General features: G+C 45.7%; 7 protein-coding genes across 23 annotated transcripts in view; 1 reads left to right on the top strand and 6 right to left on the bottom strand.

The window, feature by feature from the left end:
- ERBB3 (erb-b2 receptor tyrosine kinase 3) overlaps nucleotides 1–90,088 on the bottom strand; it is a 105,046-nt gene extending 14,958 nt beyond the window's left edge. Inside the window, exons 1-20 of the mRNA XM_077328842.1 lie at nucleotides 89,759–90,088; nucleotides 41,366–41,517; nucleotides 37,642–37,828; nucleotides 24,502–24,627; nucleotides 22,674–22,739; nucleotides 19,949–20,067; nucleotides 18,495–18,636; nucleotides 17,415–17,528; nucleotides 16,336–16,456; nucleotides 14,398–14,471; nucleotides 12,613–12,703; nucleotides 11,576–11,775; nucleotides 10,750–10,882; nucleotides 10,571–10,661; nucleotides 9,036–9,190; nucleotides 6,765–6,818; nucleotides 2,825–2,966; nucleotides 1,926–2,045; nucleotides 892–990; nucleotides 506–691 (exon numbers count right to left, since the gene is read on the bottom strand). Of these exons, the coding sequence (XP_077184957.1) occupies nucleotides 506–691; nucleotides 892–990; nucleotides 1,926–2,045; nucleotides 2,825–2,966; nucleotides 6,765–6,818; nucleotides 9,036–9,190; nucleotides 10,571–10,661; nucleotides 10,750–10,882; nucleotides 11,576–11,775; nucleotides 12,613–12,703; nucleotides 14,398–14,471; nucleotides 16,336–16,456; nucleotides 17,415–17,528; nucleotides 18,495–18,636; nucleotides 19,949–20,067; nucleotides 22,674–22,739; nucleotides 24,502–24,627; nucleotides 37,642–37,828; nucleotides 41,366–41,517; nucleotides 89,759–89,840 (2,454 nt within the window). The 5' untranslated portion in view covers nucleotides 89,841–90,088. The remainder of the gene's footprint in view (nucleotides 1–505; nucleotides 692–891; nucleotides 991–1,925; nucleotides 2,046–2,824; nucleotides 2,967–6,764; nucleotides 6,819–9,035; nucleotides 9,191–10,570; nucleotides 10,662–10,749; nucleotides 10,883–11,575; nucleotides 11,776–12,612; nucleotides 12,704–14,397; nucleotides 14,472–16,335; nucleotides 16,457–17,414; nucleotides 17,529–18,494; nucleotides 18,637–19,948; nucleotides 20,068–22,673; nucleotides 22,740–24,501; nucleotides 24,628–37,641; nucleotides 37,829–41,365; nucleotides 41,518–89,758) is intronic.
- Nucleotides 90,089–98,159: 8,071 nt separating this feature from the next.
- Nucleotides 98,160–102,767, bottom strand: RPS26 (ribosomal protein S26). Its single transcript, XM_077328841.1, has 4 exons — nucleotides 102,540–102,767; nucleotides 99,817–99,994; nucleotides 98,936–99,066; nucleotides 98,160–98,255 (listed from the first exon to the last, which is right to left on the bottom strand). The coding sequence occupies exons 1-4, from the start codon at nucleotides 102,540–102,542 to the stop codon at nucleotides 98,220–98,222; spliced, it is 348 nt and encodes a 115-aa protein (XP_077184956.1). The 5' UTR covers nucleotides 102,543–102,767; the 3' UTR covers nucleotides 98,160–98,219.
- A 6,891-nt stretch (nucleotides 102,768–109,658) lies between these two features.
- On the top strand, nucleotides 109,659–121,802 carry LOC143833249 (uncharacterized). Of its 2 annotated transcripts, none has more exons than XM_077328828.1 (4): nucleotides 109,659–109,806; nucleotides 114,906–115,851; nucleotides 117,277–117,403; nucleotides 120,618–121,802. In XM_077328828.1, the coding sequence occupies exons 2-4, from the start codon at nucleotides 115,150–115,152 to the stop codon at nucleotides 121,607–121,609; spliced, it is 1,821 nt and encodes a 606-aa protein (XP_077184943.1). In that variant the 5' UTR covers nucleotides 109,659–109,806; nucleotides 114,906–115,149; the 3' UTR covers nucleotides 121,610–121,802. The 2 variants fall into 2 exon arrangements, with proteins under 2 accessions (XP_077184943.1, XP_077184944.1); XM_077328829.1 differs by lacking the exon at nucleotides 109,659–109,806 and adding an exon at nucleotides 110,809–111,645.
- A 5,120-nt stretch (nucleotides 121,803–126,922) lies between these two features.
- On the bottom strand, nucleotides 126,923–203,256 carry IKZF4 (IKAROS family zinc finger 4). 12 transcript variants are annotated; one of them, XM_077328837.1, is made up of 10 exons: nucleotides 202,627–203,256; nucleotides 179,501–179,555; nucleotides 170,628–170,681; nucleotides 169,521–169,666; nucleotides 162,890–163,030; nucleotides 156,397–156,657; nucleotides 154,450–154,617; nucleotides 135,500–135,649; nucleotides 134,284–134,415; nucleotides 126,923–133,497 (listed from the first exon to the last, which is right to left on the bottom strand). In XM_077328837.1, exons 5-10 carry the CDS (start codon nucleotides 162,915–162,917, stop codon nucleotides 132,749–132,751), a joined length of 1,488 nt encoding a protein of 495 aa, XP_077184952.1. In that variant the 5' UTR covers nucleotides 162,918–163,030; nucleotides 169,521–169,666; nucleotides 170,628–170,681; nucleotides 179,501–179,555; nucleotides 202,627–203,256; the 3' UTR covers nucleotides 126,923–132,748. The 12 variants fall into 12 exon arrangements, 10 of the variants coding, with proteins under 10 accessions (XP_077184952.1, XP_077184953.1, XP_077184951.1 ...); XM_077328838.1 differs by having other exon boundaries at nucleotides 179,501–179,552; XM_077328836.1 differs by lacking the exon at nucleotides 170,628–170,681.
- A 7,550-nt stretch (nucleotides 203,257–210,806) lies between these two features.
- SUOX (sulfite oxidase) lies at nucleotides 210,807–227,871 on the bottom strand. 2 transcript variants are annotated; one of them, XM_077328826.1, is made up of 4 exons: nucleotides 227,514–227,871; nucleotides 219,621–219,687; nucleotides 215,639–215,795; nucleotides 210,807–214,001 (listed from the first exon to the last, which is right to left on the bottom strand). In XM_077328826.1, the coding sequence occupies exons 2-4, from the start codon at nucleotides 219,674–219,676 to the stop codon at nucleotides 212,571–212,573; spliced, it is 1,644 nt and encodes a 547-aa protein (XP_077184941.1). In that variant the 5' UTR covers nucleotides 219,677–219,687; nucleotides 227,514–227,871; the 3' UTR covers nucleotides 210,807–212,570. The 2 variants fall into 2 exon arrangements, with proteins under 2 accessions (XP_077184941.1, XP_077184942.1); XM_077328827.1 differs by lacking the exon at nucleotides 227,514–227,871 and adding an exon at nucleotides 226,334–226,433.
- Nucleotides 227,872–239,138: 11,267 nt separating this feature from the next.
- On the bottom strand, nucleotides 239,139–268,380 carry RAB5B (RAB5B, member RAS oncogene family). 4 transcript variants are annotated; one of them, XM_077328823.1, is made up of 6 exons: nucleotides 268,222–268,380; nucleotides 253,064–253,362; nucleotides 250,889–251,040; nucleotides 248,980–249,102; nucleotides 245,167–245,260; nucleotides 239,139–242,323 (listed from the first exon to the last, which is right to left on the bottom strand). In XM_077328823.1, exons 2-6 carry the CDS (start codon nucleotides 253,224–253,226, stop codon nucleotides 242,208–242,210), a joined length of 648 nt encoding a protein of 215 aa, XP_077184938.1. In that variant the 5' UTR covers nucleotides 253,227–253,362; nucleotides 268,222–268,380; the 3' UTR covers nucleotides 239,139–242,207. The 4 variants fall into 4 exon arrangements, with proteins under 4 accessions (XP_077184938.1, XP_077184937.1, XP_077184939.1 ...); XM_077328822.1 differs by lacking the exon at nucleotides 268,222–268,380 and adding an exon at nucleotides 268,146–268,217; XM_077328824.1 differs by lacking the exon at nucleotides 268,222–268,380 and adding an exon at nucleotides 267,774–267,889.
- Nucleotides 268,381–271,422: 3,042 nt separating this feature from the next.
- CDK2 (cyclin dependent kinase 2) lies at nucleotides 271,423–285,404 on the bottom strand. The gene is made up of 7 exons (XM_077328820.1): nucleotides 285,039–285,404; nucleotides 281,181–281,258; nucleotides 280,178–280,301; nucleotides 279,143–279,313; nucleotides 278,263–278,364; nucleotides 274,171–274,374; nucleotides 271,423–273,757 (listed from the first exon to the last, which is right to left on the bottom strand). Exons 1-7 carry the CDS (start codon nucleotides 285,152–285,154, stop codon nucleotides 273,653–273,655), a joined length of 900 nt encoding a protein of 299 aa, XP_077184935.1. The 5' UTR covers nucleotides 285,155–285,404; the 3' UTR covers nucleotides 271,423–273,652.
- Nucleotides 285,405–288,358: the final 2,954 nt, after the last annotated feature.

Genomic DNA, 288,358 nt, shown 5'->3' with positions numbered 1-288,358 from the left:
GAAGCAGCCTGATCTCTCTAGGGAGTTTAGCTTGTATGTTGTTATTGTTGGGACCACTGAAGTTGTTGTTTAGAATCTCTGTTGGGTTGTTATTGTTGTATATTGACTATGTTGTATGTTGACTTGTTCCATGTATCCCCTATGATGTTGTATGTAAACCGCCCTGAGCCATAGGGAAGGTCGGTATAGAAATCAAATCAAATCAATAAAATAAAATAAATGAGGAACTGCATGGATTCTTCTCAATGCTTTCTGAATACATCAGAAATGTTAAGTGAGAGGAAAAGGAAAAGGGGAAAGCACTGAAGCTTAGTCGTGTTAGTCTTAATGTGGAGATAATTCAGTTGCACCTTTTAGATTAGCTGTCATTTTTATTATTGTCGACAGAGCATGAGAGAGCTGGATAGAAAGCTTTCATTCACCTGGAAAACAATCTAGGGTAGAAAATCTCCAGTTTCAGACAATTCCTATCCCTCTGATATTCTTCTGCAAAACTCGTACTGACCTTGGCAATCTGTACACACCAGTTAAGCATCAGCTGGGGTCCGATAGCATCCTTGTTTTTGCGGATGTATTCCAGGAGAGAGCCCAGGGGTAGGAGCTGGGTCACCAACTGAAGCTGGGTCCCAGGACAGATGCCTAAGAGCCGGATGATGTAAGCATGATCCAGGCTTCCTATGGCCAACATGTGCTGTAAATATTCAAAACATCGGAAGCAAAACGGGGAAAATTAATAAATCACGTTATCAGGACCAAAATATCCATTGACACAGAGTTGCACCAAAGACAGAAGGTCCTGGCAGAACTGTGATATGAAACTTGAGGAAGTGCTGCTTTCTGAGAAGGAAAGTTGGGGGGGGGGGGGTCACGGGGTTTGGCAAGGGTACCTACCTCAGTGACCGCATGGAATGTCTGCCGTCCGCTTGGATCCTGGATAACTTTGATGCTCACAGGAATCTTGATGGAATCTCCATCTGGGATCCAGACCCCCTGATGGAAAAGAAAGCCAGAGGGAGATGAACCATATTCTTGCACAATGAGCCATTCATAAACCCTTAACTGCCGAGGAAACACTGGGAATCGTATTCTTACACATGTCCAACAGGAACAAACACGAGTGAGGCTATTTTGTGTCTATAATGGTTCTCCCTCCCCACAAAAAGATGAAGGAAGAAGGAAAAGATTCACATCTGTTGAATTCATAACCATTGGATAATTGTAATGTTTTGCCGTACTGCTATATCTTATTATTGCTGTTGCCCTTTTTATCTGTTCTACATTCATGATCAAATGTACTTTGTTTGCTGGTTTCTGACCATGTTAATAAATCTGATCTGAACCACTTAGCAGTGATGGTCAACTAGTGGTCCACATTTGTCCATCTTTCCAATGGTGCCTGCCCAGTATTGTTCTTGTGTAACTTCACCCAAGGAGCAATGATGGCCTGGAAAGGCCAAGCCGACTTTCCAGCCAGCCAACACTCCTACCAGCACAAAATGGTAGGACCCCAGGGGATTATGGGTCATCACAGCAGCATGAATGAGTTGCTGAGTCTGTACTGGTCAGAGCAGTGCCTGAGGTGCTACCTCTGGCCCATCATGCAACTTGTATAAATGATTACACAGCCCCCCCCCCCCCCCAAGGAGCATATTAGCTGAGGAGGACATGTCCTTCCAGGCTGAAGAAGCTATCTACCCCAGCCTTAGAAAAATCATTTGGGTGAAACAGACTAAAATCACTTAATCCATTTACATCATCCTCCAAAGGCAAGGTCATCCATTTCACCCAACCCAGATATAACCACCTGGTTCTGAACCCATGGCTACAGAAACCACACCAGCTCTCTGTCCCTGTATCCTGTAGGTTGAGATGATCAGATGTACGTTTAAGGAACATACATAATTTCTTCCAGGACTCAGACTTACCTTGTGCACCGTGCCAAACACTCCTGATCCCAGAACTTTCAGCTTCTTCAACTCTGTCTCCTTGAAGATTCGGGCTAGGACTTTATTGGCTTTCTCACTGGGATCAAGGGGCTCCAGACTCTACAGGAACAAATTGGAGAGAAGCTGATTTTACCTTCTCCTCCTAAGAATCCCAATTTGACAGGTGCCTTACATCTCACCCGCCCCTCTATGACTTTGTAGTATTATTGATATTTCCCCCCTCATGTTCTGTTCTGGGTTTGTTTGCAAATATTCCCAACAGCTACCAAGAGACCAGTATGGGGTCAGTCTTCCTACTCTCAACATAGCTAAAAATTTCTTACAAAGGAAACTTTTCTAGTTCTGTCAAATTCTTTGAACAGGCACCGTGAACTCCCAAAGATGCTAATGAGGCTTGGTAAATGTCTCTTCATTCTCTATGATGCGATGTCAGTTCAAAATATTGTGTCACCACCTCCTGCTCAACAACCTTAGCCCACTGTTTCTGCAAACCTACAAGCAAAAATAGCTAAACTCATCCTACTTCAGGCATTCCACCTGCTCAGCTTGACAGAGTCCCTGGTCCTTGCACTGGAGTATATTTGGTTCACATGAACACATGAAGCTGCCTCACACTGAATCAGGTCAATGTTGTCTACTATAGCTGGCAGCAACTCTCCAGGGTTTCAGGTTGAGGTCTTTCACTTCATCAGGAGATGCCGGAGGTTGGACCCGGCGCCTTCTGCATACCAAGCAGAACTTCTCCCACTGAGCCAAAATCCCTCCTCATTCCTGAGACGTGTGATCTGAGTCTTGAGTAACAGATGCAAATGACACTTGGTCAAGGCCTGATGGAACCAGACCAGTGGCCCAAACATAGAAGCCTTGCGAAGTCTCACCTCTCCTCTCTCCAAGTATCTGCGCATGGCTCGCTTCTTCTGAATCTTCTTGCCCCGGCAGTAGAGGAAAGTGAGCAAAACGCAGGAGCAAAAGATGAAGAGGCAGCACACCACCATCACCGCAATCACCGTCGGGGCTTTCCTGGGATAATCATCATTATGGCTTTAATTTATAGCCTGCCCTTCCCCATAGGCTCAGGGCGGGTAGCATCAAAATATAACAATACAGTCAATAACATCAATTAAATAAATGTAAATTAAGCGTTGCAATTAAATTGAGTTTAAAAGCCGCCATCTCACTTCAGTTAGAAGACCTCTGGGAGGGGGATGTTTGGCAGGTTTCTTTAGGTGACACTCTGCTTCAGGTAGGGAGGGCAGTGTTTTGTTGGTGTTAATTTCGTGACCATGGCGGAACAGCTCTGACTTACAGGCCCTCCAGAACTATTAAAAATCCAGGAGGACCTGCTCTCCCCAGGCAAAGCATATCCCACCCATCCGGGGCCGAGGCTAAAAAGGCCCTGGGCAGGGTTTGGGGAATTCAGTGGGGTATAATACTATGGAGCCCACCTTCCTCAGCATCCATTTCCACCAGGTGAACAGCTTTTTATCACCTGGATAAAAAGAGATCAGATGTAATCCCAGGAGATCTCCAGTCACCACCTGGAGTTTGGCAACCCTATGCCTGTCCCACCCAGGCAGGGATATAAAGAGGGTCCCCAGTCTGTGAATTTAAAAAGCTTATTTTTGCAGGGGTGCTGTTTTAACATCCTTCTTATTATAAAAACGAGGTTTGAAAACATAAATGACAGAATTTTAAAACATTTTCAGAAAGCCCTATATCAATAAAATGGCTCACTAGGGGGGCATCTCTGCTTGTTCCGAAAGCAAGATCTAGGTTCACAAATTCGGGTGCAAACATATCTTTCACTTACTCCTAAATATCTCAACCAACACAGGCATTCGATCAGATATGTAATTGGTGTGGTACGGCAGTTACTACAGAAATTTAGCTAAAATTTAAACTTTAATATCAGGGATACATTTTCAGATGGATCCTCTAGGCATCTATAATGGTCCACATTATAGATGCTTTAGATCACGGGTAGTCAACCTGTGCTCCTCCAGATGTCCATGGACTACAATTCCCATGAGCCCCTGAGCCAAAGGCCAGCAAGGGGCTCATGGGAATTGTTGTCCATGGACATCTGGAGGAGCACAGGTTGACTACCCCTGTCTTAGATGTTCCACCTGCAGATTTACCATTGATATTAAAATTTTGGATATTTCAGAATGCCATTTTAGAGTCGACCCTCTTTCTGAGGAGGGGGGGTCCTCAATTCCATGTGGGATATGGCTAGTTTTTTATAAGTTGTCTGAATTTATATCCTTGCATAATACACTTATGACTCTGTCCCCTTACTCTTTTAGTGCTTTTAGAGTATGTCCCTTTAACTGTATTATGCAATTTCTCTTCAGCAGTATAATCCAAAGGTTAACTCAGTTTTTTCGAATGTTTCTAGAGGGTTTCCCCAAGTACGTTCCTGAAGGGCTCAGAGTGTTGGGACCCTTGTTCATTCGTTGAACTCTTGTAAGCCTGATTGCTGAGCTATAACCTCTTTGTATATGACTGCTGCCTCATAACTTTGTAAAAAAACAAGCATTTATGGCTTGTTTCCTTTGTTCTTTTGTAGTTAATTGTCACGGAGGAAAGATACAGCAAAACTCAGCCTGTAACTTGTACAAGTCTGACTTTGACTTCTGTTGTTTGAGTATGCTGACGATTAAAGCAATTTTGTTCACTAATCTGCTTTGAAGATTTACATTCCTGCTGTCACCCATGGGAATGCCAGCCAAGCTAAATCTGCCTCCTGACCAAAGAGGGGAGCCCCCATAACTGTAGGATCAACTTCCCAAGCAAATGCTAAACGCCCAGCTTGGCCATTCCTGAACAACCTTCTCCTTCCGCCTGCCACACTCATGACAGATGCCTGGCCTCGTTTGCATTAGCGGCTTTAGGGAAGAGAGGGGCGGGAAATTACGAACTTTCTACATGTTGGTGGGAACTTCCTGCACCTTGTAAGGGCGGGAAGGAGATCAAAGTGTAAGGATCCACGCCCTCCGGCAACAGGCAAGGGCCTGCAGTTACCCTGCCCTCCATTCATGCCGCCCACGAGGACCTCAAGGCAAACTGGCATTGGTGGGAGGGAGATTTCCTGAATGGAATGAAAATGAATGTAGGGCAGAATCAGAGGGATAGCCCCAATCGGGTCTAAGGAGGGAGGGGGGGGGATTGGATGTGCCAGGAGCATGCCACTGATCTACAGTTAAGTTATTGTCTCTCTCCTGCCTGAGATTCAATGCTACGCTGGAGAAAGTATACAACCTTTGTTTACAGAAGGGCCTGGCTTTAAGTGGTAAGGCAGTAAAAATGCAACAAGATGTAACAAGCTTATAGAGTGTGTGTATGGGGGGGGATAGGAAGGCTGTGGGCTTGGCCAGTTTCCCTGCCTTGGCCTGGGTAGACTTTGGCAGCCAGTACCCTTAATGCTCCAGTATCGGAATCCGGAAACAGCCTGGAGAGGGTTCAGGCCCCAAGTGCAGTTAAGGCTTGGAAAAGCAACTCAGAACAGGTGCCCCTTGGCTGGGAACTCATAGGGAGGCCGGGGGCAGGAGCACGAATACCGTTGCTTGGATTAAATCCCTCCATTTATATGATGCAGATCTTAATGAGGGGAGTGAAAGGACTTTAATACTCGGAAGCATCCTGCAATGGACTATAGTCCCGCTCCAACTGGACAAGTCAATAGCACCTTAGAACCTGAGCTGATAATCCATTCAGCCTTTCTCAACTTTTTTAGCGTTGAGAACCCCCTGAAACATTCTTCAGGCATCAAGAAACCCCAGCAGTGGCATGTTCATGCAGAAGATGGTTGGGAAGCATAACTGTGTGCACACACCCTACCCAGGCACATCCAATCCCCCCCTCTTCCTTCTTAGACCTGATTGGGGCTATCCCTCTCACCCCCTCCAGGCCCATCATGGGCCATTTTGGGAGGAGGGTCACCATGACCAAATGGGTCCTTACAACCCAAGTATATGTTCAACCAATTTTAAAAATATATGACAAATTAATTCCCACCCCTGCAGGAAACCCTTCCAGGGCCATCAAGAATTCCCAGAGAATTCCCAAGAATTTCATGAAACCCTAGTTGAAAAAGCCTACATTAGATGCCAGAGGCAGCTTCTCCCATCTCCCCTGCAGTCTTCTATGACCCCGCTGAATCAGTGGGTCCCTCCAGCAATACAATGGGGGATGCAGAGAAAAGGGAGCAAGTGAAAGTCCCCTTCCTCTTTCTTCCGCAGGCGGAAGGGCCTACTGCAAGGGGGAAAGGAGACCATGGCCTGAGCCAGTGATAGTAACAGTGGTTCACATTTTAAGAATGTTTTCATAACATCTTTGAATGCAAAAGATGACAAAAGATCATTACATCATTCAGAATTGGCTCTCATATGCTGCTTTTCTCAACTAGGAATCTCAAAGCAGCTTACATTTACCTTCCCTTTCCTCCCCCCACAATAGACACTCTGAGAGGTAAGTGAGGCTGAGAGAGCCCTGATATTACTGCTTGGTCTGAACAGCTTTACCAGTGCTGTGGTGAGCCAAAGGTCACCCAGCTGGCTGCATGTGGGGGAGCGGGGAATTAAACCAGGCTCGCCAGATTAGAAGTCCATGCTCCTAACTACCACTACACCAAGCTGGCTCATTCTATGTGTGACCCTTTTCAGTTTTCTCAACTTAGGGCTACAACTGCATCCTATTTTCTACAGTCCTTCTGGGACAAAGCCTCTTTCTGGCATTTGGAATTTGGCCAGAGAGGGACATTCCATTCATAAAGAATTCTTACAATGCTCCTCGCATTAGGAGGATCTCAGCACATACCTGACAACAGGCAGATGCTCCATGAAGCAATTTTCAAGATGTGGACCATCACACCTATAGGAAACAGAACCAAACAATTATCTTAGGAGGCCGAGAAAATCTACCTCTTGCATGACATCCAGAGTCCATGAGAAGCAGAAATTCAACAGAGCCATCCTAAACGGAGTTAGATTCTCCTACGCCCAGGACAGACGGGGATAAGTCTGTTTAGGATGGCCCTGAAAGTTATCTCCTAGGTAATCTTGCAGGAGGGAGAAAAATAGAAGCCACATGTACTGGTTTCCAACTCCTGTAGATAGTCTGGAAACTATTGGATTCCAAGTTGTGAATTTGGGCAGACAGGGCTGAAACATTCTGCTCTTTCAGTTCTAGAAGGCATCCTACTTTGTCTTCAATCTAGATTGTGTCGCTTCCCTTGTTTGTCACTCCCCCCGCCTCCCCCAGTGCAGAAAAACTCTTCATGTTTGGAAAGTCCTGATCTGAGTCCTGATCAAAGAATCTGAACCAGGTGCTATCTATAGTTGGTTGCTATGGAAGATCTCACCACATGAGAGCTGTGATAGGAAATGGTGGCCGGAAATGGGGTCCTTTTGTGTTGTTTCCGCCATCTTGCTGTTGATGGTGTTTTAATATTAGGTTGTTTTAATTGGGGCAGGGGATGTTTTATTGTTGATACTGGATTCTTGTTTTAATTGTCTTATTCTGAGCTGCCTCAAGCCGGCAGTTGCTGGGAGAGGTGGGATATAAATATTAAAAATAAAATAAAATAAAATAAAATAAAATAAAATAAAATAAAATAAAATAAAATAAAATAAAATAAAATAAAATAAAATAAAATAAAATAAAATAAAATAAAATAAAATAAAATAAAATAAAATAAAATAAAATAAAATAAAATAAAATAAAATAAAATAAAATAAAATAAAATAAAATAAATCTGTGATAATACTCCAGCGGCTTCTTAAAAATCCCATCATTATGCTTTTGGTACATCCCTTCTGCCTAGGCCAGAACACCAACCACAGATGGTCAGCTTGGTCCTAACCTGGTAAGAAATTCTAACTTGGAAATTCTATCTCTTGACAATGTCAAACTGTCCTCCCTCCTGCGTCCCCCTGCCCTTGTAACCTGTGTCACAATAGGCCTGTTCAGAGTCTACAGTGAATATACGTACACCCTGTGTAAACAGCCAATGTGTGTTCACTAAAGAAACGAAAGCAAGAACCAAGATCAGCTGTACATGGGTTGAACATGAGAATTAGTTAATGTACATATAAACAATCAAGTGTACACGATACATGGCTTAAACATGCATTCGCTCTAACATATGAACAGGGCTTTTCAGAAAGTGGTTTAGACATTACACAGATCAATAGGACCCTGGATCTCTGGTTTGTGGGAATATACACACTCTGTCTGTGGATCGCTGGTTCTCTTCTTCGCCCACATTTAAAGGAAACCAGAACACTATGAATCTTTCAGAGCCGTTGAAAAACACATGGTTAGTTTTCCTGTTTGTATCTTTCCTCTTCTTTTATTGCAGGGTTTGGCAACCCCTGGCACTCAGGGCAACAACAGTACAGTCGACTATTTAGCTTGGCCCTGAGAGCCACGTCTCTGCCCTAGTGACAGAGGCACGGACAGCACAATGGGGAGAAAGCAAAAAGCATGGCTCATGCCCATCATTGCCTCCCAGAGATGCACGGCTACCAGCCAAGCCAAGGTGAACTGCCAAGAGGTTGGCCTGTTGCAAATGTGTCTGGCCAAGTACAATCCACATCCCCCGCCCTTCCATTGCTATTTGGTCTGCCAGCATCTTGTTAAAGAAGAAGAGTTGGCTTTATATACCCCACTTTTTCACTACCCAAAGAAGTCCCAAAACGGCTTACAAATACATTCCTCTCCCCAAACAGACACCTTGTGAGGTAGTTGGAGCTCAGAGAGCTCTACGAGAACTGTTCTACAAGGAGTTCTGAGAGAACTGTGACTGGTCCCAGGTCACCCAAGATGGCTGTACGTGGAGGAGGAGTGGGGAATCAAACCCAGTTCTCCAGATTAGAATCTCCCACTCTGTACCCACGACACCACAATGACTGTCAAGGTTGCTACCCCTGTCATTTCCACAGGGGGGGAGGGAAATGTTCTTTTGTCTGCATTGTCTGTATTTTATTATGTTAACATGCAAAATAATTGAGTGACAACTGGTTGAGAAACAGTAGTAAACACTATTGGAACGGCTCTTATCACTAACCCCCTGATTTTGAGCCTTACCCTTGCGTGCAATTCTCATGGCACGGCCAGCACTCCCTGTTGGCATCTGGGTACTTGAAGATAAGCCCCTTCTCCCCTACGATGCCCTCGGGGCAGCGCTCCACACAGTGTGGTCCGTCCTTGTAGTTAGCACACTGTACACAGGCATCGGCACCCTGAGGAGTAAAACATGGGGCGGCTCACTGGAGAATTCACGGCACTGCATACAACATGGATACAGGAGAAGAAAGACCCAGGAGGAAATATCCGGGATTTCATAGGCTCCCAGGATGATGCCACCTCCCCGTGGAATGTGGCAGGACTTATCAGCACGCACGCCGGGTTCTGTGTCCTTTTTGTTGGTTCTCAGTCTATTAGACTGTCCTTAAACCAGCCTTCCAAAAACGCAGCCTTAAGTTTCCAGGGCTCTCTCTACAAAGCTACTCCCTAGAGTGGTGCCGGACTCGGGCAAAAGGGGGTAAGAGCTCAAGGGTCAACAGCAAGGCCTTTTAGCAATACCCGAGGGTGGCTCCTTCTCTCCAAAAGCTATACCAACACCAGGGAGAAGGGCAGCAAGTCATCCAGTTTTTAATTGTTTCATTTGATTTTACATAAAAGGGCTTTTTTAATGGCTTTCATTAAGTTGTTAGTGTGAAGGTCAGGGGAGGAGAGATGAGCTGGACGCCCGCTGCTATTTCGCTCCTGCAGTTGTGGGCAGGGGAAGTTTTGCAGAGGAGGGCCAGGGCTCAGCATTCATCCGGAGGCTTCTAACACAGCTATTTGTAGCATGCGTTCCAAGGGATGTTGCCTGGCTCAGGGCTTTGCTGGCAACAGCAGCATCAAAAAAAGACTCAAGGAGGAGTGGAGAAGATGTGCACTTTGAGAGCCAGCATGGCATAAAGCAGGGGTAGCCAAACTGCGATGTCCATGGACTACAATTCCCATGAGCCCATTCCCATAAATCCATGGATATCTGGAAAGGCACAATTTGGCCACCCCTGGCATAGTGGATATAGCATTTTTCTGTCACATGTTTATCTTGCCCATCCTTGTAGGAGCTCAGAGAGATTCATATGGTCCTCTCCTCCTCCAATTTCCCCTCTCAACAACCCTAGAAATTAGGGCAGACCAAGAGAGCATGAGTCCTAGACCTAGTCCGACACTCAGAATGACTTAAAATGGAGAGTGCAGGGAAAAACCTGATTGCATGCATTTCCGCATTCGGCAGCCCCAAATTAGACCCTGTTAGACCCTGCTTGAAAAGGTGAAAAAAAGTTTTGGGGGGATTACTTTGCTGCGGGGCAACTGAGGGGACAACTAGGGACTGCGCCTGGAGAAGCCAATTTGAGTGTGGAAAATGATCAAAAAGTTTAAAAGTTTAAAAATGCAAATCTGAACAATATCGCTAGTGTGGAAAGCTAAATAACGGTTGTTTTACATTATTCTGAATGTTTATTCCTGTGAGTTTACGCCAAAGTAAAACTATGTTTCAACAAATGCAGGAAAAAAGGGTTGCCAAACCCCACCCCACGCCTAGCTCCAAGGCACTGCCATACCGATCCGCTGCAGGTTAGGTCTCTGTCGATCTTCTGGCACTGCGGATGGCACGGGAAACACGCACCCTCCTGCAGAAATTCTCGAACCTCCCTAAATTCACCACAGAAGAGGGGAGACATGAAAACCTGGAAGCCAGGCTGGAATCAGAGGGAGAAGGAGAAGGGGGAGCCATTATTACCCTTCGTAGAAGCTACAGGAGTCAACGCAGGTTCCTTCGCGGCTGTAGTTGCGGCAAGAGACACATTGGTCCGGGCCGGGCCCCCAACAGCCGTTGTCCGAGCAAAGGGGATCACAGGTCTTTCCTTCTTGTCCTAGGAGAAAAATAGAAATTGGATCACAGTCAGGCCCCATCTTATACTGGAGACTTCATTCATTCATTCATTCATTCATTCATTCATTCATTCATTCATTCATTCATTCAATTTATATACCACCCTCCCCGAAGGCTCAGGGCCTTCAATCTTTCCTTCTTAGAGGCCCCTAAACCCAGTTCTCATCCCCTTGACCCATCGGTGGCCAAGCTACAAAAACAGAACGTTCCTACTTTAAGGGTTTTTCTACCCTCAATCCCATGGGTGCATCTGGAGTTGTTTCCTAGAATCACCAGCCTGCTATCATGATTCTATTGGCAGCAGAGGATGGGACCTGCAATAATGGCTTTAAACTATGTGTAGAATGGTACCAGTTAGATATCAGGGATGAAGCATTCACCGTCAGGCTAGCTCAGCAGTGGAATTGGCTGCCTAAGGAGGTGGTGAGCTCCTCTTCACTGGCAGTCTTGAAGCAATGGCTAGGTAGATGCTTGTCATGGATGCTTTACACGGATCCTGCATTGAGCAGGGGGTTGGACTAGATGGCCTGTATGGCCCCTTCCAACTCTCTGATTCTATGGTTATCCATAGTAACAAGTAGCATGCACATAATCCACATTCTGCAGGCATTATCTGCTCTTGGTGTTCCAGCCCCAAGACTACTCATCCTTTTCCTGCCAGCCCCACACTCACGGCAATTGTCAGGGGGCTTATTAAGCCGGATGTCAAGGTCTGAGCGCCGGCGTGAGAGCACATCCCAGTGGATGGTGTGGTGATAGCAAAGCTGCTGGTTCTCTGTGATGTAGACCTTGCCGGCACTGATCTGTCGAAGTGAGCGGAAGCCCAATGAGGTCACATTCATGTTCTTCATGATCAGCAGTGAAAAACCCCGGCTAGGAAAAACAAACGCGAGAGTCAGGCCTCAGGAGAAAGGAGCGGAGCTACGGCTGTATGGGTGGGAAAGCAGAGAAGCAACAGATTCCCACCCACCCCTCCCATATTTTGGAAGGATTTAGGACAGCAAACCTCTCTGCCCTGTACAAAAGGAAGGGGCAGCTATCAGACCAAGGTCCAGATAGAGAAGTCCAATCCAGATACGCCATATATGTCTGCCTTTCTCTATTTTTTGACTTTTGAGAAACCTCTGAAACATTCTTCAGGCTTCAAGAAATCCCAGAAGTGGTGCGATCATCATGCAGAATATGTTTGGGAATCATCACTAATGGTTGTGCGCCTCGGGCTGGAACGGCTGCTTTGGCACTTGAAGTGCACAACTGTAATGCATATGCCCACCCAAGGTCCCTTCCCTTCCCACTCCGTCCAGGCCCATCACTGGCCATTTTGTTTGGGGGGGGGTGTGTGAACATGGTCATGTCACCCGACAAATGTTTTAACACATTTTAATAATATATAAAAATAATTAACTCCCAACCGTTCAGGAAACCCTGCCAGGGCCATCAAGAAGCCCCAGGGTTTCACAAAACTCTGGATGAGAATGCTTGGCATAGGGAAACGTTTGTGCGTGTGGGTGAGGGGCCAGATTTCAGAGTATCCACTACTTCCTCTGTGTCTTTCAGCCTTTGCTGGAGTTTGCGGCTTGCTTGCTGCTCCACGGCAGATGTTCTGAGTGAGTGGCTCATCAACATCCCTCGGAAGACAGAAGGAGGCCCTAAGGCCTTCCCTGACACAGGAGCAAGGCAAAGGGGATTGGACAAGAGAGCCGCCCTTACTTATAGAGGCTGCGGCCACCAATGGTGACCAGGTTGGAGAAGACGCTGAAGTCGTTCATGTGTTTGGGCCACGACTGGATGTTCAGGTAGCCTGGAAGCAAGAACAGAAGGCCAATGATTTCCGACCCCTTGGTCCCGCCACCCACCGTCCCACCCCTCGTGGTCTCTGGGCTGCTGCCCAGGTTCAGAGCCTTGGGTATGAATTTCATCACTTCCTTCTGAAGAGGATGCCATCCTCCCCAAGCAGCCCCGTGCCAATGTCCTGCCAGCACCCTTTCCTGCCAGCACTCCTGTCTGCCTTGACTCCCTCTGCTGCTCCTGCTACTCCCAGATCTCAGTCCAATTCCAGCCAATCATGATAGGAAAGTGGGGCCTAGAAGCATTTCCCAAGTGAGCAAGGAGACAGATTTCAATCTTTGTCTAGCAATCCCTGAACGACGCCTACATTCTCTTCCTAATTTGTTGTCTTTTCTTAGTTATTGTATACATGTTGGCAGAGTTTGAAAATGCAGACAGAACAAAGCACCAGGCTGCTTAAAGAATAACATAATTTTATTTGGAAGATAGAAACAAGAGAGAGAGAGAGAGAGAGAGAGAGAGAGAGAGAGAGAGAGAGAGAGAGAGAGAGAGACCTAACTATCTATCTAGCTGTTGTCTGCCATCATTCTGTCTAGTTAGCAACTGCTACTCTAGAAGGAAGTAGGGGAAAGTGTGCTAAAAAATCAGGAAGTATCCTGATGAGCCAATCAGAACACAGGAGAAAATAATTTGAAAATTGTCAAGAAGTTCCTATCTAAGCTATGCTAAATATACATTTCCTCCGATGCCCCCTTCAGGACACCCATTATATTCTGCACACTGCAGATCTTGCCTATTCCAACAATACATGTATACAGACAGTCACCATAATATAGTGGGCCCCACACAGTACTTTCCTCCCCATTGATCAATGCTGTAGCGTCTCTTCTTCCCCCTTTTCCCTCTTTGACACTTGGAGTGGCACCCCTTTCCACTGTGGGGGTCCCAGTCATGCTGCTCCTGCTGCAATTGTACCCTGCTGGGGACCCACAAATCCTTGAACTGGCTCTTGTGCTACAGGCCACTCCTTCCTGCAAGCCTCTCATCACAGCCAATAAAGGCCAAAAACAGCACAGTGTGCTGTTTAGCGTATCAGACTAGACTCAAAGGCCCACTCGGCTATAAGACTGGCTGAACTTCAGCCACAAGCCAGTCTCCCTCTATCTACTTTGCAAGGTCGTTGTGAGGGCAAAACATAGTGGAGGACCATGTACACTGCTGTGACCTCCTTAACAGAAGTCAGGATAGGGCCTGCGTGTGCCATCCATGCATGTAAATAAAGTTAAATTCCACATGTTGTGATTCCCTCCCCCTGCCTCGTATTTGCACAGAATTAGAAAACAATCACAATCCTGGCTTGGAAGACACTCTTAAAAATGACATTCTGAAGAAAGATGCTCTTGCAGGCAATGGAAGCCCCACAACGCAAGCCATAAGGGGAGGACTGCAGTAAGTCAAGGGGAACTGTCATCATTCCTATCTCTAGGGCAGGGGTGGCCAAACTGTGGCTCTCCAGATGTTCATGGATGACAATTACAGTGAGCCCCTGCCAGCAGGTTAATCGTCATCCGTGGACATCTGGGGAGACAACCTCTGCTCTAGGGGGAACAGCACTGCCATCTGAACAGCCATGAATCTCACACCCTGTTATTCAACCCTCAGTCCCACGTATCCTGTCATGTAGAGCTCCTCGCACCCCAAGCTCACCTGTGATCTCTCGTACTGTCCGGAAGATGTTGAGTTTTTCTGGGTCCAGTGCAGTTATGTTATGCCACGGGTCCCTGTAGGCAGGAAACAGGGAAGGTCAGAGCCAGGCTTAGGGCCACCAGGGGACAGGGCAGAGGATTGAGGCTGCATGGGGCTTTAAAAAGCAATCGCTTGCCAGAATGTAACTGGCAGCCAGCATTTGAGGAGAAATGGGCACCAGCACTAGCAGGCATTTCTGTAGCAGCCTTCAGTGGCTGATCCATAAAAAGCACAGAGAAATCTATACTAGCTATTACAAAGCAGGGATCAACAACGGGGCGCATAATACTCTGCTCAAAGGAATTTGTATATTCGTATGGCTTAGCAAAAGCAGGGCAGGATCCACGAATCTCCGTTTTCCCCCTTCCCCACCCAAAAACTGCTCCGATGGAATGGTCAGTTTGGATTTGCACCAATGAATGGAGGAACTTTAGTAACAAGTCCTGAATCCGTGCTCACTGCAATGTGGTTATGGGAGGTTATTGTACTTGGGGGAGGAGGGTAAGAAGAGTATGTAAGGTTAACTCTCTTCTACTGCTGCTGACATCATGAAAAAAAAACAGAGGAGAATATTAGAAAGAGAGCATTGTGCTCAATAGGAAACAAAGAGCGGGCTCAATCCATTTTTGGCGCCTGGGGCCACTTGTTGCTGCCACTGCCTCCACCACTTCGTCCTCCCGCCACCTCCACTGCCCCCTTCCCTGGAAGCTAGAACAAATCCTCCTCCGGGAATTCCCTCCCCCCCAGCCCTCTTTAAAAACAGTGCAGCCTGCCATGCTCTCCCCAAATGACTTGCCAGTTTCGCACAAGATTCTGCCCTTTTGTACGGACAAAGACACAGTTTGGCCAACTTGGAATGACCAGGCAGCCAAAATGGCTTTCAACCCCTTGCAAATGAAGGAAGTGTGTTTGTGCCACACAATTTTTAAAAAGAGGAGTACAGCCAAAGGGACAACCGGCTCTACCTCTCAGGTGCAAGCAGATGTGACAGAGAGGAGTGCTTGGGCAGGTCGGGAGAGTAGTGGCAGGTAGGTGGCACATTGCCACAGCTCCCCAAATCCACTGTCAGAGGTGACTGCCCCACTTGACCCCCAAGGAAGGCCCAATCCTGTTTCATAAATATCTGTACACTAAAGCAGGGGTAGTCAACCTGTGGGCCTCCAGATGTCCATGGACTACAATTCCCATGAGCCCCTGCCAGCATTTGCTGGCAGGGGCTCATGGGAATTGCAGTCCATGGACATCTGGAGGACCACAGGTTGATTACCCCTGCACTAAAGCACCCATTGTACTACTAAAAGTGCCAACCAGTATTTCATGGGGGAAATTGCTCAGACCAGCCAGATTCCCTTGTTAAAAACCAAACCCACCCTCATAAAGCGGCTGTTCTAGGGGGTGGCATGGGTGTACCATTGGAATGAAGGAGACTCCTGAAGCATCGTGGCTTCATCAGCTAAGCAGCAATCTAGGAGGGATTCGAAGAGCAGGGAGCGAATCCAACTTCACCGGGGGAAGTTGGAATTACTGAAAGCTGTCTCTGGAAGGGCCAACAGAGAGAGCCATGTGGTATCTCACCATCTGCTCCAGGGAATGGGCAGGGAAGATGTCAAAAGGAGGTGGACTTGGCTGGTGGCTAACCTTCCCTTCTGGCCGGAGGCCAAACAGCCAAATCTGCAGCCCAAAGAAATCTGGCTGAGATCTTCAGGAATGGTGATCCTATCGGCTGCACGGCTGTCAGTCACGAATCACACTTCTCCCCGGGGATGTCTGCCTCACAGTTGCATGTGGGATCCTGCATAGGGCCCACCGCTATGTGGCTCCCACCCTGCTGCTCTGCTCTGCCCCGCAGCACAAGCAATCGCATCTCAGTGTTAGTCCTTGTCATTGCTGCAAGCCTACCCTTCCAGGCCAGTGATAAGGAAGTCCAAGTTGCCCAAGATCTTGGTACAGTTGATAAAACGGTCAATGTTGCTGGAATCCACGGTCTGAAACTTGCTTCCGGTCCCAGTTCCTTCGCAGGCTGGAGAAGCAGGGCAAGGGGTGCGTGTGAGTTTTTAGGGAGATGGAAGATACCAACTTATCTCACACACCCCAACACTGCCCTGAGGCTAATGCAAGAAGCAACTAAGCAATCCTCTGTTCTGGGCAACTGAGATGAGCTCCCAAGCATCACAAGGAGAATGAGTTTCTATTAAATGACAGTCTTTACTCATTCAGTGGGTCGGATCCTGCCTAGAATGACCTTGGACACAATGGATTTCTGCCAGTACTTTACTCCAAACCCCCTGTCCCCCAGGAACAGCAGTTTGGAGAGTGTTTGGGCCTCTTGAGCAGATACACCTTCTATCCCAACAAAGTGGCTCTTAGCTCTAGGGAAGAAACAAGGAGACAACTGCAAAAGCACCTGCAGGTGCCATGGCAACCACAGGCACCACACTGGGGACCATGAAGAGAGTCTACAAGACCCCTTCCAGTTCTATAATGTTTCCACAGTTCCACAGGGCATGCAAGATGGAGCTCTTCCGCCAGACATTTGGTTGAGGCAGGGCTAGGAAGATCTGGGTTCCTCCTCTAGCGTCCCCAGGATGCCCATCCATCTAGGCAGACAGCCGCTCCCGAGGCTGGTTAGTGGCTGGGGAATTGGGTCTGGTGGCTTGGGAGGGAATTGATGGGATTATGCTGCTATTAGTGTTACTTTAATTCTGTTTTTATGGGTTTTATTGTAAACTGCCTCGAGCCGGCCTGGCTGGAGGGGCGGTCAATAAATTCAGATATAAATAAATAAATTCTTCAAAGATTGGTTGGATGCGACTTCATCCCTCACAAGTAACAAGCTGGCATGTGTTCTGTACTTAAGTATGAAATAAAACAACAACAATGCGGGAACAAGTTCCGCAGAGCAAGGAAACTCCTGCTGTCATGGCTCATAGGTAGTCCTCCGTTCCACCTGCCCTGTGGCTCTTGATTCTCTCACGTACCTTTTGGACAGAGTCCCACGCAGGGCTCGCAAATCTTTAGGTCATGTTTTTCCACTTCCATTTTGTCGTTCGGGCAAGTTCGGACGCACGAGCTCTGATCCACCACAAAGTTGTCTGTGGGGAAAGTGGAAATGAAGGAAGAATGGCAAAGATGAGAAACCAGGAGCTGCAAGGCCTGGGGCTCCATCTCCAGGTTTGAGAGAAAGGGAGAGTGGAAAATCGGAGGGTAGAGATCTAAGGCTGGGCTGGAAGCCAAGGCTGCCCCTCATACCTCTACCCAGCTCTGGAAGGGAGAGGGAGATCTAGTAGGTCAGCATGTGAGAGAGAAATTGCTATTTCTAGATTCTGACTTGGTCCCAGTGAGGATTCACAGATTAAAGCAAACTTAAAAAAAAAAAACACCTCACAAAGCATTTACTCCTTCTCCAAATCTGGGAACAGTTAAACTTTTCTAAAAACCTGTTTGAGTGACAGAATAAAGCACAGAGCTCGTGAAGAATTAGGAGATATTCATCAGTTCCATCATCAAGGGAAACCTGCCAGCTTGGTATAATTGTTAAGAGTTTTGGACCAGGATCTGGGAGAGCCAGGTTCAAGTCTCCACTCTCTGCTGGAAGCTTGCTGTGTGTCCTTGGGTCAGTTATTCACTCACAGCTCAACCTACCTCATAGGGTTATTGTGAGGAGAAAACGGAGGAGGGAAGGATGCTATAAGCCACTTGGGGTCCTCGTTAGGGAGAAAATTGTGGTACAAATAAGCGAACTTCAGAGTCCACACCCATCTCCACTCACAGTCAACTCTGTGCACACACGAGGAAGGGGCAAAGCTGGAAGCATCCTGCCCGACCCATAGCAGCTTCCAAAGACTACCCTTAACAAGATATATGTCACAGTGGAATATATTCTGCTTGGTGGCTCTTCCTATGTACATCAGCCCATGCGCCTGGTTGCTTCCACCAGAGGGCCATAATGGCCAAACCTTCCCATGGAGAAAAGGCAATTTAATCCACACCAGAGCCCCTGCTTCAGTGCAGAAAGGAGACTTACTCCCTTTTTGCCATCAGCACTGTCTATAACTTACGCGGACAGTTTTTGACACAGATGCCACCATACTGGTATTTGGTATCAGGGTTGGGCTCCAACTGGAAAGTGAGCTTGTTGTAGATCAGTGGAAGGGGACAGAGGGTCTCACAGGCCCCGCTGTCGTTGAAGTTCCGGCAAGCCTAGGGTTGAAAAAAGGATGTTGGAGAAAGATGGACAAGACCTGGAACCTCAGCCTTCCAGACCAAGATCCCAAATGTTCAACCCTGATCAGTCCAGATTCCCCTTGATCATGACAGCACACCAAAACAGGGATGGATCTTGGAAATCTATTCAGCTAATGACAGAAAAGGCCTGCCCCATTGGAAGAAGGCTCCTAGTGGTGGAAGGAAGCTCTGCCATTAAGAGAGTGGATTCGGAGACTCCAGCCCCTGAGCTAATTCCATAGAGACATTCTTAGCAGGCTCAGGGGGGAAAACTACATCTGCATCACCACCCTTGTCTTCCAAGATAGCCCACTGAAAAGCCAGGACTGCAGGAATCATAGAATCGTAGAGTTGCAAGGGGCCATACAGGCCATCTAGTCCAGCTCCCTGCTCAGTGCAGGGTCAGCCTAAAGCATCCATGAAAACTACCAACGCAAAAGGGCTATAAAAGGATATTAGGGAGTTGAATGAGTGGGCATTAGCTCATCTTGAGTAAGTAGACGGCATTATGGCTGGCTGTGGGAAGAGGTAACACTGAGAGAAGAGATAAAGGCATCCAGGATCTACAGAAAGGGTTAGATTGTGGGAAGGATAGCATGACCATAACCAAGCGTTATCAGGAGTATCAAAAGAGCTGGCATTATTGCGCCACTTGGCAGATGAAGGTGTTGTCTACGTGGACATTGAACAACCTTTGCGGTTGTTCTCCTGCAGGGATTGTCAGCTAACCAATCAGCAACCACTTCTACTGGTCTGTGGTAACCAATGAGGAACTTCATTTAAAGTCCAATCACAAGGCTCCGTTAAGAGCCAATCAGGCTGTTTGGCAGGAAGCCTGAAGGGTATAAAAGACCAGTTGGGTTGCGTGTGTTTCTTGCTCATTGTTTGGTTGGTGCTGGTGTTAATGAAGAGCTGAAAGTGCTGAAGACGGTTGTGTTGTAACTGCTGAGCCCACAAGTATATCAGCAGGAACTAAAGAAAAAGAGGATAGATATATAGGGAATAGCACAGTAGCAACCTTAAGATATTCAGAAATGCAAACATTATAGAAGCACCGAGGAATTATAGGGGACACTCAAGGATTTATGGGGCTGAACCCTGAACAAAGTTAAGAAATGTGAGATGCGGTGCCACTACCAGATCCCTGAGCAAGCCTCATGTATCCCTGCATTCAAAGCACAGTTTCTCTATGGTCCCCTCCCACCCCTTTCTTTGACCCATCCCAAACCCACAAAGTTTTCTCCTCTGCCCCACCCCCAAAAGCTGGACTTGGAGAGTAGCTACGTACAAAGCACTGGGTCTTGCTTGGGCCCGTGCAACCTCCGGCGCACTCATCATGGCAGCACTCATTCGGATTGGGGCCAAAACAACGGCCATTGCACTGAGGGGCACATATGCTCTTGGTCACTGCAGCAGGAGGAGAAAAAATACTGATGAGAAGGTGCTCAGTCACAATCTGCTTCTCTGTAAACCTTGGTACAAGCAGAGACGACCCGTCAGCCGAAGATGAATAAACAGAAAGAAATTTCCAAGCTGGCAATGGCAAAAAGCCATTTCAGGGATACAAACAAAATCTTCAACCCACTACCCAAATCTTATATTTTTATATGCCTTATACTTTATATTTTAAGCCATATAATTTGGGTCTAGTAGTATCAAAGGTCCATAAAGGTAACTATCTTATAAATGAATAAAAGCTTTTTGCCATCGCCAGCTTGGAAATTTCTTTCTGTTTATTCTCTGGAAACCTTGGCACTTGCATGTTTAGTACCCCATAACACAGGCCCTGCCTACAAAAGCATGGGGTGTTTAAGTCGAGGGCATTTGATCCTTACAACGATCATCATTGCACCCCTGTTCCAAGCAAGCCACATGATATCCCATCGTGGAGGACCAGGTTTTGCTGCCATTCGCAATTTTTTTTTCAAAAGGAGACTGACTGAGTGCTGCTGCACCCGGTTTACACCAATGAGGACTTTGAAGATAGCAAGGGAATAAGCCAAACGTCATTGTTGTTTTTAGGTCAAGATGTTGTTCCAGTCATGGCAGAATGTAATTAACTAGAAGACCAGGCTTTGCAATCATTCGCGATTTTTGTTTCAAAAGGAAAATGGCTCACAGCTTTTTGGTAAGCGCACTGGCACTGGGTAACAGCCCAAAAGGCATTTAAACTCAGGTAAAAGGCAGTGAAAATCTATGTTGTTCTTCCCAAACAAAGAACAGAAAGGGGACAGTTTTGCCCTCTGTTTTCATCCAACCACATTCTATGTAGCCATCATTAATGCACTGGATGCACTACCTGGGGGGGAAGAAACACATGTCCCCAGAAACAAAATGTAGCAATAACTAATGATGGGAAAACATAATCTCTCTGCAGCGCAGGTACTGCCTCGAGGGAAGATGCCTGGATCATGAGTCACCAATGAGTAAGAACCAGGTGCCTAAGTGTGAATGGAAAGATCCAGGCACGTTTTTATCTATGCCCATCCGTTTGTGTCTTTAGCTGTGATCTAACTTTCATCCTTAACAAAAACCAGGCAGATGGACAAGGGGAGCTAAGCCCCACTTTTTCATCTTCTCTCCCCCCCCATGGATTTTTCTCCCAGCTTGGCTCCACTAGAACAGGGGTAGTCAACCTGTGGTCCTGCAGATGTTCATGGACTACAATTTCCATGAGCCCCTGCCAGCAAATGAAGAGTTACACTCTTCTCAGCCCATTGATGTTATGGATTAAGAAGGGTGTGTAAATCTGTTTAAGACAGCAGTGTACGTGTGATAAACAAACCACTTGTGAATTCATAATGGGAAAGGCACCTTCCCCTCCCATACATTTCAGGGTTGCCAACCAAGAGACCTCTGGGTGCAGAAGAATTGTATGTGTGAGCGGGCGGGAAGGGGGTGGAGACACAGGAAACAACAGCACGTGACACTGGGACATCACTTTCAGAAGCAATGTCAAGGTATCATGCTATACTGTAGGAATTGCTCTGATCTCTATGGTTTTTACCAGAGAGATTGAAGAGATCTCTAGAGCACAGCACGATGCCGTGACACTACTCATCTGGAAGTGATGTCACAGAATTGTGCAGCTGGCTCTCACCACCCCACTGAGCAAGGGTGGGGACCACAGCAGCAGGCGTCAGAGGTTGCCACAGTAAATAAGTCTACATCCAATGCACGTGTGGAGTGAAGATACGGTCACCAGACTTCATGGGGCCTGGAATTCCCCTGGAATCACAAATGATCTCCAGACTACAGCTGCTGCGAATGGACTCAGTGGCTTCACATCCCCAGTGACCTCCCACCCCAAACTCTGCCCTCTACAAGCACTATCCCCAACTCTCCAGGAATTTTCCAGGCCAGAATGTATTATTTATTAATTATATATTATTTAGTTTTATAGGCCGCCTTTCTTGAGCCCGTCATTTGGGGGCGGCATACATCGTTGGCAGCACTAAGAAAGTTATAACCAAACTAATGATTGTGAGTAAACAAATAAGGCACGTGGGATACTGTGAATGAAGCTCTTGATTCCGGGGAAAATTTCTGAGATTTTGACATAGTCTTATTTATAGGACAAACGATTCAACTCTTGAGTCTCAGTTTTTCTCCCTTTGAAGTCCTTCCTGGTTTCCTGACCTCTTAAGTAGCACTTGGCTGTTAAAGGGGTATTACTTATTAAAAGAACACCGTATCTAACCTAGCTGTACAGCAGGGGTGTCCAAACTGTGGGCCTCCAGATGTCCATGGACTACCATTGCCATGAGCCCCTGCCAGCAGCATGCTGGCAGAGGCTCATGGGAATGGTAGTCCATGGACAACTGGAAGTCCCATTTTGGACACCCCTGCGATACAGATAGATCCCACTAAAATAGGTACCACCCTCTTTCCTTTTCAAATTCCAAATACAAGCAACTTATCACATGCCAAGTGTCAGGTGACTCAGGTCTTTCTGAACTCTCCCTGATGCCTTTTGACTCCTAGATTTCTCCCAAGAGCACTGTGATACTTACATTTTTGACAGTCATCAGGACTGGGACCCCAGCAATGACCATTGCAGCTCTCATGGCATGGAGGGCCTGTTCAGGGGGAACAAGAACACCACATGAGCCACGGAAGTCAACCTGAATGAGTGCCTTGGCTCAAAGTAAGCTTATCATCCATGACATGCTGCTTCTGCTGGGATCTTCTCATTTCTTAAAACATCTCTTATGCTCCATTTAAGTGCCGTTTTAGAATCAGGGTTCCCCAGCGTGGTGCCCGTGGGCGCCACAGCACCTGCCAATACCTTTCCTGGTACTTGCCAAGTGTTTTTAGAAAGTGGGAGGGACACACTGTCAGAACTTCAAAGGTGTCCGGGGGCTCAAAAGGTCCCCTAACCACATGGCCTGTTTTTTTTTTTTTAATTATTATTATACTCCCCCATCTACCCTGCTTTAGATGTGATCTTCTCATGTGTCCTTCTCAGGACAAGGACAGCAACAAAGGAGTTTGAGCACCTAACCTTTTCTAATACAATTCTAACACGATTACTACAAGACCGAGAACTCCCAGCTGCTACTATAACAGAGATCTCTGAAGTGGGATTCCATTTGCTTCTTCCACAAAAACAAAGACCAGCTCTTTGTTTCTCTACAGCAAGGATCCAGGAGGGAACACCTATTCAAAACCAGCTACCTCCATCGGAGGAACATACTTGTCTGGCTTTGCAGCTGACCCCAGCAACCCTCATGCCAGCCATTTTGTGGTGCCCCCCACTCATCATTCCCAAGGTGCCCAGAGGCTCAATGAGACCAAGGCCATGGACTAGAGAATGACAAAAGAAGAAGACACAAAATGGAGTCTCCTGAAATGGAGAGGGACTCAATGAAAAGGGGAAAAGATACCAGTGGGGAGCCCCATTCTACATTTCCCTGTGGGCAAAGGGACTATTCTCCCAAAGTAAATCCACAGCCAGTCCTAAAAGCCTAAAACTGTGGGAGCCAGCATGTTGTAGTGGTTAAAGGACTCTAATCGAAAGAACAGAGTCTGATTTCCTGCTCCTCCACATACAGCCAGCTGGGTGACCTTGGGCTAGTCACAGTTCGCTTAGAGCTGTTCTCACAGAGCACTTCTCTCAGAGTTTTCTCAGCCTCACCTACTTCAAGGGTGTCTGTGTTGGGGTGAGGAAGGAAATGGTGTCCGTAAGCCGCTTTGGGACTTCTTGAGGTAGTGAAAAGCAGAGTATAAAAACCTCCAGCTCTTTTAAGCTTATTGTGAACTGAATGATGAGTACTAAGGCTGCCAGCCTTCAGGCGGAGCCTGGGGATCTCCTGGGAATTATAACCGATCTCTAGACTATCAAGATCAGATCCTGCAGGGCCTGCAAAACGGAGCTCTTCCGCCAGACATTTGTCTGAGCCCAGGTAGCAGACCCAGGGATTAAGACCGGGTTCCCCTCTCTCCTTAAGGTCTGGGCCAGTATTAGACTGACCTGACTCGACAGGTCTCCAGTGACAACATCCCAATTTCCATAGGCCATCTTTGGACCACCCACTGGATTTGCGTGGAAGATAAATTAAAGTATTTTGCCATAGTTTGGGTTGAGTCTTAGAATGTTTTTAATGGCTTTACTGGGGGTTTTATTGCATGGATTGTATACCAAAATTGTAAACCGCCGCAAGACAGCTCTGGGAGTGGCGGTCATGCAAATCCAATTATAAATAAATAAATAAATCCCCTGGAGAACACAACTGGTTTGAGGGGTTCACTCTGTGACATTTTACCCAGCTGAAGCCCCTCCTCTCTCCAAGCCCGGCAAGTCCATGCACCAACCCCACCCTGCTACCTGTTCATACTCACAATTGTCCCCATTGTCTGTGACCACCGGCTCAAAATTCGGGTCCCGGATGATGTCCCTCCAGTTGATTGTGTCCATGTGGCACAGCTGCTTGTTCCTCCCAATGTAGACTCCCCCAGAAAGGATTTCTGAAAAACAAAAGGGACAACGATAACTTCTAAAGTGTGAGGAAAAGCAGTTCTTCCTGAGCTACAAAACTATGCGCCTGAAAAGTGGGCCGTGGCTCGTGAAGCCTGTGCTGCCATTCATTCACACTGAGGCAAACAATTGGCCCACCAAGGTCAGTCCTATGTCCTCAGACTGGCTCTTCAGGGTCTCAGGCAGCAGGCTTGCACTTCCCCTGAGTCTTTAGACTGGAGATTGGGACCTTTGGCATGCTGTTTGACTGAGCCACAGTCCCTCGTTAGCCACGGCAGTATCATAAAATACCCCTTTAAAAGCCCTCAACGCTCTTGTTTTCATGGTGCTTTGTGGAACTATGGAAAGGAATAGCTAGGTATTCCTTTCAAAAACTGATGAACTTTCACAGATATGATGATTGATTGATTATTTATTACGGTCATTGACCGTATCAAAGTATCTACAGACCACATACATTATTACAAGGTTTTAACAGGACACTCGGCATCAGGGAGTTAACAAAGGCACAAAACATTAATACAGCATTTTGACAGTCAGGTCACTCAGCATCAACAGTAACCAAAGATTTCCGCACTCTGTTGGCAGTGTAGCAAAACTTTGCCACCATGTAAGAAATATCTTTATCTGCAAGCAAGATGTTAATTAGACGATCATCTGTAAGTCCAGGGAACCTTGATAGCAAGGGCAAGATTAAACGGCTTCTGGCAACCTTATAAAAGTCACAGTATAATATAATGTGGGCAATCGATTCAGTTACACCTGAATTGCAAGGGTATAATCGGTCCTCGATAGGCACACGCTGCAGCACAAATATGATGTATAGTCCCCCCCACATTCTCTTGATAGCCCAGGCTAATCCAGTCTTGTCAGATGTTTGAAGCTAAGCAGGGTCAACCTTGGCTAGTCTTTAGATGGGAGACCTCCATGGAGTACCTGGGCTGTGATGTGGAGGCAGGCAATGGCAAACTACCTCTGAACGTTTCTCGCCTTGAAGCCCCCACAGAGGTCACCATAGCTGTGACATGATTCACACTTTATCACCAGCTCCCCACCACAAGGGCACTGTTCATCCTCTCAATCCACCCAAATGCTAGCTTCCTTTTCTGTCCCATTGTCATTTCTGTGGGTTGGTCATGTAATCTCCTTCTTCTTTAATCTTCTCTACCAACTTCTGCAAATTTTATCAACAGGTATATCAAAGCTGCTCTATGAGCAGGCTGCTTAGCAGTCTTCGGGAAGGAACTCAGAAGCTGAGCAGTACAATAAAATAATGTAAAAATGTTATTTATTATAGTGCACAATTAAAAACAGAATGAAAACTACATAAAAACCACACAGAACTAACATCACATAAGACCAAACGTGTTTCAACCCTACTGTGTTTTCCTCAGTGGTCAGAACTGTGACAATACACTATATAAAATATATAAAATATCTATATAAAATATCTAAACTCATAAAGTGTAGCTGAGTGGTTGAATGGGATCTCCTATGGCATATGCCTAGGCTCACCACTCTTCGCTATTATATAATTCTGTGCTGAGAGTGTATCTCATGTGCGTCAGAAAAAAAGCTATCTTAGCAGTCTTCACCAGCAGAAGACTTGTTCTCATGGACTCATGGGGGCTGTGGCTGGGAACCCCACTGAATGATCTGTGTCTTATGGTTGTGCCTCAGAACCTTCTTCAAGCATGGAATAAGCTCAGGGACAGTGTTAACGCCTACGAATGGCAGATCATTGGAAGATTCTAGATGGGGCAGGCCAGGGATAGACACTAGAAACCTAACTGTTTGCATTTCCATGGTCAACAAAGTAGTATCTTCTCCTGCCACATTTCCAACCCTGATGCAGCCTCCATCCTAAGCCACCAGCCTCAAGTACCTTGGTGACTGGGAAACACTAATTTTAAATCTAGGGTTGCAGACCTCCACATGTGATTCTAGAACTCTCTCCAAATTACAACTGATCACCAAACTTCACAGATCAATTCCCTGGCAGGAACCACAGACTCCAGAAGAACTGGAAGTCCTAGACCAGCTACAGCCAGTAGATGCTGTATGCCTTCCATTTCTTGTATCATAAACTTATTGAGACTTTATGGTAAACCATGGAGAAACTGATTGACAGTCACTTATAAAGCCACTAAAGGGTAGAAGCTGGCTAAGGGATTAAAAGTACAAGACTGGTTTTGGCTGGCACCCTCCTACAGATATTCAGACTGGACTTTTCTCTTTAACACTTAGAAAAACCTGAAATTTCTTTTTACATTGAGAGACCAGAAGCAGGGAATTTTAAATTCCAAAACTGAATTTTGGCCGGAAGAAGTGACCTCACACAACGGGAAGGAGTTGGGGGAAGATGACCTTTGTCGTTAGTAATATCACATCCCTAGCCAGATTCAGCGATGAGATTTGTACCACTGACAAAGCACACCCCAGGTTTTTGCAGCACCTCCATCCTTGTTACTTTGCTACCACTGGGCTCTCCTTACTCCCTTTTTACTACGCCTTCTCAATCCCTAACTTCTTCCCACATTGCTGTCTTATCAACAGAAAGTAGACTGCAAATCCTCTGGGCGAGGAACACAGAGCTTCTACATTCCAGGACAGTATTTAGTACACCACAAATGGCATGAAACACATTCTACGGCTAGCAACCGGGATGCCAAAGGCACATTCATGCGGCAGGGGATGTCGCTCAGGTAATTCCGAAAACCCATTTTCCCCCAGCCAAGGATTGTTCTGTCAGCCAGCAGAAAGATCAAGCGATGGGAAAGCTGATAGACAGGTGTTGTCTTTTGGTGCCACTGCAGCGCAACAACAACAACGACACCAGCCAAACAGGCCGGTCGGGGCAGGAACCTGCAACGTGCTCAGGCTTGACTCGCTGCTGGTTGCCTGCCACCCTTTCTGCTCCACTGACAAGATCCCCAGGAACTCCAATCGGCACCCAACCCACAGGGCTGCCACCCGTCACTCAGGAAGACTTCAGGCTCAACTGCATGGCAGTGCTAGACCAAAGGGAAGAATGTTAAAAACGCAGGCAAAGGATTGTGCCCACTGGCCTCACTCTCGGGCTGCTCACAGTCAACAGAAAGTCTGCTCAGAGCAATTCATGTGTCATTGTAAATCTCCATGAAGATGGGAATGCTACAGAAAGCAGGGCCCTCAATTGACATGCAGGACATATGCATGAAGGGTTGCACACATTCAGGTTTTTCTGGGGATCTTCTGCTTAAATGCACAAAGGTGAGGAGGGCAGGGATAGCAGGTGCAGCCCCTTTACACAATTTTACCATCAGTATAAGCCTTTCTCCATTTTTTTAGTGCTGAAAAACTCCTGGAACGTTTTTCAGGCCCAGAATTGTCGTGATCATGCAGAATATGGTTGGGAAGCAGAGCTGTGGACACGCCCACCCGTGGATCCTCCCCTTCCCACCCCCTCCAGAGCTATCAGTTTCACCATCCTTTAATTGTTGTTGTTGTTATTGTTATTATGTTAATGTTATTGTTGTGACCACCTTACTGTTACCAGAATTATGTTACCTGTACCAGGTAACATATATACCGGAGAGGGTGGTATATAAAATAAACAAACAAACAAATCACTGACCACTGGGGAGATCAACATGACCATATATGGTCATATCACCCAATAAATTTTTAACAAATTTTCAAAATATATTAAAAAATAATTAACTCCCACCCATTCAGGAAACTCTTCCAGGGCCGTCAAGAAACCCCAAGGTTTCACAAAGCCCTGGTTGAAAATGTCTGATCTATACAAAATGTTTTGTAACCAGCTTTATCATGAGAGCATAGCTGAATAATGGTATAACGTCCTATAAATAAAAGAAACCCAATCAGAAACAGGGCTCAGGTTGCGTAGGGAGGCAATCTGAGTGAAGAAAGAAGTACACAAATAAGTTTTGCCAACTCCAGGTTGGGAAATCCCTGGAGATTTGGAGATGAGGTTTGGGGCATTCAGAGACTACAGTGGTGTATAATGCCATTGATTCCACCCTCCATATCAGAAGGCCAGGCAGCTCTACTGCTAGAGAATGAACTTTATTCCAAGTACCCTGTGTGTTTTTGCAGTGCACTGGATTCCTTTGGAGCCCTCTAAGACTTTTCCTCTGCTAATCCCACGATCTCTATGGAAATTGGATTTGGCCTTGAAATAGAACCCTGCCCCATTGTTTACAAGCCTCTGCCCTGTCTTGCAACTTCAGACCTAGCCAATCAAAGTGCAAGAAGGTATGATGGCCCATAAATCTTCTTGGAACTGATAACATGTCAGTTAGACAAATCATGAGGTCTAATTGGCTAAGAACACTCATAAATTCTTTCTGTTGATTGGACTTTCACCCACAAACCTCCAGATAAAAGAGAAAAGATGTTCTCTCTGATAGCAATAGAAGGAACAGTACTGTGGAACATTTGGAATCAAAGGTCCCGCTCTAAGTTTCTCACATAAGGTTTGGAAGGCCCAAAGGAGATAAGGGTATATTTTGATGTTATTATGTTATTGTAAGATTGCATGATGAGATTATCTGTGGCCCAGTGACAGATGAACAAGTAAGTTTTATGTCTTGGTTGGGATGCCCTCGTTTTTTACAGCTGCCATCATTTTAAATAGGCCCAACATCCCCTCTCTGGGATCCACGTAAATATTATAAAGCATCTTCAGAGAACGATGGCTGTTCTTAGATGGAACATGCTGCCTTAGAAGGTGGTGGAGTCTCCTTCATTAGAAGATTTCAGGGGGAGATGAGCACCTGTATGGAGTGTGTGTGTTTTTAAGTCCCTGAGAAGGTACTGGATAGCCCTTTGTGATCTCTTCTAGTTCGGTGCAATTTAGATTCTGAGACGCTGTGGACTATGCTGAGTAATGGAGTGCCCTCTCCTCATTTTGTACCACTGAAATCTCCTTGTTGCATGTATTCTACAATTCTGTACAAATAAAACACAACTACATGGAATTTCATATTGGGTACAGAATCTTTATGAATCTAAGGCTTCCAGTGAGCCAAAATGTCATTCTTCTGGCTGTTAATCACACGAAGACAATGCCAGGCTAATCCTAACCCTCTGCTTAATCAGCATTTCTTTAAGATGTATTTTTAACAAGTGGAAACCCTCAGAAGAAATACAAGGCATATAAAAGGCATTTGACCTGTACACTGATTTCTTTTTAAATAGCGGATTCATGTCAGGAAGGAAAGACAGTCTACATATGCTCAGGGGCTCTCTGACTGAGGAAGGAATTAAAAAAAAACACAAAATGGTATTCTTATGAGAACCCCAGATTTTCCGTTTTTAAAATATTTCTAAAGCTGAAATTTAATACTTATGACTGTAGAGATATTTCTGAGAGTGCAGCAAAGCCTACAAAAATCTCCAGTCAAGGGAGGAACTCCAGGATTGAGGACAGGGTGGACTACCCTATAACTTTAGAAACAGAATAAAGTGCCCCAGACAAACAAATATGGGGGAAATTTGCTTTCTCTGCAAAATGTGGTCAGGTTGTTGAATTCACTTTTTCTGGCCAGAATTTGGGCTGCCTTGACACAGTATTTCAATTTATTTATAATTTTATTTTTATACCACCCCTCTCAACAAGTGGTCTATGTCGGTTTCCACAGTCAAATATAAAACATCTTCAAAACAGTTTAAGAACAAGTTCAGCTTCTCTATTCCTCCTGCTGTCTTTCTGTCTCATACCAAAATTGGTTATGGGTAGGGAGCCAAAAAGAGGAGAGGATTACAAAGTCTACACAGTGTACCTATAACCCTGGCATCTTGATCTGAAGTGAAAATCCCTGTAAACACCCAAGAAGCCATCTCATAGAGATAACTCACAGGGATGGTCCCTCCAACCCAGCATTCTGATTCCCACAAGGCCAACATAGGGGCCGATTCTGCACAAGGAATTTGCCCCTGGACGACATCTCATTGCTCGCAGGTTTTATTGCTGCTTCCAGATGACATCGGCAGCAATGGATGGCACAAGTTTTCATCCAGTTTGCTCTGTGATAAGAGAAATCGCAAAATCCCGATTTCCTTCTTCTTTCCTCCTCCCAGCTGCTGCCTAGGGCGCAAACAAGGACAAGCCTGTTTGGAGGGAGAAACGTGCAACAGTCTCGGTAGCATTTTGTCCGCCCTCGCACCCATTTCCTGATTTAATTATTTTTAAATAATTGGGATTGGTGACTTGTGCTGATTGAGAACCCAAAGAGTGGAGTGAGAAGTGTGGGTTGTCCAAGCTTTAGGCTTCTCCACTGCCTCATCGGGAATGGAAAAGCCACCGCAAGGTGGTCGAATAATGTGGGAAGGGTCTGCTGTCAGGAACCATGGAAATGCGTGGTTTCCTATTGCTCATTTGCAAGCAGGATGCAGCACACATTTTACACCTTGTGGGATCAGTCTGGATGCTGCGTGTATAGTATAAACTATGAGCTAATTATGAAGCAATCCAAGCCAGACACTCCCATCATCCAATTCAGAAATTACCTTACGTTACATGCTGCACCAACTGAAGGAATACTTCCCCCCAACAACAAAAATATCTACCTTAATATTTCTACCTAGAAAAAGAGTCCTACTTTTTTGTACTCCCCTGATCTATAGGTTGCTAATTATTATACTTTGATCAAACCTTTTTTGGAGCAAGCCTTGTCTATTTGTTCTGGCTCTGCCCTCTCCCTGGCACAAAAAGGATCTTGTTGGAATTCTACAGCACATCTATAAATGGCCTTGGAAGGGAGGAGATCGGAGGTGTCCAAACAATCTCCGCAGTGCACGCCTACCCAGGGCTTTATGCTGCACTGGTCCTTGTCCATCTTCCTAACTGACAAGAGCAACTGCAGGACCAGCATGGGCTACACAGGTTGCAAGACTGAGCAACTGCCCAGGGTTAGTACAAGAGACCTTTGCTGCACCTCTGCCACTAGCCAGCTCTACCATTAGGCAGGGGGAGGAGCAGCAGATTCTGATGCCAATCAAAGGCAGCAAATGGTCATTCTCTTTATCAGGACCCCAGCAAGGGGGATTGTAACCACCATTCTAAAACCAAAGACAGGCTATATGCAGGCAGCTGTTAGGTGGCTATATACAGGGAACTGTTAGGTAACTGTGTTCTAAGGATGAATGCCTTGATGCTTCAAATCAAAACTCTTGTGCCCAGATTCTGCACCAAGGGCAGCTGCAGTCTGTATAATTTATGTGCATTGAGCTCATCTGCTTATTTTGCACAACTATTTATCTAGCTAATCATGGAGAAAGAGGTAAAGGCTGACACTGAAGCTCTGCCACCTGGAAATCTCATTTTCCTTAAAATGCAATTTTTACTGGCATTATCAGAGCAGGATGCTTGGTTCGATGGACCATTCATACATACTAGCTCTGAGATAGCCGCATAGATGATTTATAGAGATTGCCTCTGAGGTTTCACTACACTTTGCTTTCTCACTTTCCTCTATCTTCACAAGCTTAAAAACTTTATACTAATACTAATAACAACTTTATTCTTATAGCCCTTCCTTCCTTAGTAAGCTCGGGATGGATAACAACACAATCAAAACATTCAATGCAATATTCCAATCAATTATAAACATAGAACGGAGCTCTTCCATCAGGTCTATGGTTGAGGATGGGGTCGGTGAAGAAGATCAATGCCCCCCCCCCGGGTGTGAGTAATAGACTGAGTCCTTCCTCACCTCTCTGGCAGTGGGGATGGCTGGGGTGGTTTTCCTCCATGTACCGTGATTTTATGTCTTTTAATGGGGGTTTTAATGGAACATTGTAACCCACAACAAGACGGCTTTGGAAGTGGTGGGAAATAAATTGAATAACAACAACAACAACAACAACAACAACAACAACATTAAATAAATCTAACAGGTTTAGTCCTCTCTCTCTCTTTCTCTCTGTCTGTCTGTCTGTCTGTCTGTAATTTTTGTTTCATTTCTTAGGAAAAGCAAGCTCTGATAACTCAGGGCCCTAAACATTGTGCCTCGTTCCATTCTTGGCCTTTTCACTGTGCATTGCCAGAAGACACAGCGCTCTGCCTGCAAGACACATTCACCAGGAATTTTGGATTGCCTCCTCTCTAACCTATTAAGAATTCCCTCATCAGCAAGATATTACTCTAGACAGTGGAGATGTAGTGAAGCCAGAGACGTCTGCTTTACATAGAGGAGGCCATGCTGACATCACCGCTTGAGGAATCTTTAGCAAGGCTGAGAGAGAAATTTGCTCAAGACTCAAAAGGGGCCGGGATTGAAAGGCGACAGAGTCGACAATATGGCTAAATTGCAACTCGGCAGATTCCATTTGCTGCAGTGTGCCGTAGCCCTGTCTGCACGTGGACTCCGGAATTCTACGGTGGCAATGTACAGTTCAATACAAAGAATGTTTTGTACTCGTTTCGTTTTCAGTTGTTAGAGATTTTAAACAGAGAATGATTATCAAAGAATCTGAGCTGAGAAGGTGCCTCATACTTGATGCCAGGAGCCCCCGCCAAGTCCTACTCTGGTTGTAACAGCACACAGATTTACATTTCACATCCTGAGGGCTAGAAACTTGGCTTTAAAAAAAAGGCTCGAGCCTCAGGATCGTGCAGGAGCTACAAGGTTTCATGTTAAAAGACAAATTCCAAGAGATCGCAGCCAGGCGGACTCCTAGACACTCTGCCCCAAGGGCTAATCGTGTCTAGCTGTTTCCAGTAAACTCAAACTGTTGTTAAGTACGGAGATTAACAATGTGAGATCTGGTTTGGTCTGTACCTAGTGGCTGAATTTTGTTATTGAAGGAGAAAAGAACAAACTTTAGAGCAAGGGCAGGATTCTATACACAACAAATCAGACTCTTAGACTTTTATACTACACTCCCAAGAGGTCGTAAGTCCTCTTTAACCTGTTCTTTGTATACCGAACTATCGCCTGCACTTTAATTAAGCCTTGTAAATATTGCAAGGTCTAGAAATAGCTGTGGATGTCAAGACAGACATTAAAAAGTCACAAATAAGGGCACACCTATATAGTAAACTCCCGTTATGTAATTGATCCCACTTCTCACAATGGACCTGTGGAACTGTGCTGAATTCTCTCTTAATTGAAAGCTATATTACCATCACTGGGCTATGATTCCCAGAGTTCAAGGGAGGGGGGCATCCCATGGCATTTCAACTCGTATAAGCCTTCAGACATGGATATGTTCATAGTACAGCTTAGCTGATGTAAGGATGGTGGAGAAAACAATGTTCCTCAACACTGATTTAAGGAACTGAGGCCTCAAGAAAGTTCAGGAATAGCCATCATGAAAGAAGGGAACATAAGAGATCATATGTGAAACCCTTTTTCAGCAGTCTCAGTCCCCGAAGGTTTGTTGTGCCATTCATGTGAAAGCGGGAGTCACCAGCTGTGTGTGTTGGGAGCACATGAGTACGACCACTCACCCGATTTGTAGCGTTATGGTGTGAATTGTTCAACATGGATTTTCCATACGGCTTCCACTCATACCCAGGGTTTTGATCTGTGTGGAAAATTCACGTGTTTCCCAATTCACACGCCACATGAGCACACAAATCACACTCCTGAAACAACAGTCATGTACAGATGTGTACACTGTAGCATCTGCAGAGGCCTGTAGACTGAAGGATCATCCCATTTTATCCCTGCAGTAATCCTGTGAGGCAAGATAGGTTGAGGGAGTATGGCTAGCCCAAGGTCAATCAGTGAGCTTCATGGTGTAGCTGGAATTTGGACTTGAATTTCCTTGGTTCAACATTATATACTAAATTGTACCGGTTTCTACCTAGTGCACCCTGCTTACTAAATAATCCATGGCCTTGTGCCCTTAATATAAAAAACAACCTTCCTTTCCGTCCTCTTACCTGGTAAGATCCTGGTGCCCTATTCTCTACAACATCCACTGTCAAGAAGAAGAAGAAGAGTTGGTTCTTATATGCCACTTTTCTCTACCTGCAGGAGGCTCAAAGTGGCTTACAGTCCCCTTCCCTTTCCTCTCCCCACAACAGACACCCTGTGAGGGAGGTGAGGCTGACAGAGCCCTGATATCACTGCCTTCCCTTTCCTCTCCCCACAACAGACACCCTGTGAGGTGGATGAGGCTGAGAGAGCCCTGATATCACTTGCTTAGTCAGAGCAGCTTTATCAGTGCTGTGGCGAGCCCAAGGTCACCCAGCTGGCTGCATGTGGGGGAGTGGGGAATCGAACCCGGCATGCCAGATTAGAAGTCCGCACTCCTAACCACAACAGCCTAGCCACCACTCATCTGCTGATTGTTTTCAACTCAACATTTTGGATCAAAGATTTTGACAGACCCTGGTTTCTAGGCCACACCCCTCATCCTATCAGGCATTAACAGAGCACCCCTTTGTGGGCTTGCTCTCTGGTAAGCATTGCCACACATATCAAGCTAAGGGAATTTCTCCACTTGGCTGTCCTCGTTCACAGAATCCCAAACAATACTTCTGATTTGTGGCTGAGGGCTCTTCCTCATAACTTTGGCTTTATTAAAGTCTATATAATCCAGTAGTTTCATGATGAGCAACATTTATTGGCTTATTTAATCTAGGCAACAGAAACAAAGTCAAAATAAACCTCGTATAGGGAAGTGAAAAAATCTGACAAATGTGAATTCCACTAAGGCAAATTGATTGCTCCTGTTGTTTAATGATGTTGATTAAATTGCTAGGTGCACTTATGCAAGGACAATAATTACAAGGGTTCGTGTTATACAAAAGAACAGAGTCCAGCAGAACCATGTGGCCTCAAAAGCTAAACCATCCCATTATGATTTTTAGGGCTCAGCTGTGGAATGTGTTTGCTGCCTAAAGGATAGGCAGGAGATCACCTGTCAAGGTAGCTGAAGTCATTGTGTTTACCCACAGAGCAATCACACTCCACCCAGTAACAATCCCAATGACCCACATTCACCAGCTCCCAGCCAACATTTACCCCAGTCTTGCCTTCGAAAAATGAAAGAAAAATCCTCAAGGATTTTGTTGATGGGTCTAGGGCAGGGGTAGTCAAACTGCGGCCCTCCAGATGTCCATGGACCACAATTCATAGAAGCCCCTGCCAGCGAATGCTGTCCATGGACATCTGGAGGGCCGCCGTTTGACTACCCCTGGTCTAGGGAGACCCATATATTGTCTCTAGGTCAAGGAGCCACGACCCAGGCAAGCCATCAGCCACTCCCAGCTTTTAGCAACTTCAAGCAGGGCGATCTCAACTGTTACAGGATTGGCAGTGAAGGAAGGTGCCCTGCCTCAAATCCCAGAACAGAAGGACCAGGTTGTCATTTCTGAGCAGTGAGATAAGGCCCTCATCACATAATCAAAGGCATCTTCTCTCTCATCACTTCAAATGGTCCAGGTGGTGGAGGTGGAGAGTGCCATAGAGGCTCAGCCAATTTATGGTGATCCCATAAGGCTTTGAAGACAAGAGACAAGCAGAGGTACCTCTGTGTAGAAACCCTGGACGTCCCCTTGTGATCTCTCAGCAATGTCCTAACCAAGGCCAACCCTGCCTAGCTTCCAAGATCAGATGAAATCCAGCTAGCCTGGGCCATCCCAGTCAGGGAATGGTCTAGGGCTGAAGACAATAAAGACAGGACTGGATCAAGACCAAATTGGGAGCAGCCATCGCCTCCTTCTTCCTGCTGCGTACCCCCTCATGTCCCTGTAGGCCCCTTGTGCCCCAAAAGCAGCATTTCATGGAGGTCAGAAGGCTGCAATGGAAAGGAGGAAGCAGGAAAGTTTTCCACCGATGGAAACGATTCTGGATCCAGACTGCAGTGCAGATGCTAACAAGTAGATTTCCCCTCCACACACCCACACCCACACCCTGCATGCAGAAGTGGTAAATCCATGCTGGCAAGGTACCGCCGACAGGGATTTCCCAGTGCATAGATACCCAACAACAAATACAGCCACACTTTTACGAAAAGGAAAGCCCTGCCTGAAACTTACACTGTCCCAACTGGGACGATTTCTCCTCAAATCTCAGGTGTGTGGCTGTTGGATAGGATTAGTCAGGACTGAAATAAGGCTTTTTGGCACCTGCAGCTGCTAGGACTCTGTCCTAGGGAGCAGCGGCTTGCATTAAACGCTGAAAGAGGCAGGGCAAGGACTACCGGGACTGGGTGTCATGGCCAGGGAAGCGGCAGCAGGAGGGAGTGGGAGCTGTGGTACAGCCCAGGTCCCGAGAGCTTGCATTGAGAATAAACACATCCAGGTGCTTCAGACAAACCCTGGCAGCCTGGCTTTGCTCAACACATGAAAGGTCGAAGTGCCCTTAACATGTTTGCCCTTTCTGATTCCGGAGCCTCGTAGGAGGAATGGCTGAGGGACTTGGGAATGCTCAACCTGTAGGAGCAGAGGTTCAGAGGGGACACGATTGCTGTCTCTAATTATCTGAAAGGTTGTCAGAGGAGAGCAAGGAGCAGTTCCTGTTGGCAGGAGAGGACCTGCAGAACGGTACTGGCTAGATATCAGTGAATAACTTTTTACGTAGTTAAGCACTGGAATCGACTGCCTAAGGAGGCGGTGAGCTCCCTCTCATTAGCAGTCTTTAAGCAGTGGCTGGACAAATACTTATCCTGGATGCTTTAGACCAGGGGTAGTCAACCTGTGGTCTTCCAGATGTTCATGAACTACAATTCCCATGAGCCCCTGCCAGCAACCACTGGCAGGGGGCTCATGGGAATTGTAGTCCATGAACATCTGGAGGACCACAGGTTGACTACCCCTGCTTTAGATGACCCAGGGGCTTGGACTAGATGACCTGTATGACCCCTTCCAAGTCTACGATTCTACAATTCTACTATTCTAATTTGTCCCATGGAATGCTATACAAGACTTGCTGAGTTCCACAGAGGCTGTTTTGCACAAGGAAGAAGGAAGCAGCAAGTACTGGTTCAACAAGTCACGAGATAACTTGAGAAGATCTACATCCCATCTGCCGTCAACTCACCTGTAAGCTGGTTGAAGCCCACTTGGCGCAGGGCGTGTGTGACATTTTTTGCATAGTTGAGGAGGATGAAGAGTGCATACTTGTCTTCATAATACTGGGTCCCCCGCACTATGCGCAAATTCTGCAGTGGCAGGTACGTGAAGACATTCATGGCAATCAAAACATAGCCGGTCACTTCTCGGATAGTCTGGGAAGAGTCAGAGAAAAATCAGAGACACCATCACATCCACCCATTCATTACCAAATCACATAGAATGACACTTTATTAATGTCTCGTCTCACAGTTCAAAACAGGCTGCAAGTCTTCCAAGTCCCTAACGCAGAAAGAGCATCAGTGCTCCTTCCGTGTAATGACCAGGTTTTGGCCCCATCTTTGCCTCATTTGGTTGCAGATTGTTACTAGCATTCCCAAGAAATGCCTCCCTTGAACAACACTTTGGCTCCTGTCCATCACTGCCATGCAAATATTGCAAACACACTAAGAATACTTCAGTTAAAGGGTTGCATGAGGGAAATGACAACAGCAAACACCAGTAAGAAATTGAATCCTATGTATATTTTGCATCTCTTGTTCCTAAATGCCCATAAAGGATTCTGCATCTGTATCTAAATTGAATCCTAGAGCAGAGCAGCCATTTTTCTGTCTTGCTGCCTCAATCTGGTCTCATTTCTCAAAAGCTCCTGCTACTATAAAGGTGTTAATTTTTAAGTACTCTTCTCTTGGTTTTACTTCAACAAACTAACGCAGCTAATCCACTGGATTGCATTTATTTAACCCTCCTTTTTTCCCAAAGGGATGGACCAGATCCAATGGGATGAAATTAATTCAAAAGAAATTCTGTCTCAATATCCAGAAGAAGTTCCTGACAGTCAGAGCAGCTTCTCAGTGGAACAGGCTTCATAGAATCATAGAATCGTAGAGTTGGAAGGGGCCATACAGGCCATCTAGTCCAACCCCCTGCTCAACGCAGGATCAGCCCAAAGCATCCTAGAACATCCAAGAAAAGTGTGTATCCAACCTCTGCTTGAAGACTGCCAGTGAGGGGGAGCTCACCACCTCCTTAGGCAGCCTACTCCACTGCTGAACTACTCTGACTGTGAAAACTTTTTTCCAGATATCTAGCCTCTATGTCTAGCCTATATCGTTGTTTATATTGTTGTCTATATCTAGACTACATCGCTTCCTCAGGAGGTGGTGGGTTCTCCATCTTTGGAAGTTTTTAAACAGAGGCTGGATAGCCATCTGACAGAGAGGCTGATTCTGTGAAGGCAAAGGGGTGGCAGGTCAAAGTGGATGAGCGATAGGGTTGTGAATGTCCTGCATAGTGCAGGGGTTGGACTAGATGACCCAGGAGGTCCCTTCCCACTCTATGATTCCATGATTCTATATATAACTAGCAGCAACATCCTGCATTCAATCATTGGTTTCATCACTTAATCATGTGTCAGAATTTGAATCAAGTTCGTTATCCAGGGACACATTCTTCACCCTACACGTCACGCCCACTTTCCCCCTCGAATGAGAGAGCATGTGAATCCCCCCAAAAGCCCCACCACTATGTCAACGGCGAAGCTGTTTGAGGGTGTGAAAATCTCCCTGTGGCTTCTACCCACACGGGTCAGCATCATCCATTCTCGTATTCAATGGGAATGACCGTTGAGGGAGCATGAGTGGGCAGGGGAAAGGGTCAGCGTGACTTCAGATATCATTCAATGAGCCAGTTGGCTCAACGGAAGCTTTAAAAGAAAAAGTGAATTCTTGATCCAATGAGATGGCTCTGTTGGCACAGCCCCACTACAAAGAACCCTTCTTGCGCTGATGGCATGGATCCCACATGCAAGTTGGTCTAAACTGACACATCACAGGGCAATTTGGAGTTGTCATTCCCTGCCTGGCAACTGTTCCTTTGAGTGAGGGGTGCAGCCTGAAGCTCCCCTGTCTTCAGCAGTCAAGGAAGAGTTGCTGAGAGCTCACACAAGCTTGGCAAGGTGCAAGGGGGAAACCTCAGAATCTACTCCTTCCCACGGGGCCAGTTCCCTCGGATCCCAGCATACCAATGGAAGCATCATTAACCCGCAGTTTTGGCACAGAGCTTCTGTTCCCCACCTTCAAATACAGGAAGCTGACAGTGCACATTTCTGAACCTGGCTATTTGACAGGGCAGAGATGAGGTGCCATGTGTGCAGCCTACCTGCCTGCTGCCACATAAGGCAAGTCGAGGCAGGGCCTTGTCTGACAGGAAATCTGGAAGCAGGTGAAAGAAGACAGGAGAGGGAGCTTCCAGCACAGTTCACTGCTCCAGCGAGATACAGCAAGAGTCAAGGAATCGGAGAGCAAAAGCCCTGGCTGCGTTGCCCGTCTGATACCTCCAACACCCACTCATTGGAACAGCTGGGCTTCTCTGACACCCTTTGGACACTCTGACACCCTTATGTCCACGAGTGCATTTTGTTTCACCACTCCAGGTATTGCAACCAAGAAATTCAGATCCTCGGATCAAATGGAATGATGCAAGGCATGGCTGCAAGTCTCCACATGTGTACTACGAAACAAGCTCCATTGACTTCAGTGGAGTTGGGAGTCAAGATCTATGAGCAGGGGCACAAGGAAGGAATGGTGGAAATTGTTCCATACAGGGAGCATCCATTCGCAAAACTATATTTTGCGGATTTGTAAAATTGGGTTTGTGAGAAGCCAGGTGTACAGAGGCATCTTGTCTATCATTATCCCTTTTGCCACACCACAAAGTTCCATTCTGATTGACTGATTGATTGGATTGCCCCTCTCAGCAAGCCAGATTAGGGCAGTAAACAATGTTACATAATAAAACAAAACATTTTAAATGGTACATAATTAGAAACGAATTTAAAACAATATGTTCAGTTCTGCAACAACATTGGTATGTGTGGGCCATTCCCTTTGGATGCATCTGTCCTTCCAGAAGAGGGCTCTTGCAGGAGGGGGCCAACTTGAAGATGTTTCCTGTTCATTGGCCACAACCAAATGCCTGGCAGCTCCATCTTACAGGCCCTTCAAAACTGGGCATGCTCTTGGAGGGTCCACAGCTCTTCCAGGAGCTCATTCTATCAGTTAGAGCAGGGGTAGTCAAACTGCGCCCCTCCAGATGTCCATGGACTACAATTCCCAGGAGCACCCTGCCAGCGTTTGCTGGCAGGGGGCTCCTGGGAATTGTAGTCCATGGACATCTGGAGGGCCGCAGTTTGTCTACCCCTGAGTTAGAGGCATACTTGGGTCCAAACATATGTTTTAGGGGCCAGGGATCATCAGCTGGCTCGTACTGGCTGAGCGAAATCCCCTCTGGGAGGTATAGTCAGTTAGGTGGTTCCTCGGGTATATGGGACAGACTACAATTTCTACATTGAACACCTGCTCCCCTCTTCCTATTGCCCCAAATAGGAGGCACAGACTTAGGAGTGGTCTTAGTCATCCTGGGTCCTTGGGCAAAAATTAAAGATAAAACCCCCAACAATCCCAAAGCGGGGAGGCACACATGGCAGCAGACCACAGGGGGTCAGCGTGCGTGGCAGCAGGAGCTTGCTTCCTTTTCCTCTTATTTCCCCCTCTGCTGTGAGTGGGAGGTGGAGCCTTGGACAGGTGGGACCTCCCCACGGCTAAATCCACCCCAACTGTATCTGATGGGGCACAGCTGCTTTCCCACCACCCACCCCCATACACAACAATTAATCCCCTTTGTCTTGTTACCTGCAAGAAGGAGAGGTCCTGATTTTGTTCAATGAGGACAATCTCGAGGTTGCCCATGACAATTTCGCAATTGTTGTACATTTTGTGGAGCGTCTGGTAGCTTTGATGGGCATCACCGGTCACACTAAGTCCATTGAGAGTGCCTGCACAGACTGGAACAAGAACGGAAATGAGGCACATGAATAATGTGGAAAGGCGGTTCATTGGTCACGTTTCATAAGAAAAAAGTTGTGCCTCGGGCCCTTTAGTGGGCAGGGGGACAGGGTCTGTGTTAAAAAATTAATACCTTCATGAGATAAAGTTAAATATCCCTCCCAAGTAGGATCATCCATACGTCATGAATTGACCCAGGAAATGGTTTGTTTTAAAATTATTATTTGCTTGTTGTTTCTTTGATCGGACAAGCTCTTGATTTATGCTTTGTACTGATTTGCTGTTTTAGGTTATTATTATTTATTTCATTTATACGTTGCACTTTGCTACAGCTCAGGGAGGTTTACAACACAGAGATACAATCCATAATATAAAATCATACCATTTTATATAAAATTTTAATAAAATTACAATTGCACTAATTTAAAATAAATGGCATCCATTCCATCTAAAACAGGGATAGTCAACCTGTTGTCCTTCAGATGTCCATGGACTACAATTCCCATGAGCCCCTGCCAGCAAATGGACATCTGGAGGACCACAGGTTGACTACCCCTGATCTAAAACATCTCCTATTTCTAGGGGATGGGGAATGGCAATGTAGCAGTCAGTGGTGGGTTTGGACTGGAAGGCCACCAGATGTTAAAGGTAATCCTTGGCCTCAACTATTGGCCTGGCGGAACACAGAACACTTTAAGGTTCCACAGGGCTCTGATCTAGTTAGAGCATTCCATTAGTCTGGGGCCATGGATGAAAAGGAAGCCAAACAAAAGAGGTACCCACTCAAAAGAGCTGATGTTTCCAAAAATATTGAAATTATATTATGCCTGAAGCTATATAAAGATGGCATAAATCATGGAAACTCATACAAAGATAATATACAAACTGAAGAACGTAAGAAAACGAACCTTTATAAATGACAAAAGGCAACCAAGATTACATACAAACTATGGACAAACAAACAATAAATAAAGATTAAATGTAGCCATTAAACAAGTAACGACAAGGAATTTCCTTGCAGTGGAAAGGCCTGATGACCAAGGCAGCCACCCAGGCAACCGACTGACAGCCAGCTCGTAATTCACCAGTTTCACTAGGTGCTTTTTCAAGGTGCCGGAGTCTTCAAACTTCATATAATGGAGGCATTTTACTCTCAGACTCAATGGTGTCACAAAGCCTTCAAAGCCCACAAATTAGGGGAATATTTATCCGTCCATGCCTGACAAATTCAAGCAGAAAAACCTCCAGGAAAAAAGTTCTTAACCATGGAATGCTTGGCTTTTGTTCTTTGAACCCTTGTCCCCAATGACATATGACAAACTGCTTTTCAACCTCTTCTTTCCCAATCCATCCCCAACAATTTGCCCAAGCTGCTTCTTGAGAAATCCAAACTTCCTTTTCTATCTAGACCTGTAAATCTCACCCACCAAAAATCTAGAAAGAGAAGAGCAGCTGGTTTCTGTAATCCGCTATTTACTACCCTAAAGGTAAAGGTATCCCCTGTGCAAGCACCGAGTCATGTCTGACCCTTGGGGTGACGCCCTCTAGCGTTTTCATGGCAGACTCAATACGGGGTGGTTTGCCAGTGCCTTCTCCAGTCATGACCGTTTACTCCCCAGCAAGCTGGGTACTCATTTACTACCCTAATGTGTCTCAAATATAAGGTGGCCAGATTTTAACATTGGTAAAGCGGGACACCATTGACTGGGGGGGGGGGGGGTCTTGATTAAAAATTTGGTGTATATGGAGCAACAAAAAGTTTAATAGAATGCATAGAATGCAAAAATAGTATTGTAATATATATATTTTTAATTTCAACATAAGTACAATTTGCCAGGTACCCCCAGATGTCCTTCCAAAAGTGGGACAATCTGGTCACCTTACTCAAATATCTCTTCCACACCAGCACCACCAGCACCACCCCCAGGCTGCCACTGGGTGTTTGAGCCAGGGTCAATTGCCCCGGATTTTCCCGGGTCCAGAAGGAGTCCTCAGCGGACCCAGTCCACCCCAGATTTGTGCCTCCAGATGAGGCAGTCAGGGTGGTAAGGTTCCACTGTCTTCGGGGGGGAGGGTCGGTTTTGGAACGTGGTAGCCATACCACGTTCCTAAACAAGCAAACAAATCCCCCCAGGAGGCTTGGCAGCACCAACATCATCTGGAAGTGGGGATTAGCCTCGCAGCCAGAAGAGTGCCAGTCCAGGCAGAATTCCCCATGCGGAAAAGGTTAAAGGGGCTTACAAGATCTCAGAGAAAACTGTGACTGACCATGATCACCCAGCTGGCTGCCTGTGGAGGAGTGGGGAATCAAACTCGATTCTCCAGATTAGAGGCCGCTGCTCTTAACCACTACACCAAGCTTGCTTTCAAGAAATGTCTAAGCATGCAAAACAAGAATCTCTTTTCCAATAAAACTCAAAATGTCAAAATCTGAATTCCCCAGGAAACTGGAAGGAAAAAAAAACACAGGAGAATTACAGAAACCCAGTTCTGCTAAGAATACGAGACATGGGTGTGTATTTTTTTTCTTCCTAAATTTTAAAAATCGTATATTGTACAAACAGTAAAACAAAAGATCTTTTGGAAAGAAAGATGCCGCTGAACAGCAAAACTGAAATACAAACGGAGCTGCCCATAACAGCCTTACTGGAAGATAACCGGGCCGTTCTGCCTCGTGGCACGTCTCTGGACAGAGAGGAAGTTAGCATGAAAAACAGAGTCACCATGGAGCCCTCTGCTCTGGCTGCTTGCCACTGGCTAATCTCACCCAGCACTGAGTGGCATTTTGCCAGGCAAATGATGGAAAGCCACAAGCACCACCTGCACACCCTGGCCCACCCCTCTGAAAGTAAATAAGCCATGAGCTTTTCCCCACAACCAATGTGGCTCATAAGAACTTCTTTGTAAAAGGAAACCACTTGCTCAACAGATCTTTGCATATGGCTGTCTACATTCTGGGTCATCCCCCCCCCATTGTTTTGTGTTCTCTTCACGAGGGATGACAAATCTCGTGTGGGGGCACTTGCCTTTCAACACCTATCAAAAATAGCGATGACTATGCTGTTGTATCAATGTCCATGCTAGCAACTTAGCTTCCATACTGTTCATTCTCTTGGATTTTGTTAACTAACACTTCTGTCCTAAGAAATATTCTACCCTTCTAACCCAATGGGTTTAGCGAGGCATAACTCGGCTGCCTGCATCCCTAATGCTGGGAGGCATTCCCATTAGAGAGCTAAAAGTTGATCACCGGAGAGAAAGGAAACACTTGAAAAGCAGCAGCACACAAGGAAGAATGAAGTGACTTTTGCTTTCTCTGTGCACGAAAGTTTACTGCATCCGGCAATTAGTCCAGCAACTTTAGAACATAAAAAGAGCCCTGCTGGATCAGACCAAAGGTCCATGAAGTCCAGCATTCTGTTTGCACAGTGGCCAAGCAGCCAGCTACCTCTAGGTAGGAGGACTGCAGCAGAAGCATCCACTCATGATCTCCATGAACTGACAGAAAGAGGAATACCGTCTCTGGCACTGGAAGGACTAGGTATCTATCCTGACTAGTAATCACGGAGAGTCCCTGTCCTCCGTGACTTTGTCCACTGCCCCTTTTAAGGCCTCCAAAGTTGGTGGCCATCACTATGTCCTTTGGCAGCAATTTTCACAATTTAATTAAGCACTGTGTATAAAACGATGTCCCTTTGTCTGCCTTGAATCTCCCACCCTGCAGATTCAGTGCACCACTCCAGGTTTTAGTATAATGGGAAAGGTTCTCTCACATCATGCATAATTGTATAGACCTCTATCATGCCTATCCTTAATGGAATTTTTTCTAAGCCAAACAGCTCTAAACATTTTGATCAATTTTCATAGGGCAGCTGCCCTTTTAGGTTGCTCTTTTCTGCCCCTTTTCAAGATCGACAATATCCTTTTTCAAGAGCAGTGAGCAGAACTGTATGCAGTATCCCAAGTGTGGTCTCACCACTGATTTGTATGACAGCAGTTTGACAGTGATAGTTTTATTCGCTATTCCTGTTCTAATTATGGCCAGAATGGAATTCCCTTTTTTCACAGCAGTTGTACACTGAGTCGACATCTTCATAGAGCTATCCACGACCACCCCAAGGTCCCTTTCTAGGCTTGCTGCTGCCAGCTCAGATCCCATCAATGTGTATGTTCAGCTGGGATTAAAGTGGCAACTAAATTTGATGCAAAACCAGAAGTATCAATCAGGACTGGATGCCCTTGGTTTACACCTGGTTATCTTGTACAAAATCCACTGGGGAGGGTACCTAAGTCTCAAGGTTTGACCTGAACTTTGGAGAGACTGGTCTGCCTTTTCAGGGTCTCCAAGGGAAGGAGGGTTCAGATATGCCTAAAGTGAGATTTTCCGGTGCCATGCAAGTCCATCAAGGCAATATGTGTGCAAGGTTATATGAGTCAGCACAAAGTATCAGAAAGAAAGTGGCCAGAGTGGAATCCTCCCTCTTCAGCTTTGAGCCCCTTCCACCAAGAAATAACAACAAAAATAAATGTAAGTTACCTACATCTCTGGATCCACCCCCAGGACACCAGGCATGGCCAGATTCTTCCAAGGACCTACCAAATGCCAACAGGCTCCACCCCTACTGCAGTGAAATAATGACTTCAAGTCATGTTTCATGAAACTTTGGTTCAGGCTCCGGCCCTGTGAATTTCTTAGTGGGCTGCACGAGAAAGAATATGTTTCGTTTAGTGTAAGTTGTTTTGCCAATTAGCTGTACCTGTGCCCTTGAGAAGCCTAACACTGTCTACATATGTTGATAAGACTAGCTTCAGTTGTTCCCAATTAAACTTGTTATGAGAGCAGGCCTTGAGTTAGGTGAGCCAGCATTACATCACCTGTCCTAGGACTGGCTCATCTACCTTGACACTAGTAACCCTATTGGTTTATGAATAAATTGCTAATTTCTTTTTGATTGGTTTATGTGCCTAAAGCCCCATGTGGGAACAAGCCATAAAGATCTTCAACTGTAACATCATGTTCAGATTTTGGGGAAATTCTTGTCTGTAACCTTTGTGTACCTGCAACATGCATTATAGACTTCTAAACTTTGTTTTTGGCTCGTCCAGCACTCTTCTATGTTGAAGAGCCAGTCCTCCACTGCAAATCATGTTTCTTTAACATTAGGCTGAAGGACTATAGCCTCTGGGAACACTGATGCTCATTAATGTATTTCGTAGTGTCCCTTCTTCCCCAGCAGTGTCTTTCCTCCACCTCATTGGAGCAGGTTATAAGATCCCCAAAAATATCATCTTTGGTCTGCAGAGACTACCAATTCAAAAATGGCTGCCTTCATCATAGGAGAACGCTTGTTTTAAGACCTCCTAACTTTTTGGGGAATTTTACTCTGCTATAGGCATTTTGTGTGGTGTTTATTAATTTTCCTTAAAATTCCAAAACTACCCACAGGCCAAATAGGTTTGCAGACACTTGCAGCAGAGGATATGCCTCCACAACAGACAACAAGAATCACAATTGAGGGGGGGGGGATGTTTAAAGTCTTAGGATCCAAGTTTAGGATCTCATGCTTGGTCAACAGCTTTCTATGCCATTTTCCTTTTCTTTACCAGAATGTTCAATATAATTTAACATAGATCAAGTTAAAATCTCAGCTAAATAGCATGTGAGAGTGAGATTACCACTATTCAGTTCAAATTGATAAATAGAGTCAAATCCAAATTAGCAACTCTGAGCATGGGGCAAGGAAACAACAATTATTCTATCTCAGTCCCGCATAGTATTTGTGGTATTTGCAGAGCAAACCTCTTTCACAAATCAGTTTAGGAATACTCTGTTACTTGACCTGTGTGCAAACACCTGGTGAAGTAGGGTTGACGCATAAGAATCAAAAGAAGGAACCGTATAAACACAAAACCACAGTCTATTTTTAATTTTGGATTGAATAAAGCAGAATAAACTCCTTCCTTGTTCTTCCTTGAAGTCAAACTACAGAAGATGCAGAGAGATACGTGACTGATTCCTTGGCTGCCTCCTCTCCCCCAAGAAAATACAGGTAAAGGAAGTTTTTTATTGCAGAAACACTGAGGAAGTGGGTATCAGGTTGCTAGTTCTGAGTTGGGAAATACCTGGAGACTTTGGGGGTGGAGCCTAGATTTGGGGCAGGAAGGGACCTCAGTGGAGTATGCTATGGAGTCCATTCTCCAAAGCAGCCATTTTATCCAGGGGAACTGATCTTTTTAGTCTGCAGATGACCTGAAATTCTGGGTGATCCCCAGGTCCCACCTAGGAACTGGCATCCTTAAGTGGTTGCTGAACCCTTTCTCTATAGTCAATTGTGGTCGAAATCCCCCTTGCTATTTTTCCCCACTAGAATCACTATCACTATTCCGTGTAATGAAAGAGATGGGGAAAGTCTACCCTTTCTAATCCAATTCTTCTAACTACAAGTTGGATCCTAAGGATACCCAACTGGCCGAAACGTATCTTTTCCCACCTTCCTCTTTTCCCAGCAGCCTTAAGAGGGCAAGGTCAGGGGCCAGAGGACCCTTGCAAACGAAAATCAACACAGCTCAACAGGCTGCACTGAGGACTGCAATTGGTCAATACCACCATTCTTCTATCTTCCATCTACAGCAGTGGTCCCCAACCCCCAATCCAGAGACCAGTCCCGGTCCGTGGATCAGTTGGTACCAGGCTGTGGCTCCTCCTTGTCCTCCTCCCCGGCTGCCCTGCCACTCTGCCACCGGCTCACCTTTGGTGCTCTCCAGCAGCCACCTTGGCTGGGGCTCCTCCTCAAATTGCCAAGAGTTTGTCCATGTTAAAAGCCCCATTAAAACCATTCCAGACATTTTTTCATATGCAGACTCCCACAAACATTTTAAAAACCACGGCGGACTACTACCCCCCCCCCCAAATCAAGTACAGGAGTAGGAGAAGGGAGCGCAGATCACATGGCGAGTGCTTACGTTCTTAACACTGGGGGGCGGGGCATCAGATCTTCCTTGCCACGTTGGCCTCAACCATACACCTGGCGGAAGAGCTCCGTTTTGCAGGCCCTGCGGAGTGCTGAAAGCTTCCGCAGGGCCCGCAGCTCCTCCGGGAGCTCATTCCACCAGGTAGGGGCCAGGACCGAAAAGGCCCTGGCCCTGGGGCTGGGAATGACCAGTAAATTAGTACCCGCAGAGCGTACTTATTTCACCATTACAGTTGGTACTTATCATTTCCATGAAGGAACTCACTGCTGCACACGTGGGCTTATCCCATTTAAACCCTCCAAACAGCCACTACTGCCACATCGAGCTACCAGGTTTCCATAGTCCAAAGTCACCTCTCTAGGCACAGGGCTCCCTACCACAGTTTCCCTGCAAGCATGTACTATGTACCTCTCATGCAATTATTCAAGAAGCAAAAACTTTCTACCCAAATCTGCTGTTTATATATTGCAGGGGTAGTCAAACTGCGGCCCTCCAGATGTCCATGGACTACAATTCCCAGGAGCCCTTGCCAGCATTCGCCAGCGAATGCTGGCAAGGGCTCCTGGGAATTGTAGTCCATGGACATCTGGAGGGCCGCAGTTTGACTACCCCTGATGTATGGGCAGGGCCATGTAATGATTCCACATTCCAGTAGGGGACAGAGGGGAAGAACCGTAGGCCGCAAGACATTTTTCCATGGCTACCCCTTGCAGCCTAGGAGGCCCCAGCTTGGGTGTGTACGCTTCCTTCACATATGTAAAGTTCACAGGGGTTAAACATGAAACTTCCTAAGCCCACAACCCTCCCACAATTGCCTCAGAAGAACTGACACACCAACAAACTGGCTCCGCAGCTTCTTTTGCCAAATATGTAACAAACAAACAGCCTGCCTAACCAACAGTCTTAGCCAACCAACAGCCCAGAGGGATAAGTGGGTGCTTTTGGATCTGAAATACAGAAAGACTTTGGCATCACAAACTTACTTGGTATATTTATCTGGGGAATGGGAGCACCTAGGTTAAGAGGTACATTTATGGCTGGAATTGGGGACTCGGGGCTCCGGAAAGTACAAAGTATATGACTTCTGAGATATATTTCCAATGAAGCAAAGAGCGAGACCATTTTCCAGGCAGATCTGATAAAGTTCAACTCTTGTAACTCCCAACAGTCAATTCAAGTGTCCCAACAGCCACAGAAGAATTAATTCTATTTGGAGTGGAGATGGAAGCCCCTGCCAACTCTGGAAGGGGAGGGGAGCCTGGACACAGGGATCTCATTGTGCCAAGACTGGGTTGTGCTGCTCCCCAGGCCCCTTTGTGCCGAGATGGCCTTGGGCAATGTCCTGACTGGACAACAATGGGGTGATTATCCATGGGGAAGCAAAGGAAATCAAGGCCTTGGTTGGCTACTCCACCCAAGCAAAGACATGAAAGATTCTGCCACAAGATTCCTTGAAGAAGAGAGAGAACAGGCCTGCCATTAGGACAACCTGGGTCCCTGCTATGGTGGGCTTGGCCTATTCCTCCAGCCCTGATCCCTCTACTTCGACGACATTCCATCCCCTTACCACATCCACCTAAGAGCCAATCAAACACACCAAAATTTGTACTTTTCTGTTCCTGGGTTGTCCAAGGCAGTATCTTTTAAACTTCAAGTAACCCTCTCCACAGATTTCCATTGGGGGTAATCTGCCCCCCTCCCCACCTATGCAATCATAATCAACCAGATGTGAACACGTGAATTGGCCTTGTACTGAAAAAGACCCCTGGTTTACTGTCGCCAGGATTGTCTACTCAGACTGGCAGCAGCTCTCCCCTGCCGGATTCTCTGAAGATGGCGATGCCAGGGATTGAACACTGGACCTTCTGCATGCCAAGCAGATGCTCTACCGCTGAGCCACGGCTCTTCTTATAGAAAACCTAGAAAGAATTCTCAATTTGGACACCAGGATTTGTGTGACTTTTGTCCTTCATGCAGTTGCCCATAAAATGCTCCAGAGAAAACCTGCCCTTCCTTGGTTTGAGCTGGAATTAGAATCAAAAGCCCGCCTTATTCTAAACCCTGTCTTCCCTCCCCCCTCGTATTCTGTGTTGCTATCATGCTTTACACTGTGAAAATAAGAAAATAAGAACACTGCCATTTACTTCTCCCCAGACACATACTATGCCTCCATTCCAGCCCCTTCTGTCTGCATCCTTGGCCTGTCAGCCTTTTTCCTCAGTGGACAAAGAGGCAGGGGGTGTTGGGGGTGTTGACATCCCAGCCCACGACTCAGGCCAGACAGTGGCTCCAGCCCGGGAGGCAGGCCACAGTCAGACACATCAAGGCCTTTCCTGAGGAGATAACAGGAGGGGGGGGGGGACATGAAAGAGTGGAGGCAAGTGTTTACCTCCTCTCAGTCATCTCCCCTGTCAGAGCACAATACCCCTTTCATTTTCCTGCAGCTCTGGGCTCCAGGAGCCAAGAATCCTGGGTTCCTTTCCATTCCCCCTCTCCATTATAGGGGTATTAATACAGATTACAGATTAGCAAAGGAGGGATCAACAGATTCTGGGATCTAAGCTTGCTCGGCTTGGGTGGCAGAGAAAAGACTGGGGGAAGAAAACTACAAGTGGGCTGGAAGAAAGAGAGGGCTAGGAGCCAGGACCACTGGGTTTTGTCCCCCTGTCATAGTGACAAGCCTTTTGCAGGGCTGCTATTCAAGACCCAGACGTGACTCAGAACTAGGCAGCTGGGGAGGGGGGGGGGAGGGATGGGGGCTCTTTTGTCTCTGGCTAGGCTGAGATAAGAACCACCACCACCCCTGGTAACCACATCTCCTATTAGGACACCTGATTATGGAGTTGCTGTTTTTTTAATATCACAGAACATTATTGGCAATGCAACACCCACCCGCAGTCCTAATAATCACACTTGAATGGGAGAGCATAAAGGTAAGTAGGGTATCTGCTTCCTGAAGACATGGGCTGCTGCTATTCATCTTCAGAATCCCTTTGTACATGCATGTCTCATAGACTTGCTAAAGTAAATAAGAAAATGAGGAGGATTCGTGCTTTTGCTGTCATTAAAAGTCTGGGTTTCATTATGAATTGGACAGCTTAAGGAAAGATAACCAGGATATTCCTTTTTAATGACCCCGTGAAAGGCAACTTACACTCTTCATTAGATATGACTAGAAGTTCAGTGTGAGCCAGTGCATTGTAGATGCTGGATGTGGTTAGGGAGAATCAGGTTCAAATCCTGTTTCCCCACAAAACTTACCTCTCTGAGCCTAGCCTATGCCTTTGCCACTGCGTACTCCACTGTGAACTTCTTGGAGAAAGGATGAGGGAAATGTAAATAAATGGACAAATGTCCCTGCAGATGTCAAATGCCTCTGGACACCCAAAGGTCAAAACAAAAAGCCAACTACAATCATGATACAGGTCTTTCCCATTCTTCATTGCCTGTATACTACATGGTGGCTCCACAGAGACAAACAGAGATGGAAGTATTACGTCAGCCAATATTGGAGTTTCTTGTAACAACAAGCCAACGCATCTACAATAAGTTTGGATTTCATGTGCTATCATTTAAGCCCCCCTGTGTTTAAAGCACCTCTGTGTTGAATTACATTTACCATGCATTGATGAAAGGAGCTGTGTGAATAGGCCACGTCCAATGGGAAAATTGACATTTTAATTACGTTTCATATGCTTTAGACTGTCTTCTATTTTTTAATTGTGGTGCCAATGGTTTTACTGATCTAAACGACTGCAAATAAATGTCTTTGTCATATGCTTTAGTGATCTGGTTTTACATGAATCTTGGCTTTCCTTCTCATGGTTGCAGACAGCCTAGTTTTTATGCCAGAAAACAATGACTGGGCAGGGCCTCCGAACCATAATACAGGTACCTCTTACAGCCCATATCTCCACTGTAAAAATAAAAGGGGGGGAGGGGTAACATCTCCTCTTGACATCTAGTGGTTCCCTAAAATCCAAATACCTGTTTCAACATCTTCCTGTTGAATCTATTTCTTCAGAGCCGAGGTAATTCTCTATTTTGTCAGAACAGCACATGCTGACCTAAGTCTGAAGGTGTCCAAAGCAGGAAGGAGGGGGAACCAGAATTTGAAAGCAATGTTCCCCTGTCTAGATGCAATCACAGACTTGAGTAAGAGTTGAGATAGAAGAATGTTTTGGGGGCAGAGGCAGGTTGCAAGTCTATACATGATCCCTAAAAACTACAATGTTCAAGAAGAAATGTGTCCAACCACATCCAGAAGACAAATAATCCCTACCCTCAATGCCTCTTAACTTCACCAGTGGTCACACATTGGTCTACAATAAACAACAGGCTCCCTTTTAGAACATAACACATTGAAAGGTCCTCCACCTTGCCTCAGATTTAGACAAAGCAAAGCCCTGGATATCAGCCCTCCTTTTCCTTATTGTGTGTTTACAGCTACCAAATAAATTCTTCCCCAATGTCTCCCTCTGCAAACAATCAAAAGGGAATTCAGTAAAAAAACAAAACAAAAAAGAGTGGCAGTCTGGCAGACTATCTGCTACTTGTTTGGACCAGCAACCCTGAATTATTTTAGTTCACATGCCTTCGGTTTCTGGAAGGATGTGAATCTTCATGTAGACAGATACTCAGTTGGCTTGGATCCAAAGCTGCATTCACACAGGACTGATACGATTTATGTTTATTCCTCTTTCCTGCTGAGGTTTCCCAAACACATCATCCCATGTCATTCCTGAAGGCTCCTCAACTCTCAGGAACAGCTTTCTAGAATCCACACAGGGCTGTCAGCTCTGAATTGGGAAATACCAGGAGGTGTTGGAGATGGGGATATAATGAGGAGAGAGGGATATGATGGCATAGAATTCACCCTTCCAAAGAAACCATTTTCTTAAGAGGAAGTGATCTCTGTCCCCTGAAGATCTCCAGGCCCCACCAAGGAGGTAAGTAACCCTAAATCCACAGGGGGTCTGCCAAAGGGAAGCAGGAAGCCATGCTACATGAGTAGAGGCCTGTACATGGATCGAAGCAATTGTGATGAGAGCTGCCTACTTTCTGCTTCAGAGGAAGCACATATGGGGTGAATCACTCTGAATGAATAGAGAGATCTGAAGCCAAAAGGATGGGAAACAGAGTTGTCATCAGCATTAAAATGTAATAGGGAGAAGGGAAAGGGGTGCCAGGGTGAACACTCATCCCGTTTTATACATGGCAGCTCTATTTTGAGTTGATCCAGCACTGATACACAATACCAGTACCAGACACCACAAATCCAGCCACCTGGGAAGGCAGTAAACACAGACACAAAGCTGGCCAAAAGATCAAAACAACTGTGTGTAGCCTTGAAGGAATCAACAAGCTACAGAGTCGTCTTTCGTGATGCCAAGACAGCATCTGCGGGTAGCTTCACTTCAACATTGCCTGCCTAGGATTGCAAACTCTAAGTTAGGAGTTACCTGGAACATTTGGGAATGGAGACAGGAGTAGGCAGGATTTAGGGCAGGAAAGGACAAGGATCTTTTCTGCACAAGAGAAGAAGACTGGGCTGTCACCCGTCTGGCAGCGGGGCTAATCCCCGCTTACAGGTGACCTTGGCCTGGCCCGAATCAGGCCCTTGTTTGCCACGCAGCAAGGGAACATGTATTCTTCCACTGTTCTCAACATGGCCACGGGTGCCATCAGGGCCTATGTCGGCCCAGGCCTGTCTGGCAGGGAAAAGTTGGCCCTCCCAGGCCCGGATCCTCCCCCTTCACTGGGCTGACTACGGTGTCCCAGGAGGGACACAAAATGCCCTAGGTCAGGGGTAGTCAATCTGTGGTCCTCCAGATGTTCCTGGACTACAATTCCCACGAGCCCCTGCCAGCATTTGCTGGCAGAGGCTCGTGGGAATTGTAGTCCATGAACATCTGGAGGACCACAGATTGACTACCCCTGCCCTAGGTGGTTCCAGGGCAAAGCACGGCCAAGCCACACAGAACATTTATTTATTATTCTATGTAGGACTTTGGCATTGCTACTGCACTTGTAAACAGGAAGAAAAAATAAACCAAAACAGCCCCTGCCACTTCCACCTCACGTGACGGAACCTTTCTTCCCTGGCTGCCTCATCTGGAGGCAGAAATCCAGGGCAGACAAGGTGCATTGGCAAAAACAGTCCCCCATAGGGACACAGGAAGTGGTGGGGCAAACTGTGCCAGCACAAAGAATGGCGCTAGCCCGGTGCAGCCGCTGCCATGCAGAATGGGTCTCAGTGGAGTATACTGCTATGGAGTTCAACTGCCAAAGCCATTTTCTCCAGGGGAACTGATCACTGTTGCCTGGAAATGATCTATAATTCCAGATCTCCGGATCCCACCCTATATCTGCCCCATAAAACTGCCTGCACAGATTTCAAAGCAATCTTAAAATATGTGGAACCCGTTTGTCAGAATTATTCCTCCTTCCCAGTGCTCTCCTCCACAATGTATCAGAACAATCTCAAGATACCGCCTCATTCTCCTACCAACACTAAATCTACTCAATGCAATCCAATCTAGACCCTCAAAGACCTGCATTACTGCCTCTAATAGGCCTTGTCCCCTTCTCCTCGTATTTCCCCTGCACTCAGAAATCTTTTGTGAGGGAGGCACAGTTTTTGTTAAGGAGGCAGGAAGCACAGCCAAGACCCAGCTGGGTTGCCAACCTCCGACTGTGTTGCCAACTTTGGGGGTGGAGTCTGGAAAAGGGAAGGACCTCAGAATTACAAATACCATATAGGCCACCCTCCCAAATCAGACATTTCCTCCAAAGGATCTTATTTCTGTAATTTAGAAATCAGTTCATCAACTGTAGGTACAGTAATTTGTACCTAATCTCAGTCCAAGAAGAATCGCATGGCCTCCTGTTAGGGAGCTGGGGAAGATACGTAAAAGCCAGGTTTCCCGCCTGTGGGGCCCTACTTCCAGATTATGGCAGGCCTGGTTTGCTTTATCAGAAAATGCGAACTAGAATCAAAGACTCCTGAGTTCTTTCCCAGCTCTGCCACCATCACATTTTATGCCAACTGAATCTTTGTGAGTAGTGGTGCCCTAGGACACAGGACTCCACAGAGTAAATAATTACCTACACATTGTATTCCGTTACAGATTAACACACAAATAGACCTGGCCCTGGCCTCAACCTCTCTGCCAGGGAACACTCGTATTTACATAGCCCCATTATGCATCCATGCTAGTGCATCTCTGTTCCAGCGTGTTATACACTGGCACAAAGTTCAAGTCCAATGGCACTTTTAAGACCAACAAAGTTTTATTCCATACTATATACTGTTACCCTTGCAGTATTTCTTTGTTTTACCCTTGCAGTATTTCTTTGTTGGGGGTAGAGGGGGGGTTTCCGCCATGTTGTTGGTCCATTGTACTTGTATTTTTTTTGTCCATTTTAATAGGGTTTTAATGGGGATTTTAACTGGACATCTGTAACCCACCATGAGCCTTCTTGGGAGTGGCGGGTATTATTAATATTAATAAAAGGGAAAGCCCTAGGTGGAAAAAGCCAGTTGTGTGAATATTCTCCTTTAATTAGGGGACTTCCTGGTTTCCATACCAGGAAATTTTCCATGTGGAAGCAGGTGGGCTGCAAACCAGTACTGGGGAGTGGAGGGACCTCACTGGGATACAATGCCACAGAGTCCACCCTCCAAACTAGCCATTTTTCTCTAGGTAAACTCACCTCTGTCGCATGGATATCAGTTGTAGTGGTGGCGGATCTCCAGCTACCACCTGGAGGTTGGCAACTCTGTCTGCAATGGAACGGCACTCTGTAGCCTGAAGATCAGTTGTAATGCCTGGAAACCCCCAGGTCCCATCTGGAACATGGAGATCCTTCCTCTAAAAACTAATGGCTTTTTAAAGGCTGGTGGACAAACCGCATTGCCCACAGATCTTGCCAAACTTCTCCCAGCGTATCCCCTCGTATTTTCAGCCTGTCACTAGCATTTGATGTGAGCTCCCACTGACCACTTCCGGATCATAGAGAGAGCAATTCACGTAGTGCAGTAATCTTTTTCGCTGAACTGATACATCCCTGAGCTGACTTTCTACAGCAGGGCCCCTAAATTAAATTGGGGGTGGGAGTCCCGTATACATTCTGGCACTTGAGCCAAGTACTGTTCTTCACTTCTGCAGAAGGCATAATTCCTGACAGCAAGTTTCTTTATGGTACTGCACATAAGAGTACATGTATGAGGAAATGTGCCAGCTCGAATTGTGGTGTGTTCAACACCCAGAATCAAATATCAACCCACATAGTTTTCCAAAAACATCTAAAAATGGCATGCGCGCACTAGTACAGAATATACCAAGATAGGCTCTTAACCATCTTGTGCAGCCTCTGTATTTCCAACAATTGCACTGTACATTAAGGATTGCATTTCTGGAGCTATAGGTGCAGTCTGGACAGCTGCAGCCCATCTGTAAGTTAAAAATATATTTGCAGTCTCAAAAAATGTAATTGGATAACTCTGAGGGGTACAGTGACATTTAAATGCGCCAATAAATATTAAGGATTGTAGTTATGATGGATGGGTGATCTTATGCCTATTATTCGTCCCCATGGGAATTCAAATAAATTAATTAGAGACATAATACATACTGTAGGTGACTGTTAAATATTGGACTCCTTTACACCATGACTACTAAACAGAGACTGGGATTTAAATTGCGACGAGCCATTTTATAGCCCTGTAAAAGTGTACACAAGTTATATTTGGGGTATTTTTCTACACCTATGAGGTAAATGTTCTCTGGGAAAAGGCCACTATTTGCACCAGTGAACGCTTTTGTGCTGCCTTGGATCAGTTCTCCTTTACAAAAGCTTGTGGGACTTTTTAAAACCTAATGGATTATACTGACTAAGGTAAAGAAGCAGCCCAAGAGCAAACCAAAAATGATTCTGTGGTTGCTTTATGTCCCAGGTATTTTTTGGTTTATGGAAAGAAAATTTTGGATTTTAGGGACTGTTTACTAATGCACAAGTATCGATGCTCTAGAAGGGCAAAGATCCAGAGACACATCTCCGTGCCTTTCATCCAAAAATTGCAACCAAAGTGAAATTTTCCCAAAGCTAAAAGCTATAAATTCACGCATTTGTGTGTTTGGACAGTAAAGCTGCCAACCTCTAGGTGGGCCTGGAGAGCTCCTGGAATTTAATCCAGGAATGAAAACTGATCTCCACATGTGAGATCATTCCCCCTAGAGAAAGCAGCTACTTTGGAGGGAGGCTCTAGGTCAGGTGTAGTCAAACTGTGACTCTCCAAATGTTCATGGCTTATAATTCCCATGAACCCTTGCCAACTTGTGCTCATGGGAATTGTAGTCTATGGACATCTGGAGAGCCACAATATGGCCACTTCTCTATGCCAGTGTTCCGCAATCTTTTTTAGGTTGCGGCCCGTTGCCAAGGGGTGGGGGGAGAGGGCGACCCAGGGCCCCGCGCATGTGCAGCAGCCCCACACAAACATGCATACGTGGACCTGCCACACATGCTTGTTTGTGCCCGGTGGGGGCGCAAACACGCACGTGGCATTTCACACATGCGTGTATGCGTGCACATGTGAGGCTGTCACACATGCACGGGGCTGCCATGCATGCACGTTTGTTTTCCTGGGGGTGCAAACACGCATGCGCGGCAGCTCTGCACATAAGCGAAACTGCTGCGCATGCACGGCATGACTGCTCATGCGCATTTGCGCCACCAGCATGCCGGCGGTCGCGCTTCCCTCTCCCCCCCCCCCACAGCAAGAAGCTTGCCGACACTGAGCCGTAGACTGCGTGTTGGGGACCACTGCTGTACGCCATTCCCAAATCCAGCTCTCTCCAGGGTTCACCCCCAGATCTCCAGGAATCTCCTAATGTGGGGAAATCAAACCCCACCCCACATCATCTCTACACATTCAAGGGCCTCTTGGATCACCTGCAAAAACCCCAATGCAGCTGGGCTCCCGATAAATGATCTGCACCCTTAGTTCTTCCAAGGTACAGTTTGTGTGTTCAGCACCTTTATGCATTGCGTGCTTAGGCATACAAGCCCTTGTACAAATGAGACTTTGAACAAACATGATTAGGGGTGGGAACAGCACATGCAATCCTTAGCTACTCATCCAGTGTGTACTTTTCTCTGGGTATTTTCACTACCTGCAGAGAACTTCTAGAGCAGGGGTAGTCAAATGCTGACAGGGGCTCATGGGAATTGTAGTCCTTGGCCTAAGAGACAATTGCAAGAAATCATGCTGAGAACTGTTAGCCTAGCAGGGGTAGTCAAACTGCGGCCTTCCAGATGTCCATGGACTACAATTCCCATGAGCATTCGCTGACAGGGGCTCATGGGAATTGTAGTCCATGGACATCTGGAGGGCCACAGTTTGACTACCCAAGGTGTGTGTGTGTGTGGGGGGGGTCATTGCCAATGGTGATTTACCTGCTGGATTTCTTATCTGTGTTTACTAAGACATGGAAGGATCCTAGAACGCAGCCTGCTATACGAGCCTCTTGCCTCATTCCCATGCAGTATTTTTTGCAATGCTCAGTGAAAATGAATTACTGTCCGTTGACAGCCTACTTTCAATGAACTTTGCAACAAGAAAAAGAAGATACAAATTCTGAATTGGAATTCACAATGGCAAAATTCCAAAAATGAGGGGGGGGGAGGAAACTAAGGGGGGGAAAGAGTGTAACGGCCATGAATGCAAAGTTCAACCACGGTAGGGAGAAAACCCACAAACTTCAAACAGGTCTCTGCCTGTAAGTACCATTTTTAGAAAGTTCAAACTGGGAGCATAATGAAGATAAGAAATAAACCCAGTTTTTTTTACTCATTTCCATTTTGATCACCTCGAGGCTCCTCAGAAACACACCAGGGAGGGCCCGCAAAGCTATTTTTAAACTGCCATTGTAACATTTCACAGAACTTGAATTGCAGCTTCTGTTTCTGACCAATCCTTTGGGGATGGTGGGGGCGGGGGGGGGAGTTGGTTTGTTTTCAGCAAAATTCAGCAATTAGAAGAAACTTCTGGGGAACGTGCCAAGACTTCGAGGACCTGTCATTCCACAAAAGGGCTTCTTGTGAAGCCCACGGAGTTTCGTGTCCCTTTCACGGTCCATCTTACACTGTGAAATCAATTTCCCCACTGACAATCCCAGCGGTCCCAAGAAGGTCAAGCTGCTGCCTGGAGTCTGAATTAGACAGGCCCATCACCTACACCAGCCCAAGACTCGTTGCTAGACCCTACTACAATTCCACATTGCCCCAACACCTCACCGTACCCCTGTCCTTGTTTAGAGCAGATTCTAATGCCAGGTAGGTGGGAAAGGCTCTATGAAAACCGTGATGCTAGAATACCACATGCATGTTTGCAAGGAAGATCTACAAGCAGAATCAGGCAGGAACTGATGGCATTGGTAGTGTTGCCAACCTTCAGGTGAGGCCTGGAGATCAGTTCCCCTGGAGAAAGTGGCTGCTTTGGAGGGTGGAATTTATGGCATTATACCCCACTGAGGTCCCTTACGAGGCTCCGCATTTTGTTTTAACTGGACTTGGCATCCTGTTTCACAAAGTGAGGCTGTTGCAGTTTGTAAACAAAAAAGGCAAAGAAAAATAAAAAGTATTAATTGATATGAGGCTATCTCCTTCACTTCCAAACAGCTAGTTTCTTTCCTTTAAAGCAGCCTTGCTCAACTTTTTTCCTGCTAAGAAGCCCCTGAAACATTCTTCAGGCTTCGAGAAGCCCCAGAAATGGCACGATCATCATGCAGAATATGGTTGGGAAGCATCGCTGGGCCCACGCCCACCTGGGGCTCCTCCCTTCCCCACCCCCTCCAGGCCCATCATTGGCCATTTTGGAAGGGAGGTGGGTCGACATGAACATACATGGTCATAATATCCAATAAATGTTTGTCAAGTTTAAATATATCTGTATATAAAAATGATTAACTCCCACCAATTCGGGAACCGCTTCCAGGATTGGCAAGAAACCCCAGGGTTTCATGAAACCCTAGTTGAGAAAGCCTATTTTCAAGGTGACCCAGATTATTTTCACATGAGAAGATGTCTTGTATGCAAACATGGGATGGAGAAGATCACTTCGTATGCATTCAGGCTATTACACCAAGAGAGCTTCTTTTCCTTTTTGCCTCATTCCCTTCTTTGTCCAGTGGCTTCAGCCTGTGATCCTGATGCCCAGGTTATTCCTTTGGTCAGATTCTGATAATACTTTTGCACCTTTCATTACAACAAGGTCCCAAGTCACCCACTCTGTGGTACATGCCTTATTGCACGTGGGGTTCCAGCGCCAGTAGCTGACTCACAAAAGCACTGATAAGAGGGGAATGCCAACAGGAGACGTTTGTGACATACCAGCACGTATGCGTCTTGCGGCCGGAAGGTTTGCAAAAATACTGCAATGTGATACATTGCTTCCAAAAAGAAATTTGTTTCCCCTTCCCTAAAAATGTGATTTTTAAGTTTGTTCCTTATTTCAAAAAAGTTGATTATCTTAATTTTGAACGCTGGGCTTCTACTGTGCAAAAAGACCCTGCCTGTCCCTTCGCATTGGGGGATAAAATTGTTCCTTTGTTTGCTGGGCTCCACTTGCACTTCTGACACCTTCATGTTAAATGGCCTCTATCAAGCTCCATTCTGAAGGAAAACATTCCAAGGGACACAAGAACAAAGATCAGGTAAGGGAAACAAGCAAGCACAGCTTGTTATGGTGAGGAGGAGGATGAAGTCATCAGCATAGACATAGTAAAGCGCCTAAAGTCATCAACATCTAAATGACTCAACCATTTGCTCACTAGAGCTCATGGAGGTTGTAAAGGGTCTGGAGTTTGTCCTCTAGACTCTCCATTAGTATGGAAATGAATTCAGGGAAGAGTTGAGCCTGCAAGCATCAACCTAAACTAAACCAGCCTGGGCAGTGGTACTAGAAATAATGCTACTACTCTCTGTAAACCACCCCCGCAATTATTCTGAGATCACTTCCTGGCTTTAATGCATTCCTCGTTCACCTGGATTACAGTCCCCAGCAGCCAGGAGCACAATGGAAGAAATGTAGGATCAATCCACTGTTTTACTAAAATAGGAGTCTAGTGGCACCTTAAAACAGTGGTCCCCAACCTGCGGGCCGCGGCCCGGTGCCGGGCCGCAAAGGCCATGGCACCGGGCCGCGGCTACCTCTCCCCGCCCCGCCCCCGCAGTAAAAAACTTCCCAGGCCGCAAGCTTGCGGCCCGGGAAGCTTCTTACTGCGGGAGGCGGGGAGAGGGAATCAGGGCCGGGCCGCGCCCGTGCGGGCCACGCCCGCTCGGCCCGATCCGCGGGCGCGGCCCGTGGGCGCGGCCCGATCCGCGGGCGCGGCGTGGGCGCGGCCCGATCCGCGGGCGCGGCGTGGGCGTGGCCCGCGGGCGCGGCCCGCGGGTGTGACCCGCGGGGGCGCGGTCCGCGGGGGCGCGGCCCGATGCCCTGCCGGTCCCCAGCCTCGGAAAGGTTGGGGACCACTGCCTTAAAAGACTAACAAACATCAGCAGATGCCTCCAAGAAAGTGAGCTGCATCTGGAACAAATTTTTTTGTTAGTCTTTCAAGTGCCATCGGACTTCTGTTTGCTGTCCCTCTGGATGTGATACGTCTAAGCCAGTTTGGTGTAGTGGTTAGGAGTGCGGACTTCTAATCTGGCATGCCAGGTTCGATTCTGTGCTCCCCCACATGCAGCCAGCTGGGTGACCTTGGGCTCGCCACGGCTCTGATAAAGCTGTTCTGACCAAGCAGTGATATCAGGGCTCTCTCAGCCCCCCCCCCCCACAGGGTGTCTGTTGTGGGGAGAGGAAAGGGAAGGCAACTGTAAGCCGCTTTGAGCCTCCTTCAGGTAGGGAAAAGCGGCATATAAGAACCAACTCTTCTTCTTTCCAAACTGTACAGACTTCACTACCCCCCTCCCCACACACACCTTCCTTCTGGAGTAATCTTTTTTTAAAACCGGCAATTGCACCTCTCCACACTACTACTACTACTACTACTACTACTACTACTACTACTACTACTACTACTACTACTACTTCTACTTCTACTTCTACTTCTACTTCTACTTCTACTTCTACTTCTACTTCTACTTCTACTTCTACTTCTACTTCTACTTCTACTTCTACTTCTTCTTCTTCTTCTTCTTCTATTACTGTATAAACCACCCATTTGGCATGACCATTATTCTGCTACTTTTTAAGACGATAAGAGGATTGTTATTGCGTTAAATGATTCCGAGCAAGTGCTTTTAGGGAAAGCTGCTGTAAAATGGTGCAGAGATGTATATGACTAGCCACATGAATACATTTCTAGCTGCCCAACCAAAAGAACCAGGATGAATGGCAAACATTTTTTTAAGTGCAAAATATCTAGTTAAAATTATACAGAAATTGCATGTAGTTATAGGCTCCAGTACAGGAAACCTTTGTTATGACTAATGCTGTATCCTATGCACATTTACTGGAGAGGAAATGTAATTAACCATCATGAGATTTACTTCCAAGTAAACAGGTTTGGGAATGTATTGCATATCTCACTGAAAGCAACAGAATTTCAGTAAGACACTAGATATTTTCCCATTGACTTCAGTGGGATTTAGGCATAGGAAATTTCTGTTAAATCAGAGCTTTAGTGGGTTGCGTGCTACATAAATTGGGGTGGGTGGGTAGGGGGGATCCACAATGGCTTGCACCATTCAATTCCACTCCTTTTTATCTTCAAAACAACCCTGTAAGGTGAGTCAGGCTGAGAAAGAGTAATCTGCCCCAGGTCTGCCCAGAAAACTTTCATGGCGGATTGGGACTGCAAACTCCATTCTCTTAGATCCTTGCCCAGCAATCTAGTCACTACACAATGCTGGGGATGGTCCAAAGTGCCACCAAGCTGCAGCCAACTTATGAAATTTCAGGTATCCCCCAGTCCCCAATTAGTTACGAATCCAGTGCATGGCAGGTGCTTCCATAAGATAGCAAAAAGAATTTCCCCCATGCTAAGCTAACAATAGCAGCATGAATGGGAAGTACCTCAAAGTCACAGTCAACTTATGAAGAAGAGCTGGTTTTTTAAACCCAACTTTACCATCAGAAGTTGTCTCAAAGCAGCTTACAATTACCTTCCGGTGGGACTGAGAGAGCTTTAAGAGAACTGGATGGCCCAAAGTCACCCAGCCAGCTGCATGTGGAAGAGGAATGAGGAATCAAACTTGATTCTCCACATTAGAGGCTGCCGCTCTTAGCCAGTACACCAAGCTGAGTTTTCAAGGCAAGGGGTATTCAGAGGCGGCTGACCATTGCTTTCCTGCCTGTGCATAGCCCTTCTTTGGTGGTCTCTCATCCAAGTTTTAACCTGGGCTGGCACTGCTTAGCTTCCAAGATTTGACAGCATCAGGCTAGCCTGGGCCATTCAGGTCAGGCAAAGCACAGCAGTATTCCTTACTAATTGAGCATCTTCTAGTCTTAACACAAAGGACCCATTTCTGCTGTTCTAATCACAGCAGACACATATTCTCCCCCCAGCCTTAATTCCATTATTCTGCCCCCCAATTTAAAATTCTAAAAAAAACAAACAAAAAAAAAAACAGATGTTTGGGAGCAGAACTAGCAAGTTCCCTCCCATAAAAACTCCCTTTTTCCTGCTAAGGAGCCAATAGGATGGATTTAAAACCTTTTAAAAGGGTGCTGTCCATGCACATTTGGAGTCACCCACTGCAACTGCTAGAGAGAGATTGATTTTGTGGGTTTTCTTTTGTCCAAGGGGCCGTGAATGAGTAAGCATTAGGTTTAGGACACGCAATGCAGTATTTCAGGGACGGAAAAAAGCTCACCAGCTGCTATAGGTGAAAATGAGCATGAACGAAAGGTAGAAACCGTGGACAGGAATGATGCTTTATGTGGGTAAGAGTGAACAAGCAGGTACATAAAGCAGATAATTGCTAAAGTTGAAAACGTACTGTACTTTGTGGGATGCTAGGCTAGGAGTTATAGCTGGTGCTCACTTGAAAGGCCTGTGCTGCAGTGTAAATACGGTCAACAAAACTTCCAGCATTTGGAATGAAGAAAAAAAAAAGGGAGGACAACAGCAAAAACATGGGAATGCAATTGTTCGGGTTGATCGTTGTCTGGATTCTCAGCAGTGTGTAAGTGAATGAATTATGTCAGTGCTGAAGATACACCCTCAGGCAGGAGAGCCCAGCCTTGAACTGAGCCACAGTGACTGGCTCCATGTCTGATCTATGTAAAGCAGTCATTATTAATCAGGGCTCTGTGCATCTGGATCGCCATCACCCAGGATCACACCATAAAAATCCGGCCGTTGGTATCACTCAAAATCCAGCATTGTGGGAACCTCAGTTTTTATTTATGGATGGGCCCTATATACTCGCGTATAAGCCTAGTTTTTAAGCACCTTTTTTCACACTGAAAAAACCCTCCTTGGCTTATATGCAGGTATATACGGTAATTGAACTAAAAGCCTGCTCCAGCCAGCCAATCGTTGCTCTGGCAGCTTGTAGGACATCAACGGTTTGTCTGAAGCAGTGGTCCCCAACCCGCGGGCTACGGCCCGGTGCCGGGCCGCGAAGGCCTTGGCGCCGGGCTGCGGCTCCTTCTTCCTTCCCCCCCCCCCGAAGCGAGAAGTTCACCAGGCCGCGAGCAAATTGGCTGCCAAAGTGGCCGATTAGCTCGCGGCCCGGCAAGCTTCTTATTTCAGGAGGGGAGGGAAGAGAAGCTTGCCGAGCCGCAAGCTAATCGGCCGATTTGCTGGTGGCCTGGAGGGGCCAGGAGGGGGAGCCGTGGCCGCCAGCATGGCAGCGGCGCAAATGCGCATGCGCGGACTGCCGCAAACGCACTTACGCGGCAGTCCGCGCGTGAGCTTTTGTGCTGGGGTTGCCGCGCATGCGCGGGCCCCCGGGCCGCCCTCTCCCCCCACTATGCCGCAGCGGTCCGCAGCAGGACCGCTGGTCTGAAGGACTCTGAATTTTTTTTTCCCTTTTGCCTTCACTTCTTCCAAACTATTTTGGTTTTTGTGGAAGAAAAGTGGGGTAAAAAACCAGCAGCTTTTCATCCTCTTGACTTTTCTGTATTTGTTGGAGGGGGGGAGGCTGGATGGGAAAGCCTGTGATGATGGAGCATTTCCCACCCTCGGCTTAAATGCGAGTCAATAAGTTTGCCCAGGTTTTGTGATAAAATTAGGTGCCTCGGCTTATATGTGGGTCAGCTTATATACGAGCATATACGGTATTTATTTTTAAGGCATGGTTTTTCCCTTTAGGCTATGTGAAGATGTGGGCAGTGTGGGCAATCTCATATGTGGGCAATCTCAGAAGCCTTCAAGGGCATTTGGGGACATGAGAAGGCTAGGGGAGAACTGCTTTGCCAGGTAAATAAAGTATAAATTATGCAAAATACACCTTCATTTGTGTAAGATATTCTGTTTGCCGAATGCAATGTGTCTGAACATGGGCATGACAGCAGCAAACTCACAAAGCTGCAGCAATGATAAATGAACTTTAACCATTTTCAAGGTTATAGAGAAACATGCAGGTGACCATGAACTCATGATGTGTTTTCACATGGCAACAGACTTCCTGTTGCAGTAATCTGCACATGCAGAGGCATAACCAGTTGTAGTTTCTTCCATTCTCCCCAACATTTAGGATTTTTCTGCAAACCCAGAGTTTCCTCCAGGGTTGCAAAAATCTATACTTTAGCCCTGGATGGCATCATGGTGCCAATTTTTTGACCCACATGGTGGAGCCACCCAGGACTATTAGATGCGTGATGAATAGGACGTCGATAAAATCGAAAGGGTACAGAGGAGAGCGACGAGGATGATCTGGGGCCAAGGGACCAAGCCCTATGAAGATAGGCTGAGGGACTTGGGAATGTTCAGCCTGGAGGAAAGGAGGCTGAGAGGGGACATGATAGCCCTCTTTAAGTATTTGAAAGGTTGTCACTTGGAGGAGGGCAGGATGCTGTTTCCGTTGGCTGCAGAGGAAAGGACGCGCAGTAATGGGTTTAAACTACAAGTTCAATGATATAGGCTAGATATCAGGAAAACAATTTTCACAGTCAGAGTAGTTCAGCAGTGGAATAGGCTGCCTAAGGAGGTGGTGAGCTCCCCCTCACTGGCAGTCTTCAAGCAAAGGTTGGATACACACTTTTCTTGGATGCTTTAGGAGGCTTTGGGCTGATCTTGCATTGAGCAGGGGGTTGGACTAGATGGCCTGTATGGCCCCTTCCAACTCTATGATTCTATGAATAGTTAGCACCATCCTGTCCCATTCTAGCAACCACCAAGTTCTTCAGCAACGGCACACACTGTAGCTTGATCAGTTTTGTTCTCCACTATTCAGCTAGGAGCTGAGAGAAGCCTGTCGGCAGGCCCTGGTGTCTACTGATGAATAGTAGTTCAAGCCGTCATCTGTTATCAGACGGAAGATCTGGGCTCCTTCTGCTATTGGTAGCAGAGGCATGTGTGGAATATGGCTGCTATCTGTGGCATGTTGAACTGATGAGGTTGCAAGGGGAGAGGAGGAGGGGGATTTATTTCACTTGGGAAAAGGAGAGAAAATGCAGCTGCCTAGGAAGGCTTGCTCTTCGCAGAGGCGGACAAGGGCATATGTCTTGGGGGAGGAGGAAGGAAGGGTAAAAGCAAGAGGAAGCACACAAGAAGGTTGCCTTTGACGGTTTCAGATGTAATCCCGGTTAGGTCAGTGACATGGAATTGCATGCTCTTCCCCAATACCAGCAAGTTCACTTTGCAAACGCTTGATGCCCGGGATTCATATTATTATATTTGCTAATGCTGAGTGTCTGACTGAGGAGGGAGTTTATATCAGCTCAGATTTGCAAATGACTCTGCAGCAGTTCACACGCATGCCTTCTCCAAAGATGGCCAACAATTTAATAGGGGGGAAAACTCCAATACTGCATTAGAGGGGAAAGATTGGAGAACCAATACCATGGCAAGCGTCATCTGAAAGATGGTTTTAGTGCAGGGGTGGCCAAGCAGTGGCTCTCTGGACATCCATGGACTACAATTACCATAAACCACAGTTTGGTCACTCCTGCTAGTGGATCCAGGTGGAGCTGCGCAAGGCAAATCATGGGCAGAAAAGGGAAGAATCATTTGCGTTTCTAGCTCTAGAGATCCCAACCCTACCCAGACCACTGACTCGGTGGCAACCTTGCCTTTAAAAAAATATATATATTCAGCTTGGCTCACTTGCGTGAATCAAGCAGAGAGATCTGATAGATAGGCAGGCACCTTTTCTGTGGTACACCCATTTCCTGTCTGGCATGCAGCACAACGGGCTGTGCCCTTTAGCCCAACCAATGATGTTGCTCCCTGTAATGCTAACAACAATGTCTAACTGCAATGACAGAAAGGAGGATGCGAGGCGGCACAGACTTTGCAAGAATGGAGGCACTTCAGGACTCATTCAGCCGCAACAGTTTGGAGCTGCCAGAGAGTCCTGGAGCACAGATAGGATTTTTAAAATTCTGATTTAGAAATCAGAAGATGGAATGGCGAGTATGCCAAGAAACATAAGCACAAACAATGGCAGTTCCTTGCTCCCGGAACTAGATCTTCTAGGGCAGGGGTAGTCAACCTGTGGTCCTCCAGATGTCCGTGGACTACAATTCCCATGAGCCCCTGCCAGCTGGCAGGGGCTCATGGGAATTGTAGTCCATGGACATCTGGAGGACCACAGGTTGACTACCCCTGTTCTAGGGGACTACTGTAGATGTATTACAGGGCAATATTCACTCTAAAACTGTGTATCTGAGCAGCCACTTATTAACGTAGGAAGTCCCCCTCAGCAGCAATCTGTAGGTGTGGGGGGTCTTTGCACTGCCCATCTTATGATTACAGCATTTCTGTTCTGCGCGGGCTGTGAGCTGCTCCACTCAGTATGGGGGGGGGGAATAGAGGGAACCATACCACAGCGAAGTCACTACAGTCCCTCTGCCACCATTCACTCACCCCTCCACTGCAGGAAGGGTTGATTGCACGAAATAATGTAGAAATATCTGAACATCACCCCCCCACACACCCCCACCCACCGGTAGCTGTGTTTATTTTTAACAGCCATCATGCAAATTTGGAAATAGACAGGATGGGACGAACTCAACCTCCGGACGATTTCTGCCTTGTTTTCAGAGAGGAAGAAACAAATCTCAAGTTTCTAGTCCTTAAGACGAGGGAGACGGGCAAAGTACAGGCTAGGTGAACTCTTTGGAGGAGAGGAAAGGACAATAAAATAGGCTCTCCAGAGCACAGGGCTGCAGCATCGGGCATAGCCCCATCCACTACCAGCAGATGTAGAATAAAGCTGGGCTCGGAACCATCACCACCCTCTTGTGCTCACTTCCCTCCCACAGAAAGTCCTGAGAGCCAGGAGCTCTCTGCTTCTCCCACTGCCCATAAGGGGTAAATGTTCCCACTCACTTTGCCTGCTCTGCCCTAGACTGCTGCTGGTGGGAGTACAGCGAGGGGGCAGGAGCTTTTGGAGTTGCAGGCTGCCCCGGGGTCCCGACCCAGAGCCCCCTCCAATTAAATGGCTGTCATGGCTACACAATAGGGAGTCTTTATGCCCTCGCCTCCAATAAGGCGTTGAGCTGGCTTTCATTCCGCTGCTGCAGCCCATTAGGGGCCTTCCTATAATGCCTGCTTGTCAGAGCAGCTACTAGCTTGAAACAAAAGAGCTACAGAGACAGAAAGCACCATGTCCTGAGATTGGGGGGGGGGGGGGGAGAAAAGAAAGCGGGAGAGAGAGAGAAATCCATGTTCTCAGCAGGGAAAGCAGCTCACTCAAAGTTTCCCCACACATGATGGAGAGGCTGGAAGGGAGGCAGATGTTGGCTGCGTCTGCAGAAAAGGGCATAAACAAACCCCCAGCTCTTCCCAGCAAAGGGGAAATCTCACACCCCACAGATCAAGAAAGAGTCTGGTCAAGCAAAAGTCCCTGTTGGGCAGCACCAACCAACCGGCTGCTTTTCTATTCTTGCCACCTCCCACCTGAGACTCCACCTGGGGATGGGGGAGGGATTTCTGTGAGCGGCTAGAAAACACGAGCAGGGACCTCTGTGTCCAGGTTTCCATTTGTGATGGCACCATACAAGGCATTTGGTACCAGATGCAAAATTTGAGGATCCTTAGGATCCACTTGGCCACTTCAAGACAGGCTTTTTAATGTATAAGCAATGCTGGGGGGGGCACTCAAAAGGCAGCGGGGGATCTGTGCAGATCGTCCTGTTCAGGAAAGTTTTTTGCAACCCCCCCCCCCGCCCCATTCTGAGAAGCAGAATCAATTATGTTAAAAACAACACAATTTACATAAATGTGCTTATTTTGCAAGCATTTATGCAGGACTGCAGATTTCAGCTCTTCACATTTCAGGGTGAGGATTCCTTCGATGCCACCCTGGTCCTTGTGGGAGCGGGTATTTGTCTGTGCACGAGTAAATAACTTTCTTAAGATGAAGGGGGAAAAGCTTTGACTCCATCACTCACACATATATATATATTTACACCTACAGCTCAATTAAACATTTCCGGTATTCAAATTAGCCCTTGGCGATTTCTGAGTAGATGCCATCAATTTTAAGTCGACATCATAAGCAATATAAACGCATTCCTTCACCGAGCTGGTATTTGCCACATGAAACCAAGGACTCTGCCATCCACATTCCTGCCCGCCCAGCAACACACATACACAATGCTCGCCGCTGGCTACACTGCTGTTGCAGCTTGCTCCCATCTTTGGCTTGGCCCAGGACAGACATTTACCTCCCTCATTCTGGGAAATGTCCTTGTTCCTCACCACCACCACCACGGACCACGGCCTTCCTCCCCCTTGATGGTAAGACCAAAAAGGTGAGACAGAAAATGACTCAGCTCACAAAACTAAGCCATCAAGCCAAAAACCAAAAGAAAGGAAAAGTTTGGAGGGGGGGGGGGATAGAGGCTGAATTCATAACTTTGCGGTTCCTGTCACAAATGGCCGAGCAAAAGGAGCAATTGGACCGTAAACAATTCTAAAAGGTGTGAGATCTTCAGAAACCGAACCCAGGATCACAATTGGGGGGGGGGGGTCCCCCCACTTTTCAAGACATGTGACTTTCCCTCAGAAACATCTTATCAGAGGCTATTACGAGGTGTTACACCCACACAAAAGCCACCACAATAAAGGCTCTTAATCACACAGCGGTTTTTTGCTATTTAATTGTGACTGTGCCCAAAAAGAGGTCTTTGAACCTTGATTCTCACACTGAATGTCTTTGTATCTTTCACCACTGCTGCCCTCCTGAAATGGCATTCCTTCACAACCAGCGCAAACAAAATAGCCCCCCATCAGGGTGAATGAATGTGAAGTCCCCTCCCCCAGTACTGTAACTTTCTCCTGAAATGGTTGGTGCTACCGGCAAAATACCGTTCACCAGTTTCTTACCACAGCATTTCAGACCTTTAAGTCCAGCAGAGTGGAGAGGTTTTTAAAAAAGATTACTCCAGAAGGAAGGTGTGTGTGGGGAGTGGGGGGGAGTGAAGGCTGTACAGTTTGGAAAGAAGAAGAGTTGGTTCTTATATGCCGCTTTTCTCTACCCGAAGGAGTCTCAAAGAGGCTTACGCTTGCCTTCCTTTTCCTCTCCCCACAACAGACAACCTGTGAGGTAGAAGAAGAGTTGGTTCTTATATGCCGCTTTTCTCTACCCGAAGGAGTCTCAAAGCGGCTTACGCTTGCCTTCCCTTTCCTCTCCCCACAACAGACACCCTGTGAGGTAGAAGAAGAGTTGGTTCTTATATGCCGCTTTTCTCTACCTGAAGGATGCTCAAAGCATGTTACATTTGCCTTCCCTTTCCTCTCCCCTGTGAGGTGGGTGAGGCTGAGAGAGCCCTGACATTACTGCTCAGTCAGAACAGCTTCATCAGGGCTGTGGCGAGCCCAAGGTCACCCAGCTGGTTGCATGTGAGGAAGTGCAGAATTGAACCCGGTTCACCAGATTAGAAGTCCGCACTCCTAACTACTACACCAAGCTGGCTCTGGAAAAAGGTAGCCAGCAACAAAAGGCAAGAAGTCCACATCTCCAAAAAGGGAAGGCAGATGTTTGCAACACTGCTGTTTATAATAAATACTTTGCTGTTGCATCTCTGTGATGACAAGGCAGAATCCCAAACAAGTTTAAACTTGAATTCTACATTTCCACTCTGGAAAGACGGCAACAGTCTAGCCACCGTCAAGTCACATTCAACACAAAACCATTTGTGGGCATCTGTTCTCATGCATGATATGCTTTTTATGCGTTCAGGCCAAATTCACAGTTTGAGAATCCTCAGAGCTTAAGCCAAACCCCAGAAGGAAGTCGGCTTTCACAGAAAGATGCATTTCTGTCCAGCAGAGCTCTGAATGGACTAAATCCTGATTATTTCTCATCCCCAAAAAAGCTAAAACTCAGGATTCTATAAATCACCAGCGGCCAATGGTGTTCTCATACCTGGCGCCAGGCCAGTTTTTTTTTACTGCCACAGAACCGTGTTCATCCCATCGACCCTTTCTGCTCTTGCTCGTGGTGCCAACTGGGCCCATGCCATCATTACATCAGAGGGAAGGAAGACAATCACCAACGTTATCTGAGTGGGTATGATGCAGGGCACTGTTCCTCGAAGCCTGGGTTCGGCAATGGGAGGGGGGAATATAGTCCCCAAACCCATAATCAATAGCCCTTAGATCCATGAATCTCTGGAGGAGGCTATCACATGGGAATGCCAGTCCCCAAGTAGGCCCCGGGGATCCCGTGGAATTATAACTCCTCTCCAGATTAAAGAAATCATTTCCCCTGGAGAAAATGGCTGCTCTGGAAGGTGGACTCCATAGCATTAGAGGCCCCTCCCGACTCTGCCCCCAAAGTCTCCAGATATTTCCCAACCCAGAGCTGGCAACCCTGCTATGGCAAAACTTAGTTTGTCTGTCTTGGGTTTCAAATGATAGAGCTTGGAAGTTTCTTATTAAAATTTTGCTTCCGCCGCTAACTTTCTAGATGGACTTATCACAGTTTGTTTAGTTTCCAGCCTTCTGTATGCAACACAAGGGTAGGAACGTTGGCTTATACCAGGAGTCTCCCAGTTCTTTAAGCCTGCAGGAACTTTTGGAATTCTGACATGACAGAATGGGGGCAGCCATAAAATGGCCGCCACAGGAAGCAGAGCCAAACACAAAATGGCTGCCACAGCTTAACTTCAGTAACGCAGTGGAAAGCCTTGTGCTGTGGTGGCAACTGCTACCAAAGCAGCATTTTACGAAAATCTGCCCACCCAATCAAATTTCCATTAGTTAATCAGAAACCTTGCTGGGCCAAGGCCCTACCTGGCCTCATCCATTTCCTAAAAACAGTCAGTGGGTGCCACACCACCCATCAGGAACACACTGAGGACTCCTGGCTTAACCTATAGATTTGCTGTCCAGGTGACTGAATCAATGTATTTGAAGACCATTGAATTTTTAAAATCTCTGTATAACATACAGGATCATCCACCCTCAACCTCTCCTAAGTCTGGTTAGTCTGCTACAGGATGGTAAGAAATGCCCAGTTTATGTGTGACCCCTGATCTGTTAGTTTCTTGCTCCTTCTCTGCCTCCCAAGAGATAAGCCATCCTCCTTACCAGCTTGAGTGTAGTGGTTAAGAACAGCAGCTGCTAATTTAGAGAACTGGCCTTTATTCCACATTTCTTCACATGCAGCCATATGGACCAGTCCCATTTCTCTCAGAATTATCTCATCCTCACCTACCTCACAAGGTATCTGTTGTGAGGAGAGGAAGGGAAGGCCATTGTAAGCCACTTTGAGACTCTCAGGCAGTCAAAACCCTCTTCTCTCTTTTTCTGCCTTCCTAGTCTGTGGCCAGGCAGCTACAAGGAGTAGCAAACTCAACAAGCAGGGCTTCCTAAATTCAAACTTCATAACAAACAGGGCCAGCAGACAAGACACCTGAAGTGGATTAGGAGGACAGTAGCCACTCATCCAGCCCCCTGGCAGCTTTTCATAGCCAGCTGAGCAGCTTCCCCCAAAGGCCTGCCAACCATTCCTGTGTGGGAACCGCAGGAAATAGGCTGCCTAAGGAGGTGGTGAGCTCCCCCTCACTGGCAGTCTTCAAGCAAAGGTTGGATACACACTTTTCTTTGATACTTTAGGATGCTTAGAGCTGATCCTGCGTTGAGCAGGGGGTTGGACTAGAGGGCCTGTATGGCCCCTTCCAACTCTATGATTCTATTCTATGATTCTAAAACATCGTCCTCTTTCCACCAGTTGTCTTTACAACCAGTAAGACAAGCCACACATGCCAGTTTTTAAAATCCCATTAAACTCTAACAATTCAGCCATCATTTTGGGTTGTCTGTTGCTCAGGCAACTGGATAGGTGGCCAAAGACTCACAAGAGGAAGAGATTTTGCAAGAGTCTAGGAAGTCCTCAAGCTGGCAGCATTGTCTTTAAAGAGAGCTGGGGGGGGGGGGGGCAAAAAGGAAAGGAGAACAATCCCTTCATGGACAGGGTTGAGAGGGGGGCAAAGGCATGAGGTAGCAGCTGCTGCTGCCAGTGCCCAAGATGGCAGAAATAACTTTAGCTGCCCATCAAACCACAAACAGGACAAACCAGAGTTAACAAACCACCCATAAACCTTGGCCAACAAGCAGCAGTTTGTCTGGAAATCTGCACCACAACAGATTGGAGACTGATCAAACCACAGTTTAAGAAGTTGCAGTTTATGTAGGTTTGGTCTCTAGTTCATGACTTTCACACCGTTTATGCCGCATAGAACCATTCCTTCAAAAGCAGACGGGCAGTCTGATCAACGTGACTCGTGAATACAATCTGCAGATGAGGAAATTGCAAAAACACGGGCTTCAGAGATTTAGCACACATACAAAAAAACACCCTATGAGACCACTCCTCTGTATGTTCCACCGAGACCTCTTCCCTCCAAAAGGAAAAACCTCAATTAGAACAGTATGACCACATAGTCAGGATTTGGATCTGCCCACCAAGAGGAAAGTTAGATCTTCCAACCAGAATGAGGTATTGCTTTTAATGAATAGCCAGGATCTTGCCTTGACTGAGGAGGTAGCAATATTTTCATAATTTGCCATAAGGTTGTAAGAGCTCATACTGCAAACCCAATATTTGTCTACCTTTGATCTCCATAAACTGTATATAATGGTTGTACTAATTGTATTTTCTCTCATATGCTATGCCAATAAAGGTGGTGTTGTAGTAAAAGTGGAACTCTCTTCATTTAGAGCACGGTTCTACAAATCCGCTGAGCCCGTAGGCACCTAAGGAATTTAACAGGTAGCGGACATCACCACAGAATGGCTCCTGAGGAAGGGCAAAGCCAACCACAAAATGACTATCACAGGGCACCAGCCAATCAAAACATGTTGGGAAGTTCCAATCCTCCAGCGATGGAGATAGCCATTGCCCAATTGGTTCTTCCGATAAATATAAAGGTGATGCCTCTTGGGTTCTCTTGCAGCATCCCAGCCTGCTCCAGTGAGGCAGAGGAAAGTCAGGACGGACTTCTTGCTCTGTGGAGGGAAGATGTAAGTACCAGGAAACTGGTGAGGGCCAGGGAGCCCACAGGCACCAAAATAAAGATCGGGGCTCAAGTCCCATCACAACATTGAGTGCCTTTGAAAGTGACAGCTTTTTATTTACCTTTTGGTAGTACTTAGCGAAGCAATTTTCTGATATTTCACGTGCTTTTTATATCTTACTTGAATCGTTTTTTAGATTCACATGGGCAGATTTGAGGAATTCCTAGGTTGTTGTGGTCCGGCTTGTCAGGTGTCCGGCTTCGGTAGGACTATTCCCACTCCACCCGCAGCTTTCAATGGTGGAGGGGGGAAACTGGAGAGAAATGAGGTGTTAGGCATTACCCCAGTGCCATAAGATCACTCCCAGTGCAACCAAGAAGTGGTATCACTGCACTGGGCAATATTTTACCCATTTACCAAAAACTGTGTTTAAACCATAAAGTTTGGGGCAAATGCTAGAGCACTGTTGGCAACACAATGAGACTTCACTTCTGGGTCGTGTCACTAGCAAGGTCATGACATCACTTCCAGATCACATGGGGAGTGACATCATGGCATCACCAGCAACGTCATGATGTCACCAACAAGGTTCCTCCCTCCTTCATAATGAGTCTCCCACCCAAGCCAGCTTGAGGTGGTGGTTAAGAGCAGTGGCCTCTAATCTGGAGAGGCGGGTTTGATTCTCCACTCCTCCCCATGGAGCCAGCTGGGTGACCCTGGGCTAGTCACAGTTCTCTTAGGACTGTTCTCATCAGTTCTCTTTGAGCTCCCTCAGCCCCAGCTATCTCACAGGGTGCCTGTTGAGGGGAAAGGAAAGGAAAGGTGATTATAAGCTGCTTTGGGATTCCTTCAGGTAGTGAGAAGTGGGATATAAAAGCCCACTCTTCTTCAAGTAGTGGTGTGTGTGTCTCTCTCTGCATACATGCATGCATATGAGAGACATCCCTTCTGGGCTTTTACCTGGAAGTGACATGGCAGCATCAGCAATACCAATTTTCAAGGGCTCCATCCTTCAAAAGCTCCCTAGGTGTGTTGCCTCAAACCAGTGATCCTACCCAGTATTGTTTCCTCTGACCAATAGTCGTTCTCCTGAGTCTCAGCTAGGCACAGAAAGATCTTTCCCAACACCTATTACCTAAGATCTCTTTAAAACTGAACATGCCAGAGACTGACTTAGCACTTTTGCTGTGCAAAGTATAAGCTCAGGGTTGGGCTTTAAGAAGACGTTCATCGCCGTCACGTCAGTTTTCCATACCATCCCTCTCCTCTTGGCTCATCGACACACTGAGAGCGTTGGCTCTTAGTTCTGCTCAAAGTAGAACCAGCCACTTTTACTGTATTTGGAGATTGCACTGTAACTACCTTGCGCCTTCCAGTAGGGAAAAACAGAGCTTGCCTTATATAGTGAAACAGTTGAAGCATAATTGCAAAGCACAAGGGTGAAACCTCAAAATATCCTTTACAAAAAGAAAGCCATAATGTAGCATTGCCACCTTCTTAAAGGCCCAGGCTTTGGTGCCTTTTCTAATAGCATCTCAGAACTTTTAAAGGTAAGACTCTTCTTGGCAAGAAGATTCACCATTGGGGGGTGGGGGGAGACCTTGCATTTCTGTGTGCCGGGTAGCTGCTAAAAGCAGAGGTGGCAGCTAGATAGTCACAGCATTGGTTTGATTGTGAAGTTCTTGGGAGGGACTGGTTATCTAAAACAGTGGTTGGGAATGCTACATGCGCAGTGAAGTCCTAAGAAGATACTCCTTCTAATTTCATCAAAGTCAATTGACTGTGTAACTTTGTTTAGAATTGGAAAGGCATAAGGATGACCAGTCTAAAAGAAAGAAGTCCAGGTTATTGCATAAAGACAAAGGAATGTATAACAGTAGAGTCACTCCATTTTAGCCCAGAATATTTCCCCCCTCCCCACTATTGCTACATTGTTGATTGCTTCTCTTCCTTTTCTCTCATTGTCCTTTTTAGTGCATTCTGCCGTGGGTATCACAAAAGTGGGGCCCTTGAACACACACGAAGCTGCCTTATTCTGGTTTGTCAAGGTCAGTGCTGTCTTCTCTGAATAGCAACGGCTCTCCAGGGTATTGGTAGGTCTTTTGCATCACCTGCTAGCTGATTTTTTTTTTAATACTGTCAATGCCAGCCATGGAGGCTAAGACCTTCTGCATGCAAAACAGACGCTCTCTCTCTTTTCCAAGGTCCTTCCCCTTAGCTGTCAGTGGGGTTTTAATGAGACATGCTTGAGGCATGGGAGAAGCTAAAGGAAGCAAGGAGTTTTCACCAGGTCAAGCTAGCCAACCAGGATGGACTTCAGCACCAGAAGCTTGCCTCCACTGCATTCTGTACAGAAGCATTTTTAGAAAAGCCTTCCTCGACTTCTTTTACTGTTGAGAAAACTCTGACACATTCTTCAGGCTTCAAGAAACCCCAGAAGGGGTGCAATTGTACAGGAAGTGGTTGGGAAGCATAGCTGTAGACACGCCCACCTGGGGCCCCTCCCCTTCCCAGCCCCTCCAGGCCCATCATTGGCCACTTTGAAGGGGAAGTGGATCAACATGACCATAAATGCGGGAGCTTTTGGCGTTCCGCAGGGCCTGCAAAACAGAGCTCTTCCGCCAAGTCTATGGTTGAGGCCGACCCGGCAAGAAGGATCTGTTGGCCTCCCTCCAGAATACTGTGTGCATGGCAGCTTGGCTTCATCTGCCCCCTCTTCCCACCTCCCGTTTGAGTAACTGGGAGAACAGATAGGTTTTTAAAATATTTTTTTCTGCTGTTCTTCTCTTTGACATTGTTCATTTGGATGGTGATGTTTTTATGCCTGGGGTTTTATTCAAACTAATGTAACTCGCACTAATACTAATACTAATACTAATACTAATACTAATACTAATTATTATTATGGTCATATTATCTGATAAATGTTTAACAAATTTAAAAAATATATCTAAAAATAATTAATTCCCACCCATTTGGGGAGCTCTTCCAAGACCATCAAGAAATCCCAGGGCTGAGAAAACTGGTTCTATAGTGTGCTGTGGTAGATGTCAAACTTTGATAGGAGAGATCTGGATTCCAGTCTCTGGTCAGCCTTGAAAAGGAATATCCACAAGGCTATAATGCAGGACAGAAGAACGGCAGATTATAAATCAAGTAAATACAAATATATACATGAAGTTTGTTGCCAGGGTCACAATGGGCTAGCCCCCTTTGATGCGACCCACAGCGAATGGAGAAGTTCTAAAGCTAGCGACCAAACTGGCGGGTTTTGTAACATACCAAGCCAGCCATGAACTTCCAAGATATTCCAAGGGAAATATCTGCTTTCAAACAGCTTCTGGCAGAGCTGAAGCTCTGTTCCAAATCAGTGTCTGCTCTGGAGAGGAGGCGGAGGAATGTCGGAGAAGGCAGGCTGTGAAAGGCATTTTTTTTTAAAGGGGACAATGTCAAAGTTGAAAAGCCTAAAATTAGCCCAGGCAGCTGCACTGGAGGGCACAGGTGCCTCCGGACAGCCCACTTCCTCCTCTCCCATCTCAGCAAGGAAAGAGGGAAGTAACAGGGGCTTCCCCCTGCCCTGTCGCCATGTTCATTTCACCCAACAGAAGGAAATGTTCAGGGGATTCGCTCACTTTCAGTCTAAATCAGCACATTATAGTTTACACATGGACAGAGAACCATGGGAAAGGGCAGCAGAGAGACCACTGAAACAGGATAATGGAGCCACAGTGTGATCCTCTCTACAAGTATGCCAGTTTAAGCCATTGATTAGACTGAAGTTACTCTACACAGGTTTCCACCGTGAGTGATTGTGATGGCCATGAGATGAAAGAACCTTACATGCCCCCTTTCTCACAGGCACACTCCCTGCATTCAACACTGAGTCCCATATTTTTGTCACCAAATGGTTCAGCAAATCCATATTTTCATCTTCGCATCTACCCAAAACTCTCTCTCTAACCTTGGAGACACTGCTGTTGCTTTGCCTTAGTGCAGAGATTCCCAGTCAGGGGTTCACCCAGGAGTCTACAGGAGCTGCAGAGGGGGTCCACAGTCTTTTCCCTCCTGCCTTAATGGACTCAGCCACAAGCTAGGGAACTGGCAACTTCCATAGCTCCTCTTCCTCCCCTGCTGTGCCTGAGTGCATTCTCTTCTGGTTTCTGTGCCTAGGAGGAGGCGAAGCCTGCACACCTTCTCCCCACCTTAAACTGTCTCCCCCCGCCAGTCCTCCTTACAACACAGGAGCTGATGTCCCTTCCAGGGGTGCGTGGCAGGGAGGCGTGGCCAGCTGGCATCACTTCCAGGGCTCCTTGAAGCCTGAAAAATTATTTTAGGGGCTCCAGCCTGGTCAAAAGGTTGCCTCAGCTGTCTGCACAGAAACCCTGCAAGGCTGGGAGGAGAGGGTACAAACCCGGTTGTGGGGGGAAGCAGCAGCCATGTCACATTTCGACAACCCTTGTTTGGAGACAACACCCTGAGCGGATCACCTTTCTTGATTTCCTCCTCCACTGCCACCATGTTTTACTGTCAGCTGGCACTGCTTAATGACTGGGCAGCAATCCCTTCCCCAGAACCCACACCCGGTGTGTGTGTGTGTGTGTTCCCCCACCCCTTCTCCCTCTCCCTCTCCCTCTCTCTCTCTCTCTGGCACTTGTTACTATTTACTGAGCAAGCACTACCTGTTACGAAAGGTCCTTCAGGAGTGACTCAGATGGGAGGGACAATCCTGCCCGCCTTGGTCATGCAAAACTTTAGCAGCCAGAGCAGTGTGCAGATGGGACAGATTACGACACAGCCTCACAGCCTCATGGGGGACGCTGCACCACACGTCTGCTGAAGCGATACAAAAGGGAGCCGAGGAGAGCTTCAGTTCTAGGGCAGAGGAAGGAATCTGACCCTGAATCAGATGTCTCTGCTTGGCCTCTGGGGCCCAGAACATCTGACGTAGAATATCCAATGCATTTGCTCAAGCTCTTCTGTCTCAGATAGAATAGTGTCCTAAACTCTCTGAGCACCAGCACTGAGATTCACAGGGCAGAAATGGCCTTCTACTTGGGGATTCTCTGGGCTAGAAAATACCTGGAGATTTTGAAGGTGGAGTTTGTGGAAGGGAGATTTGGGGAGAGGACAGAATTCTGTGTGATGTCATGTCACACCAAAGTGGCCACTTTCTCCAGGTGAACTAATCTCTGTCGCTGAGAGATGAGGTATAGTCCCAAGAGATCTCCAGCTACCACCTGGAGGGTACAAACAGAAAGTAAGCACCGACAAAGATGGCTGGACAAATATAACAAATAAATCTTCTTTAATATAAAGTGATGAAAATTCAAGGAGCTAGCTAAAACAGCTCATTTTCAGCCAGTTTCCTCAGTAGCTCTCCTTAAATAAAAACATAGAAAATCTGTTTTATGGGGCATTTATTAACAAAATAACAATACAAATGTATAGCAGTCATATGTATTCATGAGTCCTAGTTCCATTGAATTTTCATCACTTTGCAATAAAGAAGACTTATTTGTTATATGTCCAGCTGTCTTTGTTGGTCCTTTCTTTCAGTGTGTTGGCTCTGGTGGCTGACAGGTCTTCATTTTTTACCACCTGGAAGAGGCCAACTTTAGGTTTGTGTCCTTTTTTGAATCTGCAGGGCATGAGATTATGGCACTGCAGTCTGGACTGTAGAGAATGAAGTTCACCAAAACAACCTTTGCCCTGTTCGCTCTGACTCTATAATTCTCATTATCTTCACAACGGCCCTAAGAAGATTGACAGCAGACTCCAAGACGCTGAGTGACATTCATGCCTCTCAGGGTTGAGTCCTGCATTTTCTGTGTCACTAGAAGAAGCCCTGGGGTGGAGTGCGGGGAAATGAGTAGGCCCCAAGCAAATGCATGCTAGGCCTAAGGATCCTATGTCCAAATCCAAGCTGGAAGTTTAAACAGAGTTCTGTTTTGTGTGTGTGTGTGTGTGTGTGTGTGTGTGTGTGCCAACCCTTTTAAACGTTTGCTCTCAAATTTTGAAACTTGGTCTCAGTTCATACAGAACCACGACAACTCAACTCAATGTGATTAGTACAATAGCGAACATGGGTCACCATTGGCCCAGGATCAACAGGCAGTTCTCCTTCCCCTGAGCTCCAAGTCCAGCTCTATCCTGGACCTGGTGGGAGCATAAATGGACAGAAGCAACAGTATGCAATGTCACCTGGTTGTAGCCACAAGTGGTATCATGATGCTCTGAGTTGCGAGATGTCCCGAGAAGAAAGTGCACTTGAATCTATATAGAACGCCTTTCCTGGTCTGCTGACTAGCTACAGCCAATGTATCTAGCGCTCAAAAACTGATTCTGGATTGCAACTAATTGACTGGAGAATTTCACCATCCACAACAACAAACACTGCTCATGAATTCCTTCGCAACCAGGTACCTCTCAGCTTCCAACTTAAACCCCGACCTTGAAATCCCCAGGAATTATAGCTCATATCCAGCCTCAGAGATCAGCTCCCCTGGAGGAAAGGGCTGCTTTGGAGGGGGGACTCCATAGCATTATACTCCACTGAAGTCCCTCCCAGCCTCAAATCCTGCCCGTTCCTAGCTCCACCCCCAATGGCTCCATGTATTTCCTACCTGCCAACGGTACCTGAGCAAGAGATGCTTAACCAATCAAACAAGAAGAACACAAACAACAAATCTCTGAAAGGAGAAGCGGAGGCCCAACCCTTGGCTGGAAACTGGATGTGTTTCAAACAGAAATGAACATGGCAGAGACATCCGCTCTATTTGGTTGCTGCCTCAACCCTGTGGATGCTTTGCCACGAGTGGGATGGCACCAATTTCCTCCAGTGACAGAAGACATCTTTTAACAAAGAATGTGTGGTACAGCCTAAAATCCACCCTCGCCCACACACACTCGTGTTATCTCTTCTGCACACCCTTTTAACCATTAGCCATCACCCAGAGGTTTGTGTTGCAAATCCAGATGCACATGATGCAAGCCGGTTTGGAACAGGGAGTAGAGCATCGGAGTTAGATGAAAGAAACCAAGTTTCATTGGTGGGTCTTATGCAGATCACAGCCTAACCCTGCAGTTGCAAAGATCAAAAGAAACAACTCCAGTGGATACCACTCTGCACTCTTGCACAAAGGGTGAAATGCAAATAAGCAAGGAATTTTTGCCTTAACTTGTGTCTGCCTGTAACTTGTGACTTAACTTACTGATGTAAAGTAATCCAGAACAATATTCTGCAAGTATTTGGTGCAAATTCTCCCCCCCCCCTTCCTGGTGCAAATTTGCTGTCTTTATGACAATGCAGGATAATTTTTCAGGGAGCCAATTTGTGGCTAGGACAAAAGATTGATGATTTTTCTGGACCCACCCAACCCTACAATACAATTATTTCCTTATGATATGATGAAGCCCAGAAAAGGCTACAGGACGGATCCAGTCAACAATACACATAAAGCAAGCTTCTTCCTCTCCCATCCATAGATTCTCATTCCTGAGTGGAAGCTCAGCTGGCAGAAGCTCAGCTGGTGATCTCATCTGATTTCAGGGCTTCACCTCCAGGGGGAGCCTGGTGGTCTTCCAAAATTACAACAGGTATACAGACAAGGTAAGTTCCCCTGGAGAAAAGAGTGAAGTCGAGGGCATTGCCTCTCACTGGTGTCCTTTCTCAGGCTCCACTCCAAAATCTCCAGCAAAATCTCCCTAAGGCTCAGGGCGGTTCACACGGAACGAAAACAAGAACAATACATCAAATGGGTATTTACCGAAGGAGTGGGAGTTAATTCATTGTTAATATATTTTCAAAATTTGCCAAGCATTTATTGGGTGATATGATCATATATGGTCATGTTGACCCCCCACACACCCCAAAATGACCAAGTATGGGCCTGAAAAGTGTGCAAAGGGGAGGGACCCAGGGTGGGTGTGTACAAAGCGATGCTTCTCAACCATATTCTGTATGATCGTGCCACTTCTGGGGTTTCTCGAAGCCTGAAGAATGTTTCAGGGCTTTCTCAACAGTAAAAAAGTTGAGAAAGGCTGCAATAGGGAGTGAGGAAGTGCCGTGGAAGGGCTCCTGTGAAGTCCAGCCTGGTCTCAGAGAGAGCAGGTGTGCCTTCCCTAGGAAGCTCCACTGCGGAGAGAGGTTTTCCGCCCAGTTTATCCAATGGACACTGTTTGTTTTTCTTTCCGTTGACAATGTCTACAGCATACAAGGGGAAAGCAATTAGCAGAGGTCAAGAATGTTGACACAAAACTGGTTTCGAGCAACCAGGAAAACCTGGTCTCAATTATGACTGGGGAGGAGGGAAAGAGAGCCTATTAGCAACTGTTGCCGAATTAAAAACATCAACACCGTCCACAACAACACTCAGTCCTCCCGTTGTCACCCCAATTTTATAAAGATCTAGAAAATGACGGCAAGAAAAAATGACGGCAACCTCCAAAAAGGAGAACCTGTCACTGAAAACCAAAGGGTATTTTCCTAATCGCTAACCCATTCAGAAGGGAAAAACCTCTGGGGAAGTTTTTCTTGGGGGGCGGGGGGCGGGTGGGGCAGGGCCACTGCCTTTTTATTTAGTAGTTGAGCTGGTTGATAAGTTGCTACAGTCTACTGGTGGAAGAGACTTCTAGATATGCTATATGTCTAAAATCACAAAATCATGAAGCTGGATGGGATATGATGGTGGGCCAGTTTGGTCCTCAGAGACTCACGGTCTGGCAGAGATCCTACAGCCCACCAGACACATTTGGCCCACCTGCTCCCACTCAGAAATGGTCTTGCTAATTGGGACATCACAGAAGCTTTAGGGGGGCAGCTGTCCCTTTTCCCACTGGAAGAGGCCCCCGGGAGGCAGCCGTGTGCTTCAGGGATGGTCTGCTCCGTCCTTTAGGAGTGACTGTCTGCACTTGTTCATGGGCACGTGCCAGATTCATATGCAACATTTTCATCCTAACTTTCTCCCCAGTGGGAACCCAAAGTAGCTTCCGTTGTTCTTTACTCCATTTTATCCACAGAACACCCCTGTGAGGTTGGTTAGCAGGGCTGCCAGCTCTGGGCTCGGAAATACCTTGGGATTTTTGGGAGTGGAGCCTAGGGAGGGACTTCAGCATGGTACAGTGCCCTAGAGCAGGGGTAGTCAACCTGTGGTCCTCCAGATGTTCACTGACTACAATTCCAATGAGCCCCTGCCAGCAAACGCTGGCAGGGGCTCATGGGAATTGTAGTCCATGGACATCTGGAGGACCACAGGTTGAATACCCCTGCCCTAGTGTCTACCCTCCAAAAGAAGCAATTTTCTTCAGGGGAACCAATCCGGGTCACCTGGATATCAGTTGTTGCAGCAAGAGGTCTCCAGGTGCCACCGGGAGGTTGGCAGTTCTGGGCTAAGAGTCCTTCTGGCTCAAGCCCACCCAGCAAGATTCCATCGCATGGTTGGAACCTGGATAGCCTTCAGCCTTGACCAGAACTCTAATCAAATCACCCCAGGGCTCTCTTGCCGCTTCCCGGTAGCTCCACAGTCCAGTGCGAGATCAGAGATGAGCCCATCTCCCACTGCACTTGCCACAGTAAAAGGCATTCTCACTGTTCACAACAGGCCCACAATGTTCTCAGCAGCATAGCTAACCATTGCATTATACATACATGCCATGCAGTACCTTGTAAATAAAATACAAACACGGCCAACTATTCTCCTTATCAAAACTGGATTTTAAGACAGATTGTGAGTCACTTTGCACTTTATTGCGCGCATTCTCTTCTGAAATTCAATCCAGTCTGACGTTGAAGCGCTCCCACAACCAGGGAGCGCATTGAGTCATTTAGAAAGTGTATTCCTGATTCTTTGTAACAGTAAAATAGCGCTCAACAATTAGTTCTTGGAAATAAATCCATCAGCACAAAAACAGGATCAAAACCGCTCTGACACTCAGTCACAGGGGTTCACCTTCCTTCTCACAAAATACATGAAAAGTATGGAAGAAAATGTTTGGCACATTCTATTCCCCCCTTCCTGGCCTTCTTTTTATCTTCAAATGCCCAAAGAGTGAAGGGCAATATGCAAGGGATGGGTTAGAGTCAGGGAGGTGGATGCTTCATGAGAGGCATTCACTTCTTGTCTTGGACTCCTCCGAGATCTGTGGTGGCTTCCGCAGCTCGGCTGTTTTAAAAGTAGAGCTGGGGAACTGCGGTGCATGTTCAAGCACTACTTAATGGTGCATTGAACATGGGGCACTATGAGCACATTTGCCCTAAGGTGGTGGTGGAGAGTGCTGTTCAGAAGAGATCTGACACTGCCCATCTCTGCATAGCAGCCCTGGCGTTCCTTGGTGGTCTCCCACCCAAATACTAATCAGGACTGACCCTGCTTAGCTTTTGAGATATGATACGATCAGGCTCACCTGGGCCATCCATGTCAGGCCAAAGTTACTGTTAAGAGACTGCCTCCCCCAGGATAGAAACAGTTACAGTGGCAGAGCAAGCCCTCTTCTCCATGCATGAGTTGTCTTCAGGGAACAAACACGCAGATGTAGGAGAAGTGATAAACCACATCACGTAATGAATGGCGTGCTGAAATTCAGGCCCTTCCATTGTCATTCCTTGCGTCTTTCTGCTTGGTTTAGCCTTGCCTTGCGGAGGCATACGGAGAGGCAGCTTTTAACTTATTTATTACATTTAAAACCTAATTGAGATTAATGAACTAATGTTTATGTTAGGATACTATATGATACTGAATGTTTTAATCTTGTCGTTACCCACCTACTAGAGAAGGGAGGGCTATAAAAATTAATTTATTATTATTTATTATTATGTTTGCAGGGGATGCTGGGCTTTTGCTCCCCAATGTTGCATGTTTTTCCCTCCCTTCTTATGAAAGATCTTAACAAAAATATAATTTCATTAATTGTTAAGTGAAGTCAGAATTACATTATTTCTGGCCAAGGGGAGGTGAGGGGGATACGTCAGCCACTGTTTTGCTATCAAATTGTGCCCAGAAGCAAGTCTTGTCAGCCTTGCATTAGTATACATTACCTTCTATAATGGATTGAGTTCTCTAGATATTTATACTTCCTTTTTTCCCCAATGGGAACCCCAAAGCAGCTTACAATATTTCATTTAATTCTCATTTAATTTCATTTAATTACTCCATGAGTAATATTAGGTGGGAGTGACAGGCCACCTTCCATGGCAGAGTGAAGCCTGCCTAACCTCTGTCCTGGCCCCACCTGGTGGAACGAGATCCCAGAACAGATCAGGGTTCTAACAGAACTGAAACAGTTCTGCAGCACCTGCAAAAGGGAGCTCCTCCACCAGGCACTGGATTGAGGTCCCCTCATGTATTCTCTAGAACAGCCCTTTTCATCCTTTTGATGGTGGAGGAGGCCCTGAAATTAATTTTCAAGCTTCAAGGACCCCCAGAAGTGATGTCAGCTGGCCACACCTTCCTGTCACGCCCCCAGGAAGTGATATGTCAATGGAAGTAACATCACCACCTGTAGCCTTTGCCCTCCCTTCACTTTTACTACTACTACTACTACTACTACAGCAGCTCTGCCTCATGTTGACTCGAAATAATGGCAGGAGCTAAGAAGACAGTCCAGGCCCCCCGTACCACAACAAAACCAACTTTCCCCACTTTAATTTTTACTCCCACTGCCTAACTACTGAGCCCTCTGGGTGGAGTCAGCTCATCCATGAAGGTAGGAGGGGAAAGGCCACGGACCCCCTCTGGAGCTCCCAGAGCTCCAGGAGTCCACAGACCCCTGGTTGGGAATCCCTGCTCTAGAACATACTCAAATAACTCTGTCCCAGAAAACTGGGAAGATGCAGGGAAGATGCAGTTTTGCCAAGAACTTTGTTCACAAAATAGGAAATAGAAATCCAGACTACTGCAAGGAATTCAGAAAATTTCAGGCCCCTACAAGGAAGTGGATTCCGGCTACTGCAGCAAACACAAAAATACTGCTTTCCCCCCTCTTTTTAGGCCCTAAAACTACGAAGACAGTATGGCATAGTGGTTAGAATCCTCTCTGTCCCATGGAACTCACTGATTGATCTTGAGTCAGATACATACTTCCAGCCTAACCTATCTCACAGGGATGTTGTGAGGATAAAAACACAGGAGCAGATAATGAGGTAAGCCACTTTATTTATTTATTATATTTATATACCGCCCTCCCTGAAGGCTCAGGATCCCTAATGGGGAAACAAGCAGGGTGTAAATAAGTAAGTAAATAACAAGGGCAGCTAATTGCTCTTTGACTCCCCCTCACATACTATTATTTAGCCAGTACAAAATATTTGCAGTGCAAAATATTCTTAATGACCATCATCCTGATGGGAGAAGTTAACCTTTTGAACAGCACTAATTGAAGGAACTTCTCCATTTATCAAAGTCTATAGGTTTCAAAAGCTGCAAAACAAGATAGAGCTGGTGGACTTAGCCCTTTGCAAATCAAATCCTTCCTTGGCCAACATTTAATCTTTGCACTTGAAACCTTCCTGCCAAGGCGTAGAAGGAAATCTGTTGGACTGTACGAATTGGGGGGGGCAACCATTCATAGGGAATGTGCTTCCTCTGCAGTAGTCGGGCAACAGAAGGAAAGGGAGTGGGTGCCACGGGGGGGGGCTCCCCCCTTCTGGCCCAGTAAAAGGTAAAGGTATCCCCTGTGCAAGCACCGGGTCATGTCTGACCCTTGGGGTGATGCCCTCTAGCGTTTTCATGGCAGACTCAATACGGGGTGGTTTGCCAGTGCCTTCCCCAGTCATTACTGTTTACCCCTCAGCAAGCTGGGTACCCGTGGATGGAAGGCTGAATCAACCTTGAGCCGGCTGCTGGGACTGAACTCCAGCCTCATGGGCAGAGCTTCAGACTGCATGTCTGCTGCCTTACCACTCTACACCACAATAGATCCCATCAAATTAAGAAAATCAGCATTCATGGGCCACACCATACTCCCTGGTGCGCTTCTAACAGTGCAATGCTATGTAGAGTTGTACCCCAGCTAAGTTCAGTGGATTCAGGAAGGTGCAACTGTGCTTACAAATGCACAGGTGGTGAAAGAAGGGAGAAAGAGAGAAAGAAAGATCCAATCTGAAAAAGGTGATGTTAATTGGGAATTTAAGTACTGCATGGTCAAAGACGATTTAAAACAAGTCAAACAAACTTCCTGAAGGCCAATCAGTTTTTCCCCCCTCTGTTCCTTTGATATGGGTGGAGTCAGGATTGTAATCCATATTGGTGACTAGAGCAGCGCATAAACAAGATCACACCCTCCTATCCCTGATTTCAGCCAGCCGTGATACCATGGATTCACCTCCCACCCCATTCCACCCATAAACCTGTGTTGGAAGGGTGGGATATACTGACCCCTTTCCCAAAGGAGCTATAAAAGGATATTGGGGAGTTGAAGGACTGGGCATTAGCTCCAGGGACACAAGATCTCACTCAAAAGCTGCTGTTGTTACTGCCCTTCCCCCCCTCCCCATTTTCTCCTGCCTCACAGGTGGCTACATTTCCCCAGGAAAGCTTGGGTATCCTTGACAAGTTAAAGATAAGCCAAGATTCAACACGTGCTGTTTTTCACCCCAGAGAGATTTATGGAGGGAAAGCTTTCTCTGTTGAACTCCTGCCGGCTCTGCAGCTCTTTCTAAGGGAGGAACAATTTGTCTCCGTGGCCCAATGTTATTATTTTTATTTCTTTAAAAATATCTCTAAGCCCATCTTCCTGGTTGGCAAACTGGGTTTCTTTCCCCAACCACCGCTGTGCGTATCAGGAAGGCGAGGCCCTTCCTAGTTCTGCGGAATTGGGTGTCCCGTCCTACATACTACATGTTTACTAAGTGCACACATCTCCTTGTTTGCTTTAGGCATCCCTTCTGACATTGGCTGGCCTGGCTCGTCAACAGCGGGGAAACCTTGTCCCTCGGGGGGGGGGGGGACAACAACACCCCTGAGCGAAACCGGCGTGCGGCGTAGGTCCCCCTCGGGTGGAGAAAAGCAGTCTGTACATGGTCAGAGACACGCTCGTTGATTCCCCGCCAAGGTCGTGTCCGATGCTTGGCCGGGGCCCCCCTCAGCCAGAGAAATCTCTCCGGAGGGCAGACTCCGCTCCGCAGCCCCCGATCTGGGCGAGGGAGCAGGAGAAACCGCATTTCAGAGATTCCCTGCAGGGTCTTCCTTCCTCGGCGGCTGCGGGACGGCGCGCCCACCCGCACCTCCCCGGCCAGCCCCACAAGCGGCTGCCGCTGAAACCAAGACAAATTGCGAAAATCGCCCAGCCGGCCGGAATCCGCCCGCCCGCCCAGAAACCGGCGAGGGGGAGAGCGGGATGCCGGGGAGTCCAAACAGGTTCTGCCGCTCCGCCGCCGCCGCCGCCGCCGCCGCACAGGTTCAAAGGCGTCGCTCCCCAGCGCGAAACTGCGGCACGATTTCCCTCCCCGCGGCGGACCAAACGCGAGGCGGGAGGAGCAGGCGCGCAGGGACCCCGGTTTCAAGGGGGCAGCTTTCCCACGTCGCCTCTGCCTCTTCGGGAGTAAGCAGCCGCGTTTGAGGGCTTGTTTGGGACTAAACACGCTCTACTCGGGCCGGGGGGGGGGAGAGGGGGAGACTTTCCGCCTTACCTGCTTGGGAAGCCGCAGTCTGCAAACTCCACAGGAAAAAAACCAGCCAAGGCAAGCCCGTTCGGAGCGGGATCCGCTGCATCGTCGCAGGGTCTTCTCGGGAGGAGGGCGGGCGGCGACTTTGCAGGCTATGACATCCTACGTCGGGATGGAGAGGGGTGGGGGGCGAGAGCAGGGAGCCACCTGACCCCCCTCCTGCTCCGAAAGAGGCGGCCCGATCTCTCCCCTGGCCCCGGTCGCTGCCGCTTTGGCTCCGCCGCTCAGCCCAGTGTGGCAAGTTTCTCCCCTAGAGCCAAGAACACCAGCCGAGGCGCTTTGATCAGTTTCACTTACGCACAACAACTCACAAATTACACACACTTCATTCAAGGAGAAGCCCAGCCGGCGGCTCATTGGCTGGGGCTGCGCCCCGCTCGGACCAATCGGAGAAGACGGAGCTCGCTTCCCAAACCCGGAGGAGTGGAAAGCGCAGATTTGTTTTTAGCCTCGGCGAGGGAGGGGGGGGGGGTGGCGAAAGAGGGGAGAGATAAAAGATTGCGGGTGTCCGCCCCCGCCTCAGCTTCGTTTCATCGGGACCCAGACTCCTTGCAAAGAAAGAGCCTCCGGATTTTATCTTCTATGTTTACCGACGCTCGTAAGAATATGCAAAAGTAATAAGACTCTGTGTCCGGTGGATCCAAGGGATCCGGTGGAACATCTCTAGGGAGTTGTAAACAGATCGACATTCCTCTGCTCTTCCGAAAACCGGAGAGATCTACCAGCAGTTCTGGCCATCTCAAAAGCTCACCGAGGCCTCTTAAGTACACCCGGATTTACACCTCATCCCCTTCCCCAAACATTTTCATTAGGGGGGAAAGGAGGAGCTGGGAGGGGGGGTATACACAGCTTATACACTGTGGGAAGGAGTCTCAAAGCAGCTGACAATCACCTTCCCTTCCTCTCTCCCTAATCCAGGTGGGTCTGAGAGAGCTCTGAGAGAACTGTGAGTGGCCCAAGGTCACCCAGCTCAGGGATCCTCAACCTGTGGTCCTCCAGATGTTCATGGACTACAATTCCCATGAGCCCCTGCCAGAAAAAAATGGACATCTTACAAATGACCGGTGTGTGTGTGTGTGTATGTGTGTGTGTCCAAGCAGCATACGTAGCTTTAAAAAATGAATGTCCCCTGAGATCTCAATGGCCTTTCTGAAGTTTGCTATGCCACCATAATACTGGCACCAAACCTTGTTTTTTGTTGTGAATTGCAGACGACAGTATGGGGCAGGGCTCTTTCCTCCCAGTCCACAACAGAACAAAACTTTATTGTGATCATAGATCAGCATAATTCCCAGTCCACTTCTGATCCCTTGCCCCAGAGGGAGGACTCATTAAGGTCCAGCAGTAACTCTGGCAGTGACCACCTGGTGACTTGCTATTCTGTGACAGCAGCCCCTGCACAAATAGCCTGGGCCACTTGCTACCATACAGTTTGCACACCTGACCTTGTTCCAGTAGCGGCTGCAGGATGTTTTGATGCCACCTGGCTTTCTTTGGTCCAGCAACAGCCGCTATGCAGCTTGGACAACTTGGCAGGGCCCAGCAACAATCTCCGTGCTACTTGCTTGCTGCATGGCTTTTGCAACTTGGCTGAGCTTTTTCCAGTTAAAGACTGCGGGGGGGGGGGGAGGAGGAAGGAAAACTGAGAGCCAGTGAAGTGGCTAGTGTGTTGGGCTAAGGACCGGGAGAGCCAGGTTCGAATTCTTACTCTGCCAAGGAATTTGTGGCAGGTTGTACGTTCACTGCCTAACCCTGCAAACTCACAACTCTTGAAAGGAGAAAGGATATGAAGACTTCCAGGAGGAAGGAAATTTTTTTCTGCAACCCTTGAACTTCTCTCAGTTTGTAGAAATATGTTTTGTCTGTTCATGGTCCAAAGGATCTCCGCTATACAGCCCAGTTCAGAATTAGCTATCATGATTTATGAAGCTATCATTTTAGCAGTATGGATACGCAAGCATTTTCTTAAGCCAACAGGGGAGATGGGAGGGCTTCTACAACAAAAAATATGATGAAAAACACATGTGAAATGTCAACCTCTTTTCCTTAGCTATCACAAAGTGTATCCAAATTCTCTATTTATGCTGTAGCCAACTAGGTCATCCCCATGGCTTAATCTGAGCCAGCATCAAGCCCCTGATTCTATTTGTAATGACAGGGACTGAACTTTTGAACATGGGCCGAGCATTTGGGGTCCCCCCTCCATTTAGTACATTCATTTCCCAAGTGACCATAATCACACTTTAACTCAGCCTTTCTCCACTTTTTTACTGTTGAGAAACCCATGAAACATTCTTCAGGCTTTGAGAAACCCCAGAAGTGGTGCAATCGTGCAGAACATGAAGCAGAGCTGCGGACACGCCCACCCAGGGCCCCTCCCTATCCCACCCACTCCAGGCCCATCATTGGACGTTTTGGGAGGGAAGGGGGAAAAAAACAGGTTGCATAAGCATATATGGCCATTTCACCAAATAAATGTTTAACAAATTAAAAATATATTAAAAATTTACTCCCACCCATTCAAGAAACCCTTCCAGGGTTTCATCAAGAAACCCTTCCAGGGTTTCATCAAGAAACCCTTCCGGGTTTCATCAAGAAACCCAGGGTTTTACAAAACCCTGGTTGAGAAACCCTGCTTTAACTACTAGAATGATATTTCAGAGCATGAACTCTGCTTAGGATTGAGCTTGCAAAGCCCCATAGCCCCTAAGGCTGGCTTTCAAACTGGATCCCAGTTCCTCCTCACAGTCAGAAGGGGATTCCAATACAGCGTTCTAATTATGTGGTTGTATTTCTCTTTTTCTTTAGAAAGTGCATTTTAACTGGGTCACCCACATGGGAAACGGCAAGCTTGTTACAGGAGAGTCAGCAAGAGTGTGTGAACGATATCTCCGCTTTCTTCTTTCCTTCAGTTCATGGCTGTCTCCCCACACCCCCTCGGTCTGTTCTTCCTTCCATTTGTTCTTCATTTTCCCCAAAAGAGCTTTTAAAACAAAAGAACTCTCCATATCACTGGCACCTGTAGCCATTCACAGACACAGCCTCCTTGCCGAGGGAGGTAACCGTCTGTTACTTCTGTGGCACCACTGGATCGTTGGCACAAGAGCACTGTTCGGAGAGTACCGCCAGCAAGGTCATTCTGTCACAGCACATGATACAGAGGGAGGGAGAGGATGGCAGAGAGTCAGGAGTGGGCGCCCGGAACAATGGCCACAGTCAGGAGACGAGTGGGAGGAAATGAGATCAGAGATAAGGTCAGGAGAAAAGCCCAGTTCATGGATGCTGGATGGCAAATGCCTCCTCACCACAATAATAAACAGCATCTACCTGACTGACTTCAATATTGTGGGCAGAACAGTCCTGTAGACAGATCTGCTTATCTGCAGCAGCTTTCAGGCCAGGCCTATCTAGGGAAAGATGGAAAATTGGCTTGAATATGGGTGCCAGCCAGGTGAGAGTGTTCAAATCTCCATATTTGGGGGGGGGGGGCTGCATCCCCATAACTGTTTCAGGACCAAACTTGCAGGGATCATCCCTACCACTCCAAATCAAGAAACCGGATTTTAGGCAATGGTCAAGCAAAATGACAGGATGAATGGCAAAACGTCCCTGTTTGATGCAGAATAGATCAATACTATTCAGAAGAAAATGGGAGTCCGATTTTAGATTCTATCATTCAGTAAAAATGAAATGGAAAAGAATAACTGACTCATAAACTGTATATGTAAATGTTAGGGGGGAATGTAGTATGTGTTGGGTGAAATGGCCTAATCCAATGGCAAACTCAGACAGGGGTTCATGGGAATTTTAGTCCATGAACATCTGGAGGACCACAGGTTGACTATCCCTGGCCTAAGCTTTTTTCTATCCACCTTCTATCCACCTTCCTTCAGGAAATCGTCTGCCAGAATATGATGTTTTTATTCCCCCCCTTGCAAAATACAAGTTCAGAGTGTGTTTTTTAAAGTAGTTCTGTAATATGTTGTGTAGTTTAAGTAAATTTTGAAAAAAGGAACTGGCAAAACATTCTTGCACTTATACATCTAATTATCTGGAAAACATGAGTTCAGCAACTGCAGGACATAATACTAAGTTCCAGGAATCTGTAACCAAACCTGAAGGATAGCAACAAGGCAAGTTCCTGGCCACATTTTCCAAAGGGAGTGCTATGTGCAAGGTAACTATGGACTCAACGTCAGCACTGACATGGCTATCTTTAAATCTTGACCCTTTCAAGGAATCCCAACCTGGAACAGCTTTCAGCTGAGATTTGATTCTACCTCTGGTCCATCTCTAAAGTCTCACCTGAATGATCCAGAGGGAGCTTGCCGATGTGCTTAGCCATCCTGTCATTTTAGGCATAGTAGGGCTTTCTTATCCCAAATTTTTCTCCACCCCACCCAGAAGCTGAATCACACAGGAAATAGGTGACACCAGAGATGAAATGGTTATCCCTGATTTAATTAGGACCTCTGCCTTTTTATGGGCCTGGAATCCAACCAAAATTAGCCTCATGCAAGTCTCACAAACAAAGTACACAAAGCAGGGTTTCAGTTTGAAAGGCTGATTATGGCTCCCTCGTTGCCAGTCATTACTTCCAGCTTCTCTAAGGCCTTGACCTTGTAAACTTCATAGGGTCTCTGCTTTTATTCTGGTTGGTCTTTGCTAACCAGCTTCCAGCCAGATTCAAGTGAGTAGCCCCGCTGGTCTGAAGCAGAACAAATGTAGAATCCAACAGCTATTGCTCTATTGTCTGTATTCTGCTCATTCTTGTTTGCATTATTTCTCCCCTCCACTTTTCTGCCTCTCTTTATTCTGATATGGGGAAGCTAGAAAACAAGGGGACATTCTTTCCATTGATTAACAAAAGAATCTCCACTTAGAATGCCTGTGCAGATAAGGACTATGAAACCGCCCAGACAGACCCAGGAACCACCTGCTCCTGCCCTCTATCGCCTCCATGTGGTTACAAGGAGGAACTGCTCGAGGGGGGAACCACCCTAATTATTCATCTCAAACAGCAAGTTCAGTGGCATCTTTAATATAAACAAAATGTTCAAGATGTAAGCATAGATTCAAGTTGGTAGCCGTATTGGTCTGAAGTAGCACAATAAAACCAGGGTCCAGTAGCACCTTTAAGACCAACAAAGATTTATTTAAGGCATGAGCTTTCGAGTGCAAGCACTCTTCCTTTCTAGGCTTTTCCTGAAGTTCCTTTACAATAAAAAGCTGCTTTGAGGTCAGCCATTGAATGTCCTGGAAGGTAGAAGTGCTCTCCTACATTGTTTCTCAGTCTTGGGATCCTTGATGCCAGATTTGTGTCTACTCTTTGGCGTAAGACTTAACCTGTTTGGCCTATGTACTACATAGTATATAGAGAATTGAAGGGCATTGTTGACACTTAATGGCACGTACAATGTTAGGTGAGCAATGGCATTGTTGATGTTAGTTCCAGTGAATGCAGAGTCTGAGTATGTGGCAACAAAATTAGAATCTGGGTTTATTGCAAGTTCTAGTACCAGTGGCCATGTTCAAATTAGATTGTGGCTGAGGAGTAAAATAGGGTGGCTGTGTGTGTGCAAGAAAAGGTCTCCCTCCCATGCTTGTGAAAGGAAACGTTAAGTCATTGATACATTGAACTGTTTTGAGTTGGGAGCTGCATGGCACTACTTGTAGTGGTTTGAAACCCCCTAGGACTTAACAGAGATATTGGTTTCTTAACTCATCACACACCCCAACATCATTAAGTCCTTGTGTCTATATACTCATCAATCCCACAGAAGGACTATACTTCCTCTTTCTTATTTGGAATAGTAGATTGTAATGTTATGAATAGAGAATGTAATATAATTTGGAATAGTAGATGGGAATGTATTTCACTGGCCAGGGAAGAGAGGAGACACAGCCAATAGCACCACCTCATGCTGTATTACTGCCTCCAAGTTTGAGAGGAGACAGAGTGTGATAAGAGTTGATTATTCTCAGTATTCTACAGTTAAGAAGGGTACACCTGCCCATCAAGCTCAGATTTAGATAGATTGATTTCCTCCACTGTTTTCCCCTGGTATTAAACTCAAACAAATGGTGACCATTTAAACTAAGCTTATTCCAATTTGGTCTTTGCATCTGTCAAACATCATTATGCTGCATGCTAATATGCAGCTCACCCCTATATATGGACCGGTGACTTCACTGCAGCATTTACAGTGCAATCTCACGCAGTGTTTCATCCTTGTAAGTCTATACCAGGGGTAGTCAAACTGCGGCCCTCCAGATGTCCATGGACTACAATTCCCAGGAGCCCCTGCCAGCATTTGCTGGCAGGGGCTCCTGGGAATTGTAGTCCATGGACATCTGGAGGGCCGCAGTTTGACTACCCCTGGACTATACCAAGATGTAGGATTTTGATTAGTCTGTGAAACTTCTCAAGAAGACAAATTGTATACACTGAACATCAGTAGCAGCCATTCTTGCCCACACAGAATGGTTTCAGTTAAATCCTTGTCCTCAGGATAGCCATGCTCATCTTTGGACTGCATCTAGTGCTGAACGGCAGTTGTTCTTAAAAGCACTGCTTATTGGACCGACCAGAAATGACTCAACAGGTCAAATGTTGTCGAACTCAGGCTGTTTTCTAAACAAATATCGCAGTCCAGACAGCGGCCCCTCCTATTTTTGAAAGGCAAATCAGTCTTGCAAGGGAAATCTTCAATTAAATCCATGATGTCAACAAGTCCTGCTGGAGGAGGAGGAGGAGAGCCCTTGCCCCAGACCGCCAGGGGGAGGCATGACTCACCTACCACCGACATTAGATTTTGACAAACAACCATTTAGTGGCTCCTCCTGCATTCATCACCGAAAATATGGATGCACTGGAACAACAGGCCAGGGCTTCTTTCACAGGTGAACCAAACTGGTTTTTATATTGAAGGTTTGTCAGAATCAAGAAGTGGAACAGGATGTGCGTGCCCCTCCCTGGTGCCAGCTACTCCTGGGAGGCCTGCGTAAGGAGGCAACCTGGGTTCATTTCCCTCTTGCCAACCATCATTCCCCAGGTGTTGGCTTGGAAAAATGTAAATGCAGGCCAGCGTCTCTTAGTATTCTGCAGACAACTTAATGTCGAGCCTACTTTCCTTTCTGTACCAACAGAACAGGAAAACTGATGTGCATTTCCTTAACTGACATCCTGCAGTCTCCAAAACAAGGCAGTGAGAAGCTGATGTTGTGTGATGCACTGAACCATGCAGATTTCTGGAGTCCCATATCAATATGCTTAAAACAGCATCAACTAAATACTCCATCCTTCTGAGTTTAGACAGCCAGCTTTGTGTAGTGGTTAGGAACACGGACTTCTAATCTGGTTTGATTCCCCGCTCCTCCTCCACATGCAGCCAGCTGGGTGGCCTTGGACTCGCCACAGCACTGATGAAGCTGTTCTGACTGAGCAATGATATCAGGGCTCTCTCAACTTCACCTCTCTCACAGGGTGACTGTTCTGAGGAGAGGAAAGGGAAGGGGACTGTAAGGCTCTTTGAGACTCCTTCTGATAGAGAAATGCGGCATGTAAAAACCAACTCTTCTTCTTCTAAATATGGATCCTTTCTAGCTATAAACAAATTTGCTTTGTATTTAATTAGAAACAGGGCTAGATGGAACATCAAGAGTCATCTAGTCCAACTCACTGCAAAACTACCCCCCTCATCTCCCCTATGCCCAGAGGAAGGCAAAACAAAAACAAACTCTCTGGGCCAATCTGGATCTCTGGGCCAATCTGGCCTGGAAGAAAATTCCTTCCTGACCCTAGTGGGAATCAGCATTACCCTGAACATGTAAGAATGGGACAGAGCAGTCAAGCCCTGGCTCATGCCTTCCCATCCTCCCTCCCATGATCAGCTTAAAGTCACAGAATCCTCATTGCTGCCAGATGGTCATCCAAGGGAGAGCCTACCCTCTCCTGAAGAAGCCTGTTCTACAGGGGAACCCACCCTAACAGGCAGTTCTTCTAAACATGTAGCCAAAAACTGTTTTTTTTTAAATCCAGTCCATTGGTTCTGGTCCGGCCTCCTGGGACAATAGAAGCCAACTCCACTCCATCCTCTATGACAACCCTGCCAGAACTTGAAGATTGCTAGTGTATCACCTTGCAGGATAAACCACCCAGCTCCTTCAACATATGGCCATCAGACTCCTCCTCATCTTTGTTGCCCTCCTCTAGGTTCCAACTTACTGTATCTGCTGTTTCACAACAAATAGACCACCATAATTTTCAGTTTGGCAAACATTTGTTCCCAAATCCAACACTATATTAAAATCCATGTCTTTAAAAACCAACACAATGTTGCCACTCAATCAGAACACACAAGGACCAGCTGTAAAGTTATTTATTGAGTCAATGTTAAAAATTTACATCACTCAGGCAAATTCCTTACATAGGCTTGGGGGGTGGTCTCGGTGCAGCACCCTAGATGGAAGAAAAGAATATGTCAGCTTAGTCACTGATGTCTAGAGAAAAACAACTGCTCTATATCCTTATGGTGTAAGTTTAATAATACCAGGGAGAGGCAAACTGGCCTTACCCCTTTGGAGTAATCTTGGCCTTCTGGGTCAGGCAATTACTGAACTTTGTTTATGGCACTATGTGAAAGCACCCTGCTGCATGACTGGCAGTATAAGCAGCACCACCCAGTTGCCAGCTCAGACATGGCCTCTCACAGGTCCAGCAATTCATTGAAAAGTGATGATGACAGGGTGACTGTATTCCAGTGCTATTCCCAAGCTTTCCCCTTGTATCCTATGTTTCTATTTAGGCTGTAATCCTGGATACATCCATTATTGCATCACTGTAAATCATCTGCTCTAGAGACATTGATAGTTACTCCTCAGGATTACTTCATACACCATCTAAACTTATGTTTACATTTAAGGCAGCAAACAAAAGTTCGAGTGTTCATAGCTTTCCATCTGCTATGATTTTTCAAAAAAACAAAAAAAGCAACCCAGCTCCTTGCAAAACTTGTACATGCTTAAGGACTAATTAAACTAGACAACCACGGTCTTTATAAAATTGTATTGTCCCCAAATAGTTTTCCAGTTAAGTGTAACAGTGTATGTTTTCAATGAACAAGGCGATCATATACTCACTGCAGGCCTGAACCGGGGTGGAGGGGTACGGTCCTTCCGGGCCTCACGGGAACGGTTCCTCACTACTTTGCTGTGGATGGCACAGCTGACACAATAATGAAGCTTCACATAGAGCTTCGGCAGCACATATGCTGAGGCGAAAAGAGGAGGCGTTAATGTGAGCACACAAGACAAACCACCTTTCTATGGGTACACGAACAAAGCTTAGTAACATATATTTGTATGGAAGCCTGCCTGGATTCTTTCTGAGATTCCTTTCCAGAGGAAGAACAAGATATAGAAGAGGAAAGCAACATTGTTTGGGATTAATAAAAGTAAAAGAAAGCAACATGCAACTGATACATGACTGAGCAGTTGATTCTAGCAGAATACTCAAACACATTTCATTTAGAAATCTTCAGAAGTAATGGGATCTGACATGCTTTCCTTATAAAGGGAACTTCTTTAGGGTTGAAACACCCTAAAGTAAATAAAACCAATATCTGATCCTGCTGCTCCTAAAATTGGGGTATTCATTTTTTTTCCTTCCAAAAGTTCAGGTTTTAATACAGAAGCCACCATCTAATGCAACCAGTAGGACAATACAGAGGTCCAACATTTTTCACTCAAATCTTTCTGGAGGAAAACATACCATATCAAACCCTGCACATTCTGAGCAGAGAGCTCAAGTTTCTACATTCTGTCCTGAGAGTCAGGTGAAATGGGCTAAACCCTCTTAAATGTCACCTGGCTCTGCCCGTCTCAAAGAATAATTTAAGAGAAGAAAACTCTTGGCAAAACTCCAATAGTATTCTCAGGATCCCTTCCTTTTCCATCCATAGCTTTTCAGCAATAAGCTCTACTGAAATAAAAGGTCTGGGCAAGAACGAGATGAGACTTACAGTCAAAGACACTTGCTTCAGAGATATCTCGGACTGCAGCTGCTTCAACAATGTTTCGGATGACAAACTTCTTAATGGCCTTGTCCTTTGGGACACAGCGAGCACAGTTGGTGCAGCGGATTGGCTGGACATGGCCCCTGCCCTTCTTGGCCCGGCCGTTGTTCCTTCTCTTCTTGGTCTGTTTGCAAGAGAAAACATTTAGCAAAAGTGTTTGGGCGCTTTACAATGACAATCCCAGAAATAAATTATCAGCCTCCTGAAAAACTCTCAGCATTATGGCTTTTGTTGTTGATAGGTGCGAAGTCGTGTCTGACCCATTGCGACCCCATGGACAATGATCCTCCAGGCCTTCCTGTCCTCTACCATTCCCTGGAGTCCATTTAAGTCCACACCCACTGCTTCAGTGACTCCATCCACCTCATTTTCTGTCATCCCCTTCTTCTTTTGCCCTCAATTGCTCCCAGCATTAGGCTCTTCTCCAGGGAATCCTTCCTTCTCATGAGGTGGCCAAAGTATTTGAGGCCAGAATCTGGCCTTCTAAGGAGCAGTCATGGCTGATCTCCTCTAGGACTGACCGGTTTATTCACCTTATAGTCCAAGGGACTTGCAAGAGTCTTCTCCAGCACCAGAGTTCAAAAGCCTCAATTCTTTGACGCTCAGCCTTCCTTATGGTCCAACTTTCACAGCCATACATTGCAACTGGGAATACCATAGCCTTGACTAAACGCACTTTTGTTGGCAGGGTGACATCTCTGCTGTCTAGATTTGCCATAGCTTTCCTCCCCAGGAGCAAGTGTCTTTTAATTTCTTTGCTGCAGTCCCCATCTGCATTGATCTTGGAAGCATTATGGCTAAAGCAATGTTATTACAACTTTCTAGGCTTAGGTCAAATAGATTTGCCTCTGGCAAACCTACTGCCCAGAGTCATTCAGAACTGCACTGATCTGCAGACATTTAGATTTGCAAAAATAACCTGTTTCTTTTTGTCATGCAATGACTATGAACTGTATTGTTAATGCATTATGGAAAGTTCTGTACTTTAGAAGGACATCAACTACCACTGAAAGCAGACACAAAAGTAAATCTGGCATGATTCATAAGGACAGTTTAACAAACTGGAAAGCCAACGCAGACAATGGTAAAGATGAAATGCGTGTAATAATGCACACGTCTGTACAACCACTAAAACAATAATCTTTACTCTATACAGGCAGGCCACTTTTATTCCCTGCATAATATGAATGGAGAGCTAAAACTTATAAAATGGCTTGCCTAAAGCCACATAGTAAGGTTGTGACTTTTGGGGGGAACTGCCAAGATCAGAGCACACTCCCACAGTCACTACTTTAACACTGACCCCAAGGAAAGAAAAAAAAAAGTGCAGCCTGTGTATTCTGTACACCTCAACCCAAAGTAACAAAAGAATGCCTTTTACCACTATCCTCCTGCCTACAAGCTTCTTGAGCACTTGCTTTAATTCACTATTACAAAATGTGGACACAAGTTTAGATGAATTTCTTAATTTAGATAAATTCTTTCAATTGAAAAAAAAATGACACATTTGTAGAAGAATTGACAAATGGCAATATATGCCCTATAAATCATCTACAATCACTGCCAGAAACAGACAACCAAAACAGAGCATGTGCTGGGCATGCAGGAGGTCACAGGCTCAGTCCTCAATATCTCCAACTAAATAAAACAAAAAAGAATCAGGTGATTCTTAGCCTGAGTCCATGGAGAGCCACTGCCTGTCAGAGTTGACAATGCTGGCTGGGATGGACCAGGGGTCTGATTCCATGTATAAGGCGTATTCATGAGTGTATGTCTTCACCTCACTCAGTAGGACTCTTATTATGCTTTAACTAGATAGTCCAGGGGTAGTCAAACTGCGGCCCTCCAGATGTCCATGGGCTACAATTCCCATGAGCTGGCAGGGGCTCATGGGAATTATAGTTCATGGACATCTGGAGGACTACAGTTTGACTACCCCTGAGAGAGTCCATTATCAGGCCACACGTGATTCGCCCACATTTGTAAGGAGTTATTTAGGGGTACTGTTTTTCATTTGGTCTAAGAAAACCAGAAGTCTCGTGTGTGGCGAAAGGCTAACAGGGAGGGAAAGGCGGCTTTTCAAAACCTTGCAAGGATGACGCCCTTGCCATGTGCCTGGCCAGCCTCTCCACCAGTCTAGGCTTTAAGGGCAGGCGCATGGTGACCATAGGACAGCACACGGCTAGGTTCCCACCCGGGGAGTAGGGATGCCAGCTTCCAGGCGGGACCTGGGGATGCCCTGGTTTTACAGCTCCTCTCCATACGACAGAGATCAACACCGTTGGAGAAAATGGCTGCTTTGGAGGGCGGACTCCATTGAGGACCCTCCCTGCCCCAATTCCCGCCCACTCCCGGCTCCACCCGCAAAATCTCCAGGCATTTCCCAACCCAGAGCTGGCAACCCTGCCGGGGAGCCCCATAGGGCCGAAACCACCGCCGTGTAGGGCAAGGCTCAAGGAGGGGCGCACAATGGCAGAGGCCCCGGGAGAAACTGGGTTGGTTTTAAAAGCCTAACGAAGGGAGACGAAAATGCGAACCAAGCCTATTTCACGCCCCCGTCCCTGAAATGAAATTATACCCCAAATGAGTCGTCCCCCCCTTCCCCCGCAAGCGCAGTGGATTCTCCCTCCCGCCTCGGAGCCCCACAGCCTCGCCCGCGCGATGCCCACCATTTCGCCGCTGAGAAGGGGAAAGAGGATCCGGGCCCTGCGTCACCGCCCTTATAAAATCTCCTTCCGCCAGGCGGAACCACTTTACCACGTTTCCGGTCACACGGAAGGGTTTTTCTGAAGGAAGAACGTACACCCCTGTCTGTGTTTCTCTCTTTTTCGTGTAGAATAAAAGGTCTTGTTCGAAATCTCCCGATACGGAGCAACGAAAGGGGAAGGTGGGGGTATTTTAAAGGGTTTTTTTTTTAATTGCGGAAGGATTATGAAAAACGAAAGGAAGATGTGATTAGATCATGAGATGTCCCAGAATGCATCGAGAAAGGCGTAAAAGTAGAAACTTTACGTCGCGTGCCTATGCCGCCGAGATGCATGCCGGGAGTGGTAGTCTTGTTTCATAATAACGAGCAGACATGTGTGGCGCTCGTTTCCACAGAGCACATGGCCTTGATAACCTGCGGTGAACCACTGCACAACAGAACGCGCGTTAAAAGCTGGAGCTTTTGGCCTTTCGATTCTTTTCCTCTTTATTGTTAACTTTAATAATATTAAAGTTCATAAACTTTAATGATATCTGTCCTTGCATATTGCATGCAGCCTTGTGCTGTAGATACAGCGTAGAAGCCTAACAGTACACTCCTAATGACTGAGCTGCTTGGAACTCAGCAGATTTCTGGACAAGCTCTGCATGAGTTTGTGCTGTAAAGTACACATGAACTGCAACAACTGCACTCTTTCTAATGGAAACGGCAAATTCTTGTGAAATCCCAGCATTTATGAAAAGCTGGCTTGTTCACATCCGTGACTACCTATTAAGCTTTGTTCACCATGTTGTTTTATACAAGATGCTTTAGATTTTTAAAACTTTGGGGAATCCTGTGTTGATTTTTCACCTGTAGATTTCTCCTTCCTTAATGTGAAATTCCCAAGCATTACAGAGAAAGGCGCACAGCATACTCAGTTGACAGGAGATTCCAATGGTTTGTTAAGTGCTTTCATAATTGTGCAGTCTTGAACACACTCCTTGAAAGTGGTCCATTTCAGGAGGAAACACATTGTTAACTAGATTTTCAGGAACCTGCAATAAGTCTCTGAAGCTCAGTAAACAGACTGAAGTATGTATATATTTGAAAAATGGGAGTTGCCTCTCCAGAGCCCTGCTCACAGTAGTTCATACCCACAAGGTAGAATAAATGCAATAAGAACATCAGACTTAACAGTGCTAAAACCAGCAATAAAACAAAGAACCCAGTATGCACATGAAAGCAACATAAAAACACTATCCAGCAATATAAAACTGCATCACAAAATGCTATTCCTAAAACAGGTCTCAGGCAAACAGCAGTTTAAAAAAAGAGCCAGGTTTTTACAAACAAGTGTATGTGCTAGGCAAGCTTCAAGGGACAGGCCATTCCAAATCTAATTCCCAAAGCCTCATCTCTGGGTGGCACCTGCCTCATCTCTGTAGGTGGGAGCATAGACAGTAGGGCTTGGGAGAAAAATCCAGCCCCTGAAGATAACCTAATTGCTGCATTTTGGACCAGCTTTAGTTTCCAAACAGTTTTAAAAGCCGGCCCAATGTTCAATCAATTACAACAGGAGTAGTCAACCTGTGGTCCTCCAGATGTCCATGGATTACAATTCCCATGAGCCCCTGCCACCAAACACTGGCAGGGGCTCATGGGAATTGTAGTCCATAGACATCTGGAGGACCACAGGTTGACTAACCTTGCATTACAACACTCGAACCTGGATAGCTGTGATCAGAGCACAAATCTCCCAAAATCAGCTCACATTTGTCAAAGAAGGCAGCATACTGTAGAGGCAGCATACAAATATTTTATATTTGAGTCCAGTGGCACCTTTACGACCTGCAAAACCTAATTCTGGGTATAAGCTTTCATGAGTATGCACACAAAAGCTTATATTCAGAATTACACTCTTTAGGTCTTAAAGGTGCCACTGGACTCAAACACTCCCCTAATTCTTGATTTGTGTATTTTGGAGCCTGTGCTACAAACGGTGACATCAGCAAACCAGTGCTGACAATTTGGCACAAGAACAGCTGTAGGAGGATGAATGTATAAACACTGGTGGTGTTAGGATATCCCTGATGCAACAATGTACATCATCAGTATTGCCATTTCAATGGCTTCCTTTGACCAAAGTGCTTGTTGTTCAGTGGGTCTCATGCTGCCACCTGGGGGTTAGAAAATGTACTGTACTAAATTACTGGGAATCTTACCAATGTGCCCCAAATAACTTCTGAAACTTTAGTTTTGTTTACTTTCCTCCAAGGAAACTTTCTTACAAGAGGTGGATTATATATATATTATAATTGGTCTCAAAATGTTGATACAATAGCAGGCTATTTAAATATTTGAGGTATTTGTACACTGCTTTTCCACAGACATGAGCTGGAGGTGTCCATAATATAACAGCTCATAACAACAAAGTCCCACAATCTGGCAGGAACAATCTATACTAACCATGGATTGGCTATTAACAGGAGCTAGACAGAGCATGTATATTACTCCCATTCTGCAGATGCACCATTGGCTGCCCATTTGTTACTGTGCTGTTTATGGTATTGGCCTTGACCCCTCTTATCTGTGGGATCACCTTTCTCTCTCTGCTCTGCCATAACTTTGCTCATCTGAGTAGGATCTTCTACAGCTCACAACCTGCAAAACGGCAAAATCAACTACTGTGCATACACATGATTTCTCCGTTATGTCCCCCGCTTAGTGGAATAGCCTGCCTGAGGAGGTGAGGCCTTCTAAAAAAATAAGCAAAACTTAGCTATTCAAGAGGGCTTTCCTGTGCAGGTAATAGGGCGGCACTGTGCAATATGATTTGGAAACTTACCAGGATAAATTATTGACTGTTGACTATAGTTTACTGGTATGAGAGTTAGACAATGAAGAAAGGGGACAAGAAGTAAGCTGGATTAAAGTGGGTAGCCGTGTTGGTCTAAAGCAGCAGAACAAATTTAGAGTCCAATGGTACTTTTAAGACCAAGAATTTTTATTGTATTTGAGGAACTGTTGTGTGCACATGAAAGCTCATACCTTGAATAAAAAATTGTTGATCTTAAAGGTGCCACTGCACTCTAAAGAAGTTACCCGAGTGATGTGAAAGGTAGGACTGGGACAGCGTTTTATAGATACTGTGGACCACCAGAAACAGGAGTTATAGATCAAATCAAGCCTGAACTCTCCCTATAAATTAAAATGACTAAACAGAGGCCATCCACTGAAGCTGGGAATTGAACCAGTGACCTTCTGCATGCCAAGCTGGTGAGCTACCACCCTGGAGGGATATGTATGGCACGTCACCCTAAAGCTTTCATGTATAAGCTTTCATGTACTTTGATTACAGGGAACACAAAAGTCATGTGAAAAGACAATGATGCTAGGAAAAGCTGAATGCAGTTGGAAAAGAGGAAGATCCAACATAAGATAGATTAAATTTTGTAAAAATTTTGTAAACAACAATAATAAAAATGAGCCTCAATATCCACTATATATTTCTGCTAAGGCCTTGGAGGAGGAATGTGTCTCATGGCTTAAGTGCCATTCAGCACTTAACACCCATTCAGGGTGGCTGCTCTGCCCTTCACTGCCTCCTCCTTCTGCAACCAGCTTGCCTGTCCATCCAGCAACCAGCCAATTGCCCTCTGTCCTCCACCCCTGACCACCCCTTCCTCCTTCCACTTCCCTCTGAGGCTCGGAGGCTTCAGATCCCTGCTGTGTGACAGCTGCCCTTGCTGGTGAGTTCCATAACAGCTGCCTGCAATCTTTGGGCGGGAGGCCATCCCCAGAGTTCTTCGACTCCACCCCCCTCATCTGGCGTCTGTTGTATTCCTGAATGCAATGGGCTTGGCCCTTAGTCAAATCATAAGACAGAAATAATAGGGTAAACTTCAGTATTTAATACAAAATCAAGTCCATGCAGTGTGCCAGTACATATAATGAAAAGCAAGACATTAAGCTACATCACTCCATGCTTGGGTGTGCAGAGTGAATGCCTATGCCTGGAAACCCATGTTTCACTGTATGGCACTGTGGCAGGTGTTTATTCAGAATCTCTGCTAATTTAGATTTCCAAGCTGCTCTGTCCTGAAGGTTCACCACTCTTGCCCTGGTACATTCATCCCTTGAGAACTGTATCAAGTCACAACTTGTCCTATGTGAATCAACAGTTACGGAACAAGCACAGCAGGCAGAACAGAGTTATTCTTGAATGCAAGACTTTTGACACAATCAGTTCATACGTTCATTCATTCAAGTGCCAGCTAACAGAGCAAGGAAGAAATACACACACACATACACGTGCCTGACCCAGCCGTACAAAGTTCAGAGCATATTATTTGTTATTTGGTATACTGTGATCTCGTCTTTCTCCCAAAGAGTTTAGGGTGCCATGCCATACACACCTCTCCCTTCCTCCACTAAGCAACAGCACAATCTACATAACCCCCCCCCAGGGTGATAGCTCTGTGTTCAGTCCTCAAAGGTACCTGAGAGGCTAGTCAGAGTAGTCCAAAACCATCCAGTGAGTTTCATGGCAAGTAGGGGTTTGAAGCCAGGTCTCCCCATCCTATCCCAGCCCTTTCACCACCACTGCCAGCAATAGTGTAGTGGTTAGAAGCAGAGACGACCCGTCAGCAGAAGATTAGTAGACAAGAAATAAAATTTCAAGCTGGCGATGGCAAAAACTTCATTCAAACAACAAAACAAATTCCTCGGTATAAAACATTTTCGTATTTTACTTCGTCAGTGAACCTTTTATACAATGGACCTTTGATATTAATAGACCCAAGTTATATGGCTTAAAAAAATAAAATATAAAGTATAAAATATAAAGTAGTGTGTTGAAGACTTTGTTAGTATCTCTGAAAAAAAAACAATTAAGAAATAAGTTCACAGACAAAGTAAAATACGAAAACGAGGTTTTAAACCTAGGAATTTGTTCTATTGTTTGAATAATCGCCAGCTTGAAAATTTCTTCCTTGTCTACTAGTGTAGTGGTTAGAGCAGGTTTTCTCAACCAAGGTTTAGGGTTTCCTCATGTACTTGGAATGATTCCCCAAAAGGGTGGGAATTAGTTAATTCGTATATTTTAACATTTGTTAAATATTTATCAGGTGATATGACCATATGGTCATGTCAACCAGTCCCCCCCCCCCCAAAAAATGGCCAATGATGGTCCTGGAGGGGGTGGGAAGGGGAGGGGCCCCAGGTGGGCGTGTCCACAGCTACAATTCCCAACCATATTCTGCATGATCGCCCCACTGCTGGGGTTTTTCGAAGCCTGAAGAATATTTCAGGGCTTTCTCAAAAGTAAAAAAGTTGAAGAAAGCTGGCTTAGTGTGTCTGACTAGGACCCAGGAGACCCAGGTTCGAGTCCCCACCCTGCCTTGGAAACTTGCTGGGCGCAATGAAACATACTTGGCCTAACTTACCTTCCAAGATTGTTGGGAAGATAAATGGAGAAGAGTCCTCCTGTTTAGGATCCGAGAAAAGTAAACACACAAAATAAATAAATATGAACCTCCAATACGGAACACATTTATGAAAATACAAAGCAATCCTTAAACCAGAGGTAGTCAAACTGCGGCCCTCCAGATGTCCATGGACTACAATTCCCAGAAGCCCCTGCCAGCGAATGCTGGCAGGGGCTTCTAGGAATTGTAGACCATGGACATCTGGAGGGCCACATTTTGACTACCCCTGCCTTAAACTAAACTGGATTCAGTTTAAAATAGCGATCCCCAACCTGTGGGCCGCAGACCACATGTGGTCTGTCGACTAATTGGAGGTGGGCCGCGAAGGACGCCTTGTCCCCCGGCCCTTTACAACACACTTCGGGTGTCCTTGTCTCCCATCACTCCCAGATGGGACTATCTCGTTGCAGAGAAACAAGCTCAGGGTTCCCATTGATTTGTCATTGTCATGAGTTAAAATTTCCACGAAAATAAAATGTTCCTTATGTTCATTGTTGTGGCGTGTCTGTATCTTATTTTGAAGGGATGTTTAAACATTGCCATAGCGATCAGAGAGCGTTAGGGCAGTGGTTGAGAGTAGAGGAGTAAACTACCCCACATACACACCGGGCCTCAGTAAAATTGTCAAGCGTTGAGTGGTCCCCGGTGATAAAAAGGTTGGGGACCACTGGTTTAAAAGACAGCCCAGCCAGTCTTACCCTCATCCTTGAAACAAGACCTCTTTAGGGAATGCCATGGGAGAAGCTGGTTCCCACAGCAGAACGGCTGCCTGGGTGGGTGTGTGGACACCAATCTGCTTGCTACTGGCTTGGGCACAGCACTCTCGGGCCTTCTTCAAAGGTAGGATTGCAGCAGGAAGAGAGACGCTTGTCTATCTCAACAAGTCACAATCAGCCCTGCCACTCACTCTTTGGAAGTGGTGGAAAGACAATGAAGCCCCAGGCCTTGATCTTAACCCTCACATTTTCACCCATCAGCATTTCCTACCCTCAGACCCAGAAGTCCGAGCACTACCCAAAAAATAGCCTGGTACTTCCTCCCAGAGACTGTGTACAGATGAGCAACTGAGGCATAGGACTCCCAAGCGCCCACGCTGACCCAGAGCTATCTGCCAAAGGAGGGAAAGACACCAAACATCAAAGCCACCCTGGCCAGCAACTCATCTGATCTGCTTTGCTGCTTGGAAGTTTTAGGCAAGCAGCCGGGATGGGATAGGAGCAGATGGCCTTTGTTTGTTTCGGAAATGTCCTCACCCTCACCCACCCACCCACCCCCATTGGCTCCTTCGGTTAAGGTGGCCCTCCACAGCACCCAAATATTTTGTGTCATGGTTTCCCCTGCATCCCCATCCCTTTTGGGCCGGACTGCCCAGGTTCCGCCGGGCCTGGCCAGACATAAAAGGCGTTTTAAATGACACCCCCCCCCTCCACGCCGCCGCCGCCGCTTCGCGGTCACTGCCGAGACGCGTCAAGAGTTAAACTGAGTGGCAGCCCGATCCTCAAACCAGTTAAACAGGAGCCCTTGGATTTAAGCCGGCTTAGCCCTATTGAGCGAGCGCTAAGCCGCGGAGAGGCCCAGGAAGCCCGGCCGGGGATAGGGGTGGGGTGGGGTGGGGGGGATGCAATCGCCCGGGCTCCCTCCTGCTCCGCCCTGGATTAAAAACCTCGGGATTTGAATTTTATTCCCGGGTGGGCAGGGGGGGTCTGCGGGGCTCGGGCGCCTCGGGGGTCCGCGCGGAGGCAGCAGCGGTGGGCGCGGACGGTGAGTCGAGGGGGCGCCGGGAAGCCGCCGCGGCTTGCAGGGGAGGGCGAGGGGAGGAATCAGGCGGAGTCGGAGCCTAGAAGCGGAGGGGGGGGGGGTGGCGTCTCTCTGCCTGCCTGCCTGCCTGCCTGGGGGTGGGGTGGGGGGCTCTCTCTCTCTCTCTCGATTTGGGCAGAGTTCGCATTCGCTGGAAAGGGATCGCATCTTCTTGGCGGAGTTGGGGAGCAGCCGGGGGGGGGCGCGGCGGGCGGGGGGGGGGAGGTCTCTTCCGCGGGGCCTGCTCCACGGCCCCGCTCCTCTCCCTTTGTCCAGCGGGGCTCCGCAAGCCCTCCATGTCGCCGCCTTCCTACCCCCCCCCCCCCAATCGGGCAATCGGGATGCGGCATTTGAAGGCGAGCCGCCCTCGCGCCCCAAATGCCAGACTTGGGTTTGTTTGGTCTGTCGCTCCGGGCGGGGAAAAAGCTGCCTCCGGCGCCTTCCAGCCGAGATTGGGGAGGGGGGGCTCGACTCCTGCTTTGCGCGGAGCCGCGACCTGCAGTTCCCTAAAGTGGGGCTGCTTCCAGCAGACCCTTCTCTCTCCCCCCCCCCCCCCATACACACAGTCGCCGAGAGTTTACTAAACCTGCCCCCCCCCTTCCCTGGTCTTTCCTGGCTTCCAGCCGCTCGCTGCAGATTGGGGGAGGCAGGGAGAGACCACCAGGCCGTCGTAGCCAGGGGGAGTTCAGGCGAGGGAAAACAGGAGGACTCGATAATAGCCCCTCCCCCGTGCCCCAGCTTGGCTGGCGGCGGGGGGGGGGGGGTTAGGGGCGACCCGAGTGTAGCTTTGCATTCTGGACACTTGCTCGTTCATGCCTCTAATGCGAAGCTACAGCCTAATATAAATATAATAAATAAGTGTCGCCTGGCGTCCTGTTGAGCCGGGGGGGGGGGTGGCGGCTGGGAAAGGAGCCCCCAAGCGTGGCTGTCGGGGGGCAGAAATGCTTTCAGCTCCTGAGCCGATTAAGGACTCGGCGCGCTTCGGCCGCGGCTGGTCTCTGGCAGACAATAAGGGCCCTGTGCTCCTCCAGCCCCAGCCCCAGCCCCGCTCCCCGAGGCGTCGTTTCTTCCGGAGCCCCAACAGACAGACGCCCCCCTTCCCCCGGGCTCCGGCCACCAGCTCTTCTTCGGGGCGCCCGCGGAGGTTGAGTCACACGCGTCGAGGACGGCTCGCCAACATGTGTGCAGTTGTAATAAAGCGCGTCGCGGAATGGGGGGAATGCCCATCTGTGCATCCGCTTGGCAGATGCTTGCCGTCGTATTTTGCTCTCCCCGGATGAGAAACGATCGTCTAACATATTGGCCGGCTCCTGCCGCTTCGGTTAGCAGGACAAAGCCTCTCAGGGAGCGACTAACTAGTGCTGGTTAGTCAAGTCCCGAATGGCCAGGCAGAGTCCAAACTGACCCTTCAGTGGCCCCCAGAGCCAGCGTGGTAGAGTGGTTAAGCAAGGCAGCCGCTAATCTGGGGAACTGCGTTGGGTTCCCCACTCCTCTACTTGCAGCCAGCTGGGTGATCTCGGGACACAGTTCCCTCAGGGCTCTCTCAGCGGCAGCTACCTCACAGGAGAGGAAGGGAAGGTGACTGTGAGCTACTCTGAGACTCCTTTGGGTAGTAAAAAAAAAATGGGGTACAGAAAAACAGCTCTTCTTCATTTGAGCACAGGAGCCACTAGAATTCTGCAAAGAATCTGTGGCCTAGTAAAGAACATGTATAGAGTGCATCGTCCCCAGGCCCATGAACAATCACAACTGTCTGTAACATGGACAGGACAGAGGGAAGAGGCCCAGCTTCCTGGTAAACAGGTGTGTCTTCCAGAAAAGTATTAGCAGGGGTCCACTGACCCCTCCAGGGCTGCTTTTTGATATGGGAACCACCAGTCAGTCTCTCCCCCTCCTACCACTGGAGTATCCAGGAATGCTCTGTTACTAAGCCAAATTTGCCTCAGGCGGACATCTTCAGTTTGGCCCACTCTCTAGTCTTGGTTCCCCACTCCCACTGATACGAATGAGGTCTTTAATAAATCATTTGGGTCTATAATTTGAGCACTGTCGCTCTGCAAGTGTGTCTCAGATTTATCAAGGGTAAACTACATAACTGAACAGCGCTACTTGGGCAGCGAACGCTGGCAGGGGCTCATGGGAATTGTAGTCCATGGACATCTGGAGGGCCACAGTTTGACTACCCTTGGACTAAGGATTTCTTGGGAGCCATACGTTGCTGCATCTCTGAAGCTAAGTAGCCTTGAAAACTCCATGAGCATCCCTGGAAGGGCTTGTTCTGTAGAAAAAGTGTGAGATTAACACAAGGACTGGAAAACAAACACCCCCCCCCAAAATCCTATATAACTGATTTATTGCATCAGTGAAATCCAGAAGCACTACTAACATGGAGTACAAATGCAGGAATTCTGAGCAGATATGATAAAAAACCGTCATTGTAATTAATTATAACCCTGTAGCCCATCATATCCTTAACTTTATGGTCTGAACAGAACCACAAAAATCAGATAAAAGAAATTATAATACGTTTGAACATCTTCATGTAAAGATGGCAGGTTTCATCTGTTGTTGCTATAACTTAATAGCTTTCCTTGCTTTTCTGTCTTCACAGAACGAGTGATTACTTTTAACAATTTTGCTGTCTACCCATAGCTACCATGTTTCATTTTTGTATGGTCTAGATTCTGTTGTGCATTTTTTTAAAACTTATATAACTGCCAGCCTTTCCAGAGAGGGGGGGAAATCCTGTTATAGGGCAGAAATTTGGAATTCCATTGCCTCACAACCATTACCTCTAAGAAAATGTGGTGCAGTGGTTGGAGCATCACTGTAGATATACTCTCAGACTAACTAACCTACCTCACAGGGTTGCTGTGAGGATAAAATGGAGAAAGGGAAAACATTTTGGATCCCTAGTAAGGAAAAGGGCAGGGTAGAACTTAAGTAAATAAATCTCAGATCCTTCAAATATTTTTCTGAGACATCTGTTCTGAGACATGTAGAGTTATGGAAATGCTGTTTCATTTCACAAACCGTATTATTAATACTTGGCATATTCTTTTGAGTACCAAAGTAGGACTGTGTTATTCTGAACGTAGCTTGCTAGGGCCACCTAGTGAGTTCACAGCCGAGGTGAGCTTCAAACCAAGGGCCTTCTGATTCATCGTTCCATTTCTTACCCATTGTGCCAGGAAAATATTACTTTATATATTTTGGACAATATGCTGCTTCTGATGCAAACCAAGCCACCATCATGCTTAATCAAATAATTTTATGTATATTTGGAGACCTGGAATGCAACTGCCATATTTGGTTGGTGCACGGAGTACAAAGGGGTTGAGAGAAGTGATGCAAAGTTTAAAACCTTATGGATTGCCTCTGTTCCATATTCAAATATATGTGAAATCTTTCTTATTACTTATGAGCTTCTGCCTCTGAGGGGGAGGTTACAGTTGCCAATTCAGGTTTGGAAAATTCCTCGGGATTTGAGGGCAGTGCAAGAGAAGAATGCTCAGCAAGGATGTAATGTCACTCCGGCAGACATCCATTTCCCCTAGATTTCACAGTTGTATACCTTGGAGTCTACCCCTGGAAGCTGCCACTTTTCTCAGGAGGGCTGATCTCTGTAATCCAGAGATTGGTTGTCATTCTGAGACAACTCTGGTTGCCATCTGGAGATTGATACCTATAGGGGACGGGGAAGGCGCCCACAGTTTCACCCCATGTAGAATTTGGGGCAAAACAGATTAGAGTTAGAGAACTTTGTGAAGGGGACAAAAAAAATGTTTAAATCCTCACTTAGTATTATATGCCTTGGATTTTAGGGGGAAATAAGTGTTTTAAAATTTCCTGAAGGGTGGGAGTTAATTTTTATATATATTTTAAAATTTGTTAAACATTTATCAGATGATATGACCATATATGGTCATGTTGACCTACCTCCTCCCAGAATGGCCAATTATGGGCTTGGAGGAGGTGGGGAGGGCCCTCGAGTGGGCACATACAGCACTATGGTGCCCAACCATATTATGCACTATTGTACCAATTCTGGGGTTTCTTGAAGCCTGAAGAATATTTCAGGGGTTTCTCAATGGTAAAAAAAGCTGAGAAAGGCTGTTCTAGAGAGAGGCAAGTTGAGGCCAAACCTGGTTTTGCCAGCACAAACCGCACTTTGATCTGCAGTAGTCAGCAGGCTTTAACCTTGTTTACCGCCATGACATGAAATGTTTCACTTGCTGATTTCTGCCTCTCAAACCTCTGCTAAGGGTAGAGGCGCAGGGCGGGCAAGCAAGTTGCTCCCCCCCATAGGCTGGTAGCCCAAGGTGTAGTACCAGCTTGGTGTAGTGGTTAGGAGTGCGGACTTCTAAGTTTGGCAAGCCGGATTTAACTCCTCGTTCCCCCCACATGCAGCCAGCTGGGTGACCGTGGGCTCGCCACGGCACTGATAAAGCTGTTCTGACTGAGCAGTAATATCAGGGCTCTCTCAGCCTCACCTCCCTCACAGGGTGTCTGTTGTGGGGAGAGGAAAGGGAAGGCCACTTTGAGACTTCTTCGGGTAGAGAAAAGCAGCATATAAGAACTAATTCTTCTTCTACAGCTGTTATGTAGTTCTAGGATGTCTTTAGTACACACCTGTGAGCACCCCCCCCCCCCATTAAAAAACACACATATTTTAAAGTGTGGAAATGCCTTAGGAATTCTAAAGCCCATCTCTTCCCGGGAAGCCTTTGGCCTGGCCTCTCAATCCCTGCCCTCAGTCAGATAGAGGCCTCAGGATATGTTACTGCCTTTGATATCTTTACGTAGATCATAAATGAAATGAGGCAATGAATACTGATTAGACTATTGGATAGAGTGGAAGACCTGGGAACAGATCCCTATTCCAACTTGAAACTCACTGAATGACCTTTGGCTTGAAAGCAGCGGTTAGGCCACCTCCCTGGTTTGCTGTGAAGAAAAGAGGGATAATTCTCTCTAAATTGCCTTGCTGGGTGTCTTAGAGGTACAGTGAGATACCAATGAGGTGAGATATATGATATTTTGTCTCTTTATTTTCCCCTCAGGAACAAGAACAGGCATTCCAGCTAGGTACCCTACACGGTTTAAGTCCACATGTCCTGGGGAGCCACCTAGGGGGGGTCTGGATTGACAACAGCAAGATCAAGGTTCCCAGATGAAAATTTAAAAAGCGGGAAGGGGATGTTGGGTCCCCTGAGAGAGAATATGACTGCACAGCCGTGAGCCCTGGCAGCCCTGGCTCTCCAAGCGCAGGCAAACCTTGGCAAGGGGACGAGTCTGGCAGGGACAATGGAGAAGCAGGCACCAGAAAGCCTGGCTCCAGGAGAAGGACTGGGGAGAACAAGAAGAGACCATTTTGCCATCCACCCCGGGGCTATCAGGGAACTGCCTCGCTGGGCGGCAGCACAACAGGAGGGCATACCCCACCCCCTGGAATCCCAGTGGCAGGATTTCCTGAAGACCATTCAGTCCCCTTTGGTGGGGTGGGGAAACTCACAGCTGCCAGAACTGGCATCCTGGGACGACCTGGTTCATTTTGAGAGAATGTTTGGGGTCTGCCACTGGCCTAGAGGAGAGGGGGTGGCTCAGCTCATGCCAGCCTTCGGCACGGAAGTCCAACAAGCCTTCGGTGGCCTGGGTGTTAGAGACAAAGCAGACCACGGGAAAGTCAAAGCCGCCTTCCTGCAAGGGAACCCCACCAGCACGGAGATCCATCGCCAGCGCTTCAGGAAGTTCTGCTATCAGGAGGCGGAGGGGCCCCGTGAGGTTTGCAACCGCCTGAGGGAGCTCTGCCACTGCTGGCTTGAGCCGGAGAGTCGGACGAAGGAGCAGATCGTAGAGCTGCTGATCTTAGAGCAGTTCTTGAACATCCTGCCGCAGGAAATCCAAAGCCAGGTCAGGGAACGGAGCCCCGAGACCTGTGCACAAGCGGTGGCCCTGGCGGAAGGGTTCCTTCTGAGACGACAGGAAGGTGAACAACCGGAGGAGCAGGTAAGAGCGCTTGGGAGAAAATGGCTGCTTGGGATGGGGAATGCCCTGGCATTATAGCCTGCGGAGGTCCCTCTGCTATCTCTGTCCTCCCCAGCCTCCAAATGACTAGGAATTTCACAAGCTGGAGTTGCCAGCCTTACATGCTCAAACTGGCTTCCCCTGTGGGGGTATCTGTCGTACATCTGAGAAAGGGATATAGGGACACCAGCCATGCCTTAGGTAAGAAAGTAGCTCATAGTGCAGCAGGAAGCCCTTTAGGGTAGAGCAGTTGGGAAAAGGTTCCTATGAATTAAGAGTATCCCTTTGTCACCCCTCTCTCATTTTCTCTGCACATTTCTTGTAGCCTGAGCTCTGTAGGGCTTGTGGGGTGATTCGGGAGGAAGCTGCAATACAGAGCCATAAAAGTGCAAATGTACATTTTCTTATTACCCAGGAAATGTATTTTTATACCTCTTGATTGTCTTGCAGTTCGGACACTAAGGCAAAAACCACTACAGTCCGCAAATTTGACAGATAGCTGCCAAATGGAGAAGTCCAGTTTTTGCGTAAGATAGCTAACATTGAATCCGATGACTCAGCTCCGGTTGCTAAATCCATACAGTGAGGGGGGAAAACCCCCAAACACTTCACTGACAATCTGAGCCTATATTGGGTAGTGTGAGCTGACTGAACATCCTTTGCATGCCTACCATCATGCTCCTGTTCCTTGTCAAGATTGTGACATGTTCAGTTAGCCAGAGGAGAGGAAATGCACCTTTTCTTTACCTCTGGAGGACTTTCAAGAGGAGATACACTGGAAGTTCTAACCTTGGCAGAACATCCAAAGATGCTCTCAGTCAGAAGAAGAAGAGTTGGTTCTTATATGCTGCTTTTCTCTACCTGAAGGAGTCTCCAAGTGGCTTACAGTCGCCTTCCCTTTCCTCTCCCCACAACAGACACCCTGTGATGGAGGCTGAGAGAGCCCTGATATTACTGAAGAAGAGTTGGTTCTTATATGCCACTTTTCTCTACCCAAAGGTGTCTCAAAGCAGCTTACAGTCACCTTCCCTTTCTTCTGCGAGGTAGGTGAAGCTGAGAGAGCCCTGATATCACTGCTCTGTCAGAACAGTTTTATCAGTGCTGTGGCGAGCCCAAGGTCACCCAGCTGGTTGCATGTGGGGGAGCACAGAAGTAAACCTGGCTTGCCAGATGATAAGCTGCCACTCTTAACCACTACACCAGCAGGCTCAGTTCTCCAGCTAACCTGATGTTGCCAGTCCAAGCTGGTGCTCTGTTGCTTGTTTTCCTACCAGAGGTATGTTGAATGGGATATTAAGGGCCGTTCAGTCTCGGTGGGGTGGGGATATCAGCTCCCAGACCATAAAGGACACTATCCGCTGCTGTGGTTAGACCCCATTGTGAACAGGCCTGTTGGTATGATTTCAGAGGCCCGAGCCATTCCAAGGCGTAGCCGTGGATTTTTCCGAAGCACAGGGAGCTCCGTTGGAGGCCAGGCTGAGGCAGCTTGGCAGAGAGGCCAGGAAACAAGATAACTGCAGCACCAGTTCTATGGGTAAGCTGTACATTTGGCCCCATTGGCCACTTTCTCTGCTCCTTGTTGTGCCCAGGGAAGAAGCTATGTAACTTTCTTGCCTATCCCCTCCTGCTGCAGGTCAAGAAACAGCATTTGGGGAAGGGGGGCATTTTGAATTGCAGTGGGGAGGGGGGTAAGAAAGACATGCCTAAAGGCAGACTCTCTTTCATCCACAGAAATGCTCCAGGCATCTAAGCAAATATTTGTCAAGCTACCCACGCCAGGGTCACCATTTTACAGAGAATAGGGACCTAAGGCATGGTCAGAGGAAGCACACTCACTATCTTTGTTGCCCTCCTCTGGACATGCTCCAGCTTGTCTACATCCCTCTTCAACTCTGGTGCCTAAAACTGAACACAGTACTCCAAGTGAGGCCAAACCAGAGCAGAGTAAAGCTCTGTCAGAGCTTTTCCATGTGGTAATTTTAAATTGCTTCCTGTGTAAACAACGTGGTAGGGAGAAAAGTGAATACCCCACCCTAGCCTACACCTACCGGGAGGTCTGGGACTCTTTGCAATGGGCTGTGACAATCTGAATCACCAGCTTGTGGATAAATTTGCTTAGAGTTGTTGTGACCCGCATTTGGTGTACAGCTTACAAGAGGTGTGGCCAGAGCCATTGGCCCCAGTTAAACTGGATGAGTTTCTGGTGTTAGATGCCCACTTCATCCCTGTTTATGTTGGTGAGGAGATGCTGTTGAGGGAGGTTGCTGGATTACTAAGGAATCATTGCAAGTGGGAAGCAACATTTTCTGCTGCTGAAAATATTGGTGGTAGGACTCTGTTGCTTTAGCCTAGGCTTTCTCAACTAGGGTTTCCTGAAACCCTGGGGTTTCTTGACAGCATTGGAAGGGTTTTCTGAATAGGTGGAAGTTAATTAATTTTCCATATATTTTTTAAACTTGTTAAACATTTATCAGGTGATATGACCACCTAAGTTCGTGTCAACCCACCTACCCCATTCCAAAATGGTCAGTGAAGGGGGTCGGAAGGAGAGGGGCAAGTGGGCATGTACACAACTATGCTTCCCAGCCATATTCTGCACAATCTACCACTCTCGAGGTTTCTCAAAGTCTGAAGAATGTCCCAGTGATTTCTCAACGGTTAAAACGTCAAGAAAGGCTGCGTTAGCCCGTGAATGCTTTTGTTTTGTTTATAAAATAAAATGTTCATCTTGACTTTTTGCCCTTACAAGGGTCACCAAGGTAGCTACTAATTTAAAACATATATCATAAAATTACATTTTATAACTATTAAAATCAACCCCCCCAAAAAACGCACATCATTAAAACAATTAAAAACAGTTAAAAATAGAAAGCATAAAAAGCAGCAATTAAAACATTGGTTAAGAAGGTGGAATTGTTGAGGGAATGCCAAACTAAATGCAATCTTCACCTGCTGGCAGAAGGTGGCAACAGAAGGGGACAGATGTTTAATAACCGAGAAGGGCCTCTCCCGAATTGCCACTCCCATCATAGAATCATAGAATCATAGAGTTGGAAGGGGCCATACAGGCCATCTAGTCCAACTCCCTGCTCAACGCAGGATCAGCCCTAAGCATCCTAAAGCATCATTTCAGGAGGTGGGGGCAGCCCAAAGCAGGGCCTCCAAAGATGACCATAGCTCATCACAGTGATCAATCAGTGATTGTAGCTGTATTGATTTCATATCTGATTTTAATTTTTTTTACTACTATTTTATATTCTGATTTAGAAGCAACATCAGAAAAAGCCGTTGGGAAATCTGAGAGGTAATTAAAAAAATGCAACATCACCAAAGAAACCCTCCATCAATCCTGTCTCAGATTTGCCATTCATAGCTAAAGCTATTGAGCAGGTCACAGTGTTGCAACTCCGGGCATTCCTTGATGAAACAGATTATCTAGATTCATTTCAATCTGGCTTTCGGCCATGGCTCAAGACAGAAGCTGCTTTGGTCGACAACCGTAGAGGGAGGGAGAAAAAAACAGAGGAAGAAATGAGGGGAACATGACCTTGTTTGATTATCTTGGGTCACTTTGTGGCATTTGATAGCAATCACCATGGGGTCCTGGACAGGCTGGATGTTTAAGGCACTAATTTGCAGTGGCTCCACTCTAATGTTGCAGGATTACACAACAGAGCAGCCTCTTCAGTGCATTTCAACATCAACATGAAATCATTGTGTGAGATTACTGTAATGTAAACTTCACAGGACTGCCCTTGAATATAATTCAGAATCTGTCTAAACACAGAACTTCAGCTTTTGTTTGGGGCTCTCTGCACCCCTTCTCCCAGACTGATCCACGCAGAGTTTTACTATTTCTATTCTAAATCTCATGGACGGTAAAAACTCATATCTCCTGCCAAGCTTCTAAAGATCAGAATTGGATTATATTCTCCCTTTTCATACTGTTACTTCTATTACGTATATTTGAATTTTATAACTATTGTCTTATAAACCGGAAGCTGCTTTGTGAGTAATGACCAAAACTTGATCCATACAAAATAATAAAACAACTTCCAACGGAGATGCAAAGCGATTCCTTTGTAAATTTACACACTTAAAACTGCAGGATAGGGTTCTTTGGTTTGCAGATACTTGTTATTCTCCTTTAGCTATTTCCATCCCACTCTTCTCTGCAACGGGCCCACAAAGTGGCCTGCTACTCCACCCTCTTGTCCTCACGACAGCAGCCTCCAAGTTAGGTTAAGCTGAGAATGAATGACTGGCCCATAGCCACCGAGGAAGTTTCCGTGGGTCTTCCAGATTGGACACCAAATACACCACCAGGCAATCGTACTTTTAGTAGGGAATAGTAGATGGGGCCTATCCTAAAGATCACTGCACCTTGTATGGCATGGAAATCCAAATGCTCTACTGTAGCAGCGATTCCTGAAGGGCAAGAGGCTCCCACACCCAGGGGTGGTCTTAGTGATTCTGAGGCCCCACCTCAGGGCCTGCATGAGGTGAATGGGAGCTGTTGCTGGATGCCAGCCAGAGAAGCCCCAGCTGAGGCAGGGGCAAATGACTACTGCTGCTGAAATTATTGCCTCCCTATATCAGAGGGGGCAGGATGGGGGGGGTTGCTCTCTCCAGCATGGGCCCCGCAGCACCTGCCCCTGTTGTGCATTGGTTAAGACCGCCCCTGCCCACAATCGCACTACTGCTTCAGCATGTTACAAAAGGTTGCTTTTTCCCCTCTCACCTTACAGGAAGAGAGCTCACAAATAAAACTGAGGAGAAGTTTGACCATCAAGAGTCCAGGGAAGAGGAGTTAACTGCAGCACCAGAGGGAGCCCAGAGGAAAGAGAAGACTCACCTCTGTATCGAGTGTGGGAAAAGCTTTACCCGCCCGTCAGACTTGGCCAAACACCTGAATGTCCACACAGGAGAAAAGCCCTACCTGTGCATCGAGTGTGGGAAAAGCTTCAGCCAGCTCTCTCACCTGACCAGACATCAGAAAATCCACTCGGGGGAGAAGCCTCACATCTGCTCCGAGTGTGGGGACACATTCAGCCAACGGGCGTACCTTGTCAGCCACCAGAGAAGCCACTCCGGAGAGCAGCCGTACCGCTGTTCGTACTGCCAGAAGTGCTTCAGCCACCAGTCCGCTCTCAAGATCCACGAGCGGAACCACATGGGCCAGAAGCCCTACGCCTGCGTGGACTGCGGGAAGCGTTTTGTGTCCTCTTCCTCTCTCACGACCCACAGGAGGATCCACACCGGAGAGAAGCCCCACGCCTGCGGTGTGTGCGGGAAAAGATTCATCCAGCATTCGAACCTCGTGTCGCACCAGCGAACCCACTCGGGGGAAAAGCCCTTCTCCTGTAAGGTGTGCGGGAGGCGATTCGCTTACCCTTCCGACCTCACGAGGCACCAAAAAATCCACACCGGGGAAAAGCCCTACCCTTGCGAGGAGTGCGAGAGACGGTTCACCAGGCTCTCTGACCTCATCACGCACCAGCGGATCCACACGGGAGAAAAACCCTACCGCTGCCTCGAGTGCGGCAGGAGGTTCCGCCAGAGGGGGGTGCTGGTCAAACACCAGAAGTGCCATTCCAAGGAGAATCCAAAAGGAGGCGAACCTGTCCCGCCCACAGAGTCACAGACAGACTGCGAATTCAAAGCTCGTGAGATAAAGCAGGAGAAAGACGATGTAGAAAACCTGGCAGATTCCAGCTTGATCCCTTTCCCCAGCTCCTGACCCTTCCCTCTGCTGCTCAACAAAAGCCCAGAGGGAGCAAAAGTCTTTTAAGCTACCAATGGGTATCACTTTGCTCCTTCTGCAGAAAAAAATGGTTTATCTTTTACTGGTGCTGGCGGTGCTCGCAGCTGCCCAATCTCCTCTCCTGCGTGGGCTGTTGTGAACACGGGGCGGGGGGGGGGGGGAGATCACTCTTGAGCCTGTTGTCGCAGTTCAGGAGAGGCAGGGAGGGAGGGATAGTTCTGCCTTTTCCTCCTGCCCTTTGCTGAGCCTTCCTGCTGCCACTCCGATCTTTGGAAGAAGCTGAAACAATGCAGGTTGCTCTGCAGGAATGGGAACATGGCTCTCCCTAGCAGCCGGCTCGTCTTCCATGGCTGGATGAATCCAGTGCAGGATTCTTCTCTTTGAGAGAGCAGCATCCGGCTATCTTGAGCAAGGCAGCATGGATGCAGGGCAGCTGTGTTGGGACGGGAGGGACAATGGCGGATGCCTGTTTCTGGGGTGTTGGAAATGAATGCAGCTCCACACTGGCAGGGCAACTCACTATGTCACTATAACACAGCGGGGGCTTCTGGGCTTGCAGGCCAGAGTTCAGTCCCTACAGTGGCAATGATGTCAGCAGGAAGCTCTTCTTTGCCTCACCCCACGCTGGAGTCAGAGATGACCCCCATTTCCTCTCACTCCTCTGCACGTTCAGTGTGTGCTTCTGCTGATCATTCCTGCTGATCATTCTCACTCCTGCCTCATCCAGAACCATATGGAGCTTGCCCTTTGCAGAACCCAGCAAGCTGATAGGCAGAGACTCCCCAAGATCGCAAGGGGAGTTCCTTCCCAGCTACACAAAGGTGATACCAGGGACTGGATCGAGGGGCCTTGTTGCATGAAAAAGTGGGCTTCACAGTGTCATTCACTCTGGACTTGCTGGCTACAGTTAAGTCCCGAGGCCCACTTTGATGAACTCTGGCTAGCAGGCAGTCACGGCCCTTAAGCAAGCATTATCGTCTGCCACCCTGCTCAGTCAGAGATTTATCAGTCATGTGTATGGTGAAGCCAGCATAGCCTGCAGGAAGATATCTAGCTCCTCATCTCACAGTTAATGAATGAGAAGTGAATGAGGTGGAGAAATACGGCTAGGGTAATGGCCTCTGCAAGGTGGAACCCTGGAACTCCCTCTCTATAGCTTTTGCTTGAATTCTGTTCCTTGTTCATAAACAAGGTTCCCGGTGGACATGGCTCCAGTGGCACAGATAGCAGAAATTCAGCTGGAGAAATGTTTGTAATTGGGGGGGGATGACAAACGTCTGCCGTTAAGTGCCAAGGAGCCTTCCCTCCACACATGCAGACAAAAGAAAAATCAGTAGCTTGATTTACAAAGCACCCTGGTCTCTCATTAACCTTTTCTTGTCTAGCATTACTACTTAAAATTAACTGCTGGGATGCAAAATGTGAAATGTTGGTAGAAGTAGGCAATGGGAATTCAGTCCCTCTTGAAGGTGGGATTGGGGGGATAGAGTAGGATCCAAAACTACAAGATATATTTTAGAATGCAATACAAAACATTTGTACGGAACTGGAAATATGTGGTTCATTGAGGCAGGGCTTGGTGTGTGCCATGATTTCTATGAAAGCATAGAAATTAGGATCTTGGGAATCAAGATTTTTTCCCTGTGTTGGTAGTGTGGATAAGTGTGGCAGTAGGAGGTGGGCACCCAATGGGAAGTGTAACTGCCTCGCACAGAGTCACACCATTGGTCTGCTGAGTCTGGCTCTGGGGTTTCTGGCAGGGATTACCTGAGGTTCTCTGAACTGGAGATTCGATCTGGGACAGCTTGCATGCAAGCAATGAACTGTTCAAAAAGTGGGGTGAAAGTGTGCTAGCACCCAAGAGCAGGGATTGGGAACTCTCCATAATTTCTTGACCCTCCCCCTGATGCGCACAAACCAAAAAGATGTAAGCGCACACAATTCTGAACAATTGATATAGCTCAAAGCAATTTGGTTACCTAGCTAGTGAGCTTGGACCCCCCCTACCCCAGCACTGAGTTCACACAGCCTTGCTCCAAGAAATTTCTGGTGTGCAGGTGAAAATACCCTCTCATGGTCGTGAGAAGCAAGATTTGTGATCCTAAAAATCTTCAAATTTTGCTCAAGTACCTTGAACTTGGAAAGACGTAGCAGTTACATTTACAAGCGTATTTCATGTCACATGCCTGGTTTGACCCTCTGGGAACTGCAGCTGTTCATTTCACAGCCTGAGGGTAACTGGACAGACCATGACACTGGTTTCAAACCAATTGCGTAAAGAGGGTTTTTTTTTTTTAATTAGCTACATTTTTTTCAAGAAACTTTGTCTCAGCTAGTATGTTTTTATAATGAATATCTTCTTTATGTATTAGCCAGTTTTATGACAACTTTAAGTCTTCATCATTAATAAGAAGAGTTCAGTTGACAGGAATTCTTCCCATCCATAATGGGTTTGCAGCTAGCAATTACAGGAGTCGTTTGGATTGGGATACTAGTCTTGGGGAAGATGAGGAAAAGCTTCCTAGGTAAGAGTTGGATCTGATCAGGGCAGATTGACCTTGATAAGGACATTTTGATCCAAGGGATAAGGAAGCACGAAAGGTGATATACCCAAGGAGAGCTGTATGTACCCAGGAGAGTACCTTTGTGAGAACTACAACAAAATGCTGGAAATCTCAGCTTTCATTTTAAACACTGCAGATTTCTAGTCCTTATGGTTGTGAAGAGATGCTTTCAAGCTGGCGGCCTGCTGAAATCTCAGAAGTTTGTGCAGAGGTGAAGAACAGGGCTGAAGTGCTCTAAATAGTTCCTTGTCCATGCACATGGCAAGACAAGTAGAAAAAGTTATGTGAAACACAGTCTATACAAGGGTTTTGGTTGCCTCTTTTATTCACATATCACAGGGTGCAGTTCTGAATGTTACTTGACCTTGTATTTTAAACAGAAAAAAATAAACTAAACCTACAAGGAGAAGACAGGCACTTGCAAAATAGGTACACAGAGGCTTGGGAATTAACCCTAGAAGTGAATAGAAAGAACACAGTAGAAGATATGGGTTGATAGGACTTTATCTTGTTGTTCAACTGGAGAGATCCCGAAGAATGAGATTTTGTCAACAGGATCTGGCAACTACAGCATTAATGGATGCATTAAAAACTACCTTTGTAAATTAATCTGTTAGAAAAAAGAATTTGGAAGGTCTTGGCCTGGGACACAGTTGTGCTTCCTTTTTTTAAAGGAAAGGTTAAGCATTTACAGGCTAAAAAATACAGAAAAGATGTGGTGTTTTCAACACTGAAATAATTTGAGAGATCTGGAGTCCACAGCAGGTTCTTGACTGAGTAACGAAGAATGGTTGGTTACAGGGCAGGAAGTGTACTATTGAGGTAGAGGGAGGGTATAGCAGCTTGGCACTTGAATGCAGATAGCCCCAATTTATTGAGGTTACTATTGGAGCAATTAAACTTCCTTGTTAGCACTGCAGTTTAACTTGTTTGTTTGTTTGGTTGGTTGCCACCATTAAAATATAGTTTGGCTGACTGAGAACTTGGCATTCTTGTCTCATCTTGGATCTCTTAAGAGCAGACAGTTGTGGAAGTACATCTCAAGTATATTACATTTTGATTCCATTCCTTAAAGGGGCTCAAGGGGGCATTCAAGATTCCCCCTCCCCATTATCCTTACAACAACCCAATTATTAGCTAAGGTCATCCAATCAGCTTCAGGGTAACTGGAGGATCTGAACCCAGATCAGACTTTGATCAGGGACACTCTTACTACTATACTGGCTCTTAAAATAGGGAGATTGCCGCAGGAAGAGGTGTGGCCAAAAGGCTGTTTTCATAGCTTAAGAGGACACCTGCTAAAGTAACATAGTTTGAGCACAGTTTGAGTCTGAGCATAAATCTAGGCTCCTTGGATTTAGAAACAGTAGATAGTACTGAGTCGAACGGTTACAAATGAACACTGAAAAAGCAACAAGAGTAGAAGGGTACAGAACTAGGATTGTATATCCGAAGCTTTTGGATCCTAAAAATGAAGCCATGAAAGAACAGTAAGAACCAGAAAAAATATCCAAGGTACAGATGGCACACTTTTCCACCTGGCCCACATGGAAAGCTTGAAAGGACTCTAGAAGCACAAACTCCATCTAACTAACAGGGCAGGGGGCGGGTTTACAAGACTGACCGTATTCTGATGCATGTAATGCCACATACCTTTCTTCCTGCACTCAGGAGCCATCGGATAGATCCAAGCAAGCATCCTGAATGACTACGCCCTGGTCATCCAGCATCTCCATGGTTGGTGCTTGGTCATTCTAAGCCTCCATACCTGACAAGCTACAAGGAAGGGAAAAGGGAGTAGATGACCACCAGTACTCATTCCAGGCCTAGGGACAGGCTAATACAAGGCAGAACAGACTTATGAAAGAGACCTTAGGTCTAATTTTGCTTCACAGTACAGGTAGTATTTGTTGATATTCTACCCCTTTCCCCAGAGAGAGAAAGAAGCCTTGTCCTAAACTTACATACACTCAGTGTCGGCCACTGCTCTGTGGTTACCCAGGAACAGATATCTAGGCTGTCTTATGTAAAAGCCACACTGTTCATATGGCTCCAAGGTAGCTCAGCCGCACACATATCCCTTTGGATGTATACCCACCGAAATGAATGAGAGGAGCCTACACATGCATGCATACGGGGGCATGCAAAGATCAGGATGCTGATATAAGACTGGAAAGTCAGCATAAGGTAGGCAAACAACATACAGAGGAACGTTGTTGTCAGCCATTCAGTCGTGTCTGACTGTTGGTGATCCCCTGGCACAGCTGCCGCCACGATCCCCGATCCCACGCTGCCTTCCTCAGCTGTGCAATGTTCTGGCCAGTGTCCATCCCTATTGCATGCAACCACTGTGCCCTTTGTTGGTCTGGTTTCTTTTTTTCTACTGACCAATCCTAGCATAACTGCTTTCTCCGTAGAGTTGGATTGCATGATATGGCCAAAGGAAGTGAGCTGGAGTTTCGTGATTTTGCCTGCCAGTGATATAACAGCCTTTTGTGCTGTAGTATTTCCTTGATTGTGACTTTTGCTGTCCAGGGAACCCGCAGAAGCCTTCTCCAACACCAGAGTTCAAATGAATCGATTCTTCTCCTGTCCGATTTTTTCATTGTCCAACTTTCACAGCCATAAGTGGCCTTTCAAAATATGATAGACTGAACTAATCTACTTTTGCTAGTCAGGCTTATGTCCTGGCTTTTCCACATTATATAGAGGAAAGACCAGACTGTTAAATTACTCATGTTTATTTATAACAGACCTTCAGCCAGTACAGTACAAAACTTAACAGTAGTATAATCTCCATTACACAAATATGTACTTACAATATATTACAGATACAAAAAAGCTTCTGCAGTAAGAGGTTTTTCTTTCATTTAAAAGCGAGTTTAACCCCACCAAAGAAAAAAAGGGGGAAAAAAGACACCAGCAAGTTCAATAACAATATACAAATGAAAGCTTGTTAGAAAGAGAAGAATATTGTAGCGGGTTTGGGGATATTGCACATCTTTCTTTTGTTCTTCATACATCTGGTTAAAAAATATATATATTTACACAAGTTAAAGAGACTTGAGAGTTTTACAAAATTCCTACTTTTTTTAGGCTCTTCATATAGATGAAAGCAAAAAATAAAAAGGAACACTGTTTTTTTTTCTTAGAAATTTCAGAGTTTCATTTCTCTAAAAACAGGCCTGTTTTTGTTTTCACCGAAGGGGAGAGCAGGAGGTATGAAGTCCAAACAGGATCCTTGTCCCCTGATTCATAAACGAAGCAGGGTTAAGCTAGTCGTACCATTCCACAGTGCAGTAAACAGGGTTTGATAGTGAAGTTCTGGATGCTGACATTCAGCTCCAGAACTGCCCAATATTTCCGATTTAAAAAACCCAAAACAACCCTCCCCCCCCCAATGAATTCTTACAGAGAGCATTTCTATTCCCACTAAAAACAGGAAGCAGCAAAACTCTGAATGCGGGTTTTGTTATGGAGGCACAAAGGGGTAACTTTTTTTCTTCCTTTCTCATTTGAAACCAACTGTAAAAATGGCATTGTAGGTGCTTCATTTCTCAGCACGGCTGGCAACTGCAGCTAAGCACCTAAGCGCCATCTTTGGCTTTCAGGAAGTCAGTATCCAACTGTGAAAGCTGATTTTCATGCAAAAGATTTATACTATTGTCAGGGTGTGTGTGTGTGTGTGTGGGGGGGGAACTGTGTAAAAAAAAAAATGTAACGGCAGCTGCAGGTACATTTTCTCCGCAACGTTACACCCCAGGAAAGCTAATATATAGCCTCTGTTTTTTCAGAAGTGCATCAGGGCAATGCTTTCTATTTTACACAGTTTTTGACAACAGTATCAGTCTCTGCACTGAAAAAGAGGCGACAGAACTTTGTCTTCAGGACCCGAGAGAAACCCTCGTGTGGAAAAGATAAAGGAACTGAAGTTCATTTCTAGAAATTTGGAAGTAAAAATGATAGATGCAAGTGAAATTCACTCCACGTATCTCTCAAGCAAGCTCAAGTTTTCAAACTCAATCCTTTTCCTTGTTGCTGTTAAGAGTCCTACTTCAGCCACTGATGTATGATGTGGAAAGAAAGCAGATACAACTGTTGCCCTACGCTTTATTTCCAGGAGACTGGCTACATAGATTTACACTGCAGTACTAAGCAGAGTTGGACCCTTCTAATCCATGGAAGTCACTAGACTTAGAAGGGTACAAACTGTGTAGGATTGCAGAGTTAATGATTTATATTTTTGTCTAGGCAGCAAATTGCACCTCTTCCTTGCAAGAACTGGACAAGTTCTTGGGCTTGGCTGGAGGAATTCATCAATACCATTTTTTCTTTTACTTTGGTATTACAGAAAAAGGATGTCCTCTTGCCCATGAAAATATATGGTTTTATACTGGGCCGAGCACCTCACAGCCATAGCACAAGTGACCTGACCAGGAGCCCAGACATTCTCACAAGCCTAAAGAATCATGCCATGGATAAGGTTCGACAGAGAGAAGATCTGCTTGTATTATATACTGGGAGTGTCTGCGTTTTCTATCCAGGCAAAGAGTCACACTGGGGGAAAGACATGTACACAATGGCCTTTTTGCAGGTTGCCTCCATATATTCATAAAATATAACTCTGGTTGGATATGAAGACATGGATCTTCTCTCAGAGATCCAGTTCCCCTGTGACTTTGGGTCTCTGTGGGCATTCACATCACAGTGCTTGTGCTAACTCGACAACATTTCTAGGGGCAATCCTACAAAAAGGCTCCGACGGCAATTTAAAATCCTGGTTGGTAGAGCTGTTCTGAGGTTGTATTTAAAAAATTACGGTTACTCATAGGACAGGATGGGCCAAAGACATTATTTGGAGAGCAGCGTATCGGAAATCAGCTTTGAGGTTATTACAAGTAATCTTAATAGTTAAGCATTAGATTGCTGATGCTCTGACAGATCTCTAGAGAAGTCCTTCCTGAGAGCCAACCCATGTCTTTTAGAGCAGGGGTAGTCAACCTGTGGTCCTCCAGATGTTCATGGACTACAATTCCCATGAGCCCCTGCCAGCAAACGCTGGCAGGGGCTCATGGGATTTGTAGTCCATGAACATCTGGAGGACCACAGGTTGACTACCCCTGTTTTAGAGCAACATGGGAAGCAACTGATAAGATTTGCTCTCTCAGATTTCTGGGTACACAAATGGAATACCTTAAACAACATCTCTAGTTCACTGACTACACAATTCTCTCACAAACCTGTATGAATTTGGACTTAATCCTTCATGTTGCATGATTGGCAGTGGACAAACCCAAACCCTTTAGAACAACCTTAAGTAAAAAAAAACATTCAGAACTATAAGATCTAAGGGCTTGTTCACATAATCATGTTTGCCAGCCAACAGGAGTCTCTTTCCTCTCTCCCCAAACAATTCCCAGACCTGATCTGTCATTCTTTCAGTTGCCAGTAGCCAATTCCTTTAGTGGAATAATTTGCACAGCACATTTTAATGAGCATCTAAATCACGGGAATTGTTTTGGTTTTTTTGGGGGGGTGGGTAAGAGAAGGTCACGTGAGCCGACTCCATAGATCCAGCAGTCATAAGAAGTGCTGAATATTTTATAGGGACATCAGCAGGAAAGGCAAGTGCTTAAAAAAAATCCTTTGGACCTGGAGAACTTCAGGGATTAAGAAGTGTAGCCGTCACTGAAAGACAAGAATTGGATGTGCATGCCCCCTTAGCTATTTGGCAAAGTCTCCCAGCATATTTCATTTGTATTGCACAACGGTAATCAGAATGACAAGGATTACAACATCTCATTCTCCCATCTTCTGCTGAAGCTACACTACACATTGCTGGGACCAATTCAAAAGGCCTTCAAAGCCCATAAGGATCCCATGCATATGCTAAGCCCCAGAAAGAGAGAGCTGGGAGGAGGCAGCTTTGTACCAGAATGCCTGAGAGATCATCCCTCCAAAGTGTAGTAGCAGAGGCCAACTCTTTAAAGAAAAGTACCCCACCCCCCTCAGTGCTTTGAATAATTCCCCCTAATGTCCCACCTGACAAGAGCTTTCCACCTAAGCACCTTTGCCCGGCCTTGAAAGAACAGCTCTAAAAAATCACTGCTCCACATCTCAAAACACTAGAGGGGAACAAAGAAACAAAACATCGTAACTTGAGGTTTTCTTTCCTTCTTTCGTAGAAAAAAGAATATCCTTTGGTTTATCCCACAAGGAAACAGCTGACTGGGTTGCTGTCGAACAAGTTATTTTTATGCATTACGGGCATTTGCATAAAAACCAAGAGCCTTCTCCTCTGCGTCCTGTTCCCTGCCCAGCTAAGATCAGAGAGGCAGCTATGGCCTCATCACCTGCTTTGCAGAGTCAAGCAAGGAGCTCCCCCGCAGGTCAGGCTCTGAGACAATCGCCCGATCCTTGGAGAAAGGCAAAACAAACAAGTTATTTTGCCTTAACATATTTGGCAAAAACTACACTCTTAAGAGGAAGTACCAGCAGGATTTCTGGGTGGTGGTTGTTTTTAATTGCACTATTTGGGGCGGGCAGGGGGGGGGGAGACACACAGCTTTTGGAAATATGCAGTCGATGTGTCTCGGCTGGTAGGAACAACTGCATAAACCTGACAAGTGAAGATACCCACTTCCTTTGCAGCCCACTAATGAGAGCCATCTTTGTCCAAGCTATGGAATGGAAGTTTCAGCCCTTTACTGCAGCTTTAAGACACTGAATACACTGAGCAGGGCAGGAGTTCCCTACTGAATCGCCATTGCGGCAAGTCAGCTGCCCTCCCCGCAATATGTCCTACAAGGAAACTGGGACGGCTGTTCTCTGCCACCCTTTCTAGGCTGTTCAAGCAAGTGGCCTAAAAAACAAATTCGCCTCTCTAATCCAGGATGGAGAGACTGTTCTTAAAAGAAGCCAGGTGACACTGCAACGCATACGCCCTCCTGGTTGCAGATGACCAGTCTGCTGTGCCACAGGTACAGGCCTCCTGGCTGAGATTGTACCGATGGGTTAAAAAAAAATGTTGCTTTCTGACTACAGATCAACAAGGCTTACAGACTGCCTGGAGAGTCAAAGCACACAGAGATGGTCATGCTCACCGGGGCAGTGGTGTGCGTGGGGGGAGGGCTCTGTAGTCAAAGCCCAAGCCGCTCAGTGGCAAATAATTCCAGGGAAACTGACTACGGAGGCAGATTAACCAGGCACAGATAGAAGAAGAGGAAAAAGCAGGGCTCAAACTCCTACCTCTGGAGGACTGTCCCAGTTCTACTGAGAGGCTGTTGGGTTATTCCCATTGAGACTGCAGCTAGCATCTCTCCTCCCTCTGAAAATTCATCAGAGATGTCTCTTTGGGATTACATCCCGGACAACAGGGTCACGCTTGTTTATTCATCCTAAAGGTAGTTGATTGCTTTTGGAAAGCAGCCAGTGGAAAGCTGCTCAAATGGGTGAGGCTTGTGCCTTCTAAGAACCCCAGGCAAAAGTGGCTCTTTTAGAGTCAACAGAAGGAAGCTCAGAGAAGGTTAGCTTCCCAACAACATTACTGCAGGGCCAGGCTGTCTGCCAAGCATGACCTTGAGCAGGGCAGTGGCCCGGATTCCTAACGGCTGGGAAGAAGGACACAGCCTTACCTAGTTCCTTCATTGCATCCTGGCAGTAGTACCGGCTTTCCGAACACTAGCTCTTGGTTGAGTCTGTAAAGGCAGCACCCTGGCAGATTCCAAATACAAAATGCTTACCACCTTCCTTCAACTTAGGTGGCACCGCGGCTCCTTCACCTTCACCGGTTGCAAATCTGCCATAGACCTTCAGGTGCCCCAACAGAGGAAGATAGCACATTTCAGTCCAGCTTTTGTAAGCAGAAGCAAAGAGGTATACAGTTCTTGGGATCACAAAATTCCTAGCAGGATGCACAAACACCCAGAAAAGAGGACATACGCGGTTCATCCTGACATCACCGTGGGCTAGCACTAGTTGCGGCTTTCCTAGCCTCTCAAACGGCAGGGGGGGGGGGAAGTTCGATAATATTTTAGCACCTGATCTGAGGTTCTTGATGTCTTAACATGGTGGATTGACTTGAGACACCTGAACTGAAACCAAAAGAAGCCCAAACAAACTTTAAATGGAGGAGGAGGAAGGGACTCAGACCTCAAAAGACACAAGGACTTGGTAGAGGTTTAGGTATCCCTCAGTGGAGAAAGTCCCTGCAAAACGACCTTAGCGGGAAAGGGTCACCAACAAAATGAAGATTAATAAATAACTACAACGGGGGAGAGAATTAAAAAGAACAACTCTTAGAATCAGTTAACAATATTTAAATAACACAGCATAGAAAAAGGCAAATCAATATGAGCTCCTCCCCGTCTCAAGTTTGATGGATTTTTAGTTAGTTTTTTTTGTTTTTTTTTACTATTTCTCTTTTTTAGCCAAAGTCAGTGCAAAGGAGTTATAAAAGAAACAAACAGTTCCATACCCAACGAGGATGGAGCACTAGAGACGGGGAGGGAGATTTCTAGGGAAGGGGGACAACAGGGAAAAGAATCTGGGGCTAGCCTACTTTATGCTCCCCTCGCACTATGTGGGAGGAGAACTCGTACCGATCTTGGCTGTGGTAGCCACAGATGTTGCATTCAAAAGGGTCTCTGAAGCCATGACAGCCCATGTGGATGGTGAACATGACGTGGTCCAGGAATAAGATCCGGCAGTGCTCACACCTGAAGGCTTTCACCTGTTCCCCTTCATCATTCACCACCCGCAGGGCTTCTTTGGCTGAGCTGGGAGTTGACCGAGTAGTGGTGGGGATGATGCCCTCCTGTAGTTTCAGGTCCTCTTTGGCGTAGGCCGGACTCTGCCGGCTGCTGGTGCAGTTCCCAATGCCCGGCAGCAGCGGCTGCTGTGAGCTCCTCTCCTCGTGGAGGCTCTCCGTGTCTGTGGAATCCTGGCAGCCGTTGCTAGGTGACACCATGCTCGGCTCCCGCGATGCCCGGTACACGATTTGTGCCCCGTCGGGGAGGTCATCGTGGCCTTCAGCAGTTTCTCGGCTTCCCGCTATTTCCAGCCGGCCTGGCAGGGGTTGGATTTGAGTGTAGACAGAACTGATAACAGGGGTGATCTCAGAGATGCAGTTTGTGGGCGGGAGTCGGAGGGGGCGCAAGTGTTCTGCCCCCACAAACGACAGCGAACCTCCAAAGCTGGGGTCCATGGGGTGGTGGGCAGCCACCATCTCCACGTCCTTTTCAAAGCTGGAGTTAACGTCAAATGCCACTTCGGAGAGGCCAAACCGCATCTGCTTCTCTCCTATGGTGAGGGACAGAGGGTTAAAATTTACACCTAACATCTAAAGTCTGAGTTTGAACCAATAAAAACACAAGAAGCAGGACATGTGAGATATAATACTTGGACAAGGATCCTACAAAGAACACCCTAAGATGATATGCTCATGCAAATAATCACAGCCATACAAGATTGCATATAAAGAGCATTGATGTAGGACAAGGAATACTTTATTCTTCTCACCTGCGGGCTAACTCTGCAACTGTCTCACATTAACTTTAGTTGGCCTGAGGGGTTATTTTGCAATTCGGTTTTGTAAACATTTGTGGATTGATTTCTAATATCTATATCACATGCTAGTATTCAGGTAGGCAACCAGGTTGGTTTGAAGCAAAAATACCAAGTTTAAGTCCAGTGACACCTTTAAGACGAACAAAGTTTAATTCTGGGAATAAGGTTAAAGTGTCTATTATCCAGAATTAAACTTTGTGGGCCTTAAAGATGCCTCTGGACTCAAACTTTGTTACATCCTAGTATAGTTTTCCAAACATGGTCCAATCTCTTTAACAGCAGGAATTTTAGAGAGACAAAATGGCTATCAAATAGCACGCTTCAAGCTACTACCGTAACACTGTTGGCTGCGATATTCATTGGTCTACTCTTTGGTGTTCCAACAGAGAGAGGTGTTAAAAGAACACAGAGGCCCAAAGCCTGGACCAGGACGCTTCAGAGGGCCTAACTCTTCATAAATGGAAACAGCTGCCTCACTGTCCTGTCACCATCTCTGGGAATCCAGACGAAACGCCTTACCCACGAATTTCTGAGGTGTGGAGCGTTTTCGTTTGGTGATGCTATTTGCCAGTCGGTCAATGAAGGCAGGCCGGTCGGCTGAGGAGTGAAGCATGGAGTCTGGCACCATCTCCAAGTCTCGCATCTCGTCACCTAGCAAGAAAACGAAACTGGCGCTTGTGTTTGGCTGTTTTCACCCCCATCTCTTCCCAGTAAAGACCTAGGACTATTAATGGTGCATGATGATGATCAGGAACTTGCTGGGAGAGGGGTAAAAAACCCACACAGCAGAACTGGTGAGGAGAGAATGGGCTCCCCGTTCTAATTTTGCTCCAACCCATTCCTCTAGACGAGTGGTTCTCAGTCAGTGGTATTGTGTGCCCCTGGTGGGATAGAGAGCAACATTTCCTAAGGATTCACCCTTCTGTAATCTCCGTCCACCTGCAGGTGTTACATGCCATCTCCTGCCAACCCTACTTGCCACGGATTATCCATCTGTGACCTTTTGGCATGTTAGCAGTAACCCTGAAGAAACTCCGTGTTCCTCCTAATCCCCCATTCCTGCTGCCCACCAGCGGTGTCTTTGATGTGCTACCTGCCAGGGATTATCCATTGTGCTTCTACAATTTTTATATCCCTAACATTTACCATGAGTGATAAATATAAAAGAAAGTCTGTATACGTAAGTGACCTTGGGAATAGGAGGCCTTTGCTTTCTATCATGGTAGAAGCCAAGTTTTTGAGGGAGTGGTGCAACGTAACACAAAAAAGGTTGAGAACCACTACTCTAGAACAGGGTCATCGAATTAACTATTCAGAATGTTTTCTCCAAACTTGTGCTCTCTTGATTACCAGTCTCCCATTTTCGAACTGCCAGACCCTGGTATTATTTGTATGGGATTCTGGTCCCCATCACATTCTCTGCAGTGAATGAAAGGACAGGTCAAGGCCAGGGGCCTCCAAAGCACATGTCCCAACTGCATAATGATTTCATGCTGCAGTAGGTGACTGGGACAGCAAACCCTACACCAGGGGTAGTTAAACTGCGGCCCTCCAGATGTCCATGGACTACAATTCCCAGGAGCTCCTGCCAGCGAATGCTGGCAGGGCTCCTGGGAATTGTAGTCCATGGACATCTGGAGGGCCGCAGTTTGACTACCCCTGCCCTACACCAATTCCGCTTACACCTGTATGGACTGACTGGATTTGTCTGTTGCAGTATGGCACAAAGACTTACCTTGCTGGCCGGCCAGCGACTGTGGTTCAGTGTTAAGACTCTGCAGGTAGTTGTGACAGCGTTCTTTGTGCTCTTCCAACGTGCTTTGCTGCTTGTAGCTGCGGCCACAATAGTTACATTTGTAGGGCTTGCCAACCGTGGGAGAGGAGACTAAAAGGAAGCAAACCCAAAAGAAAAGAGTCCAGTAACAGAACTCACAGGTTTCTTGAGCCATCACAGCAACCTGGGGAGTCCAGTAAAGGGCTGACAATTTGCCCGCAGCCAGGAGAACAAAAAGAGGCTTGTGCAAGCTGGTGGCTTTTGAGGAAGAAAACGGGGTTGCACTTACCTGAACTTGTTGTTCATCGAGTGGCCTTCTGTGCAAGCATACATGGGGACTGCTGCACAGAACAGCTTCCAAGCTTTTAAAGAAGTTTCTAGGGTTTAGGAGTGCTCCCCTCCTCTCTATCTGCAGAGATCACTTTCTTGCCTAAAAGGTCACATGCTAGAGGCCGGGCAAGCACTCCTTCCTCACTTCCCTTCTGCACCATGTGGATCTAAACTATATAATGATTGTTCTGATGGTGATGTTGGGAACAGGAAAAACACTGGAAGACTTAGTGAAATTCTGACACCTCCCTGGGGAGAGAACTCTATGCTGGTTCTGAGGACGACTTTGTCCAGGTGGAATTTGATAAGTGAAGGATCACATTGAAGAGCCCTTATTTCTTCTACCCTTCTAACAGATGTGACTGCCATTAAGAAGGTGGTCTTGTACAAAATAAAAGACAAATTAGAACTGACCATAGGTTGAAATGGTTTATATATTAATTTTGATAGAACTAGTGTCAAACTCCATTGGGGAACTGGGTTTACAATGGGTAGAAACATATTAATTATATCTTTAAGGAATGTTTTGGATCGGGGGCAGAAAAAATTGGTCATGGTAAGTGGACAGTGGCTAGCTAAGCTACCTTCTTTCAACTCCAGATGAATTCTTTCAATTCCTGCAGAATTGTGGGTCGAACCCATGCCTGTCCTCCCACAACACAAATCTTTTCCATTTGTACTCATAGGTCTTCCTTGTTATAGATTTATAAGAGGCTGTGAAGACTTGCTCTATCTTTTTAAAAAAGTTCTCTACTGTGGTATTAGCTAAGAGGCTAGGTGCAACGGTCCCACTTCTGGGTGGTAAATGGGGCTTATGTGTAGGAGATATTCCTTTGGGGGCAGTATTGTATGTTGCCCTCTGGCTAGTTTCCGCACAGTGGGGAACCATGCTCTTCTGGCCCAGCAGGGGACCAGAAGGATGCATGAGGTATCTGCTTTAATTTTCAGAACTACCTTGTGTAGATTACCAAAAGAGGGAAATACTGGTATGGATCACTCTTGATCTGTTTACATCCCTGTTCAGGCTGTCAGCTGGGGTGTTGTCTATGTGAACAGCTATCAACTGAGAGCTGGACTTGCACCACTCATGTCAGCACCGAAATCACCAAATGGGTCTTCAGTCCCATACCAAACTGGGGCCATTTTTCCCCATGGAAGTATGGAGCCTCAGGACTTGCTCCCATAAAGCAGCTTTCATTCTTGCTTCTCTGCTCTCTTGGGATTTAGAGGTAAGTCAATGGCATGCTGGACAAGGAGCCAGATTGTGGCTCCCTCCCAGACACAGAAGACTCAATTTGTGATCATGATTCTGGGCTATTTCTACCCCATAATCCACACACAACTTGAGAAGAGGTATCCTACCGATTTCGTAGGTAAGAATCTCTGAGGTTCTTTGTGGAAAACCTCACTGGAACTTATCCTTGAGGCCCTGCAAGGCCCCGGGGTATTGGAAGCATGCCCACTCCTCAAGGCAGCAAATAAGAGAACTGAGGAAGGAGAGCTTGTTCCACCTCTGCCATGTGACCCTTTGGGTTCTCTGCAGACAGAGGTGAGGGGGAGCACTCCTAGAGCCCAGAAAGTTCTTTAAATGCTTGGAAGCACGTCTCTGCATCAGGCCTGCATGTGTACCTGTACAGAAGCCACAATGATAAACAGCCTTTTAAAAAAGCATTTTGCAAAGAGCATAATCTATTTTCTTCTTCCCATATCTCTCTGCCAGGAAGAAGTGAGGAAAAAAACAATGTCCAGCTCCTTGACCCTCCCCAAGCCATAGGAGAAGACAGGCCAGAGAAAGAGAAATTAGAATGGAGGCGAAGGACTATTGTAAGATACAGCATTCTGGCTTTGGCCAGAAGATACTAAGATTCACCTCTATAAGAAGACAACCTGCATAAACAGACAAGGTAATTTTAAGACAGAGTGATAGCATGGGTGCTTACAGTTCTTGAAAATACCATTGGTGGATGTACCAAAGAGACTGCCATAGTATTCTGGCTTGAATGAATGGGAAAAAAAACAAAAAAAACCTGAGACAGCATCACAAGGAATCAGGGAGTTTTGGGAAAATAAGAAGAATCCTGATTGATGATGGATCAATTTACCAATAGCTAGATGAAGTAGGTTCCGGATCAAATCAAGCTTGAACTGTCCCTAGAAGCTAAACTAAGACTATTGTACCTTGGTCATATTGTGAGAAGAAAAAAGAGTCACTGGAAAAGGCAATAATGCTAGGAAAATTTGAAAGCAGCAGGAATGGAGGAAGACCCAAGATGAGATTGGTTGAGTCAGTCAAGGAAGCCATGACTCTCGTGATCTCAGGATCTGAGCCAGGCTATTATAGCAGGGGTAGTCAACCTGTGGTCCTCCAGATGTTCATGGACTACAAGTCCCATGAGCCCCTGCCAGCATTTGCTGGCAGGGGCTCATTGGAGTTGTAGTCCATGAACATCTGGAGGACCACAGGTTGACTATCCCTGTATTATAGGACATTTTGAAGGTCATTAATTCATAGGGTCACTATAAATTGGAAGTGACTGGACAGCAATGGACAGATGATATGAAGAATGTCTACCCCATGGACACCAGTTTCAAACATGGCTGCAGGGAGTACTTGTCACTAATGAAAGAGGGATTTCTGGCAATGGTTTAGAGCTCACAAGCTCACCAGTGCTTGATTTCTAAAGAGAGCAAGAAGTTTGAATCTATTGCTCTAGCAGTCTACTTTTTCTCCTAGAATTCCACTGCTGGTTGAGGAGCATGGGCACTCTTTTTAGCCAACGGATAACATTCTGACAGCAGACCTGCTTAGATGTACTTGAATTTTATTGTTATGCTAACAAGGTGATAACTCTAAACCGGTTGCAACAAGAACACAGAAGCAGAACAAAACGAATCTCTACTAACAGTCAGAGCAGCCATTTGCATTGCATGTCCAACATAACTATACTTAGACTGCAAAACCCGTTTTGTACAGTTGCTAGAGAGAAACTGAGGCATCCAAAGGACTAAATCAGTGGTCCCCAACCCGCGGGCCGCGGCCCGGTGCAGGGCCGCGAAGGCCTTGGCGCCGGGCCGCGGCTCCTTCTTCCCTCCCCCCCGAAGCGAGAAGCTCGCCAGGCCGCGAGCAAATCGGCCGCCAAAGCGGCCGATTAGCTCGCGGCCCGGCAAGCTTCTTGTTTCGGGAGGGGAGGGAAGAGAAGCTTGCCGAACCGCGATTTGCTGGCGGCCCAGAGGGGCCGGGAGGGGGAGCCGCAGCCGCCGGCATGGCAGCGGTGCAAACGCGCATGTGTGTTTGCGCTGGGGCTGCCGCGCGTGCGCGGGACCCTGGGCCGCCCTGTACCCCCACTCTACAGCAGCAGTCCGCAGCGGCTGAAAGCTTGCGGACCGCTGGACTAAATGGTATGAAGCAGGAGTAGGAGGAACAGTTGGTCATATGCCACTTTTCTCTACCAGAAGGAGTCTCCAAGTGGCTTCCAATCGCCTTCCCTTTCCTCTCCCCACAAACAGTCACCCTGTGAGGTAGGGGATGTTGAGAGAGCCCTGATATCACTGCTCAGTCAGAACAGCTTTATCAGTGCTGTGGTGAGCCCAAGGTCACCCAGCTGGCTACATGTGGGGGAGTGGCAAATCAAACCCAGCTCACCAGATTAGAAGTCCATGGTCCTAACCACTACACTAATAAAGATGTCATTCAGAACTGTGAGTCCCCCAATCAACCAGTTTGTAAATTATCAGATTACAAACCAGCTGTGCCATTTCCCCATCTTACACAAGGAGATTCCCCTCAACCCCAGTCTTAACCCTTTTTAAATGTCATGAAACATTTATAAAATATACAAGCAGCACAGTTCTTCTACATAATGGCTTCTCAGAGTGGGCTATGGCAAAGAGACTGAAGTTTGAGCTGGGACTGAAATGTTTTAAACACCAGATCTCCCTACTAATTCATAATTAGGGGTGTGTACTTTTTTTAACCAGCATTTGTTGGTTCAGTTCTATTCGACCTGAAAAAATATCTGAAACATCCCAGGCCCCTATACCACTACTGAATTTGAATCCTGTTTTTTCCCCAGATATCCCAATTTTTTCTTCAGGTCCAATAGACCCAAGAAGAAAAAACTGTTGGAGGGGGTGGGAAAATAGCAAGCGAAGCTGCACGAAACAGCTGATGAGTGGAGCAGATTGCTCCCCCTTATCAGTTTTTCAGGCTTCCTACTTAATTCCTTTTAAACATTAAACAGCCCCCATTTAAAGGGGGCTGCAAGAGAAACCAGCCCAAAGCTGACCTAGTGGGGAGCACTGCACTTCCTGCCAGCTCACCTGATCTTTGGGCTGGTTTCTGCAGCCCAACGACTGTTGTGAAAAGCTGTACAAAGCAACTCTTCTGCCTCTCTGTTCTTTGGATCTACCCCGAATATGTCGGGGATTTTTTTTCAGTTTCCCCAGATCTCTTTGGAATGTTGAAATATACCCGAAAAATACCGATAAGGTATTTTTGAGTATATTTTTTGCTTGGGTAGATCCAAATGCACACTCCTATTCATAAGGCAGACAACCAAGCTAAGCCATTTCTTAAACGGGGAACAAGACTGACAATTCTCCATGAAGGTGCTTTTTACTTGCTCGTGAGCCTTAATAATAAAGCAATGGAAAGGCTACGGATCCCTCTCTGAAACGCAAGTACTGTCACAGCAGCTTTAGCGTTGACGGCAGCCTACGTGGCAAAGATTCATTTTAATGTGTCCTTTGCTAAGCTCACAGAAGCGATTACTTAAAAAAAAATGCCCAGTATAATTGCAACCACTGAGATAAATTAATGATCTAATCTTGCACCTTCTTCTCTGCTAATTATTCTCAACTTACCCCAGCAACCTATCATAGGACGGTGCTTTGTGCAGCATAGCGGTGAAGTGCGAGGAATAACTTGTGCCAAATTCAAATCTCACTTCAAATTTAGTAGGTGGCTGTAAGAGGGCCTATCTGCAATGGGTTTAGGGAGAGGCAGTGCTTAACAGTACTGACCTTCCGTGCAGGGCTGTTGTAATTAAGTCATCTCTACATTAAGTTCTTTGAAATTTAAAATTGAGAAAGAGGAATATTTTAAATTTAGATGAAATAGGACCTGGTGATTCTTTGAGTGCTAATTTTTTCTAAAGATTAAGCTAATACAATGCTGTGCTAGAGAGAGGGACAATTAAGAAGAAATCTATATGTTCACACCCTTCCACAGGGTATGAGTCATTTGCCTTGGGGGGGGGCTCAAGAGCTCTTTTCTTGGGAATAACAGAGGCCTCCCCCTCCCCCCCTCTCTCTGGGGGCTGCTGTAACAGCAAACATGATAAACGGCTGTGAGCAGGAATTCCTGGGCAAGTACCTTTCGGAAGCTGAAAATCCTACAGCGAGTCCAAGGACACAGCAGGAGGTTCAGATCAGTGACCGCTTTGGACACCAGGATAAGAAAAGACCAGGAGCTCTTAGCTAAGATAATGTCAGCTATTGAATTAAGGGGGCTTAGGAGAAAAATGGCACAGGGAAAAACACTGAAGAAGCCACAGAGGGCCATTGTCACAGGAAGTATGCTGAATAAAGGTAAAGGTATCCCCTGTGCAGGTCATGTCTGACCCTTGGGGTGACGCCCTCCAGCGTTTTCTTGGCAGACTCAATACAGGGTGGTTTGCCAGTGCCTTCCCCAGTCATTACCGTTTACCCCCCAGCAGCAAACTGAGCACTCATTTTACCGACCTCGGAAGGATGGAAGGCTGAGTCAACCTTGAGCCGGCTGCTGGGATCGAACTCCCAGCCTCATGGGCAGACAGCTTCAGACGGCATTTCTGCCGCTTACCACTCTTTGGCCTCGGCGCTTGTTTCAAAGATGGATGTTATTTCTTGACATTCTTAGGGGACCAGCTATGAGAGGTCACACAGGGAACTCCACAGGTAGGATGTGAACGGTACCCACACTGAAAACATGCCACACACAAAAGTCCTATTTCTAGCTTTGGCACGCCATCAGCCCTCATGTCCTGCTTTGCTGAAATTTAAAAACAGAACAAAATTAAAGCATGGAAACACCTGGTGGAGAAATATTCAAAGCCGCTTAATCCTCAGCAGGTAGTTGCAGAGAGAAAGGGCATCCTTTAACAGTTCTGTATTACTTGCAGGAAGGGGTGCTAGTATAACACAACCCACAAAGAGCCAGGTCTCTGTGCAGAATTCCATGATGCATTTCCTAAATCAGGAGCAACTTGATTGCTAGGAAAATGACACACATATTCCACGAAAAGCCTTGTTATTTGCAAGCAAGTACTCCAAGGACCTGTAAACTGTTTCTTGAAGAGCAGCAGAGAAACTATAACAACCCACCCCCCAACACACACACACACACACACACTTCCTTGTTAGTGGGAAATGTTTTATTTTTAAAGAGGCTGGAGATCTGCTTTGGCTCCTCCAATGCTTTACTGTTAGAACATAAGGAAAGCTACTATCCAGATTAACATTACTTGAGAATTAAGAGGGCACACAATACTTCTCCCCCTGCTGCCTTCCTTGGACTTTAAAACCTCAGTGATTTTGGTTCAGACAGCACTAGAGAGTAAGACTCTATCTCCTCTCTTCATCATTCTCTATTCAAGCCAAAACAGAAAGAAAACCACACTGAACTTTTTATAAGCAGTTGGGCTCCCAGTGTATTCATTCACTGCAGGCTCAAGAAGAGCAAGGAGATCCAGAAGAAGAGTTGTTTTTTATATCTCACTTTTCTGGGAAAGAAAAGGTCCACTCCAAAAAAACAGCTAGCCCACTGAGCCAGTTTGCTGACAAATACCACTGCAGTGGCTAATAGGCCTCCTGCAAGACTGAAAGGGGTTCACTCAACCAAGACACAGAGAAGATAAGCAGGGGAGAGCTATAGGAACAAACCATGAACCTCTTCTAGCTACTCTCTCTTTAGGAAAGTGCTTCTTAAACGCTGAGAACCTCATCTAAAGCAGGGGTAGTCAACCCACATGCTTTCCTCCACTCCACTCTCCTTTAGATCAGGGGTAGTCAACCTGTGGTCCTCCAGATGTCCGTGGACTACAATTCCCATGAGCCCCTGCCAGCAAATGCCTTCTTACTCTTCTGAATAAACCCTCTCACCTCTTGGATTCCTATCTTTCATTTCTTTTCCTGTATCGCTACTCATAACTTATTTTAGCCTTTATATAAGCTAACAATAATGCAACCACTTTCTCAAGAAACAACGCTGTTAAATTGCTTAGCTTAAATTGCTTTCTTTAGAAGTGTAAAATCTGCTCAATGCAATTTCCTAATTCATTTATTTACTGGGCTACGGAGCGAGAGAAAGGCACAGAAGAGAGGTGGTCCCACAGGAGGAAAATCTTCATGATCCCACATGTAGATGCAGCTTCTGATCTATTTCTAACTGATGTGTTTGATCTAGGTTATAAAGCCTTCACTTTTTGGGGAGGCAGATCTTCAGAGATGAAAGCAACAGCATCACCCATGGGGTTAGCATGAAACACACATGGCAGGTTAAGGGGGAAGGGAAATGATCTCTGCTCACCCTCCCCAGGTGGGTGAAATCATTTTTACAGCTGCAAAATCGACACTTGGAAGAAGATAGTATCATTCCCCACTGCCATTTATTAATAATCTGCTTTCGTGCAGAGATAATCTTAACAATTAAAAAAAAACATTTGTATTATACTACATTTTACATACCTGTCAACTATTATGTCTAATGTTATGTTCTGAGAAGTTAGTGACACAGAAATTAGATGAGTGTACAGATAGGTCCAGCCGCTGCTACCTTTTGAACTCAGGGCTTACCTTTCCATAAAGGGCAAGAGCTCCTCCTCTAACATAGTAGAAGTTACAGTTTTCCTTGCACTTTCTATGCTGGTAATGTTTACCTCTCTGAACCTGTCTGAAATCACTCTTCCTGACCATCAACAGAGAAACGTGAACAGGGCCTGGACTTCAAGAACTCCGCTAGGGAACTCAAGCCCTCAGACAAGGAAAAAAAAATGAAATTTTGCACCTCACTTAAAGCATGCAGATTAAGATCTTATGTATACCTGAACAATTTCTTTTGCTTCTGTCACAAGGAAGAAAAAATAATGGGTGGCCAATGAAGAGCCATTCCATGACCACTGGAAACATGACACCTTTCATCCCCAGCTTATGAAACTTCACACTCAAGCTTATTTTCCATAGTTATATCATATCGTAATCAAGTATAAACCTGGGAGTCTCAGGATGCTAGAGTTTGTGTTTTCACAGATCTGACAACACTTAAGTAAATACAGCTAGAGTGTACAAGCACACTCCACTTGCACTGGGATCTGACACCATTTGGTTTCTCAAGAATCTTGCCACTTTCTCTGCTAAAAAAGGAGTTAGGAAACATACTAACTCGTGCATTTTAAATGTCTGTAGACTAAAATTGAGAGCCTCTTGTGGCACAGAGTGGTAAGGCAGCAGACATGCAGCCTGAAGCTCTGCCCATGAGGCTGGGAGTTCGATCCCAGCAGCCGGCTCAAGGTTGACTCAGCCTTCCATCCTTCCGAGGTCGGTAAAATGAGTACCCAGCTTGTTGGGGGGTAAAACGGTAATGACTGGGGAAGGCACTGGCAAACCACCCCGTATTGAGTCTGCCATGAAAACGCCAGAGGGCGTCACCCCAAGGGTCAGACATGACCCGGTGCTTGCACAGGGGATACCTTTACCTTTAGACTAAAATGGATCCTTGGGAGGATGTATTCTGAACCTTTCACTGTTCCCTAGTCCTCAGACACAGATGCACTTCATTCTTCACCACTACAGACAGAATTCATTAGAAGGAAACAAATGCATGACTGTTTAGGCAGAGAAAATTTTAGCCAGAGATTATATCCTTGACAAAGACTCTGGATTTCGGGGGCACAGAATATACCCAGCCTTGAATCTGGAGCCCTTTCTAGGTCACAGCACAAAAGTGAAAACACATCCAGAGAGTGTGTTCTTCCCTAGGCCAAATTAGGATTGCTTAAGATCAATTTCAGAGCATACACTGTTATAGTATCTGTACTCATCAAGTTCATTCTTCAAGGACACAGCTTTCTCAGTACAGGCAGCCCCCAATTATGCTCCCCTTTTCTCCCTGGAGATTTGCTGTGTCCAAGTATATTCCAAAAGTACTGCAAAATCACTTTATCTGAACAGGTTTGCAAAGGACACAAATTAAATGGGACAATCAGGGTTTAATAGTTTTCTATCTAATTTCTACTTTTAATATTTTATATGCTTCTTAGCTTCTAACTGAAAACCCTCAGCCTAGAAATACAATCTAGCAAACAGACCCACACTGGTGTTTGTATGTGTATCTATGCTCCTCTGTTGCATAATGCAAAGTTGTTCCTACAGATCTCATAGCCTCAGGAAATCAAAACAGGAGTCAGAAGGATGAACTATGGTAAGGATAACAAGAACATCAAGGCGCACTGGAGAAAGCAGGGTACTTCTCAGAAGGGAGAAAGTCCCATGCCTTCCCCCACTTCCAGCTCGGCAATAATAAAAAAAGAGATGTAGACAGAAATGTTTACCTTGCGCATGCTTAGCATTAACAGTTTATTTCGCAATCTTTTATCCATGGCATCAGACAATAGCAGGTTGAAGAAGGGATGGATGGGGTTACACATGCTAACGAGTGATGCATTATTAAAAAGGTAGAAGGAGCCTAAACAGAAGAGTCCCATATTTCATACATGTAGACCATGGACTCAGCAGGTGTCTTATGCTTCAAAGTCATTGTAATGATGTTTCTATCTAGTATTCTCTGAAATTTGCAGATGGATAGGGTGTCTGTGATACTCTATGTTTTCTAGCTACAGGTCTCCAGCTCCTAGGAATCCCCGAGTAAACTCCAGGACAGTTAAAGCTTACTGCAAGGGATGGGCATGACCTGTCTGTGGCACGAACCAAAAGGCCCCACCTGAACTGTGCCGGTCCAACACAGTTTTCTCCTAGCAGCCATTTAAACCTAACAGCCCAGCTGCAGAACTCACATCACTCAGGTTTAATTGGTCCTGAACAGCTGAACGAAACCAGAAAAAAAAATTCTGGTCCATGTTTGGGGAAGGTGCCTTCCTTGTGCTGAATTTGGACGCATGAGCCAATCTGTGCCCATCCCTGCTTACTACCTAATACTTTGGAGGTGACTTTCCATAACCCACTAAATCCACCCAGATAAATGTCTTAACTCGTAAATACTTTCACATGCTTTTTACATTTTGTAATCTTTGGGCTGGACAAACCATCCACAGAAATGTGATTGGTCTGCTTGTCACTTGACAAAAGAACCATGTGGTGTTTTGGTGAAAGTTAAGGGAACAGTTGCACACACTGCCCACACGCCGTCCTCATTGCATTATAAACACGGGCTCCAAGCTGACAACAGCCCTGCACAGCACACTGGCAGCTCAGGTTCTTGACTGCAACTGCTGGAACATCTTCTTGCAGCAGCCTAATTAGCTCTCAAATTACCATAACTAGTGGCGCAGAGTGGTAAGGCAGCAGTCATGCAGTCTGAAAGCTCTGCCCATGAGGCTGGGAGTTCGATCCCAGCAGCCGGCTCAAGGTTGACTCAGCCTTCCATCCTTCCGAGGTTGGTAAAATGAGTACCCAGCTTGCTGGGGGATAAACGGTAATGACTGGGGAAGGCAGTGGCAAACCACCCCGTATTGAGTCTGCCATGAAAACGCTAGAGGGCGTCACCCCAAGGGTCAGACATGACCCGGTGCTTGCACAGGGGATACCTTTACTTTTACCTTTACCTTTAGGAGTGCTGCTTCTGTGCTAAATCCTGGGCCCCAGAGCATCTGCTTTATTTCCCCCTTTCCCTTATAGACTTGTTGCCCCACACATTGTGGGACCATATTCACTCAAACATGGACCAGCATTTTTTTACAGGCTGACCTGACGCACAGTTGCCAATTCTGGGAAATTCCTGGAGATTTGCTGGGATTTGTGCGTGTGATGACACAGAGTCTGCTGCCAAAGCTGTCAATTCCTCCAGGGAAACTGATGCATTATAATTCCAGAAGAACTCCAGGCACCACTGAGAGATTGGCAAATCTAGCCTGACCCCCCACACACACCAGAGCACTGGAAGAAATGTCGATGTATGCACTGAATAGCAAGACCTGTGGCGGCTCAGTCACCCACAGACTTTAGGCCTTCTCCCACTGCTGCCTCCCACTCAGGTCAGCCTACATTTTTGCAAAGTTAAGCTTGTCCTTGCGCCAGAGCCAATTATCACCAGTTAAAATAAATTTATATTGTGAGCCATCAGATGCACCTTTCCCTTTTATGCTTGCGATACCGTTTCTCAGACCTTCGTATATATTAAAACTCAGACTTCTCTCTCAATCTATATCTGTGAAATTAAAAACATAAAAATAAATCCAGAGGCCCTTAATGCAATTAGCAATCCTATCTGCCTCTAACGCTGTTGGACGCGACTTTTCGGTATCTTGAAAATGATGTCGTTTGGGAGAGAAACGAGGCATGCGGTAGCATCGCCCAATAATTCAGTACAGTGGCGTTTATTGCCTGTAGCTAAAGGCTATTCTAAATCGACCACAAGAAGATAAATCATAGATCATTAAAAATGATTAAAACAACCAGGTCTAAAAATACTTATCGTCTTGAAACATTTTGCCCTTCAGATGCAGCTTTCACTCAGTTTCCTGGATGCCATAATAAGTACATAGGAGATGGGCCGACTGATTCATTGAGAGCTAAGCCTAAGTCTGCAGTGGACCTTTTTAGAATGCAGGCAGGAATCCCCCGACAAGATTCTCTGCCCTCAGAGGACCAGCATATTAGGTAGAAGCAAGCCTCATCTGCAGCCTGTATGGTACACACTAGCAGTCACACGGGATGGGACATCATTTTAGAACGATCATAAGGGCTGTGTGGGATTACTGCTAAGAGAGCCTCAGTATTTTGGTTACTAATTTCCCTATCTCCATCACAACAGGGGCAGAAGCCTGTTTCCATGCATGTTAGAAGAACTCCAAGAAAACACCCCACTCTCATGACAACTAACTTTTCAAGAGGCTTGCAGCAGATCCTGGTTCTTCCTAGGCCTGACTAATGCTTTGACACGTGAACAGGTTTCCCTCTTTTGAAGAGAGAACCCTGAAAAAGCTGACGCTCCATGTTAGTTCCCACAATCCAATTAGCTATCCTTGAGGGCCATTTCTGATGCTCTGAAGTACACCGACCCTGAAAGCGCTCTTTACAGTAGCAGGATCTCACTGGGTGGCAAATGCCCATGCCTTTTGTTTTCCTACTTGAACAGATCTCAGATCTGCAAGCTCTTTCTTGGGCCTCAAAATGCTACATACAAAAGAGTCCCCAGCTCATGCTAAGCACCACGGGTACCCGCCAATGTGTTCCCTGAAGGGCCGGAATCAGATGAGCTGCCATCGCTGCTGACTGTCGCCGTGAACAACCCAAGCGGAAAGCTGGTCGGGGAAAACTGACAACTGATTTTGATTGCTCTAGACTGAAGGACTGTTCAGGAAGACCAAAAGCCTCTAGGCAGAGAGCAAGAGCATCCTCGCAATGCACAGTGATCTGTGAAGGGAACTGTCAAGGTTCCACGGCTTTCCTCAAGCTCCATACAAACAAAACCCCCACGCAGATCCCCTTTATTCATACGGCAGATAATTAGGGTTTTTCTATCTGCATGTGAAACTAATCAGCAGCCGCACAGAAATGGAAAAAAGGTGTCCTCTCCCCCATGAGAGTCGGTGCAATGGCCCACAAAGGGTCAGGCAGCCTTCCTAAGGAGACACGGGTAACTGCAAGAGCGATGCACATTTCTCCCAGGCCCAGCTTTCTGTTCCTCTTGATGCGGCGAATGTGGTATATTTCTGCACTCTTTCTTATTCAATGCATCAGAAGTGTTTGTGCCCTCTGAGAAGAAGGCTGACTAAGTCTGCAATGCAAACTGATGCTTTTAATCGAACTCTCATGCATGAATGTCACCGGCTAACATATTGCTGCTCTCTTCTTTTAAGAAAGCATTCCTGTTCACTATATGGTCAAACTAAGCCATATATTTGAAATCCAAGCATTTTAATTATACTTTGGAAGACAAATGATCCTCCTTGACTTAACGGGGCTTACTACAATCAAGAAGGTCTGAATCAAAGGAACTCCAAACCAAAATTTCTCCAAAGGCAACCTCTCCACTCTTACAGGATGGCAGCAGGTCCGATGAACTGACCCCCATGCAATCATTTGTCCATTTAAGAACACAGCCCCTATACATTGTCTTTAGCCTAGAAAGCAAGGACATGTGCGTGCCTCAAAATTTAGATGTGTCAATATGCTTAACTGTTGATAGCAGCTGGCCAGCCAGAGAAACTTCACATTCCTTCAAGTCTTGCTAGCAGGAAGAGTTCCTTTTACAAGTGTGAGCTACACAAGGGCTACTAAGGGGACAAATTCCAGGTGCCCAAAGAAGACCCATAAGAGATTTCCTGCTATCTTAAAGTTGAATTGTAGCTGCAGATCCCTTTTCCCCACTCCCAATTCAGATGAGGGTGGTAATGCAGGAGGACGGGAGATTAATTCAGAATGAGAAACAACTTGCACCTCACAACGACTAGGAAGGGTATGTTTGCCAAGAGTCTTGCAAGACCGATCAGGATGGCTTTAAGCTAACTCCTTCAAGGAAGGGAGGGAAAGGTCCAGAGCAAATTAGTAGGCCATGAGTGGTGCACAGGAACATGTGAGGCAAAACGGAAATCAGGATGCTGAGGGAGGTGCCAGACAATATGCAGGAAAAACATGGTGTGAAAATTGACAGTTTGTAATGTTCATGGTCTCCAATGTCAATTTATAAATACATAGAGTATGGGAAACCAATAGGGTGAACTCAAAACCTGAAAACTTGAAAGGTAAGGATGAGGGGATAAGTATCGCTGAGATTTGGTAGAATGAAATTCATGACTGGAATTCAAGAACTGGAGGGTATATTTTGTTCAAAATAAACATCCCACAGAAGATGACCAGCAGAAAGGGAGGAGGAGTAGCATTATATGTAAACAACATATACACCTGAATGGAAACCCACAGATCTTAGGAGCGTGAGCCCAATCGAAAGCATCTTGGTAAAGCAAGTGAAGAACTAAAAATGATGATTGTGGCATTATGCTACAGACAGCCCAACCAACTGTAAGAGCTTGACAACAACAGTAAGAGCTGAGGGGTAATGGGGAGACTTCAACTATCCTGCCTTCTGTTAGGATTGGATGTCAAATAAATTGTTGACCTGCCTTGTTGACAACTTCCAAATTCCAGAAGGTGGAGAAAGAAGCAAAGTGGCATCTGTTATCCTGGACTTAATCCTGACCAACAGGGAAGAACTGATGGATAAAATGAAAGTGGCAGGAACCTTGAGGGAACCTGACCGGGTCATCTTGGAATTTGTGATAACAAATGGCCATACATGGTGAGCATATTCAGATGCATAGCATGGGCTTTAGGAAAGCCGATTTCAATGAGCTGAGAAGACAAAACTGGACAGGATCCCATGGCTTGAAAACCTGAGGGAAAAAAGAGATCCATGTGGGGGAAGAGCAATTCTGTAGAAGAAAGTATTGAAAAAGCAACTGCAAACTATTCCAATGGAAAAATGGAAGACAATTAAAAAAGCCAGTATGGCTGCAACAAGAATTCTTTGAACCAAGCCGGGACTTAAAAGAAAAATATATAGGAGCTGGAACACAAAACTAGGGACAAACACAGAAGAGTAACCTGAATCTGTGAGGATCATTTCAAGAAGGATAAAGTCTAGAATGAGCTGAGGTTTGTGAGGCATGTTGAAAAAAACAAACAGCCTATTTCTTTGGCTTCGTTCAGAGCAAAAAGAGGCCCACTGTCTGGGAAAGATGCTGAAATCTTGATAGGGGAGAGAAACAAGACAGAACTACTTAATCCCTATTTGGCCTCTTTCTTTTCTCACAAAGGGAATTGTGTCCAACCTGGGTAAAGCAAAACAAAACAATATGAGGAGCAGCATGCAGTGCAACATAGGTAAGAAGAAAGTTAGAAAACATCTAGCGGATCTAAATGAGTTCAAGTCTCCAGGGTCAGATCAATTAACTCCCAGGGTACTGAAGGAAAGCTTGCAGATGTTATTGCAGAGGCTCTGGTTCTCATCTTGGAGAATTCTTGGAGAATGGGAGAGATGTCGGAAGATGGGCAACGATTGCTGAGATCTTGAATCAAGGGAACAAAGGAAATTACAGATCAGTCAGCTTGACGTTGACACCTGGTAAACTTCTTGAGCAAATTTTAGTGAGCAGCCAAATTGGTGAGCATCTAGCAAAGAATGTGTTGCTCATTAGAAGCCAGCAATAATTCATCAGGAGTAAGTCAAGCCAGACTGACTTTATCTCCATTTTTGATAAAGTATCTAGTTTGGGAGTGCCTCAGACATTATACAGGTTGATTTCAGCATACTGCTTGACAAAAGCTCCTATGATATCCTAATGGACAAAGTGGTTAAATATAGGCTGGAAAATACTACTTACGTGGATTCATAGCGGGGTGAACAAAGGTTTCCAATGAGTGCCTGTTAATGGCTTTGAGCCAACATGGAGGAGGCCTTGAGTGCTATGCCATGGAGCTTTGTCCGATGCTCTGAGGATTTCAATATTTTTATAAATGCCTTAGATAAGGGGAAGGAAGGGATGCTGACAGATAACAAAGATGTCTGAGCTAAGAGTCTACGTCAGGGATTCCCAGCCAGGAGTCTCTGGACCCCTGGGGGTTAGTGGGAGTTCTGAAGGGGGTCCATGGGAGTTCTGAAAGGGGTCCCCGCAGGAGGTCTGAAGTGATGTGGTATGGAGGGGTCTGAGCTGACTTCTCAGCTCCTATTCTTCTTCCTGGCCTGCATGAAGCGGTGCTGCCATAGAGGAGGGAGCCAAAGGAGAGCTAAGGGTGTGAGTAATGATGTCATTTCCAGGGGCATGGCAGAACTTCCGGGGCCCCTCTAAGTCTGAAAAATTATTTAATGGGTACCTCCACAGTCAAAAAGTTGAAAAAGGGTGGTCTAAATGATCTTGGACCAGTTGGAAGACTGGACAAAGACCTCCACAACATTAATTTTGACAACTATAAATGTAAGCAGAGGAAAGGACGCGCAGTAATGGGTTTAAACTACAAGTACAACGATATAGGCTAGATATCAGGAAAAAAATTCACAGTCAGAGTAGTTCAGCAGTGGAATAGGCTGCCTAAGGAGGTGGTGAGCTCCCCCTCACTGGCAGTCTTCAGGCAAAGGTTGGATACACACTTTTCTTGGTTGCTTTAGGATGCTTAGAGCTGATCCTGCATTGAGCAGGGGGTTGGACTAGATGGCCTGTGTGGCCCCTTCCAACTCTATGATTCTATGATTCTAAGACTGAGCAGGTGGCTGGACAAGGTAACCTCTAATATTCTATAACTTTTCTCCTCCCCCACCTCCAACTACTATTTGTTGCAATCTCAATCAATGCCCTATAGTCGCTATTTGTTCTACTCATTGACTGGGCAGGAGAAAGAGAAGATCATAATTTTGGCAACTATATGATTTACTCCTCTCCCAAAATATATCGCCATATTCAATATGAAAAATATAGTGGAAATTAATTTTTGTTAACTTAAGGTAAGGTGACCACATCATGAGGAAGCTGAAGCGGGACACCAGGGGGTAGGGGTGGCGGGGGGGGGGTGCTCTCTTCCTGGCCCCTCCACCTCAGCTTGCCCACCTGCTTTCTCTTCCCAGCCAGCCACGAAAGAGGAGCTCAGGCTCAGGGAGCGGCCCCGGCACGTTTCGGCCCCAGCCACACCCGTCTCGCTTGTCTGCTGCCCGGCTTTGCCTTTGCCTTCACTCTGGCCAGCCGGCCGAAACAAAGGGGGAAGCAGGGCAGAGGCAGCTGCCTGACCGCCTGCCCCATCCTGGCTGGCCCACTGCATGGCTCCGGCTCCCTAGGACTGGCCACCTTGCCTCGCGCCACCTTGCCCCGTTTCGTAAATTAGGCAAGCTATTAAAAAGTGCTGATGGCCGAATCCATGGAGTCCGCGCATGCTCACTCCTGCCTCCCCCCCATCTCAGCTCCAGACTTGGCTGCTCTCAGAGACAGGGGGAACGGAGGGTGCCGCCTCGCCTGGGAGAGGCCAGCAGGGATGAATAGTGCACTCAGAGCGCACAGCCTCTGAGTGCACTATGCATGTGTGCATGCGCTATCCGGCCGCACATGCGCGATGCGCGGGCGGGGCAGTTGCCCTGCCGGTCCCCAGCCTAAAAAAGGTTGGGGACCACTGGACTAGATGGCCCGTATGGCCCCTTCCAACTCTATGATTCTATGAAATAAGAGCTCTGTACTGACTATTCCATTAACAGTTTGCTTAACAAAGAAAGTACCAATACCATTATAGGGTCCACCCAAAGAAGCCACGGTTTAACCGTTTAATCGAACATGTAGTAACCGCTTAAAGAATCTCCACCAAAGCAGAAACAAAAACCAAGGGAAAAACAATAAAAGCTCAGCAGGTGGGGAGATTTTACTCTCCCTAATCAAGACAAACCAGCTGTTACAACACAGAACTTGAAGCTAAATGAAAAGCTGCAACACAAAGGCCACTGTTAGCAGACAATTGTCAACTCGTCACATCAACCGGACACACAACCTATGTTTTAAGAATAGATTCAACTGGGTAGCCGTGTTGGTCTGAAGTAGCACAATAAAATCAGAGTCCAGTAGCACCTTTAAGACCAACAAAGGTGCTACTGGACTCTGATTGTATTATGTTTTAAGAACTTCAGGCTGTGTGTGTGTGTGGGGGAATATCTCTGCCACACAATCAACAGAGCTTAAATGTAGTTAGCAGTGACACAAGCATCAAGCAGCCACAGAACACAGAGAAATCCTATTTACACCGCTACTGTGTACACAGACATGAGCAGAACTATATAAAAAAAGAATTCCCGAATCAAAGAAGACAGGCTCAAAAGACAAGGGACCCATAAGCACTACTCTGGTAGACAAATTGAGCAGGAAGGTGCCAGTCCTTCCCCTTGGGCATGCACAGTCCAAACCTGTGCTTCCGAGCTGGGGGAATTTTTTTGTCTCAATATGTCTCTGAACCACAGCTTTACACAAGCACAAAGCCCTATCAGAGTGAGGCACAGAATCCACAGAAATAACTGGTTTTGCTTATTTAGTGTTGGCATTAAAGCTCTCCAGGACTGGTGAAAGCTTGTGGTATTGTCGCCAAAGAAATGACCTGGAAGAAATGGATACAGAGCCATCCTAGACTGAAGTCAATGGGCTTACAAGGATGCAACTCTGCAGGGAAACTAGGAATGCTAAGACTCTGCATACATTTTACACCAGGTAAGAGTTCCCACCAGCGACAGCTTGGTCCAAGGCCACAGAGCAAGAAAAAGCACCTACCAATCCCCTCTCATTTCACCAAGCCTCATCCAGACCATTATTAGAACTCTCGGGTAGGAGAGGGGCCCTGTGACCTACCTGAGTGCGTGCGGAGGTGGCCAGTGAGTGCATCTCTTCTCCGGCAGGCATAGTTGCAGAATGGACATTTGAAGGGCTTCTCACCCGAATGCAACTTGATGTGGCGCAAGAGGTTACCTTTTTGGGTGAAGGAGGCACCACACTGATTGCAGTGGAATGGCCTCTCACCTAGAAAGAAGAGCAGCATTAGTGAAGGTCCAGAGACATCAGCTTTGATACTTTGCTTTCAACCAAGCGTCATCCCAACTTTTATCTCCTTTTGGATGGTGTCCCATTTAATAGAAAAGCAGCTTATTCCGGTCCATTTCATTCCTGGTGCCGAGTAGTTCAAGATTCCATAATCCATGTTATGAACAGTCACAGAAGATCTTTAACATGATCCGCTTTCAGAATTTAAAAGCTGATTTTTCCAGCACAGTAATTTTAGTCCTTGTACATATTTTCACATTTATCATGGGGGAAATCAGCATGGTCTTCCCTGATGGGAGTGATTGGGAACAGGAGGCATCGATCAGTCATGGCTAGCATTGCCAAGTCGGACCGTTACCTTGCACAATGGCCTGGTCTTTGCATTTGTTCTACAGCAGGGGTAGTCAAACTGCGGCCCTCCAGATGTCCATGGACTACAATTCCCACGAGCCCCTGCCAGCATTTGCTGGCAGGGGCTCGTGGGAATTGTAGTCTATGGACATCTGGAGGGCCACAGTTTGACTACCCCTGTTCTACAGTTTCTGGGGCCTCCAAGCAACCTCAGCATCTGTTTGATTTATGCTTTGCTAGTCTATGTGGCTCCACTGACCCTTAGATTATAATCTTCTTTACCCTGTTCAATCTGGTGATCAGAAAACATGTCCTGCTCTTTGAACTGTAGCTGGGAAAGCTGTAGTCCACCTGTTAGCTGTACTCAGCTGAAAATCAATTAGGTGACTTTAGACAAGCCACTGTGCCCCAACCTTGTCTACAACTTGGGGACAATATTCACCTGCTTTACAGCACGGTCATAAAGGTTACAGAGATCACATCAAGTGCTTTGAACATGCTAAGGTACTGTACTTTGGCCACCTCATGAGAAGGAAGGACTCCCTGGAGAAGAGCCTAATGCTGGGAGCGATTGAGGGCAAAAGAAGAAGGGGACGGCAGAGAATGAGGTGGCTGGATGGAGTCACTGAAGCAGTCGGCGCGAGCTTAAATGGACTCCGGGGAATGGTAGACTAGAGGACAGGAAGGCCTTGAGGACCATTGTCCATGGGGTTGCAATGCATTGGACACAATTTCGCAACTAACAACAGCAGCAGCAAAGTACTGTACAAGCAAAGTCTCACTATTAGTTTAACTACCGTATTTGCTGGCGTATAAGACGACTGGGTGTATAAGACGACCCCCCAACATTTCCACTCAAAATATAGAGTTTGTTATATACCTGCCCCGCCCCTGCATCTCCCTGTGACCGGCACTAGTGCTCAAGTGTGCATGTGCAAGCTCTGCATAGACAAGGGGCGGGCCAGAGTGCCGCTGCTTCCCGCCGAGCAGAACGGGCCGGTCACACTGAAAAGGCTGGCACCCCTGTCTCGCTGCTGATGCTCGCTACAGCCACGCTGATGACCCTCCGCGGCCACGCTGGATACCGCGCGATACTGGATGGTACATAGAATGAGGTGGGCGGGCATCGGGAGGCCACTATGGGCAGCTATGTCTATCCCAGCTGAAGTGCACCCGGCGTATAGGACAACCCCCCCACTTGGAGGCATGTTTTTCAGGGGGGAAAAGTAGTCTTATACGCCAGCAAATACAGTAAGTCCAACCCTGCAAAAAACTACCATCTAATGTCATGGCTACACTATGCTATCCAAGATGATGCGGGCTGAGTTTGACAAGCAGAGACTTAGGCTACTATAGGGTTATGGAATTCCTCACTGATGCTGGCTACCTGCAGCCATGCCCGCTCACCAGTGTGGCTGCGTTTGTGCACCATCAGCACATTTGGGCCAATGCACACCATCCCGCAGATGTCACATTTTAGCTTGCCATTGGGTAGTCGGATGCCTCCGGGAGAGTGTGGCTCTTGCCCCGACCCATCACAGTAGCCAAGAGGCTCAGAGAGAGAATCCTCCACAATCACGCTGTCATCTTTTTCAATGAGCCGGTCGTCCTGCGACAGCAGCCTGCTCGCTTCTTCATCACTGTACATTTCCACCTTGATAGAATTGGCTACAGAAGAAAAAGGCAAAACCAAATTTTTTTAAAAGGCTCATTTTAAAGGATTTGTAAGCAATGAACCACCCCCTCCCCCGTATTAAAAAACCTCCTACAACCCAAGAAGCAGGGGAACAAGCCTTCTCAGTAGAACAAATTTTGAGTCCAGTGGCACCTTCAAGGCAATCAAGGTATGAGCTTTCGTGTGCATGCTCAGTTCTTCAGATACAATGGCAGACCTCTCAGTGCAAGTCATAGAATCATAGAATCATGGAGTTGGAAGGGACCTCATGGGCCATCTAGTCCAACCCCCTGCACTATGCAGGACACTCACAGACTTATTGCTCATCCACTGTAACCTGCCAGCCCCTTAAGCCTTCACAGAATCAGCTTTTCTGTCAAATGCCTATCCAGCCTCTGTTTAAAAATTTCCAAAGATAGAGAACCCACCACCTCCCGAGGAAGTCTGTTCCACTGAGAAACCGCTCTGTCAGGAACTTCTTCCTGATGTTTAGACGGAATTTCTTTTAAATTAATTTCATCCCACTGGTTCTGGTCCATCCCTCCGGGGCAAGAGAGAACAACTCTGCTCCATCCTCGATATGGCAGCCTTTTAAATACTTGAAGATGGTTATCAAATCCCCTCTCAGTCGTCTTCTCTCCAGGCTAAACAGACCAAGCTCCCCCAACCTTTCTTCATATGTCTTGGTCTCCAAACACCCCCCCCCCATCTTTGTTGCCCTCCTCTGGACACGCTCTGGACAAGTGATTACCTTTTCCATTTTGAGCACAATCCTATCCCCAAAGTTGTAGCTTCCCTCTCTAATTTTGAGCAATATGAACATGCAATCATTACAGTGGTGGGCAGAATCCCAGGATTTAAAATGATGCGCTCCAGCCACAGAGTTTGACATGCTAAATACACAAGTGCACAATACTAATTCCAAGATACGACTGACTGCACCATGCTTTCCACATCCAGCAGAATAAAATGCTATCTCAGCCAGGTAGCGGAAGCTGGGAAACAGAGATCAATTACCTCAGATGTGCCCCTTCAAGCGCTAACATAAATAAGTTTGAGAAATGTGGGTTTCCCGTCTTCGCTTTCCCGATATATCTGACTTATGGAATAACCTTCATTACAGCAGTTTTAAAAAGCCATACAGAATAGCACTCCTGAACCTCTGGTTCATGGCCAGATTCAGTCATTCCATACCAGGCAGAATATTTGCAGGGACGAAAAAGGGGCTCATACATTCAAACCCATTCTGCCTGCACTGCTCTTCTAACTACCTCTCTTTTTGAATGGGAGAATCATAGGAGTAAGAGCCAAACAGAACCATGGGAGGGCAAGCCATGTTTGTTGTTCGCAAGTCTGGCCTGAATTGGACAGCAGTGTCCCTGTCGAAACGTGAAAAAGAAGAACTAAACCACTCTGTCCTCGTCCTTCCTGCAATCCATCCCTACAGGAATTTTCTCTCAGCTTCTCTTAACTTCTGCTGTTGAAGGCAGCCTAGGAGAGGATTCACCTCCCCTCAACTACAAGTTATTTTCCTGTTTAAGAAAAGGCAGCCCACCATCTCTGCTCCATACGTGAAGGGCAAGGAGGCAAGCAACGATGGCTGCTTCCATCAGATCGAGCTGGGCCTCAAGGATGTACTTTCAAGGCTTTGTACTTAGTGCTGTTTCAGGGAGGGAGACCCTTGCAAGACCATGAGAATTACCATTTAATTGCAGTGTACACTCCTAAGGCTGCTTGATTTGTGGCATTCCGCAGAGCCTGAGAATAGTTAAGAATGTAGGTCATCACAGGCGTATCTTTTCCCCTTCCCTGTTGTTCCCTTCCCTATCATGCCACAGGACTGAAGAAAACAGCTACTGGGAGGCCTAGTGATGGGCACACGGGAGGAGGCCAGAGATAAGACAGGCGGCCTAGTCAGAGAATTCACCTATGCTCCCAGAATAGGTTGTACATTAAATAACTTTAGTAAGATAGAAGAGCCAAGCTGGTTAGATGCATACTGTTCACAAACAAAAAAGCATCCCACGTCTTTTTTCATTCACGCACACACATGTTAAGGTGGGCCTCTCTAAAAATCAAGCATAATGGTATAAACGCCTTCTGCAAGGGAACAAGACAGGAACGCAGGTCATGGTCATATATAGCAAACAACTACATTTATCTCGTGATCCACAGTAAGCACACAATGTGGGCAGTTTCAGAGGGTAGCTGTGTTGATCAGCAGAAGAACTGGAGTCTAGTCTTGTAGCAAGAAGAAGGAAGAGTTGGTTCTTATATGTACTCAGGATACTTGGCATCCATGGTTATCACGAGGGCTGCCACTACAGCGGATCTCGGCAAGTGGGGATTCAGAGCCCACCCAGTGACTCCCAGCTAGACCTTAATCCCAGCAACTCTTTTATTACACACAGCTGGCTGTTTCATCCCTGAGCCTCTGGGAGCGCTGTTCCAGCATCCAGTCACCAGCTGAGGGAGCTGGAACATTACAAGGGCAGCCTAGCTGGAATCAATTCCAATCTGCCTCAGGGGGAGCACAGTGATTGCTTCGCACTGCCTCAGGGAGAGACCAGTTTGAAGGGTGGTTCTGCCTGGTAACTTGGCCGAGGGCTTTAACCCTGCTTTGGGGGAAGGGCAGAGTACCTAGCAGACTTCATAGCCTTTAGTCTGACTCTTGAGAAAGGGCAGGCTGGTGTGAGTGGAGTCTTGCCTTTGTGAAAGGATCCAACCCAATGGCTAAGCTATTTGGACCTGAAAGCATTAAAGAGAATTCAGACATACTTGGAAGCTTAAATTTGTGCCTCAGCCAGGTTTGACTAACTGGAGACCTGTGCTGCTGATCTATTCATTACAACCAACCTGTAAATAAATAAATGTCCCTTATTATTTACAGACTACTCCTGCCTCAGTGATCTCTGTGTTTTATTTGCTCGCTGCAAAATTTACCTCACAGCTGCAAACTCAGGACATTGCTACCCTAAGAACATCTTGGAAGTGAGGGGAAGGTTTATAGCAGTGGTCCCCAACCTTTTTATCACTGGGGACCGGTCAATGCTTGACAATTTTACTGAGGCCCGGGGGGGGGGAGAGGTAGTCTTTTGCCGAGGGACGTCGCCGCTGCCTGAGCCCCTGCTCCACTTGCTTTCCCGCTGGCGTCCCTGACTTCCCACTGCCCGCTGGGGGGTGCTGTCAACAGCAGCTGTGTAGTACGCCATGCCATGGGGGAGCCCCATCCATGGCTGGAGAGCACCAAAGGTAAGCCGGTGGCAGAGTGGCCGGGCAGCCCCAAGGCAGCAGCCAGGGAGGAGGACAAGGAGGAGCTGCGGCCCGGTACCAACTGATCCACGGACCGGGACCAGTCTCCGGAGCGGGGGTTGGGGGACTGCTGGTTTATAGTACTGAACAAACCTGGTTCCCCAGAACTGTAGGAGCCATGTGGGTCCCCTCAGCTGGTAAAAAAAGGCCAGTTATGTCTCCTTCCTTTAAAACAACTTAACGTCTGCTAGAGATCTCAGCACTGAATTCCTCCTTAAGCAGCTCAACAACACAGTGTATCACAAACCCTTTGAGCAGACAGGCGTTTCACCCTCTTGGCCCAGAGTGCCTGCCGGCCAACACTTACAGAGCCACATGACACTAACAAAGCAGGGGGTCTCCTTAGGAGGATCAGAGAACAACTCACTCCATTTGTAGCTACTGTCTAGCTAGCATTTCTCTGTTCAAGAGGGACATACTTCAAAGAAAGGCAACAAAGCAATCTCGATTTCTAGTTTATTGAGGTCAAAAACAAACCCACTGAAAGTCAAGATGTATTCTTTGCTTTTAGGTCAGGAGTGAGATAAGTCAAAATGGAACATAGAACTGACTCCCAATATGGTTCCCTGATCCACCGTAATTTGTGGGTGGGAAGCCTTTGACAGGGAACACCACTGAAGCAAATCTATTATGTCACATGCCAGAGTGTAGGTTTGGAACAGTACTTGTACCCAGAACACATTCTTGGGGTGGAGTGGGGAAAGAATGGATTTTGATGGATTGGAGTTTGATGGATTGTAACTCCATCAAATAGGAGTTTGATGGATTGTAAAAAGCCTATTCCCTAAGACAGGGGTAGACAACCTGTGGTCCTCCAGATGTCCATGGACTACAATTCCCATGAGCCCCTGCCAGCATTCATGGGAATTGTAGTCCATGGACATCTGGAGGACCACAGGTTGACTACCACTGCCCTAAGATCAATGTGAAGATACAGGACATGCTGACATATCTGTGTACAAATATGAAGTGAATGCCTGTTCACCATGGCTGGAGCTGCTCGCATACATACATTGAGGTTGCATGGACTTTGATGAGTTTCTATCCCCTAGGAATTGGGGCATGCATTCAGCTAATCCAAGCAAAAGAAAATGCCCAGAAAATATCTGATTCGTATTTTAAATGCCATTAAATGCCTTCCTAGTTCACCCACCCCATGGCTTGCAAAGAGCATTTAAATTTTAAAGGGACCATGTTCCCTTTAAATTTTAAATGCCTTTCGCCCTCCATTGGAGGCTTTGGGGACCTGTTGGACTCCCTGATACAATCTTTCCCAAACAAGGGAGGGGGGGAGGGTTCAGGATAGAGACCAGCCACTATACTGCAAATGTGGTGCTTCTACCTAAAAAACAAAAAAGCCCTCCCCCCAGCCCTAGATATCCCCAGTTCAATTTTCCATTATGGCCTATGGGAACCATTGACAATAATAGTCCTCACAGTCCATAATGGATACAGTGGGGGGCGGGGGGAATTTGGCAATCCCAAATATTTACCAAATCCGAATACCACACTGATATCGAGATTTGGGAATATCAGAAAATACCTATAATTTTTGGCTTCAATATACTTGAGCTCAAAAAATACTGAGGGTCTTTTTGGACACACCTCTACCTAGGAATAAGTCCCCCCACGCACCTTGCCAGAGAAGGCAGAACTAGCTATTGTTCTGCAATGTCATTTACAGAACCAAAACAGTGTCTGGTTGAGCTGGCAAAACAAGTTATGTAATGTTCTTATTCCACTGGGGCATGAGTTTGCTGTAGGAACCAGCTGTGAAATCAAGTCTGATCAGAAGTAACCAGTGTCTCCCTGTAAAAGGGGAAGATATTCATTTCCTGTTTGTTCAATCCATGTGCTAAATTCCTTTCAAGTTACATTGGACTAACTAATTTTTTTTAACATGGTATGTTACACGGACTTCTGAACATTCCATTCCAAGCAGTGAACACTGGATTCCATTTTGGCATTTCCAACCCAAATCTGGACTTGCTCTTCCCTGCCCCTCTCCCCACCACTTAAGATTAGGAAGACGTAGCTGTTTTATGTTAATGATTTTTGGAAACATCATGTGAGCAGAGTTATTGGAAACAAGCCTGAGAACCCTGCACTGATTCTGCAATTTGGTGGCTTCATATGTATTTCAAAAATTTGGTAAGGTAAAGGTAAAGGTATCCCCTGTGCAAGCACCGGGTCATGTCTGACCCTTGGGGTGATGCCCTCTAGCGTTTTCATGGCAGACTCAATACGGGGTGGTTTGCCAGTGCCTTCCCCAGTCATTACCGTTTACCCCCAAGCAAGCTGGGTACTCATTTTACCGACCTCGGAAGGATGGAAGGCTGAGTCAACCTTGAGCCGGCTGCTGGGATCGAACTCCCAACCTCATGGGCAGGCAGCTTCAGACAGCATGTCGCTGCCTTACCACTCTGCGCCACAAGAGGCTCATAAGAATTTGGTAGAAATAAGTTAAAACATTATATTCATTCCAACAGGAAATGCCCAAGGTTGTAGATTGTAAGCCTCCCCCAAGCTCTATGCAGAATCCAAATATATTTGGGGGGGGGGGAGAGGCATCTGGTACCAACATGAAACAGAACCCCCTCATTACAACCACATGACTTCAAATTCTGAAGGAAAAAACCCTAATACTATTTCTGAAGTTACATAAGTCATCATGGGTTAAAATCTGGTCCAGATCATCTACACCAGTCTCTCATAAAGCATACCTGTTTCTACCTTCCACCCCACCCTGCCTGCCTCTATTAATTTCCCCAAAGGCTGTATTTACATAGCTTAGGCGTTTCCACTTTTTCAAACAATCTCGATTCCCTGCCATTCAGTAGGAGACCGATCTGGTCTTGAGAAGCGTTCTTCTCCAATAAACATTGCACAGAGATTCATACACTAAAATCTCACCTGTGGGTATCTGGAGCAGGTAGGTCATGTACTCACCGCTAAGGGAGCGGATTGGGGAGGAGTGCTGGCTGTTTGGTGTGCTCACTGTGGGCCCCACAATTGTGGAGGTAAACTCCTTTTCCAAAGAAGAATCCCCACTACCTTTAGGAAAGAAAAAGAAAAAGGGAGCACGGGTAACTTTGGGTGCTTTGTTGTAAGGATCTGTCTCAAGAAATAATTTTATTTCCTCTGTTAATAAGCAACTGGAGTGGGCATGAAGTCTATGGTACATAAGCAGGATTCAGCCCTTGTGGACTGCATTTTTTTGGGGGGGGGGAGGGTAGGAAACATTACACACTAGAGCTCATTGTGAATGACAACACAGAAAGAAGAATCCAAACTACATATAGAAAACAACTTGAAGACATTATTTCCAAACCATGTAATTGGGGGCAAACCATTTAATGGGTTGTCTTTCCCTGAACAAAGTAATTACACTATATGACCATTTATGCACTGGGAACTTCACTGCCCCAGCAGGAGCACAAATAGGAGGCGGATGAGGTGCACCAGGCCAAATGCTCTCCCATGTGGGTGCAGGAAAAGGTGGGGCAACCTGCCATGATTAAAACTCCAGCCTGCAGCACAGCATGAAACCTCCAATGCATAAACGGTCTATGATAGTACAGCCCCTTTGTTGAGCAGGGTTGGCACAGAAACAATCGTAGTGCAGAGCCAACAGGATCTTTCTTTCACTGCTGATGGGAGAAAGAAGCTGATCTGGATTCAAATGCAGCCAGATACATTTTCAAGATGGATTAAACAGATATATTCATATTCAGGTGGCACCTCTCTCATATTTATGAGATTAAGATCACAACATTGTCAGGACTGTGGTACAGGTGTAACATGAATTGCCAAAATTAGGCTAGAGCAGGGTAGTCAAACTGCGGCCCTCCAGATGTCCATGGACTACAATTCCCATGAGCCCCCGCCAGTTCATGGGAATTGTAGTCCATGGACATCTGGAGGGCCGAAATTTGACCACCCCTGGACTAGAGCATCCAGGTTCTTGAATAAAATGAGCACCGCCACTTGAGGTTGCTCAAAGAAGCAGAAGCATCTCTCCTTATATGGCAGCTGCAGGATAAAGAGATTTTCCACTCAAAATTACTAAGTCACCATAAATAAGACCAGGTATACAAATGGTTTTGTGGTGGGATGCTTTACACTGCTCAGGGATATGTGTACTCTTAATAAAAAGTCTTGGAGAAATCTGCCATAAAAAGAACAGTGCTTATCAGCAAGGGCTCTAATGGAAAAGCTTACACAATTTTTTTCACAAAGATTGAGAGTATCAAATCCATCTTCAGGATGACAATGTTAAAGTACATTCATTTCAAATACATTTGGAATATGGATAATCATTTTTCTGCTGCTGCTTCCGACAGGAAGAGCATATACACTACAGCATGTACATGGCAAATCCTTAGTGATTGTTTTCCCCATTTTGTCAGTCCAGGACCGATCTTCAACATTCCTACTCTCCTCCCTCCTTTAAAAAATATATCCATTACAAAAATACATTTGGCTTCATCGTCACCCAAACAAGTGGTCTCCTCATTTATCAGGGAAAATTGGATTAAGATGATGTAGCGAAACAGGGTATAAGATCTCCATCAATGTTTATGGGGATTGTTCTCTTAGTGTACCTCCAAACCAGTTGGTTGTTTGACTGGAAAAGGTTTTATTAAGGGTTATAGCACACACACAGAAGAATGGCTAAGAAAATAAGGGAGACAATATTTACCTAAATAGGGAGAGGTCTGTGGATTCAGTGGCAATAATGGCCCGCATTTCACAGAAGAAGAAGGGGAATCTACGTGCAAGTAGGGTATATGTATGGTACTTAGAACACACACACAGGGTTGGGGCAGGATACCTCTTGATATATGACAAAATGGTGCCCAAGGCTATGCCAACATATTTGCCCCCAAAACAATTACTTGATGAATGTTCCAGAGTTAAACAATGATCCAGGAGAAACGTATGGGTTCTCAGGGGATAGGCTATGGTTGTGATTACTTTACCTTAGATGAGGTATGAGTAAAGTGGTTATTGATGACCCCTTGAGTACTGAATGGGTAAGCTATTAATTTTAAGTAAGGTGTTAAGTATTGCTGAATTAAGGTGAGTGGCTGCTAGGGAAGTGAGATTGGAAAATTGATGAATTAATTTTGAGTTCCTGGGAAACCTATGGTCCTAAATTATGCATCTCCCTGGGGTGGAGGAGGTTGCTAATTGGTCAGCTGTTCCCCTCACATATTCAAAACTATATGTTCAGACTTCTCTCAGGAGCCTTGTTTCTGGCAGGCACCCATTCTATGTTTTGTTGGGCCAGACAGTGTATGATCTGGCTGACATCTATTTTAGTGTCATTTTCAGACAGGCAGTGTATATCTGAAATGATATTGAAGGAAGGGTGCTTATGGCTTTTTAACTATGAACTGAGAGGAGGGTTCTGACTGCTAACATTATGGACAGAACCCATCTTAATAGTGCAACTCCAGCCATTCAGTGTTGAAGTAACAAACCTTGCAATACTCAGTTGATGCAAATTATGTTGACACATTCCATTAAAAACTGTTACTTTCTGGTACAGCAAGTTGTAAGCTTGGGCAGCTACTCTCATTTCATGGTCTAAAATCCACAGGATGTTTAAGAAGAAGAAGAAGAAGAGTTGGTTCTTATATGCCGCTTTTCCCTACCCGAAGGAGGCTCAAAGCGGCTTACAGTCGCCTTCCCATTCCTCTCCCCACAACAGACACCCTGTGGGGTGGGTGAGGCTGAGAGAGCCCTGATATCACTGCTTGGTCAGAACAGTTTTATCAGTGCCGTGGCGAGCCCAAGGTCACCCAGCTGGTTGCATGTGGGGGAGTGCAGAATCGAACCCAGCATGCCAGATTAGAAGTCCGCACTCCTAACCACTACACCAAACTGGCTCTTATATTAACTTATAAGAGCCTACCTACATTTAGCTTGAAAGTTAAAAAAAAACCTTATAAACTTCCTTGGTCCTCAGGTACACGTTCTTTCATAGCACCTAAACTCAATGCTTCTAAGATTTTTTGAATTTCTTGGATTTATCATACTCACTCACGTCTTAAGAAATACCTACAGGAATCTGGGCTTCCTATGAGTTGCGTGATTCTCCCACATGTACTCAATACCACAGCAATCCCTTCAAGCCCTTCATATGAGTTCACCAAATGGATATTTCAGCTGTCAGGCTCTCCGACTTAAGAATTATCCTGTCTTACTCAAGACACATGAATTTACAGGTGATCTATAAGTGTTTTTACAATTATGCTCTTCAAGCAGAGAACAAAACTTTCAAGAGCACCAGACAAACAGAAATATTAAATGATCTTAAGGCCACAAGAGGTTAAATGAATAATGTACAAAGTTATACCTGCCATTTGCTTGTTCAGGATTGGCCAGCTTTTCAGCGTTGGGGACTATATTAAGTTCTCAAGTTTCTAAAGTACTGTGGCATGAAAAGTGGAACTTACTAAAAATCCTCAGCTTCCATTAAAAGTATAAGAGCTTTTGTAATTTAATCTGACTGCTTTGGGGATGTTTGCTTGACAGTCAACACCAACATTCAGTTAGGTGCTGTTTGCTTGAAATAGGCACTTCTTGGAGGAGGGAGATTATCTACGGATCTTTCTAAACTTTTCTCTGACAATGGCTGTCTCTCCCGTTAGCAAAACAAAACATAGTGGAAATAGGGTGCAAACTGCAGGCCAAGTATATATTGAAAAGCATTCCATATTAAATGAACTAGATTGAATCCTGTGGGAAAGATCCCCATGCATAAGGAGAGGAGGCGATTATCACTAATTCCCTCTAACCCACTAGCAGCAGCCCTTCATCTCTCCACTGATACTGCTCTTGGGGATCCCTGTCCCATTTCTTCTCCCCGCCCACAGCAACAGCACTCCAGGGGGGCATTTCAGGATGCAACAGGAGTAAGGGGAAAAGAAAGCCATGCTTCCTTGCACAGAATTTAGACAGGACACAACTAGTGTTGCCAACTTCAGGTTAGTAAATTCCTGGGAATTTGAGGGTAGAATCTTGGTAGGGTTTGTGGGGATTTTTTTTTGGGGGGGGGAGCTCAGCTGGGATATGGTGCTACAGACTCCCCTGTAGAATTCCTACAAAGCAGTCATCTTATCCAGGGGGAACTGATCTCTGTAGTTTGAAGATCAGTTGCAGTTTGGAGAAATCCAGGCCCCACTTGGAGGCTGGTGACTCTACTTTCCCCGTCAAATGCGCTCCGTCTAACGCTGCATTTTCAGCTCAGACAAAATGCCAATTAAGGATTGTTAGCAAGAAACTTTAGGGCAGGGGGTGAGTAAAGCCAGGGGCTCTTCGCCATTACAGAAAATAAGATAAGGGATAAAGAATGAAAGCTGTCAGGGAGCACAGCAACTACAATGAAAATCGAACTGAAGGCAGTTTCAGTAAATGGACCTATATTACCTAGGAAATGGTTGCGCCTTTTTCATGGGAGGTTTTTAAGAGACTGGAAGGAAGGCTTAGTTTCCACCCAGGTGATAAACTGAATAGTCCTACTACCGACTTCAGGTGAAAGTTCAGATAACCTGTTTTTTTAAAAAAATACTCTTTCTGTGCATGCTTACATGTAGCACATTGGTCAGTAGAACCCTTAGAACCCTTCTCTCTGACGTCAAATTTATGTGAGCAGACCCCCCTCCCCTTTTTGTATTATGAAACATTTAGCCAATAAGAGTGCCCAAATGCAGTCTGAAATGGTACTACTCAATACAGGGTTACCATCTCAGTGCATAAATCTAGCTGCAGCACATGGATTCGATGTCCTTTAGCATTATAATTACAGGAAAAGGCAATGTGAGCTTCAGCTAAGTGGGACACACTGCCTGGATATATGTTGTTGTTATGTGCGAAGTCGTGTCCGACCCATCGCGACCCCACGGACAATGATCCTCCAGGCCTTCCTGTCCTCCACCATTCCCCGGAGTCCATTTAAGTTTGCACCGACTGCTTCAGTGACTCCATCCAGCCACCTCATTCTCTGTCGTCCCCTTCTTCTTTTGCCCTCGATCGCTCCCAGCATTAGGCTCTTCTCCAGGGAGTCCTTCCTTCTCATGAGGTGGCCAAAGTATTTGAGTTTCATCTTCAGGATCTGGCCTTCTAAAGAGCAGTCAGGGTTGATCTCCTCTAGGACTGACCGGTTTGTTCGCCTTGCAGTCCAAGGGACTCGCAAGAGTCTTCTCCAGCACCAGAGTTCAAAAGCCTCAATTCTTTGACGCTCGGCCTTCCTTATGGTCCAACTTTCGCAGCCATACATTGCAACTGGGAATACCATAGCCTTGACTAAACGCACTTTTGTTGGCAGGGTGATGTCTCTGCTTTTTAGGATGCTGTCTAGATTTGCCATAGCTTTCCTCCCCAGGAGCAAGCGTCTTTTAATTTCTTTGCTGCAGTCCCCATCTGCCTGGATATATAAGGAATGCCAATTTCTTCTCTTGTACCTGTACGTGAATTCCTTTCCCCAAAGTTCAATTTCTGTGCTCCCTGTAACTTAAATGTGCTTCTAGACAGGCAACTGTTGTGAGCAAAGACATGAGGGTTTCAGTCTAGCAGGACCAGCACATATGTGACACAGCTGCAGTGAAGGAAAGACAACGTAGCGCCCATCTTCCTTTGCGCTTGCCTGGGATGCACTTTCCCATGCCCAGTTCCTGTTTACCACACTTCTGTATAAGTTCTAGAAAGCAGAAACAATATCTGGAGAAAGTTTCACCTGGGACTCTTCCTCTTATCCTGTTCAGCATTTATTAAAATGAGGAGGGGAGGCACTGCTCCCAAGCGGGTGGGTTTAAGTTTAGCATAAGCACGATGCACATTGCTTGAGAATTTTAATATTTTTTTTTAAAGTTAGTCCCTTGGGTGCCAGAAGCTGAGACCCTGAAGGTCTTCTGTTTCCCTTAACCCTTCCATCTGCTATTCAATTAAACAGGAACGTTTTCAGGTATATGAAGCATGATGATTTTTTTTAAAATAAAGAACAAAATGAGAAACATGGTTAAGTAAAAAAAACAAACTAAACAAAACATACTCCACCCAAAGAAACCAACCAAACTGAACCACCCTAAAACCGGGATAGTAACGACAAGCTTCATCACAACAAATTAAACATCAGGGACTAGGACCAAGCATTGGTTACCAGCATGCATTGTGAATTATGGCCCCTGCCCTTCCCCAGGCCAGTACAGAATATAGTCAGTAAAGAGACCAGGAGCAGAAAAGGGAGTCCTCAACAGGGGCCTGGCAGCTTGCTCTCTTATCTTGCCCTTTTTGTTGTTCACTCATATCCAACAACCTGCAGTAACCTTTCAAACAGCCTCCAGTCCCCCCACCAGCCCCCTGCACAGATAAGGAATTCTAGAGATCCATTTATCTGCATCTAAAGTGAGTGACTACCTCTGCTGCTCTGCCTGGCATTAAGAAACACTCCAGCCACCCCCAGCTGGCACCAAGTGTAAATAAAAACAGAAAGAGCATGGAGTTATTTCAGACCGCCACCCCTCCCCGTTTAACTTACATTATTCTACCTTGCTGAAGATACCCTGGAGTGTTATCACAGCCAACTCCTTGGAAACAGCACTGGAATACAGACTGTGAGTGTGTGTGGCTGCATCTCGGCAGTAGGGTGAACTCAGCCACTCACCTTCCAGGAAGAAGAGATTCCTGGAAGTGAGAGAAACGGCCGTCATTTTACAGTCAAGCAGCACTGTTCGAGCAGGAATCCATACGGCTGCAGTGTCCCCTTTCGCTGAGATTCAGGCTCGCTCCCCTATTGCTTTGTGCTTCGCGTCCTAAAATAGAGCCATCAGCTACCGGGTGGCATCCTTTTAGTAAGGTTAAAAAAAAAACAACGACAATGAGCAAACACACACACACACATACACATACACACACTGACTTGGCTAGACAGGGCAAGGAAGTCCATGTAAAACATCACTGTTGCTGTCCACCCCGCATCACTTTGGCAACAGAAATGGATGCTAAAAGGACATGTTGCTCTGGAGAGATAAGAGCTCCCATCAAGAGCTTTTAACAGTCCAGAAACTGACAGTAAAAACTGCACAAGTACAATGAAATACCTCCATAGGCATTTCATTGAAAGGGGGGGGGGAATCTATTAGCAATTGCGCCACACTTGGCACAACTGATTCATCCTGTAATAATGAAGCGTCCACGTGCCTTTGTCTAACTGATTTCTCCTAGCCAAACGGTAGCCAGGTTAAGGCCTTACGTGCATGATTAGCATAAAGAACAGGTTTCATTTGAATATTTTCTACGTGTGCAAATTGAGGGGAACCAAAGGGGGGGGAGAAGAGGAAGAAATCTATTCTTGAATACATAAAGAACTGACCTGAGTGAAAAGTGTGATCTCGCTTTTGGGGAAGATAATAACTCCCAAGATGCAGTAAATTATCCTTGATAAAGCTTTAAGGAATTAGAAAGCAAGGACATCCCCCATGTGTTTTTCTCCTTTTTAAATCTAAAGGGGCATGAGTCAAATCCATTACTCTGTTGAAATTTCCACTCAAAAGAATTTCCTCTGCAGCTTTTTCTAATAACTTCCCAGAAAGATACCTCGTGTTTTGGCTAGGAAAGATAAATGATCTTCTGATTTGAAAAATACCTTTTAACATGATATATTGTTGCATGTTCATTATGACGAGAGGGGGGATCCATTCTAAAATAAAGAAAAGTTGGTGTTGTATCACATTCGTTGGTTTAAGGGGATTTTAATTACTTTGCATATGAATAAGAATAGTTTTGAAGAAAGGAGAGCATCTTCACTATTAAATACTAGGGACATGCACCTTAATTTTTTATTGGATCGGGTTTCTATACCCCCACTCTGGGACCTGCCTACTCATGGCGGTTTACAATAAAGCATAGCAATAAAACACAAGAACCCTATACTACCGGCAAGGCTATGACCGTTTATGCACTGGGAACTTCACTGCCCCAGCTCCTGTGCAGGAGCACAAATCGGGGGCGGATGAGGTGCGCCAGGCCAAATGCTCCCCCATGTGGGTGCAGGAAGAGGTGGGGCAACCTGCCACGAATAAAACTCCAGCCTGCAGCCCGGGATGAAACCACCAGTGCATAAACGGTCTATGATATCTTGCCAAGAAAAAAAATACAATATACACTAAATAATAACAATAACAATAAATTAATAAATTACAATTAATTAATTAATTAATTAATTAGCAAGGCATAAATGCAGAGGAGGTATTCCCTCCTTGGTAAGAGAACGCCTCTTCTGCTATATAGGGCCTGCAAGTTTTATGGTTTTTAAAAGGTCCCTTTTTTCCCAAATGTTGGCTATCTGATTTATTTATTTATTATTATTTTAAATTGAATCTAATTGATAATCAGGTTTGCAACATTTAGTTGAGTTATTTCATGGCAGGCTTAATTTGTAGTTGAGAATGTGTTAGCTTGCAAAAAAAAGGCAGAACAAAAAGTTTCATTGTTACTCTGCATACTACAGAAATAAATACTTTGTATTTAAGTAACATTTTTCAAAGCTATATTACTAAATCCTTGCCCCCCCCCCCCCCGTTTGGCCTGTGTTCACTCCATCAGTATTGTTTTCACACATTAACTATCTGCTTCTAACCTGTCATATTTAAATGGCAAGATTTATCCTCTTGGGATTCCCCTGAAATCATTTACACCAGCCTTTCTAAACTTTTTTACCATTGAGAAACCCCTGAAACATCCTTCAGGTTTTAAGAAGCTCAAGATTTGGTGTAATTGTGCAGAATGTGGTTGGGAAGCATAGCTGTGTACACGCTCACCTGAGGCGCTTCCTTGGCCATTTGGGAGGGTCAACATGACCATACATGGTCAGATCACTCAATAAATGTTTTACAAATTTAAAATTATATACTCACACACACATGCGCGGCCTGGCGAGCTTCTCGCTTCGGGGGGGGGGGGGGGCGGGAAGAGGGAGCTGCGGCCCGGCACCGGGCTGCGGCCCGCAGGTTGGGGACCACTGCTTTACGGTTTGGTAGGGCTCTCTGTGTCTCTCTCAGGCATCTGAGAGCAAAGTAGCTAGCGTCCAGGGAAGGAGCGCGGAACCTGGAAATGGAGGGCCAGCCAGCTTTGCTGGCTGCACCCTGATTGGCCCTATTCCATCTTGGGCAGCCAGGACACTCTCCATCCCCAGGACTGTTTCACAAATATTAAGAGGAACAATGGATAAGGATATATATATCTCCTTATCCATTGTTCCTCTTAATATATAAAAATTAACCGCCACCCTTTTGGGAAACCGTCACCCCTGTTGCAAACAAAGATTTAAATGCACACATTTCTTGTATTTATTTTGTTTTTATGTGTATATATTAGATTTTTAGTCCACCTCTCTCTAGAGAATAGAGGCGGGTCACATCAAAAATCCATTAAAACCCCAACTCCATAAAATCAGACATAATCCCAGGACGAAAGATGGCTTGATCCCTCCATGCACCTGCAGCCATCTACCAGGGGGGTTCACTCTAGCACAGTGCAGCCTGAGGGGCACCCATAGATCTTAGTTCTGGCCTCAACCACAGACCTGGTAGAAGAGCTCTATTTTGCAGGCCCTGACAACTCATCAGGGCCCTCAGCTCTCCTTAGAGCTCGGTCCACCAAATTGGGGCCAGGACCAAAAAGGCCCTGGCCCAAGTCGAGGCCAAGCACCTCTAACAGATTAGCATCCTCCGAGCAAAGTGCCCTGCAGGGGGCGTAAAGAAACAAGCGGTCCCTTAGATAGGCAGGGTCCAAGCCACGAATGGCCCTAAAGGTCAGAAACAAGACCCTGAACCTGATCTGGGCTGCAACCTGCAACCAATCCAGCTGCCTCAGCACAGGCTGGATGTGGGCCCTCCAAAATGAACCAATGAGGATCCTAGCAGCTGCATTCTGCACCAGTCGGGAGTTTCCGGGTCAAGGACAAGGGTAAGCCAGCATAGAGCCATGAAGGACCCATATCGCTGGTGCTGAGGCAGCTACATTGGTTGCCGGTTGTTGTCCGGATCCAGTTCAAGGTTTTGACCTTTAAGGCCTTATGCGGGTTGGGCCCCATATACCTGAGGGACCACCTATTGCCCTATGCCCCTATTGCAGGGCATTATGCTCTGTGGGTGAGAATTTACTGGTCGTTCCTGGCCCCAGAGGCACACCTGGTCTCAACCAGGGCCGGGGCCTTTTCGGTCCTGGCCCCAACCTGGTGGAATGAGCTACCGGGTGAGCTGTGGGCCTTGCGGGACCTTTCCACAGAGTCTGCAAAATGGAGCTCTTCCACCAGGTCTATGGTTGAGGCCGGGTTAGCGCAGGAAGAGCAACTGGGGTCCCCTGATGCCAACAACGAATACCATTCTGACCTGTCTCTCCTTTCTTCTCCCTCTTGTAGATGAGTAGGGGGGAGGGTTAAGGGTTTCTGCCATCTTTGTTTTTGCTGTTTGATTTTTGTTATTATGGATTTTGTGATAGTCCATTTTAATTTGAGTTTTAATGGGTTTTTAGCTGGACTTTTGTAAACTGCCACAAGCCTCTGGGAGTGGCAGTTAATAAATTGGATAAAAATAAATAAATAAAAAATAAAGTGAGTTACAGTCCATTCTAAAGGTGACCATTGCATGGATCACTGTGGCCAGACAGACTGGAGGTAGATAGGTCGCTAGCCTCAGCTGATGAAGATGGTAAAACGCTGTGTGAGCTATCCATGACCTGGCCCTTTGCAGAGAGGGAGGCATTCAGGATCACCCCCAAACTCCTTGCCATGGGCGAAAAGTTATGCCCTGGCCAAGGCAGGGAGATGCGCTTCCTGTTCTGCCTCCTTTCTGCTCAGCCACAGGATTTCCGTCTTGGAGGGGTTGCGTTTCAGGCAACTCTGCTTTAATCATCTAGCTACGGCTCCCAAACATCTTTCAATGTATCCGGGGCGAGTCCAGGTGGCTGTCCATGAGGAGCTGGGTATCATCTGCATATTGATGAATACCCAGCCCATAACTCTGAACCAGCTATCCTAGAGAGCACATAAAGATGTTAAATAACATGGGGGAGATTACCACCCCCTGCGGTCCATCTATAGCTGCCTTTCCCAACTTTTTTACCATTCAGAAACCCCTGAAACATGCTTCTGGCTTTGAGAAACCCGAGAAGTGGCACAATTGTGCATGAAATGGTTGGGAAGCATAGCTGTGTACATACCCACCCAGGGCTCTTCCCCTTCCCACCCCCTCCAGGGACATCATTGGCCATTTTGGGAGAGGGAGGGGGGTCAACATGACCATATATGGTCGTATCACCAGATAAATGTTTAACAAATCTAAAAAATATATTAGAAATTAATTAATTCCCACCCATTTGGGAAACCCTTCCAGAGCCATGAAGAAGCCCCAGGGTTTCATGAAACCCTGGTTGAGAGAGCCTGACCTAAAGTGATCAGACAAGTAATACAAGTGTCTTGGTGAGCCTTCAAAATCTGAGTTTTCAGGGTTTCATCTATTCCTAAAATATTTACTTCACAGTTATCTCACCTTTCTCCCCTTTGGCGTCCCTAAACAACTAATATCATTTAAGCCTCACAACAACCCTGTCGGTTAGGTTAAGCCCAGTGGGTGTACCTGGCCCATGGTCCCCCAATATGTTCCTATGACAGTGGCGGCCAAATGGTGGCTCTCCTGATGTCCACAGACCACTATTACCATGAGCCCCTGCCAGCAAGCAAGCAAGCTAGTAGGGGCTCATGATAACAGTAGCCCGTAAACATTTGAGAAGAAGAACTGTTTTTCATACCCTGCTTTTCTCTACCCGAACGAGTCCCAAAGTGGCTTACAATCACCTTCCCTTCCTTTCCCCACAGCAAACATCCTCTGAAGTGGGTGAGGCTGAGAGAGCTCTGAGAGAATTGTGACTGGCCCAAAGTCACCCAGCTGGCTGCACGTGGAGGAATGGGGAATCAAACCCAGTTCTCCAGATTAGAAGCTACCGCTCTTACCCACTGTTCCAAGATGGCGAGCCACAGTTAGGCCATCCCTGTTCTATGGGAAAGTAAGGATTCAAACGTTGATCTCTGTGATCTTTATTTCACACTCTAACCAGTACACTATGCTGGCTCTCTGACAAGCCTTCGCAGCCAAGAGGATATTCCTATCTTTTTACACAGTATCTTTTTTAGAAGTCCTGTACTACAACTGAACACAATACCACATTTAACCAGTGGCATTTCCTGTACTTTTCAAGTTTACTAATGTCACAGGAGGTGCACACAAATCCCTAGATTCAAAATAATCAATGACCAAACCTTGATTTGTCCAAAACAATTAGTGCTTTCCCTCCTCTTCTCAGACTCTGATCCCCAGCAGGCTTCTTCTCACTAAAAATGTGTCCTCCTGGGGAGCATTACAAATTTAGCCTTCACCACTCTGGATGATTTAACCTTTCGTTCCTTGCTGCTGCTAATCAGCATTCTGAGAAACAGCCACACACATTGTTTGATTTTCTTTTCTAGCCATCAGCTAGCCCCAGCCCTCTGGTTTCTGTGACGTTGGCAGGCTTCAGATATTTACTCAAATATTCGTGTTCATTTTTTTTACTTTCATCACCTTGTAGTGACTGGTCTGGAAGGGGAAAGTGCCATTACAAGTCCAGAACACTACTGGAGACCTGCCAAGACTGTTTGATCCCATTAATGCCGGTTCTAAGGAACTACTTAAGAGTGTATTTCGACTACTTTCAGGGGGATGGATCCAGCAGAGCCCTCAGGGAGGCAGAGCATGGCTGTTTGCTACACTCTCCGCTCTAAAGCAGGACCTGCAAAATCTGATGCCCAGGATGTGAGGACTCCTTTGGACTAACACTCATCTAGGTTAGGGCAGGGGTAGTCAACCTGTGGTCCTCCAGATGTCCATGGACTACAATTCCCATGCAAGCGCTGGCAGGGGCTCATGGGAATTGTAGTCCATGGACATCTGGAGGACCACAGGTTGACTACCCCTGGGTTAGGGGATACTGTGAAGAGAGGGAAGGGAGCCAAATAACCTGTCCCCCTATTCTGTTGGTACAGCTGTGCTTATGAAAGGAAGAAGAACAGGATGAATGAACCTGACTCATTTTCGATCCTCACTGTAGCTCCCTCCCCAACCCATAAAACTATTAATCCACATGGATCCCCGAGGCTCCTTTGATCAACTCTATTAGGTTGCAGAGGAACTGATAAAATCCAGATCTAACAATATGTTCTGCTGCTGGATCTCTAGACCCAAAGCAAACAGTTTGTGTTTTCTGATAAACATCCAACAATTTTCACTCATTTCAGATGCAGTCCCCACCCATTATTTGATAACTGGTGACTCCATACAGCTTCGTCAGTCTCCCTTAACCAGGATAAATGGCGTTTTGTAGTTGGCATTTATTCCTGAGCAGAACAATGAGTGTGGCTTCTTTATATATTTCATTTCCACCATCCACCTTTCACAATAACAAGAAACCCAAAGTGGCTTACATCATTCTCTCTTCACAATAACCTTGAGCTACTTTGGGACTCTGAACAGCCCAAGGTCACTCAGTAAGCTTCCATAGCATGTGGAGACTTGAACATGGATCTCTAGAGGCCAGGCTAGTGTTCTAACCACTACACACACAGTCTTCCAATGAGTCTGGCAGAGAGTGGATTGGCAATTTATCCCTAGTAAACTAGATCCTTCCCACAGACTTAGTGAGGCTTGAATACAATTAAGCTTGCTCATTAATCCCAGCAGATCCTTCTTCCAAGTCCAGTGAAGTCAATATACTTAAATCAATGTGTTTTTTTAGTATAAGTAGCTTTTCCTATTATTCTTAATTTGATTTTGTTGTGGTTCCAGTGTCTCAGATAAACAAAACAGGATTATATCCCTTAATTTCCAATTATGACTCATTATTATCTTTTCCCCCTCAAAATTCACAAGTTTCTGTATATTAGTGTGCGACACAAACAATACTTGGGGAGGGGGGTTTCTTTTACCCTGACCATTTACTGCTGTAGAAAATTTGCACACATGTGCCAGGAATACTGTTGCTGCCTGCAATCCTTCCCAAGCTTATCTAGATGTATAACTCACTGAGGTTGGTAGGATTTTGTTCCAAGTAAATATGCATGAAATCAGCCTATTTTTGACTGCTGAAGTCACAGCTCCTTCTTTGAAAATGGCTTTCTGCATTGTTACAGGTTGCTGTAAGCATTGCTAATGTTAGCTATTATTGGTAGCAACAATGTCAAAATTTCATCAACAAATGTATTCCTGATGTTTCATTCTTAGGCCTCCATACCTGTCATAGCTACGAACTGTAGCTTACCCCATATCTTCTCTTAATATGACCAACAACAGGAGCGACTTCAGAATTCTTTGTGAATTCATCAGTGCAAGAAACTCAATCAGCTTGTAAAGTTATGAAGTACTCATCAGTTTAGATAGGGATGAGCACAAATAGGAACATTCCGGTTTGGTACGTTCCCGAAGTGAACCCCCAAACCCCACAAAATAACAGGCCAGCTTGGGTCAGCTCATTTCACTTCTCCACGCCAAGAAGCAAGGCAAAGTAAAATAAAACACCGCAATTGATTTTGCTTCCCTCCACTATAAGGAGGAAAAAGCAAAATCCATCCCTGAAATGGCTGGTAGCTTGACAGTCCGCCCATCAGCTGTTAGATTTAAATGGCTGGCAGTGATTTACAATGATGTACACCTGATGATTTTGTTCAGCACCCAGGGCCTATTCTTTGCTCAAAGTGAGCTTATGTATCTGGCCAATCACAGCCCTCATGTTTCCCTCTTCTGTTTGAAGGCATACCAGCATCTTCACAGGTAGATGATACAAAGGCTTTGAAACTCAGGTCCAAAAGATTGTCCATTCGTGGTCAAAACTTCTCCTATAGTCTCTATAACAGGAAAATCCAACCTATGGCTAAACCAGCTTCTGGCACACAAGCTAAAAGCAGGCAGGAGCAATGTTTTCTAGTATCAGCAGGCTCTGGAAAACAGGTGATCATGCTCATTCAGATTTATAATTGGTCAAGGAATGGAAGGGTAGCCTACCCTGGACCAATCTCAACAGATCTCAGGAGCAAAGCAGGCTTTTATTGCACCATGGAAACCCTTTGTTTTTTACAGGGAAGAGGAAAAAATGGGATGGTCAGTTTGTGGATTCAGAGATTTAAATATGAGGATTTTGGAGTATATATAATACAATGAAAAGCGACTGATGAATAGAGGGTTGACAAGATTCAAACTGGTTAGAGGTAATAATTTTATCCTACATAGTAATGTAAACGATATAATAAGATGTTTGTTCTTTTTCTTACATTATTTTTCTTCTCTGTTGTATTTTATATCAATAAAATAATACAATTTTAAAAGGGAAACAAACCAGGGTCAGCCCTGGTTGGGATGGGAGACCACCAGTTGAGTCTTGGATTGCTAAGGAAAGCCAGACAATGGCAAACCACTTCTGAAATTTCTTTCCTTGGAAACCCTGCAGGGCTGCCGTAAGTCAGCCAAGATGAAACTGCAAAGAAAATAAATTAAAACAAATGGAAATAAAATGGTCTATTGCACAAAGACTTGCTCTATGGGAAATAATTCCATACCCTGTGACTGGGAGGCACATACGTATTCAGATGTTTCAGTTAGCAATATTATCAAACAAAAGAAATTAATTACATGGCTATGCATTTGCAACAATTAGATTTGCTGCCACTGAAGATGATCTTTTAAGGGACGGAGTTTTTATGTTTTTATTGTGAGAATCTTACTTGTAACCCATCACAAGCCAGCCTGTCTTGTAATAGGTGATGTATAGATGGATGGATGGAAGGTAGGTAGATAGGTAGGTAGGTAGGTAGGTGCAGGCAATTGAGGAACAAATACGAGTTACACTTATCCTACTGAAACGCTGGTTAAATCTGGGCAGATGAAAGTCTTCCCTTAATTGAACATTTCTCTTAATCGTGCTGAGAAATAACCTGGCAGGAGATGCCTTCTATTCACAGCTGTACTGAGTGCAGTGACCCATCTCATGTGAACTGTGGCCAGAGAACCCCATAACGGTCACTGTGTAATGACTTGGAGGGCATACACACCTCCTCTGGATGCACTCCAGAGGATGGCTCTAAGCTAAATGTGGGTGGAGATTGAGGAGGCTATTGTAAAATTGACCAGGTCAGCTTCTGTACTCTCTCTGGAGAGAGTTAATCAACTGCCAGAAAAAGGAGAGCGGTGTTAGCAAGGTTTTCCTTCCCATTTCACCAGTGCCGAGTTGTTTTGCCAAGTACAGACAGTAGGTATCATAGTTGTGGGAGAAACCTGTATGATTCCTCAGCCCCTTAGTCACACTGAAAGGTCCAATATGATCTAAAGTCAGATGTCTTACCCTGCCCTTTGCATATGCAATGCTGGCATCTCAAAGAAAATGACATGTATAAAAAATATAAACTTAAGTACAGAAAAAGTCAAAATAAGAACATACCGGATATGTAAGAACGCCCATTGCAGTCCTCTATATCCATCTTTAAGACACTCTGCTGAAAGAGAGACAGGCTCTGTCAGAACAGTAGACATAAACCAAAGCAGGTCTAAGATGTTCTTCCTTTCTCTGCTGCAGAAGGGTGTAACGCAACCCCAAAATATCGCAATTAACGAAACTTCAGTTGCACAAATGCAAATTTGCGGAACTGAAGCGGCAATATCAATAAAATATTAACTAATTTTTATATATCAAAAAGAACATTTTAAAGGGAAGTACATCCATTTCCAACAGGAAGAGAGCATAATAGATGTGCACTGGCAATAAGGAGGGGCATGCAAATCCTCATACTGCCAAACTTCAAGGAAGAGCGACTTTTACCCATGCCACTTAATTGGAAAGAAGAGGTCTGGGCACATATACCAGCCAATTTTCATTTTGTGGAGGCCAATTCAGTCAAGGTTTTGGCAGGTTTTCCTTCCACTGTCTCTGTTCAGCTGCCCTTTATACAGAGAAGGGAGGCTGTCAAACGGTGTTAAATTCACAAAACAGACGCTAACACCACTTCTAAATGTTGCGCAGAAGGGGCAGCTGTCAGTCTTGCATCCAGCAAGGCAAGACCTTACTCAGACTTCGCTGGTCTAGAACACAAGTGGCCACAGGCCAGTGCTAATTTTGACTCTTGCAGTGGCAAGGTACAGTAGCAACTGTCCATGCAATTCACTTCAACAAAGCTGACTATCTGCTGTCATCCGCTGTCTGAGCCTGAACTAAAAACATGATGCTGGTGACTCCAGATGTGCCAATGCAGATCCATTCCATCAGGGAAAACAGGTAATTCTTCTAGCAATGTGACTGAAAACGAAGCACAGCACCACAGAGCAGACTTGCAAGGAGCATTTCCCAAATTCATGCTAGAAAAACCACTAAGTCTGTCACACGCACACACATATCTTGCTCCTTAGCACCCCATGGAGATAATGAACATTTTAAACGTTCAAAACAGCATTTCCCTTCCAGTTACAATTGATGTTTAAAAAACAAAAATGAGTAACATAATCACAAGTTTTACTATTGTAAGCTTGCGTTCTAATTGCCTGCCAGCAAGTTCAGATGCAACCCTCCCCCCCCGCAAAAAAACAATTAAAAACAATAATTTGTTGGAATGAATTAAACCCTTAAGCCCAAAATATGGGTGCAATTTGCAGAACACAAAGGAAACAAAATTAACATTTGCCCCAACTCTTAGGTATTAAAAATGTGGTACACCTATGGATTACTAAAACAGTTTGCATATATTTTGAAGCAGAATGAGAATGCCAGATCCCTAGAGGAAAGGCAAGGGATGTACTTACATCTAAAGAAGGCTGACTGCATAGATGGAAGTTAGATAAGCTTCTAAATATTGAAGGCAAAGCTATGCATTCCCCATGGAGAGTAGGACAAAACTACACAAAGATTTAGCACAATCAGAAGTAACTTCTAACCATGACTGCATGGGCGGTAAAACAGGTTGCCAAGGGAGGCCATAGATTTCCTCTCATCAGTGAATGGATTAGGTCAGTGACTGCGTCAAAGTGAAAACATTTAATTCAAGATGAAGAAAGAGTGCCTGAAGTATCAATTGGTTTCAGAGCCTGGGAAGAGGAATATTTTTAAAAGGGAGAATGAAAAGTATGAAACTACACAGATTCACAGTATGTCATGTCACTCAAGGAAAGATATTTGAGGAAATCTGAACACTGAACAAAAACTGGAAGGGCATGTCCAGGCCCAGCACAGAGGAAGAAAAGAATCTAACTACTGCCTAATACAGGGATTCCCTACCAGGGGTCTGTGAACCTCTGGGGTCCCTAGGAGCTCCAGAGGGGGTCCACAGCCTTTCCCCTCCTACTTTAATGGACAAGATAGGGCTGCCTCCACCCAGAGGGCTCAGTGGTTAGGCAGTGGGAATAAAAATCAAAGTGGGGAAGTTGGTTTTGTTGTGGTACGGGGGGGCTGGACTGTCTTCTTCGCTCCTGCCATTATTTCAAGCCAACATGAGGCAGAGCCACCACAGTAGTAGAAAAAGTGAGAGCAAAGGGTGTGGGTGGTGATGTCACTTCCACTGACATGTCACTTCCTGGGGGCAAGGCCAGCTGACATCATTTCTGGGGGTCCTTGAAGCTTGAACATTTATTTCAGAGGCTCCTCCACCATCAAAAGGTTGAAAAAGGCTGACTTAATACATGGTGACTGCTTAAAAACTTTTCAGACAACTAGCTCAGTGAACTGTAGCCTCCAATTAGATTAAAATAGCTAAGTGTTACCATACTCTCTTGCAACCAGAAATCTAAGGAAATAGGGGTGGGGGTGTACTGTATTTGGCCATTCACTTGAGCAGTAAGAACTGGCTCTCCATCTTGCTTTCATGTAGGATGTTTAAGTAGCTGCCTTATAGGACATGGTCATGTAACTCCCCATCCCCAAGTGTTGGATATTGTGACTCTACATGAAAGAGTATCTGGCAGGGAAAGGGTTAAGAAAGTTCTCTCACTCGGGTACAGCTGGCCCCATCCTCTAATTAGTTAGATAAGCCTTCCTCAACTTTTTTACCATTAAGAAACCCCTGAAGCATTTGTTAACCTTTGAGAAACCCCAGAAGTGGCACAATGATACAGAATATGGTTGGGAAGCATAGCTGTGTACATGCCCACCTGGGGTCCCTCACCTTCCCACCTACTCCAGGCCCATCACTGGCCATGGGGGAGGGGGCTGGTCAACATGAACATATATGGTCATATCAGCAGATAAATGTTTAACATTCTTTAAATATATTGAAAATTAATTAACTTCCACCCATTTGGAAAGCCCTTCCAGGGACTTCAAGAAGCCCTGGTTGAGAAAGCCTAGGTTAGATGTTGAGTCTCTTTGGCCATCGCTTGCCTTCTGTTTTATCTTATATATAGACCTCTCTTCTTTTATCTCCTACCTGGACTAGGAAATGCAGCAAGTTAATCTTTTTGAAGCTTGCTCCCAATAAGTTAAATGTACCTATGTGAATTTGTCATGTATTATGTGCTTCTATTTTTGCAAATAAAATTTGTCTCAAGTCATATCATCTTTGTAATTTGTTTGAACAACATTTTCCCATTAGCCAAGAAATGTGGAGAAGTGGAGATATTGTGTAAAGTTTCTGCACTTCCAAATCAAATGGTTTTTTTCCCACATGTAATCCAACAGGTTATGGTCCCAGATGCTATCATCAGTTTAGATTAAGCTTAATATTCAAAAAAGGATTTAAAATTTGATTAGCAGATTCCCTTTTTTATCTTTAAAAATTCATTGCTCTTCTGCATGTTGCTATGATAAGGATGGCTAAATCAAGCAGATATTCAGCAATCCGAAACTTACTGCTGAGAAATACAGAAGCTGGCTTAAAAGATTTCATATACTCTTAAAGCAAAAGGAGCTGCTAGAATCCTAGAAGATAATAAACCAACGAAGAAAGACAAGGAATTAGACTCTTGCATAATCAAAAATGAGACTGGCAAGAACATTATTATGGAATCAATTGGAAGACAGTGATACTTCCATGTCTGAAAATTCCCAGACAGCAAAAAAATATGCTTAAGAGCTTTTTTACTAGTATTAAATCACAAGGAGCATGGATAAGAATAGTTTGCAAAATAAAGTTACATAATTAAGTAATTTGTGAAATATCTATATCTGAATTGGGACAGTTGTTTGAAAATCTAGCCAACTGTGGCTTTAGTCTAATCAATGACTAAAAGACAAATTTTATGTTTGAGACGTTTGGAGACAATTTTTCTGGAGAACCAACAAACAGGGCACAGAGACCCTTTGATGCTCTCTCCTGGCACTGTTATCAGAGGTTTGCTGCCTATGCAATATGTAGGTTCCCTTTGGTCACAATGGATAGTATATCTTCTGATGGGCATATCCCTTCATGAATCTGTCTAACCCACTTTAAAGCCATCCATGCTTGTGGCCATCATTACATTCATTGACACAGAATGACAGTCAAATGGTGACTGTATCATTCAGTCATAGTCTTTACCTTTTTGCTGTTTTCTAATGAAAATGGAGCTCTCATGAGGCTGGAGTTACATATGATAGGCACCTGAGTAAATGGCTCAAATGGGTTAGTGGACTAACATGGCTCTGATCTCTTTCCTTTTTTGACATAACTTTGGCTCATACAGGCTTATAACTATGCATAAGGTAGAGAAAGTGGAGAATTCTTTCTCCCATTTCTCCCTATTATCTCAATGGGCATCTGGTGGAGCTGGTGGGCAATTGATTCAAGATGGACATAAGGAAAGGACTTCTTTATTCAATGAGAAATGAAATTGTAGCATTCTACTACAGCCTTCAGCTTCTTGGGATCTTCTTTTGAAGAAGTGGCTCCAGAGCTTCTAAAGGATATTGGCTGAGCACTGCCAACACCTGACCACTCCTCTTTCTGAAAAAGAAGGCTGTGCAAATTCACCTAAGGTAGCTCACGATCTCCAGATGATAGACACAGCACAGCCTTTCAAACTGAGGCTACAAACATTACTGACCCACAAATATTTTTAGCGGGTACTTGTCCATAGATTCCAATGTCAGCCACTTGCACATTTGATGATGTCATCCATTCAGTCGTGTCCAACCCTCGGCGATTCTATAGGAAAGTCTTTGCCACGGGTCCCTGTCTCTGACTGCTTCTTTTAATTGGTTCATGGTCATCCCTGTATCGGCTGTGATTTGGCTTTGATTTGGTGACCTGCACATTTACAGTATTAGAAAGAAAGAAAGAGCCATCCCCTTCTTGATCGCCGAGACGTTGAACTGCTCGTCACAAGTAAGCAGGTAAGTGAGCATTTACAGATCAGAATAACAATTTTGGCAACCAGGTCTAGGATCTCCTCAGCACTTATCCTCCATGGACAATGAACAGAACTCCAGCATTTGCAGAACCACAATATGAGACTCTTTGTTGCAACCACAGGCCTGAAGCACCCAGTGCTTCAATTCCAGGAGTAACGTGGGAGAATTGTTTTAAAAGGTTCAAGGGAGAGAATTATTTGCCCTCAACATTTATTCAAAGGTCATTGCTATATTCCAGCAACTTTTTAATCAGATGCCTGCCTTCTTGTCCCTCTTCTCCATAGGAATTTCACTGGATCAGATATTTCCTCCTGTCGATCAGAATCACTTGCCACAGCCCATGAACCCTAAGCTCCTTGTTATTCTACTAAATACAACGGCTGAAGGAACTTTCCAGCCCAATGCCAAGAGCCTCACTAACAGCTTCAAGACACGACCTTTTTATCTGTGACAATGCTAATATCTAAAAGAACCTTTGCTGGCCTCAAAGGGAGCAGGGCACACACTTCATCTCCAACAGAGAAAGACGATGACAGAAATGCTCATACCTGTCCGATCTCTTTGATTGAAAATAAAAACAATGAACAAATTCCTGAAAAATTCCATTCTGAAATTAAGCTGGTAGCAGGAAGACAAGTTTCAGCACAGAACCAAGATGAAGCCCCGATAAATTTTATTCTGTCAAAATCCAAAGAGATTTGGCTGGCCGTGGGAGAACATAAAAGGAGCGCTGCTGAATCAGAGCAGTAGTACCACCTACCCCCACCATCCCCTATAATAGGTTGAGTGCTGCTACCACCAGTTTTAAGGGTAGAACATTAAAAAAATATCTAGCGGCACCTAATGCAGTGCATTGGCTGAGAGGACAACCTGCTCCACCACTCGCCAGCTAAAGGATAAAAAGAAAGAAGGTAGAACATATGCTTGATGTGCAGAAGGTTCCAAGTTCAGTCTCCACCACCACCAGTTAAAAGGATTAAGTAGCAGCTGATATGACAAATCTCTACCTGAGACCCTGGAGAACTGATGCCACTCTGAAGAGAGAATACTGAACTTGATGGACCAATAGTCCGATTTTGTATTGGGCAGCTTCATGTATCAGTGAGAGATCTTTCTGAGCTTGGATTAAAATGACTGCCTCAGATAAGAACTACATACAATGCCTGCGCAATACACCCCGTTCGACTACTGCATAGCAATTCCATCTTCATGAAGAGTACTGTGGGTTTTCCCCCGCATCTAAGCATGTATAGGCTGACTTGCTGTGTTTACCTTCTAAATGTGTAACCTTAAATATTTTCTTGGTGCTTCAAAAGCAAAACAAACAAGCAGCCATTCACAGCGGTACGTAGCAACAAGTTCCCTGGTTTAATTACGCATTGTGAGAAGTACTTCAGCAAACTCCCTTATAGACGATTACATTATAAACAAAGTCAGTTCCACAAGAAGGCAAATTGTTCTGTATCAAATATATATCTTTACCCAGGCTCACCACAGTTATGCAACGGCAGGGGTTAAAATGCCGTGTAAACATTCCAGATCAGAACAGAGGAGAGAACCTTTGGGGAAAATTCACCATTCAGTCATGAGAATCTATTCTTTGCTGAAAGCAGTTAATGGAAAGTAGCTGGCTTCCACTGTTTCACCAGCTGGAATACTTGGAAAGGCACCCTGAAGGGAGCACAGGAAAAGTTCCTGCACAATGTACACAAAAGTCCCTATACAATTTACACAGTTCTGCCCACTTCTTCCCATTTCTCTTTCACAAGTGTACAGCAGCTTGAGGAAGGGAGCCCACATAAGCTTAACAAATGCAGGATACAAGACATATAATGGAATATTCGGCACAGGAAGAGGGGAGATAACTCTAAATTTAATAGCCCCTCCATTTCGGAATCGCATTGCTGCTGGAATATTGTCCAGAAAGCAACACTTTGTGTGTGCTTTAGATCAACTTTTTTTTTTAATACCCCCCCCCCCAAACACACACACCCCTCTAGGTTATGGTAGATACTGCAGTGGGCCCACAGATCGTAACCAGGTAACTTTGTCAGCTTTTAAAGTGAAGACTCAATACGGGGTGGTTTGCCAGGGCCTTCCCCAGTCATTACCGTTTACCCCCCAGCAAGCTGGGTACTCATTTTACCGACCTTGAAAGGATGGAAGGCTGAGTCAACCTTGAGCCGGCTGCTGGGATTGAACTCCCAGCCTCATGGGCAGAGCTTTCAGACTGCATGTCTGCTGCCTTACCACTCTGCGCCACAAGAGGCTCTTTCTATAATAGTAAGTGTCCATAAAGTTACACTACCTTTTGCTTAGAGGTAATGTAATCGCTGTCTACAGAGAACAGAAATGAAAGCTGAATCAAATTATCTGTTTTGGGGGGGTCTACAGGTTCCTGTATTTTACACATAAAACCCAATAGCAAAATACACAACATTTTAGCTGCCTGGGAGCAATGCCTGGAAGCTTCCATATTTCATGTACTGCAAAAGAGAAAACAGGGCCAGTATCTGGAATCCCCTCAAGGCTCTGAGAAATAGGAACATTAGCACACTAAAAGTAGAACACAGTGGCTTCAGAAGCCCTTGAAGTTCTTTTAACTTTTGAAATAAGGACTTTTTCCCAAGTGACAAAAAGACTCAGGGAGTAAGTAAAACCTTTGGAAGTAGTCCAATTATTTTAAACACACACACAGCAACAACCACCTCAGCATGATGCTATCTGGAAGCATCCTTGGTGAGTAAAGATCAGTGATTTTTTGTAATGAAAAGGACCTTAACGAAGAAAAATCAAGGTGGACATTTGCATACCTTCTAATTATTTTGGACATTAAAAACCCAAATGTGGCAAACTCTTATCAGGTGAATGTAGGCATCTTCCCTAGTCAGAATAATGTTGTTCTTTACAAGATAGAGAGTCACATGTAGGGGTTCGGAACACAGACTTCTAATCTGGCGAGATGGGTTTGATTCGCTCCCCCACATGCAGCCAGCTGGGTGACCTTGGGCTCGCCACAGCACTGATAAAGCAGTTCTGACTGAGCAGTAATACCAGAGCTCTCTCAGCTTCACCTCCCTGACAGGGTGTCTGTTGGGGGGGGAAGAAAGGGAAGGCAAATGTAAGCCGCTTTGAAACTCCTTTGGGTAGAGAAAAACCGCATATAAGAACCAACTCTTCTTCCTCATATTCCCAACCCTAACAGGTTTATAGTCTGCTGGGCAAAACAGTAGTAAACATACTGGAATGCAGTATCACAAGCATAACTGTTGTACAAGAGCAGCAATTCCAGACAATCCTGATTTTTTTAAAAAAAATGCAATGGTAAAGCATCTAAGTTTTAGGAAAACCCACATACTCTAAAACAGAAGCAGTGTGATACGAGCCTCTGCATAGGTCAGATGTGGGCAGAGGGATTGTAAAGAAGTGAAAAACGGATAATCAACGACACTTGGACGTACGTGAAGATTGATAAGATGGCTCATATAGCATGAGAACATAAGAAAAGCCCTGACGGATCAGAGCAATCAGGCCAAGCTTATCCAGTATCCTGCCTCACAAGTGGCCACTGGTTCCTCTGAAGCAGCGGTCCCCAGCCCTTTTATGGATGAGGACCGCCTCCAGGGGTGGGGAAGAGCCGGCAGCCCAGGCGCCTCGCATGAGTGTTAGCGCCCCCTGGTGGTGAAAACGTTCATCCGCAGAGCTGCCGCAGCTCCACACATGCGCGTTTGTGTCCGCTGGCGTGCTGGCGGCCACACCTGCCTCTTCCCCCCCTCTTGCAGCAAGAAGCTAGCTGGGCTGCTTCTCTCACAGCCGCTTCTCTCGCAGCCTGGTGAGCTTCTCGCTGCGGAGGGGAGAGGCTGGCATGGCTGCCGGTGGCCCGGTACCGAGGCCTTCACGGCCCGGTACCGGGCCTCGGACTGGGGTTGACGACCCCCGCTCTGAAGGACCAACATCAGGATATAGACAGGCTGAGGCCTTCCCCTGATTTTGCCTCCTGGCACTGGGATTCAGATGTTTACTGCCTCTGAATGTGAAGGCTCCCTTTAGCCACCATGGCTAGTAGCGACTGATAGACCTGATAGAGCCATCTTTCCATGAAACTATCTACATAATCCCCTTTCGCAGGACTGGTTACCAATATCAAACTATGAGGCTCATGTCAGACAATTTGGGGAACCATACTAGCCCAACCAGCTTCACAGGAACTATCTGAACCATCCCAAGCGGTATTCCTTTATTAGTTTACTCCAAAAATTAAGTTCTGGAGCCAAGATAAAGCCAGGTTAGCAGGGAAGATAAAATAAAACCGGAATCCAGTTGGTACCTCTTCTAAATGTACTTCAGCATTAGATTTAATGAATCAGAACTCACTTTGTGTGAGAGAGCGAGTGTTTATTCCAGGCTATTCTGACCAGGGTTTTGTGAAACCCTGGGGTATCTTGGCAGCCCTGGAAGGGTTTCCTGAATGGGTGGGAGTTAAATATACATTTGTTGTTGTTAGTTGCGAAGTCATGTCTGACCCATTGCAACCCCATGGACAATGATCCTCCAGGCCTTCCTGTCCTCTACCATTCCCCGGAGTCCATTTAAGTTTGCACCGACTGCTTCAGTGACTCCATCCAGCCACCTCATTCTCTGTCATCCCCTTCTTCTTTTGCCCTCGATCGCTCCCAGTATTTATTATATAAATATACATATATACATATATGCATATGTGTGTGGGGGTGTTTTTCTTTTAATCTGCTAAACATTTATCAGAAGATGTGACCACATATGGTCATGTCGACCTGCCCCCCACATGACCAATGATGGGCCTGAAGGGGGTGGGAAGGGGAGGGGCCCTGGTTGGATGTGTCCACAGCTATGCCTCCCAACTGTATTCTGCATGATCGCACCAGTTCTTGAAGCCTGTCAGGGGTTTCTCGATGGTAAAAAGTTTGAGAAAGGCTGATTTATTCATAGCAGGTAACATTTTTACTGAAAGCAACAAATGGTAGTGGGGGAGAGATTATTAGAACAGTCCTCTCTTTGCAACGCCTCCCCCAACCATGATTTTCTGTGTGCAGCTTTTACCATAAATACTTCTGCTATCAACACTTCATGCCGCTGAGGAAGTGAGCTCTAACTCATGAAAGCTTATGCTGGAACAAACCTTCAGCATGCCACTGGCTGCCTGCTTTTTTTGTTGGTTTTTTTTTGCAGCAACAGCCTCACAGGGCTACCTATCTGGAATTATCAGTAAAGGAAACTATCATCACAGCAGCCTTCCCTGGAAAACAGACAGAATGACAATACACATAGTAACTTCCAATCAATCTGTTTATAAGCAGCTAATAGTAGATGGCAGCAGACAGGATGCTTCTGGAATTAGAGCTCTCATTCCTGGAATAGCCCAGCAAGACTTTCTGCATGATTAAAAGTAACACAGGGAAGTTTTATATATGCCTTTTGGTGACTTGGACAGGGGTACTGTTGAGAATCCTAGAAGCTGCTTGAGTGGCACAAAAAAGACCATGTACTAAGTTGTCCCAATATTTTCACTTTTGTCGCTGGCATGAATTTCAGATGTAGCTGTACACATAAAAGTGTAGTATCAGAAAAGGTCCTAAATTCCCTTCAGGTTTCTCATACCCTCTGGTCAAAGCTGTCCATTATTTCTTTATGGATTTATATAATGTCTTTTTTTCTTTTGCTGAGGATGCTCAGCATGACTGTTCATAATAAAAGGAACTAGACCCATTCTTGTTCACCGACTCATAAAGAGTAGTTACAATGAGGACTGCAAGCTATTGCAAAAAACAAACATTCTTTAAGTGTTAACAACAGGTCTATGATTAACGGGAGGGGGGAGAGAGGACCCTGCTACCTACTAGAATCTGCCACATTTTTATCATAATACATAGAATCATAGAGTTGGAAGGGGCCATACAGGCCATCTAGTCCAACCCCCTGCTCTACGCAGGATCAGCCCTAAGCATCCTAAAGCATCCAAGAAAAGTGTGCATCCAAACTTTGCTTGAAGACTGCCAGTGAGGGGGAGCTCACCACCTCCTTAGGCAGCCTATTCCACTGCTGAACTACTCTGACTGAAAATTCTTTTCCTGATATCTAGCCTATATTGTTGTACTTGTAGTTTAAACCCATTACTGTGCATCCTTTCCTCTGCAGCCAATGGGAACAGCACCCTGCCCTCCTCCAAGTGACAGCCTTTCAAATAAAAGAGGGCTATCATGTCCCCTCTCAACCTCCTTTTCTCCAGGCTGAACATTCCCAAGTCCCTCAACCTATCTTCATAGGGCTTGGTCCCTTGGCCCAAGATCATCCTCATCACTCTCCTCTGTACCCTTTCAATTTTATCTAGGTCCTTCTTGAACAGTTAGTCCTCTCCTTGTAGCTACACCTACGTACCTGATTTGATACACGTTGGTTTTCCAGAAGTCAGTGGGACTGATCCACTCACAAGAAGACACAGGCTTAACGCCACAGAGACATTTTGTGATATGGAAGTTGATTCCAAATGTTATCCAACAAGGCACATCTTCCCTGATTTCAGTAATTAATGCTCTCATGAAAGCTTCTCTAAATTTCCCCCCTAAATAGCACCACAACAAGCACAATTTTGAACAATAAACAGCTTAGCTTACTACAAGGCCATAGAGAAGTATCAGGTACTCAAATCATCACTAAAATATATCCTCTTCAGTCGCTGCTTCAAGGCAACAGTTGGAGTTCAGACTGAAAAACCACTTGCTGAGGTTAGCTTTCATCAACCTACCATGTATTTCCCACCCCATTCAAGAAACAAACTGAAGTATTGTGTATCTGGACTGAAATCAGTATGGGTAGTATTCAAATCTATACATGGATAACTTTGGTGAGTTAAAATTCATGGAATGCCCTACTAAATGCCAGCCCCATGCAGACAAATCCTACAGTGGCAGCAGTGAGAAAAACATTACTAAAAATATTATACTTTGCAGGAGGGAGGATTCCAACTTTCAGCTAACATTCACATGTACATACTATGTTCAAATTCCATCCTGGGGCATACTGTCAATTAAAAACTGGGAATGCATGCCCAACACTGCATAAAGGCTATTACTTCCTCAGACAGGTTCCCACCTATAACAAGTAAGTTGTCATCAGCTATGCTGGTCCCAGAAAACAAACACAGAATACTTTTAACTGAATTATACATAACGTTCCAAGAACTCTTTTTCAAGCTGGAAGTTAAAAACCTTCAAAATAAAAAAGGGTGGGATGCTTCAGGCCATGGTGTTGAGTCTAGTCAAGCTTGCACTAAAGGAACTGTTTCAAACTATTGGTGTTTCAAACCAAGAGCTGTTTCAAACTATTGGAGGTATCCAATTATACCTCAGGATAATCCAGTAAGTTACCAGGGTAAGGTGCCCTTTAAAAAAATAAATGTGTGCGTAATCATGTATCGGTTTTTGACATGTTATTACTGTTCTTTTTTTTCTGGAAGGAGAGCGAGCTATATGATGCACTGTCTCCCATGAAAAACTCTTCATAAGAATAATGCTGAGCAGAGTAGGACCGGACACAGCCAGAAGGCAGCGGGCAGTTCCTGGGACCCATGATGCAGTCCATGAGGGAAAGATGTCACATGTATATAGAATCATAGAATAAGAGTTGGAAGGGACCTCATGGGCCATCTAGTCCAACCCCCTGCACTATGCAGGACACTCACAACCCTATCACTCATCCACTGTAACCTGCCACCTCCTTGACAGAATCAGCCTCTCTGTCAGAAGGCTATCCAGCCTCTGTTTAAAAATTTCCAAAGATGGAAAACCCAACTCCCGAGGAAGTCTGTTCCACTGAGAAACTGCTCTAATTGTCAGGAACTTCTTCCGGATGTTTAGACAGAATTTCTTTTGAATTAATTTCATCCCATTGCTTCTGGTCCATCCCTCCGGGCCAAGAGAGAACAACTCTGCTCCATCCTCTATATGGCAGCCTTTTAAATACTTGAAGATGGTTATCAAATCCCTTCTCAGTCGTCTCCTCTCCAGGTTAAACAGACCAAGCTCCCCCAACCTTTCTTCATATGTCTTGGTCTCCAAACCCCTCACCATCTTTGTTGCCCTCCTCTGGACACGCTCCATTTTTTCTACATCCCTCTTCAACTGGAGTGCCCAAAACTGAACACAGTACTCCAAGTGAGGCCGAACCACAGCAGAATAAAGCGGTACCATCACCTCCTGTGATCTGGACACAATACTCCATTTGATACAGCCCAAAATTCCATTTGCCTTTTTAGCCACCGAGTCACACTACTGACTCATGTTCAGTGTGTAGTCTACTAAGACTCCTGGATCCTTTTCACACTTGCTACTGCCAAGACAAGTCTCCCCCATCCTATATTGGTGTATTTGGTTTTTCCTACCTAAATGCAGAACTTTACATTTCTGAATTTCATTTTAATCAGTTTAGTCCAAATCTTGAGCCTATCAAGATCATCCTGTATTCTGATTCTGTCTTCTGTTGTTTTGCTACCCCTCCCAGTTAAGTATCATCTGCCAATTTAATAAGTATTCCCTTTAAACCCTCATCCAATCCAAATCATTTATAGATATGTTGAACGACACAGGCCCAAGGACAGATCCCTGGGGAACTCCACTTGTCATTCTTCTCCAAGAGGATGATGAACCGTTAACAAGTACCCTTTGGTTACGATCTGTCAACCAGTTATTGATCCACCTGACAGAATAAGGATCCATACAGCATTTTACCAACTTGTCAACAAGAATATCATGTGGAACCTTATCAAACACTTCACTGAAATCCAGATAAACTATGTCCACAGCATTCCCCTGATCCAGTAAAGTCACTTTCTTGAAAAAAGAGATAAGGTTTGTCTGACATGATTTGTTCTTGCGAAACCCATGCTGAGTCTTAGAAATCACAGTTCTCTGTTCCAGCTGCTCAAGGACTGACTGCTTGATAATTTGTTCCCAAATGTTGCCAGCTACAGATGTCAAGCTGACAGGTCGATAGTTACCTGGATCCTCTTTTTTTTCTTTTTTGAAGATGGGGACAACATTTGCCCACCTCCAATCATCTGGCACCATTCCTGTTCTCCAAGAAGTGTCAAAAATAATGGACAGAGGTTCAGAGATTACATCTGCAAGTTCTTTTAGTACTCTTGTATGCAATTCATCTGGCCCAGAAGACTTTGTTACATTTAAAGAAGCTAGGTGTTTGTGGACTGCCCCAACAGTGATCCTAGGGCACCATTCATGTCTCCCCTGTTGTGTTATGTTTTTTCCACATTGAGCACTATTTCCCTCACAATAGAAGACTAAGGAGAAATAGGAGTTCAGTTCAGCCCTAAATTACAATAAGTAAGTATTACTGAGCAGAACTGGGACCCTACTGTCAATGGATTAAACAGGATCCACTCCCCTGAGAAGACCAAGCTTCACAGCACTCTACTCCACAACACATTTCCATGATGTCAGAACACAGCAGCTACGGATCAAGAAAATAAAGGGGGGGGGACTAGCATACACACATCTACACGCATTGCCTCATTCTATCCCTGCAACTGATTATCCTAATTGTGAATTGCTTTAATTAAATTGCAAACAATCCGGGCTGATAGGCAGTCTGTAAATATAATAAACAAACACACTTAGCCAATTTAAGAAGTGACAGTGAAAACATGGAGAACAGCCAGGTTCAAAGGCATACACTCTGTTGTTCTTTGATGCCTGCTCTTTGCAGAATTTCTCTCAGAGCTGGTGCAGAGACTTCTCCGGACTTTCTTGTGAACATACCTGCTCAGGTAAGTGGTCTACACCAGCCTTTCTCAACCTTCTTACTGTTGAGAAACCCTTGAAACATTCTTTAGGCTTCAAGAAACCCAGGAAGTGATGTCAGCACACAACACCTTCCTGCCATGTCCCCAGAAATCACATGTCACCAGAAGTGACACCACACACACATATAGGATGTGACATCACCAGGCCACTCCCAAAGTGCCAGAAGTGACAGCACAGAAATATTTTCAGATGATTTGTGAACAGAACCATACCTGTATTCTGGGCTGGCTACCAATTAGCTCTCCTTCACCAAAGGGAGCCTGCAGTGGGAGCTTGAAAGTGGGTTGGAGCAGGTCTATGCTGCTTCCTCTCTCTCACACACACAACCGGGCAGTTAAGTTAAAATGAGAGTAATTACCTCTCTGGTGCCCAGTTGCTACCATGTGCAATGAGCCTCAGCCAGACCCATCATGGGCTATGGGGAGGGGTCAAAATAACCATACATGGTCATATCACCTGATCAATGTTTTAAAAATATTAAAATTAATTAACTTCCACCCAATCAGGGAAACCCTTCAGGGCTGTCACAAAACTCCAGAGTAGCCACAAAATCTCAGGGTTTCCAGAAAACCTGGTCTACTACACATTTGAGCTGTAAAATCAGAGAAGCTCCTTGTATAAGGCTGTAGACTGTGGAGTAAGAGGGTTCACTTATTTTTTTAAAGAAATAGACCACCACCAATCTTCCAGTGTTAAACAGCTCACGCAACTGAGTCTAATATTTTGGAAACAAAGAGCAAGTCTGATCAGAGTTTGTTACCTGAAGGCAGAGAACTCTGCCTTCATAAAGCCAACACCCTGGTCACAAGAAGCTCTTGAAATATTTATTTCCTTTATAGTCTACTTTTCCCACTGAGAGTAAAGGTGGATTGCACAGTTTGAAACAATTCAATGAATAAAATGAGGCATTTAATAACCAATGTAATAGGGCCAGGATTACAGAAATCTTAAGCAATGGTTGAAGTATAAGATACACAGAAACTGGCACTACAAAATTCCTAAAGATTATGAACAGATTACCTCCCCGCTTTTAACAGAAACCTGGTACAACCCATTAACGCATCAGCAAGCTTCTATATAAACTTCCCAAGGTACTCAAGAAGTGGTACCTTCTGTTAAGCAAAAAAAGGAACCAGCATAGAGACTACCATGGAAAAAGTGCATCAGTGGCAAGAGGAAGAGATCAAGACAGATGAGGAAGAGGACAAGCGATGCTATCACATGCCATCAACCAAGTGAGGAGCTATTTCAAGGCAGAAGAGACAAAAGCAGAACTTCGGTGTTAGACTCCCTTAAAAGCCAATGATCCGATACTTCTAATCCGGGGAATTCTTCTGCACAAGGGGGGGCATGAATTCTTTCCAGCTTGGTTCTATTATCTGTGAGAGCCAGTAGCCAGCAATCAACATCTTTAAAGCTTACCAAGCTACAGTAAAGTTTAATATCTATGAAGGCACTGACGTCTTCCCTCAACCCCTTGTTTCCATGAGCAGCCATTCATTTTCCTCCATGCAGGCTTATTTTCCACTGTCCTCGCAAAGAGGAGTCAGTCAGATGAGCCACTGCTTTGGAATGAGACAGAGAAGAGAGCTCGGATTGTTAGAAACAATTCAAAAGAAAGCCTTGAAGGAAACAATTTGTAAACGAGCACGCTGATGCAGTGATCAAAAACCAGAGGTGCATTAAACACCAAGGAGGGTGCTTTCCTAATGTGTCCTGATGGCGATAGTGAATGGCTTCTGGCTACAACACAGAGAAACCTCACGGGAAAAGTCAAGAAAGCTGTACCAAAAGGGAGGGGGTTAAAAAGGTGATGCATTTATAGGTTCTGAAGAGAAAGAGAGAATTTGGTCACTGTCTCTATTAAGAGTTCCGTTTTATTACTGGAGAGCATGGACATTAGCAAACTGTTTATTGCTCCTGCTTCCACATTAGTCCTGAAAGATGTGAAGGACTGATTGTGGAGAATTCAGAGTAACACAGTTTTAGCAACATTTCTAGTCTCCAAGTATTAATATCTAATATTTAGATGCTGCAGATTTTTCTGCAATTGGCTACAAAGGAAGAGTACAGGAATGGCCATTACGTACCATTTGCTGCCAGGTTCTCACAAAGATTCTGGAAATGTAACGTTTCAGCTTTCATTCAAAAGTATTTTTGAGGTCTCACGTTTGGAAACACAGGTTTTCGAAAGATTCATAAGTACTTCCCTTGAATTCAAAGATTTTTTAAAACCCCATTTCAGACAAGCATTTGGGTTACCTACCAGGCTGGAGCCCTGACCTGGATAGCCCAGGCTGGCTCGACATTGTCAGATCTCAGAAGTTAAGCCAGATCAGCGAAAGTTGGCATTTGGAATGGAGACCACGGAGGAATACCAGGGATGCAACATGGAGCCCAACAATGGCAACCTACCTCAGAACATCTCTTGCTTTGAAAACCCCATGGGGTTCCCTAAGTCAGCCATGACTTAATGGGGTGGGGGACTGCCTGGACAATTCACCTGTTACACAATACTACCACTACTCATCAGAAGCTTGGTTAAGGCAATGTTAATTTTGAATTAGATGTACAACTTAACCAAAGTGTGCATTTTAAAGTCCATTGATGCTATGCACATGCTTCATTCTCATGTTAATCACCGTAAAAATAAAATGTACATTAGGTGTACCCTCCAAGGTTGCCATATGTTTCTGCTGCAGACTAGATTCCTGAGCAGCTGCCAGCACTGGGTCCTGAAAAGCTGCCATCAGTGCAGGTTATGTGGGATTTCTTGATGGCCATGGAAGGGTTTCCTGAATGGGTGGGAGTTAATTCAATCTGTAAACAGCATTCGCTGTTTACATAAAAGGCTAAGCCCTAAGTGAGGGGAGAGTGGGCGGCCCCTCAGCAGGACAGACAGCAGTTCTAGCGAGTCGGGTGAGGGCCGTCACCAGCACAAGCCAGAGCTCTGGCCAGAAGCCGCACCTACCGCCATGAGTAGGCAATCAGTCCGGCCACTGGGCTCGGGAGAAGGGGGCTAGGGATAGCTTCCCCTGGGTCTGCTCAGAGGGCCCAGGGGAAGCCACACCATCGGCAGGATGGGGGGGCCTGGAACGGCATCCCTGTTCTTAGGAACGGGCTTTGAATCTAGTTTTAACATATTTTAAAAAGTTGTTGAACATATATGGTCATATCCCCTGACAAATGTTCAACAACTGTTTACAGATTGAATGGGCCTGGGGTGGGTGGGAGGAGGAGGGGCCCTGGGTGGGCATGTACACAGCTCTGCTTCCCAACCATATTCTGCATGATCGTGCCATTTCTGGAGTTTCTCAAAGCCTGAAGAAGGTTTCAGGGGGTTCTCAATGGTAAAAAAGTTGAGAAAGGCTGGTCTAGGCCCATACCACCACGGCCAACATGGTTTACATCTGAGGTTCCAAGACAAAGGGCTGAGTGAAAGCCCTAATTCAAAGGAGAAATGGTGTCTCACTGCGGCCTGAAGACCTAGTTAGGGCTTTAAGGTTCTGCTACCATACAATCAGTCAGCAGCTTTGCTAAGATAAGATTAGAATCATAGAATCGTAGAATCATGGAGTTGGAAGGGGCCATTCAGGCCATCTAGTCCAACCCCCTGCTCTACACAGGATCAGCCCTAAGCATCCTGAAACATCCAAGAAAAGTGTATATCCAACCTTTGCTTAAAAACTCATTTCACTATTGTTCTTCCATGTGAAAGAATGGAGAAAAAAATCCCACAAGTTTACCTGTTCACCGCCTAACTGGACAGATCAATGAATGTCAACCCCACTTCCACCCGCCACCTGCGAAAGCACAGAGCTGACCTTTAAAACAAAGAGGTGTGCGCCACTAATATTTGAGAGGAGGTACAGAGACACAATGAACACAGCTAACACTGGTAATGACGGACATACATGCGCTTTAAGATGAAATGTTCCCGGAGAACAGAAAAATAACCCAGCCTCTGTCTCTCCTCTGCCATTTAGCTCACCCTGACATTTTATGCCTTCCTCCCTGCAAGTGACCTGATATAACCTCCATCTCTCAGGGTAGAAGGCCAAATATCCATGGCACAATAGTGCCATTACAGGTTTCTTCTGGCCAGCTCAGTCTCAGAGACATTTGTATCTTCTTGGGGAACACAATTTAATTGCTAATCATTACTACAGCTATAGCTGGGGACCAGGACTTGTGGTTGAATACTCACATTCTACAAGAGGAAGTACAGGCTGTAGGTACCTGAAGCAGAGATGCCCTTTCCTCATGTGCAGACGTATGAACTAGCAACTTCAAAGCAACTTATCAAGAAGACTCACGATGTTTTGAGGAATACAATAATAGACTGCCTCCTTCTTAATCCCTTTCCAACACCAACCAATCACAACTGGTTCACATCACCATCTATAATACAAATTTGAACATCAAGGGCATGTCGAAGGGGTTTCTCACATGCTTCTCCATATTTGTGGAGCCCCCCCTTTCTGTGGAGAATTAGCAGAATCCTAGCCTGAACACTCTTCTTGATGTGCAGTCAAACCTGTTCAGTCAGGCTAAGCATTTAGTGAAAGAGAGAAGCAATTTAAAGTTCATATTTTTGGCACTTTTTAAAGGCATTAACGTTCAAAGTAGCGAGTGATAAGATTTCCAGGTCAGGAGATTTCAGCTGAAAAGTTTGTAGCAAACAGGGTAAAAAACAACACTGGATTGTTTATCCAGTAGAAACTGTAGCTGACTTTAGTGACACAGAATATTGTTTGGATCCTGAATAGCTTGTCATTTTGCTTAAAGCTAAATTCATTCCAAGATCAAATGTTATGCAACAACACTGCTAAAAGCATGAAAAGCACGAACTCTTACTAAATGATGTAATATTATGGACTAAGGCGAGCAACATAAGTTTCCCCCCAGGTCACTGAAAGCCAGACCAAACAGGAAGGTGGCTTGTGCAACATTCAAAACTTTGGCAAGTCTTAAGGAGGCAACAGCAACTGCAGGGCTGCCTTCGTCAAGAGGTCTCTGGACTGGGCATAAAAGACGAGAGACTTCCACAGAAGGCTTTCCTAAGTAACCGTGACAGACCCCAAAGGGAAATTACGGGAGGCTGCATTTGCTGAAGCTCATACTCAGACTTCCAAATACATTTAAGCAGTAAAGTTTAATCAGAGAGCAAGCCTGCTTCTCCTGCTCCTGTCACCATACCTGCAAGAAAGGTAGTTAAAGTGGCAAAGGCAGCACCATCCATTTATCTTGATTACAGATTTTTTACCTGTCAAAGCACAATCAGTACTATTCATAAGAAACAAAGCTTTCACCTTAGATTAAGCCTGAAATACAATAGCAACAGTAGTGTTATGGTTTCACAGGGCTGTTAGCAGCAAAGCACTCCCTAGAGAAAGGACACGGCAAAACGGACACAGAGTCTCAGCTGTGAATCAGGAAGTCCTTGGTTCAAATCTCGCATCTGCCAAGAACTCCCGAGGCAACCTACTAGCATACAGTGCCCCCCTAGAGTAATAATAATTATGAACACTGGTCTACCTTATAGGGCTACTTTAGGGATCACAAGATAATGTGAATGAAGTATTTATAACACTCTATACCACCAAATGGGAATTATTCTTTTAGGAATAATTCAGGAGCTGGCTCTTCTCATTTTCAAATGACCATGCATTGGAGCAGGTAATTAAATAGCACTAATTAAGAAAGTATCCCAAGACAGTTAGAAGATACCTTAAAGCTTTGCATTTTTGAAGCCGCTACCTCCATTGCAACCATTGAACTGGCAATGAGCAACAATGATTAAACACACTAGCATCTTGAAGCTGGCCACGGGAACATGAATCTCTTTCACACAAAAGAACCTGAAAGTAGCATGCCTTCTGCTGTACAGATCAGTGGCACCTTATACCATTTGAGTAAGACAGCACAAGCAAAGTTTTCTTGAAACCTAACAACCAGTTTTTGGATTAAAAAGCCTACTGACAATGCCAGCTCACGTGACTTAACTGTGCCAAGCTAAGAAACATGAAACCTTTTAAAGATTCAGCCTCCTGATACATGTTTAGAAGCATTAAACATATGCTAGAGAATGAATGAAGCCCTGTTGTTATCTGATAAGCCCCAACTGACAAAGAGAACATTTTGCCCCTATGAATACTGCTTTTTGTAGACAGATATTGTTGCATTTGCGGCAATGTTAGTCAGTTTTGGTCCAATAATCTATTAGCTAGGATCCAACATCTCGCCTCTTAAGCACCATTGTTCACGTGGTTGGAAGTTGCCTTTCTTCAATTGTAACCGGCAATACGAAGTTATGGAAAGTCATAGCACCTACTTTACAAATATATATTTAAGATAATATGGACAATGTGATTGCAAAACCTAGCACATCTAGCTATGTTATACAAACACAAAGCTTGGTCACCTGGAGCAAATTGGCCTCTTTTAGTGGATACAAGTTCTCCTTGCCTTAAAACCAATTTATGAAACTAACCTGATATGCAAAGCAACCAAACTTCAGAATTAGAAAATCAGAATTTTATCCTGGATTCTGATTAATCATTCCTAATCAATTGTTCAAACTTTAGCTCCAGAGCAAGACACCCACTTTAATTTATATATCTGAGCTTGACACTAGGACAGTTTGAACCAAGGAAAAAACAGTTTGAACCAAGGAAAAAATGTTGATTTCAATGCTTTAGATAAATGACTCTTAACTAAGAAAATAAATTAGTGACAAGGGATTTCCCCCCCCCCACAGTTTCCACTTTCTCAAGCAGCAGAGTATTTTTTCCCGCCGAAGTAAAAAAAAAAAACCTGACAATATTATGTCTTCCACCTCCCTCATCTTGAAAGGAACATACTAGTCATTTTGTAATATTCAGTTTAACAGGAGATATAATCTGCAAATGGCTGGAAATCAGAGAAACTGAATTCTAGCAGAGTTTCTTGCCAATATAAGTTACTCTCTCCAAAAGCAACTCTAAGTCAGCTTGTATAGTTCAGATTAAAAAGGGTAATGAAATAGCATAGATATGAAGTGGAAGAATGGACATGACCACATCAGACAATAGTCAGAGGATCACATTATTTACTTATACTTATAGCCCTCCCCTCTTGAACTAGTCATCTCAGGGCAGCTCACAACGAGAATAAGCATTGAAACTATAAAACTAATTAAAACTAGCAGCACAAACTCATTCAGTTGGTTTAAATGTATAGTTGTTATTTGACCTCCCTGAAAGGTTTTTATTTGGAGGGGGGGTGGAGGAAAAAACCAAGGCCAGCAGGGGAGGCCCATATGATGTTCAAGTATAGCGTTTTATTGTATTCAAACAGCAAGTAGAAAAGGAGCAAAGCAGATGGAAAGGTTCTGCCTTGTTTCTTTGATGTCAATGCTAGATCTCCATTTCCAGGGAGGCTTTTATGCATTGAAGAGAAATTCAAAGCCACACTCCATCTCCAGCAGTCTGAACTGGTACAATCCATTCTACTACGCAGGAGTCCGCTTACCCCTACAGCACTGTCCACAAAAAGGATGATGTAAACAGAAAGAAAGGAAGGTATTTGAAAACCCATCATTTCCTCCTCCATTCTCGATTACTGCAATACGCCAAGAGACACGGGGAGAAAAATGGTTGGCTGAGTGCATTCAATAAGGACGCTGTCACCAAATTCCATTCCCCAAGGGAAAAATATTTCTAAATCTAGATAGGCCACCAAAAGAGAAGGGGGGGGGGGGAAATGCATGCCTGAAAAAGTGTGCACGGATCAAGGGAAATGCAGTGCTCCACCAATCACTCCAAACCACAGATTCAGTCCCAAGCAGGCACAATAACCCCTGGGTAGGATACAGCTGACAAAGGCTCCCAGCTTTTTCTTTAAAAGTTCGCACATTCCTACTCTAAACCGACAACTCCTCCCTTTCTTTTCTTGCTTCCCTACTCTTCAGCAACCGGTTTCCGAGGTTCCAGGAATGTGTAACTGTCCAACTTCTCTAGTCCCCACCGCCTCCTCCTCCTCCTCCTCCAGCCAGCTGCACTTCTACCTGCCACCCAACAATCCCCAATCCAGAAACATGAGGGTGCCGTTCCCCAGCAGCCAGACATTTCTTTAGGAATCTTCCTCGCGCTCCTCCCAGACACAGCCCAAGTTTCCCTCCACGCCTTTCTCCCTGCAGCCAGTTGTTCCTTAGTTACCACGGCTTACAATAGCGACTCCCGATAAGGCACCGGCTCTCCTCTACCCGCATCATCCCTCCCCAGCCTCGCCGCGACCGCCTTTCCTGAGCCCGCAGCGGCTCTCCCTCCCCGTCGGCCGCCTCCCCATCCCACTCCCCACTTTAAACTCCCTTCTTCGTCGCTGTCCCCTCCCGGCCCCCGTACCCCCGCTCCCCTTCCTCCTCACCTGAAAGGGGGGGCTCCAACCCAGCCGCCTCGCTACAGGGAGGGCCCCCCCGGCCCAGTCACTGGGAGGGGGGTGGGGGGCGCCGGCGGGGGGCTCAATGGCTCCGCGACGGCGGCTCCATCAGCAGCGCCTTCACCTGAGGAGGGACCGAGCCCCCCTCCCCGAACCACTTCCGGTCCCTCTGCTAGGAGACAGGCACTGGGAGAAGAGCGTCGAGAGGGTCGAGCGGTCGGAGAAAGCGCCCAGGGCATCGTTCCGTCAGAGGTGGGAGAGGGCGAGCGCCGAGCGCGTCGAACACCGTCCGAGCGTCTCGCTCCGCGGGGAGAGGGAAAGCGGTTGAGGACCGAGCGCGTCGATTGGGAGCAGCGGGGTAGGGGAGAAGCGGCGACCGCGCGGAGACTTGCGAAGCACAGGAGCCGCCCGAGCGCCTAGCGGGTCGATTGCTCTCTGAAGAAGCGGCGGCGTCTGGAGGCAAGGGAGAGCGAGCCAGCAGACAGGACGGTGGAGCATCGAGAGCATCGACCCCGCCCGCCAGAAAAGGGGCGGGGGCGTCTGGCCGACGCGTATACAATGAATAGTTGGTGGTTTGGGCGAATTGTGACCCCCCCCCCCCGTTCCTAGGGGAATTAATTGGCAAGCGATAATACAGTATTGACAGAGAACTGTTAACCATTCGGCCTTGATCTGTGTTTCCCGTGTTGCTGAACTCCTATGGCAACCCGATCACTGATTCCAATTGGGTCCCCTTGAACAGCCGTGGGATCGAACAGCGTCGGAAACAAAGAATTAGTAACCGCAACTGACATATACTGATCGGGAATAACAATACTGATCGGCTCAGCTCAACAGGCGCTTTAATTGTGTTTGCAAGTGGGGGGAAAGCACAGTTCTAGAACTAAATGCACTCAACAATTACTGGGCCCCGGAACCAACACCCCCACCCCGATATGCCACCAAGTCTACCAGGGGGCAAACTGCCTTGAGTAATCTGTGGAGTTGCAGCCGATATGTTAACAGTTCGGTATTATTAATTATGTTATTGCTGTTATCACTGTTACTGTTTGTTGCTGTAGTTAGCAAACTTCTATTGTAGCCACCTTATGGTGATGTTCTCTGTAAACCGCCCTGAGCTGCAAGGGGAGGGCGGTAGATAAACAATAGAATAAAATACATTCAGACAATCCACCCGGATGTGTTTTTCAAATAAAAAACGTAAGTTCATTCTATACACACACCGAAAGCAATGTTATCAAGACGCAATTTCCACTGGCGTCGACGGAGCATTCTTCCAAGAAAGTAGGTTTAGGCTTTTCGCTTATCACAGCCCGCAGATGCGCCTGCTTACTCGGAAATGAATTCCAGGATATTCGACACGGTTTACACCTACTTAAAAAGCCCGCAGGACTGTAGCTTTAATAACACATAATCGACGTGATGGAAGGGTGGGGAGCTCCAAGCCTCCCACAATGGGGGAGGACCAAGTGGGCTCGCCTCACTAGCAGAGTGTCTTGGGCAGGGGAAAAAAAAACTATGGTGGACCCCTACAATATTATCTTCTTTCACCAACAGCAAGCAAACTTTCCATTTACTGCACTGATACTAACTAGTAACCTTAGCAGAAAGACACTCTTCGAAGTACCTTGAAGTCAGCACTTTAGGAGGGTGTAACTAAGAGCAGGATTGCAAAAACCTTTTAAATTGCAAGGCATTGCACCTGCTCTTACTACTTCCTCTACCTTTGGCTCAGTAATAAGCCAGCTGTCCTGAAGAGCCTTAGCTGAAGGGTGTGGTTTTTTTTACAGCGTAGAGATAAGCAACATCTGGATAAAGAACATCTCAATTAAAGGGATACATCGTTTCTCCCTCCACCCCCACCCCCTCCCCAGCCAGATTGGTAATCCTACTTCAAAAGGCTTGGATTCAAATTCCTCCTTAGCCCTAGACACTGCACAAAATGGAAACAGCTAGGACCTAAGTCACAAGGTATTGCCACAAAGCACTTCACAGGTAGTGCTGTTATTAAACATTGAATGTACACCTCCATTCCTGTCCAGACAATCTTGATTTAGAATTCTCTTTGAAGGAAGCAGCCTTGTAATAGGAACACATTAAATTTCATGGGTTTCACCCCAGGTGCATTAATGTAGTCCTCTCTGGAGTATACAAGCTGATTTTAGCTAATTAAAGCCCTTTATCCTACATGTAAATAGGGCAGCGTCCACGTTTTTAATAATCCAAATTAGGTCTGGCAGCTGAGTCTTCTGTTTGATCTAGATGCAAAACGCACATCAAAACATCACACGCTAATTTGGTCAGCAAGCAAAATGACTGTTGTCCTCAAAATGAGTCATACCACCCCTCTGCTATCTGCAGTGATATTATTGCCTACATGGCATCAAGCACTTGGTTGTTAACCAATAACCATTTGTCCTTTCCCAAAAAATTTAAACATAACAATGGTCCCGAAGAAGGGCTGCTTAGATCTTGTTCAATAGCTCACCACAGTGTTTTAGTCAGCAAAATATTACATTCAAATAGAGAGGAGAACCATGGATGCTGCCCAGAGATCCTTGGAAAAAGGGGAAGATATATTAGAAAAGGCAAAGTCTGGTGTACAAAGAAGACCCTGCAGGGGGCAGCAAGAAGACAATTAAATAGTAAAGGCAGCACCTTCCTCCTAAGTATCATTCTTTGTCTCCAGAGTTCTTCTTTGGGCAATTTCCCTGGTCTTCTTGGCAATGCCACACTTTGTTTTCCCTCTCTCAGGTAAAGCTATAGTTAAACCCATGGACACTTTCATGGTGTTTTGAAATATAGTGGGCACCACCTCCAGATGGCTGCTATGGGGAACATGGTGGTTTACAGCCAGTTGAAAGGCTCATAACCCAGTTCAGTTGTAAATATGACACCATTTGGGTGCTTTCAAAGCATATCCTGCACAGCAGAAGTGGGCAAACGATGCCTTGTGGAAGACGTAATTCTGTTTCAGTTTCAAAAGGAAGGCTTTGTTCCCTGACCAGCCTTTAGGGAAGTGGTTCTCAACCGGGGGGGGGGGGGAGGGTTGGGACATCTTTTGGGGTCAAACGACCCTTTCACAGGGGTCGCAGTAGAGTGAACAGCTTGGGGGCGGGGTTGCCACTGTTGCTGCTCCTCCTTCAGGCGCCCACACGGGTGCCAGCTGCTCCAGCAGTGCCTCCAGCACAACACAGTCTCCCGCCATGCGCTCCAGGTGGTGGGACTAGAGGCAGAACTGAACTGAGAAACCTCGTGGGGGGGGAAAACAATTTATATACAATTCACGCCATTGGTCAGTTTCAGTTTAATTTCTGTGAAAGAACACTTGCATAATGTTATGATTGGGGGGTCACCACAAAATGGGGAACATTGGGAAGGTTGAGAACCACTGTTTTAGGGGAAGGGCCCCTAATCTTTTCAAGCCTGTTGGCACCTTTAGAATTCTGATACGAGTTGGTTGGTTGGTGCCACTGCAAAATACCCACCAAAGGAGTTAGAACCAACCACAAGGAGTGAGGTTAGACGTTACTTGAAGAAACACTATATTTCAGCCAGCTCTCCTTTTTAAATAAACACATTAAAAATCTTTTATTGCATACATGCAGTGAAGATACTTGTGTTGTGATGGCAGCTGTTGCTGAAGTAGTTTTGAAAAACTCGGCACAGTCAATGCTATCTCCAGTAGTCCAGCTGGGCCACACCCACAGGCTGGTGGCCCATTTTAAGAGCTCTGTGTCCAAGCTGAGGTGCCATGGTTGCAAGACGGAGGAATTTGATTTTACATCCTGCTTTTCTCTACCACAGTGGTTGTCAACCTTCCTAATGCCACGACCCTTTAATAGGGTTCCTATAGTGACCCCCAACCATAAAATTATGCAAGTGTTCTTCCACAGAAATTAAACCAAAACTGATCAATGGCATAAAGATCCATTTTTCTAGATAGTATATAAACTGTTTCCCCCCCCCAGGTTTTCTCAATTCAGTTCTGCCTCTTGTCCCATCATGCCAATCTCGCTCTTTTCCGCTGCTCAACAGACAAACGCTCTATCTCGATCTACCCCGCAAGACTGTTGTATAGATGGTGCCCCCCTCCCAGCCAAGCCACTTGCCCTGCCGTGACCCCTATGAAAGGGTCATTTGATCCCCAGGTTGAGAACCACTGCTCTACCAGGAGTCTCAAAGCAGCTTACAATCTCGTTCCTTTCCTCTCCTCACAACAGGCACCCTGTGAGGGAGGTGAGGCTGAGAGAGCCCTCATATTACTGCTTGGTCAGAACAGCGTTATCAGGGCTGTTACTAGCCCAAGGTGACTGAGCTGGCAGTGAGGAAGCAGGGTTAATTTTTAAAAATTGTGAAACATTTACCCAGAGATATGACCATACATCATGTGGTACAATGTTATCGTGAAAATTGGTTTATTATCATGAACACTTGGTTCAAGTAACACAAGCATTTCCTTTGCACTTGGACATCACCAAATAGACCGCATAGAAACCAGATTAATTTTATTTTATGCAGTTGACAATGGTCCAGCAGTCCTTGCTGTCAAAACATATCTGAGTGGTTAACATCGTTGCCATCATGGTCATGTTGACCTGCCCCTCCAATGGCCAATGATGGGCCTGGAGGGGGTGGGAAAGGGAGGGGGCCCAGGTGGGCGTGTACACAGCTAGGCTTCCCAAGCATATTCTGCAGGATCACACCCCTTCTGGGGTTTCTTGAAGCTTGAAGAATGCTTCAGGGGTTTCCCAGCGGTAAAAAAATTGAGAAAGCTACACCAAGCTGACAAAATGGCTCAGTGCTTCACAGGGATTGTCCCAAAGTTCTATTTTTGTCTTACACTTTGCAACAAGCAAGTTCCTCTGGAAGAAATATGACACACTTCAAAGTATGTCAGGACACCTTTTGAAGTGAAAAACAAAGAAAAACGACAAAAGTTAGCGCATCATTTTACTACGAGATGCCATTTAATTTATAAAGTACACCACGGGGCTCTGATGACCAAGGAGACCCCATTTTAGCCTGGTTCATTCATCCTGACCCTCATTTTCATTACCTGAATTGGAATTGGAAAACAGAAAGTACAGAAAAAGGAAAAGAGGAAGCAGTATAGAAAGAAGACTGGGGAGAACTAAAACAAGAGGCATCAATTCTGAACATGATCTAGACCAGTGGTCCCCAACTTTTTTATCACCGGGAACGGGTCAACGCTTGACAATTTTACTGAGGCCCGGGGGGGGGGGGGATAGTCTTTTGCTGAGGGACGTTGCTGCTGCCGCCTGAGCCCCTGCTCCACTTGCTTTCCTGCCAGCACCCCTGACTTCCTGCTGCCTGCTGAGGGGCGATGCCAGCAGCAGCTGCGCAGTGCCACGCCGAGGGGAAGCCCCAGCCATGGCGGCTGCTGGAGAGAACCAAAGATGAGCTGGCGGCAGAGTGGCAGGGCAGCCCCCTGAGGCAGCAGCTGGCGAGGAGGATGAGGAGGAGCCACGGCCCGGTACCAACTGATCAACAGTACTGGTCTTCGGACTGGGGGTTGGGGACCACTGATCTAGACCTCCTATTATGTTGGGTATTGTAACTGCATGTAAGAAGATTTAGGAGGGAAAGGGTTAAGTAAATTCTTTCAGGTATATTTGAAGGTCCCGCCTTTCAGCTAGATGTTGAGCCCCTTTAGCCAGATGTGTTTCATCTTATATCGGACCTATCTTCTATCTCTGACCTGGATGGAGCTTTTTGAAGTTAAGCTGTTTGCAATAAGCTAAATGTACCTACATAAATATATCACGTAAGATGTGCTTCTATTTTTGTAAATATAAATTTATTTATCTTGTTCCCATTGGAGTCAGATCATCATTGTAACATGTTTGAACAGCATTTCCCCATTTAATGGGAAACATGGAGGACAGGGGAGGGGGGGTTTACTGTGCAAAGCTTCAGAGCTTCCAGGTCAAATGTTTTGTTGTTTTTAACATTTAACCCAATGTATTATTTAAAAGCTACTAGAAAAATAGATTCTTGCTCTAAGGCAGAGGTGGCCAAACTGTGGCTCTCCAGATGCCCCAGTTAATTGCAGCCCATGGACATCTGGAGAGCCCCAGTTGGCCACTGGTGTTTGGTAACAGCTGTAATATTTGCATCACAATAGGTTTCCTGTAACTAGTGAGTACCCAGCTTGCTGCTGGGGGGTAAATGGTCATGACTGGGGAAGGCACTGGCAAACCACCCCGTATTGAGTCTGCCATGAAAACGCTAGAGGGCGTCACCCCAAGGGTCAGACATGACTCGGTGCTTGCACAGGGGATACCTTTACCTTTACCTAACTAGTGATTAAAGGCAATTCCTCTCATGCAACACAGATATTTTAAATCTAATTAGGCTAATAAATTCCCTCTCTTAACAGCTTCTGAAGTGAGCAAGACTTTTCCAGAACATATACCTTCACACGCTCTGGATACACCCAAACTTAATTCTGGATGGATCACAAATATAAGTATAACCAAGTTCATTGACTCCCTCTCTCTCTTTCTTTGCAGAAAAATCCGTTCTGAATAAGTGTGGGGCATTATATCCCCAAATCAGCGGCTTTAAAAATGATTTCCCACAGAGCCAAGGTTTGCAGAACTGTGAATAGTAATCATGGCTGGCTCCCATTACACAACTGTGCTCATCTGCACAGGAACTAGTCCAAAGCTATCAGATCTAGAGGGAACAGAGAGGGCGTGGCTACTCCCCTACTACAGGCTAGTTTAGAACTACTGGGTCACAGCCCACCATCAGAAAGGGGTGTGTGCAGAGACCACCAATCGGTTGAAAAGTCTGGACAGTCAAAATAATGAACAGAAATTGAAATCAACAACCTCAGGCGCACTTGACTCTGGACCAGAAAGATTGGCAGCCAACCCTAGAGCTAGTGCAAAATCTAGAGTCAAAAGATCATCACAAAGAAAACGCTGCCCACAGCATCAGTCGGAAGCCCAGCAGGTATCTCCCTTGGCACCTCCTTCCTTTGCTGCATTCAGCATATCTTATCTTTGAAAAACGGCTACCTTTGCCTGTAACATTACAAGCCTGTGTTCTGGCATCTGTCCAGCCTTGTTTGATTCATGGCACAGTTTCAACAGAGTGCTAGACTTCCCATTGTCAAAACACTAACTAGAGGTGTCGAAAAACACATTAAGGGTTAATGGGTCTCATATTTAGTAGCAAATAAGCAAGCCGAAATGAATTCAACTTGATTGGTTTTAAACTGTCTTTTCCATTGGTGTGGTGCTAGTGCATAGTGGTCTCGTTTCTCTGTAAATGAATCATTGTGAAATTTTGAAGTGTGTGTGTGTGTGAGTGAGTGTGTGTGAGTACATGCGTGTGAGGTGGGGGGAGCTATGTACATATCTCCCACCATACCCTGGAATAAATTAAAAAATAATAGATCAAAGCTCTCCCACACCCAAATTTCAAATCTTGGCAAAGGTTGTAAGAAAACTACTTATAAGCACAGGAGTGTGGGGTAGGATTACATTGCAGATCCAGAATATCCAGTCTCTAAACTCTCAATCTTTACATCACTCTATGTTTGGGGGCACAGCGGGAAGAGACACCTAGCCCTTCCGCAGCACAACTCTCCCTTCCAACCCCACAGTGATAGCTGCCCCAAAGGGATACTGTGCCATTGATGGAATAGGGGGTGAACTTTTCACTTTTGCTATGCTATGAAATGCTAAGATTTCTAAAGTGCCCGTTCTACGTTTAAACATTGTATGTGACCATGCAAAGTTCTGTAATGTTTTGTCTCTGTAACTTAGCTTCTGGAACAATGTCTTAATCAGAAGGCCTTGTGAGAAGGATATACTTGACCATCTCTTGAAATGCTGCCAATATGGCTAATGTTGAAGTACCGGGCTGGCTTATTTCCAAAGCCAGTGGAACTAACTAGAATTGTTGATATTAAACCATTGGAGTCGGGAGGAGGGCTGGGAGGAACAGACATAACCTTTTAGGGAGCTTTCCGGTGACATAGAAAAATGGTTAAGGGTGGTCCCAGGGGGATGTGCAAAGGGTGGAGACCTTAGGTCAGGGGTAGTCAAACTGTGGCCCTCCAGATGTCCATGGACTACAATTCCCATGAGCCCTTGCCAGCCTTTGCTGGCAGCTCATGGGAATTGTAGTCCATGGACATCTGGAGGGCCACAGTTTGACTATCCCTGCCTTAGGTTATTGGTTTGACCCATGTGGGCATCACCTTTTCCTGCCTCCAATGAGAAGTTATATAATTTCATGTACATCTATTGTTCTACATGCAGGCTCTTTTGGGACCAACCCACCTGTGTCTTTTGTTCTTCTACAATAGAATAAAAAAGCCATAAAAGGTTTTCCAGTCTAGTGGTCAGTCTATCTGGGCATAGCACACTAGGCAAACAATCCTAAAAAACCTAGACATGGCAGCAAGCTCCTAATGAATTTTAGGACATCTCCCCAGCTGTCTACTTCATTCTCACATGTGCCCATAGTGAGAAAGCAAACTTGTGCGAAAACTGCTAGCAGTGCCTGGAAGAGGTGCAGGCTGCAAGGTGGAAGAGATACAACCATTATGCCCTGGGAAGGTGGAAAAGGAGCATGCAACTGAGCCAAAAAAAGCAAATCCTTGCAACTAGAGAGATAAGAGACATTACTGAAGAGGTTGGGAGCAGGCACGCATTAAAAAAGCAAAGTGCAAAGCCGATTCTTCCAACATGGTCAGGAAAGAAAACTTTACCCTCCCCAGGTGGTCATGAACAGCAGGTTGAATTGAGGTTGAGGAAACCTGCTGCAAATGCTGCGGTGTCCTGGGACAGCATCTGTACAAGCTTAGAAGCTGCTCTCAACAGCATTTGAAGTCCTGCCAGGGTCTGGATGCAACCAATACATTTCCTTCCTGAAGTGTGAACACCACCGCCATTCTGTATGCAAAGGCTGGAATGGATACCCTACATCTTTTACATGTTTCTGCCAAATTCTGTCCTTAAAATGTATAGATGCTCAGCCCTTTGCATCTGGTACATGCAGCTGCTGAGCAGTGGGAATGGCAATATTGTTAACCACAAGAAAGTAGAGTCTAACCCAAGAAAGGGCCAAACGGACAATGAAGGCACAGTGTCTATTTAAGGCCCAAGAAGTTCTAAAAGGCAGCTGGAGGTTTCCCCAAAGGGCACAGGATAGAGGTAGTGAAAGAATCCTCCCCTAATTGGAATGGGAAGACATGCAGAATCTGGCTAAGCTTGTAGGATAATCCTACGTATTGAGATCCAGTCTAAATCAAACAATCAGTAAGCTTAGACTGGGGTAACGCTGCATAGGATTGCACCGTCAGCCTGGGACAAGGAAGGATTTTTATGGTTTCTCCATAACAGCTCCAAAATAAATTCCTTCATTACAGGGAGGATCATAGGCACACCTTGCCCTATGCTTATTTGGCCCCACAAAAGTAGTGGAGAACTCAAATCCCATTCAGAAGGGGGTAGGGAGGAGTGTAGGCAGGGAGAAACTTGTTGACATTATGGGGAAATGAACATTCATCTGTTTAGCAGTGTCACTACGTGGCAACACAGCAACACACACTGAAAAACACAACATAAGAAAACCCTAAATTGAAAGTGCGTCCAAAGAGCGGTTCCGATATGCTATTGGAAAGACTTCTTGAAGTTGGGGGGAAGGGGGAAGGCCACTGTCAAATTTCCAAGGTAAGTAGAAACACCTAGCACAATCAAGTAGCAAGATGACCCTCTGGGCCCACCATACACCCTTGGAAGCAGTTCACAGATAGGGAATGGCTACTGTGACAAGCTTGAGACCAACGTGTAGCAAGCAAGAAGCCCTCACTGAAGATCTCCACTCATGTTCTGTGCCTGTTTAAAGGACCTTGATAGCCGAAGGAAACCATTCCGGAGCAGTTCCTCTTAGTCCTCCCCAACAGAGACGTGCACCCGATGCCACGCATTGTTGAGCACTCCCAAAATGTTCCAGATGGGTCCCACTGTGTCAGGCTGCTCATTGTAGCTGGTGTCCACAGCCTTGCAGACAATGTTCAACTCCTTGGCACCAGGAGGCACGGAGGCCTCCAGCTGCCAGAGCTTCCATGCCCAGGCTCGGCCTGGCGCCTGTGCCTCGCCAGTGAGCTCTGCCTCGTGCCAGCTCTTCCCGCCGTCCAGAGAGACATCCACACGGATAATACCTTGCCCACCTCCACTCCACGCATAGCCTTTCACGGTGAGAACTCCGGGGATGACAGAGGCATTAGGGGAAGGCTCAGTGATGGCTGACTGGACCGGCAGCTCTTGGATGGCGGGGGCCTTGGAGAAATCCACATTGTCCCACGTCACAGCAGGAGAGAATCCTTTATAATCCTTCTGCTGCCAGTGACTTTGGCTTTCCTCTGGACCCACTGAAATTCGGGCCAGCCACTTGACGTTTCGTGCGCCCACTACACCTGGCACGACGACTCGGACAGGAAACCCGTGGTCACGAGGCACCTCCTCCCCATTCATCTCATAAGCCAGGAGGACGTCCCCTTCGGGGTCCATCGCCTTCTTGAACGGGATGGAGGCGCCATAAACGGTGCCACTCGGATCCGTGTCCAGGCCTTCAAAGCTGACATGGCCCTCATCACCCGGCTTGTAGCCAGCATGCAGCAGGACGTCCCGAAGGCGGGCCCCGCCCCAGCACGCCGTGCTAATAGCCCCAATGCCCCAACCTAGCCGGTTGGTATTCTGGAGAGCGTTCATCTCGGTACGGCGGTTGCCAGCACACTGCACCGTGGCAGTCACTTGGTGCTTAGGAAACTTGCTTTTCAGGTCCTTGAGGGAAAGAGACAGCGTCCGGCCACGAACATCATGTACCTGCAGCTGGTAGGTAGCAGGATCCACCACTGGGACAGGAAGGTGGTTGCGTTTGAAGAAGAGTGGGTTGGGAGTCAGATAGTGCTCGCCGAGTAGCTCTGGAGGAGGTTCTGCATTGAAGGGCTTTAGAGTGTTGACTTTAAGGGCAGGGTGTCGCGGAGGATCTTCCGCGTAAGGATCTCCTGGGGTTGGCAAGGGAGGCTCCTCTGGACTCAGCTCCCCCACTTTGTAGCCCTGAAGAAGCTCCAGCACATGTTCCTGTTTATGCATAGCATAGAGAGCCCAAAAAGGTTCCAGAGCACCTCCCGCTGCCAGGAGAATCTTGCTTTTCCCCCCAGGATGCAATTCTAAGAAATCTGTGACGTCAAACACATTGCTGCCATAGGTCACCCATACTCGATTAGCCTCGTTGTGGTGGCGAGCGACTTCCTGCCGTGTGAAGACAGGAAATGGAGGGCCGGGTGTGGACTCTGGGAGGTCAATCTCAGCTGCCTGAAAAGAAATAACAGGAAAAGGGCATTGTGAAACAGGAAAAACCACCTGGAAATCCACCCATGAAATCACACATGAAGCTACCTTATAGTGAACTAGACCCCTAGGCCATCAAGGTCAGCGCCGTGTACTCTGACTGGCAGTGGCTCTCCAGGGTCTCAGACTGAGGTTTTCAAAACCTGCCTGGTCCCTTTCACTGGAGATGCCAGGGATTGAACCTGGGACCTTCTGTATGTCAAGTAGATCAGGGGTAGTCAACCTGTGGTCCTCCAGATGTTCATGGACTACAATTCCCATGAGCAAATGCTGGCATGAGCTCATGGGAATTGTAGTTCATGAACGTCTGGAGGACCACAGGTTGACTACCCCTGAAGTAGATGATCTACCCAAGCCACGCCTGTTCCTTAAAGAAGACAAAGAGATTCAGAAAGGCAGTAGGAGCTACGCCGGGAGAATGGAGTTGGTGGGGATTTTCGACAGTTATGGGGCAGTTGAAATGGGTTAATCTGTGAGAAGTACGGAAAGAATATATTTCTTCAGAACCCCATACACTGAACTGGATCTAAATCACAATTTTTCACCTTCCCATTGGTGGAGAGTTTTGACCCATATGCTGTACTGGGTCTAAATCGCAATTTTTAATTTTCACATGAAATGTTATAATTACTTCATTTCCGGTGAGTGTGTAGCAGATAAACCTAGTTCTTGTTCTGATTTTTGCCTATCTGCCATGCTTCTCTCACACCTTTGCTTCAGCCAGAGGCTTGCAGGTTTTCATATTCAATTCAGATTCTATTCCCCTACCATAAGCCTGCTGGCATTCCCAGGACAGTGGAGGAAGTGACAAACACGGAGTGGTGTCTGGTGAGGTAGTTATTAAAGGACCTGCCCAGGAGGAGCATCACAGACATCAAGAGAAAAGCAGGAATTGGGAGCCTTTGATCTTTCAGCCCCATCTTTTCCTAATCAAATAAGCCCTGTTAGCTTACATAGACAGCTTCTAAAAACAAAGCTCCTTTACAGTGACTTGTAACCCACTTGTACAAGAGTTTGGGAATGGTAGCCAAACCCTGGCAGATTTCCAAGATAACTCTCCCTTCCATTACATCTCCATCTTGCCCATCCTCCATGGAGCGCCTCTACTTTCTCTTTACAACAGCCCTGTGAAGTAGGCCCATGATCACCCAGTAAGCCAGCTTGGTGTAGTGGTTAAGAGCAGCAGCTTCTAATCTGGCAAGCTGCGTTGGATTCCCTGCTCCACCACATGCAGCCAGCTGTGTGACCTTGGGCTCATCACAGCCCTGACCGAGCAGTAATATCAGGGCTCTCTCAGCCTCCCCTACCTCACCTCACAGGGTGTCTGTTGTGGGGAGAGCAAAGGGAAGGCAATTGTAAACTGCTTTGAGACTCCTCCTGGTAGTGAAAAGTGTGGTATAAAAACCAGCCCTCCTTCTTCATATCTGAGTAACAATTTGATCCCAGATCTTCCCACTGCCAGCTTGACTCACAAATCATTCCACTACATGGGCTAGGATCTTTTTTTCCACAATGCCCCCAGATCCCTGTTCAAGATCCTCCTCTGATCACATTGCAGCTCACGCCCACTCCCCACCTCTGACGCTGGGTGCCTCACTCACCCGTCTACAGTGGTCTCCATAGGCCAAGATGGTGCCTATTCCCAGGCCAGCACCGGCTGCGACCATAAACCTGTGTCTAGTTCTGCCTGCATTGTTCCAAGTGCCATGGGAGCGGTAGGATGACCAAGGCACGCTGACTGCGGGGTAGGTCTTCCGCCTGTAAAGAAAGCCAGTCAAATATGGAAAGGGACAGCAAACAATGATCATTTCTGACTATCATAGATCCCAGAGGATAAGATACTACTAGTTTGGAGAACTTTTTAACAGGGAGAGAGCAACTTATAGAGGTCAGGCTTATTGAAAGGAAGGGCGTCAGTAGCCAGAACAGGGCTGGATGCTAAATGCTGAGAACAAACAAGGACGTGGTGCTGCTTTCCTGCCCACCTTGTGAGCTTCTAAGATCCATCTGGATGTAAAGATAAAAAATTGCTGGACCTTTTGCCCAATCTGTCAAGACAGCTCTTCTAGTTTTTTTCAGTGTTTTCTCCAAACCATCAGACCTCACAGTGCTTCTCAAACGGCAACAGCGGCTAAACTGTTTTCAAATGGCTTCAGACACGTCAGGGAGATTGATCCCCGTTGATTAATTAAACAAGTGCTATCGAGTTGCATCCGACTTATCATGACCCTTCAAGGGGTTTTCAAGGCACGGGATGAGCAGTGGTGGCTCGCCATTGCCTGCCCCTGAGAAGCAGCCGTCTTCCCTGGTGGTCTATCCATCCAACTACGAACTGCTGAGTCTCCTCGCTCTGATGAGATTAGGGAAGTCAGGACTATTCAGACTGCCCGAGGTGCCCGTTACAATCCATAAAAGGCACTTCTGTGAGGAGCTGTTAAAGGGCAAACACGGGCTGCAGATGCTAGTGAGACCAGGTCAGAAGATGCCAACCGGAGGTGCTGTGGCATAGCTGGCAATCCAGCTGTACTAGTGATGCTGCAGTGGAAAAACAAGGACTGGACATTGGGAGGAGGAGAAGGAGGATACAGTGAAAAAGCAGAAAACACAATGGAAGGCAGACTGCAAGGATGGGGCCAGGTAGGGTGCAGAGAAAGAAACTGGCTCTGTAAAAGCCGTTTCCCAGGATCCAAGCAGCATGACCTGAAAGCTTAACTTTAAAGTACCCTTGCCAGACGGCAGTCTCCATTTCAAGAAGAAAAGAGTGAGCACGCCAGGGACCTAAGGAACGCCAGGAAAATAATGCCGCTCACTCTGTTCCCTGATGGGCCTTTCAAATCTTTGGCAGGTGTGTTGGCTTGCATTCACAATGTGCTGGGAATTTCTACGGATCTTTTAAGAAGTCCTTGGCACTAAGAGCCAGTGTGGTGTAATAATTAGAATGCTGGGACAAGAGAGATCTGCGTTCAGATCCACATTCAACCACACAGATCAGCAAGTGATCATAGACCAGGCATTTTCCCTCCGTCTCACTTATCTTATCGGGCTGCTCTGAGGGCAAAATGGAGGAAGGGAGTGCCGTGGTCTCCTTGGAGGAAGAAAGGATAAAAATGTAGAGGGAGGCCAATTCCCATTTCAGGTATGGCAAGTTTCTAGTCCCTATGCTTGTAAAACAAGTGTACTGCTCTACTGATGGCTTGTAAAGGTGGATGGTTAAGGACAGAACATCAGCATCCCACAGAAATATCTGATATTCTCCGCTGTCCTCAACCTGTATTCAACACTTTTCCCAACCTTATCCTACCCCAGTAACAATCTGAACAAGGGGAAGGAGCAGATGCATGCTTCCAGCAACCAGACCATGTTATACAACATGAGCAGGGTTATATAGGACATATTTCCTGTTTGCAGGTACGTTGCATAATCTGGACATTATACTTCCTCTCTGACATCCACAGCACAGACGTCTGACTCCCAGCTGGGGACTACTTAGTGATAAATCATTAACTCTTGCCTCCACTCAAGGTAAGTGAGAGAGAACCCTATAAAGGGATTTCCCTGCCTATCCGAGGATGTTAAAGGCAACAGCCAAACAGCAGCTGGAGATAAGATTAGAAGCAGCAAACCTTTTGACAAGCAGCCAAGAAAGAGAACCTAGAAAGGGCTCTTTAGGAAAGTTCACTTCAGGTGTCTTCAGTGCCATCCAGCCTGACATTAAGTGGCTGCTTCCATAAGGAACAATTCACAATAGAAGGTCCACAACAGAATCAGAATTACACAGAGCTGGAATAGGCCACAAAGGGCCATCCAGCCCAGCCCCGCACCTTCTCAGGGACTTAAAAAACACACCCTCCTGACAGGTGCCCATCCAATCTCCTCCTAAAAAACTTTCACTGAAGAAAACTCCACCACCCTGTGAGGCAGCATATTTTATCTATGGACAGCCCTCACCCTCAGAAAAATATTTAAGTGGGACCTCTGTTCCTGTAATTTGAACCCACTGCTCCTACTCCTTGTTTCTACAGCTGCAGGAAACAAGTTAGCCCCCTCTTCAACATGCCTACCTTTAACATAGTTAAACACAGCTGTTGTATCACCCTACGGTGCCCCTTCATACTTGCTGTTCCCAACTCTCTTGCCAGTATTTGGTATATCGTTAAAATGTTATTTTTAAAGAGCCTACTAATGGTGGTCGTGGGCCAATATATGGGAATACTCAGGGAAAACAGCACTAGATGCAGACGGTGTTTTGGAAATCCACACCTTCCCATCCAAATTGTGGGCAAACCTGCTCTGATTCTGCCTCTATCCCATAAGATCAGATCAAAGCTTGAAAATATTGGGGCAAATCACAAAAGGAGAACAATTGAAAGATAACGCTATATGGATACTTTACAGGGGGGACACAGCCTGTTCTACCTTTGGCAATAGACATAAAATGGGATTCGGTGTTGGAAGGGCATACTCGCTTCTGAGACACTCAGGCCAGGGCTGAGCAAGATAAGGATGAGCAACAAAGCTGCAGGTCAAGAGGGGCTCTTATCCAACACAGTGCTCGTCTCTTTAATACTGTGGTTCCAGCCTGGGCATCTCCGAAGAGCCCAGTGTCATAGCACTGCTAATACAGCTGGCCTACTGGAAATGTTCATTCTCAACCTGGCTGGCTTTTTGGGGTGTTTACAAGGTAGGTACTCCCTGCAGAAGTCAATCAAACTTGCTGTTGAAAATGGAAAAGGAGGGGGAAATGATGGTTAAGTATGACTCCTTTGCTTCTTAGTAAGGCGCATTAAATTCTGCTGTTGTAGAACTACATAATGCCAAGCCTAGCTTCCTCATTGTTACTTAAGGAAAAGTCCAGGGGAAGGCAGAATCGTGTGATAATGGACTCACAATGTACTACTACAGCTACCCTGTAGAAAATCCGGTTGCCAACAATTGCAAGATGAGAGTGCATTAGCCAACGAAGAGTAAGAACATCCCAGCTCAAAAGCTTACTAGGGTGGTGGTTGTTTAATTAAAGATGGCATAATTCACATCAATTAATTCAATTCATTTCAATTAATTCAATTCAATGAATTAAGAAAACCTAATTAAATTTACAGAGCCTCTCGTGGCGCAGACTGGTAAGGCAGCAAACATGAAAGCTCTGCCCATGAGGCTGGAAGTTCGATCCCAGCAGCCGGCTCAAGGTTGACTCAGCCTTCCATCCTTCCAAGGTCGGTAAAATGAGTACCCAGCTTGCTGGGGGGTAAACGGTAATGACTGGGGAAGGCACTGGCAAACCACCCCGTATTGAGTCTGCCATGAAAACGCTGGAGGGCGTCACCCCAAAGGTCAGACATGACCCAGTGCTTGCACAGAGGATTCCTTTACCTTTACCTTTAATTCAATTTACATTTATTTTCAGTCATTATGGTCCTATCTATTTTCCCTAGGTGGCAGATTTTGGGTCCCCTTGGTCAGGATTTTGGAAGGTGGAAATCTAGTAGGAATAAACTGGCAATGGGAAAGCAAGGCTTAGGTAAGCAGGCTGCAAATTAAGGGCTGCCTTCATTTCGTTGAGGCTTGCAGTCGCATTTTCCATACCAGTATGTTTTCTGGAGGGTGCAGAAAACAGTCCTGCTCATTCTGATCACATCCATCTTGTCCAAGCCTGCAAACAGGGAAGAAAATCGAGAGAGGTTTCAAACAAAACAATATTGCAAGTCTTAAAGCAAACCATTAGATGCAGAGCTAGAAAGCACATTGGGAGACTTCCGGCTAAGATGGTGGTGGAATGACATCGCCTTTAAAAGCTCTCAGATAAGCTAGTCTTATTTTATTATTTTCCTCTAGTTTTTATCAGTGGAGACTTATTTATCTATTCCTTTTATTTTATTTATGTATTTATTATATTTATATACCGCCCTCCCAGGGGACTCAGGGCGCTTTACACAGAACACATGAACAATACATGAAACAATCCATATTAATAACCATACAATAATATTAATAACAATGGCTATAACAGTATAACAATATAACAATATAATAGTACAAACAATGCAACAGTGCAACAGGTCCAGAGCGCTCTAGTGGAGTTCTGGGAGGGAGGGAGGGAGGGAGGGAGGGAGGGAGGGAGCAGGGGAGCGGGGGCCCTTCAGTCGCTATTGGTTATACCTGGTCTCAACCAAATGCCTGGCAGAAGAGCTCCTTTTTGCAGGCCCTGCAGAACTGTTTAAGCTCCGTCAGGGCCCTGATCTGCTCCGGGAGCTCATTCCTTCTTTATCCTACTCCACTAATTCCCTTTTAAGACTGAAAGCATATTCCCTGTCTGGGGCAATCACACTGAAGGCCCCGATTTGGCTTTGCATTGCCCAGTTTTTCAGCCAACTCTTAGGCACAATAATAAGCAACACAGAAAATCCTGATGCAATTGTGAGGGCTAACTTTATTTCCAAAACTGATCATCAGAGCTACAGAATTGGAGGGCTCTCGAGAGCCTGCCAAGTAGGTGGAAGTAGCTCAAAGTTACTATAACCAAGGCTGTGGTTTGTTGTCTAAATCATTTCTACAAAGGTCACAGGAGCATAAATGGGTCACAGATGACTGCACCGTTGGAATCAGAATATTCATACTCACTGGCATATAGCTGGATGACTGAAGGGGCCTGGTCAGATAGAATTAAAAAGCCAGACAAAGCATTACAGAGTTAGATTAGTTGTTCATTGGAAACGGCAAAGAAAACTATGGCTCAGGACCTCTGGTAGGAGTAGCTTATTGTCAATAAAGGAAAGGAGTACTCAAGAAGACGGCAGGAAAAGAGCTGCCTGACAGAGAGACTTCTGCGGCCTACAGCACTGCCACCAGGCCTGGGGGGAAATGCCTGCTTCCGTTTACAGATTTATTAACATGTCAAAAGAGGCAGGTGAAGTTTTCTCATGATGTCCCAATTAAAGAGATAGGGCATTGTCCCTCCAGAAAAAAATCTTTGTAGCTTGGCAGGATGACTGAGAAGAAATGGGACAGATAAGAATCTGGTTAGCTAGGGAAGCAGTGAACTCTTCTGAGAAAGCAGTGAACACCTTACTATCTTGAGTTTCAAAAGGGAAGGACCAGCTTCAGAACCAGAAGTTGCTCCAGAACAGCCAACAAAGATCCTAACCAGGAAAAAAAGATCCTAACCGGCTCTGTATGTACTAATTGGGTGTGGAGGTTAAACGGGGAGAAATCAAGCAGAGTACATAATAAAACCTGAACAAATCAAGAATGGCTAGCCATGTTTATTTATTACATTTATATTCCACCCTTCCCAGCACAGCTGGCTCATGGCAGATTACAACAATCATAACAGTCTAAAATTAATATCTAAAAAACCCCTCACACCCACCCTAACCAGCCCCCCCAACACAGACCAAAGCTTATCCTCCCCTCCCTGCCTCACCTCCCAACCATATGCCCAGGGAGACATAACAAAGGGGCTTTGTATTCTTCCTCGCCCTTGCCTCAACCAAAGGCCTGGTGGAAGAGCTTCATCTTACAGGCCCTGCGGAACTTGGCCAATTCCTACAGGGCCCTCAGCTGTTCCACCAGGCCGGGGCCAGGGCCAAAAACCACCAGGCCCTGGTTGAGGCCAGACGGACTCTGTGTGGCCCAGGGATCTACAGTCAATTTGTCATTGCCGAAATCAACAACCTGCTCGGGGCATAATGAGTTAGACAATCCCTCAGGTGCACAGAGAGTTAGTCTATCCGTACCAGTAGGAAAGTGTAAGAATTCAGTAGCACCTTAAAAACTATCAAAATCTGTAGCAGAGTATGAGCTTTCATGAATCCCTGCTCACTTCTTCAGATTCTAAATCCGAATTTGCTATTTCCATTTAATTAGGGGACTAAACAAGTACGATTACCACATCCTTTATTACAGTGGGTATTATAACCTGAAGGAAATTCCTCTAGCCTAAGGCTCATGTTTAAAGACAACTTCAAACTATAAATCAATGGTTGGGATATAGGATACAGGCTATTTACCTTTAAGGAAAATAACAAAGTTTACGTGCATTACAAAAGCCTAGGTGAGCAACCATATTATCTTAAGTGGATCTTGTGTGCTACCCTATAATGTCCTCCCAAGCGTCCTATCATTAAACAGCCTTGCTCAGCTTTTGCAAACTGAAGGCCATGGCTTCCTTTTCTGAGTCAATCCATCTCATGTTGGGACTTCCTCTTTGCCTACTGCCTTCAACTTTTCCTTGCATTATTGTCTTGTACATGGAGTCCATCTTCTCATATGACAAACATATGATAGTCTCACGGAGGAATGGGCCTGCTTCAGACTGCAGATCCTATTCTGCCCTGCCCATTCCATGGTGTGGTCAACTCCTGGAGAGGCTTCTCTCTCTTTCACTCTAGAGCAGGGGTAGTCAACCTGTGGTCCTCCAGATGTTCATGGACTAGAATTCCCAGGAGCCCCTGCCAGCAAATGCTGGTAGGGGCTCATGGGAATTGTAGTCCATGGACATCTGGAGAACCACAGGCTGACTGCTCTAGAGCAGTGATTCTCAACCAAGGTTCTGGGAAACTCTTTGGTTATTCAGAACTTCGGATGGACACTGACATCACTGGAGCCCACTTCCCCTGTTGCTCTTTCTCCCCAGTGGAAATGGTAAATGGTGGATTGATTGACTGGTGGGCTCCTGCATCTTACTTCTGCACCCATTCCTCTGAAGGGGCATGTCACAACTTCCAAGGTTCCTTGAAGCCTGAAAAGCATCTCAGGGGTTCCTCCACAGTCAAAAAGTTGAAAAAGGCTGCTCTAGGGTAACCACTGCCACCACTGACCTTCACACAGAATAACCTGGTAAGAGGGTCAGAACTTCCAGCTTCCTTTTTAGTTCTCAGGCCTCTCCTTGGTGTCTCCCACTGCCCAGCACCTGGCCACCATTGGGGCAATTTACTGCCTGATGTGCCCCTGGAGGAATAGCTGCTTGCCAGCTTCCCTTCCTCTCCTAGGGCTCCCCTTTGCAATAGCATTTTTGTGACAGTGAAGGTCTATGTGGTGCAGGGAGCCACAACCAGCATCCAAAGTTAGAAAACATTAAAAAAAAAATGTTTACAAGAAGAAATTTAGCACAGCACCATAAAGGCCCCACCCACATAAGGATCAAAGACTGGGAGGTAGTTTTTTTTCTTGTTGAGAGAGGCTGCAAAGAGGCCCGTGACAGGTGTCTGTGATATCTTGGACTGTCTGATTGCTGATGGACCGTTCTGCCTGATCCAAGTCTCTTCAAGTGAGGCATCCCGCTTGTTTAAGACTTCCTGGACATGCTGTGCTTTGAGTGCCAACAGATTACTCTCTTCCCATGTAATATCTGCACTGAGTCTCCTATATAGAAGAATCACTTTGGTGCCACACTGGCTATTTATGTGGGCCTTCGTAGTAATATTATTTGTCTTTTCAAGGATATACCTGTGCTGGACCAGGTCTCAGAAAGCAAGCAGTGCTAGTTTTATTGCTCCCTTCTGATGTCCATCTACCCTGGGATGTCCAGTCCAAACAATGTGTTCCCCATCTACTGGTATCTGAAGGCCCTGACTGAGACTAGTTGGCAACCTACACTATCTCAGTGAGTTTTTTATGCTTCATTTGTGTGCTGCTTCCCCCCCCCCCCGCCCCCAATGTCCCTTTGATACAGCAACAATGTCCACTACAATGTCCTTGTGTAGAACCACACCCAAGGTACTATGTCTATGGTTGCAATGAAATACCCCAGAAACTAGGACAAGAACATCAAGTCCCCCTGTTTCTACTCATGAATGGAATTTACCATCATTCTGATTTTTGACTGTCTCTTGATTGGTAAGAAGACAGGACCGAAGACAGGACCGAATCCAACTACAAGATTAATGAGATCTCTCATAGGCAGCAGTGGAAATGTTCTACTTGAAAAAGTCTGATTCCTCTCCAGGCCACTATTGGTCTTCTTTATTCAATGCTATCACAACAGAAATAACTACAGACTGGGTATCTTTCTGTGCTGGCCCCCTGTCTTAATCTTGTCTTTTTCCCCTCTGTGTACAAATCTTGAGTGTTGGGATAGAGGGCCCGTAGTTTAGGATGATTGCCTCTCACTTCTTTTTCTTTTACAGCACCATTTATGTGAAAAATACTTAGATCTAGATACTAGCCTCTCTGATGATGATGAAAGAGATAATTCAGATGTGGAGGAGGGAGAACTCTGCCTACGTAGCTCTGCTTTCAATTCTTTCCCCCATAATATGGATTATCAATTCTTTCCTCTTTACAGTCAATCCCGACTGCCTCTGAACCCCCTCCTGTGTCTGTTTGCAAAGAAGCCACCTGGGGGGGGGGGATTATCAGTTGTGGCCAAGGCATCCATGTAGGCCTCCATGCCTGGGAAGCCCAGAGTCCATTCCCAAAGCCAACTTGGACACCTGGCATTCCTTGAGCCATATTATCCATTAAGTAATTAGATCATGAATAACCATGTTTACATTTGGGTTCACACCCCATAATCTTGCTGCCGGTCTATCTGTATCTAACAAATATCCAGTCATAAAGATTTAATGTTGTTTTTTGCCTGGCCAAAAAAGATAGCAGAAATCAGCACTTTACAACTGATCCATCTGCATATTGACTTACCTCCCTTGTAAGGGAAGTGGCCACCAGCACTCTGGTCCTGCACTTGCCTAGCACAACAGCTGAGTCATCTTTACTGTGCAAATATTATAAGGAAACATTTGCATTTTCATATCTGCCCTGTGATCAGCAATGCTGCTTTCTGAACACTAAAGCACTCCAGCCGTTCCCTACTTATGCTCAATGTACCAATGGGAGAAAATGGGGGCTTGGCCCTGGTGACACATTCAACATCATTTCTGGCTGTGTAACCAGAAGCCACATTACCATGTCATGGTACACTCTAGCATTTCCCCAAAATTCTATAATAAAAACCATACCGTTTTGAGGAAATGTTAGGGCATCCTGCTCTACAGTGCTGTTGCTTCTTTACATAGCGAGAAACGATTTTGGTACATCACTGGATGCTGTTTTGGCGAATCTTTATTTTTACATTAATTTTATCGTTGGCCACTACGCCCAGCCAGCCAGTTCGTGGTGATTATAAAATTTCAGATAAAGTGTTTAAAAACAACTAAACGTGATGCAATAAAACACGCACCTGTTAAAACACCCACCTAATCCACCCCTTGGCTGCCAACACCCAATGGAAGAGAAATGCTACCAGATGAGGGTTATGGGGAACAATCAAAGAAAAGAGGTCCATGATGTCTCTTCTTAGGGCTGACAACTATGCACAGCATTATAGTCCACGTACCTCCCAGGGTTTTCCCCACCTCTGCCCAAACCTGCTTTGCTCCAAATTTTTAGGAACAATTGCAGCGAAGCATAGAGGGCTGCTGCACAGGTGGAGAAGTTCAGGTTTTCCTGGACTTGTTTGCAAGGTAGCCATTTCCCCCATCCCCCATCCCTGCACTGGCCATTTCCTCCCCTGGCTATCAGGGGACTTTCTGTTGCTACTTCCACACGTGCCATCAGTTGTATTATAAGGTGGGCTACCAGACCTACAACTAAATATAGAGAAAGGCATATCTCCGCAACAAAAGGAACAAGAGATTTCCTTTAAAAAGCAAGCAAACAAGCAAGCTGGGAATTCAGAGACCCTGATAGATTGAACATCATTACAACAATTGCCAGGATTTTGTTTTTTTATGAAAAGGCCCTTGTAACACAGGAAGATGTCAGTTTCTGGGAGAGAGAAACCTGCCATATGGAAGCCTGGTTGCTGCTGCCCTGTACTGGCAGCCACAGCAGCAACCTGGAAACTACAGAAGCCTGTTCCTCCATGTAGAAAATATCGTGGTCCTCTTCCTTATCATCACCCGCCTGATGCCAAAGTGAAGGCAGAACTGCAAGAAGAACCCCAGAGTAAATATATGCAGGCAAGCCCATAACTGGTCCAGTAAGATTCACTCACTCGTGCTATGGTTCAACCCTGATCTTAACCCCTCTGAAAGCTTGCACACGACTGCAGTTTCATTTCCCTCCCTGCCTTGAAGAGTTCTGAAAATGTAACACGCTGTTTCATTTTGTTTTGGTCAGTCTTAAAAGGCACTGCCGGTGTCTTTTGTTTCCGAATCTTCGCAGAAAGGAAGGCTGAAAGCGTTGACCTTAAAATTATCACCACTCCAAGTAACATACTCATTCAGACAAATTGGAGTCCTTTAATCATTAGCTAGGAGTGAATCATTGCCACAAAATCCCTTTTTGGATTGGCTTACCTGCCCTGGGAAAGCCCAGTCAACATAACTTGAAAGAGCTCTTGCTGACTTTCCCTTGACAGTTATCTTTGCTCCTACTGGCTCAGTTTAGCGGGAGACCCAGAAGAGCTGCAGGTCAACATTTCCCAAATCATTTTATTACCAAGTTTATCTCTCCGCCACGCCTGAAAGATCAGGCTGCTCTAAGAAGATACGCAGGAGTACAGCTAGTGGAAATGGTTGCTCTATGTGCTTGCAATTCCAGCACCAGTTGGCAAGGCAGACACCCCGCCCTGCCCTACAGGGGGAAAAGCCAACACCCCGAACACTTTCCAGGGACAATAATCATGACTTTAATTGCACAGGCCATAAAACACCCGTCTAAACTCAAAAGCATAGATTCAAATGGGCAGCCGTGTTGGTCTGAAGTAGCACAATAAAAGCAGAGTCCAGTGGCACCTTTAAGACCAGCAAAGATTGCTTCAAGGCGTGAGCTTTCGAGTGCAAGCACTCGAAAGCTCACGCCTTGAATCAATCTTTGCTGGACTTAAAGGTGCCACTGGACTCTGATTTGATTAAGCTCGAAAGTGGCACCTCCCGCTGGATTAGGAAGTGGGCTACCATTCCCACTGCACCATCGGCATGTTACCCGGACCATTTTAAGAAAGCGTTTGTGTGTGGGGGGGGGAGGAAGACCCTCCCATGGAGGCCTCTTCCCCAATTTGGGAGAACCGCAAGCCTCAACCCACAAGTAAAGGCAGCATCCCAAAGGGGGGCGGTGGAATGTCCCAGGAGATCATCTCTCCAGCGCCCCCCCCCCCCGCCATGCGCCACAAGGAGCTCAAGGCCACCTTCGAGGGAGCCACGCTGAGGAAGCCACGTCGGGCGCCCTGCAAGAGGTCTCCCTCCCTATTTCAAGGAGCCCCACCAGAGATTTTGGGGGGTTGCTGTTTTTAAGAAAAGCGCCTCGTCGCTATCTTTCCAGGGCAGCCGCAGCCCCTCCCCGATCCCCAGCCCTGCCTCACCCAAGAAACCTGGAACTGGAAGCGGAAAAAATTGCTCTGACTCAGATTCGGTTTCCCCCCAAATATGCGGCGTGGGGAAGGGCAAGGAAAAGAGCCGCAAGAGCCCTCTCCTTCGCGTCCCTTTCCAAGCCAGGTTCCCCCCCGAACCTTTCCCCTGCTCGCCCTCCACACCTCACCTGTGAGGCAAGCCGGGTCTCCGCGCCAAACAAGCCGGGTGGCTGAAGCAGCAGCTGAGCTGTCGCCGGGGAGAGAAAAGGCTCTTGGCGCACCGCGAAAGCGCCCTCCTGGCGGCGGATGAGGCCGAAGAGAAGCGCGTTAAAGGGCCAGCGACCCAAAATAGCAGCAGCCTGCGACGCGGGAAAATTCCCCCCACCCACCGGCAGCCTGCGCTCGCCCGGTGCTAAGAATAGACAGTGGCTCCCGAGCGCGCCTGCCGCCCTACTTGCTGCCGGGGGCGGCCCCGCAGAATTGCTGGTGCGCAGATGCCGGGAGCGGGACGCGCTCCACCTCTAGGGCGCAATGGCGCGGGGGAGTCTTCGTGGCGTCGGCCGCCCTCCTCTGTGCGCCTCTCGGGCTTGTAGGCTCAGATGATGGGCGAGTTTCAAAGCTACCCAGGGCAGCCAGGGAAGATTCGGTTTCTAGAGATTGGAGAAGGCGTTCTTTAAAAGTTCTTGTTAAGTCATTAGAATTTATACTAAGGTGACCAGATTGTCCCACTTTTGGAAGGACAACTGGGGGCAGCTGGCAAATTGTACTTATGTTGCAATTTAAAATACCCCAACATTTCCACTCAAAATACAGTACTATGGGCAGCTATGTCTATCCCAACTGAAGTGCACCCGGCGTATAAGACGACCCCCCCACTTGGAGGCATGTTTTTCAGGGGGGGGGGAAGTAGTCTTATACGCCAGCAAATACTGTATATATGTTGTTGTTGCTAGGTGCGAAGTCGTGTCCGACCCATCGCGACCCCATGGACAATGATCCTCCAGGCCTTCCTGTCCTCTACCATTCCCCAGAGTCCATTTTAGTTTGCACGGACTGCTTCAGTGACTCCATCCAGCCACCTCATTCTCTGTCGTCCCCTTCTTCTTTTGCCTTCAATCGCTCCCAGCATTAGGCTCTTCTCCAGGGAGTCCTTCCTTCTCATGAGGTGGCCAAAGTATTTCAGTTTCATCTTCAGGATCTGGCCTTCTAAAGAGCAGTCAGGGCTGATCTCCTCTAGGACTGACCGGTTTGTTCGCCTTGCAGTCCAAGGGACTCGCAAGAGTCTTCTCCAGCACCAGAGTTCAAAAGCCCCCTTCAAGGATCGCTGCCTTGCGTAGCTCAGTGAAGCTATGAGCTATGCCGTGCAGGGACACCCAAGACGGACAGGTCATAGTTGAGAGCTCTGACAAAAGGTGATCCACTGGAGAAGGAAATGGCAAACCACTCCAGTATCTTTGCCATGAAAACCCAATGGACAAGTTCAAAAGGCAAAAATATATATATTACAATACTATTTTTGCGTTCTATGCGTTCTATGAAACTTTTTGTTGCTTCATATAGACCAAAATTTTAATCTAGCATGGTATGTTCAACAAAGATGTTCAACAAAGAAACTACATTTTAGTCTGAGGAAGAGTGCTTGCACTCGAAAGCTTACACTTTTAATAAATCTTTGTTGGTCTTAAAGGTGCTACTGGACTCTGATTTTATTGTGCTACTTCAGACCAACACGGCTACTCATTTGAATCTACATTTTAAAAGGACAGGGTAGAAGCTAGAAGGGCTGGGAAGACTACCACAAAAACCAGTGGGATGCATTACAGACACTTGAGAACAATATTTTAGAAATGAAGTGGAACTCTCGCAACTTTATTAACCAGCTCTCGGCCAAAATGCCTCCAGAACAGGCATTAAAAAAGAAAAGTTGTTTTTTTTCTGCAAGAAGGAGTCTCACTGCCAGAAGGAGTCTCAAAGCAGTTAACAATTGCCTTTCCTTCCCCTCCCCACCACAGACACCCTGTGAAGTAGGTGAGGATGAGAGAGCTCTGATGAGACTGCTGTATGAGAACAGGACTATCAGGACTGTGACAAGCCCAAGGCTGGTTGCATGTGGTGGAGCAGGGAATCAAACCGAGCTCACCAGACTAGAAGTCGCTGGTCTTAACCACTACACAAACAAGACTATGCAAAAAATAGAGGGTTGCATTACAGATACTCAAGAACAATATTTTAGAAATTAAGAAGTGGAACTCTCACACTCTAATTGACCTGTTCCGGGCCAAAATGTCTCTGGAAAACCCTGGAAGAGGCTGGAATGGACATTAAATAATATCTAAATACACAGTGGGACAAGCTCATGGCATTCCAGAAAAATAGTTTAGAAATCAACACAGAACTATTGTACACAGATTAACCCTGTTGAGGCCAAAAATGCCTCCAGAATGGGAGGAAAGGGAGGAAGTGTTCCACCATAAGTATTTGTATTCCAACCCAAGCTGAAGTTTCTGGAAGGGTGCTGTATATTTGTTGCTCACCGTCTTAGCCTTCCTGCTATGGGGCTCCATAGGATTGCACCTTGCTTGCATTAGCATACATTCGAGCAAACATTAGGACTACCAGCACAAACTGGTTTAATTACTAGATCACTTAGCTATAACTTCAGCTGATTTCTAAGACTCAGCACGGGTTTTGCAAGAACAAGTAATGTCAGAACAACCTTATCTATTTTTTAGAAAGTGACTACCTTGCTGGATCAGGGGAATGCCATGGACATAGTTTACCTGGATTTCAGTAAAGCTTTTGATAAGGTTCCACATGATATTCTTGTTCACAAGTTGGTGAAATGCAGTGTGGCTCCTAAATGTGTCAGGTGGATCAATAACTGGTTGACAAATCGTACCCAGAGGGTACTTGTTAATGGTTCAGCATCTTCTTGGAAAACAGTAACAAGTGGAGTACCCCAAGGATCTGTCCTGGGGCCTGTGTTGTTCAACATATTTATAAATGTTTTGGATGAGGGATTAGAGGGTATACTTATTAAATTTGCAGATGATACTAAACTGGGAGGGGTAGCAAACACAACTGAAGACAGCAACAGGATACAGGATGATCTTGACAGCCTCGAGAAGTGGGCTAAACTGAATAAAATGAAGTTCAATAGGGAAAATGTAAAGTTCTACATTTAGGTAGGAAAACCCAAATACCCCAATATAAAATGGGGGAGACTTGGCAGTAGCATGTGCGAAAAGGATCTAGGAGTCTTAGTAGACCATACATTGAACATGAGTCAGTAGTGTGACTTGGTGGCTAAAAGGGCAAATTGAATTTTGGGCTGTATCAAACGAATATTGTGTCCAGATCACGGGAGGTGATGGTACCGCTTTACTCTGCTCTGGTTTGGCCTCACTTGGAGTACTGTGTTCAGTTTTGAAGAGGGATGTAGAAATACTGGAGCGTGTCCAGAGGAGGGCAACAAAGATGGTGAGGGATTTGGAGACCAAGACATATGAAGAAAGGTTGTGGGAGCTTGGTCTGTTTAGCCTAGAGAGGAGACGACTGAGAGGGGATCTGATAACCATCTTCAAGTATTTAAAAGGCTGCCAGTTGGAGCAGAGTTGTTCTCTCTTGCCCCAGAGGGACAGACCAGAATGAATGGGATGAAATTAATTAAAAAGAAATTCCATCTAAACATCTGGAAGAAGTTCCTGACAGAGTGGTTTCTCAGTGAAACAGGCTTCCTTGGGAGGTGGTCGGTTCTCCATCTTCGGAAATTTTTAAACAGAGGCTAGATAGCCATCTGACGGAGAGGCTGATTCTGTGAAGGCAAAGGGGTGGCAGGTTACAGTAGATGAGAGATAGGATTGTGAGTGTCCTGCATAGTGCAGGGGGTTGGACTAGATGACCCATGAGGCCCCTTCCAACACTATTAGTCTATGATTCTCAGCAGCAGTTAATTTTTATTGCTATAAATGTTAGTTAGTGGGCCTTGGCTTTTGGGAACTCTTGATTTTGTTGTGCAATCATAATACAAATAATTAAAAATGGCTTTTCCTTCTAAGAAGGAACAGCATTGTTTGTATGTTAAATTGTAAGTTCATAGATTGCAGCAAAGAAATTAAGAGACGCTTGCTCCTGGGGAAGAAAGCTATGGCAAATCTAGACAGATCATCCCTGACTGCTCTTTAGAAGGCCAGATCCTGAAGATGAAACTGAAATACTTTGGCCACCTCATGAGAAGGAAGGACTCCCTGGAGAAGAGTCTAATGCTGGGAGCGATTGAGGGCAAAAGAAGAAGGGGACGACAGAGAATGAGGTGGCTGGATGGAGTCCCTGAAGCAGTCGGTGCAAACTTAAATGTACTCCGGGGAACAGTAGAGGACAGGCAGGCCTGGAGGATCATTGTCTATTGGGTCGTGATGGGTCAGACACGATTTCACACCTAATAACAACAACAACTCTTGTTTAATGCCTGTTCCAGACTGTCCTGGAGGCATTTGGAAAGGGTTAATGAAAGTGTGAGAGATCCACTTTTTCATTTCTGAAATATTGCTCTCAAGTGTCTGTAATTCATCCTGCTGTTTTTCATGGTACTCTTATTTGTTTAATGCCTAATGTTCTGGAGGCATTTTGGCATGGAAAAGGTTAAGATGCCGGATTTCCTCCTTTTCATCTTATAAAATATTGTTCTAAATTGTCTGTAACGCATCTCACTTTTTTGTGTGGTACTCTTGTTTACTTAAATTCTGTTCTGGGTGTATGGACTGGGAGGCTATCCTGTCCTTTCAATTTCAGGGTCCTTTTACCTCTCTGATGCACCTGTCCTCTCAATAGAAGTCTCAGGCAGAGGCTTACATCATACTTCAAACAAAAGAGAATGCTAGGGCATGCAAAAAGAAACCATACCATTCAGTTAGGCACAAAAGGGAGGAAAACACACACAAAGGAAAGGACAACTTCTGTCTCAGTAAGAGAAAAACTTACTAACTCCAAAATGGAACAGGCCGGTGCTGCGTTCCTGGTTCCTGAGTCTGCCATGTTCTGGGAGGCTGACAACAGAGTCCGATGCTATAGAAGGGATTCCCCTTTCTAACACCCTCCTCCTAGGCATCAGGTATAGGTATTGATCTTCCTTTCCTTCACTTAGGTGCCATCAGTCTGAAAGAGCTCACCTTGGCAGGGGTGTGTGTGTGATTTTTTACATAACTCTCATTGTCCACGACAGCCCAGAAGGAAGTTGCCGACTCCCTTACACCCAGCCATTCCAGCTTTTACCCTGTCCCAATTTTGCATGCTAAATCTTCAAGGGACCTGCCGGAGGCAGTTAGCAGAAGCTAAAGCAGCAAAACTAGTTGGTAGCACTGGCTTCGTGCAATGGAAGAGACAGAGCAGAGGCCACAGGGATGCCAAGAACCGCCGTAGCTTTTTCCACATTTGCTCCACCCCATTTAAAGGAAATGCAAAGGAGAAAGCTCATTAATGCTTAATGGAACACGATGGAAGACAAACCGCCCTAGGAAGCCACCCTCTCTTGTTTTAGCCCCTTGCTTCAAGTGGAAAATAAGAATACTCTTGCTGTGGGCAAGTCTTTGCTAGTGTTTCAACTCAAAGGATTGAAGTAATCAATTATGGATTCCTAGAGAGGCTTCTAGCTGTTGTTGAAGCCTCCAATATGACATCTGTCATGTCAGGTTACACAGCACAAGCAAATGAGGCAGCGGGCATGCCTAGAGTGCCCCCCCCCTTGCATACTAGGCTGAAGGAGAACTGTATCTACAACCCCTCCTCACCTTTCAGTGGTCCTGGGAGTTTTCAGTCCCAAGTGGCCAGGGGCAATTCTAATTGTAGTACCTGTTGGAATCATTTCTAGGACTAATACATTCTTCTAGGTTGAATGCTAACAGAGCCCTTGTGTTTGGATAAGGTAATCCGTGTTGATCACTGACTTAAGCTTTTGATGTCATCCTGAGGGCCCAAGCCAACTTTTACTACCTTTTAAATCCTGAACTGTAACATATAAACCGAGTGACTGAGCTATAATTTTAGAGCGTTGGGAAAGCTAATAAATCTTCCTACAAATTATGATAATGCCTCTATTTTTGTGGGAGGTCAATTTTTACATTGTTCGCAGCACGGCGTTCTTTGCCTAATCCAAAGAGTCACCGAGTTCCGCAGGATGAGAAAGGCAGAGCCTCCAGGCATTCCACTGAGGCAATTTTAGTTGGCCGCCTATCAGCCTCTTTGATTGCCATGCCAGAGTATTAAAATTGTTTTACATAATATTTCTACGTTATTTGGTAATTGTTATCCATCTCATGCCTCGATTGCTGAGGATAGGGCGCGATAAAAAACAAATAAATAAAAGTGTTTTAAGCAGCCGTTCCTCTTTCTTCTGTGCTTCCAGCAAGGCATAACATGAAGAAATTCATTTTGAAGTGCTACAGGTAGGTAGGTACAAGACAACAAATCCACATGTTATGGTGATTTTTAATCCAGTGTAACAAGATAATAGTTGACTTTGTAACTGCAAATAAAACCTTTTAATTTTGTGAGATCAGCAAGTGTTCCGTATGCATATGTTTTTATTTACAAATATTACATTATTTCACAACTGCTTACATCTGATATTTCTTTTCAAACTACCACTGAAATCCTCTTCAGAGTCCTCAGGTTCTACAGCAAACACCACATCTGATTCCCCCCCCCCCACTGGTTGCTACATGCCTGTAATTTACACATAGCAATGCAAATAAATCTAGTTTGGCCTGTGACAGGAATGCACACACTTGCATGATAACGTATCTAAAATTGTAATTGTTGTGGGTGGTTCATGCATCCAGTTCACGACAAGATTGCTATCTCTGTCTTGTCATCCAGCCACAATCTTTTGGGTTAAGGTAACCCAGCAAGTTTCATGGAACAGCAAGAATTTGAACCTGGGTCTCCCAGATCCTGTCCAAGACTCTAACCCAGCCCTTCTCAACTTTTGTACTATTGAGAAAACCCTGAAATATTCTTCAGGCTTCCAGAAACCCCAGAAGTCTCATGAAGGCACAGAATATGGTTAGGAAGCATAGCTGTGCACATGCCCACACAGGGCCCCTCCCCTTCCCATCCCCATTGATCCTTTTTTGGGGGGGGGGAGTTGACAAAACCATGTATGGTTATAACACCTGATAAACTGTACACACACATACACAATTAACTCCCACCCATTCAGAAAACCCTTCCACGGCCGTCAAGGAATCCCAGGGTTTCACAAAAGCCTGGTTGAGAAACCTGCATTGGCTTTAAGTAGGTCTGCTCAGGAATAATAAGAACATGCTATTGAGATGCAATCAACTCAAGCCAATCCCAGCCCTGGGTGTTCAAGGCAGGAACTGGACAAAGGGTGGTTACAGTTGCCTTCCTCTGCACAGCAACTATCTCCCTTAGTGGTTGCTTCCCATCCAAGTATGGCTAATCCTGCTCAGTTCTTAGGTACTTATAACCTCAGGCCAAATTAGGCTGCCGTAACTCTCCAAATTTTTTTTTGGGGGGGGGGAGTGCAATCCCGGTCAGGTCCATTGGGAATTCCTGGCTAGAAATTACTCCTCAAAACAAGCTTTGGAGTGGCTATAAAAGAAGCCTGATTCTACACTCATCAACTGAAATGCTACCTTACAGTTCCTTGGCTTTTCCCTCCTACTAGCTATTAAACAGAATAAGAGCCGGGAGTTGATTTTAATATTTCATTCCACTTACAGCCATGGCGAGATGGCGAGAAGGACTTGGACATCCTGGTGAGAAATGGCCTAGCATGAGCTAAACACCTGCACTGAGAAGGGATTTGCCGGTTTTTGGGAAGCAGTATGTGTAAACATGGCTCAGTATAGGGTGGGAGCTTTTGATGGGATGGGGGGGGGGTAACAGTAATTGATCACATTTCTGGAAATGGGTGATGTGGTTGGGGCAGATGGGGCAGAGAAGACACAGGTGTGACTCTTCCCAGGCCTGCTACATACGTTAACAACCTAACTCTGCAAGGCAGGGAGGAAAGTAGAGAATCTCTCCCAACTGTGCTTAGCCGTTTCCTCAGTGCTGCATAAAGTAGGCTGCATAAGCTAGGGATGGGAAACAGCTACGATCTACTGAAGTTTTAATAATCCTTCCTAGGTGCTGTATCCAAGTTCCAGTTCTGAAGTTCACAGGACGGAATAGCAATACCACCCACCCTGCTACCTTCGTATTGGAACAAGTGGAGATAGACCAGGTGGTGAGGCTCACAAGATCTGTTGTTCTTGGAAATTTTCAGTGTTCAGCTACAGCCTCCTTAACTGAGACAGTTTGGGACTTGGTGGTTTCTTGCTGGGATGGTGTTGCCAGAGCGCAAAATTTCATCTGTAAGAACATAGGAGTCCTTCTAGTCCAGCATCATTTTAATAGTGGCCAACCTGTAGCCATAGAATGCCAAACAAACAGGGTACAGAGACCAATATCTTCGTCCGATATTGCCTCTAAGCGCTGGTAGGCAGAGGTATACCATCTCTGACCATAGATTATTCCTTTCACCATCATGGTTTGCCCTCATTATTGATTGCCCTCTCCTCTATGAGGCTGTGAACTCCACAATTTATTTTTTTGTTGTTTTAGTTAACATGTTAGTACACTCATCTGCAGTGGCTCCCATGCAAAATTTGGTTTTCTGTCTTGAGCCAAGTGTTTCATGGTACAGGAACCGGTAACCTCAAAACGTGGACTGGATTATTTTGGTTGACATGGCTGGCACTCTTATGGAAGCTCTTGTCAATGTGTGGCATACCGAAACAACCTGGGCAGTTAACAAAGTTGCTCTTAATCGCCCTTCCATCTATTAGAACCTGATCTGCTCCTTAGTTTATCCAGGATTTGCGGAAGGGACAATAAAACGGGTGGGTTTGAACCCAAGTGAAAGTGCTAACAGGTTTGGGGTTTGTGTATGAATGTTAGGTGCTGGGGTCGGGGGCTATGAAGAACTCATTTGAAGAGGTGCAGACTACCACCTGTATAAACTTTTGCCCGTGTTGGCCTAATCTGTTGCTGGAGGCGTGAGACAACACAAGCTGAGGTAGTAAACAGTCAAGAGACAGAGTTAACAGAAAAGCAGGAAGGAGACAAAACAGAAAGAAGGCATCCTGTACTTCGATTATACTGTTTGCCTAGTGCCAAAAACCACTCTTTGCACCTACGTGCTTGAATGTGTGGTGGCAAAACAATTCCTTAGAGAAAATGATACCTAGACACATTTAACCTCAGTTTCTGGCCAGGCTTTGAAACAGAGACTGCCTTGGTCACCTTTACTGATGAAATCTGGGAGGAAAATACAGCCCTGTTGATTCTCCCAGATTTTTGATACCTGCATCCATTCTTACATGACTGGTAGAGAAGAGCACAGGGACACTATACTAGTAATTTTATTCTCGTGAGGTACCTTTAGGTGAAGGTACTAGGAGACTTTGTGCTAAGAGGTCCAACTGGATTCCATTTATCTCCCCTACTATTTAACAGCTACAGGAAACTACTAGCAACGTTCGGCCACAGAGCAGAAGTGGGCTATTACCATGATGTACAACTACAATTAGACTGGGCAGGGCTTGGCGTGAATAATTAACTGAATCAGGGTCAGTAATCTAGACAAGAATGACCGGCTGCCCATCTAACCGAGGAAAGAATAGCTTGTTTTAGATGGGGCTGCATACTTTCTCAAGAAATTTTTTTCAGTCAGAGTAGTTCAGCAGTGGAATAGGCTGCCTAAGGAGGTGGTGAGCTCTCCCTCACTGGCAGTCTTCAAGCAAAGGTTGGAAACACACTTTTCTTGGATGCTTTAGGATGCTTTGGGCTGATCCTGCGTTGAGCAGGGGGTTGGACTAGATGGCCTGTATGGCCCCTTCCAACTTTATGATTCTATGATTCTATGAAATAGATTTGCACCTTAGGACCAAGCCTTCCCACAGTGGAAATTTGGTCACCCCTCATCTACACTGAAACAGGTATGAACTATCCCAGCTTTATTACCTGTCATCATAATACAGAACCATGCTTCCATTGTGGCACAGAACAGAGGCATGTTGACAAGAGCACTAATGCTTTGAAACCAGCGTGAAAGTAATTAAAAAAAATGTACAGGGCAAATTCAGTATTAGACAAATATACGTAGATATATGCAGTCAATCTGCTGGCTTAAGCCCCCTGCTGCCCCTTTTGGGGATGTGGTAAAAAGAGAAGTGAAGGATTCCGAAGCGCCAACTGGAAGATTGCTCACTAGTGCCCTCTAGAGGTCATTGTGCGGCTATACAACTCAGCCCATGGATTTAAGGAAAGAACAAGAGGCAGGCGAATAAAGCGAACAATGTACTCAAGCAGACAGTAGTTTATCCCCATTAGTTGCATCCCTTGCTTCATTTCTCTTAGGGCGGCCACTTGCTACTGGTAATTGGATTTAAATATATAAGCAGCATCCTATGATTGGGAATAACAAGACATAACTATAAAATATAATCTAGCAAACTATAATGACACAGTTTGTGTTTCAGTTTATATAGTATCAAGAATACTCCTAATGCCGAAGAAGTGATCAGGTCACATTATCAAAAAATGTTGCTCATCAGGGTCTCATATAGTAGCTAGTGAAAACACACCCCACACACACCCCACACACACACAAGTTAGGACAAGATTGCCTGCATCCTTTTACAAAAGCATGCAGGAGCAAAATAAAAATGGCCACAGTTTTAAGTAGGGACACAAGAATTTACCCTGAAGATGGACTGTGTTCAGTAGCAGCCTTGCAAGTTTGGCATTTTGAAAGCAAATGTTTAAGCCCAGCTTTAGAAGGTTCCATGCCTGCGCAGATATCCTTCCGTGGCAGCACTGTGAAATGCCTTGCCCCTAGTCACCTGCAGATTCATTTAGTCACTTTACCCAACACTGCTCCAGAAGTTTAGAATTCTCCCAAAGGGACAGTGAGCAATGATCCTCGGCTCTTGTTAATTGGCCACTATGTCATTATCTTGGTACCCATTCCTAGGTTTCTCATTTACAAATTCACGTATTGTACCTTTTCAGCGATGGTTTCACTGGGAGCTCTGACCTTCTAAATACTACTAAGCTGTTTTATAAACTGTTGTCACGTTCTCCACCTCTTTAGGGAGTTTTCCTAATCTGGCAATTGGTACACCACTAGAAGCAAGGAACTTAACCCGTGCCCATCCTACAGTGAAAGAAATCCCATTTTAGTAGAGGTAAGACCTTCTGAAACCCTTTGGTTAGTTTCTCAGTCTACATGATTGAAGACTAGGACCAAACTACTCACCTGGTCAGTCCCTCCAAGAGCCTTACTCTAGACAACTAGTTCTATTTATTACTGGCTGATTAGTCTATCACTTCCAAATGCAATTTGTCCAGTTGTTTACATAGTGTATAGATCCTTTCTATGCAGGGCTGGCTCAAAGTATGAATTTTTCTGCCCCCAAGTGCCTTATAATTTCTCCCCCCCCAAAAAATGCCACTTTAAGGGTATTAATTGCTAACTAATTCATGTTAGTCAGCATGTGTACCCCCAAATGCTCCACAAGAGCTACGATAGAGGCACCATTTGAAGTTCTGTCTGCTAGGCAACTGGGTGAGGAGGAGGCAGCCCTTAACTGAGGCACCCCAGGTGGCCAGTCTGTATGGTTAGGCCGGCTGTGCTTTGGTATCAGCCCTCTCCTCCTGCAAAGGGTTATCTGTCAGTCACACCATACTTCTTTATCGATCTTTTCCCGTTACTCATCTCAAGTCACAATAAAGCAGCAAGTTCATCTAATACACTGATTTTTTTTGTTTGTTTACTTACATTAAATACACTGGTAAATCAGCAGTTGAATTCTGTTACCATGATTGTTATTTTTAAATGCAATGTAAGAGCTTTCTCAGAAGCAAAAAAAAAAAAAAACTGATCAGAAGAGTAAGCAGAAGAAAACATTTTTGTTGTTGTTTTCAGAGAAAAAGCTGCAGTGTCCTAACTTGGTCCAGCATCTAGCCAGGAAGCAGGAACGAAAGTTGGTGAGCACGAACTGGAAAAAGTTTTTTTCTTAAAAAGATGGGGTCTAGTTTTGTTTTGCCGTGAGCTAAGGAAACATCCCTTAGCTTCGCTGAAATGCAAGAGGTCGTGCTTATTTCCCAACTTCTGGATCCTCCTAGGTATCTACACCACATTTATGTAGGTATAACAAAACATTTACAGTGAATGCCACTGAAGATGCAAGGTTCCATTTCAGGGCTCCCCTTCCCCCCACCCCTCCAAGAGCCCTCCACTATGGGTCAACTTCAGATGTATCACTTGACACCAGCATCTGGAAAGTGCTGGTATGATGTAATTCAGGATACATCTACAGTGGAACCCAATCAGATTTACTCCGGTCTAAGCCCACTGAAATGTAAAATTGCTTTCAATTGGCCTAGACTGGCATAAGTGTGTACACAGCTGGTCTCTGCCATCACCAACAGCATTGTATGTTGCACGAACCATACCGTCAAGGTGCCAGATTACATTTCAAGAGTCGATTCTGTTGCAACGTTGCAGATGAAGGAAAAAATCAGAGCACCTATTTGCTTAAAGTCTTGGCTCTTGAATATTCTTGTTATACAGCATTAAGCAGACATAGTTAGTCCAGGTCCTCCTTTAGTCCTCCTGGTTTCATACAGCCACCACCAGAATGCCATTTCAAAGGTAATCACTTCTCTCACCTACAGCAGTGCAGGAACGGACCGTTCCCATGTAGGACCGCAAGGGCAGTCAGGCAAGAGCTAAGCTTAAAATGCATACGTCGCGTGCATAGAGATCAAGGGGACAGATGAATAGGTACTGAAAGGCAGAGAGGACAAAACTGTTCAGTGTACAAGTGCAAATCATGTGTAAACTTAAAGAGTGTTTAAAGCCACGCTACAGAGAGTCACAGAAGGGGTGGGTACGTACACATTTAGCATGATCCATTCCAAATGGCGCCACATCAGCAATCAACTACAGGGACAGAAATTAGTGAAGAGCCTGCCTCATCCGAGCACACCCAAGAGGCCTGGGCCTGTTAACCCTGCCAAGGCTGCTGCTAGGAGAGGGGCCGTGACTGACAGACACTGGACTGCCAGCTATCCAAAGAACAAGAGGCAGGCGAGAGACAGCAGCATGCTCAGCCCTACAGATCAGCTCTATCTACAGCTAAATTGTAAAAGCTATTACTTTGTTTAACTAATAGCCCGAGAGTAACACTCCCTTCACCTCGTGGCCTCCCTATGCCCCCCCAAAGGAATTTTTAAATATAAATTTGTGCTGTGCTATTTACAGAGGAAAGGAACATGACAGGGCTGAGTACGGTTAATTGAAACTGTCTTCTCGGGATGAGATAGACCTTTGGGTCTGGCTGGGAACGCACTGCCCCACTTATTCAGACTGCTACCGCTCAATACTGTTACATCAGAAAGGACTGGTTTTGTACACAGGGAAAGTCTACAAGGATGTTTGGCAGGGTGAAGTCACAAGGCAAGCCGGGTGCTCCCGGGCAGGGAGGCAGATACAGAAAATACAGTACTGTTCCTCCAAGCATCTCTTCTCTCATTTAGCATGCTGTCTTGTTCCTCCTCCTCCCGTTTCCCACTAGCCCAAAACTTTGGTTAAGTCCATTCTAGCCTCTACCATTAGGAAGAGGCTTTCCCTAGCTCTGCGGAACGATGTGACGACCCTTCTCCTTTTGGCAACTTAGAACAAAATTCTATTAGTGGACAAAGCTGTGCATGTGGTATGTTGTAGCCAGGTGAAGGCTGAGCAGGTAGAACCTAAAAAGAAATCTTGTGATAGCCTACAATAGTGAGGAGCCTAAGGGTCCCGAAGAGTTGCACGTCCCTTCTTCAGCTAACTGTTTTGAGAAGGACAGAATATCCCTAACGGGATATGTCTGATCGCCACAACGCACGTTCCAGACAACCACCTGAATGTCAATGGGAGAGGAGACACTCATATCACCTCTTGTCTTGAGACTTCAGCTGTATAGATCAATGCTGACCTGCCACCAACAAGTCTCATCTCCCTCGCCTGTCCTGTCCAACAAAACTTCTAAGGCATCAATCAAGTGCTTTCAGAGGGTTTGGGAAAGCTGTTTCATGCTCCATACTCCAGCACACAGTTCTTGTGTTCACACCGCTAAGTCCTAGGGCCACATTCATGTCATAGGGAGAGTTTGGATACAAGCTCCCTCGCCAGCCCAGCTATAAAAGCCTGCCCTGGGGGGGAAAAGACACTTAAGGACACTGCAGCTTTTCTGAACATTGAAAACATGAAATAAAAATGAACTATTGAGGGGACCTCCTCAAAAAGCATTTTCTGAGGAAACCCATTAACCTTGCTCTTAAAAATGAATCTACAAGAATTAAGTTTCCCCTCACCTTTGACCCTCCCCCACAGCATCGAACAAAAGAAAGGGAGGTAGAGGTGGAGAGGGTGGTAGGTTATGGGACTGAGAACACATTTTATCAGGGCGGGGTGGGGTGGGGGAGATGAAAGGAGGAACATTATCCGGAAGAAAACAAAGCAGGAGAATCCAAGTGAGTAGGTAGCTATTTGCACCTATAATACAAAGTGAAGAAGAGTTTTTTTTTTTTTTTGGAAGTTAAGTCCCCGGTCGGTCTATCTCCACTTTCCTTGGGGTGGTGGTAACAGACGTCTGGTGGTGGTTTCTGAAGCATTAGAAGTGCAGTTAAATGGAGCTCTCCGGAGAAGGAAAGGGGGCCGGCTTCCAAGTGTGCCGATGCTGTTATTGGAGATGAGGTGTGGTGGAGTGGGAGTGGGAATGGAGGTTATATCTTATCTCTCATTGGCTGCTTTTGGAGGCCACCATTTAGTTGCTACAACACTGGCTCTTGTTCTGCTGGGACTGCTCGTGAAGGTCCACGCCTCGATTCCGACCGACGGCACCACCTGTGCTCTGGGGCTCGCTCTTTGGCAGCTTCTTAGCTAGAGAGACAGAGAGAGAGAGGGGAGACTCAGCATATGTGTGTGTGGATTGCTAGCTCCTCACTTAACACCCAAAGGAGGCTTAGCTCAAGGATAAATTTCCATGGCAGAATTTATTTATCTATGGGAATTTTAAGCTGCCCCTCTCCGACAACCATCTCAAGGTGGCTAATGTCATTAAGAATGAAATATACCGTTTCCTAAATTATATATAAAAACAGTTAGGAGTTATTTAAGAAATCCTTAAAAAGGTGAGGCAGACTACTCCATCACAGAAACTACCTGTGAACCTGGGTTCAAGTAGGTCCAAATAATCCCCAAAGTTCAGATGGAAAGGATAAGGTGCAGGCAGGGGGCTCATTTAAAGATGTAATCAAGCACTGATTTGTGGGCCCTTTGGAATTTTGACAGCTTCGAAAGAGCCCAGATCTCATTCCACCAGGTTGGAGTCAGGACTGAAAAATCCCAGGTTCTTGTTGAGCTCTTCCACCAAGCCTTTGGTTCGGGCCAATGGCACCTCATAACATGTATGGGCCCTCCTCGACAAAACGCCCTGACAGATACATCTTATCCTGGAAAAGATTTATTGATAGTGACCAATCTCTGGAAAGCATGACAATAATAGATGTTGCTACTGGATGTAGATGCTGCTAAATATTTTAAACTGTTTTAATGTTTATTATGCTACCGCTATTCTAATTATTTTAACCAATTGTTAGCTGTGAATTGTATGTTGCATACCGCCCTGAGCTGGTTCTTAGTTGACAGTAGAAATATAATAAATAAATAATAATAATAATAATAGAAATATTATCTTAAGAAATCTTAATCGCCATGGATACATTTAAGCTAAGTGGAAATAAAGGTAAAGGTATCCCCTGTACAAGCACTGGGTTATGTCTGACCCTTGGGGTGACGCCCTCTAGAGTTTTCATGACAGACTCAATATGGGGTGGCTTGCCATTCCCTTCCCCAGTCATTACCGTTTTACCCCCCAGCAGCAAGCTGGGTACTCATTTTACCGACCTCGGAAGGATGGAAGGCTGAGTCAACCTTGAGCCGGCTGCTGGGATTGAACTCCCAGGGCAGAGCTTCAGACTGCCTGTCTGCTGCCTTACCACTCTGTGCCACAAGAGGCTCTCCATTTTAGTCTACAGACATTTAAAATGCACAGGTTAGTGTGTTTCCTAACTCTTTTTTTAGCAGAGAAAGTGGCAAGATTCTTGAGAAACCAAATGGTGTCAGATCCCAGTGCAAGTGGAGTGTGCTTGTACAATCTAGCTGTATTTATCAGATTTGTGAAAGCACAAAATCTAGCATCCTTGGAGGAAATGGTTATAAAGATTTCAAGCTGCATAAAATATACACGAGTCAGGCCTATGTGGCACCTATTTCCTAATGCTGCAGATGTAACCATTCACATCACAGACAGGAATTCAGGTAACCCGAAGGTAGGACATAGATACACTATTAATGTTTATCTTCACAATTAATTATCATGTATTATTGCACTCTCCACCTCACAAGGAAGGGCCTTCATTAGTTTTGAGAAACTTGATTTCTTCTTAATAACTAGTTACACAATTTTGTGGACTCTCTTTAAAATATGCTATCTAACATGAGGTTGCTGAACAGTGGGTCAGCATGCATATTAATTGTGGCCTTCATAGATCAGGCATGGCTGTATGTTTAACAACCCTGCAAGTTAATTTCAAAGGAGACAGAACATCAAGGGCAGTAGGACTAGCACTGAGCCGAGCGCATCAACAACACTCTTTCCCGGAATGATGGCATTCGGTTGTCATCTGATGCAACATTTTCCAGGCTGGGACAGCAGCATGACATTTAATTCTCAGGCCTGGGTTGGGGAGATGATTTGAGATGGAGGGGTGGGAAGGAGTCTTCTGAACAAGAAGAGGAGTTGGTTTTTATACCCCACTTTTCTCTACCCGAAGGAGTCTCAAAGTGGCTTACAATCACCTCCCCTTCCTCTTCCCACAACAGACGCCCTGTGAGGGAGGTGGGGCTGTGAGCCTACATCCTTTCAATGACATGGTATCTGCCCAGCTAGATCTGAATCTAGTAGCACCTTAAAGCAGATATTCCGAACCAGGGCTCCCTGTATTAATGGACACAGCCACACGCTATTCCCAGCACTGCCACAAAAACAGAGATCTGGCTGACTCCATTGACCTGGGGGTGGCATTCTCGCTTGGTTACCATGCCTGGGAAAGGGAGCAGAAAAAGAAGAAGAATTGGTTCTTATATGCCGCTTTTCTCTACCTGAAGAAGGCTCAAAGCAGTTTACAGTCGCCTTCCGTTTCCTCTACCAACAACAGACACCCTGTGAGGTGGGTGAGGCTGAGAGAGCCCTGATATCACTGCTCGGTCAGAACACCTTCATCAGTGCTGTGGCGAGCCCAAGGTCACCCAGATGGATGCATGTGGGGGAGTGCAGAATCGAACCTGGCATGCCAGATTAGAAGTCTGCACTCCTAACCACTACACCAAACTGGCAAAGCCTGGATGCCCACTCCTCCCTCAAACCACCTCCTTCTCACCCTCTCAGTCCTCCTCGAGGACTGGCCAGCTGACATCTGGCCCAGTTCCTGAGCTCCTCATAGCCTGAGGCTCAGGGGTTCTGCCATGATCAAAAGGCTGAAAAAAAATGCCTTACAGACCAGCAAGATGTGGCGGGGCATAAACTTTTTAGAGTCAAAGCTCCCTTTGTAGATATGAGTTGGAATGGAGTTCTGAGTCCTTATATTTCAGAAAGGAGGTGAAAAGGCTCTTGCAAAGATACAGTGTGCATAGTAATTAGCTGGGATTCTGGGTGGAGTTACCTATCGCCAGGAAGAGATCATTAACATTCATTGCTGTCTTGGCTGATGTCTCCATAAACAATAGACTGTTGTCATCTGCATAGGCCTGGGCCTCCTGAAAAAGAATGAGGGACAGAAATCAGTAGTTATACTTACAGAGGCACGCTCCGAAGCTAAACAAGTAGGCTCCTGTTCACTTGTCATGAGCTTCAGCAGATCTGCACACAGCACAAACTGCTGAGGTTTGGGACAAGGTGAGCAGGAAGCTGCTTACCTAGCAATGAACTTTAACACTCCTGAGCAGTAGGGTGGTTGATCTACTTCTCCTCCCAGTCTTGTTCAAGGATGAGGATGATAGTAGGCATTTTCTGACTCTAGGCTCACTCCTCCCCGTTCCAAGACATTAGAAGTTAGAAGAGGACAACAAAGATGGTGAGGGGTTTGGAGACCAAGACGTATGAAGAAAGGTTGGGGGAGCTTGTTCTGTTTAGCCTGGAGAGAAGACGACTGAGAGGGGATTTGATAGCCATCTTCCAGTATTTAAAAGGCTGCCATATCGAGGATGGAGCAGAGTTGTTCTCTCTTGCCCCGCAGCGACGGACCAGAACCAATGGGATGGAATTAATTCAAAAGAAATTCCGTCTAAGCATCCGGAAGAAGTTCCTGACAGAGCGGTTTCTCAGTGGAACAGGTGGTGGGTTCTCCATCTTTGGAAATTTTTAAACAGAGGCTGGATAGCCATCTGAAAGAGTGGCTGATTCTGTGAAGGCTTAAGGGGCTGGCAGGTTACAGTGGATGAGCGATAGGGTTGTGAGTGTCCTGCATAATGCAGGGGGTTGGACTAGATGACCCATGAGATCCCTTCCAACTCTATTATTCTATGATTCCATGATTCTATGAAGTTCTTTGGAATTCTGTCCAATCAGTTTCAAGAATTATGTGCATGTGCACACACAATGAGGAGCAATGTAATAAAATGCTTCTCCTATCATCCTACTATTTTCCCTACCAGGTAATGAGAAACGTGGAAAAACATACAGTGTCCTGGCACAGCTGGGGAAAGTGAAAATCAAAGGATTACTGTGAAACACACACTTCCAGATCCTGGTCAGATTCTAGTTATCTTCCCCAGAGTTTTATCAAGGAAGTAGGCCAATAGTTCTCTCTCACCCCCAAATTTTGCCACTCAGTTGCTCTCAACAGTTTGCAAGCCTTGGAGAAATATGAGCCTGCCCTGTGCTTGATGAGCTGTAACATATTTTTCTGCATACCCCTGGGGGACCCTATTTCAATGCTCCGTTGATAGGGTTGGGACCTTCAGGATTGCTATTAGTAGGATTGATCAACCAGGCAGACAAAATTTTCAGTATTCATGTTCCACATACAATAAAGAATTCCTCAGGATATACAGTCAAATTCAATTACCATCCTTAAGTAATGGAGGTGTTATTTTGGGGAGTGGGGCTTTAAGCATAGTAAGGATGCTGAAAAATTTCTTAACAAGGGGGTAACAGTGACCTCCAGCAGCTGGTCCAACATAAAAATGAATGCCAAATGAACTTCAAGAGATAAACATCCCAAAGCTTAGGAAAAGAGAGGAGACAGTCAATGATGGAAGCCCCCTGACAAGGGAAAGGGGGGGCGGGGGAGGTCCCTGCCCTGAAACAAAGGTGTGAAAGCACTGTCCAGAATATAGCTAGCTTTAAGATGTACCTCCCTCCTGGCATCTGAAAATGGTAACCCAGAACAATTCTGTGAGTCACCAGGTTAAGAGTACCTACAACCAGATGCAGAATCCAGCTATGGTTCAATGATACCTAGCCTGGTATTTGGAGAAAATCACCCTTCAATAGGGCTAAGGGCAAACTAAATACTGAATTAAAGTTGTTCCACACACAAAGGAGCAATTAGGTTGAATTCTGCATTCTTGTCTATCTTCCCAAATGGGACAGGTGGAAACACTAGACATGACATCCTGTCCGCTGAAGGAGGATGTCAGCCAAAGAGCTGTTTCTCCCAGCTCTGTCCAGGTTCAAAACCTCTGGCATTTGGAACCATTTGCCTGACCAAATACGACCGTGTTTGCTGTGTGCCAGTGCATGAAGACCAATCTTAGGTAACCTGACTAAACACGACCATGTTTGCTGTTTGCTGTGTGCCAGTGCACGAATACCAATCTTAGATAACACATGCTGAAGGACCATTCATGGTCAGCCAACACACTCCCTGCAACTCAGCTAGACCCTAGAGAGATGTTTTCATGAGCAGAGTATCTACTGCTGTCTTGTGCACCTCTCCTACAGGCTGGAGAAGTGAGATAGAGTGAAAGAGGCAATGTTCCCTTGTTTATGTAATAGTTGCTGTCCATGGGTCTGTGGCCAGCTGCACTTCTTTCCCTTGGGGAGGAAAGCATGTTCAGAGTCCGGAGCTCCAGATGTCCGGAGCTCCAGATGTATGGTCTCTCTTGCTATGACCAAGTTTGACTGATGTCATGGTTGCCAGAGTGTGTGCCTCAACCCTAACGGGAAGAGTTTGTTGCAACAGTCATCTGAGAAGTTGGCAGCATGAAAGATATTCCCCAACATAGATGACAAGGGTAGGTCCATCATATGCAGCTTTTGAGAGCTGCAGGTGGAAGGTGCTAAATTTTATGAAAGCCTCTCACTGGGTGGAAGTCAGGTAAGCCAGCACCAGAAAGGTGTCAGTGTAGAGAGCCACTCCACTGCAACTGAAGCTGCTATAATGCTTAACAGACTGTAGAGGGCGACAGAGAACTTTGACAAGTATATGTCCAGCTGTTGATCGAAGACCACCAGTGAGAGGAAGCTCACCACCTCCTTAGATAGCCTATTCTACTGCTGAACTGCTCTGTGAATTTTTTTTCTGATATCTAGCCAGTACCATTCTACACATAGTTTAAATCCATTATTGCGGGTCTTAACCTCTGCAGCCAACAGGAACCATTCCCTGTCCTTCTCCCAAGTGGCAACCTTTCAAATACTTAAAGCAATTATGTTCCCTCTGAACCTCCTGTTCCCAAGTCCCTTAGCCTTTTCTCATAGGGTTTGGCCCTCAGGCCTAGATCACCCTCATCTCTCTCCTCTGCACCCTCTCAATTTTGACCACATTCTTTTTGAAATGAGGCCTCCAGAACCGCACACAGTACGCCAAATGTGGTCTGACCCGATGTGGTATACAGCAGGACTATGACATCTTGCAGTTTTGACATGATACAACCCAAGTCTGCATTTGCCTTATTTACTGCCACATCACACTATCTGCTCAAAGTTCAACCAATACCCCAAGATCTCATTCACACACACTACTACCCATGAATGTATCCCGTTCAGTAAGCATGCTTCTCATTTTTGTGACCCAGATGTAGAACTCTGCATTTCTCATTATTGAATAGCAGCTTGTTCTCATTGGTCCACTTTTCCAACATGTTCAGACCTTATCGAACTCTGTCTATCATCTGAGAAGGTCTCAGGTTCAGACCCGTAAAGGATCTTCTGCGGACATTTCATGCCATCCTGGTAAAAACTGCTGTCTGTCAAAGTAGACGCAACTGGACTAAACGAACCAGTTGTCTTATTCTATACAGCCAGTCCAACTGGGGTCATCAGCCCTAAAGACCACTACAATGGAAATGAATATCATACACAAAAATATATACCTTGTAGAATCCAAATAGGCCTCCTCTAATGAAAGAGAAGTGCTAGAGCTACTAAGCAAAAGTGTAGAATTCTGATAATGGAATGGCTGAAATACAAAGTCATCAAACTATGGAGAATCCATGAAGTGGTACCGAGCAGCTTGAATCTGTCTACTTACTTCATATTCTACCATGCGCTTGTTGGCAAGATCAGCCTTGTTTCCCGCTAAGGCTATGACAATGTTGGGACTAGCTTGCCGCTGGAGTTCTTTCACCCATGTCTTTGCTCGTGCAAATGTTTCCTGTGGAGGAAGAAAGGTCAAAGGCCCCATCAAAAAAAAGTCAGATGCTTCTTACCTGTTACCACCTTCTATCAAACCTCATCCATATACAGAAACAATTTAACTGATTAGCTATTAGGAAAGGCCAGATTCCCTATCAGAATTTGTTAAGGATATCATTTAGAGCAGGGGTAGTCAACCTGTGGTCCTCCAGATGTCCATGGACTACAATTCCCATGAGCCCCTGCCAGCATTTTCTGGAAGGGGCTCATGGGAATTGTAGTCCATGGACATCGGGAGGACCACAGGTTGACTACCCCTGATTTAGAGAACGAATGAGCCAAATGAGTAATTTCAGCAGGCCCTTCATTTGATCACAGGTAATGGTTGCTTTTGGCAAACAGTAGACATACATGGGTCGGCTGCGTGGGCCTGTAACACTCCCTTTAATATGCACGTAGCAGCCTCATCTCTGCTTGCACGTACAGGATGAACATGATCAGTATACACATTGCAGAAAGGCAGTGAGAAGAAAACATTGGCCCTCACACATTTCAGGAAACATTAACGAAAAGGTAAAGCTGGACATGCATTCAAAATTACACTTATTAAAACCCCTGTGACAGAAGATAAAGAACAAGAACCAAGACGGCCAGGCTGTGATAACAGCATGCTATACTTGACGGGCAACCATTTCACAGAATCAGCACAATGACGTGAATATTTGAATTGGGATTTCATCCCAAAAGTGACTGCGTTCAATTGCTAATTTTATTTTTTATATATAAGCTCTTTTGGATGCCATGGGATTGACGGCTGTTAGGCAGCGTACAATTAAAGATAAAAACTTTTTAAAAGTTCGTCATAGCATTGTTTTCTACTTCGTATGATCTAAATCAACCTTAAACCTAATACTGGCGTCAACAGATTTCCAACCTTGTTTTCTGGGCTGTAAGTTATTAGACGTTTATAAAGCCATTTCCTTTCCAGACCAATTTGATCTTTTCTGGACAGCTGTATTTATACAGTGCACCAAACAGATATTCTGTGCTCTAGTTCAAGACACAGGAAGGAACTGGTGATCTTCAAAAACAGTCTACGACTCTAGGTGGGGGACTTGGCTCAGCGAAACCGTTTCATACCAACAAGGTAAGAGTTCAGTCAGGCAAGAAGCTTACAATATTAGTAATCACATGGTGCAGTGTTCAGGGCCAGTAAACAAAAGCGACCCCTTTAAATCTTTAGATCAGGGGTAGTCAAACTGCGGCCCTCCAGATGTCCATGGACTGCGAATGCTGGCAGGGGCTCCTGGGAATTGTAGTCCATGGACATCTGGAGGGCCGCAGTTTGACTACCCCTGCTTTAGATGGTCTTTTCTCCAGCATCCTCTAGGTCAGCGGTTCTCAACCTTGCCTTCGTGACCTCAACTCGGCGGCAGCTGGTGTGGCGGCGGCAGCACGTGCGCATATGTATAACTGAGGCGGCATGGAGGTGGCCATTGCCATGGCTCTGCCACCTCCGCCCACCTCCACCCGCCACTGCCTCCGCTGGTTGCTGCCACCACCCGCTGCAGTGGGCAACCTGGCGACCCTGGGGAAGGGGCCAAGCAACCCCAAATGGGGTCGCGACCCCAAGGTTGAGAACCACTGCTCTACGTAAATTAAATTAGGAAACTCAGAAAAACTAAGGCAACATTAAGAGCAGAGCTGCTGGTATGACCGTATTGTGTTGGAGGAGGAAGCAATCCCCAGATTTTTTACTTAAGAATCACCTTCTCCCCACAAGCTAGTAAAGAGTGTACATTTACCTGATTGGTTATGTCATATACCACAATGGCAGCCTGAGCCCCTCGGTAGTACATAGGGGCCAAACTGTGGTATCTTTCCTGGCCAGCCGTGTCCCAGATCTCAAATTTTACCGTTGTATCATCTAGGCAGACAGACTGTGTGAGGAAAGCAGCTGTGAAACAAGAAGACAAAGAGATGTCTTTAGAATCCACAAGGTAAGTTTAGATGTAAGTTTTAATGTAAGTTTAGACATCTGTATTTATGAATCACTGAAATTTCTGCTATGGGGAACTAGCAACCTGGGCACAGAGAGACAGCAATTCAAGTGCTCTTATGTGGTAAACAGAGGCCATTAGATGCTGGAACACTAATAGCTTAGGCATGAAATCAGGTAAAAAGCTGACAAAGTAAGACAGCTATATTCTAAATGTGAGACTTTTGTCCAGCACTTGCAAGTTACCTAACACACCCAGCCTTACAAGGCAGCCTTTCAAAGACTATAACTTTAGACGTGAATGCTCTCTTGAATTCTCTCCTATATAAAATACTGCCCGTATGCAAAAATATTGTATCCCTCCTCCACTCTTACACCAGAGTTGATGACTTTCTCTCCCCAACCCCCAATGGAAAATTTGCTTCCCAGAGAAGGCAGTCACATTAAACAAGTGATAAGATCTTAATGACTGAGTTACCTCTCAAAATTATTGCAGGAGACATTTCTAAAAACAAGCTTTAAAAGTACTGTATACAAGCACATTTGTGGCTCGTGGTAACATTTCTACATGAACATAGGTAAAGGATTCAAAGAGCTACAAGAAATTTTTTTAAGAACTTCAGTTAAGACATGTCTATGCTTCTCAACGGCTTTTGCTAAAGCTAAGAAACCAAGTGTAGTTTTAAGGAGCGACGCTTTGAAGTCCATTGTTAAAACCGGAGAATGATTTATAGTACTACCTGAAACAAACTAGACTAGGCAGCAGATTGCAATGGATTGGCTCCAATCCCTGGGCAAACAAGAAAGGTATAGGTAGCAGGAGCCACTGTCAGTGCCACCTGTGTCTGCCAAAAAGCTATTCTGGAGGGCCTCAGGAAAAGCAGGGAATGCAGGGAGCTGCAGCAAGAACAGAACGGGGTAGGGGTGGGAATCAATAATCTCCCCTGCCTTTGTGAGAGCTTTTCTTCATTTGTGAAAAGACATAAAAGAGCTATTTCTGTCACTCCCTCTTCTTTAGATTCAAGAGGATACCCGTGTTGGTCTGAAATAGTACAACAAAATTTGAGTCCAATGGCACCTGTAAGACCAGTTAAGATTTATTTGAGGCATGAGCTTTCATGTGCATGCACACTTGTGGGGATTTCTCCATGCTTGGGTGGAGATGGATGGGGCTAACAAGTCACTTTTAATTACTTCTTTTCACAACTGGGAGAGTATCTGTCATTAATCACTACCCTTACATTTTTATTGCCCCAATGTTTTTGTGATCAACAATTGAACCCACAGGACTGACTGGTTTTTCTAGCAAAAAAATATCATACTACATAATCTGGATATTATGACACAGTTTACTAATTTGCTACTTGTTTACTTTTTCCTTATATCTGTACTCTTATGATCCCTGTTCCATTGTATGTGAGGAAGCGTGCATGCACATGAAAATTCACGCCTTAAATAAATCTCTGTTGGTCTTAAAGGTGCCATTGGACTGAAATTTTGTTGTACTCCCTCTTTGCGTTGCATCCCATGTGCTGTACCCCATGCTGTTTGCAAGGGTCCCATTAAAGAAATAAAATACTGGTTTACAAAAACAGTTATAAGCTGCTCTCTGTGTTATAACAATATTAAACACTTTGTATGCAACAGCTTCAATATGCTGTATTAAGCAATGTTGTTATAATTCTCTCCCACCCACAGGCAGGCAAACAATGATACCAGCTATCTTTCAGAGCGCATACTCAGCTAGCTGGGAACAGCTTCCCACTTGCACTCTGCAGCTTTCCAAGAGCCCGCAGAAGAGCCAAGCTAGCACAGCAATATCTATGATTTTGAGTGAAGGTGACAAATGAGTACCATGTTTCAAAGTGAGTAACCACACCTTGGCGAAGTTATAAATACATTCGCCATGATCCGATTATACTTCCCTAAGGTTTGGGCCACAGATTTCCTTTCCTTGGAGAAGAAACACCTGAACACTCACCGCCTATGGTGCTCTCCTGGTATTCGTGGAACTGACCCTTGACGAAACGCAGTACCAGGCTGGACTTGCCTACTGCTGATTCTCCCAGCAGTACTAGCTTGAACTGGCAGATCTTGCTGGCTTGTGATTGACCATTTGGCCTGGCAGCTCCTCTGCTGGTCATGGCCTGGATTCCAAGAGCAGCCTGTGCCTCAGCCGATGCAGAAACCAACCAGCCACTGACCGAATGTTGTGAGCAATGGGATGCTGAGTTTGGAACAGGACAGCAACTTCCTCCAGTAACAGTTAAGTGGCTCCTTCTGGAACAAAAAAGGAAAACAGCAGTCAGCATGCTGGACAGGTGAGAGATGCTATGAATGCCTTGATAGAAATGTAATATAACCAGATTAAGGGGATTCAGCAGAACTGAACGGTCTTCCAACTTCAATAAAACCTGAATAACAGGAAACCCACTCAGCCTTAATTTTGGCCTGAGTGACAAAGATCCAATTGTCCCCCAAGGGGCCTTGCTGCAGGCTAAGTGGACTTCTTCCAACATGCAGTAGGAGCAAGACTTCTTGGGGGATGGCTGGATCCATACCACTGATGCCAAGGTAGGATCTTGGAATAAGTCTTCCAATTTAATAAATTAGCAGGATTGAGGTAAGATACACTCCTTTCCCTACATCTATGAAATGAGCGGGGGGCGGGAAAGGTCTGCCATAAAAGGATGTATGAGAAATGAAGACACTTTTCTAAAAAAACGCCAAGCAGGCATCAAAACAGGGAAGGAGGATATTTAGGCCATAATAAAAGCAGGAAATTGATTCCCAAAGGCCACATGATCCACCATCATACTGAACCTAGCAGAGAAAGTTTCCTGAGACCGCCTGCATTTATACTTATAGAACACTTCTGAAAACTAGAAATGGATCTCTGGACACAGTTGATCTAGGCGGGTCAGAGCTCCTGTTCTTGCTAGACCTGACATCAGTGTTCAACACCACTGATCATGGACTATGGTCCCAACACCTAGCTGACATGGAAATCCAAGGCACAGTCTTAAAATGGCTATACCCTTTCCTCCAAGGTCAGGGACAAAGGGCAGCACTAAGGGGAGAGAATATCCCAGCAGTGAACCCTTATGTGTGAAGTTCCACGGGAGCTATGCTCTCCCCAATGCTCTTTAATATCTATAAGTACCCTTGCCCAACTGGTCTGTGATTTCAGATTGGGCTTTCACCAATATGCTGTGACCCGCCCTGGGCCAACTGAGAAGGGCTGGTTATAAAATTTTTTAATAATCTTATTTAAATATCAAATCAAAGAGACCCTGCTGGTTCCTTTGGAAATCTAGGCTAAAGAAAGGCAGTCTACCAAAGTTCCCTTGGGGGAAAAGCACCTCCGTGTGCAGTGGAGCTGTGTGATCAATGAATCAGCAACTTCTTTGGATGCCCTTCTCACTCGTGATCCTCAAAATGTAGTAAGTGACTCCTTGACTGGAATGCTTATCATGTGGTACCCAGACTAAACAGGCAACATCCCTGACCTCATCCAGAACAGGACACTAGGCCAGTACATAACATCTCAGTTATACTAGGAGGCATTCCTGTCACTGTCAGCTGAAAAGTCACAAAGGTCTGAAATGTTGCTCTCCCTCTCTAGTCTTCCTTTCTACCAGGTATGTTCTCTTTACATCAGATGCCTGCTTTATAGATGAATCACTACTGGAAACATCTTCATACATAACAGCAATAATTTCAAGATCTCAAGTACCTAAAAAATGCAGTCAAGAATTTTCTCACTGGTATCATGTCTTTCTCGCCAGGCCTAGTTGCCTCCTAACCTGGTGTAAGCTGCCACCCACATCCCATCCAATCAGCTACACACATAATATAAGCTTTCCCATATAACATGTATCTACTATAGATGAAACAATATATGAACCCACATCTCCAGCCTCCTTGCTTTCTACATCCTTTTGGTTATGTTTTTGAGTCACAAAAAAAAAAGAAGAGGAAGCAGGAATATAATGGATCACATAACACTTTCGTTCATTAAAAAAAGCGCACCCAGAAGCAAAACAATCTGTTCTACTATCAACAAGCAGACCAACATGACTACATTACAACTCTTGCTGGAGCAGAAAGGAACTGACAGGAGATATAATTCATTCTAGAAGGCCAATCAAAATGCCAGCCCACCCCGAACCAAAGACCACCTGGACAAGTATGATAGACAACATTCATTCACACATTTATATTATACAAGGGAGTAACATGGCAAGTACTTCCATCTATCCTTTGCTTCATAGCTGTATGCTTCAGAGACAACTCTCCACTGGGAGGCCACAGGACGTGTGGCACTGAGAGCATCCCCAAGGGGCAGCAAAAACAGAAGCATAAAGTGAACCCAGGCACACTTATTCCGAGAGCTGGATAGGCTTGTCCCCATTTTAAACCCAGCTTCCACTTTATGGGACTTTGTCATAGAGACACTGGACACAACATACGCATAAAGCAGCACAATGGGATCTGTGCCAAACACGCTGGCTCACCACGTGACATCTCGAAACACTACGCAGACTGTTCTTCAGCCTTCACAAGAAATTAGTAATGTTTTCAGTTCCTACACTGTGAACCCAAGAACCTTCCCTAAAATTGAAGACAAGGCAAACTCTTATAAAACATTTGTGTGCCATAGGAAATTCTGGGTTCGCTGTACCAAGTATAAGGTTTTCAATGCGGGGAGCAATTTTTAGTTGAATTAGGTGAACTTTCCTCAGAATCCTCAACCACTATCAGATTAGGTTCATCCAAATGGATGAAAAGCCTATTTCAGGGGTAGTCAAACTGCGGCCCTCCAGATGTCCATGGACTACAATTCTCATGAGCCCCTGCCAGCACTGGCAGGGGCTCATGGGAATTGTAGTCCATGGACATCTGGAGGGCCGCAGTTTGACTACCCCTGGCCTACTTGCTAAAGGCACTCTCGAGTTCTGCGTCAAAGTCAAAGAGGTACCAGGCTGACTACTAGACTCCCCTCCCGCACCTGTTTTAAATATAGCTAAACCCAAATCCTGGCCAGAAGCACTACCTAGAATTCAGACAGATGTTCTGCAAGTCAAATACAGACTAGATGCCTGCTACAGACAGCTTCATATGCTGCTCAGAATGTCCAGTGAGGATCTGGGAGGCCCAATTCAAATCCCCATTCTACCATGGAGGCTTGGACCTGTCAATCAATCTCAGCTAACCTACCTCATAGGGGTGTTGGGAGGATAAAATGAATGAGAAGAGAACTATGTAAATGGCTTTGGGTTCCCCACAGGAATAAAAGGCATGGTATAAATGAAACAAAGCTCTGCCAAAAGATTTCTCCCTAAAACATAAAAGTACAGTCATGTGTTTTTAATCTGTATTCCTAGTTTTACAGGAAAGCAAGACAACAACTCTGCATTCGGGTTCTCTTTAGCTGAGTTTGCTAAACTAGGAAAATGCTTCCTTCCTTTTCTAAGAGCTTTCTGAAGAGAACTGTTGTGCAATGACCTTGCAAGCATCCTGTCCAAGTTTCCTGGGGAGAGCCCTACACATTTCTAGAAAACAGGCCTACACAGCTGGCACCAGCCTGAGCCTTGCCAAAGCATTACAGTGCAATTAGTTTTAGGCAGAAATTGTAACCTGTTCACAATCGTTTTTTGAAAATGCAGCCATAATATTCAGGTTCATAGAACAATAGAATAATAGAGTTGGCAGAGACCTCATAGGTCATCTAGTCCAACCCCTGCACTATGCAGGACACTCACAACCCTATCGCTCATCCGCTGTAACCTGCCACCCCTTTGCCTTCACAGAATCAGTCTCTCTGTCAGATGGCTATCCAGCCTCTATTTTAAAATTTCCAAAGATGGAGAACCCACCACCTTCCGAGGAAGCCTGTTCCACTCAGAAACCGCTCTGTCAGGAATTTCTTCTGATGTTTAGATGGAATTTCTTTTGCATTAATTCCATCCCATTGGTTCTGGTCTGTCCCTCTGGGGCAAGAGAGAACAACTCTATATGGCAGCCTTTTAAATACTTGAAGATGCTTATCAAATCCCTTCTCAGTTGTCTCCTCTCTAGGCTAAACAGACCAAGCTCCCCCAACCTTTCTTCATATGTCTTGGTCTCCAAACCCCTCACCATCTTTGTTGCCCTCTTCTGGACACGTTCTAGTTTGTCAACATCCCTCTTCAACTGGGGTGTCCAAAACTGAACACAGTACTCCAAGTGAGGCCGAACCAGAGCAGAGCAAAGTGGTAGCATCACCTCCCGAGATCTGGACAGCCCAAAATCCCATTTGCCTTTTTAAGCACACTGTTGACTCATGTTCAATGTATGGTCTACTAAGTGTCCTAGATTCTTTTTGCACATGCTACTGCCAATTAGGGAAAAGTTACTCTATTTAAATTACTGCCAAGACAAGTCTCCCCCATCCTATATTGGTGAATTTGGTTTTTCCTACCTAAGTGCAGAACTTTACATATTCCCTACTGAACATTTTATTCAGTTTAAGCCCACATCTCGAGCCTATCAAGATCATCCTGTAAGCCCAGTTCACGAGCCTATCAAGATCAAGGTTGAGGAGGTGGTGGGTCCTCCTTCTTTGGAAGTTTTTAAGCAGAGGCTAGATGGTCCTCTGACAGAAATGCTGATTTTATGAACTTAGGCAGATTGCCAATGGGTGTTTGTCTCTTGTGGCCCCTTCTTGCATACCTAGGGAATTGCTGATCACCATTGTGGGATGGTAGGTGAATCTGGAGATTTTTTGTTTGTGTAGGGATCACTTGGGCATGAAATTGGTGTCACTTTGGTCAGCAGGTAGTTGTGAGTCCCTGCATTGTGCAAGGGGTTGGACTAGATGACCCTTGAGATACTTTCCAAGTCTATGATTCTAGGTATCTTCAGCAGCCTTTAAACAGCAATACAAACACTCATATACATTAACGGCCTGCTGTCAAAATTTTCTACTCAAAGGCTCACACATTGCTTGAAATTAATTGAACATGCTTGCTTTCTAGAAGTACACAGATTTTTTGATGGACCATGACACTGTCACACCAAACCATATTCACTGACATGAATTCATGTTGCACAAGCTATTAGATAGAGAATCCTCATGCAGTATTATTTTTTCAGCCTCCATCCAGCAAAGGCTGAACTGAAACAGGGGAACTTCTTTCACGGTATATTCTGCTCCTTCTTTTGGTGATATTTCTGGGGTATGACTGGGGTTTCAAAAGAATCCATCTCGTGCACAATCCATCTCCTCCTCTTGGCAACTGCTTTGCCGACTGAAGAAGAGACATCACACTGCACCTACTGCTTTAAAGGAGACAATCCATAGCACAGCAACCAACAAGACCGCTCCCTTTGCCTTCAGGAGAAATTCACCGAGACTTTTTTTTCTGGGACATCGCCAGCCTTTTTCATAATTGAGAGCCAGCTTGGTGTAATGGTTAAGAGTGGCAGTTTCTAATCTGCAGAGCAAATTTGGATTCCCCACTCTTCACATGCAGCCAGCTGGATAACCTTGGGCCTGACACTGGTGTTCTCATAGAGCTGTCCTGTCAGCGCTCTCTCAGCCCCACCTACCTCACAGGGTGTCTGTTGTAAGGAGAGGATGGGAAGGCTGAGATTGTAGGTAATGAAAGGCGGGGGATAAAAACCAACTCGTCTTCTTCTAGTTAACATCTGCTATGACTAATGACAGTTCTAACTGTCATATTTAGGCAGAAGAGGTCGTTTGATAAAAAGATATTCAAGCAAAGTGAACAAGGCAGTGATCAAATTAGTTTTTCACAAAGCTGACTCAAATCAAGCTGCCATTCTATGTCCATCAAAGAGTAAGCCATTGAACACAATAGGGATTTTTCAATATATATATAAGGGGCTTGGGTTCTCAAAATCAGCTATGACTTACAACAAGCACTATGGCTTGATCTATACAATGTGACCTGTTACTTCTAAAATACACCTAGGAGCCATGCTTCATATTATCTCTTCCTGTTCTCCAAGGTCTAACCACCTTTGGAACCAATGCCAAATTTAAATGCCTTTATTAGGGCCAGCAAAAGCCTCTATAACAACTACTTGAAACCCAAATCTAACTTTGCTGAATGCTAGTCCTCTGAATGCCTTCTGAATTCAGAAAAGCTTAGCAGTGTGCTAATTTTCTGGCAAGCCTATTGCAATAAGTAAAAGCTCTTTGATCTACGGGTAGGCCAGAGTCTATGTTAGTACTTTGTGACAGCAAGTTATATTGTTTATTTACAGATAAGGTATACAAAGTACTTTATTTGCTTTCACAGGCAAGTTGGTACACCAAGTCAGGAATACTACTGGATAGCAATCTACCCCACAGAGATTAAAAAACAAAAAACAAAGGAGATACACGAGTAACTCACATCCCCAGTGATCCTTGTTTCCTTTCTGCACCAACTCCCATGCCCCCTTCCCCACCACTACCTCCCACCATCCCTGCAAGCCTTCCCCTCTTCTCAGATGTTCCTTTTAAAAATACATATATGTTTGGCTGTGTGCATTTGCTAGAGAACCCAGTATTTTTTACCATGATTTTGTTTAGCTTTTTCAAAAAGTTGCAATGCATGCAGAAGCACATACCCCACTGTTCTTTGATTTGGTTTTTGAAAAACTGCATGGCTTTTTCAAACATGGGATTTCCAGAATCATTCTCCCCACTCCACCCTGGCTATCCTAGGTCCCATTGTGCAGTTTTAAAAAATCTGCATTCTAAGGTCAGGTTCTGAATTGGATATGGAAAGGAACTTGGCTGTGTCCTTGTTATACATTATCTGCAGTGACCGGCCAAGTCAAATTGTATACCACTCTATCTTAAGGTGACCAGATTTTAACATTGGTAAAGCCATTGCCTGGGGGGTTCTTGATTAAAAATTTGGTCTATATGGAGCAACTAAAGTTTCATAGAACGCATAGAATGCAAAAATAGTATTGTAATATATATATATTTTAATTTCAACATAAGCATAATTTGCCAGGTACCCCCAGATGTCCTTCCAAAAGTGGGACTATCTGGTTGCCTTATTCTATCTACACAAGAAGTGCATACAGTTAAAACCCATTTCGAAAGCATAGTTTAGCCAGTCCACAGTCAGCATTTTCTTCTTTTGTGATACACCCCAAAATTTCCTAAAGTTGTCTGTGTATATAACCAGCCTTCCCTTCTGCTTCCTGTAGGACTGAATTTTAAAAAGCAGCTAACCTCGCCCCACAGGGGCACACCAATGAATTGTGTATTAGTAAACAATCTTACCAACTAATCTCGTGGGAGTGGGACACCCTTCTCAGACACCAACCCTGCTTCCTGGAACTTTAAGCAAGGCAAAGAATCATAGAAACTAAGTACATGCAGCAGGGATAAAACAGCACAGGTGATATGAAAGGAGTAATGTAGTTACAAAAAGGAAAACCTCGTATGATGAATATTTGAGATGATTCAGGTATTTACGGGGGTTGATCATGACAGGTGATGACATCCGAGTAGCGCTGATTAATGAAAGGCAGAGAGTGACCTAATAAGTAGTGTCAGTCAGCATGCCTCCTTGGAAAGATAACCAGTCTGATTTGCTAATACTTTGGCATGAGTCTTCAGTATTACTAAACTATAGGCCAGAAACAGCCTCCACCAAGCTGCCGCCTCTTTTTTGGAACTCCCTCAGGGATCTCAGAGAAGAAACAACTACAGCCCCTTGTGAGAAGTTCTAAGAAACCCTACAATGTTATCCTTTTGGTTTGAAAATCCCTACCCATATGTAAAATAAACTAAGTATTGCAAAGCATCTTTTGCAGTGGATAAATGCTATAGAGATTGTCCTTAGCCATGCCCCTAGCTCAACTGCCAGCCATATATGATGCTCCCATGCCATCTAATATTGGTCACCACATTTCCCGAAAAATGGCAATTCTTATCAAACCTAAACTTATTCTACAATTCCAATATGAAAATGTCAATATAAACACATCATTTCTACCTTGCCATAAAATCATAATCCTTGGCATATTTACCAAATTTCAAAGTATAAATGTCCTCATTTTTTTTACAAACAAAATTGTCAATCTAATCAATGACAAAGAAAAAGAATTACAAAGTATTGCTCCCTGTGCTATCTTAGCTTTTTTCTCCTTGTATTTCCCTACTGGAGATGTGAGAAAAGAGTGGGAAACAGAAAACAAATTTTGCAGTATACAAAAGGAAGCACATTTTTGGTCAGCAATGATACTGAAATGCACGACTGAAGAGCTCAATGTTTATTCCCTCGTGTAAGGACAAATTTTGTCACAAATCCTGAAAAATGTGTAGTATAAATTCATAGCGTAGGAAGAATTAATTATGTAGGCTGTTTTACTTTAAAATCTTTTATATATTTTGAGCAACACCTTTCCTGTAAAGGCATATCACTCATTTCAAAGGAGAAGGCATTCCGTAGTAATTTGTTTTGGTGCTCCACAACATTTTAAGTGATTCCCATAGAAAAAAAAGTGTCTTTGTTTTTTCCTAAGCCTTCATATCTCCAGCCAAACTCAAACCGCAACAAAGGGCTACCACCACAGCCAATTTCTACTTCCAGGAATCTTCTGGAGCTTTACTTCCAAATATCAGAGGTTCCCAAGGCCTGTAACAAGCAAGCCTTTGGTCAGATGTCAGGTCTTTACCGCCTTCATTTTTGTGTCCCAGCTCATAAATTGTTGAGCACAACAGTTACAAATAGCCTAATTTGAATTGGGTCTGCCTGCACCAATTCAAGGACAAACCTAGGAGATGTGAGATTATATGTTTACCCCCATCCTATTGTTCTAGACTTGGAATGAAAGACTTTAATTACAGGCAGAGCAATCTGGGAAGTTCAGTTTTGCAGGGGCATAACAGCAGGCACAGGGAACAAATGGCATAAGCAACTGAAAAAGCAACAAGGGGATATTTATCCTGGATTTTTTTCATATGGGCACACAACTCACTTTAATCTTTTTTGCCTTTTGCCTTGAGAGTCTTCAATTTCAGCAGTTAACAAAACGATGGTACAAAGAGACAGTTAACTGAATTAGCTTGCACTTGATCTTTAGAGCCTACCATATCAACAATAAGTTGTTTAAGATTCAGATATGATACTACCCAGGATATCCTTAAGTCAGACTCCATGACAAGTAACTCTACCACAAAGCTTGAAAGACTAATTATGACTTGCTCACCAATATTTAACTGTATGAGAATGTTCTCTCACTTCAACCCATTACCCATGTAGTCTTTCAACAAAATTTGAGTTCAACGGCACCTTTAAGACCAACAAAAATGCATTCAAGGTGTGAGCTTTCGAGTGCATGCACTTTTCTGCAGTCTGAGCTCATGCTTTGAATAAATCTCGGTTTGTCTTAAAGGTGCTATCAGAGTCAAATTTTGTTGTGCTACTTCAGACCAACATGGCTACCCACTTGAATGTAGTCTTTCAATCACTGATATCTGTAGCAAGACTTGCCAGGTGTAAGTGGCAATTTCAATACACAAGGCCTGCAGATCATCCTGCAGGAAAATTTATATCAAAGTGTTGCTCACACCAACCATTGTACTTAATCAGCCAGGTGGGTTTTCAGCCAAAGAAACCAAGGTGAGCCCCTAAGACACGCTTTCTCAACCAGGGTTTCTTGATGGCCCTGGAGAGATTTCCTGAATGAGTGGGAGTTAATGAATTTTTAACATATTTTTAACATTTGTTAAGCATTTATTGGGTTATATATGGTCATGTCAACCTGCCCCCCTCCAAAGTGGCCAGTGATGGGCCTGGAGGTGTGGGAAGGGGAGGAGTCCCAGGTAGGCATGTACACAGCTATGCTTCCCAACCATATTCCGTACGATCACACCACTTTTGGGGTTTCTCAAAGCCTGAAGAATTTCAAGTGTTTCTCAATGATAAAAAGTTGAGAAAGGCTGCCCTAAGACAATGGCGGTGCTGTTGGAAGACACTGATAGGCATAGCATACACCTATTACTGCCTCCCATCCACACCTCACTGTCAATTGAACCTGAGGTGCCAGTGGAGCTGCTGGGATTTTACTTTTTCCTGGTGTATCTGAAAAGTATAACCCTAAGTTCTCACCTCCTTTTGTTTCCTGGCCTACCACAGCATCTTCACAAGTAGACATTTCATTTTGAAAACATCTGAGTCAACAAGGATGCTTGTTTCTGCTAGCATTTTCCTGTTCTGGAGAACATATCAGAGATGCCTCCCTTGTAGATATATTTTGTCCTGCTGTGTGCCGAGGCATTATACCCCATTCTGTATCTTAGGACCCAGTTCAGCTTCACCTGCCCAAGCCTACAAGTCTGCCTGTTTATATGACCTAGACATAATATAAAGGCATGTACAACAACATGCACAAGCCTAGCACTTTATGGCCAAAGTCCCAGGAAAATGGGGTAGGCAAGTTTGAAAGCTACTGGGCAAACACATCTTGATCACATATACATGTGAGCTTAAAAAGATCTTACTGCACTTGTATCCATCAAATACACATAATTTAAGGTAGTAATCAGTATCTAAGGTAGCTTCAAGAAGATGGCTATAGTTCTACCTCCAACCCCCTCCCATAACACATAGCCTGTTGATGTGAACAAAATGGGCCTGCTTTTCCATCCACTATCAAATCTCAGCCCACTAGCATAATAATTCTTTTCCTATTTGGACTAGTGCCTATTTATCCAATCCTTTTTGATATGAACATCTGACTAGCATAATAGGCTCTTCACAGTAGCAGTTCATCTTCTGATTACCAGAGACTGTGTTTTCTACTTCTTCAGAGCTCACAATGACATCTTAAAACCTGGTTATGACATTCCTTCAAGGGTAGTCAACCTGTGGTCCTCATGGACTACCATTAGGGAATTGTAGTCCATGAGCATCTGGAGGACCACAGGTTGACTACCCTTGCTTTAAATGGCTTAGGCCCAACATAACAGATTATCTTCTTTCCTATAACTCAATGCTACCCCGAATGCAGAACACCTATTGCACAACTTGTATACCATGCTTGAATTTACAGAAAGTACACTTCAGTAACCATTCCACATTCATGGCAGAATAAACATTCAAAGCTCAAGTCTGAGCATACATCTGAATCAATACAAACTGCCTTTGGTTTGGATAGGCCACTGTATGACAAGGGTTAACATATGATATATTCAAAATAATTCTGTTGCTATGCTCAGGGTCTGCAGAGTAGGTAGATTCAAAAGAGACATTATAGGCCTTTTTCCAAAAAGAGTTATAGTTTATATTTACAAATTACAAATCTGTTCAAGCTCATTGTCAAAGGTCATCCAACCAATCTTTCTTGAGGAAACCACCAGTCAAGAAAACCTGAACAATGGGAACTTGCATCAGGATTTTCTTGATGGCTGCCAGGCTCAGAGGAATTCCCACCCACCCCCCACAAACACACACAGACACCATGGATGATTCTTCCTTAGAGAGTTTTACTGAGGAAAGATAAAAGATCTTTTAAAATTAAAAATTATCCCCATGCCTCTGGTAGCGCTTGCTGATTGCAAACTGTTTTTATATTGATTCTGAACATATTTTTCAAACTTCTGCAAGTCACTTCATTCAGTTTTAAAGTATATAAATCCACCAAAGTATAAATAAATACATCTACAGTATTTGCTGGCGTATAAGACTACTTTTCCCCCCTGAAAAACATGCCTCCAAGTGGGGGGGTCGTCTTATACGCCGGGTGCACTTCAGTAGGGATAGACATAGCTGCCCATAGTGGCCCATTGTACTGTATTTTGAGTGGAAATGTTGGGGGGTTGTCTTATACGCCAGGAAATACGGTATATTAATTCTATACCAATGAAAGTGCATAGGCCTCCCCAGAAAGAATCCTGAGAGTTTTCAGTGTGCTCATAGTTCTTTTGGAGAGCCCTCCCCTTCTTAGAACTACAATCCAAGATGTCCCTGAGGAGAGGGAACATGCTTTAAACCAGTTTGTTGTGTAGATGTACCCTTTATGGGAATAAGGCACTCAATATTATCTTTGCAAAATTTTTGGCAAGTCAAAGTTAAGGGACATCAATTCCAAATATCCACAAATGCAAGGTAAAAAATGCTCTGGCTGTATGATGTGGGTCACCCAGCAGGCACAATCAAGAACCCCATTATGAAGTGGCCCTAAGATCTGACTTGGCAGATCTGACTAAAGGGCTATTCAAGTCTGTTGCAAACACACTACAGTGGACAGAAAGATGCCCCAAGGAGTCTTACAAGCAGGACATGAAATTGCAGTCAATTTATGATTTTATTTATAACTTTGCTTTGCCCTTTCATGAAAACCCAAGTACTAAATATTTTTCCAAGATGAATAAGGAGAATCTTTCCATTTTTCCCACGGTTTTCTGGGTTCCAAAATGTTTTACAAATAAGCAAAATGGCTTACAATCCCAACACAAATCGTTCATACAGCAGGAAAGAGATCTATGGCATGTAGAAAGAACTTGCTGATGCAAGTGAGTATTGTTGCATTTTTCAGGAAAATGGATGATTAAAAACATATATTCTTGGAACTCTCATATCCACGCCATACACAGTCCACAGATAGTGATAATAAGAAGCCTTCACATATGCTACTTTGCCAGAGGTATCTAAGCATCAAGAAGAAATACTATTTTTTTTCTAAAAAGAGGAACACAAGGAACAAAGGAATACAGATAAAATGTGATATGCAACATATCTAGATCTCCTTTTCTTTCACTAAATACCTGGTAAATACAAGTAAGCAATCAAACAGTGGTGGAATGGGTGAAACAGAGAAGCAGCAGCAACATCCTTCTCTCCCCATAACTAAGCATAACTGTACAGCATTGAGTGTCCCACTAAAACCTATAATTTTAAAACTGACAGATTTGTGCAGTTTAAAAGCCTAACAGATTTATTGTAGCATAAGACCTTATGCTTATGCATTTCAGATGCATGAGGCAAATACCATTTGAAAAAACTGAACTTTCATTACAGCAGACAAATTACATTAACACTAACTTTGTGAATGTCTATGCACTGTTGTTTTACTACTAGGAAGAGTTCTTTGAATTCAGCACTGTTGCTTAATAACCATCATTTTTAGGGCATAATGCTGCAGTGGGGTTTTTCCTGCCCTTTTATCTTTACAATATAAAGTTAGCAGCAGTCTTCCAACAAGCAGGATAACACTTCATACCAGTGGGTAGGAATTTTAAAAAAAACGAAACTCAACTAATCTTGGGAAGAAGTCACTTCCTCTTGAAGATCAGGAATACAATATAGCCTCATTAAAGAACAGAAGACTTATCACTTGGCATATTTCCAGCTGAACCAAAGAGTCTATGAAAGGTCTACACTGAATGACCTAACCCTCTACAACATGATTTCCATGATTCATATCCTCTCAGTCCCACTAGTGATTTCACAAGTACAACACACTTATCACAAATTATTTAGAACACTATAACCTTGTACTTGGAAACAGCCATTCCCTTATCTGTACACACAACCAGTTTTAATGTCAAATCCCTATTTGAAACAATTTCTTAGGATATAAGACAAATTTAAGAATTTTTCAGCCAGCTATCTACATTCATGTTCCCCCTACAGTGTCACTAAGGAGTTCCCATTTTCCTCACTTTGCTTCTCTGGTCAGTTTGCTTTACACCAATGTATTTTAATTGGTGTATTAATGTATTAATATAATTATTACAATATACCATGTAAGAATACAACAAAAGAGATTACCAAACTCTTAAAGCAGGAAAATATCTATGACATTCTAGCATGCCCATCTTCAAAACATCTGAGGCGGTTACAAAGGCTGGCAGAGGAATCAAATCAATTAACAGAAGACACCCAACCAGAAAGCTATTCTAAACCCAAGATTCTCTATGGATACAAAATACATAACAGGTGGCTTACTAATTAAAAACACAAAAAAATCAAATCTTAAAAAGAATAGAGGCCTTGGTCAACTACACAACCTTAGAGGGAAAGTAGAAGCTTCAACATTTTATAGCAAGACATTAAGGTTTAACTACTGTTTCAACAGATTAGAGCCAAGGACAACTCTTTCAATAGGTCGATACTCTGATGTTATGACTGTGAGAAATCGGGGTAGCTGCAACTCCACAGAACAACTACCCAGTGGTGGTGAGTACTGTGCAAGAGGTACTTGATTACCTAGCACATTGTCACCAAACCAAAATTTCCCAACTTAAAAACAAGAGATTCTGGAAGCACAAAATCTATTCTACAGAGACTGATAAGCCCAAGAGGCAGTCATTAGAATCAGGAGCACATATGCCAAAGCAACCTGAACATCAACCCAAAAGCACAGCATGAAGCTTACTAGCGGCCTACTGACACAGAGCCCATCATCAGCCTAGATAACTGTCAGGCAGGACCCCAAGACCGCTCATAAGGCCCCACAACACCCTCATTTGCGCTGCAAAGCCAGACAGCCTTAATAACCCCGCTGCCCGCTACCTCGACTGGGGCAATGCACGCCACGAGTGCCCTCACTGGGCACAAACCTCACCATCCTGAAAGGCATTCCTGCTGACCCACACCACATCCCCCGCTAGCCCAACCCGGAGCAAACACACGCGCCATGCCAGGGATAGCCTCGCACCGCTCCCCCACCTCAGGCGGGCCTTCCACACCTCCTCCCGGGTCACGTCCAGTTGCCTGGACAGACACCTCGGTTCGAGAATGGGGTCAGGCCCCGCCTCATTCGCCAGGCCTCCGTCCGCCGGGCCGCCCACCCGATCCGCTCCGACAGCCAGCTTCCCCCGCCCCGCCCGGAGCCACCCGAGGAGACCCGCCAAGCCCAATCCGCTCCCCACCCCTTCCTAGCCAAGGCGGGGGGCAGCTTTTCTCACCCACCACCCGGTAACCAGGCAACGGCCTGTCCAGCGGAGCCCCCCCCTCCTCCTCCCGCCGTCGCCGCCGCGAAAACAAGCCCTCCCCCCCAAGCAGCCCAGCCCAGCCCAGCCCAGCCCCCCCGCCAGGTACCTGAGGCGACTCTCGCTCCCCCCTTCCCAGCCCCCCACTCTCTCACACACAAACAAACTACCTCAACCAAACCCACCTCTATGCCGGAAGGAGGAGCGAGAATGCCTTCCGAACCAATTGGTGTCGGGCACCTGGAGAGCGGACACGCCCTCTCGACCAATCGGCCTTTCCGAAACCGCACCCTTGCCCTGTCGGACTAATTGGAACGCGGCGATGGAAAGGACGGGCAGCGGTTGTTTCACCAATAGGGCAGGGAAGCGAGGCTAGCCAATTAAAAGGCCCCTCGCTAAGACCGGGGACGCGGATTTCGCTAAACGACGAGCGCGGCTGCCAATAGGAACGTCGCCGAGGGAAGAGGTTTGCCAAACAACAAATAAGGTGACCGAAAAGGGTGGGGCCGCCTACCATCTCTAACCAGTCACAACTTGGGCTTCAATAGGCTCCACCCAATCCCGGGCCAGATATCGTCTATCTCTGTCTCCGGACAAGAAGCGAAGAATGATTGACAAGCGAGGGGCTAGGCGGAACCCGAACGGTTCTGGCCAATCAATTGTCGCGCTGTTACCTCTGGCCTGTGAGAACCGCCCTAGGACTTGAATGGCAGTGAGAAAAGGGAGAGAGAAAAGGAAACCTCTGGGAGCGGTGTGACCTTTGACCCCATGAACGACGGCGGCGGTTGGCGCAAGGAAAGGCAGGGAGGTGATTGGGCAAGGCGCGGGAAGAAGGCGGCAGCCCGGGCGGAGCTGTAGGCCGGAACTGGGAAATATTTAATAGGCTGTTGACGGAACCGCAGTTTCTGTTAACTTTTTGAACTTGGCCGCCTTCCTCGCTTAATGCTACATTTCAACCCAAAAATGGCTCCCAGCGTGCTTAAAAAAAAGTATATTATCATCATATATTTATTTTATAAATATGTTAATAGCTAATTTTGACTTAGTAGCAAGTGGGTAGCCGCGTGGGTCTGAAGTAGCAGAAGGACTTTCGAGTCCAGTGGTGGTAGCTTTTGTGTGCATGCACACTTCGTCAGACAAATCGAATTGAGAGCACTAGGAGGTCTGGTGCAAACTTAAATGGACTCCGGGGAATGGTAGAGGACAGGAAGGCCTGGAGGATCATTGTCCATGGGGTCGCGATGGGTCGGACACGACTTCGCACATAACAACAGGAGGTCTGGGCTCAATTTGCAACTCGGCCCAAGTTCCTTGTCGAAGAATAATAAAATGATACCTCTGAAATGGCTGGTGAGGAGCAGGGACAGCAGACTCTTATCTTGACCTTCCTAACCCGCAAGAGGTGGATCTCTGCATAGTATTACTGTGGCCCACAGACCACTGGGTGTGTATAAGGAGCTAACCTTTGCAGCAAAACAACACAGGTATTCAGAAGAGAGCGTCTTGGATTTGGTCCCTAATGTCATCCAGACAGGGAATGTTACTATGGAGCTGTTTTCAGGTATTTCTCCACCTTTCTGGTATCTTTCATAGCATAAACTTCAGCAACTGTATCACTACACTGCAGAAAGGATTTATGGCTTTGCTATAGAAAAAAATTAAACTAGTATCTCATGACCTGTGCCTTCCTGCTTCATTTGGGAAACACCATTTTATGCTGGCAAGAAGACAAGGTGCCTGCATACTAGTGAACAACATTTGATTCTTCAAAAGAATCCATGATATAATCCTGAGCCGTATGGGAGGGCAGTATATAAATAAAAATGTGAAGGAGCAATTTTCCTGTCATACAGTGTTTGAGGATACTCAGAGTTTAAATTCAGTCTGGAAATCTACTGGGTGACCTCTCCCAGCCGCCTTCTCTTAGTTTTTTCTACCCAAAGTACTTTTCTCTCTAGTTGCAGTCTGCCTTATGAATTCAGAAGTGACATCCGTCCTGGTTTGAAGTAGTATAATTCCACCATCTCAGCATTCTAACACCTCATCTGGTTGCAAAGTTAAACCTAACAAAAAATAAACAGGGCTATCAATTCAACTACAACTTGCAGTATGCTTTGCATATAGGATACCTTTTGTTTTGCAGCCTGTTTTTAATATGGGTGGGTGATTTCAGATGAGCTATCAATGCATCATATGCAATTCTATCGTGCTAACATACTGCGTGTTGTCATAATGCAGTTTCTATCTAGAATGTATTTTGCAGCAAAGCTAAAGCAGATGAGCTTCTAAAGCTACTATCAGCAGCTATAAATCCCTTTAAACCCAACTCAGTGTCCATATGAAATCCTGAGAACACAGTACAATTAGGCTGTACTCCCAAATTGCAGTACAGGCACACAGATGTAAATTACACCTTTACATCATTCAGCCTCAGTGGCTCTGCCTAAAATGTGTGGATAAAAATAGACTTGAGTTGTAGGAACCACTTTTATTGTCTTCTCCCATCCCCCAGCTCCCAGTAATGCATCTCTCTTATGCTTGTTTCCCCTTCATTTGTAGTATAGAGGCAACACTGGATGGTTTCATTTCTCTCAACAGTGCAAAACACTCTTAGAGTACTTTTCTTTTTAAGTCATATTTTCTCTTTGCATTAGCCCAAAATAACATGCTTGCATTTACTTTTTGGCAAGAGGGAAAGGGATCCACCATATTTCTGCATTGTCCCATGCAAGCAGCTGTCACCTCTCTGATGAAAGCCCTTGCATGCACTAGGAAATCTGTTCTGCTGACAGACTATTATGGCTGTGGAATTAGGATTCTCAATTATCTGGATTCTTGCCCACCCTCTGCATGGTACATGTCACCTCCCCACTGCCAAATCATTTGAGATCACTGCATTAACCCACAGAAATAGTGCCTAGTTACAGGTTAACCCAATTGTCATGAATGTATTTGGTGTCAACAGAATGGGGTTACAACATTCCAGATTCTGTAGTCGGGCTAAAACCTATACCATCCTGAGCCATCTTGCTGGGAGGGCGGTCTAAAAATCTAATAAACATAAACCCACCCATTGCACTTTTGAGGGTTATAAAATTTCTTCTTTGTGGGAAAAGAAGCTTAGCAGTACAATCTTATGCACAGTTATTCCAGTCTAAACCTATTCCTATTGAGATTAATGTGCATACACTGGAATAACACTACAGAGTAGGACTCAGAACTTAATTTGCGTAAACCCACCCAACAATATGAACAATAGTTCAGAGAGGAACCATTTTTTCTTGGCTTACCTCATTTACTACAACCCCCACACCCACTCTACTGCCACACATTTGGGTATAATAAAAGAACTGGTAAAAAGCTCTGTTTCAGGAGAAAGACAAACATTAAAACTAAAAATATTTTAATGATTTATATACTAATTTTGCAATATTTTAGAAATATTTGTAAGGTAAAGAGCTACCAAAAGAGAAAGACAAAAATATAGTTTTTCTTATTTTAAAAACTTCAAGGTGCTTAGACTAACAAGTTTTATACAAATCTAACATAAATATAGATCTTCTTCCAGTACAAAAGGGGGGAGGAGAAAGACATGAGTCCAAGTATTGCATGTAGACAACATGGTTAAGAAATACCTTAATGTAACGAGGTGTTGCTGGTTGACACTAGCATTTTAAAACTATTACTGGGCCTGAAATGGCCAGGTTACTGAAAGACAATCCCTGCATAGTAGCCAATTCTGTATTCTGTCCTGACATATTTGTCCATAGAGAGAAAAGATAAGAATTCTTAAACACAACGTGAAGAATCAATACAAGTTTCCATCCATACATGAAACAGTGAACATCCAAAAATAAACACTACATAGATTATAATGAAGGAGTCCACTTCCCAATCTTCACTCAGACTCCTAGCACACAGAATCTTTTGTGTAAAATATGCCAAAATAGCCTTTTAAAAATAAAATACAACCTGTTCTTCACTTTACAATGGCCGTCCTTTTTTGACATTTTGCAGTATTTACTGAGGTGGGCAGTTGGATTCTACACCACGGAATTTGTCAGACCAATCATGATTTTGTTTCGGGATTTAGCTTTTCTGCTATGACAAAACGTTGGATGGCAAGTCCATTTAAATTCTGCATTGCATTTTAGTTAAATAACCTGAAGTGTTCAAATACAAAGAGGTGCAGACGGAGATTTTGACAATTCAGATATTCATGAATGAGACCCTTGCATTTAAAATGCAAATTTCCCAGATTAAGATAGATGACTGCATTATTTTGGCAACATCTTACTGGATTTCTCTCACCCAGCAGGGCAGGGGGTAGAGAAGCAGTTTGAAATGTTATACCTTTATTTTCACACACCTTAATTTCAAAAACTAAAACACAGCCTCCTTTTTTTTTTTTTTTAAGAGTTTACATCTGAACAATACTCCGCTTGAAACCAAAGCAACTGTATAGGCCTGCTCTACCCAGGAGTTTTGTGATTTACTGAAAACCTACTTCAGAAAAATGAATGAGATGGTCAACTGTAAATAAACATTTTGGTAACAAATATGAAATGAAGAAACAGGGCAGCCAGATTTACAGCAATATTGCTCCTTCATCTAGTCTTAGTATTGACCTGAAACACAAGGAAAAATCTGCTAGTTCACTGATAAATGCAAGCACCAGATCCTGATCAGCAGGTTACTAGAAGTGGACAACATACTGGTAGGATATGTCTGCTCTCCCTAGTAAACACTACAGCGATTTCATTTTAAATATTTGATGCATCTATCAAAATGATTTTATGAAGCAGCTATCTGATTGGGTTAGAAAGCCAGCTGACAGTCACCAGAGGATTAATTTGGCAGTATGTTTTTCCCCCCTGAGGCTGTCTTCTGTGCCTAAGGCAACAAGCATCACAAGCTACCATCACCAGGAAAACACTGCTGAGCTATCTCATTGTTGGTGCAAAATGAATGTTGTAAAAAGGCCCTTAGCCCTAGGCTAATATTCCTTCCTACTCACAAACAGTGGACAATTAAGTGCCTAAATTGCATGAGGATCTCACCTGGAAGGGCAAATTTTGCTAGCATCAGGAAGATAGCACTCCACTAACCAGGCTCCAATCCTGTATTTAAAACCTAATACCCATTGTCTGAATCAGAAAGTTGCTTGCCGGAACAAAGGTACCTTTCACACAAGTTTAAATGTGCTGGCTGCCACTAGAGGCTCAGCTCTGGCCCAACCAGTTGAGAAAGCAGCAGCAAAAGAGGTGCTTTGTGATACGCTCAGTGCAGTCGACACTGTATCCATAAAGAGGAGACAAAATTCATGGGGAATTTTTAAAAGTCTGAAAAATGCAGCTGTTATCCCTTCAGCAATCTGAGTTTTTGCAGCTGATGGAACTGGAGTCTTATCTCTCCTCATGCAAGATGAGTTGGGAGAACCAGCCTCAACTAGTACCTTAAAAGAATCCTGGTGTAAAACTCCCCAAAGGCATAGGCTATGGCAAAGTTGACCTCCGGTGCTCCATGCAGCTCTAAGCTGAGAAGTTAAGTGCAAGCAACTGGTGTGGTCCAAGAAAAGGGCACGTTGCAGAATCCACAGCACGTCATGATCCTGTCTCACAAGCGAAGATGTGGTACAGCTTTGGTAACATCACGGAAGAAGGGATGGTTGAGTGCAGTCTTGGCAGAGATTCTCTTATTGGGGTCATAATGCAACATTTGCTAAAGAGAATGAGGAGAATAAAGTTACAGGAACTGACAGGAAACAAAAGGGCACAATCAATATGTTTTGATCTTATGGACCCCCAAAGGAAGGCTTGCTGGAAAAAAACATTTGATTCTATTGGGGAACACAAATGTGGTTGAACACCTTAATTGAGCACCCAAGGCAGAAAGACTGCAAGCAACATAAAAAATGACAAAAAATGACAAAATTGTCATTCCCAAGGATATGGTTTTAAGTTGCTGCCTAAGTACTGCTGAATTCTGGGTGAGTGGAACTTGCAGGACAACCTGGGGAAGTTAGCATACTGAGCCGTCTTATTCCGCTAAGTCATGCACAAATTTAATGCTATATTTTGCTTCCTCACAATTGAAGGACTCTTCCCCCTTCTTCATACTGCCTAAATACTCACCGCCAGAAGTTTCCTGCCCTCCTCATCCAGGGGTGGTACCACTTTACTGAAATCCTGCCGGGCCCACTTGGGGAAACTGGGTTTGTAGTCAGGCATGGATGTGACACCAGGCCACACAGTCTCATCTGGAGTGCCCAGAGTACGGAAGATGCGGAACAACTGGTCAATTTCTGAGTCTCCTGGGAAGAGAGCCCTACGGGTGATCTGTTCAGGAAGAGAAAGGCAAATCAGGGCAGTGTTTAGGTGAGGATGACTTGCTTCATCCAGCCATCCATTTCTACATTCATGACAGGTACAAAATGAATGTTTTTCCACATACCCAAAGGTAAAACAGAACTGGAAGAAATTTTACCAATGTTTCATTTGCAAAGTATCGATGAATTCATTTTTTAAAAGGTCCTCTTTACAGAAGGGAAACAGATTCAGAGTCAGTCACAGAAACAATTAGATCATGAAAGAGACAAGAGGCACCCATGCCTAACCAGATTCAACCATATCCATTAAATGTATCTTAAAGGTTCAGAATAGATCCAAGGAATCCAAATTTGACTGCTCTAATGTATTAGTACCCCCCACTCACCTGCAAGGCAGTTGTTCCTAGCAGTATCAAGGGTATGAACTTACATGTACCTTTCCAGTAAAGCCAGAGCTGCTCTAATCCATGTACTTATAAACTGCCCCGTGGACTACTATAATGTGTTCTAATTCAGCAAAAACCTCTCCAACAATTTTAGATCTCAATTTTCATTATATGGGCTATCCTTACCAGAGTAAAGCCAGTTTGGATTAGTGGTTAGAAGTGCAGACTTCTAATCTGGCGATCCCGGTTTGATTCCCCACATGAAGCCAGCTGGGTGACCGTGGGATCGCCACAGCACTGATAAAGCTGTTCTGACTGAGCAGTAAAATCAGGACTCTCTCAGCCTCACCCACCTCACAGGGTGTCTGTTGTGGGGAGAGGAAAGGGAAGGTGATTGTAAGCTGCTTTGAGACTCCTTCAGGTAGAGAAAGTGGCATATAAAAACAAACTCTTCTTCTGGTAACCTGCCCTCTGGACTACTGTAATGTGTTCTATGTGAGGCTAGCCTTCAAAATGCTTCAGCAAGTGAACAATGAGCCATGAATACCAGATTAATCTGATTTGTGCTCATTTCTCCTGGCTTTGAATTTGCTTCTGGACATGATGCAAGGTGGCACTGGTTACCCTCAAATCCCTATATGACTTACTCCTCCACACCTTGTGATACATGCCAATTTTTACTTGAGATATTTATGCCCTAGTTTTCTACGCAATGGGGACTCAAAGTGGCCAAGTGAAGACCATGTTGTATGAGGAAAGGCTGAGGGACCTTGGTCTGTTTAGCCTGGAGAGAAGACGACTAAGATAAACATCTTCAAATACTTGAAGGGCTGTCATATAGAAGATGAGCAGAGTTGTTTTCTGTTGCCCCAAAGGGTTGGACCAGAATCAATGGGCTGAAATTAATTCAAAAGAATTTTCGGCTAAACATCCGGAAGAAGTGCCTGACAGTTAGGGTGGTTCCTCAGTGGAACGGGCTTCCTCGGAAGGTGGTGAGTTCTCCTTCTTTGCAAGTTTTTAAGCAGAAGCTAGATAGTCATTTGACGGAAATGCTGCTTTTATGAACTTGGGCGGATTTTGAGTGGGTGGGCAAAAAGGGATGTTCTGGTGTTTGTCTCTTGTGGCCCTTTCTTGCATACCCAAGGAATTGCTAGTTGCCACTGTGGGATGGTAGGTGAATTTCCTCCATGTCAGGCTGGATTCTCAAGTGGAGGGTTCACTTGGGCATGAAATTGGGGTCACCGTGGGTGGGCAGGTAGTTGTAAGTTCCTGCATTGTTCAGGGGGTTGGACTAGATCAGTGGTTCTCAACCTGGGGGTCAAATGAGCTTTTCAGAAGGCTTGTGGCAGGGCAAGCAGCTTGGCGGGGCGTTTGTGAGCATCTGTCTGGAGCAGTGTAAAAGAGCGAGATCAGCATGGTGGGACACGAGGCAGAACTGAACTAAGAAACCCTGGGAAAAAGCCAATTTATATACAATCATGAACAATGGAGCTTCACGCCGTTGGTCAATTTCGGTTTCATTTCTGTGAAAGAACACTTGCATAATTTTATGGTTGGGGGTCACCATAACATGAGGAACTGGATTAGAGGGTTGCGGCATTAGGAAGGTTGAGAACCACTGTGCTAGATGATCTTGGAGGTCCCTTCCAACTATAATTCTATGGCCTACAACATCATTTCCTCCTTATTTTGTCCTCAACTACTCTGTAAGGTAAGTTAGGCTTTAAGAGAGTGACTGGCCAAAAGTTACCCGGCACAGCTTCCATAACAGCATGGGGATTCAAACCTGGCTCCCTCAGGTCCTAGTTCAACACTCCCCTACTATACCATGCTGGAATACAATCTTATCCCATGATCTCCATTAAGTGAGGCAAGGCAATCCAGCCCATCTAGATTGGTATTGTTTACTCAGACCGACAACCGCTCTCCGCATTCTCAAGCAGGAAAAAGATTTCTCACAACTTTGCTAGCCCTTGTTTTTAAACGGAGATGCCACAGGGGTCAAACTTGGGACCTGCTTCATGCAAGGCCTGTTTGCTACCACAGAGACATGATCCCAATCAATTAAGGCACCAAGCAGTTCTTTCTGTCCATCTAGCCCAGCAGTTCTAAATCGCCCTCACGCTGTGACCCAAACTGCGACAGTGGCACATGCAGTGGCACATGCATGGCACTGGCTGCCTCTGGACTGGCAACAGAGGCAGCCAGTGCCATGGCTCCGCTGCCTCCATCCGCCGCCACCGCCCACCTCCTGCTACCTTTGCAGGCCACCACCACTGCAGACCGCTGCCGTCGCTGAGGGCCGCCACCACGGCAGCCACCAACATGGCAACCCCGCAGGAAGGCAACCCCAGGTGACCCCAAATGGGATCGGGACCCTAAGGTTGAGAACCACTGATATAGCCCCTATTCAGGGTCTATTGTATACCCTCTCTGCCTAACGTCCACCAGTGGGTAAGGGCTTTTAAAAATTCCTACAGGCTTTCCCTGATTCTTGAATTCTGATTAATTTTAAAATATTATTAGGCTGCTTTTGTAGGGACATGCAAAGTGGCTTTAAAAAAACTAAAATACAGAGAAATGTCACACAAATTTTAAAAAACCCTCACAAAAAAGCCAACAAAATAGGCTCTAAACTCAACTCAGAGACTAGCCAAATGTAAACTGCAATACCCCAATTTTATATTCCTTGCAAAAAATGAATACATATCAGTGGGCAGGGCATTCAAATATGTGGGGAACTACAGCATCAAAGGCTTACTTAAGTGACAGAGCCTGGCCTGATTTCTGATCAGTATTTTTTTTGTACTGACTTTAGAGACTAAATTTTATATTGCTTTTGCTTTGTAGGTAATTGAGCACCTTTCCGTGGAAAAGTATGCAAAACAATAATCCCTATAGTTTTAATAATGATAAGTGTGTCAAAAGTGCAGGTACCCATCTTTGTCAAAGACTACAAGATGTTCCAACCAACTAAGGGTTAAGATTTCAAGTTAAGGAATGCTGGGCCAGAAGGCTCCCATGGGAATCATTCAGTAGCACACACACATCCTTGACGCACAGCCTTCTGCATGTGACACGGCTCTTTGGAATACAAACATACTCACACAGCCCACGGGGAAGGAAACAGCCTTCCCAAAGCCTTAGTTCAGGCCTCAGAGGCAAGACCACAACAGATCTTGCCTGTTTCCCCCTTCCTGGTTCTATGAAGGCTTCTGCTCTAGGGAAAGACAATGACACAAGCTCTTTCCTCCCCCATAAGGTGATGCCAAGTCAACTGATCCTTGTCAGCAGGTCTTCACAAGGGAATGTGGGGTGCATTTGATCTGGGCTGACCCTTGCTTCACACACAGAAAAATCCATGAATGGAGCTTCAAAAACCTTTCAACAGCCAACACAGGATGGCGCAGCACCAAGCTTAAAGCATTATGTGCCAAAAGGGGATGATATTTGTGAGGTTCAACAATCCACAAATGCATGATAGACAAGCTATTTCCCTAAAGAATACGTACCATTTCTGCAAAGATGCAACCCAGACTCCAGATGTCTACAGCTGTTGAGTAATATTTGCAACCAAGTAGAATTTCTGGAGCCCGATACCAGAGGGTCACCACCTGGGGGAAAACACAACCATAATTCATTTCTCACCTGTCTGGCTGATGTAGCAATTATACAACAAGCTTTTCACTGTTACTCTCTGCAGGCAGGGGCACAGAGAGCAGAGGCCGAGAAGAGGAGTTTAACAGCTGGATAGATCTTTCTTTGGTTAAGGTCGCAAGCTATTTTGAAGGCAGTCCTATGTCCTTTCTTCCTTCCCATTTTTTAAAGAACAGTATTTCCCCCCCTAACTGCCAACACTTGAAAATGGACATCAAATCACTACCCTGGGATGCTAGATCACTACCTTCATAATTCCAGATCTTAACAAAAACAGCACTTTTAAGATCCAAGCTATTTCACAGGCTTAGCTTGATTATGCTCCCAAGAAATCTGAGCACAGCTTGCTCTCATTCTCATCTTTGTGTCCTCTCTCTGTCCCACAACTTCTCAATGAAGCCCTGATGGCTTCTGAATTACTAATTTGTTCACCTACAGCAGGTGCAGTCAAACTGTGGCCCTCCAGATGTCCATGGACTACAATTCCCATGAGCCCTTGCCAGCATTCGCAAGATGATTTAATTTTATTTCAGGGACAGAATGTGGAAAAACACTCAGAAGTCTCAGACTAAATTAAAAATTGTTACGTCAGATGGTTGTGAACATGGGAGGAAAGTCTGCCATCCCAACGTTCTGTCAGGTGACAGGGCAACCAACTCGACAAGAAGAATGAGAGAACTTTGGAAAGGTTATTATGTGAAAAGCCCACAAATTAATGTGCTTGAAGATGCTCACCTCATGGGTATAGGTTCGCACTGGCACACCGAATGCTCGGGCCAGCCCAAAGTCAGCCAGTTTTATTGCTCCCTCAGCATTGATCAGCAGGTTCTGTGGCTTGAGGTCACGGTGTAGCACACGATGGGAGTGGCAGAAGGCAAGGCCCTGCAGAAGCTGGAACAGGTAGCTCTGGGGGAGGGGGAGGTACAAAAGGGTTGAGAAAGGATAGCTGCACAAACCAGAAAGCTCTCTCTCTTACAGGCATAGCTTTGACATAGAGTTGATGGGTACCAACCCAAGCACCCTCCTGTCACCTCAGTGTTTTTGTCTGCAGCCTCTTACAGTGATTCATTAATCCCAAATCCATTCCCATAATTATCTTCCTTTCATCATGGCATTTTTAAAATCAATGTAATGATGGGAGGGGATTTAGGTCATATGTGCCAAAACTCTGAGTCATTCTAAATGACTATACTCGTGTGCCTAGAAAGGCTCAGTTTACTGGCTTATTCGGGCTTTTATGTCTTTTTTAACATTTGCCTTTAGTTTTTGAGGTGCCTGAAAAGAATCATGACAGGGATTTTTTTTTTTGGTCAGTCATAAGGACTAGAAACTTTGAAGCACAAGCCAAGGGATTACTGCAGACAAGGGAGATGAATGTTATACAGCTCAGTGTAACCATCTTCAGCCCACAGGGTCATACAAGATCTCAGCGGGTTTGATATTATCCACAAAGGGAAACCAAGGTGCAAATACCATGAAGTCACATGAACTCCACCCTGAGCGATATCGAAGTGTTATTTTTTTTATTCATGCCTACTGATATGGGATCTATGCATGCATGTGTGGGTGGCCTAAATGTGCTCACAGTAGTTCCTATAGGTGCAAGAACCATCTCATCTACTTCAAAGACAGTCAGCGCTGTATGTGCATTCCATTCTGCACACAAGCTGAAGTAAATGAGAGAAGCTGTGCAAGTGGGAGCACATTTGTGCTCTTGCATCTAGCATGCCCAGGGCCCAAGCATTTTATTTCCCCCCTACAGCTGGTCACCTTGATAAGAGGCAATTCTACTCCGCTGATAGAAGTTGAAGAATCCATGAACTTCTTGAGGTCCTGATTCAGAAATTCAAAGACCAAGTACAGTTTGTTCTCCGTGTGGATCACATCAAGCAACCTGGGAAATCAAGGAAAGGGGCAGAAGAACAAACAAAATAAGAAAAAATGGACACTGAAGCAAAATATGGCTAGTGTCCTAATAACTGCAACGTTCTTATCTTTGGAAAAGAGACTCGGGATGTTCAAGAAGTCCTTGTAGTGCTGAGATTAGCAGAAACCATATTCTGGGAAAGAAGATCTGCCCCTTTTCTGATTGTTGAAATTCTTCTCACAAGCATCTGGGCCAGCCACTATCAGAATATACTGGATGGGTGAGATGATCTCTATGGGGCTAAAAACATGTTGGACTTTTCTACAGGGGGTCTGGGTTCCCTGCTGACTTTTAGCTATCAGCAGCAAATTCACTGAGACCTCAATACCCAAGCCTGTGGGCCCCTCTATTCAGTCTGGAACTGCAGCATACAAGAAGAAGGGGCTTCTGCTTTTCCCTTGGTGCCATTTTCCCAACATGAAATAGCCCTGGTGTTGTTATTTTCCCTACTAGGGAAACCCATGTGTACCCCCATTAGTAAGCATTTAGCTTCGCTCAAGGCAAACAGCATCCTTCTAAGGCTGTTTCAAGTCAGGAAAATGGTCTTCAGTTGGGGTGGCACTTAAGACCCTTTCCCCCCACAATCCCAACACACACTAGGTCCCCCTTGTGCTTACGGACAGACTCACAGCTCATGTCTGACTGAAAGTCCTTGGGGTAGATCCAGGAATAACACATGGAAAATTTCATGTGTAGTTAGTCTCTACTTTAGACTGGACTTTCCTAAGTATGCTGAGAAATGGAGGGTGCAGAACTGTTGTCTTTGTAAATGAACCCAATCTCAATGGGATTCCTCCAACTACTTTTTTCCAGCACCTTTCTTTGCCAACTCTCACAGTCACTTACTTGACAATATTAGGGTGGTTCAGTTCCTTGAGCAGGGAGATCTCCCGGATAGCTGTGCTTGGAACGCCTTCCGTCTCTCTGTAAGCAAAGAGGAAAGACATGGAGAGAAGGGACAAGGTTTAGGGCTCACGACTGAGCTAACCTTGGATTTGCTTCATGGATGCCAAGAGCTACAAAATCAGCAAAGTTGTATTATAATATGGACAACTTCACAAAGACATACAGTATTGTGGCTTTGCCCAATGCACTCCGCGGTTTCTAAATTAGTCTTCCTCTACAATTAAGCTAGCTATTATCAAGCAGACAAAGGTGCACTCCTGGCACCCAGGGCTTTCCCACCTAAGGTGTGGGGTCCATATCGTACAGAGTACTGTTTGCAATTAACCTTCCTATCTCCACCCCCCTCCCTCCCCCAAGCCTGCTGTGTCAGAGAAGTTTAGTAGACTCCCAGAATTAGACAAAACCAACCTCCTTTTTCCACTGGCACAAATCATCATCATCATCATCATCATCATCATCATGCAGTCCTTGATAACTGAAAAGGTTACCTATTCCTAAACTCAAACACTTTGGTCCACTACAGAGAGAGAAAAATGAAATCAGGAGGCCAAAATGTCTCACATCCACTCTTGTTTGGTGTATAAATCATATAATTTCTGGGCTCCTAGGTACATTTTCCCTGTTTTCAAATACTTCTTCAAGGATTGCCACTGCAGAGTCTATTTAGTCAGGTAGAAATTAGGGTAGATAGAACATGGGTACATAGGAGTGGGTACAATACAATTCAGCAACATTGGATAGGACAACAGTGGCTTCAAACTTTCCACAATTATGAAAATTACACAACCCCCCAATGGTCCAGAGAAATGGCATGTGGAAAGCAAGTGCCACTGCCATGCAATGTTCCCAAACCAAAACAGGCCACTGGAGGTTTTGTCATTTCCTGCAACTTCTGCATAACTGCAGGGAAAATGGTGGGGGGGATTCAGGTTCCCGTACGGCACTCATTAAAAAACGTATTGTGCAGGATGGCCCTTCAATTTAACTCATCAGTAACAAACCCAAGATATTGGGTGAATTTCACTGGGACAAATTTTAGTTCCACTGGACTATAAGTAGGCACAGGGTTCAGCAGCCCCTAAACAAAATGCAGTAACAGGCAGTAATAAAGATCAGGTTGTCTCTGGAAAAGGCAGAGTGCAGTCCCACTACCACATGTAGTGGTGGTTAACAGGTGCATCCCAGTAGAAACCACAGCTTGCATTTTAGAAATCAGCCACTGATTTTGAGCTGCCTCCCTTATAGCTACTTACATTACTTTGCAATGCATTCCATAAAGGCTAACTAGGCCAGGCCTTCCGGACGTATTCCAAATGTTTTGCTAACCAATGCTCCAGCATCAGGCAATTTTTCCACACCCCGTGAATAACAAACAGAACAGGCAGAGTCCTTGCTTAGGTCACAACCTACATTAGGCAAACACAATGGGGGTAGGAACTATCTGACCTTCAACAGTGTATACTTTGCTGCCACATACATTCCAATAACACAATCACTGGACAACATCACCTACACCATCCAAGGCTTAATCACATGCTCATCTTCTAACAATCTATGTGACATTAAATGCCAACATTTCCCCTCTGTTCCCTACATAGGACAAACAGGTCAAACCCTCCACCAAAAAATAAATGGGCACAAGTCTGACATCAAAAATCATAGGACTGAGAAACCTGTTGAGGAACACTTCAGCCATCCAGGACATTCAATAAGGGAACTCATGGCTGTTTTATTGCAAAGAAACTTCAAGAACAGACTAGAAAGGGAGATTGCAGAAGTGCGAGTTATCACAACACTCAAAACAATGGAATCTCCAGGATTCAACAGGGATATTGGTTTTTTATCTCACTACATATGCTAATCTCATTCAACTCTTATATCTACATTCCTTACAATCCCCTCTTCATTTCATTTGGGACAATGGGATTATAATGTATGTCTGTAATGTAATTCAGAATCTAACTCTCTGGTCTTCAGACAGGAGAACACACACAGTAGGGCTTGTCACTTGTGGGGATGCTTTGTGCTTGGGTGGAGATGGATGGGACAAGCCACAGGTCTCTTTTAACTATTTCTTTCCACAACTGGGGAGCGTCTGCCATTAATCACTACCATAACATTTTTATATCCCCCATGTTTTTGTGAACTGAACCCAACAAACAGATTTTGTTATTCTAGCAAGGAACTAGCGAATCATCATCATGCTGCATATTTGTTGTGATGTTGTTTACTAATTTACTCTCTCCTTATATCTGTACTCTTATTTTTGTTCCATTGTCTGAGGAAGTGTGCATGCACAAGTATGCTCACACCTTGAATAAATCTTTGTTGGTCTTGAAGGCGCCATTGGACTCAAATGTTGTAGCATACCCTTGGCTGGTCTAGCTCCTAATCCGTTGCTGGTCTAGGCCCTGTCTATCTGAGGGATCACTTGCCTGCTTATGTCCCCCCCACAGAAGTGCATCTGGCCTCCACCAGAGCTAAGGCCTTTTGGGTCCTGGCCCCAACCTGGTGAAATGAGCTCCTGGCAGAGCTGAGGGTCTTGATGGAGCTTTCAGTTCTGCAGGATCTGTAAAACACAGCTCTTTGGTTGAGGTTAGAGCTAGGGATATCATGGCCCCTCCTCAAGCTCAATTCTATTTACAGACCTCTAGGGAGGTCTGCTCTAGGGAGGGATTTTAGGCTGCCAATCTTTGGGATAACTGGTTTCATGTGGGGATTTTATGGAGGTTTTAAGTTATAAGCCGCAGTGAGTGCCTGGAAAGTGGCAGGATATAAGTCTAATAAATACTAATAATTTCAGATCTATAGACATTGGCAATAGTGGCCCAGAGATGGATGAAAAGTCACTCTGCACATACTCAGGGCTGCTCGTCAGTCAACAATCCAAACTGTTGAATGAAGGAACAAATTCACCATCCCTGCCAGTGGTTCTGGAAGCCATTTCTGATGTCCAGTAACAGGGCACCTAAGCTCCTGATTGGCCAATGTCCTATTGCCATCCATCCCACAGGCAGAAAATCAGCTGCCTTTCAGCAGGACCCCATTCTCTCTCTCTCTCTCTGTATGTATATGTATATGTGTATATATGTGTGTGTGTATGTGTGTGTGTGTATATATATATATATATATATCACATATACACAGACGTAACATAAAGATAGTCGCTTCTCTCTCTGCAGCCACACAGCCTCGGGATTTCCTTCCCACCCACCTGGGGCAAGGGCCTCTTTCCGTCTCGATCCCAGTCTGCGTGATCAAAGGCTCCGGGCACCCTGCCCCGCGGGCAATCCCACTTCAGGAAAACCATCCAGTCACCAGAGCGGAGCGCGCAGGCACGGGGACGGATCTCCTCGCCCGCGAACCGCTCGCTCTCGGAGGGCTCCAGCAAGCGCCAGGGGCAGAAGGGAGCCTGTTTCTCGCCGGCCGCAGAGGGCATGCTCGGATTACACACACAACCACACACCCTCTTCCCAGGTCCCTTTGCTCGTCCTCCAGCCATTCATTAGCAGCGAGGGGCGGGGGTAATAGCAGCCGTGCAGCGCCTTCGAAGCGAGCAACTTTATTCCTGCCCACGCTCGGTGGCGCGAAGCCCCTTTGCCAAACGCCTGAAAGGAAACACGGCCCCTCGTCGCCATTCGCGGGCGGCCGAGAGAGGCTCAGGCTATTCCGTCTGCTCCCCTAGAAAATTCATAGAATAATAGAGTTGGGACCTCGGGGGTCATCTAGTCCAACCCCCTACTCCCCCCCCCCGGAATGGTTTTGGGGTCGGGGCTGGGAGGGCTGCTCGGCACTCACGTGTCCAGGCGGATTTTCTTGAGCGCCACCACCTCGCCGGTGACTTTGTTCTTGGCTTTATAGACCACGCCGTAGGTCCCCTCCCCGATCTTCTCCACTTTCTGGAAGTTCTCCATGGGAGGCCCAGCCTGCCCCCGACACCCCAGGAGGGCCGGGAAGAAGAAGACCCCGGGGGTGTGGGAGGCAAGGGCCGGCCGGGCGGTGGACGGCGCGGTTGGAAAGGGCCAGGCTCGCCGCGCGCCCACCCGACGCGGATGGAACGCGGGGCAATTTCACGCGACGGTTGGCGGGCGGCCTCTCCCCCCTCCCCGCCCCCTTCTGTGTTTTTCCCGCGCGCGGAGAGAACAAATTTGCAACAAAGCTGTCCCGTCCCAAGCCCCTCCTCCTCTTCCTCCTGCCCCCCAACCGCTTCCCGCGTTCCTTTCGCCCCGCCTCCCCTTTCCTCCCATTGGCCCCGACGCACGTCCCGAAGCACGCCGAGGAAGGGCGGGAGGGAACGAAGGGCGCGGGAGGCTTCTTAAAGGGCCCCGGACTTTCCCCGCAGCAGTTGGGAAGGAAGGCCGATGTTTTGTTTTTATCTTTGGGGCGGACAAAGTCGAGGTCGGTTTGTAGGAAGTGCTTCGGCTTTCGCCTTCGTCAGTCGTCCCAATGATTTTCAGAATAACTATTATTCTGCCGAACAAAATTGGAGTCCAATAGACCCTTTAAGTTCAACAAAGATCTGCTGGCTTTGAAGGTGTCCCCTTTTTCTTAATAAAATCAGAGTCCAGTAGCACCTTTAAGACCAACAAAGATTTATTCAAGGCACGAGCTTTCGACCTCAGACTAAGCTTGCACTCGAAAGCTCACGCCCTGAATAAATCTTTGCTTGTCTTAAAGGTGCTACTGGACTCTGATTTTATTGTGCTACTTCAGACCAACACGGCTACTCTTTTGAATCTACCCTTTTTCTTAGTAAGTTTTGCATTTTACATTCTGCTGTTGGCCGTCTGAGATGAGAAATGCTTCGATTGACCGGCCACGCAGCCCTCTGCAGAGCTCCAGTCCAAGCCCAGAGTATCTCTGCTGCAGGGCTGCTTTGTGATTTTAGAGAAGGTGTTTTCAGACCTAGTTTAGTAGACTGGAGTGATGTGGGCCCTATTCTGTAATAGCTGTAACTTCCAGACAGTCTTCCAAGGGCAGCCTCGAGTGAAATGTGTTGCAGTAATCTGAGCTGGATGCTACCAGGGCATGCACCAGAGCGGGATGGTCTTCGCTGCCCAGGAAGGGCTGCAGCAGGCCCGCTAGCTGAATCTGATGAAAAGTACACCTGGCCACCGCTGCCACTGGTTTATCTAACAGGAAGCCTGGGGCCAGGAGCACCCGCAAGCTATGAGCCTGCTACCCCTTCACAGGGAATGCAATCCCATCCAGAACTTTGGATAACCCTTCCCCTTACCAGTAGCACCTCCATTTTGTCAAGATTAAATTTCAGCTTCTTAGCCCTCATCCGTTCCAAAATGGCCTCCAGGCACCTGGTCACAGTTTCCACCGCCTTGCTGTTTGCGTGAGATAGAGCCGAGTGTCATCTACATGTTGGTGGCCACTCTGCCCAAATCTCCAGATTAACTGTCCCAGTGACTTTACATAGATGCTGAAAAGAATGGGGGACAAGTTGGTCTCTTGGGGGACCTTGTAGGTCAAAGGCCATGAGACAGGATGCTAATCCCCCATCACCACAATCTGAATCCTACCCTCGAGGTAGGACCGGGACCACTACAAAACAGTACCTCCTGATCCCAGTGCTGAAAGACAATCCCAAAGGTCAGCATGATTAATTTGCTTTGGGTGACTCATATAAAGCTCCTCAGTTTTCAGTATGTGATGTAGTAGTTAGACTAGTGTCAAGAGTTGGTTTTGAGGAGTTTCTGTGAAGTGGTTCCCTTGCTGGGTGTTCCTGAGCAGTCATTCTCTCTCAGCCTAATTTACCTCATACAGTTGTGAGGGTGAAATTCCGTACACCATCCTCCGCTCCGTGGAGAAAAGACAGGATTGTTGTTATGTGCGAAGTCGTGTCCGACCCATCACGACCCCATGGACAATGATCCTCCAGGCCTTCCTGTCCTCTACCATTCCCCGGAGTCCATTTAAGTTTGCACCGACTGCTTCAGGGACTCCATCCAGCCACCTCATTCTCTGTCGTCCCCTTCTTCTTTTGCCCTCGATCGCTCCCAGCATTAGGCTCTTCTCCAGGGAGTCCTTCCTTCTCCTGAGGTGGCCAAAGTATTTGAGTTTCATCTTCAGAATCTGGCCTTCTAAAGAGCAGTCAGGGTTGATCTCCTCAAAGACAGGATATAATGTATTAAATAAAGGTACTGAGTAAGTTCATTTTATGAAGTTGTTTGTCCTGCACCCTTCCATATTATATACCTATCTACCTGACTAATTAATGAGCTCTTACACGTGCCTGTTCTGGATGAGCCCTGCAGTTCTAGGGAGGAATCTTAAAAAAAAAAACCCTCTCCGCAATGATTATGAAGTAGTTTATTAAAATTGGAAGCCACTCATCTCACTTCTGGAATTAATAGGGCGCCAGAAGACTCCCCCCACCCAGTGCAATCTGAGGAGAATGACAGCCCTCTACCCTTTAACTTCAGTGGGCAGAAAATTATAAACTCTTGATTAGGACTGCCCAGCAAAACACTGTGGAATTCAAGAGCAAATGTGCAGCCTGTGTGATAAAAGAGAATTATCATTATCCATACGCCAAACATTGGGGAGGAGATATACTCTATCCTCATAAATACCCTGTGATGTGCTTAAGCTGAGTGCTAGTCACTGACCCACAATTCCCCCATTACTTTCAGGACCAAAGCGAGCGGAGATCAACGCACCAGCAAGCCTTCATTTACCCAGCGAGGCTTCCCTGGTTGCAGTCCTTCCCCAGAGCTGTTTTAAGTCACCAAGCACCAAGCAACACACAGCCCCGTTTGCTGGTTTATTTTCCCTTTATTTTTAATTCTATTTTTGGCCAAAAATCGCACCCAAGGGGGGGGGGGTTTCACTCACGGGGAGCGTGGCAACGATGAAACGGCAGCTCAAACACCACCTGCTAGCTAGCTGGGTCTCTCCGTTGCAATGAATCAACGCAGATTCGTTGCAACGTGTTTTTTTTTAAACCTTCCTTAAAGGGAAAGGGGCTTTTGGGGAGCATGATAGCGGCTGCCCATTGGCTGCTTGACGGCCAGGGGTGGGACAAAGCTCGGCAGTATCGCTTCCTGGCTAGCGATTTTTGCCAAGACCGGAAACCTGTGGGAAACGATAGAAACGCAACTGGATTC

This window comes from Paroedura picta, chromosome 3 (assembly GCF_049243985.1).
Source record: "Paroedura picta isolate Pp20150507F chromosome 3, Ppicta_v3.0, whole genome shotgun sequence".
NCBI lineage: Eukaryota > Metazoa > Chordata > Lepidosauria > Squamata > Gekkonidae > Paroedura > Paroedura picta.
The sequence above is the reverse complement of the archived record's forward strand: the minus strand, read 5'-3'. Positions and strand labels throughout refer to the sequence as shown.

Coding starts and splice junctions, on each gene's coding strand:
- IKZF4 (XM_077328831.1), bottom strand. CDS start 179,540: ATGGATATAGAGGACTGCAATGGGCGTTCTTACATATCCG. Junction 163,031..179,500: donor TGGGCGTTCTTACATATCCG/GTATGTTCTTAT, acceptor TCTTTCCTAAAG/GTAGTGGGGATTCTTCTTTG. Junction 135,650..154,449: donor CCACCTCCGCACGCACTCAG/GTAGGTCACAGG, acceptor GCTTCCTTTTAG/TCTCCTCTCCCACGGTTGGC.
- RAB5B (XM_077328821.1), bottom strand. CDS start 254,856: ATGATACCAGTGAGAAAATTCTTGACTGCATTTTTTAG. Junction 251,041..253,063: donor CCAGGAGAGCACCATAGGCG/GTGAGTGTTCAG, acceptor CTTGTTTCACAG/CTGCTTTCCTCACACAGTCT. Junction 245,261..248,979: donor AGCGCATGGTAGAATATGAA/GTAAGTAGACAG, acceptor ATTCTTTTTCAG/GAGGCCCAGGCCTATGCAGA.
- LOC143833249 (XM_077328828.1), top strand. CDS start 115,150: ATGGAGAAGCAGGCACCAGAAAGCCTGGCTCCAGGAGAAGGACTGGGG. Junction 115,852..117,276: donor GTGAACAACCGGAGGAGCAG/GTAAGAGCGCTT, acceptor GTATGATTTCAG/AGGCCCGAGCCATTCCAAGG. Junction 117,404..120,617: donor CTGCAGCACCAGTTCTATGG/GTAAGCTGTACA, acceptor CTCACCTTACAG/GAAGAGAGCTCACAAATAAA.
- SUOX (XM_077328826.1), bottom strand. CDS start 219,676: ATGGATGTGATCAGAATGAGCAGGACTGTTTTCTGCACCCTCCAGAAA. Junction 215,796..219,620: donor ACCCTCCAGAAAACATACTG/GTATGGAAAATG, acceptor CTTTCTTTACAG/GCGGAAGACCTACCCCGCAG. Junction 214,002..215,638: donor ATGGAGACCACTGTAGACGG/GTGAGTGAGGCA, acceptor ATTTCTTTTCAG/GCAGCTGAGATTGACCTCCC.
- RPS26 (XM_077328841.1), bottom strand. Junction 99,067..99,816: donor TGAAGCAAGTGTCTTTGACT/GTAAGTCTCATC, acceptor TTTTCGCCTCAG/CATATGTGCTGCCGAAGCTC. Junction 98,256..98,935: donor CACCCCGGTTCAGGCCTGCA/GTGAGTATATGA, acceptor TCTTCCATCTAG/GGTGCTGCACCGAGACCACC.
- CDK2 (XM_077328820.1), bottom strand. CDS start 285,154: ATGGAGAACTTCCAGAAAGTGGAGAAGATCGGGGAGGGGACCTACGGC. Junction 279,314..280,177: donor TAGAATTGCCTCTTATCAAG/GTGACCAGCTGT, acceptor CCCCTCCCCCAG/AGCTACCTGTTCCAGCTTCT. Junction 273,758..274,170: donor AGGGCAGGAAACTTCTGGCG/GTGAGTATTTAG, acceptor CATTCTCTTTAG/CAAATGTTGCATTATGACCC.